This window comes from Danio rerio, chromosome 1 (assembly GCF_049306965.1).
Source record: "Danio rerio strain Tuebingen ecotype United States chromosome 1, GRCz12tu, whole genome shotgun sequence".
NCBI lineage: Eukaryota > Metazoa > Chordata > Actinopteri > Cypriniformes > Danionidae > Danio > Danio rerio.
The window spans coordinates 33,439,004-33,656,685 of NC_133176.1; the positions used below are offsets into that span (position 1 = coordinate 33,439,004).

Sequence of the window (217,682 nt, forward strand, 5' to 3'; positions counted from 1 at the left end):
TTTAGATCTGCAGTACTACACTGAAAGAAAGCTTACTTCCAGCATGCACTATAACATTCATTTGGTGGCAAGTTTTTTTTTTTATTAATTTTAATTTTTAAAATTTTATTAAAGACATGAAGTACAGGTGAATTGGATAGGCTAAATTGGCTAAATTATCTGTAGTGTATGAGTGTGATTGAGTGTGTATGGATGTTTCCCAGAGATGGGTTGCGGCTGGAAGGGCATCTGCTGCGTAAAACATGTGCTGGATAAGTTGGCGGTTCATTCTGCTGTGGCGACCTCTGAATAATAAAGGGACTAAGATGAAAAGTAAATGAATGAATGAAAAAATAATATAATGTAATGTAATGTAATATAATATAATATAATATGATATAATATAATATAATATAATATAATATAATATAATATAATATAATATAATATAATATAATATAATATAATATTATTATATTATATTATATTACATTACATTACATTACATTACATTACATTACATTATATTATATTATATTATATTATATTATATTATATTATATTATATAATATTATATTATATTACATTACATTACATTACATTACATTATATTATATTATATTATATTATATTATATTATATTATATTATATTATATTATATTATATTATATTATATAATATTATATTATATTATATTATATTATATCTGCACTGGTGGGAGGCGTGCGTTGACACGAGGCCTCAGTGCCCCCACCAGTGCCGATATACAGCAATATTGCACTGCTACGAGTGTGATATTGCGTCTATAAAACAGTTTGACGGCATAATTGTGTATATAAAAACAAAATCAAACATGGAGAGTCTCAAAAACCTTTTTGTATGAGTAACTACTTTTTTCCAAATTCAAATCATAAGCTGACAGCTAAACAGTTGATCGTGCATCTTTTAAACTTTAGATATGTAGTGTCTGCTTTTTGCTGGCTGTATGTGGGCAGAGTAATACACAAAGGGTAAAGAGGCTGTAGGAGTTCTGATATTGCAGAATATCGCACGGCTATCAGCCAATCAAATTTAAGAACAAGACAGAACTGTTGTATATAATATAATATAATATAATATAATATAATATAATATAATATAATATAATATAATATAATATAATATAATATGGGGCGAGGCAGTGGCGCAGTAGGTAGTGCTGTCGCCTCACAGCAAGAAGGTCGCTGGGTTGCTGGTTCGAACCTCGGCTCAGTTGGCGTTTCTGTGTGGAGTTTGCATGTTCTCCCTGCCTTCGCGTGGGTTTCCTCCGGGTGCTTCCGTTTCCCCCACAGTCCAAAGACATGCGGTACAGGTGAATTGGGTAGGCTAAATTGTCTGTAGTGTATGAGTGTGTGTGTGTGAATGTGTGTGTGGATGTTTCCCAGAGATGGGTTGCGGCTGGAAGGGCATCCGCTGCATAAAAACTTGCTGGATAACTTGGTGGTTCATTCCACTGTGGCAACCCCGGATTAATAAAGGGACTAGGCTGACAAGAAAATGAATGAATGAATATAATATAATATATTATAATATAATATAATATAATATAATATAATATAATATAATATAATATAATATAATATAATATAATATAATATAATATAATATAATATAGGGAGAAAAACTGTATTGAAAAAAATACAACAAAAATAGCCACATAGTAAGTTAGATCATATAAGGTGTCAAATGGTACCATAGATTTGTATATCAGTTATCAGGGATTGGCGACCTTGAGAGCTGACTAGCTACTACAGAATAAGCTAAGAAACTACGTTAACGACTGAAAAGCAACAAATCTGTATTATCAGATTTTACTTTGATTACATACAAAAGTTATTTCATTATTATCATTTAAAACCAAATGATATTTTGTCATTTACTTATATATTTACTTGTTTTTTGACACTTTATAAATTTTCATGTTAAATTGTTTTGTATATTCAATGTAATTAGTGCTATACCATACATCTGTTTTTTATTATTGTACCAATTTTACTAATATTACAAAAAATTGTTAAAATACATACCGTTTCTTTCAACTTCCTATTTTTCAAAGATTCTTTATGGTTTTCACATTAAACTTCTGAATTAAATAAGTGATAAAATAAGTAAGCAAGCAAATAAATTAATATACAGTTGAAGTCAGAATTATTAGCCCCCCCTGAATTAATACCCCCCCTTTTTCCCCCGCCAATTTTTTTTTTTAACAGAGAGAAAACTTTTCCAACACATTTCTGAATATAATAGTTTTTATAACTATAAAGAATATAGTTATAAACTTTCAGTTTTCTTTTTTTTTTATATTTCCCAAATTATGTTTAACAGAGCGGGGAAATTTTCACAGTATGTCTGATAATATTTTTTTTCTTCAGGAGAAAGTCTCATTTGTTTTATTTCGGCTAGAATAAAAGCAGTTGTTAATTGTTTAAACACCATTTTAAGGTCAAATTTTTTAGCTATAGCCTTTAAGCTATACTTTTTTCGATAGTCTATAACAAACCACTGTTATACAATAACTTGCCTAATTACCCTATCCTGCCTAGTTAACCTAATTTACCTAGTTAAGCATTTAAATGTCACTTTAAGCTATATATGTCTTGAAAAAATATCTAGTCAAATATTAACTACTGTCAACATGGCAAAGATAAAATAAACCAGTTATTAGAAGTGAGTTATTAAACTATGTTTACAAATGTGTTGAAAAAATCTCTCTGTTAAACAGAAATTGGAGAAAAAAAAACATTGGGGCTAATTATTCTGACTTCAACTGTATTAATGCATAATAAATAAAGCTCATTTTAATGCACTTTATTATTATTATACTTTTCATGTGTAGTGTAATTTTTGATTCCATATAAAGCAAATAATAATATAACATAGGTAAGTAAAATATTTTGATGTCAGTTTGCAAACAATTTTAATTTGACAAAACCTAAGAAATCTCAAGGTCATAAAATCATTGTTACAACTATCAAAACTAAGATTAAAAAACAAACATTTTAATTCTACATTTGTTTTATAAATTGAGCAATTCTCGTTTATTTTAAGTAAGAATATGTTGTGATGCTTCCTGTCTAATTGGAAATGCGAAATAATTTATTTGCATTCATTTAGTTGGTTAGGACATTTTAGATAAGTGGGATTATTTTTTTTTGCTCTTCTTTTACTGAGGGGTCAGGAAATACTTATTGAAAAAATGAACCATTTAGGCTTAACCTCTGATAACCTGCAGATGGCATTTTATCACAAGTGTGTAATAAAGATGCGAAAAATGCCGCCGTGCCAGTGTGCTCAGTCCTGAGAAGCGCAGGTGGGATGAGGCACTGGTGCCTGCTGTTACTGCTTTCAATAGGACCAAACACTCTTGCCTGATTCTCCCTGTGGTGGTTCTGTTCTTTCCTGTCTGTCAGTGCAGATATTATGCTAAGCCCTCCAAACTATCTTTTATATATATGGTTGCCATGGCAGCCTTATTCCTGGGGAGCAGCAACTTCAAATGATTGTTGAGGCTTTTGGGGTTTGAACCTCAAAAAATGTGTCTTTGAGGAAAAAAAGAGGGGGGAAAGAGATGAACTGTGATGATAAACTTTTTCATGGTATTTATGCAAATTTGCCAGATGTAAGTGTCAGTTGTTGGAGTCTCGTTTTTTTTTTGTGTGTGTGCATTGTTACCTACATTCATGTCATGATATGTTTCAAGTTTAGTCCGCTGAATTTACATATTTCTGTAGTATCTTACTTGACAAGTCTGTTATCGCTTTTGTTTACTTTTTAAATGTACATTTTTCTGGCAAAGTAGGTGGCGCGATGGTGCAGTGGGTAGCGCTGTCACCTCACAGCAAGAAGGTCGCTGGTTCAAGCCTCGGCTGGGTCAGTAAGCATCTGTGTGTAGTTTGCATGTTCTCCTTGTGTTGGCCGGGTGCTCCGGCTTCCCCCACAGTACGAAGACATGCGCTCTAAATTAAGCTAAATTGTCTGTGTGAATGAGAGTGAATGGGTGTTTCCCAGTGATGGGTAGCAGCTGAAAGGGCATCCACTTCGTAAAACATGCTGAATAAGTTTGCGGTTCATTTCACTGTGGCAAGCCCTGATTAATAAATGGGCAAAGCCGAAAAGAAAATGAACGAATGAATGAATTTTTCTGGCAGTTTTTTTTTATTTTTTTTATCATAAGCATGAATCTGATGCCAGCAGCAAACCAGCTCTAGTGCCCAGACTTCAGTTAATAGGCCTAATGCTGGGTTCCACACAATTCCTTCATATTGTCCCAACACAAATCAGTTAACTAAAAATAATAGTTTTTACAAATGTAGGTGAATTAAACATCAAACTGTTAAGTTGTCCCTAAAAAACTTAAGAATTGTGTTGTTTCAACTCATTTTAGGTAAGTTGTTTGAACAAGCAGCAAAGTCCTGTTTTTGGTGTTTGTGTTGAAGAGAAATCTCTATCTGTGGCTTTAGTGACTGTAGTTGTTTTGTTCTCTGTCATGTCTGAATATATAAGGGGAGGGGAATTATGGGTAGCATCACTGGCCCCTCCATCCTCTCTCTCATTCTCTCTCTTTCTTCATCTTCTGGCGCTCACTTTGAAAGGATATTTCAATCCCAAGGAGTGAGCGGAAAAAGGGGGCTTTTGTGTTTTGAACGGCAGAATTTCAGAACTTGAACCCCTACTGAATTTGCCCCCACACAGTTTTTGAGAGAGAGAGAGAGAGAGAGAGAGAGAGAGAGAGAGAGATCTGGTTGACAGTGCAGAAACATTAAACAGCATATGGGTGATTCAGCTCATTAGTGCATCTGCGTGTTGGACGACCCCTCGATGATGAGCTCATTTGCACGCACACACAAACACACACACATTGTGTTTTGTAATTGTGCACTCAGAGCTTTGAAAATCTGTGTGTGTACATGTTTGTGTGTGTTCACACATTTTACAAATTGCTTAATGGTGCATTTTACACCTCTTATTCAATATCAGGAAGTCGTACACGCACATACAATGTCATTGTCAGAGATACTATTTAACATATCCGGGGATCGTTACCCAAAATAATTTTTACGCATACATTGCTGTGATACGGAAAATAAATTGAGCGAAATTAGGCGAGTTTTTAATTTTTTATATTGTTAATACACATTCAAGGATGGATGCTGAACATCCTTCACAAAAAAATAAACGAAAAACTCACAATTATAAGCTCTTTTAACAAAAAAATATGAAAAACATTATTTCTTTTATTAAGAAAAACTAAATTTTCGACTCTAAATTAACATCTTTGTTGATATAGAAAATTGTTATTTTAGATAATATGCATTTACGCTAAATTAATAGATAAAAACGTTTGACTCATGCACGTCAATAACTTTTTACATTCCAATAACAATGATTTAAAAATATGTAGGCTATATTTGACTAAATATACAAATATGGTACTTTATATATAGGCTAATCCACGTCTCTAAAATATTTTGGTTGCATAAATGAATTAGCATTTCGCTAATGTCTTATATCGTTTGCGTAATCAACAAGTTGCCATTAATAAGATTTAACTCCTTAACTTCTAAATTAGCTTCATTTTAAATATTTTTATTACTCATTTTAAAACAATAAAAATGTTTTAAAATAAAAATTGCAGACCGCAATGTTGCAGACTGTGAAATTGCTTTACCAAGCAATTAAAAGTAAATACAAAACTACCTTTTGAAAGGTTTTATATTTGTTCAGAATGGTTCACAGAGCAAATTGTGATGGCGTGCTCATGTTAATCGATTTAATTGATCTCTTTAGAATTCAACTGCAAGTCAGTTGATACAGGACATTTTTGGCTGATGTGTAAACCATAGCAAAATATAAAAAAAAAACATGAAAGAAAATTTAGTATGTGCTGCATTTGTCTTTATGTAGCCTATGTACAGCTCTATAGCCTAAATTAATCTGAAAGCAAAATTAACAATTTAGTTCGTTTTTTCTTCTTTTTATTTTGTGAGTCTCAGATGTTTCAATTGAGTTTTTCATATTCATGTTATTCAAGTTTTTTTTGCCCTTCATGAAAGGTGAAAAGGGTCAGTTGTTCCATTTTAACCTTTTGACACTGTTGATTTTATACTCATGGCATAGCGGCGTCTCTTCGTCTGTGTATGTCGCCAATTCAAGTGTCGCCACGTAAATATGTGTCTAAAGGTTAGATATCTTCTGAAGAGGAACAACTCATCCACAATGGAGGGACTTCCCATCTCACCGCCGTTGTCAGGACAACTCGAGCGGTATTCGTCCCCATAATAAGTTTCAGTTCAAAGCCGGTGACTTACCTCTTTACAACACTCTCATGTCCTCCCTCTTCCTTGTCTTTGACTGCTCATTCTGAGACTTAAGACTTGAGCCCTTGTCCAAATAAGCTATAGACAAAAGTGTTGGTTTTCGGAGATGCTGAAGAGGAGCAGAGTGTGTTTTCCTATTAACTCTAATCTAGATTCTGAAGGGGTGAAGATACGAATGCAAAGCAGGTCGATAAACTAGAATCAAGCATCATAAATCTCTTTGTGGAACCTGTTATAGCCTAGATAATTAATTTATGTTAGGTTGTTTGTAATTATTCTCAAATGCTTCATATTTACCAGCCAAATTCATACAAGACCCAACTTTACAAACAAGGGTAGGCTGATAAAAAAACTCAGTTCATTCATTCATTCATTCATTCATTCATTCATTCATTCATTCATTCATTCATTCCTTCGTTCGTTCGTTCGTTCGTTCGTTTGTTTAAAACAACAAAAAACAAACAAACAAAAAATAAATAAATAAAAACATGCGTGCACTGTGATTATAATTAAACTGCAAATCTGCCGTGGCTGTGTTTGTAAAATTTTTAAGTTATTAATTTATAACTTATTATTTTAGGCAAATCGTTTGATGTATTTGTGCATTTTGGTGTCTTCCGAATAAAACAAGCTACGCAGAAAATCGAAGCTCAGCCATGGTGCAGGTCTCTCTATCGCAATCGCGCGCCCACCAAAAATCTGCATCATATATATATTAAAACCCACACTCAGTGTTGTGCTGTAAGATAAGATACAAAATAAAAAATAGGTTTAAATACAGTGGCTCAAAAACAACACACGATACTTCACGCAGTTGTGAACGACAATAACATATGTTCAGTAGTCAGTTGATACAGATTTTTGTTAGTATCCTAAATAAGACAGAACTACAATTTTATTTTAGAACTTAGTAAACTCTAAGAACTTAGTTAACGCTGTTACTGAATTCAAGCCTGACCTAAAATTATACTGTGTACATTGTTTTGTATTTCATTGATGTTTCCCCCTCCACATCAAGCACAGATTCTTCTCTCGTAAACGCATAAAACTGGGCGGAGCACCAAGAGCCGTCAGCACTGATTACTCACGGTGAGTAAATGTATGATTGGACGAGTGCACAGGATTTGGGAGGCACGCAGACCAATGAGATTCTTAGATTTGGGAAACGGGGTTACTGTCGTGAGGGGGCGTGGGGTGCCCTGGAGAGACCCCAGAGATAAGCGCAGTCAGGAGCGCAAAAACACTCAGTTGGATACACGACGCACAGAGAACCTGCGCAACCGCTACTAAATCCAATTTGGCTCACCAATCGTACAGATGTACACATTTCGTACGTTTTCAAAGCTTTTCCATCGCATAAAAAGGATTTATTTGATTTGACTCAGTTCATCACGTGGCATGAGTTTTAATTAACCTAATTACGGGCAAGTAACAGCCACTCAGTTGCTCATAGCCATATAGCTACTTTTTTTCTATTTAAACGCGGGTGTAGTGTCTTTACGCATTCTTTGGTCAAAAATCGTGGTGATGTTACTGGACGCCGGCCACCAGATTTCTGGTTTAGGGGTTGGCACGTTCACAAGGCATCACTCGGCTGTGAGCGAGACCCAGGACAGAGATATGAGTTTTATGGAATCGGCGCACATGGGCGCGTTCAAACTGAACCACCCCGATTTGTCCCCAGGCCAGAGCGCAGCTTTTGCGCCACAAGCAAGCAGCTATTCTGCGGCCGCTCTTGGAGCGCATGCGGCGGCGCACGCTGCCTCTTTCGCCAGCTCCACTTTTAACTCCACCAGGGAGTTCCTCTTGCGCAGCCGAGGATTTGGGGATTCGACTCCGGCCAGTGGACAACACCCCATCTTCAGCTCCACATCAGGGTCTCTCCATCACTCTCACCCAGAAGGTCAGGGTCACCTACTTTTCCCCGGAATCCACGAGCAGCACGGGTCCCATCACGGCTCTCCAAACATCCTGAATGGACGCCTTGGATTACCCGGTGAGGTTTTCGGGCGGACGGAGCAGTATCACCAGGTGCCCAATACGCGGGCCGATCCATACAGCCAATATGGCCTAAACATGAGTATGAACATGGCGCACCATCCAGGCGCGTTCTTCCGCTACATGCGACAACAGTGCATCAAACAAGAGCTTATTTGTAAGTGGATCGACCCCGAGCAGCTCGGTGACCCCAAAAAATGCTGCAGCAAAACTTTCAGCACCATGCACGAACTGGTCACGCATGTGTCCACTGAGCACGTTGGCGGGCCAGAACAGTGTAACCACATCTGCTTTTGGGAAGAATGTCCACGGGAGAGCAAACCATTCAAAGCAAAGTACAAATTAGTGAATCATATCCGAGTGCACACGGGAGAGAAACCCTTCGCGTGCCCATTCCCGGGATGTGGCAAGGTGTTCGCGCGTTCGGAGAATTTGAAAATACACAAACGGACACACACTGGTAATTATTTCAATTCGTGTTTACATACTAATTTAGCTGTAGCTATATGAAAAATGTTTACATCTCGTTTTTACATTGCCATTTGAGTTGATTGCCATACTTTGACCTTGCCAAAACAAACACACACACTTTGTTTCTATTTTTTTGCGCACTTGGGTCACAGCATTAGCTAGACAAGTCAGTTTAACATCACACAAATATATATATATATATATATATATATATATATATATATATATATATATATATATATATATATATATATATATATATATTTTTTTTTTTTTTTCATTAAGACTGATGCTTTTGTAAATGTGAATTGTTGTTGTTGGAATGCGTAAATTGGAGGTCTCCCAATTGCGCCATCATTCCTGTTGCAGCCAAACCACTTTTTGAGAAAGTAGTACTAGTAGCAGCCTGTTCATTGATTCAGCCTTCTGTGATTGTAGACAGAGCGGTAAACATATGCTGAATGAAAAATATTCTTATCTTTTAGGAGAAAAACCGTTCCTGTGTGAATTCGAAGGCTGCGACAGACGCTTCGCCAACAGCAGTGACCGGAAGAAGCACATGCACGTTCACACGTCTGACAAGCCATATCTGTGCAAACTCTGCGACAAGTCCTACACACACCCCAGCTCCTTGAGAAAACACATGAAGGTGAGAATTGAATCCAGCAGTCAACTTTTATCCGCTCATTACTGCTGGAACCCATCCCCAAATGTCTGTACGAGTTTAGACATGAACTGTAACTGACGTTTTCTATTACTTGTATATAGGTTCACGAGGATCAGGCTCCAATAGCGGACTCCTCTCCTGCTGGAAGCTCCGGGTACGAGTCCTCCACTCCGTCCAGTCTGATCTCTCCATGCTCGGAGACGCACAGCACCTTGTCGCCTGATTCTGCCGCGCTCAACAGCAGCGGGCACAATAGCTTAACGTCCAATTTTAACGAGTGGTACGTTTAAGGACTCCGCCAAGAACTGCATATCCTAAAATAAAATATTATTTGTAAATAGCAAATGAGGGTTTATGTTCTCAGCATGTCGGTGTTGCACTGTGAATAAAGAAAGCCGAGAATTATTATGTGTCTAAAAATGCAGGCAGTTTTCTTCAATGAACAACATGTCCTTTGGTAGCTAATGCGTTGCCAAAGACAAAGAGTGGATGTATTTTTAATTTTGGTCTGTATTAATTGTTTTACAGTAACGTCGGGTCAAGTTACGATGTTTGAATAGCCTACAATGTATCTGTCATAGATTAAAGCTATTTGACGTTTCATGATTGTCTTACCATGAAAGTATTTTCGGGGATCCTTAAGTGCCCAAGTCAAATGTTGTACAGTGAAAATGGACACAATTTCGTGAATGTATTTTATTGTACGAATAATTATTTGTTACTCATGTAGAAATCATCCACTTCGAGTTAGAGTATTTAGAAATGTCTCGTTTTTAAATTATGGTATAGCTTATACTTGATAAAATACAAAATATTTATGGAAAAACTCGACGAAAATGTGTACAGAATTGTTACATTTAAAGTGTTTGTACATTGTTATTCAGTTTAATGATGTAAATTCTTGTGATAACAAATGCCAAACATTAAAATGAAGGAAAATATTATATAAAGGCAATAAAATGAAACAAATCTAAACGAAAAACTCATTCGTTCATTTACCATTTATGTGATTACCAGGAAACATTTTTTTTATCTGTTTATGTTTTACGAATTTTAGTTGTGCACTAAAATAAAACATTTTTGTTTTATTCCGTAAAACTCTGCCTATGGAATTTCTTCCAAAAAGTTATTTGTTTTATGTATTGGTCACTTTACATAAACTGATCAAATGGTAAGAAGAGATTTTTTAAGACCACACATATTCCGTATTTTAACTCCAGAGACGTAAAGAAAAAATATATGAATGAATAATACTGATAATCCAAAAACGGTTATTTTGTCCAGTTGTCATTTTCTAAAATAAATAAATAAATAATAATAATAAAATAGATGAAACAAATGACAACATTTGTATAAAAAGTTAAAACTCTTAATATATAGTCTGATATACATTTATTTACTGTACAGATTGGAATTTGTTTCGTTAGTGTCAGTTTTGAATGTGTTTCTATTTATAATAATAACTAAAATTCTAATATCACAATGATTAAAATAATATATAAAAAAATAATAATACACATAAATGTGACCTGGGGCAGCTGCATATTTTCAATTAAAATATTAAAAAAACTTTACAGCATTGTGATCCGACACAGATACATTCACGACAATACATGCATTTAGATGCTTTTATCCAAAAAAGAATAACAATTATAATTATAATAAATAATAATGTAGCTCAATTTGAATCAGGTTTTAAGGCGTTTTATTCTCCATCCCTTATTCACTATTGACTATTTCTTTGGATGCTCGTTGAGGTTTATACAAACAGAGAATTAAAGAATCAGTCTAATGGTATCTAATATTGTTTAATATTTTAATAATATATTCAATAATATAGTTTATATTATGTACCCTGTTAGATAATTGTAGCTCTTTGTATAACTCGAAATAACTGTAAAACCGCACAAATTAACCAAGATAAGTCCTTATTTGAATAAAACATTTTTAAAACTATTTAATGAATGGTTTTACTTTTGTGATTCGTGCAGAGAAGTCTTCAAGGTCACGGTTTTCATCAGCAACCTGTCATTCAACTTTCGGTTGTAGTGTCTCCCCCTCTGCGGGACAAATTTCATTCTCTGACATCGCAGCACATTCTGATTGGTCGTGAGAGCAAACACCCCCAAATCGTGTGAGTTACGTCGTCAGTGCGCGCCGCTCTCCTCTCAGCAGCTCTCCGACTATCATGGCGGCTTACAGAAGCGCTGCAGGCTTTCAAAGAGTTTTGCATGATGTTAAGGTGAGCGTTTCATATCGGAAATCGCCTTATAAATGAAAACATCCAATTTAACTAATCTGATGACTTTTCAGAGTTATGTACGAAGCATCGCAGCTCTAGCTTACTCTGCGTTCTGGCTTATCTTAAAAAGACCAACAAGAATGTTCACTTGGTTTGACACTAAACGTTACATGGACAGTTTTGTTGATTGGTAATTGTCAAGTATAAGGATACATAATTTCTCTTTGTACGTATGTGTCTTGTTTTTCATTGTTGCTGTGATTGAAATTAAATATCAATATCACTAATGACTGTGATATTGTGTCAATGTCAAAAGGATTTTAGTTATGGTTTCCCTTGCTGATTGAGTAGTGATGCCAAAAGTATTTGAGATCCGGACATTAAACGGACTTTTGTCTGTTGTTTAGTTATTGTGTAATGATAATGTCTATTGTGAAATCCGACATTTATGTGACCGAAGCTCAGTAATAACTTCGTAGCAGCTTGCCATTTTGAGATTGAAGTAAGGTTGGTTTTATATTCACACATTTGTACAGTGACAACTTGTGACTGGGCATGGGCCAGTATAACCCAAGTTTCTGACGATTTAAAACCTTGGATAAAAATACCACGGCTTCACAGTATTGTGATTACTGCTCTAAAATAAATTTTTACATGTCTGAGTAAAAAGAAACATCTCTATTGAACACTATATATATATATATATATATATATATATATATATATATATATATATATATATATATATATATATATATATATGTATATATATTAGGAAACATTTATAGTTTTTAACATAAACTTAACAGTAAACATGTCAGGCTGAAAAGTTCAAATAAATCCTTGACTTCTGCTCTTTTCCTTAGTTTCAAAAACACAGATTTCTTTTCAACACATAAAAAAAATACATAAAAAAAATCTTTACATATACCTCAGTAACGGTATGACAGAAAAATTTACCTTGACTTTTCCAAACCACGGTAAACCTTGAAACCAGTTATTGTCCCATGCCTACTTTTGACATGGTGCCTATATTGTTTACCACTCTACTTTGAAGCAAATGTGACTTCAAAAGATTATTATCACTATTTAATTGACTGTGAACCATGTTGTGCTTTGATAAACATTGGCTGCTAATATGATTTCCATATTTAGAATCTGAAAATAATGCTTTTGTGACATATTATTAAGGAGAAAGTCTACATGTGCAACATATTAAACCAGCTTTACCTCAGTCTCTTAGTGTGCATCTATCATTAATGATAGTTTCACAGATAGGCATGGGATGATAACCGTTTAAAAGGTACATAACAGTTTGGAAAAGTCAAGGTTTTAAAACCTTCAAAATTTCTGCAATACTGTTCCTAAGGTATTTGTATGGTTTTTATTTACTTTATTTACTTTTTTTTTTTTTTTTACGATAGCAGTATATCCAGCAGAAAAGATGCCGTTTCAAATTGTAAAAAAAAAATCTGCTTTTGAAAACAGCTGAAGTCAATAATTCATTTAGCCTGTTCCAAAATATTATAAATGATTCTCTAAATAAAATATACTGTGTTTAAAAGGGAAAAAGGTTTTGTTTTTTACCCAGACATTTAAATAAAATATATTTTAGAGCAGTAATCACAATACTGCAAAACTGTGAAACCGTGATATTTTTATCCGAGGTTATCATAACGTCAGAATCTTATACAGGCCCATGTCTACTCGCAGAGCTAGTGAGCAGTTTTTATAAGATCAGATTTACAAATAAAGCAACAAATGTGGTTGTTCAGATTAATAATATTAACAAAAAAGTTTACGTTTTATTGTAAAAACAGTTAAGCGGAACTTAAACACTGCATTGTAATTAGTCATTATTTTTAAAAACAATTTTGAAATCAAATTCACATATATCTGCAATTCAGATAAGTAACAACGCAAAATAATTCATTAGAAATTAATAAATGCTTCAGTGGCATGTATTTCTGCTTTTTTTGGCATCACAATGTACAGTAAATAAATGATTAACATCTCTCTGTCTTTCAGCATGTGTGTTTTAAGCAAAGGTGTGGTGTTATAATCTGCCGGTACTCTACTGTGATTGAGCCTAATGACAAGGTAAGTCTGAGAAAAGAAAAGGAATTCTTTGATTTAATGAATTAATACTTTTTTTTAAATTGCATATTTTTCTTACTTAAATCCCTTACACCTTTTTAAAGGTGCTTTTGAGTTGTTGTTTTTTGGATGTATAATATTTTGGCCAGTGAGATCTTGTATTGACTGTGCATCTACATCCTATTTAACACTGCTTCTTGAAATAATAGCTTAAAATCTTTATGCTCGCTAAATCTAATTTTATTTACAGTAAAAACAATTTTATAAATTAAATAATAATGTATTTTTTATTTTTTACATAAAAAAAAACTTCTGTTTTAGCAACTGGCGTTATTTTAGTGTTCAGTGTCACAGACATAATTAGTTGCAATCATGCCCCATTGAAAATATCTAAATTATGAAATTATAAACTAGTAAAACGTGTCCACATGCTAGTAAAATTTATAATTACAACGTTTAAACAATTGTCTAAACTCTGATGTGACTTTTAACGTGTGTCCCCGGCACAACCTGTTGAAATACACTACATCTAAAAAAGTTATAGAAAATACTAAAATTTTGCTCTACTTCATAGACATCTCTGAATTGATGAAGTGTCAGTAGAGCAAATAAATGAGTGGTATAACAAGTTCTTTTTCTTTATAATTATCAATTAATCAGGATAAACATGTTAAGCAGCAAAAATATATTTTATATTAAGGCTGCACTAGGGCTGCACAATATTGGAAAAATTTGACATTGTACTTTTTTTTTCTATGCGATATAAATACAATTTCACCAAATGACTTAAAGAGCTCTGTTTGGAAAGTCATTACTTTAGATTTATTGGGATGATTCTGTAGAGGAGTGAAATATAGATATGTTTTATGTATGTAAGTATATACATATAATAAACAAACTACAGTCTTAAATGAACACAATTAAACAAATATTAAAGTGAAATAAACATTGATTTATGATTTCAGATTTCAGAAAAAAAAATCATTACATAGTCTATATCCTATAAATAATTCAAAAAAATTAATCTTTAATAAATTTCTTTATGCACTATTAAAAGGTTTTAAACTTTCTTAAAATGCTCACAAAGCCACTGGCAGTAAAACACTTTGCAGATGATAAACATTCCTTCTTCCTTCTTCAACAACTTCTATTATGATTCTGCAATAACTCCACAAATCTCATGTGTTTTGACCTGTGCTTTATGGTCAAATATAATCCCTACTCAGCATTGCATATCGAGTGATATGACTATTGCGGATGCACACATTGCGATATCAATGCTCAAACGATATATTGTGCAGCCCTTTTAAGCACCAACAATATTCGAAAAAGATTGAGCACCAAATCACCCTATTAGAATAATTCCTGTTACACTGACATGACAGGAATGAATCGTGTTAAATATATTAAAATATAAACAAGTTGTAATAATATCTCGCAACATTCCTGTTTAATTGTATATTTATAATTCAATAAATGAACTTGTGGTTAGCATAAAAGGCAAAAAATCTTAATCTTAATTTTTATTATATTTAGTTTTTTATTAATGTTAAATGTCTCTGCATTATCTTTGTTAGTTGGTAAACCCTACCAAATATGTGTGTACTGGTCTTGATATCATAGACTCCATAATCATTGATTTTGGTAATGACAGCAACAAGTGGCATATGACAAGTTGAGCTTCGGAGATCTATTTATAAGCACTGGTATATATTGAGTCAGAATTGTCATTTCTTCACCCCCTTCACTCTCAGTCTATAAAGTCAAAATCCTTTCGCATTCATGCAGCTTTGATGTGCCATTCTCTAGCAATCAGCCTTTTGCCTGGAGGGGCTGAATGTATGCGTGTTTGTGTGTTGTGGCATTGGGGGTGTAGCAATAGGAGCAGACCGGGAACTATGCTTTGAGTTTAAGAACGTGTTCTTGGGATACATGTTGCCTTAGGCTCATCTTGACACATGTTTTATGGGCAGACACTTCCTTCAGTTTTTTCCATAAATTGTTTACACATGGCAGACAACATTAGCAAACACTCATGCTTTGATCTTTTAGGGCGCACAAACATCTACTTAACAGTTGGAATCATCTAGAGATCTCCCTCATTAGAACTTGAGAAAGTTCATTGCTCTTCATGGGCAGTGCATTGGCTGTATTTCTACCACTACAACAACCTAGGAACCACACTGTAGCAACAAACCAGAATCCCCCTTGCAGCATAGCAACATCCTAGCAACTATTAACGATAATATAGTAACTCTATAGAAACACCTTAGCAACTCTATCTATTACACTTTTTTTCTGTCTGTCTTCATGTTTTCATTTTGTCTATGTACAGTCGAAGTCAGAATTATTAGCCGCTCATTTATTTTTTCTTTCTCTCTTTTTTTTTATATTTCCCAAATGATGTTTAACAGAGCAAAGAAATTTTCACAATATGTCTGATAATATGTTTTCTTCTGGAGAAAGTCTCATTTGTTTTATTTCGACTAGAATAAAAGCAGTTTTTAATTTTTTAAACACCATTTTAAGGACAAAATTGTTAGTCCTTTTAGGAATTTTTTTTTCGATAGGCTACATCTGCTTTCTACTGTATATCTGTTTCTCTGTCTGCGTGTGTTTGTATATGTATGTCCGATCATCTGTCTTTTTTACTGTTTATCTGCTTGTCTGTCTTTTTTTGTTTGTCTTTCTTTCTCTATCTGTCTGTCTGCTTATCTATGTGTGTCATCTTCATGTCTGTCTGACTGCTAATCCGTCTGTGTTTATCTTCATGTCTGTCTGTCTGTCTGCCTGCTTATCTGTTTTCTACTGTATATCTGTCTGTTTATAAATCTGTATTCCTGTCTTCTCTAACCGTCTTCGTCTCGTCTGTCTGTCTGTGTATCTACCAGTCTTTCTGTCTTTTTTCTGTCTGTCTTTTTCTTTCTTTCTTTCTTTCTTTCTTTCTTTCTTTCTTTCTTTCTTTCTTTCTTTCTTTCTTTCTTTCTTTCTTTCTTTCTTTCTTTCTTTCTTTCTTTCTTTCTTTCTTTCTGTCTGGTTATCTGTGTGTCCATCTTCATGTCTGTCTGTCTGCTTATCTGCTTTCTGCAGTATATGTCTCTCTGTCTACCTATATATCTGTATTCCTGTCTTTGTCTATCTGTATGTTTTTATCTGTCTGTTCATCTGTCTTTTTTCCGGCAGTCTTTCTTTCTATATATCTGTCTGTCTGTCTGTCTGTCTGTCTGTCTGTCTGTCTGTCTACTTATCCATGTGTGTCTGTGTTCATGTCTGTCTTTCTGCTTGCCTGGCTGCCTTTTTGTCTATCTTTCGTATGCCTATATATCTATCTGTGTGTCTTCTACCAGTCTGTCTGACTTTTTCCCGTCTTTCTTTCTTTCTTTCTTTCTTTCTTTCTTTCTTTCTTTCTTTCTTTCTTTCTTTCTTTCTTTCTTTTTTCTTTCTTTCTTTCTTTCTTTCTTTCTTTCTTTCTTTCTTTCTTTTTATCTTTCTTTCTTTCTTTCTTTCTTTCTTTCTTTCTTTCTTTCTTTCTTTCTTTCTTTCTGTTTGGCTGTCTGTCTCTCTGTCTGTCTGCCTGCTTAACTATGTGTGTCTGTTCATGTCTATGTTTTCTTATCTGCTTTCCACTGCATGCCTTTCTGCTTTACTGCCTGTCTTTCTGTCTATCTATCGTCTGTCCATATATCTGTCTGTGTGTCTTTGTCTATCTGTCTGTGTGTCTACTCATCTGTTTGCTCATTTTTTTTCCCTGTCGATCTACTTGCTTGTTTTTTTGTGTGTATCTTTCTATATTTGTCTGTCTGTCTGCTTATCTATGTGTGTGTAAATGTCTACAACCTGTCTGTCTGTCTGTCTGTCTGTCTGTCTGTCTGTTTGTCTACATGTATGTCTGTCTGCTTGTTTTTATAACTATATATCTCCATATGTCCATCTGTCTAGCTTTCTGCCTACCTATCTGTTTCTTTCCATCTGTTTGTTAGTCTGTCTATTCCTTTTTTTGTGTGTCTATCTACTTGCATATCTATCTGTCTAAATTCTGCCTATCTGTGTTTATCTATGTATACTATGAGTTTAGGTATCTCTCTTAATACTTAATGTTTTAAATCTTTTAAATGTCTACTTAGTGTTTTAAATCTATTTTTACAAGTTTAATTGAGTGTTTACAGTTCTGGAGATGGCTTAAGTCAGACTTGGATGTGTTTTTTTTCCATACAGCTTGGCACTTGATTGCTTGATTTTTATCTGTTCACACTCTTATCTTGTTCTCTTCACTTTCTTGTCATCTGGAAGGCAGCGTGTGGTGTGTAGCACAACTTTCCCTTACAGCTAAATGAGTTGGGCTTTAGTCAGCGTTAGAGCACACACACATTGTGGACAAATTAAGTGTTGACAAAACAAATGTCTTAATCGCTCTGTTCCCTTTTCCTTTCCACAGACCTTTGATAAAATCCTCATTGCAAACAGAGGCGAGATCGCCTGCAGGGTAAGTGAGTTTGTTCTTCAGTTTGTTTAAGGCAAAACATTAGATTTGTCTTTAGGCCATTTTTTTTTTTTTTTTTTAAATGGTGAAGTCTTACATCTGTGGCATGAATGTCTTGAGCCTCCAGTGCATTTTTACTGTTCTAAAATGTAAGCATTTATATTAATGTGCTCTAAAAGGTCGTAATTCCTTTTTTATTTATTAACACAGGTGATTAAAACATGTAGGAAGATGGGCATCAAGACGGTTGCAGTTCATAGTGATGTGGACTCCAGTGCGGTGAGAATAACAAATATTTAAATATATCATAAATATAGACAAGTGCAGTAAGACTCAGAAGTCCAAGAACATACATCTGATTTAAAACGGCAAATGACCAATTTGCAAATAAATCATGTAATTTCAAGAGTATTTTATTAAAAGTTGACAAATTGCTGTTAGTTCATTCCTGAGATTCAACTTTTGGTTGATCATATTATATTGAACTTCTTTGTTTTAATATACAGTTGAAGTCAGAATTATTAGCCCCTTTGAATTTGATTTATTTTTTTCAATATTTCTCAAATGATGTTTAACAGAGCAACGAAATTTTCACAGTATGTTTGATGATATTCTTTCTTCAGGAGAAAGTTTTAAGCACCATTTTAAGGTAAAAATTTGTAGCTTATATTTTTAAACTGTATTTTTACTAATCTATATTTTTACAACCCATTGTTATACAATAATTTGCCTAATTACCCTAACCTGCCTAGTTAACCCAATTAACCTAGTTAAGCCTTTAAATGTCACTTTAAGCTAAATACTGGTGTCTTGAAAAGTATCTAGTCAAATATTATTTACTGTCATCATGGCAAAGATTAGATTTCATTAAAAATGATACTAATTCTGACTTCAACTGTAACTTGACAGTTATTTTTCAGAATGTTTTTAAGGGTTTGACTATAAATAGTTTAAGAATTTGGGTCAGACATAAAGTAGTTTTTTTTCTTTTTTCTTATCGTGGTGTATGTATTAGTTTTTTTTCATGTTTTAAACTGTTTAGTTGTTGCCTTGAATTTTTTTAAGATTTTCTAATCAAATAGGTAATAGATGACTTATGTGGCTTTCATGACTCTGGAGTGCTGCTGTTATAAAAGGGAAAAAAAAACGTGGCCATAAATTATTAAATTCATGCTAAAGAGTTAGTATTAAAAAATTAATTAAATACAAAAAATAAAGTGATGGCATCATTTACTTGCTCTCACAAGGTTTTAAACTACACAATTGACTTTTTTTCTGCAGAAGAAAAAGTATTTAAAGAATGTTGGTACCCACAATTTGAACATAACATTGAGACATTTTTTTTAATAATTTTTAAAAAATAAATAAAATTCACAAAAGTCAAGCAGATTTGTATAAGAGTAGGCAAAATAATGGGAAAGTTTTTTAATATTAATTCTTTAAAAAAAGTATGAACATATTTATTTACTTTGAGTTCAATAAATCTGTTATGCTGATGATATCATTGAATTAAAATTCTTACATTAAATTAGAGAAATTTAAACTTCTAGGGCCTATCATAGACTTTATATTGTGGGTGATTATTCATTAAAACGTTCACACGATAATACAATCATAATGCAAATGCATATGTTGTACAGGCATTTAGTGAGGCATTTGAAATGAATAAATAGATTTGCTGAAGCAGGTCGGTCATCTGGAGGCAACTTGGTACTAATATCTAAATTAGACCCTAGTACACTTTTACAAGCATTGCAAGATAAGCACGAAGCTTTTGCTCTTCTCACCTTTATCTTTTCATGGAGTGTAATCCTCTGTTCCCATGATTGATAGCTGTCAGTTTTCTCCCCCTCCTATTCCATATGCATGAGAATTTGATAGAGGCAGTGTTTTAAACTCTGTTCGCCCCCCTGCTGTGTTCTGTGCTGGATTGGGGGAATGAAGAGGGGGGGTAGAGGTGGGGATCTTTTGCATTTGATTTGCAGCCGCCAAAGAGCATCTAAATGAAGATGTTTAAACAGAGCAGTGGGGGATAATCTGGACTCTGTATGGGGGAACAAATTGACATTAGAAGTCCGTATACTGACCCCAGGATTGGTGTTGTCAAATATTTTACTCACAGAATGCTTCTTTTAACCCTCATTGGACTTTTTACACCTTGTAGTGGCATTTCCTTAAACTTGAATTGGAAATGCATTTACTAATTTGGCATTTGTATAAAAGCATTTCTTTAAAAGTAAGCCACAGGCTATGTCTTTGGTTAACTGTGTAGGAAATCAAAGTTTATTATCCTCCCGAAAACAAATGGTGGGAAGCTGTCAAGTTTTGCAGTGCATTAAGCTTCTCAGACAGAAAGCTCGTTAAACACACAGACAATAAAAACACGTCTCTATCCGTCTCTGCGATTCAAAACATTAAAACAAAAATAAACAAGAACTAATTCATGACCAGTTTTCAAATTAGCGGTAAAATAAGGTTAAAGTTTACTGTTAACATGTTTTAATAGTGTATTATGGGCTCGCTTGTTTGTGTTGCAACTGTGCACCATTTTCGCGCAAGCTCCTGTTTACGTCAAGCTCGTTAAAAGTGAGTGAAAACGACTCTGCGTCTCCCTTTTTACACATGTGTGGAAAACATTAGCAGAGAAGCAGCAGTTGGCTAGCGAGTCTTTTCCAAACCTCCCCTGTTGATGCAGTTGTCAATATTAATGCTTCCCCATTGTGAGGTCTGTCACTCCGTCAGCTCACTGTCACAGTTGCTTCACACCGTGTGTGACGACATCTTGGCCACACAGGCAATGGATTTGAGAGGAACTGACTGGTAGCAATAAAAATGAGTGCGTTTCAAATTTCAGAATCTGGGTTACTTCAACAACCAAATCAGAAATAAATAAAAGGTGAAAAACAAACCTTTTGAAATTTGTACTTATTTCACATAAAATAAAATGTGAGTATATAAACTAAGAAAAGCTTATGATAATTAGGTTCTAGTTAACTGAACTACTGTTTTTAGATGTACAGTTAAAGTCAGAATTATTAGCCCCCTTTGAATTTTTTTTTCTTTTTTTAATGTTTCCCTAATGATGTTTAACAGAGCAAAGAAATTTTCACAGTATTTCTGATAATATTTTTTTCTTCTAGAGAAACTCCTGTTTGTTTTATTTCAGCTATAATCAAAGGAGTTTTTTTTTATTTTTTAAACACCATTTTAGGTACAAAATTATTAGCCCCTTTAAGCTATTTTTTCGATAATCTACAGGATAAACCACCATTATACAATAACCTAATTACTGTAACCTGCCTAGTTAACCTAATAAACCTCGTTAAGCCTTTAAATGTCACTTTATGCTGTATAGAAATGTCTTGAAAAATAGCTAGTCAAATATTATTTACTGTCATCATGGCAAAGATAAAACAAACCCATTATTACAAATGACTTATTAAAACTATTATGTTTACAAGTGTGTCGAACAAAATCTTCGGTTCGTTAAACAGATATTGGGGAAAAAATAAACAAGTGGTCTAATAATTCAGGGGGGCTAATAATTCCAATTAATACTCATTATTATAAGATATGTTACCACTATTTAAATATGCATAAAAACAATATTGTAAACCCCTTTACAGCCAGTCAGTATCAAGATCATGAGTTTGGTTTCTAGCAAATTGAGCACACTGGAACTGATAATTGATTTATGATGGTTAAAACATTTCAAAATACATTGCATCGACACTTTGGATGTTCAAAAAATGACAAAGTATGATGTTCAATATAGATTTCATTGTAATATATTTTATGTTTATATTAAAATTTATATGTAATGTATAAATAACAGTTTTATTTCTCTTTTTTTCTGACTTCAATTGTTTTCATGTGTGTTTTTACTCCTTCAGGTTCATGTGAAAATGGCAGATGAGGCTGTGTGTGTTGGTCCTGCTCCTACCAGTAAAAGTTACCTGAACATGGATGCTATCATGAATGCCATCAAGTTGACTGGAGCACAAGCTGTGAGTGTCTCTGCGTTTGTTTGTTTGTTTGTGTGTATGGTCATGGTATTCATTACTTAAGAAGACCACATGTACCCTCAAGTATTGATTTAATTCTTCAATGTGAAGTGCGTTTTTGTGATTATTTTAGAACTTCTGATTCAGTTTCCTATGGGTGATATGACTAGGAATAATAAACGGCAGAAAACGGTCAAACTACTGGCTCTACTAAGTTTTTCCATGATTATAAAAAAAATAGAACAATATATTAAGAAAATGTTTGTTTGCGACATCAAGCAGCATAGCAAGCTGTTTTTAACATTGAAAAGTGAATGGGACTGAAGTCTCAAGCCAAAAAGATTCCAATGGATTCCATGATATTACATGAATGCTTAGATGTTTGTAATACTTTGTAAAAGCATTATTTTTTGTAGGTTCATCCAGGCTATGGATTCCTGTCTGAAAATAAGGAGTTTGCCAAAAGATTGGTAAGTCTTCCGTTCTTCTGAAAGAGTAAGAAATAGGGACAGTAAAAAGGAAAACGAGTTGTTGGATATTTAAATGGCTTTGTGTTAGAGTTGGGGGCAGAGCTGCTCCTTCACTCATTGTTTTGCATCAGCCAATGTCCCTCCCACACGCGCACACACACACACACACACATACAAAGTTTTTGTAATTAACAACTCAGACCCCCCAGTAGTAATTTAATTAAAGGTGTGAGTTCTGAGGTGAGAAGATTATTTGCAACCCAAATAAAGGCAGAAAGGCCAAAAGGGTCATTTGAAATTCCAAATTCAATTTTACTTACAGATTATTATTGTTGAAATTTTTGGCTTTTCATGGATAATGCAGTGCTTATTAGAATGTAGCCAGTGCTCATAATTAGTTTTTTTTCTCCTTAGTTCTGAGTATACTTACATTTCTGTTACAAAGTTAGCAGATAGATAAAAAAAAAAAAAAAATGTAACCAAATATGTTCCTTCAGTTGTATGACAGTATAGTAAAATCTGCACTTTATTAAGTATTATTACAATGTATCTTGTTTTAACCAAAAAACAAAACATAATTAACTTGGCAAAACTGAATGTCCAGCAGTCATTACTCTTCTCTTCAGCGTCAGTATATAAAAAGCAAGCAAACAAACAAAAAAAAAAACACGAAAAAAGTGATTTTTAAATTTACTTTGACTTGCATGTCACTGCAGACAGTACAACAAACATTATTTAATGTGTTCCTCGTGATTTTTGTTAAGTAAACACCTATTCCAATTTTGGTTTTGAAGCACAAAATGCAACAATGAAAAAGCTGTACTTTTGCCCACCTAAGGACTTGTTTGCGGAAGAATAAGGAAGAATAGTGTCTTCAATCCCTAAATATCTTTTAGTGTTGTGAAAAGGAATGGCAACATTACAAATACACCACACATTTTCTATTGGGGACAGGTCGGGACTGCAGCCAGGCCAGTCATGCACCTGTATCCTTTTCCTCCACAGCCAGGACTTTGTAATGTGTGCAGAATGTGGTTTTGCATTGTCTTCTTGAAATATGAATGATTGTCTCTTGAAAAGAAGGCAGCATATTGTGCTCCAAAATCTCCATGTACTTTTTAACATTATTGATGCCATCACAGAAGTGCAAGTTACCTTTGCACACAGTGTTCATTTCTCCCCAAAATACCTGAAGTACTAATTAATCTAACCACAGTAAACATTTCCACTGTGTGATGGTCTATCCAAATTCCTCACAGCCCAGAGAAGTCAACAACACTTCTGGATATTGTTAACATAGGGCTTCCTTTTGGCACAGTACAGTTTTAACTGGCATTTGTGGATGTAACTACGTATTGTGGTACTTAACAAAGGTTTGCCAAAGTAGGTCTCACCATGTGGTGATATTGTATATAGATGAATGATTATTCTTGATGCGGTGCGTCCTGAGGGATCAGAGATCACTGTGGTTCAGCTTAGACTTGCGCCCTTGTTTTTTATGCACTGAAATTCCTCTAGATTCCTTGAATATTTAATTTATCTTATGCACATTTGAAGGTGAAATATTCAAATGTCTCATATCTTGCTTTGAGGAACATTGTTTTTAAACATTACAGTAATTTTCACACTTATTTGTTTTCAAACTGCCAGTCCTCTGCCCATCTGTGCTCCTAAAGGACTAGACCTTTCATGAATGCTGCTTTTGTACCAATCAAAATTCCAATCACCTGTTGATATCACCTGTTTCAAATCACTTCATTATTTAACCAGTTTATTTGATTACTACCCCTAAACGGCCCTTGTCCCAACTTTTTTTTGGAATGTGTTGCAGGTCTGAATGTCAGGAAATTATGTATATTTACAAGTGAAATGAGGTTGACCAGAAAAAAAAGACATATTTTGTGTTCATATTGTCTGCAATGAAATACAAGTCAAAGTAAATTTGGAAATCACTGCTTTCTTTTTTTTATTTGCATTTTCCATACTGTCCCAACTTTTTCACATTTGGGGTTGTAGAAGAAAATATGATATATTCATAAATACCATTGCTAAAAACCCAGTCCTATAATAGCAATGCTAAAATGACAATGGCAATTTTGTAACAACTTCACTGTCAGTTTTAATAAAATAAAAGTAATTATTTTTAGTAATTATTTTAAAATCAACAAAAACGAACTGACCCTAGACTTTTGAATGGTAGTGTAGTTCTGTTGTTCTGAACCTGTGCTGTAGTTGGTTGATTTTCAGTATTTCTGTAAGGAATAGCTCACCCAGAAATGTTCTAATCATTTTTCCATGCAGTATCATCTAATGTAGACTGGAACATTGAAACTTCAAAAAGGGCGCAGAACAAAATTAGAACCATAAAACTGACTTATAAGATGCATATAATAGCATGAAAAAGAACAAGCAGTGTAGTTTTTTAAATTCACTTTTTGTTTCCCACAAGAATGAAGTGCAATTTTGAACAAGGTTGTGATTAGTAAAGACTGAAATATAGAATTTTACCATTTGGATGAACTATCCCTTTAACCCCTGTGCCCCAAAATAATTGAGCCAAGCGCTTTGGTACCGACAAGTGCATGTGCCAACCTCCAACTGTGCCTCAGTGTTGCCATAGCAACTAAACTCAGAAGCTACCATCTTTTTTTAACCCTTCAATCGATTATGACTAAATAAGGACATGCCTCGTGCCATGGCAGGCCTCAAACACACTCAGAGAGTTCACATGGGGCCGTCACTCTTTTTTTTGATCTAGATATTTTTGCTTTTTTTAGGATTCCAGATTTCTTCTGCCAGATTTCTTCTTTTCGTGGAGTTTGCCGCATTGTTAAACAGGAAAAAAAAACAGGCGGAACAGACAGAATTTGAGAATAGAGATGAGGGAAGATAACACGCCTTTCTCTGTCTCTTTTTTTTTTCTTTCTGTTTCTTTTGTCCACACTAGTCAGTCATGGAAATTTCTCGTACAATACACGCATCTTTTGTGTTGCATGTGTTACTCTCGGCAGTGTAGTGTACAACGTGAGACTCTCCTGGCAGAGTTTTCGTTGACGTGCTTGCAAGATCTGCTTTGATATAAATCACATTCAGGCAGGAGGGAAACACACATGGAGCGTCGTCACAGCAACGGCGGACTCACGTTGATAGGTTGCCTAGAAGTAGTCGTAGATAAAATTTTTAGCTAAAAATCTAAAATAAATGAGCTTTTCTGGTGCAGTTTTAAAGGCTTTCGGCAGAACATCATACTGTTAATCAACAGAGCCTGTTAAAAATTCATCAGCGTGTCAAAATAAGTGTTAAATATTAAGCAGTCAGGGACCCAAATCAGCTCGGCTGTACCCAGATTTGTTTCATGTCTCTTCAAGGTTGTCGACTGGATTGGTGTAGAGGACACCTTTCAATTTGGCTGTTATGCTGCAGCGAATGAGTCAGAAACCACTGCTTTTTAAATCGACGGCTTTGAGGAAAATCTGCCTAGCAACTTGGAATGAACAGAGGCTGTTTTCTTTGAGGGATTTACTTTGACTCATTAGAAATACATGAGTAATTCTCTTAATTTGAGTGCATATAATCCACAAACTTCTATCTTTCCAACCCCATAGGAATTAATGTTAATTCAACACTAGATGTAATTACTTGAACTGCGTAATTTCAGCGTCACTAGTAAGACTACTTGCCTACGACCTATATATTCTGGAATGTTTTGGAGGGTGGCAGTTCATTTCATTGCTTGCTTTTCCTTAAAAGAAATTGCTAAATATGCAGATTATATCATTAGGCAAAGAGAAAACAATAAGAGGCAGCACCTGATTAGGCATTTATCCCTGTGATATTGTAAACAAACAAACAAAAAGACAGAAAGTAAGAAGTGTTTGAATGTACACTATTTATGATATGGCATTTCTGTGTAGAGTTTGCATGTTCTCCCCGTGTTCGCATAGGTTTCCTCCGGGTGCTCCGATAAATAAAGTAGTTTGAACAAAAAGCAGAAGTAATTTTTTGAGTGTGGAAGATTTCCAGTTTTTAACAATCACCCGTCTGCCGTGCATGATACAGCTCTGTACCCACTGTAATTCAGCTTTATTCATGTGGCTTAAGGCACAGGGGACACCGAGTATGTATAAGCTTGGGCAAAAGTAATTTACACTATTTGTAATACATAAGAGCAAAATGTTCTTAGATGACCTGGTGATATTTTAAATGTCATCTTATGGACTTTGTAGTATCCCATGAGGCCACATGAGAGCAGATGTGGAGTAAAACAACACACCTGATGATGTACAATAAAAAATAAAATGATTCAAAGATGATTCTTTGGATTTAATAACTTTTTTAAAGTTATGTGGTTGTAAACAATTTACTTGGGTTGAAGTTAAACAAATACATTAAGTTAAACATTACTAAGCTTTATTTGTTTAAATTCTACACATAAATTGTTTGCAACAACTTTGCAATGTTTTTCAGTGTTTTTCAGTGTAAATCACATGAAGACCATGACAAATTTAGTACAGTCAAACACATCATGAAGTGCTCAAATGGAGCAACAACACAGATTTTGAATGCCACCAGTAAGAATTCTTATTTAAAGACTTATAACAGTAATGTAAATTACCTAAATTGTTCATAGTATTTCTGCAACATTGTCTATTGTGTCTTGAATCAGTATGTAAATGCTTAGACATTTGCATTGCATTGACATTATGATTTCTTTTGTATCCTCATGATTGGCCTGCCAGCTAGAACTTAAAATGTTTTAATCAAACACACTAGAATCTATACATCTGTACTTAAAGATGAAGACCCCACTCAGTGTTTGTACTGCACAACTCCCCTTACTGTAAAACACATTTTATTGGATTGTCCTGCTTTTAATGATCCCAGAAGGCTTTTTTTTTTTAATAAAATGAACTCTTTAGTTGTTATTATTTTTTTGTTATTATAAAATGACTTTTTTTTTTTTTTTTTTACAAAGTGACACCAGGAAAACAGTTAATATCTTATTTAATTTAATTGTTTTTAATACTATATTTATTATTTAAATGTTCCTGCCTTGAAAATAGCCTTGGTTGTTTGACATGGCATTAAATAAAAATAAAATGCACAACATACTATGTATTTTACGTCTGTTCATTTAATTGTTAAACAAATTATTTTACCACATACAGAACAGTTGATTTAATGAATTTACGAAAAGTGTATATATAAATAATTTAAAAACATTTTTTTTTGAGCAACATTGTCTTGAGCTAATTTTGTGTTGAAATGGCTTTTTGGCTTGAATAATGGTATTTGTGGGACATGGGAATTAGATTTAAAAAAGTAAAAACGTTTTAAGTAAATTGATGTTTTTGTTTCTCACCACTGTCGCTACTCCATGCTTGCTTTGGGGCTTGTGGAGCTGCACATTGATGAATTTGCTCTTCAGTGTTTGTACTTCTAGCATTGAATTTTAAACCATGCTAAACTGAACTAGGCCTGTCATTATAATCAATATATCGACTTATCGTGCAGTACATGGACATGACTTCAATCATTTTTTGGTGGTGCTTGATTTTGGCACAATTTCCTTGACATATGGGGTCTTGGGGATTTGTAGACGAAAAATGGGCATCATGACACATGATTCAATCATTTCTTGTGGCATAGTTCACGACAAGTAATAGATACCATGCCTGCGACGCTTCACGACACCATCGCAGAAAGTCTAGCATGCTAATTATTTTTTCCTCTTTCTTCACATCGAGTTCCAACACATGGGTGACGCTGTGCAATAGGAGCACAAAATTCCTTGGTTATCTCAGCGGTGTGCTGCCGTTAATGAGCCGGTCAGGTAATCAAAAAATAGGCTGTATGTAAACATGGGTGGCTCACAGGTGGATAAGATCAATCATTTCTAAAATATTAAGGTGTTTTAAGCTATTTTATTTGACAGATTGGCAGAGATATGCAGACATCTATATTCTCACAACCAGTTTCTGAGTTTTCACATCCTTCCAACAGAGTTTGTTTTTCCGAGGGAATCTGGGAACATGTTCAGTGCTGCGAATACATTACAAAAGCATTTCTTGCTTATTCAAATGTGTCATTAACAGTGAAAACAGTTTGATATAGGCATCTCGGAAACTGTGAATATTTAACTTAAATATTATTTAGGCTAGATTATTATTTTAAATAACAAACCAACACAATCTCACAACAATTGTAGTTTTGGCACTAAAGCATATAGCGGGCTGGTTTTGAAGCACTTTACCTCAAAGCTTATTTGTTATTCTTTTTTTATCTAGTTAATTTACCGTTAAAATACATTAGAATTAAGACACAAACTATAGCAAATGAAATTCGTTTTAAAAAGATATCCTCTACTCTGTCCTCTACTCAACTGTGGGGTAATGATTTGTTCCACTCCCTGGAAAATAATGGATTAATTCTGTCCTATTTGCGGCAAGTTCAAAGATTGGATTTCAAAGAAAATATCTTAATATTAAAAAGGAATCATAAGTTTGATCAGCATCAGTGTATACTGAGATTGAAATAAGATTTAAAAAAATGAAATTGAGATAAGAAATATTGTTATAGCAACACTTGTGACTGCTTTGGGAAATAAAGCTCGTCGTAGATGTCACGGGATGACTGATCGTGAAGGAACTTTGAGTCTGGCGCATTTGTTACCCATGACAAGTCAAGATTTTATCAAGACAAATTGCATAATCTGACATAGTGACTTTCATAAGCGACAATTAAAATTGCGTGATCTGACCGGGACTTAAGTAATCATACAGTAAACATCATCTTCTCATCGGTGTCTAAACAGTCTCGGAGTTAGTGCATGTTAAAACATTTTCTTGGACGATTTTTATTGCTTCCAAACACTTTGCTGCATGTAAAAAGTGCCCATGCCTTGAGGTTGTTACTTTCTATGTGTGATTTGATTGGACAGGAATCATGGGACTAATTTCTCCACTTAACCAATCCCTATAGAAAAGAATAAAATAAAGTAGTGACTGCAGGTATAGAAAATAGTGGAGTAAAAGGACAGATACAGCACTAAAATGTACTCAAGGCAAAGTAAAAGTACACATTTTTAAAACTACTTAGTAAATTTCTGAGAAAAACTACTCAATTACAGTAATATGAGTATTTGTTATTAGTTACTTTACACCATTGATAGGAATACACCACCCATGGAAATTGGTAAAAAAAAACAGTGATTCACACGTTTACAGAAAGTGATAAAAGAGTAAGCATTTCATTTAAACCAGGTGTCTGCCTTGTGTTCTTTTTTAAGCTATTCCAAGTTTTAATCATGTTTTCAAGACATTTTTTCACCATGTCTCAAGCACTAAATAATCTATCTACATTTCCATCCCCCAGTCATTCTTTTACATTCCCCTATACTCATGCACGCACACACATAAATGAGTGGGCCATGCGCTGCCTTGTGTGTGTGTGTGTGTGTGTGTGTCTGTGGAAATGAAGATGTCATTACATTAGCAGTTGAATAGCGATACCCCCCACATGAATAAGAGGTGAATGAGCCCCCCATCCTGAATAGCTGCCCCCTCTGCCCGACAGTTAGTACAGTTTTACGCAGCGCAAACGATTGGCCAGAGCCCCTGGGCATGCGCAGGTTCAGCTCTGCTACTGTAGGATTACCTCTCCAGCCTCTTTAGCATGTTAAAAGGGAAGCGCTTTTCAATAGCGGAGAGGAGATTGAGTTTGAGTGGAGTGTGCATGTGTGTGTTTTCGTGCCTTTTCAATCTTTGGATGTTGTCTTGAACAAGATGTTTTCATTATCCGTGTGTTTTTTGCCCACATGCACAGTTGTACACAAGTTGTCGACATTTCCTGAGACACTCTTTTTACTGTTGTTGTAGTTGCTTACTGTTTGTTGTTTAGGCCTTTGAATGTATCACATGCACAAATACACATGAGGGAAGAGTTAAAAAAGTGACAGAAGGAGGAGAGAGATTGAGTGACATCTGAATGGGCACAGCTGTATTATTGGATTTAATTTTCCGGAGTTGGACGGAGACACAGAGAAGAGTTTGAGAGGAAGCTCTGTAGCATGACTGGGGTCACTGTAATTTGACAATGCATAGAATTAGCAATCACATGTTGTCCTATTGAACGACATTCCTTGTCTTGTTTTCAGGAAAACGCTAGGCTTTTTAAAAATTATTTATTTATTTGTTTGTTAATTTGTTTATTTATGTTATTTACATTTTTTGTTTTGTCTTGCATGTTTGTTTTTTTATCAACTTTTTTGTTTTTTTTATTTTGTTTTTGTAATTTGTTTTGTTTTGTGTCATCTATTTTGTTTTGGGTTTTATTTGTCTCGATATCTGATTGCATTACTTGTGTTTGTTTCCTTTGTCATTTTTTATTTAGATTTTTGTTTCGTCACCTGTTGCTGTGATATCAATTTAAAAAGACAGACTTTCACTGCTTGTTCAAACTACTTATTTTAAATTAGTTGAAAAACAAATTTCTTTAGGCTTTTTTGGGGCAACTTATTTTATTTTTCAATTCATCAAAAATGATTAAAGATCACATGAATTTGTCACAATTTTGGCATGATTTCCTTAACATAGGATGTCATGGGGATTCATAAACAACAAATATGTGTCGTGACACAAGATTCAATCGTTTCTTCTCATGTAATGTGGCATAGTTCACTTCACAACAACGATACCATATCTGCGACACCTTACAACACCATCGCAGAAAGTCTAGCATGTTAAAACTTTTTTTCTCGTTCTTCACAACGAGTCCTGTCACATGGGTGACATTGTTATAGGACCACATGATTTCTCTGTAATATCAGTGAGTGCTGCCGTTAATGGCTGCTCAGGTAATCAGAAAATAGGCTGCATATTTACTTATGGGAGGCTCACGGGTGGATTTTGGGTGGATAAGATCAATCATTGGTTATGCAAACTTTAACTACCTTTTCTAAAATATTAAGGTGTTTTAAGCAATTTTATTTGACAGACTGGCACAAATATGCAGATATCTTCATTCTCACAAGTAGTTCTCTCATCCTTCCAACAGAGTTCATTCCTCCGAGGTAATCTGGGAAAATGTTTAGTGCTACGAATACATTGTAAAAGCATTTCCTGCTTATTCAAATTTGTCATTACTATGAAAACTGTTTAATACTGCTTCACCTCAAAGGTTTTTTGTTATTCTTGTTTATAGATAACTGACCAACAAAATATATTTTAAAAATAATAAAAAAAAATTAAGAAAACAATATTAGATTAAAAAGATAATTATTCTGATAATAATATACAAATTATATTTTTGTACCCATCCACTACTCAACTGTGCAGTAATTATTATTATTTTTTTTTCTGTGAAAAATAAGGATTTAATGAATGCTTCACTGTGATTGTTGTATCACAACAGCACAGTTATATATTTACCTGAGTTATATATTTGCTCTATTTTTAAATATGTCATTATTTTAAAGATTTTGGGCCCTATCATACACCCAGCGCAATGTGGCGCAAGGTGCGATGCAATAGTTGTTTGCTAGTTTCAGCTTGGCGCAAGAGTCGTGTTGAGACATTGCACCACGCTGTTTAAATAGCAAATGCATTAGCGCTCATTTGTGCGCCCATAGGCGTTCTGGTCTAAAAAGGAAGGCGTTCTGAGGCGCACTGCTGGTGCGTTGCTATTTTGTATCCTAAACTAAAATAGATTTTTCAATAGACCAAAACAAAGCCGGTTTAAAGTCCAGCGCAGAGTTGCGCCTCGCTTACAAAGTGCTTAATACACACAAGATGTAGAGCAATACGCAAATATTATTACATATGAAAAAAAAATATTAAGGATATATATAGGATATAATAAGAATATATATAGAGGATATAAATATAAATGATTAAAATATTACAAAACATATTATTTTCTTGCCTACATAAATATGAAAAATCACTGCTTTTATTCCTTCTTCATCTCGGGAGGCTTTTTTAGTTTATTCAAAACAATTTGCTTTTGTATAATTTTAGTATTATTAGCAGTATTATTTATTATATCCATATTTATATTTATTTTATTAAAAACAAGCTTAGATCTGCCCACCTGCAGGTTTTAGAACATATGGGGCACAGCTTGTGTTTTAGGATATAACTCAGGTTTTTATACACTTCGTTATTAATGTTCATTTATTTGTTTGCTGGAAATTAGAACTGAATTTAGAAATAGTTTTAAAAAACAAATATTTGCGCTTAACAAAGGAGATTTATTTTTTATAGGCTAATAGATGTCTGTGCGTAAAGGTTTCCCTATCCATGAGAGCGAAAGTGAAAATAGATCATTTATCTCTCATTCTCGCGCGTAGATGCTCTGTTTAACTGTTTTCTTGCTAGTGAAATGCTCAGTTTTTCCACTTACACTTACTTTAAGTCATGTAAATAGCAAATACGCTTATGGCGCAACGCAAGGCTCTTAAAGGGAATCGGAGATGAGACTCTGATTGGTTTATCCTCAGAACACACCTATAACTCATTAAGAAAAAAAACTCAACCGTTTGGTTGAGTAAAAAATGCATTCTGACACGCCCTGAAAGTGTTTGCGCCCTGCGTTTTGCACTTTGCGCATGGACTGTCAAAATAGAGCCCTATGTCTTGAGCATCTAATTTTTCAATGCAGCTGCTTATGTGCTTTCATTTTCTCCGTCTCACTTGCGGCAAGTTTAGGCAAGAGAGTGTTTAATAAGAAACCCTGGCAGGAAAATATACATTTAGATTTTAATATTTAATAGTTGCATTATATACTGCATTTATTAGTTGTCTGCAAGCATCAGTGTTTTTTGAGATTAAAATAAGCAATAAAAAAAAAAAAAACATAATCTGACAAATTTAATTTCATAACTCACAGTAAAAATTGTGTCATCTGACTGGGGCTTAAGTTAACTTAATCTATTTGTGATGTGACAACATAGAGCAATTGTGTGTAACCCAACATTATGGTTCAGTCAATATATCATTTCAACACCAATATTGCAATGTGATAATTCGCAATAATCACATCGCAAGATATATGCAATGTTGAGTTTGTATTATAACTTATCATTTGGATGTGTTTTTGATTGCATAATGATTTTAAAAACATTCAGGCATAAGAAAAATTGTACCACTTGTGACCTTAACTACGATTAATTGTATTGAATTTTTCTATTTTTTTATTATTCAGTTACTGTACGTAATTACTGTTAGACTGAGGACATGATAAAACACTTGTCTTTTAATTGTATCTTTTTCTTGACTATATTTAGAGATTGTTATGCATGAAAATACTCACAACATAAAATACAGAAATGCACTCCAAATAGCACAGAGCACAACGAAAAAGTGTCGTGGAAATTTATAGATTTTTAGAGTTATTATATTTTAAGGAGATTATAAACTGAACATTATAAATTTTTCCAAAAAGAGATATTAAGTCATCTGCTGAAATCGTATTCGTATTAAAATAAGGGATCTTCTGTTAATTACATATCCGTTTTCAAACAAAAAAATTAAAAATAAGAAAACAGCTTTACTTGTTTTTTTATCGATATTTTGGGTTGATTTTCGTTTTTTGGTTTAGGACAGGAAAAGGGATAAACAACTTTAAAATTCATTTTACACATGTAAGTGGTGCTGAAACATCTTTTTTCCTCTGATTGGTCAACCAAATCTCAGAGCTTTTGACACCACCCTTAAAAACAATAGTTCTCTGTGAATCAGCATCCAGCCTTTCAATTATTATTATTTAATGAATATATATATATATATATATATATATATATATATATATATATATATATATATATATATATATATAGATATATATATATATATATATATATATATATAAATATATATTTATTAAATAATAATAATATATATATTAAATAATAATAATATTAATAATATTAATAATAACTTTTGTTTACTTTGTGTATTTTTATTGTTTATTTTTTTTAAATAGTTGTTTACAGAACCAGAATAATAACACAGTGGGACCTGGGGCTATAACAAAGGGTGGGTATCCAAAACATCATTTGGGAAAAAAAAAATTTTTTTTTTTAAATATTTCGCAAATGATGTTTAACAGAGCACGGAAATGTGCACAGTTTGTCTGATGATATTTTTTTTCTTCTAGAGAAAGTCTTATTTGTTTTATTTCGGCTTAAATAAAGCAGTTTTATATATTTTAAAAACCACTTTAGGGACAAAATTATTAGCCCCTTTAAGCTATATTTTTTTCCGGTAGTCTACAGAACAAACCATCGTTATACAATACAATACCCTAACCTGCCTAGTTAACCTTATTAACCTAGTTAAGTCTACATGTGTATAATGAATCTTAAAGTTGTTTATCCATTTTCCTACCCTAAACCAAAAAAAGAAGACAGAGCCAAAATTTCATCATTGAAATAGAGACATTACAAAGGAGTGTTTCAATTCATGCAAAAAAAATAATAAAATTTTTTTATTAGGGCTGGACAATATAGGAAAATCTAAAAAGTGTTATTGATATATATTGCGATATAATCAGGGTATTCTCCGTCAAACAAAAAAATAAAAAACTAACAAAACGGACGTTTTTTTTTTGTCTTTTGCTTGAAAAAAAAAAAAAAAAAAAAAAAACAAGAGCCTATTTCAATCTTTTTTTTTTTTTTTTTTTTTTAAATTTTCAAGCAAAAGAAAAAAACAAAAAAAACGGCCGTTTTGTTAGTTTTTTATTTTTTTGTTTGACGGAAGATACCCTGATTTTATCGCAATATATATCACACACACACTTTTTAGATTTTCCTATATTGTACAGCCCTAATTAAATTTTTAAATTATTTTTTGCATGAATTTAAACACTGCTTTGTAATGTCTCTATTTCAATGATTTAACGATTTGTAATGCGCTATCAATTAATTGATATGAGAAATAAATTGATTATTAGAATTTGTTGACACCTTGATTTGTTTTTTTTCCCAAGCACTTGTCAAGAACTAACAGATCACTTTTTTGAGGCTCATTTAGATTTATCCTTTATCTCATGACTCCATGGGTCCAGTTGGAGCTAAAAGAGTCATGGGGTCAAATCCCTCTTTTAATTACAGAGCTCCATGGGTTCTGCGTGCCTCGGGCATACTATCTGTAGTATATTAGCCAGGAAGCAATAGTCTCCCGATTCTCGAGACTAACAAAGAAAAGGACAGATCTCCTTTTTCCCGTTCTTTTTTTTTTCTCGCTTCGTTATTTACATGTATGTTTCTGCAGGCATTACCTGAAGCAACCTTTCTTTCCTTCACAAAAGTTCACACCCCGGAGTTATTTTGTTTGTGTGAAGGGATTTGGTCATTCTAGCCATAAATTTATGGTAGCTTTACTTCTTTCTAATTATTTGTGATGTTATACATGACCAGTCCTACAAAGCCACAGTTTTTTTTAAATAAAAGTAAATATGGTTCTTTTTGAATATGATGCCACAAGCTTGGAACACCCGTCTTTGTGATTTTTTGCCCATTCCTCTTTGCAGTACCTCTTAAGTTCTATTAGTTTGGATGGGAAGCGACAATGTACAGCCAATTTCAGATCTCTCTAGAGATGTTCAATAGGATTTAGGTCTGGGCTCTGGCTGGGCCATTCAAAGATATTCACAGAGTTTGTTTTGAAGCCACTACATTAATATTTGGACATATGCTAATTTTATTGCACTTATTTAATAATAAATCGTTAAAAATCTTATTTGATATTAGATGTTTTTCAAAATTTCAATCTCATAATACATTCACTATCAAAAGTACAGTCATTTTGTGAAATATAACTCAATTTAATAAATATCATTCTAATTGAATGCAGTATTTTATTTAAAAACTTAAGTTATGATGGAAAGGCTGGATTTTCACAATTCCTTCATAAACTATTTAGAAATTCTGATGAAAGAAATTACAGTTATTATTGTCATTCCCCATGAGTACCAAACTAAAACCCAAAGCAGGTAAGGACTCCCCACTCCAAACAAATGTCAGTAGGAAAGAATAAAGGAGAGCATAAAAATTAAGCCGTCAGAAACTGTGGTGATGTGGAGGAATGAGCGAGAGCGAGAAGTCCGCTTCTGTCCATTTTAAAAGCTTGATGTCACCAAATCAACCAATAGAAAACTGAAAAGGAAAAAAGACAAAAAAAGATCAATTGAAAGTAATAATTACGGCATGAGTGAACGCCACACACACACACACACACACACACACACACACACACACACACACACACACACACACACACACACACACGTAAGAATGTTAAAAATCACTGTTTAATATTTTTATGATTACATTAATCTTTTTTTAGTATTATTTGTTAAAGAAAATTGACAAATGAACAGAATTATTGATGTCTGTCTTTATTTATTTAATAAAACACTTTTGACATTATAAATGTCTTCAGTCAGTTTTGATTCTTATAACGTCCAGTCTAAATAAGTGTCAATTTCTTTTAACACTTAAGCTACAGAGGGAGGGATGCTGACAAATTTAATAATTATGTTAAAATCAAATTCGTACAACTATAGTACCCTGATGTTTCCTAAATGTGTGCATATTTGATTGTAACATTGTTATAAAAACTACACAACACGTGAGTTTTGAGCATTTCTATCTTGAATGACCATAATGGGCTATATGCTCACAGACTTTTAATTTTTAGCCATGCAAGGGTTGCCAGTGAACTGTATTTCCACTACAAAATTGTCTTGTTTAAGATCTGATTTCTTTAAAAATCCGCAATCTTCACTGCATGTTAGATGTACGTTTTGAAGTCTCAGATCGGACAAGATGCACTCCATTAATTTCCTGGGTGTCCGTGGGGTATTTAAAAGTATTAAAAGTTGATAAATCAAGTATGAGAAAATTAAGGCCCGTAAAAAGTATTAAAGTCTTAATCCCGTTTTTACGAGGTCTTAAATTTTGTTCAAGCATTGTCCGAAATGTTTGTCCCAAAAAAAGTATTAATACATTTATCTTTCACGATTGGTTTGGGCCGGTTGCGTTCAGGCAAGCGACTCTGTCCTGGATGTTATGTAATTTGCGACAAACGTGAGAAGGTGATGTGACGTTCTCCACATGTAACAAAACCATAGAGCAAGGCTATTCTATTACTGGCCTGCAAGGCAAATACATCATGAGATGCAATTGAAGGCTGTGCAGAGAGCGAGTCAGTGGTGCGAGAAGCCGAAAACATTTAGAGCCTTCAGCTTAAAGGCTTCTCAACACTGTGTTTCTGTTGCAAAGCATGAAATTGCTACAACTAAACAAAGTTATGCCACCTGTGGGCTAGTTTAAAGTTCCGAGCTAATAGCGACATTAAGGCTTATACGCACGCACACTGGATTAAGCAGCGAGCCGTTCACATATCCCGTTATTTCTGCGTAAAACTTCATTATTCCCAATATTTGAATATATGCCAATATGCGTGCACAAGTGGAGCGATATGCTCGCATCTTTCAGATGCACTGAAAACAAGTACGCTGTCGTGGTGAGAGTTGTGCGTGGCTTTCAGTGCAATGTTAACAAAAGATATGTTAGACGAATTATTACAAATTATTAAAATGGTTATGCATATATGATCGCAGAAAATAACAACAGTTCATTTTTAAAACTTGGCTAATATAAAGCTTAAATTTACATTAGACGTGATAACCATGAAACCATGATCATTCTTCAGATTATAATCGTACAACTAAAATCTATAAATGTTTCATCCCTATTTGTTATGCAGTTCAAAACATCAAATATGAATGTGTCTGAATGTAGAAGCAGCCTACTTAACCAATGCACTGCTTTTGTTGTGCTTTGAAATACAGCATTTCAATATTTTTGTAAAAAAAGCCAAATTGCACAATGCAGTGATGTTATGTAGTTTCAAAATTCAATATATTAACATTTCAATGTAGAAAAATACAACGTGGGTGTCTTAAAGAGCAAAAATACAACATATGGGCTCTTATATGTTCTTGTGTGATCACTCATATTACAAGTCATTTCTCTCCAGCCCCTCATTTAAGATGGTTTTGATGATCTGGCCCCCATGACAAACTAATTGAATAGCTCTGCTATAGAGTAAAACAGACGGCAAAATAGGATAATGTAAGTTTGCGTACTCCTGGTTGGAGAAAGACGAGTTTAAACAGTTGCTAAAGCCTGTCGCTAAAAACAACCGTGTAATTTATTCCTTCAAGGTTTGTTTCTTTCAAGCTTATCTGAGCTCTGTTGCATGGTTGTGCTCCATTCATTTATTTAACTACAAGTGTTTATTAGCAACTGTTTATTAAGTTAAAGGTTTGATACTGATTAGAACTTAAAGTAGCAAAGAGGTCTTAAAATATTATGAGAAGGTCTTTAAAAAGTCTCAAAAAGGTATTGAAATTACCTTTAGGATTCCTGCATCTACCCTGAATTCCTTTTTTCTCCGCCATGTCTTCAAAATATGACAGTATATTTTACTTTAGTGTTTTCAATAGAATTTCTGCGCTACTTCTTACTGATGGTGCTAGTGGTTACAACAGTTTTTCATCACATTTTATGCTTGAACAACTAAATGAATGTTGATGTCTATTTAACTTAATGTATTGTAATTACATTACAACATCAATGCTGTAAAAAACAACCTTGTGTAATTGAAAATAGCCACATTAAGCTTTCTGCGGAAGTTCATTGTTGGCTTTAAAACTCTAACTGTGCATAGATCTCATTGGCAAATTGACCGAATACATTTTAGCATCCACTACTTTATTCTGTGCCTGAATATGTGTCTGTTTTCTAGCAAGTTTATGCTAGCAAACACATGAGTTTCTACTATCAAAGACACAACTTTCTGATAGTGAAAACATAACTTTACTTCACTTGTCCTAACTTTCTGCTAACAAAAATATTCTGCTTAAAAAAACAGAACTTTGTTAGTTTCAATATTTTTTATTAGACATTTTCGCAGATATTGACTTGAAAATACACTTTTTTAAACATAAACATAAAACTTCCATTCTAACAATTAGACATGTGTAAATAAAAAATAAAATAAAATAATAATAAAAACAACAACAACAACAACAGCAATCACAAGTTTGTAAAAAAGAAATAAAAGGGTACCAAACTTTTTCAAATAACAAAACTTTGTCTATTAGGGTATATCTGATTTTTTCCAGATGTAATGTACAGGTTACTCTGTCAGCCATAATTTAAAGAGTTCTTCTTCGTTTTTCTTCCAAAACAAAAGGATGTTTTTTTTAATTGCAGGGATCAACCCGTATGAAACAAACTGTTGTTGTACCCGTGTAAGTCTCAAAAATTCTTCGGAAACTCCAAATATAATTAATAAAGGATCTGGTTCAATCAGAATGTCTGATGGAACTGAAAAAACTTGAAATATTTTGTTCCAGAAACTTTTAATTTGGGACACATAATAACTTAGGAATGAGACGGGTTGGAATCTAAAAACCGACATTTGGCACACACTGGGGACACTTCGGGAAATATTTTATTCAATTTACACTTGAAATAATGAAGCTTATAAAGCACTTTAAACTGAATGAGACAGTGTTTTGCATTAATGTAACATCTGTGAACCTGTTCAAGACTTTGTTCCCAAATTTCACTTGGAATTTCTACTGCAAGTTCTTCCCAAGCAGATTTAATGTTCTCTATAGATGGACTTTTCGCCTGTTCTAAACCTTTGTAAAGCAGGGAAATGGTACTCCCATCTCTTTCACATAACTTTCTTATAACAAAAAAAACTTTACTTGACAGACATCGTTCAAAACATTTTCACTGTGGTGAAAAAACTTTCCTGCTTGCCAGAGAAAATGACATAAGCTCCTTTGCAGGCATTTTAATAACACAATTATAGGCTATATTACAAAATAACAATATATTTCAGGTAATGATTCTGTAAAATATTACAACAGACGTTTATTCATTCAGTTTCTTTTCGGCTTAGTCCCTTTTTAATCTGGGGTAGCTAAAGCGGAATGAACTGCCAACTTTTGCCCTTCCAGCTGCAACCCATCATTGGGAAACACCCACACACTCTCATTCATACTCCTACACTATGGGCAATTTAGCTTACCCAATTCACCTATGGTGCATGTCTTTGGACTGTGGGGGAAACCGGAGCACCCGGAGGAAACCTTACACAGAAATGCCAACTGACCCATCCGGGGCATGAATCAGCGACATTCTTGCTGTGAGGCGATTGTGCGACCCATTATGCCACCGTCATGCCCATCACAACAGACATTCAACCCTTAATTCTAAAATCTTGATATCATCTTTGAATGTAAATACTATTTAAAAATATTAATTTGAAATGGATGGTCAGAATGATCACTATGGCCATTCTAGTAGAATTATAATAGTTCCAACGTTAAAGAAATATTACTGACCGACCACAAACTTCTTCAAAACTTTTGACTTTTACTATGAATCTATTAAATAATATTCAAGCTAGACCAATGTTCAGGTGTAGTAAGGATCTTTACTACAGGGGAAAACAAAATCTGTGTATGTGTGTTATAATGTGCGTTCTGATCAGCTCTGAGTCATGCAGCGTGATGTGACATTTTTTGATGGTTGTTTTAATAGATTTTGTCGTGATCGTAAGTAAGATCTGCTCTGAATAAATAGCATAGATGATACAAAATGTGCTTTATTAAAAATTCTTTCTCTGCAGGCGGCTGAGGGGGTGACCTTCATTGGTCCTGACACTCATGCCATCCAGGCAATGGGGGATAAGATCGAGAGCAAACTCATCGCCAAAGCTGCCAAAGTCAACACCATCCCTGGCTTTGATGGGGTGGTCAAGGTCAGATCAACATTTAGGATGTTTTGCTTATTTGTTTATTTCTTGTTTATGTTTGTCCTCCGTCTTTTCCCAAGAACTTTACACAAGTATCTAAATGTATTTTCACCATTTTAAAAAAAAGTTATTATATACTGTAGATGTGTAAAGATGTTCAGCTCAGTACAGAGACATGGTTAATTGAATTGAAAATTAATATTAGCTGAATACTTTGTAAGTATTTAAGGCAAGTTATTGTATAATGATGGTTTGTTCTGTAGACTATCGAAAAAATATAGCTTAAAGTGGCTACATTTTTTTTATCTTAAAATGAAACTTTTTGCAACTGCTCATTCAACCAAAAAAATAGACAACACATCTGTGTTTCTTTGTTTAAAATGTGCAAATGAGTTTTGGCTTATAGAATGAGCAGGCTTCATGACAGTGGGATGCAGTTGGAGGAGATTTCCTCCTGCTGTCACTGTGTATGGAACGAGCACAACTGCATTCATGTGAGCTGCGATTAGTCAAAACAGACCCAAAGCGTCCACTAGCGGCAGAAATAATCTAGTTAGTGCTGTTTACTCCACTTTTTGTTATCAACTGTGTATTTTGATTATTGTTATGAATCGCACAAGCTGAAACTGTACTCTGGGAAGTGATGATTGTTTTTTGGAAAGTTTAGACTGTGATGTTTATCACATAACAAATGCTTTTCAATCTTTTTGTGGCCTCACAGAGAAAAGCTAATTATTATTTGTAAAACATTTACCTTCTGTTACACATTCAAATAAATGTTGGAATATGAATAAAAATTAAACAAAATGAAATATTTTCGCAAAATAAAACATAATCTGGCTGTAAAAACCTGTAAAACCTGTAAAACAAACCTTAGAAAGAAAGATTAAAGTTTAACTCACTTTCAGTTAGTAGCTCCAAAATATTAAAACAACAGTCTTTAAATTATTTACAATTGAATAAATAAAATACCTGAAAAATTAATATTGTGAACTTTTATGTCAAACCAGCCAACAAAATTTAATTGAAATGTTTTTGGCTGCATATTAGGGGACAGCCCAATTGTTCATTTGAATCAAATTTTGAATGAATTTAGTTTTTGAGCATTTATTTGAATCTGATTGAAATTTTATTAAAATTATAAGATGTTTTTAATCCAGTTTTATTTGATTTTTACTTTATACTAATATGAACAGTTTATTTGATTATTTTATGTCTTCATTTGAATTTGTTTTTACTGTTATTAATAATGAAATAATGTATTAATTATTTTTATTTATTTATTTATTTTTTTTTTATCCTCAAACATTACCCCCGTACCCATAGCACAATCCATTGCCCCTAGGGGTTCCCAGGCCTCAGTTTGAACCCCACCCCCAATTTTTTGTAGCATTTTGTTTCATTCAGCTGTCATATATACACTAACATTTAAATGTTTGATGCTGATTTTAATTAATGATTTTTATGTATTATTAACTTATGTATTTATTAGGAATGCATTAACGTGTTCAAAAGTGATGAGAAAAGAGTGTTGCTACATTTTTTTTCAAATAATAGTGTTATCTTAAACTTGGTTTTAATCAAATAATGCTGAAAACATGCCAAGTGATCTGTATAATCAAATAAATACATTCTTGTTGAAAAATATTCTGGCCATAAACATTTTATTAGAACAAATTATTTTGCCAATAGAATAGCATATAAAACACTTAAAAGCATAGTTCACCCCAAAACTTTTGTGATCATTTACTTATCCTACACTTGTTCCAAACCTGTTTGTGTTGTTTTCTTACGTTAAACACAAAGCAGTCATTGACTTTCATGGTATTTTTTAATACCTGCTATGGATGTCAATGATATCTCCCAACATTTTTCAAAATATCTTGATTTGTGTTCAGCAAAAAAAAGACGTTCGTAAAGGTTTCAAATCACTTGAGTGTGAGTGAACTAACTCTTTACCCTCAACAGAGCTAAATATTATCTATTTAGAACTTTTTTTGCAAGTCCTCCTGCTGTCTGTAATCCTCTGCCCCTCCCCCGTCACCCCTCCTCCTGCATGCTGTTTAAATAGCCTTTAATGGTCGCTGTAGTGGCTGTTTTGACACTTCCTGCGCTGATAGGGCTCTATAAAGCAAAGATGTGCCGCATGACACTCCGATTGTATGGGCATTACCATCTGTGAACACCTCCTCAACGACCCTGATAACATCAGCACAGTGATCACAGTCTGACTCTCACACACACACGCAAAATCTCTCCTTTAGTCCCTTCTGCTGGATTTGTCACCTCGGCTTCACTCCATTTAATGCTAGTGTAGATCTCTGCTGTTAATGTATTTTGACATCTAGTGAGAAAGGACATTTTAGTAGTTGCTTCACTATTTCGGTAATGGTTTGTAAACAGTTATTTTGTCGCTGTTTGAGACCTTCGCAGTTGTGTAATTGCAACAATTGTTTTAAGCAATTAAATATGACCTACTTGTCACTAAATGTGTTGCAGCTACATATAATAACAGCTCACACTCTGAAACCATAACAGCGGCAGTTTTGATAGAGCGATTTGTCCTATAATCAAAATCTCGATTAACTGAACGTTTTAACTCGATTACGATTAATAAACAATTATTTTATTCTTATTTTTTTGCTCTCATAGTTCACTGATAATACAGTAAATATGCTCACATATTACAAATCAGAGATTTTGAATTAAGTTTGCAATCCTTGATTTTCAAATAATTGAAGGAAACACACACTATCTACTATCTATGATTATTTATTAAACATCAACGTTGAACAACTGAATTTAAAACACACGTTGCCTAAAACGAAAATAAACTTGCACTTTTGGTAACAATTTATTGTTTTCAATGTTTTTCTCATTAAAGGTAGAAAATAAGCAGTATCTCTTCTAAATAAAATAACTCTTGTAAATCCTGTAAATAATATTTCAAACAGGATATTTCCTACATCTTCTGTAAACAAACATTTTAATGTAAATAACAATTTTATTGTAATGGAAAATCTGCCATCTCAAGGCATCACTGGCGCAGCTTCCAATCATGGTCAGTCTAGTACAAAGGTGTGATGTGTAATTACATTTTTGAGAGATGCACAGGTGTGTAACCATGAGAAGGCTGCACTGGACCATACACGTGCATTCGACGCAGAAGTATAAGCCTTAACAGAGCCTGGTCACGTGAGTCCACATGCGGTAGGGAAAGTAGTTGTAAAATTTGACTTAAAAAATTAGATCAATTATAGGTTCTGAATGTTACTTTTTGAATAATTGCCCAGCCCTACTGGAAAATATTTACAATTTTATTGTCTCAGCACAGTAATGTCTTTGCCCAATTAGTTGACTCGTTTCACTCAAGTTTAGCACTTTAACTCAAGTATTAACTCAAGTATTTTCAATTTTTACATTTATTTAATAAGCAATTATTTATTATAAGAATAATTGTTGAAAATGTGTGACATTTACAAAGTTAGTCATGAAGCAAGTTTTCAGAATTAATTGATATAATGTAAAGAAGATTGTTTAAGTATTGTAATTGAGTCTATTAGAAGCTGTTTCATTAAATTTAAAGCAGAAGCAGCCGATCTGTGTGTTTCTTAACAGTACTGTTTTGCTACGAGTGATTTAACAGTAGAACATTTGAATTTGTCTTTATTCAGGTCACCTCAGTTACTGATCTATTCTTTTTTTATGTGAATTGGTCTGTTTCTCACTTTCTTTTCTGAATGTTTAAATTGTTACGTCACATGATGTGAATCTCATTTCATACCACTTTAGAATGTTTTTTTTCTTTTCTATTTTAAGTAATGTTAAACCTTTGTAACGGAGGCAGACTGTTAGTCTCGAGTATGAAAGATCATAGAAAGATCAGCAAAAAGCTGCTGTTTTGTTTTGTTTTGTTTGTTTTGTTTTGTTTTTTTTGTTTTGTGTTTAGTTTGGTGTTTTGTGTTTTGTTTTTTGTTTTTTAGTTTAGTTTTATTTTGTTTTGTTTTTTGTTGTGTGTGTTTTTTTGTGTGTTTCTTGTTTTGTTTTGTCATATAAAAAATCCTGTATTTGTTTATGTATGCTGGAAGTATGGGAATAATTCATAATATTTGAAGCATTATGTTTATGTTTTAGAAAAAAATAAATCTTTTTTTTCTTTATAATTCTTTAATTTTATGGCCTTTTCTCTTCATTACTTAAAAAACTCAATCTATTTGTCCACATTATTAGCAAAAAAAAATAATAATAAAAAAATAATAAAGAAATAAATAACTAGAGTTTACACAACTCTAAAACATAAATGTATATTGGCTTTATTAGACAATAAAGTTTTGTTTCACAGTGCCCATAGCCATAGGCTTCACGAGTTAAAGCAGCTAGGTTAATTATCATAAACATGACTTCTTCATCAGACACTTTTGTCAGGTCAAGTCAGATCTTTAACTTTAGACCACACTGTTTAACTAGTAATAACTATCATTCTCTCTTGCTCCCCCTTCTGGACAACCTCAGGAACTGAATTGTCTCACTTGCTGCATGCCACATTTAACATTTCACAGACTGCTATGTGTTTATTAAATAAAGTCATGTTTATTTTTTATTTTTGCAGGATGCAGAAGAGGCTGTGAAAATAGCAGGAGAGATTGGTATGAGACATTGAAATGTTCAATCTTTGTTTGCATGTATTATTAGTAAGATGATTTCGGAAATACGGATAACACAGAGTTTGTGTCCATATAGGTTACCCTGTTATGATCAAAGCATCTGCTGGTGGAGGAGGTAAAGGGATGAGGATTGCATGGAATGATGAGGAAACCAGGTGAGATGTTGGGACAGCAGATTCTTTTAATATTTAAGGGTCAAAAATATCTGATTATTAGACACAGTTTTGGAACGAGAGTTGCCTTGTACACTGCATTAATAAATTGTAATGCGCTTTCGATTTATAGATTTCGTTCAGTATTGTAGGGCAGTGGTTCCCAAAATGGGGGTAGGGACAACGACAGGGTTTTGCTTGATTTCCACAAATCTAATTCCTTTTTTGAAACTATTACAATTACCATATATTATCCATAACCTACAGAAGAAAAAAAAAGTAGGTAATAGATACATTAAAATATTTTTTGCGACCTTTGGGTTGATTTTGTAAGATTAAAGACACAAAACATGATTTTATGGCACCAGGTTAAACTTTCTGACACCTTTACAGCACTCGCATCCATCAAAAATAAATACCATCCTCAACTGAACCTAAAGGATGGTCTCAGAGTGGCGTTTTTTAAATGATGAATAGAATTGGGCATATGTGTGTACCGATGTGTGCAAGGTTTCTATGTTTATAAACACCTTAGAGGATATTGGGGGTCGTGAGTCACAGGCATTTTAATTTTGGGGGTCGCTGGCTGAAAGGTTTGGGAATCCCAGCTTTTGGGAACTAAAAATTAATGACTATTTAGTGTATTAGATATATTATATTATTATATAATATTAGATGTATTAGACAATAATGTACTAATATTTTATCTTTCGGTAAATAAGTTGCACAGAGAGTGAGAAGTTGCACAGAGAGTGAGAAAACAAGTTGACGCGCACTGGTGTAAAAGTCACAATTTATAAAATTCTGACAAATCAAAGTAAATAATACTAAAGGTGTTTGTTACTCTCACTTTGCAGCAATATGTGGAAAAAAGATGTAAAAAAGTACAGAATGAAATAAACTATCATGAATAGTAAAGATAAATCACATCTGAAGTAAAAGTGTTTTGAGATAATACACTGCCTGACAAAAGTCTTGTTGTCTATCCAAGTTTTAGGAACAACAAATAATAACTTGACTTCTAGTTGACCATTTGGAATCGGAAGTGGCTTATGTGAAAAGCAAAGTCATGGTACAGTGGAATAAGAATTAATATTGTGTATGACTCCTATGAGCTTGAAGGACTGCATTCATACATCTCTGCAATGACTCAAATAACATATTAATAAAGTCATCTGGAACGGCAAAGAAAGCATTCTTGCCGGACTCTCAGAGTTCATCAAGATTCTTTGTATTCATCATTAATGCCTCCTCCTTCATCATACCCCAGGCATGCTCAATAATGTTCATGTCTGGTGAATAGGCTGGCCAATCCTGGAGCACCTTGACCTTCTTTGCTTTTAGGAACTGAAGGATGAAGTCTGAAGGATGAGGAGCAGCACTATCCTGCTGAAGAATTTGCCCTCTCCTGTTTTTTGTAATGTAATGGGCAGCACAAATGTCTTAATACCTCAGGCTGTTGATGTCACCATCCACTTTGCAAAACTCTTGCACATCTCTATACTGAATGTAACCCCAAACCATGATTTTTTCTTCACCAAACTTGACTGATTTATGTAAGAATCTTGGGTCCATGTGGGTTCCAATAGGTCTTCTGCAGTATTTGTGATGATTAGGATGCAGTTGAACAGATGATTCATCTGAAAAATCTACCCTCTGTCACTTTTCCAAATGATCAACTAGAAGTCAAGTTATCATTTGTTGCTCATACAACTGGGATTGACTACAAGACTTTTGTCAAATTGTGTATGTTTGTGTCTGCATGCATGCATATATACAAGAATGTTTATTTATATGAAATATGTAAAATATATATACGTATATTATAAAATTACTATATAAATTTTATTTTATTTGTGTATATATGTGTCAAAACAAACTTTGATTTTGGATGCAATTAATCATGATTAATCTTTGCCCAGCAATTATTATAAAATATAAACTATCAATCTAAAGTATATTAAACATGTGACTGCAAACATAACTTTTATTCCTTAAAATATGGTATGTTTGCTTGTATAGCATTAAAAGTCAAGCAGTACATATTACCATTCACAAATCAACCCCTTCTGAAACCCAAATCCCCTCTTTCCCCCTCCCACTCTGCCTTCTCTATATCTTGAGAATATTAATAAAAACTTCAGTGGAACATGTTGCTGTTAATTGTGCCTTTATTGCCGTAGGCTGAAGCTGGGCTTTTGTTTAAGCTTTAATTGGATTTATCTCGAGAAGCAAAAGAGTCATTCAGAGCAATTCATTGGAGACCGAGGACAGAGAGAGAATTTGAGAGAGAGAGAGAGAGAGAGAGAGAGAGAAAAAATCCTCAGGCAGAGAGATGCTTATCTGCTAAGAGGAATCCTTTTGGTACAAATGTCAAGTTTCCTTACAAAAGCCACTAGAAGCGATTCAGGCAGGCAGTTCAGACTTTGCCTAAACTGTTTATAAGAAGATGAATAAAAACACGTTTATTTCTTCCTATGTTATTAGTGATAATAATAATAAAACAATAATAAATAACACAAAAAAGTGAACAATCAAGGAGTTTTTGTGCAATAGTCAAAATGCTTGGAAACACATTTTTTAAATTGTTTTATTTAACATAAAACAATAAAGCAGTCCCACAAAAACTCCAGAATTGTGTTTTACCAGCTCTTTTCAAAAAGTAGTTAAAACAAGCAGCGATGCATATTTTTTGAGAGTATGTATATGTTCTCGAAAAGCTATCTAATGCTAATGAATAATTTGTTTGAGATAATGTTAAGGATTCGAGTCATTTTAAAGTGAAGTTTTGTATGTTTTTCATTTTCTGTTTCAGGGAAGGCTTTCGTTTCTCTTCTCAGGAGGCGGCATCTAGTTTTGGAGATGACCGTTTGCTGATTGAGAAGTTTATAGACAATCCCAGACATATTGAGATTCAGGTATTCACTATATACATTCTACATGACTTGATGAACAATTAGCCAGAAAAAAACGTATCTCCATTATATTTTAGATCCTACAAAAACAGCCTGCTTTTCCATTGATTTTTCTGCAGGATTACACTCTGGGCATTATTTCAGAAATTACTGAATTAAATGTCTACCTTAGATGCAATTTTAGTTGTCAGAAATGAATTTAAATACAGTTAAATTCATAGTTGGTGAGATTTGTTAATTTTTAAATACGTTTTTGAAAAACACTCGCTAAGCCTGCTTTTAAATTGGGCTAAATACAAAGTAAAACAGTAATATTGTAAAATATTGTCATTTTACATAGCTATTATAATATATTATTCTGTTTTAATATATTTTAAAATACAATTTGTTCATGTGATGAACTGATTTGTCATCATATGATTGGGAAATAATTTAATCGGCTAATTTGACACATGTTTCTTTTTTTATGACCAAAGTTCAGAGCAGTTGTGCTGTTTTTTTTTTTTTGGTTTTTATTTAACTGGTTAACTTAAATTTAAGAAGAAATATTATGTTGCATTGATCTTTTGATTGATTTAATGCATCCAAACTGGTTAAAAATAGCACCCCCTTTTGAATATCTTACTGACCCCAAACTCTGAATGCCAGAGTATCTGCTGGACACTTGGGTCATAGATATAAATAGTCTTAACTTGGCTCATGGTTATTAATTAGTTCATCCATCTGGTTGTTACAACTGATTACTGAAAGTGGAAACCAGCTGAGTAAGATACTATTTGCCATTCAGTGCATCCACTATGACAAAAATATATTAATATTATATTCTAAGAAATACTAAACCATACTATAATGTGTCTTTAAACTGAATTCTCTGTCTCTTCTGTGGCCACAGTGCTTTTTGTGCTAATGGCTTCTATTCTGTTGCCTGCAGGTGTTGGCGGACAAACACGGCAATGCTCTGTGGCTGAATGAGAGAGAGTGCTCTATCCAGAGAAGAAACCAGAAAGTGGTAGAGGAGGCACCCAGGTATGTTTCAACACATGCTATTATCTGAAATCAGCCTGAGAGTTCTATGAAATTAATGCAATATATAGCTGTGCATGGACTACCCACTCCACTACTCTTTTTAGCTATCTACATTGTTAAAATGTTTTGCTTGTTTGGCCGTTTAGCACTTTTCTGGACCCAGACACCCGGAGAAAAATGGGCGAGCAGGCTGTGTCTCTGGCAAAAGCAGTGAAATACTCTTCAGCTGGCACTGTGGAGTTTCTTGTTGACTCTAAGAAGAACTTCTACTTCTTGGAGATGAACACACGTTTGCAGGTTTGTAGATTTGAAGCACATGCTTTGTGCAATTTTGAAAAATTGTTACATTCAAGATTACAAATGAATAACCTACCTTTATTCATGACTTCTCTAAATCAGCCGTAGTTGGTCATTTATATCAGCTGATTCATGGCTCCTAAATCATGACCTCCACATGCATGGTTTTCTGTGAATGTAGACTAGGGGTGTTTCTGTAGCTGAATAATGCAATGCAGTACAATACAACACAACAGGGTTTATTTGTGTAGCACAGTCGTCCAAAGGGCTGCACAGAGAATACAAAACAAAGACAAGTCAACAAATTTGTAAACAATAAAAAATAAGAGCAGTAAAACACACACTGCTAATGGAGAAGATACACTAAAGTCCCTGTTTACACTTAATACGTTTTAGTTTTAATACGGCGTTTTAAATCCACGTCCACACTGGCATTTCACCTCGCGTTTCTGAAAAGATCTCTATCGACACTACACCACTGAAAATGCACGTCACATGACTACACATAAACTCTGGGATGCACTGCAGTGTATGCGGAGGTCTGAGCCCCAGCAGACAGCGGGTGCTCTGCGGGCACCTCCCCAGGTTGGACCAGCACACATCGGACAGTTTACCAAGGTTATACCGCTTTATCTATAGTTGTTAAACCTGATATTTAATCAATCTTGTCTATATCTAATGACGTTTTTTTGAATCAATCACTTGTTCTCAGTTAATGTGTTTTGGCTTAGCGCAAAGATAACTTAATATCTGAATTTATGTTACTACATAGACTGATTCTGCATATTTGACTGATTGCTTGCATTTATTTCCTATAATGTATAAACTTAGTGTACGTTATACTTTTAGAATGGCCATTATTGATTAATAAAGCTGATATTCAGCAAAAGAGACAGCGTATGTTTCATATTTTTCAACCTGCTCCTTCATTACTGCTCCCAAGTTGTGAATTAAAATGGTCTAAATTATAATTATTCTCAAAAAAGGGACAGACATAGATGTATATTGAGGTTTAACATAGAGGTGTAAACCTACACTGGTCTCACGGTTCGGTTTGGTTACCATTATCATGCCATCGATTCAGCTCAATTCGATATCTCTGTGCATCACAGTGCATTGACGATGCTTTCCACACACAGTGTTGTATTTTCTTCACAGCAGCAATTTTTGTATTAAAATGTAAAAATATATTTATATTTATATTTATATACTATTTGTAATACAATTTTGTCCTTTAATTCAAACAGTCAGATAAATAAACTGTACCTTTAAACAACACGGGCATTTATAGCAAATAAGCAAATATAAATATCCCGCTCGCTTTCTGAGCCTTGTCTACCAAGTTCTTACATCCCTTTGATTGGTCACGCACTCAACAGAAAGGGCTGCGATTGGCTCTTACATGCTGGCGCTCTTCACAGATGAGCGACGCTGATAAACGGCAGCAGCGATCACAGCTGAATCATGATAGATGCTGTGGAGAAAACTCGCTCTGCAGATACGCACTTGCGTCTGTATCCAGAAGTAGTGCTGTAACAGCCGAGAGGAGATGAAAAGTCATGCCAACAGGTCAAATGGCCCACTGTGAGAAAGAGAGAAATAGAGTTTACTTTCATTCTCTCAATTGCAGTAAAATAGGGGCTTCTGCTGTAAGTGTCTGTCCAAAGACTGTCCAGCAAACACATATGCAGTAAAATTGCGCACAGCTTCTGCGTTTTTTAAGTACTTGGAGCATTGTAAATACTCCCGCTCCCCTCCCTCGCCATAGTAAGCTACTGCGACATAGCGCATAAGAGATAAATGACGTCAGTACATAATAACCGGTTATGATTATTACTGAACCGATACCGAAATGTCTGTATCTGCATCCCGGTGCACCGAAGAAACAATTCATTTTGACACTCATCGTTTAACATATCGTTTAACATCAACTTCTCAAAATTTTAGCCTAGCTTACGATGAAATGGCATATTTGGAATTAACAATAAAATTAAACAACCGTGTCATAAGTTAAGTTTCTAAATATCCGAATCAAACAAAATCAGCGCTGCTCTTCTGAAGTAATTCACAACTTGATCTTGATGGCGAATCAAAAAAATGAAAAATAAAAGTGGCTTTATTTAAAAGTTTGTGGGCGTTTGAGTAGTTGCTGTCATGTGATGTGCGTTTGACAGGACGGACTGTACCTCCATTTCATATAGAAGTTTTATATAGAAACTTTTGTTTTAAAGTGTATATGGTATATTTAAAAGTACTTACTTTTATTCTTTATCTGGATGTATTTCTTGTTTGTGAAGCAAGTATTTGCTGAGATTCCAGTGCATTTGTTGACCACCAAACTGTCATAAAAGCACACGTGTGGTTCGAGTTTCTCCGTCAGTCTATAGTGATTGATGATTGGCTCCTGTAGTAGTAGGCGGGGCTTCAGTTGCCATATTGCCTGTTACACTTTTCGATATTTAAAACTATATTATTGAAAAGTCTTGAGTATTCTATGGTCTTTAATAAACATGAGTTTTCTGTTAATTGCTGTTCATGTCCTGTTGAGTTGAGTGGAACATGAAGATGCATAGACGTGGACTGAACAATTATAGACGGCAGTTTACATCTTTGCTGCCTCATTACAAGCATACATGGCAAATTGCACAATATACATGTTAAACTAACAAAAGATACATTTAAACAGACTTTGTGCATCTTTAGGGTGGTTCTTAACAAATGTTTAATCTGTAAATCCTGCATTTTTGTACTGGAATGCTGTAAACTGATGAGATACATGGGTGCTGTTTTACAGAAAGCTCATATGTCTATAATTTTAAATGTTGTATATTTACAGAATGTATACGCAGGCAAAACCTAATTAGTTTGAAAGAAACTGTCACAATCAGAAGATTTCGTAAGTACTGCATTAAGGACTGTGTCCATTGATTAGAAGGATCTGGGCTTGAACTTATGCCCTTGAATGAGCATCACATATAGCACATCTGAAGTATTAAGTCTACAATGGAACACAGTGTCGATCTTCATCATCATTTTTTTTGCACCTCAATAGAACCCATATCCATAGAGGACATCAAAGTGTCTACAAAGCTTATTAGTGTGGAAACATGCAGAATGGGTCTGGGCGTACTCCTCCGGGCAGGAAAAGGGTTTTAATATTTCCGCTTGGGGTTAATGACTAGTTGTTAGCTGTGCTGTCTGGTTAACGAGACTCTCTTAAAACACCTTTGTTAGCATTTGAGTGTGGTTGGTGGGAGATGCTTTGTAGTATTTTAATTCTGGTGATGAATTCCCATTTTCTTTCAGTAAAATGAGATTAAGGCATCTGTCCACAGCAGTTCTTGTAATGGGTTATTTTAGGATAGAGCTGCATGATATTTTACATAAAAACTGACATTGCAATATTTTGCTTTTCTGTGATATTTATTAGCAGATGACTTGAATATCTCTATTTGAAAACAATTCATTATTTTAGATTTATTCAGATGTTTTTGCATAAAGCATAATACACAACTTTCAAGTGTAAATAAGTAGAATAAAGCAAAAATACAAATAAATTAAATGAGTCTTTTTTGGATTAATGGGGAGAAAATAACAGTAATAACAGTATTTAGGTAGATAAATCAAATAATCAAATACAAAATAACAGTAGATTTTTTTGCAAGTAATTAAATCAAATTAATCTTTGTTAAAGCTACAATTGTTACAATTTATTCTATTTTTAAGTTATTTTAACTCTCTTCCATTGCTTGCAGTCACAGGCCTTAAAAGCACTTGACTCATTCCAGAAGTGTGGGTACGTTTCAAGCATTTTCCACTCTTTTTTTTAAACTGGAATGACATAGAGCAAATGTAAAATTTACAGTAAATCAATATGTTATTAAATTTAAAAGATGAAAAATGCTTAAATCCGGTGAGGAACATTTGATGCTGTTACTAAATGTTGTGTAAGTCAATGTTTTAAATCACTCATAAAGTTGGCTATAATAGAGTTGACATTTTGTTCTTTAGCTCAAGGGTCACACTTTACAATAAGGTTCATTAGTTAATGTTAATTAATGCATTTACTAACATGAACAAACAATGAACAGTACATTTACTACAGTATTTATTCATGTTAATAAACATTAGTTAATGAAAATACAGTTGTTCATTGTTAGTTTGTTAACTCATGGAGCATTAACTAATGTTAACAAGCATGGACTTGGATGTTAATAATGCATTAGTAAATGTTAAATTATGATTAATAAATGCTGTACAAGTGTTGTTCATGATTAATTCATGTTAGTAAATGCATTTACTAAGCAACCTTATTGTAAACTGTTACCAGCTCAAGATACTAATCTCAATTCAGATGTTACATGGTATGTCTAAATTAGAATTTTAAGGATGTTCATTATATATAGTTTTCAAAAAGTGAATGAGAAATGCATTAAAACATCACAATAACAGAGTTGACAAATTTCAAGTTTCCTACCAAACAAAGGGAAATCACTTGGAGGAAGTCAAATGCTATTACCATGAGTGCATTACAGATTGGAATTCCTTTTGATAACTGATGTAACAAAGTTAAGCAAATGTGGGGACAGACATGAAATGTATTTGTATTTTTTAACTAAAATGAAAAATAATACAAAGAATTAAATGTTCAATGCACTCTAACTAATAGAGTAATTCACCAAAAAATAAAAATAAAATTTGACTTTATTATTTCATGATGGAGAAAGCTGAATGTATTATTCAGGAGGTAGAGACAGTCACAAATAAGCAAATCAGTCGGTAAGTCTATTTCGAGTTTTTTAAGTTCATTTTCCAAGACAAAATGTCTTAAATACACATAGGAACATTTTTTTTAGAGAAAAGTCGATGTAATTAGTATTATTAATCAAACCTTTTCATTTGTTTTTGACAAATCATTTGTTTTTGACAAATGATAAAAGGTTTAGATATGAGATGCAAATTGTACCCACAATTCTTGAATCAGCTATTTACAGTGCTCAGCACATACAAGTACACCCCTCACAAAACTGTTTTAAATTTATGTTTTTAATAAGAAGCTATACAATATTATATTTGTGCATATACATTAGATTAGTCAGTACTGAAGCCAAATCTGGAGCTTATCTAGCAAAATAACTTATGATAATGGTCCAAAAAATAGTACAGCCAAATTTTTATGCTAGAGAAAAATATTAAATACAAATTGAAAAAAGAATAAAAATCAATTGAAGCAAAAAAAAAAAAAAAAAATTAAATTTAGTTGAATTTAATTGTATTTCAATTCATAAATATGTTTAGTGACTAAATTATTATTTTAATAAATATATCCGTTTAATAAATCTGTTTTGTTTAAATGCACCAAAATATGTACATTGCCATGCCAAAGCTTACAATGTTTTTATATGTGTTCCTCTCTTTCAGGTGGAACACCCCATCACAGAGTGCATCACAGGGCTGGATCTTGTGGAGCAGATGATCCGCATCGCAAAGGGAAACAAACTTCAACACAAACAGTCTGACATACCCATAAATGGCTGGGCCATCGAGAGCAGAGTCTATGCTGAGGTAAAGTTACAAACAAACAGTATAATGAAAATAGTCATTTATCATGTAGTAAAATATTTGGATATTTCATTTGGTTTTAGTCTCAGAATGACCAAATTTTAACAAATAATGCTCCCTTCATTTCTTTCTAACAAAAAATCTGTTTGTCAGACAAATACAATTAGTCTTGAGTCTTCGAGTTTTCTGTTTAGTGTATTTATTATTATATAAAATAAAATAAAATTAGGACTTCAGTTACTTGCAAAGCAGTAACATTCAATTAATGTTTAATTCATTAAAAAAAGATATTTCTTAGTTTTCTTAGTCGTATATCTGTGAATCTTTGCAACATACCTTAACATTCAAGAGTTTTTGGTCAATAAGATTTTCTTTTCTTTTTCTTTTTATTGCAAAATTTGTATAGGCAGTAAATACGCTTATGTTATGTAATATTTCTATGTGCACCTATTTCAAATTCCTCACAAAATACTTGCGATTGTTTATATTTAGCTGCATAAACAGATAATGATTTCTGAAGGATTCTGTAATACTGAAGAATAAATTAATGCCATCACAAAAATAATTAGTATTAAAAATTTTACAATAGAAAATTGTGACAACATTACAATATATTACCATTTTTTACTTTTATATTTGATCAAATACTGCATGTCTTGGTGAATATGAGGTCTACAGACCTTGTTTTTAGAATGATAATCTGAGTCATTTGTAAAGTCACATTATGTGCCACAAAAAAAGAATTAAAAAAACATGGTCATTTAATTCAAATTTCCAATTAATTTTGGGGTTAAATGTGACTTACTATGCTCATGACTGATTTACCCACCTAAGTTTTGTTTCCTTTCACAAAAAAATTTGAATTGGTCCTGGCCTATTAAAGGATTTGTCTTCATAAGGATGGATTATCCTGTCATATAACATCTTCGTATTTTTTTAATGTTAAGATTTAAGATGATTTTCCTTTACATTTTAGCTTTATAGACAGATTAAGTGGGATGGAGAGCATTTTCACTCCTTTAGCTGAACCGCTTAATCCTAGACTCACCTTAATCCGCGTCAGACAAACTGTCTTTTGTGTGTTTAGGATTATTCTAGTCAGACTTTTGTATAAATCTGAATAACACCTACATAGTTCATATCTGTATCCAATGAATCAGTGTAAGGCTTTTGTGTGTCTTCTTAAATGAGAAGCCTTCATTTGACCCAGTCTGGATGACGTAAGTTTTTTTGCCTGCAGAGTTGAAAGGAACCAGGCAGACCTTGTTAACCAATCTTAACTAAGCTACAGTTTGAACAGAGTTAAGACATGAGCTTTGAGGACAGGCACTTGAACCCTTGTTTCCTTTGTGAGCCACTATTTCATCTATCTGTTTCTTTTTTTTCAGGATCCATACAAATCATTTGGACTCCCCTCCATCGGTCGACTGTCTCAGTACCAGGAGCCACTTGACTTGGATAATGTTAGTAAACTGACCTGTCTAGTCACTTTCGTCTGCTCTATAATGTCTTTTGCTATAGTGTTTACAGTGTTTTGATCGAGCACCTGCCTTTGAGATTCTTAAAGGTGCGCACATTTCTGTTTCTTTTTTTTTTTATTACAAACATACTCTGTTTTAAAAAAGTTTTTAAACATATAAAATTTCTAAAAATCCCAGAGAGTTAAAACTAATATATTAATCCCAGTTTATTTGCAAAAAAATGTTCTGTGGACTTGTGTATACATGTTATTATAGAAACATGACACCTGTCAATCAATTCGCTATGGTGGACCTTTAGATGTGGGTTCTATTTAAACGTCAGGAAAAAAAAAAACTTGTTGGGTTTATATCACTCAAATATGACAGTGGACACACTGTCCATACAGACACTTCTGTCCAAACAGCTTACAAAAGATAATTTTCATCATATGGGCCCTTTAAGGTAGGGGGATATAAAATAAGATTATATTTCATAAAAGCTAATAAACAGTTAATTTTCAGTTAAAGTTATTAGTCGGTAGTAAATGGTGTGAAATGTTAAGTGAAACAAATGTTACCCAAAAAAAGGTCAGAGTTAAAAAAACTTTGTTATAAAATTATAACAATTGTCTTGATAAAATAATTATAGACTTTGGATAAAATTGTGTCATGTTTGTTTATGCATCATATAAATCTGAATTGAACAGTGCCCAACAGTGGAATGAAAGAGTTCTGGTCTTTTGAGTTCAGAGTCAAGCAGACCATTTATTAAGTTTGGTTAAAAGAAAGGGAACGCAGCAAATTTGACTGAACAATTAGTTGAATTATGGAGGTTATGAAGAAATATGGGGAAACTGCAAGTTATCTGCATAACCAATAAAGTGTTCACTTCAATCAAAAGAGGAAGTGCAGATAGTCACATCCTCTTCATCAAAAGATCATTGGTTTCTGCTCAACAGGAAAAGCAAAATGTTTTTATTTTAGAAATCCACACACATAAAGGGATACAGATGAGCTTTAAATGTCTAAAGAAAGCAAACATCACTGAGGAGATTAACAATGGTCTTTTATTTGTAGGTAGGGCCAAAAAAGATAACATTGTGTGATGTTCTTAGTGGTTATTTATAGTTTTGTGTTGTTTTGAAGGGTTAGTTCACACACAAATAAAAAAAAAATTTGCTCACCATTGACCCTTAAGTGGTAATTTTTTGTGTGTTAAATGCTAAAAATTATTGTTTGAAGAATGTTGGAAACTTACAACTATTGGAATCCATAGTATAAAAAAACTACCATACTATTGAAGTATTTATTAGAACTATCCCTAAGGTGAGGGTTAAAGTATGTAAGTAAATACTTCATGTGTAAGTGTTTTAATTCGATTTTTTTTTTTGCTTCTCCTGTAGGTTCGAGTGGACAGCGGAATTCAAGAAGGAAGCGACATCAGTATTTATTATGACCCTATGATTTCTAAGGTAATCAATGACCATCATGAAAGTCTAATTTCAATTAAGATGTCAGTTTGTTTCATTTTATATATTGTTTTATAGCTGGTCACGTATGGCAAAACACGGGAGGAAGCTCTGAAGAAAATGGAAGAAGCACTTGATAATTACGTGGTCAGAGGTAAATGGCCTCCGAAAGAATTATGACAAATGAAGGTGAAAACATTTCAGATCATAGACTGCTTCTCTTGTTGGCACAGGTGTAACACATAACATACCTCTACTGAGAGAGATCATTGTTCATCCTCGGTTTGTGTCTGGTGATATCAGTACTAAGTTTCTCCCGGAGGTGTATCCTGATGGGTTCAAAGGTCACATGTTAACAGCAGGAGAAAGACAGGAGCTGCTTGCTACGGCTGCGGCACTCTATACAGCAGCACAGCTCCGCTCTCAGAGGTTCCTGGGGGATCTCAGGTGAGACAAAGATGGAGCAACTTCCAGCTAGGGATATATTTTACACTCTTTTGTCATTTCGCTAAAGGAATTTGTGCAGCATATTATTACAACTAATGTGACATCGTTGAGAAAACAAAAGTTAAGAAAGCATCTAGCATCAAGTTAATTTACAGACAAAATTATCAACCCTGAAATTTAAATTGTTTTTTTAAAATGTTTTCCAAGTAATGTTTAACTGAACAAGGAATATTTTTCACAGTATTTAGTATTATAATTTTCTTCTAGATATATTCTTATTACTTGTAGTTTGGTTGTAATAAAAAAAAAAAAAACAATATATAATGAACAAGACATTGTCGTCCAATTAATTTAACTTGCCAAGGCAACCTAATTAACGGTAATGTTTAAATTGCCCTTTAAGCTGAATACTAGTGTGTAGCAGTCACTAGTAAATTATTATATACTGTCATCATGACAAAGACTAGTTAGAATTTTAAATATACGTAAAAAATGTGTTCTCTACATTAAACAACACTTGGAAAATATTTAATAATGAATTTAAATTTCACAGGAGGGCTAATCATTTGAAACTTTCTCTAATAATAATAAGCTGTATACTTTATGTGACAGTTTGTTTTACCTTGACTGACTGACTTTTTCTTTTTCTATTTCAAAGCTTTGAGCTAACCTGGTATGGACGCTGATCTGTTGCTCAACCATAGTAGATTTCCAACTGGAGCTAATTTTCCAGTAAAAAGTTCTAAATGAATTCATATAAGATTATTAAGTTTGCACTTTAAATTGCACTTAAATTTCACCTTTATGAGTCCCTTATTTAAGGCTATTAAATGTAAATGACCTCTACCTATTGCTATTGCAACCATATATTTGCTTTTCCTATAGAAATAGAATTATGATTAATAGCACCAACAAAATTACATTTAGGAAAAGAGACAGACGTTATAACTGCAGCGTGCTTATAATAGTGTTATCCACGGCTGTGGATGTTAAAAGGTTTTCAAAGTTATTTTTTTATTGTTTTCTTTTTTTGTGTGGTCCTTAAAAATGACTTTTATCAAGTAGCTTAATAATATATTGCTGTTAATATGTAAACATGAGTGTTCACGGGTTTTAAAAAACTGCTTTTTGCTGCATTTGAATATTTTTTAATTGACCATGTAGTTTTTTGTCATAACCACTGAAGCTATATCTCTTTTCAGTTTTGTCTATACGCTGTGGGCGAAACCGGTTTTTCATTATTATTTTGTTGTATGTTTTTCTATTATTTTTAATAATTAAACCATTTAATGGACATTCTGTAGCAAGTCTTCACAATATAGATTTCAACAATCCTACACTACCTGACAAAAGTCTTGCTGTCGATCCCAGTTGTAAGAGCAACAAATAATAACCTAGCTTCTAGTTGATCATTTGGAAAAGTGGCAGAAGGTAGATTTTTCAGATGAATCATCTGTTCAACTGCATCCCAATCATCACAAATACTGCCGGAGACCTATTGGAACCCACATGGACCCAAGATTCTCACAGTAATCAGTCAAGTTTGGTGAAGGATAAATCATGGTTTGGGCTTACATTCAGTATGGGGGCATGCAAGAGTTATGCAAAGTGGATGGCAACATTAACAGCCTGAAGTATCAAGACATTTGTGCTGCCCATTACATTACAAACCATAGGAGAGGGCAAATTCTTCAGCAGGATAGTGCTCCTACTCGTACTTCAGCCTCCACATCCATGTTCCTGAAAGCAAAGAAGGTCAAGGTGCTCCAGGATGGGCCAGCCCAGTCACCAGACATGAACATTATTGAGCATGTCTGGGGTAAGATGGAGGTGGATTGCATATTGCACATATGCATCATCAAGAGGTCTTTGCCTTTCATATAAGCCACTTCTGATACCAAATGATAAAAGTCAAGCTATTGTATGTTGTTCCTAAAACTTGAAAACTTAAAACTTGAAAAACTTGAATCAGGTAGTGTACATTTACTAATAAATAAAAACTATTTGAGTGATGATTTTAATATTGTTTAAGCTTAGGTTATGTAGCTTCCGTAGCTTTAATACAATATGGTGTTTTGGTAAAATGAAAGGAATGACTAATCCTAGTCTTTTCATCAGTTAGATTAGTTTCTTCATAAAATAGTTTTATTGTTGTGCATCACGTCACATCAAAAATTAGCATTTAATGCTGTAAAACACATTTTATTGTACCGTCCTGCTTTTAATGACAGCAAAATGCTTTTATAATGAAGGATTTCCCACAAGGAGACATTCAGCAAAGTGTCATCAGGAAATATTGAAAAATTTGCATCATAAATTACCTTAAAAATCTTATCTAGGAATTTGTGTTAGTTTTTAGTGGTATATTTATTAATCAAACATGTTTGCCCTTAAAATAGCCATTGTTGCTGACATGGCATTAAATAAAAATCGATGACGATAATGAGCTATTAATGCAAATTAAAAACAAATCTTTTTTTTTTTTTGATTAAGTGTTTTAAAAGAAAAATATATACCCGTTTTAGACTTTTTTTTTTTTTTAAATGATCACCTTTTATTTGGTTGGAGCAATGGTAGAATATATGTTTAGTTGCAGTAAGTGAACAATTATGCAATAGTGTCAGCAGAAGAGTTCCTGATTTTTGGGGTGTAATAAATAATCTAACAGGATCTTCTGTCTGTACAGCTGTTTCAGACAATGTTCCAAACATATGGATCAGTATCCAGTATAAGTCTGTTTATGAAAGAGAGAGAGGGAACTCGAGCCTTCTGCCATACAAATTATATGAACAGTTTTTTCCAAGTAATTCTGTGTAAATCCCTATTCTGTTTTAACATTTAAACCATATTATGGGTTGAACGCATGCATCAGACAATAATGAGAAATGTGCTTAGTAGTAATCTGTTTACAGCTGAAGCCCAGCAGGCAGTGACTCAGCACCGCAAATAAACATTTAGTGTATGGAACTAACACAATGCTTTAAAAATATAACAACGAAACACAAATTGCGTTGCATCTAAAGAAGTGCTTCATTGTGAATTAATTGTTTGTCAATGAACCTCTCTGCCACTGAAACAGTAAGGAATTATTCTTCATCTGGAAAAGAAGAGCAATTTACACTTGAAAAAACATGCAGAGAGACCATCTGTCTAAACATCTCTCCAGTTTCCCCTCCACTGTCTCTTTCTTTTCTCTTTTTTCATGTGTTCCAAAAGTTATTGGTGGGGGGTGGGCTTTCTCTTTGTAGTGAATGCAAGGCCACCTCAGAAGAAAAACACAGCTTTGCTTCTAATACATTTACTTTAGTTCTCCTAGCAAAGGAGCTGTCAGTCAAACAGCCTCTGACCAGGTGGTTTGTGTGTGTGTGTGTTTTAAGTCATCTGCAGATCTGTAACCTAAAAATAATTACACTGAGAGATTTGTAATTGACTAAAGTAGAGAGAGGAGGAGAGAAAGTGTATTCTCTAATCCTACTCTGAAAAACTGATTTTGGCTGGCTGTTCAAACTGCTTATTTAAAATGAGTTTAATCATTTTTTTTGGAGAACTTAAATAGTTTATGCTCAATTTAATTGACTTAATTGATTTGTGTTGGGACAGGGTGAAGGAATTGCGTGGAAACCAGCATCATGTTTTACAGTGTAGAATGAAAGCATTTAGTGTGTTTGTGTGTTTGTTTGTGTTACAGGGTGTCTTGTGTTCCTGCAGAGAGCAGTGATTGGGAGTTGTGTGTAGAACTTGAGAAAAGTGTTCACATGCTGGGCGTGTCTCGGTCTGGAAACAAATATACAGTATGTCAAATTGTTTAAAATTATGATAAATTGTATGATTTCTCAGTTCATGTCTTATTAGATATGGCAGTGGTGTTGCAGTTTCCACATATGCATGACCCATTGAGCTGTGGTGCTTTTGAGTAATACTCATTCAGTTCTGGCAGATCTATTTTATTCTTTTGCTAGCTGTGTCCCAAATGGTGCATTATACACTATGTTCTTATGCACTTTGTACTTATGCATTTACACTCAGTAGCATAGTATATGAATGTACTGTCGTCCCAAATGGAATGCTTCATGTTTTTTTACTAACTGGAAATTCAAACTGTTTCTCAGATGATCGTTGATGGTTGACAAATTAACAAAATGAATGACCAAACTACCAAAAAAATACCTGCCGTGAGTATAACCTCATGGTAAAATCACTCTCATAGGAAAATTTTGCTTTCTCTATCTAAAATAAATCAAGTAATCCAATTTTTCAGTGCCCGAAAACTCCACTCTTTCCGCTACTTTGGCAAAGCAGCGGCTGTTAAATGCGTGAAGTGTCCATCATTGCACACTTCATTTTAATGGTTAAATAAGTGTTGTAAAATGCACTACTTGCACTATTTATTTTACAAAATGGTATAGAATAGTGCATAAATATGCAATTTGGGACGCACCTTCTGTCATTTTCTGGCAGTTCTGTCGAATCCTAAAAAGAATGAGTTTTTCTCATAAGATGGTGATGACGCATTAAATAGTCATTAGATTTCTTAAATCCTGAAATCCAAAGTATTTAATACTTTGTTAAAACATCTATGTGCATTTATAAAGCTATACTTTGTATTATATTATCTTTGCATTAAATTACAAAAAACTAGTTATAGAGGTGTTTCTAATTGAGCATTTATGGACAGGACTGTCAATTTGACATTTTTTGCCGTTATTAGTCTCATGTAGAATCTATAAATATTTAAGATATAGACATGATAACACTATTATGGAGTTCTTTGTTTTTTTGAGCAAAAGTGAAATGCAAAAAATGCATATTTGTGGTACTCTCCCATTTACTTTGCTCTAAGTTTACCCTACTTTGACTACTTTCACTGCTGAGAAACTCAGAAATTTGAAAAGGGTCCATCAAATTTCATGATTTTATATTATCCTAAACTAGGGGTTATGTTTTTTGTATTTAATTTAATTTAATTTAATTTAATTTAATTTAATTTAATTTAATTTAATTTAATTTAATTTAATTTAATTTAATTTAATTTTATTTTATTTTATTTTATTGTGTTTAATTTAATTTTAAATTTAATTTTTTTTTGTTTTTATTTAATTTGTTTTATATTTAATTTAATTTTTTATTTCATATGAATTTTATTTTATTTTGTATTTTCTTCAAATTAATTTAAATGTGAGTTTAGTTTTTTCATATGAATTTTATTTTTCATATAAACGTTGTTTTTTCATATGATTTGGGTTTTAGTTCATTAATTCATTTAGTTTAATTCATTTGAGTTATTATTATTATTATAATTTTTTGTGGGACTCCAGTTTAATGAGTAACATGATCTAGTGGTTAACTTAAACACTTCTGTAGTTCTCAAATGCAGCAGTTTTTACTCGGTTCTGCCCCATTTATGTCTGTGAGAAGGCCTTTTCTACTGCATCTGTTATAGTCCCTCCAGAAAGCTCCCTCGCTAGTGTCCCTGTTCTCTAAGGTGGTATTTGCATTGAAATCAATCCGTCTTTCTCCTGAGTCTAAATCACTTTAGGAGCTATGCGTCTTCCTCTTCTGTTACAGAAAGATCCTCATAGAGCAGCAGCTCTCACACTTTCTCTAAGACGTCACTCACTAACTGTGTGTTTAGACACCTGTGGCCCTTCAGTCAGGGATAAAAGGAGCCTCGGGGGGTTTCAGGGGCCTCACCTGATCTCCGTGGACCCTCTTCTTTCTCTTTCTTACAGCTGAGCTTCGGATGTGTGTTTCTCTCCCAAGACTGCACATCAAACTGGACCCCCTGCTCCAGAAAAAGGCCCTGGAGGTTCCAGTGTCCCAGCATGCTTTGGGAATGTAACCGATTATTCTGAACGGTTGTTTAGACAAGTGTTTGAGGGCTGAGGATAATCAGTTTGACTAGAGACACTGCTTTACAGAAAAGGCTTACATGAAACCCTCCACCTCCCCTAACAGGCATCAGGTGGATTTGGGCGCAGAAACTGCTGACTTGACCTTACATGAGTTCAGAAACTTACATTTGATTTCTTAGTCACGCTGTTTCTTTCAGACGGATCAGTTTAGTCATATTTTCCTCTCTCTTTGATTGATAGTAACTTGATTAGAACATGGTCCATTGCTGTCTATCTAACTCCTACCGTGTGTGTTTTTGTTGGTTTAGGTGGAGATAGATGGAGAAAAGGTTCAAGTGTCTGGAGAATGGAACTTGGCCTCAGCATTGCTGTCCGTCACCATCAACGGCAAACACAGGACTCTTCAGGTACACAAACATACATTTACATAATCACATGTAGAAATTAATTGATTCTTGACCATTATTGAAAAGTTAGAAAGACAAGTAATGCACACTTTAAATTGCAATATTTGTGCTGTAGCTCTAGTAATTGTTAGTTCCATCTGGCCAGAGGGCTTTAGAGGCCACATAAGGGTCATGGAGGTTTTGGCCCACCCAGATTGATCATTGGCCCACCCAATCCATCAAAGCTGCAAGAATATACTAATGGAGTGGAAAGTCACTGCTACAGCTCATCTAAGCAAATATAATGTAATTTTTTGACCTTAATGCAATTTTAAATACAATATCCAGTGGTTATAGTGAATAAAAAAAAATATTATAAACGGGGCTTGATATTAACATTTTTGATCACCAGCCACTGTGGCTAGTAGTTATTCAACAGTTTTGTTGTTGGAAAAATATATTTCTTATGCATAAATATGACTTTGGAATGCCAAAATTGAGATTTTTTTTGTTATTTCTACATGCCTCCTCTGTCATTTAAATTTTAGTATGTTGTGACCTTGCTCAATGAGCATGAGCAAATGGCTTTTGGTTTTATACTGTCGCATTGCAATTAAGTTTGATTTGACATTTTAGGGTTCAACACTTAAGAATTTACCATTTCTTTTCTCAGGCCCCACTAAACTAATTATTTCCTTGCCACAAATTTTAAGTTATGTGTCAAAACAACTGTAATATAACTTTTGGTCACTTTTGTTGGTTTGTTTGTTGAATTTAAGTTACATTGCATCTACATGCCAACTAAATCTCATTAGATTATAAGTAGACTGTTAGGTTGGGGTTGGGGTTGGGGTTAGGGGCTAGGTTAGTGTAGGTTAACATGTACTTGCAAAGTTTCTTATAGCCAGTGTCATAGTCAAATGTCTGATGTCTGTTGAAGTAGCATATCAATATATTTTAAGCAGACAGTCTACTAATAGTCTAATGGACCATCAAAATAAAGTGTCATCTAACTTTTTATTCAACAAAATCATTCTTAAAAAACAATTGACATTTAAAAAAATATTGTCATGGATCTAGAACTATGTCCAGGCTAAACATCCAAGATCACCAGTTAACTATAGCTAAATGGGGAGTTAATCTCCTATTAAAGCAATGTAATTGTAAAGGATTATAATTAAACCACATAAACCGAAATGCATGCATGAGCACCATTTTTTTCCAGTGTATTTCAAAGAGAAACGATTGCGCCAGTTGCGTTTAAAGGCACAGTTGCTTCTTGCAAGGAAATGGGACGTGGGAGTTTTTAAGCAATCGCACACTACTGTCGTTAGTGAGTGAGGATCACCTGTGTCTGACCGTGTGCTTGATCATCCTCTCATTCTGTGTTCACCTGCTTTCTTTTGCTCACATGAACACTTATCAGTCATGCTGTTTCTCGTTTCTAAGATCACATTTGCACTCATATTGACAAACTATAAACTAAATAATAAACAAAAAATTATAAAAAAAACTAAAATTCTAGTCTTTAGTGACAAGCCAGTGCTGGCAATTAAAAAATTATTTTCAAGCAACCAAAGTGGCTAGTGGGGGTGTCTGTCTAAGCTAACACAGGTCAAGTCTACCTGCGTTTGATAAGTTGGCGAGTATTTATGTCAAGCCCTAATTATAAATATCATGCCTAAAGAAATTAATTTAATTTAAAGTCAACTTAAACTAGTGACACAAGGTCTAGTCCAAATATGAGCTCATGTTTGTTATGTAAGCCTGTAATATAAGTAAGGTTATAAACAACACCCGTTACATTCTTACTGATAAAAAATAGTTACTTTTCCTTACACCTATTTTTATGCACATTTTGGATATGCGCATAAAAAACGGTTGATGGAAGCAACAAGATGCGCATAAAAAAACATATGCGCATAACTGAGTAGGATAAACTTTTAATTTAATAAAAAAGATGTGCATAAGCTATGATGGAAACACTTTTACCAAACAAATTTCAGTATGCGCATTAAAAAAGGTCATGTAATTTTGTTAAAAGAGATCATGTGATGATAAAAATGTTTGTGAATGGACAAACCAGCAGGCTGAGCACACTCTAAAAGCATCTGATATGTTGTTTTGGTCATTTTAAAACACCTTAACCATGTTAGTATTAGTGTTATTATATTATTAATGACCTCCAGAATCAAGAGCATCTGTGCTCCGTGTCTCACGCTTTCAAATGCCACCTTCTGAGGCGCAAGTCATTTATTAAATGAAGAAAAGATTCACACAGATTCTCTTATTGCATCAAATTCCGTTTTTGCTGTTGATATTTGGCGCCAGATGATCAGGAAGTGACGATTTTGTTTACTTTGACTCCTTGGATAGAAGCGCTGCTTTATTCGCACATCTTTTATAAGATAATCCAGTTTTGCGCATAAAGTTAACTTGACTCAAGCTACTGAAACTTAAGTTTTGGGAAATATTGTAATAAAGTTGCAGAGAGAAAAAGAGAAAGTTGTTTTTCTTAAAATTCTGTTTACTTGTAGATTTGTGACCTTCCTACTGGTCTGGAATCAATTATTCAACTTTAATTCACCCAAAAATAAAAATTCTGTTAACATTTACTCCTCTTCTACTTGTTCAAAACCTATTTTTGTTTCTTTCAAAGAGAAATATACCTAACAATGATGGAAAAACAGCCATATATATCTTATTGAGATAAACAAAAGATGTGAGCAAATGGTAGTTTATATTTTTTTGGCAAACTATTTAAATAAAATGTGATGGTATTTTTGTTTATTTATCCATTTATTTTGTAAGTAGGCATGTAAATAGTGCGATAATCCACAATCAGTAGTCATTTATTTAATGTTATTACGAAAGCATTTTTAAAAAAAAGGACAGATTTTATAGCACTTTTTTGTTTATAATACTAATTGCACTGCAAAAAATGATTTTCTTACTTAGATTTTTTTTGTCTTATTTCTAGTCCAAATATCTTAAAATTCTTAAATCAAGAAGAATTTTCTAGACAAGCGAAACTTATTGTCTTGTTTTAAGAAATAATATGCCAAATTTACATTTTACATTTACATTTAGTCATTTAGCAGACGCTTTTATCCAAAGCGACTTACAAATGAGGACAAGGAAGCAATTTACACAACTAAGAGCAACAATGAATAAGTACTAAAGGCAAGTTTCAGGTCTGTAAAGTCTAAGAAGGGAAGTGTTAGTAGTTTTTTTTTTTTTTTTTTTTGTACAGTTAGTGTGATATTCAAAGAGGCAATTGCAGATTAGGAAGTGAAGTGGAGACTAAATAGTTGAGTTTTTAGTCGTTTCTTGAAAATAGCGAGTGACTCTGCTGTTCTGATGCAGTTAGGGAGTTCATTCCACCAACTGGGCAGATTGAGCGTGAGCGTTCGCGAAAGTGATTTTTTCCCTCTTTGGGATGGAACCACGAGGCGACGTTCATTCACAGAACGCAAGTTTCTGGAGGGCACATAGATCTGCAGAAGTGAGTGCAGATAAGAAGGTGCTAGGCCAGAAGTCACTTTGTAGGCAAACATCAGAGTTTTGAATTTGATGCGAGCAGCAACTGGCAGCCAGTGCAAACGGACTAGCAGCGGAGTGACATGTGCTCGTTTAGGTTCATTGAAGACAACTCGTGCTGCTGCATTCTGGAGCAGTTGAAGAGGCTTGATAGAGTTAGCTGGAAGCCCAGCTAGTAGAGAGTTGCAGTAATCCAGTTTGGAGAGAACAAGAGCTTGAACAAGGAGTTGAGCTGCATGTTCAGATAAGAAGGGTCGGATCTTTCTGATGTTATAGAGTGCAAATCTGCACGATCGAGCAGTTCTAGAAATGTGGTCAGAGAAGTTTAGTTGGTCATCAATCGTTACTCCAAGGCTTTTCACCATTTTGGATGCAGTAATGGTTGCCCCATCCATCTGGATTGAAAAGTTATGGTGTAGAGTCGGGTTGGCAGAAACTACAAGCATTTCCGTTTTTGCGAGGTTCAGCTGAAGATGATGATCTTTCATCCAGTGTGAAATATCCAACAGGCAGGCTGAGATACGAGCTGGAACCGAGGGATCATCAGGATGAAAAGAGAGGTATAGCTGGGTATCATCAGCATAGCAGTGGTAGGAGAATCCATGTCTCTGGATGACTGGTCCTAGAGATGATGTGTAGATGGAGAAGAGAAGTGGCCCAAGAACAGAGCCTTGAGGTACCCCAGTGTTTAGATGCTGTAGGTTGGACACCTCTCCCCTCCAAGACACCCTGAATGACCTGTCAGAGAGGTAAGATCTGAACCATTGTATAACAGTGCCCGCAACGCCCAGTGACTCAAGCGTAGATAGCAGGATCTGGTGGTTGACAGTGTCAAAAGCAGCTGACAAGTCCAGCAAAATGAGGACTGATGATTTAGAGTCTGCTTTAGCCAGTCTGAGATCCTCCACGACCGAGAGCAGGGCAGTCTCAGTTGAGTGGCCTTTCTTAAAGCCGGATTGCTTGTTGTCCATGAGATTGTTTTGAGTAAGAAAGTCCAGGACTTGATTGAACACTACTTTCTCCAGAATCTTGGCCATGAATGGAAGCAGGGATACTGGTCTGTAGTTTTCAAGTAGCGTATGGTCCAGGTTGGGTTTCTTTAGCAGTGGGGTTACCCTAGCCTGCTTAAATGAAGTGGTGAATAAACCAGAGTCAAGAGATGTGTTAATTATGTGAGTCAGTGTTGGTATGACTGCAGGAGAGATGGCTTGCAAGAGATGAGAGGGAATGGGATCGAGTGGACAGGTGGTTGCATGGCTAGATAGCACAAGTTTGGACACCTCAGACTCAGAGAGCTGAGAAAAAGAGGTGAGTGTGTGTGGTGTTGGTGTTGTATCTTGCGTGTTTGTTGTAGGTGCAGCAAATTGAGCACTGATTTTTGCAGTTTTAGTGCAGAAGAATGTAGCAAAGTCATCAGTAGTAAGTGTGGAGGATGCGGGTGGAGGAGGAGGATAGAGGAGGGAGGAAAATGTTTTAAAAAGTAGGCGAGGATTAGTGGCATTGTTGATTTTCAGACGGTAATACGTCTGCTTTGCAGAAGTAACCTCAGCTGAGAAAGAGGACAGAAGAGTTTGGTATGTTAAGAGATGTGCAGGATTTTTAGTTTTCCGCCAAATTCTCTCCGCAGCCCGAAGTTTTAAGCGATGCTCACGGAGAGCATCCGAGAGCCAGGGTGCAGGAGGACTGGCACGGGCTGGCCTGGATGCAAGAGGACATAATCGGTCTAGACATGATGCTAGTGTGGAGCAGAGTGTATTAGTGGCACTGTTCGAATCAAGTGCAGTGAGTTTGCGAGATGGAGGAAGAGAGTCTGAAACAATGGTGGATAGTCTATTGGGTGAGAGAGATCGTAGGTTTCTGCGAAAGGTAACCAGTGTAGGAGTGTGTGGCGGCTCAGGAGTAATGTGGATGTTGAGAGACAGAAGGAAATGATCAGATATTTGTAGTGGAGTTACTATTGTTTGATCAGTGAAGCAGTGTCGTGTGTAAATAAGGTCTAGCTGATTACCTGATTTGTGGGTAGCAGAAGTAGGTGCTCTTTTTAGGTCAAAAGAGGCAAGCAAAGTCTGAAAGTCTGCAGCTTGCGGTTTGTCAACGTAAATGTTGAAGTCACCTAGCACCAATAAGGGAGTGGCAAAATTAGAAAAAGATGAGAGAAGAACATCCAGTTCATCTAGGAAGTGACCTAATTTACCTGGTGGGCGGTAGATGACAACCACATTTATGTAGAAGGGGTGGATAATGGTGACTGCATGGAATTCAAAGGAGCTGATTGTTGGCAGGGACGGTATCAGAGTAAATTTCCATTCTTTGGAAATTAGTAGTCCAGTCCCACCCCCTCTCCCTGTCTGACGAGGAGTGTGGGAAAAAGAGAAATTAGCAGAAAGAGTAGCATGTGTAGCAGTGTCCTCCGGCCTCAACCAGGTCTCAGTTAGAGCCATGAGATTATAGTCAGAATATGTAGCTATGGAGGTAATAAAATCAGCCTTGTTAACAGCTGATTGACAATTCCAGAGGCCCACGGAGAGAGAGAGTTGTGAAATAGTAGATACATGTATTGAACGAAGGTTGTGAGGATTACGCCTGCAGCGTACCTCCCGTGTTTTGCGAGTGTTAGTAACAACAGGAATTAGACAACACATAATAAAAGTGCACTGACAACAAAAAATAAGTGTAAAGTAAAACAATAAAGTAAAGTACTCAAGTGCTTTGTCGGTGTCTTTGCTCGGTGGAGTCGCGCAGGTAGAGTCGATGGTCTTTACCCTCGTCGGTCTTCACACGAGGCGGTCTTCACACGAGGCTGCCGCGACCGCTGCCGCGGTGAACTAGTTGTTTATATAACCCCAAAGCACTAGCTGATTGAATTCAGCTGGACACGCCTCGAGAGTCAAAACAAGGGCCGAAACTGAGGCGGACGACGCGAAACCGCGTCTGCGTTCGCTACACAAGCTCTTATAGTAACCAAGGAAACAGTGGCTAAACAACTTCTAGTATTATACACAACTGAAAGCAAGTTTTAATGTCCTACAACTTTACACAAACAGCTGGAAACAAGTCCTCAAACCATACACAACAACTGAAACAAATCTTAAATGTACTTACAGGCTGCTGGTCTAGATGCTGCTAAAGTGCTTCTCCTGCCGACTAATGCTAGCGTGCTCACTATATAGTGGTTACCTGGCGTTTGGACACGCCTCCCGAGTCAAAACAAGGGCCGAAACTGAGGCGGACGACGCGAAACCGCGTCTGCGTTCGCTACACAAGCTCTTATAGTAACCAAGTTATTAAATTGAAGTTATTGTTTCCTTAAAACAAGCAAAATTCTCTGCCAATAGGGTAAGTAAAATAATCTTATGTCCAAAGGAAAAACAAGATTACTTTGCTTACCCCGTTGGCAGATTATTTAGCTTGTTTTAAGGGAAAAAAAAAACACACTTAATATTGGAATATTATTTCTGAAAACTAACAATATGTTTTGCTTGCCTAGAAAATGCTTCTTGATATAAGAATTTTTAGATTTTTTCTCTCAACTTTGTTTTTATTGATTTTAATTATAATACAAAACCCAACAAACAGTACAGAATGTTAACTTATGATATTTCAGAGTCTACTTTCCCACCCCAACATTTGTTAAATTAAAATAACATTTAAAATATATTATAACATAGAATAATATACAATACTTTAAAAAATACAAAAATAAATAATTAAAAATAAAATGCAAAAAACATATTTAAAAAATTATGTATATATATATATATATATATATATATATATATATATATATATATATATATATATATATATATATATATATATTTATATATAAATAATAACAAAATAAATAAAATAAAAATAAAAAACTATTACATTGAATTTTAAATTACAGTCATCTTTCCAGAGACATCCTTTTTTTCTATCCATTTATAAAGCAACTGAAAGGGGACCACACTTTTTTAAAAGTCTCTGCTTTACCCCTGATCACGTATGTTAATTTTTCAAGAGCAAGATTATTAGACATTTCCTTTATCCATTGTGCAAGAACAGGTCTTTGGGTGTTTTTCCATACCAAAGCTATAACACGTTTACTTGTATAAAGCTGATATTTAAAAGAAAAGTATTTTTTGCAGTGTGTGATTAAAAAATATTACTATAGAATGCTAATGTGATGACTGTCATTTTTGTTTATGTCTAGTTGACTGTACAAATTTATCTTTTACTTGTAGCATGATTACCCATGTGTTGCTGACTTCCAAAATCATATTTTTTGAAAAACTGCTTTCTTGTGCCACCTATTTGTAACTGTAATGAGGTCGGCAAGCCAGTTCTGTAGACTTACAAAATGAATGGATACACTACATTTTGGGCCAATTAGAATGAAGAATTAACCATTGCTTTGTTACGAACCCACAACATCATATACTCAAAGACACTAATGCACATTATGTCTTTCTGTAAATGCAGTGCCTGTCACGGACAGCGGCTGGAGAAATCATCTTGCAGTATCTGGGCACTTCAGTAAGTCTTTAAACAAGCACCTTATAATGGCATGAGCTTTGTGTTTCCACCTGGTTTTAACATGTGTTTTCAGTGATCCCATCACAAATGCTTAGCTGAGATGTCTTGTGAACACCTTGTGTTGGGATTTGGTTGAGACCCTTCCATCTTATTTTGTCACGCTCCACCGCACATTTGCAGGAGTGTACAGTGCACTGCACAAGTATTATTATGGTTTATGAGCAAGTGACAAAGCAAAGTGAAAAATTATTTTGATCATAATCTGTGTTTGGACACAGTTCAGTAGAATATAAATATCTTATTTTAGTGCGCTTTCTCACAACACTTCCCACAATGATCACATGTTATGTAGAAGGTAGGTGGTCTTTCATGGCTGGTTGAATGGATTGTATGGGCTTTAGTCTCCCTGTTCCTCCTGTTTTCAAATTAAGTCCCACCACTGTAAAACAAAATCTGTCAAATAAAAAAAAAAATGACAGCTGGAATTTAACCATTTAAAATACAGTAGAAACGTAAAGGAAACTTGTCATACAGCGTTTTTAAATACTATCATCTACACAACCTAAGAACCCTTAGCAGGTGTGGGTGAGAAAGTCATATAATGTACCAAAACTCATTACTAACAACTTTTCCCATAAGCAGAGAAGAAGCATACTAATATATAAATGGTTCTCAGTGTCATTTAAATTACAATTAAGCACCATTACCTTAGCACACACAAACAATTAAAGTAAAGCAATAAACTTTATTTATCAACATTAGATATAACATTAAAATCTAATGTGCATAACTCAAAAGAAAAAACGAACAAACTATAAAGAATCATAGGAATTCTGTGATTCATTAGTAATTCATTAGTATTCTGTGAAAGTGAATTCACAGTTTTTCACCATATACATTAAAGGGCACCTATTTCACCCCTTTTACAATATGTAACATGAGCTTTGGTATCTCCAGAATGTATCTGTAAAATTTCAGCCCTAAAACCCATCGGATTATGAATTATATCCTCCAGAATCTGCCTGTTTTGGTGTATACTGTAGCTATTTTTGTAGTCTGTGGCTTTAAATGCAAATGAGCTGCTTCTCCCCACCCACCGTTCCAATGTGTGTCTGCTCATCATGCGTTGCCTCAGATAAACATCAGTCAGTGATAGAGACAGACTCGGATGAAGCTAAAATACAGCTTATTCATCAAAAATACCAAGTAAGTTTATTTGATCTATTTGTGGTGGAATTTGTTCAAGCCTTTCTGTAATGATGAGTTTCACACAAATGTCGTTTGCAGTAAACACACACACATACACACATTAAAGGGCACCTATGTTCACTGGGGTTTGGAACCTATTTTAATGTCAGGAAATTTAGAAAAAGTGACATTGTGTTTATATCACTTCAGTATGACAGTTCTGTCCAAACATCTTCCAAAAGTTGATTTTCATCATATGTGCCCTTTAAGGAACTTTACTGTTAAACAGGTTATAGATTTTTACTGTAGTTTTTTTACTGTTGAAATTACTGACTTTTTTACAATAGCCAAGAAAAACTTAAGAATAAAGGAAAAATAACATTGTAATATCACAAGGAAATGTTGTGGCCACGCAGTCTAGAGTATGCCTAGCAATGATCCCATGTGCAACATAAAAGTTGTTTTGTTTTGAGTGGCCTGTTTTTCAACTGGATTTTACACTCATGCATTTTACATGAAAATGAGGATACAAAGCTTTTTGACGCAAATGGTATGCCATTTTTATGTACTGAATGCCTATTATTCCGCTATGCCTAGGTATATCCAAATATTCATTTTCTAGAATCTAATCTAGTTAATATAATAAACCTACCAATCTAATTCCAATACTGGGAGAATAAGGAAGTCCACAAAACAGCAATAGTGATAACCGGACAGTGAAATTATATAATTAGAATAAAATGTAGCATGATTTTTCCAGCTGTTGATGTTTTCATATACAGTTGAAGTAAGAATTATTAGCCCCCCTTTGAATTTATTTTTTATTTTTTGCATATTTCCCAAATGATGTTTAACGGAGCAAAGAAATTTTTGCAGTACGTCTGATAATATTTTTTTCTTCTAGAGAAAGTCTTATTTGTTTTATTTAGGCTAGAATACATTTTTTATGAACCATTTCAAATTTATTAGCCCCTTTAAGCTAATTTTTTTTTTCTCGATAGTCTACAGAACAAACCATTGTTTAACAATAACTTGCCTAATTACCCTAACCTGCCGAGTTAACCTACTTAACCTAGTTAAGCCTTTAAATGTCACTTTAAGCTTCGTAGAAGTGTCTTGAAAAATATCTAATGAAATATGTGCTCTCATCATGGCAAATATAAAATAAATCAGTTATTAGAAATGAGTTAATAAAACTATTATGTTTTGAAATTTGCTGAAAAAATAATTTTGAGGGGCTAATAATTCTGACTGTATATGTGTGGGCACCAATGTACAGTAGCTATGGTGGTTATATTTGTTTTCGTGAATGTGCCTTAAAATATGTTTGCATGCGTGTTCATGATCATTCTGTGGTGTTTCTTGCTGTACCTCATGCTGAGTGATATATGCTATAGTATGTGACTTGCTGGGCTGCATATCCTGTCTTTACACTCCAGTTGATTTGCCAGACGTTCACACATGCAAGCTCATGGAGACTCTCACACTCCTCAGGTCAGAGAAACGTGCAGGTGTCTAAACCCAACTACAAATCAAACCAAGCCATCCCGTCTTTGTTTACCCAAAGCCACCAAAACAATTAGCATCAACGTTTCGCTAGCTTAAACAAACAAACACGGCTGAAAACACAGTAACTCTGTAAAAGACAAGGAAATGCCGGTTTCCAGACTGCACACGCGTGGGCTTCATGGGGGGTCTCTGCTTCAAAGGTCTTCTGAGGGGGTTTGTTTCAAAGTTTTCCTGGGGTCAAGGCTATTATGGGATACCTTCCGTTCATTTTGTGTTTACAGGTCAGAGGGGCTGTGGTCATCTGTGCCTTTTAGGTCCACCAAAGCAAGGTTTTTTTTAACAGTTTTGGGGGTTTTCTTCTGTCAGAAACATTACTGTTTTTTTACATATTCAGAAATTCTATTAAACTTTCAGTATAGCACCTCAAACTGCATTCGGTAACCTGCTTAAGATGTCTAAAAAAATAATTAGTGAGATATTAAAAGAGAATCTTCTGAACTTAACTGCAGCTCAAATTTGCACATTGTCCATCTTAAAAAGCTTGTCAAACTTGCCAGCCTGATCTCACAAGAGAACTATTTTACGATTTTGTTAGTTTAGTGGCTAATTCATACAAATTCAAGTTAAGTCATTAGGAAATGTCAAATTTTTGTATGAAGTAAATTTATTTGTTGTTTAGTTTTTTCTCTTTTGCAAGACAAGTTACATTTAAATAAAAATAAATTGACATAAATCTAAATTCATTTAAAGTTACCATTGCATTTTAATCCCAATCAAAGCAAATATGCATTTTGCATTAGTAGTAGTTTTTGACTTGAATTATTTAAAGCAAAACTCAAGTGGTTTCAGATTTGTGAAAGTCTGTTCTGCACATTTATTAATTATTTTTTTTATTTTTTTTGCTTTAGTAACATGAACCAGAATGTAGTTTTATTATACAACAAAATCACTTCACATAATTGAGTAAATAAATTATATAAAAATAATAAAAATAGGAGAGGATACATAATTATGAAATTACATACAATTATAATATACATATTTTTTTAATTCTAATTATTAAAAAAAGCTAATAAACACTTTTAGTTCATAAAATGCATGTATACAAATATTTTTATGTAAAAATGTTACAGGAGGATTATATGTTAACTGTTTTAATGCTTTTCTATGTTTAGAAATGACTTTTATACACATTTTAATTTGCAAACTTGGATTTATGTATGGGAAATTTACATGATAATAATAAAACCAGGATCTTTAAAGAGCCACCCTTAACATAATAACCAAAAACCTTGTTTATAAGCTAAGGAAAATGTTTTTAAAATATTATGAGCAGTAAAAGCTACAACATTAATCAAATAAAAAGATCTTGAGTATATTGGCAACACCAAAATAAATGTAAAACAGTTTCTTTAAAGCTTTCACAAAAACAACATTCTACGCCAACATCAATGAAAAATTGTTGTAAAATATTTTTGTTTGGTAAACTAATTAAAAATTTATTTAAATGATATTTCTTTAGCCTTATTTGTAATGAAAAAGTAAGGTAATGACCAAACTTGAGTCCAGTTCACATTAATAAAGGTATTGTTCCAGTAAAAAAAAAACAGCATAAGGTATAGACGTATTGTCTTTTAAGATTAAAGATCTAATTTTGTGATGACTAGGCTTAAATCCAGAGAAACTGATAAAGCTGACTGAGGTCTGTGCAGGTCTAGGAGGACAAGCAGAAAGTGTTGATGTACTGTACAAACACTGCTTTTGTACAGCATATGTATGCCAGCAGGTATTGCCCCCGTTATAATCTTAAATTCCTTTAATGTAATAAGAAATTTGTATCTTGCAATGAATTCTGTAAATGTTAGACCAATTATGAAAGAATAGTGACTTATTTCTATACAAGATATTGCCATTATTTCAAATAAGAAAACTGTGTGGGGGAAGTTGTGTTCATTAATAAGCCTCCATCGCGCATAAGCACTTGTTGGTGAAATTTCGAGATGCGCATAATACCTGTACAAATCTAAAACGTAGCTACGAATGAATAAAAATGCAAATTTAGTCCATGACAGTAGATGGCTCTAAAGGAGTGCCTTTGTTATATTGCATCAGACAATTGAAGGAAACCCAATAGGCATTATATACATTTAGCTCTGTTCACAGGTGTATTTATAGACACCACTAATTGCGTTATTTAGAATTTATGTTATTTATTTAGTCAGTTCACATTGCAAAGCTTAGTGCTCAAATCAATAACAAGTCAAATATGGGCAGTGTTGTGGTTAACACATTACAAGTAAAGCTAGTTACAGAAGGGTGAGGAGGCAGTTATTGCAGAATATCGCACAGCTATCAGCCAATCTAGTACTATCAATACTAGTAGTGTAATAGTAATAATTACTAATGTTTAAGTTACTTTTAAAAATATATAATGCAAGTTACTTTTTATTTGAATTATTAAAATGTGACAGATACACTTACCATTAGAAGCAACGTGACTAGTTACTTTTTCGGGGATTGAATCAATAGTGTAATGCATTACTCTCTAAAGGGACTTTCACCAATGCTGCATATTATAATGATTTGTTCAGCTGTAGTTTAAAATTACACAGAGTTTTTCCTCCTCTCAGGGCTTTATTATACAGTCTCTGTCACCATCCTGTGGTGGAACATCACCTGTCATTGCTCTGCTTAGTATGACAGGCTGATGGATGCAGATATGCTGTGTCTCAAAAATTATAAATGTTTTACAATAGGCATTAGCTAATAAATAAAATGCATAGTTGCAATTTAAACAACTACATTCTCACATAAAAAGCGGCAGATGTGCATAATGTTGTCCAACAGCAGCAGTATTTATCAAACTGTATTGAGTTTATAAATCTACTGTCATTTTGTGGGTGAAGTAATTCAAAAGAGTTAGGACGCTGTAAAAGTGCTGTTATTGCAGAATATTGCACGGCTATCAGCCAATCAGATTCGAGAACCAAATATCAGAACAGAATAATACATACTAATATACGAGTTACTTTTTAAAAAATATAATGCAAGTTTCTTTTTGTTTAAATTCATAAAACGTAACAGATCCCTTACCATGAAAAGTAATTAAGTAACTTTTTTGGGGAGTAACTCATTATTGTAAGGCATTACTCTCTAAAGTAACTTTTATCAACACTGCATATGCCAATAAACCATAATCAGATTATGGCCATATTTGCATGCAGTGTAAATGTAGCCTTCCTGTTTACAGACTTAAGGAATATTTAAACATTGTAAGAATTTTTGTTTCCGTGCAACTGTGGAAAACAGCTTAAAAGTAAGCTAAATCAGATTGACAGCTGGAAGAAAAAATGTATGCTTATTTAAAATAAAGTCAATGGGGCCTGTATGGTGTACAATTTCAAGTAGTTTTTTGATGTGTATATTGGCATACTTTAGAGGCTAAAATCAGCCACAACCCCTAACTTTAGAATCGAGAAAGACAGTTTTCTTTACAGCTCTTCAGTGCGTGTAGAAATGTGCAGCAGTGACAGCAGTGTAGACCTTCTGACAGCTTTAGTCAAATATTCAGCGAAGTTTCATCATGTTTTCCGCAGCATTTCCCGCAGGTATGATTGGCTTGCAGGATGCATCATGAACTTTATACTGTAGATGAACACCTCAAACTGAGATTCACTCATCCTTAATAATCCATCTCCATCAATATTAACTGTCTGTAGCAGATGTGGATTCTGCTTTGAAACTCTGTGTCTTCCTTAACCTCAAAAGAACAGTAGACTGGCTTTCTAAAGAAATGCTTCTGTTTGACTAGTTTTAAGATCCAATATGCAAATCACAAATGTACAGTGACTTGGAGGAAATGCAAGTCCTCCCAGTGGTTTATCTTCTGAATATTAAAACACTGTATTGTGGTCTCCACACTTCATTACACAGCAAACAGTGCTAATTCTAGATGCCTTTTAGATAACAGCTTCTGCTAACTGAACAAGTGTAAAAATAAATGTCCTCACACCATATAAGCGTATAAGCGTATACGCATAACACCATATAAGCGTATTAGATTTAATTCTAAAGTTTACTAAGGTAATGTATAATAATGTGCCTTAATGTCCCACCAGTGATGATATACAGCCATATCACACTGCTACTTGTGTGATATTGCATTTATACAACAGTTCAGCAACATAATCGTTTATACAAAAATAAAAATCAAACACAGAGAATCTAAAAATCCTTTTATATGAGAAACTACTTTCTTTCACCATTCATTCATATCTGCAGCTGATGTCAAAATAGCAGAAAACCGTTGCTAATTCTCTAACGGCCCTTTAGAGCTAGTATTTGAACGATTCTAACGTAACATCTGAAGTGATGACAAAAAAGGTGGTTTTCTCTGTTGCCATTGGGATATCACAGTAATTTACCCCCAAAAAAGCCAAAGCAAAGCAAACACTAACAGATTACTATGGTATAAATACAGCACTACAAATGCAAAAATGATGACTCGCACCAGAAGCGGAAGAAATGTCAAGCGCGAGTGATTTACATGCTAAGTCAATGCAAAGATGCAAAAAGACATCCTGCGGCGTGATACACAGGAATGAGGTGGTGTGAGTTGATTGTTTTGCGCAATTGATGCGCGATTTGTGCGAATTAAAAATATGAACTTCAGCGGATATTTGCGCCGCGTTAACTAATCAGGAGCTTGCTCTTCTAGGGGCGTGATTATGATGCAGCGCCTGTTGTTGGTATCCTGGGGTAAAATCCTCCTGCCGACACCGGTCAACAATTCATCAAAGTGATTCTGGTGGTGTCTGGTGTGAACACAGCATTAAAATGTCATTTACCTCTGTAATAAGGATTTGATCAGCCGTAGTTTTGAATTGATTATTATGAGATTTCTGTTGCCATCTTGTGGTGGAACATCAACGGTCTTTGCTCTGGTCAGTATGACAGGCTGATGGATGCAGACAAGCTGTATCTGTGAAATTATAAATATTTAAAATGGGCACTATGCTTATAATTAAAGTACATAGTTGCTGAACAACTACATTCTCACCTAAAAAAAGCCTCAAAAGTACATTGTTGTCCAACAGCAGCAATGCTTGTCAAACTGTAGTGAGTTTATAGATCTGCTGTCACTCCATGTGGGCGGAGAAATGCACAATGTATAAATGCTGTTATTGCAGAATATCGCACGGCTATCAGCCAATCGGATTCCAGAAATAGACAGAACTGTTGTATGTGTAAAAATATATGTGTGTTGTGTGCGTATATATGCATACATACATACATACATGCATACATGCATACATACATACATACATGCATACATACATATACGCATATAGTTCTGTTGGGTTCTCCAATCTGGTTGACTCTGGCTGGCTGATAGCTGTACAATATTCGGCAATAACAGCACTCATACAACCTCCTCCTTAAAAATAATATATGTTTTTAATATTTCCGTTGTGACTTCACCCAGATTTAGTGAGTTGACCCTGGTCACAGAATCAGCAGCCTTTATTTATGTGTGTGACCCTAGTTTAACAGAATGATGTAAGGCTTCCTTACTTCAATTCCTGGAAAGCAGACATATTGCCTTTAGAAAGCTACTCGGTGATTAATGGGTGAGCAACCTTTTCCTCTATTCCAAATATAGCCCAGAAATGACATCATGGCAACTGTACAGGGGGTCGCCACAAAAACTAGTTGGTCAGGAAGTACTCCTGACGGTGAGAAACTTGTAAAATCTTTGACAGAAAAACGAAAAACAAAAATACTTTTCAAGGACAGTCAAATCGTTAAAAATACCAATGCACCAAAACCAAATAGTTGCTGCAAAACCGAAAGTTTAGGATTCATGCAGAAAACCGATTCTATAAATGGCCTTTTATTCATCTAATTTAAAAAAAAAAATATCTTCTTCCTAACATTTTATAGTTTACATCTATTAATTAAATAAATAGCTCACATAAAAAGGTACATTTGTGGTTGATGTACTCACCTTCAGATGACTTTAAGAAACTTGGTGATGCACTGAGGTCCTGTAAAATATAACAGTCAGTCTGCGCAGTAAAACTTTGTGATCCACGAGTCTTCTAACAAGCAATTATACTTGAAATGAGCCAAAATACCATTATACTTGATCCTATGATTTCAGGTTTTAACAACCTATTCATCGCTCTGGTTATTCTACAGTGACTAATCTGAAGAAACATTTCTGGCCAAACACATTTTGATGATTTCCGATGATTTGTGTAAAAAACTGAGTTGATAAAGACTATTGATTACATAAACAAAGTGGTCAGTCATTTATCTAAACAAGACACAAACTATTAAGAACTCGATTGCAAGTCAATCTGATTTCTTGTTTTTCATCTTTGTAGGTATTTTAGTTAATGACAGCAATTATTTTCAACTTTGGTATGAAATATGAAATTTAATTTAAAAAATAACAATTTTAAAGATACAACATTTGATTTTACAATATTAAAATTGACTAATACGATTAATAAATGCTAAAGAAGTCATTTTTGTTAATGTAATGACCTGATTTTTGTGTTATGTTATACAATTATTTTAAATCGTTTAAATAACAACTTATACAAGCCAGTAAAACAGATGTTCCAAATGTTGTCTAATGCTGTTAATTATAACATTGCAACAAAAATATTGTTACTACTATTAATATCTGCATTCAGACTTTTTGATAATATGCTAATATTAAATATCACTGTTTTGACCAGTGCTTTTGTCCCTCAGATTGTTGAGACATCGGACAAGCCTGCTATTAAGTTTAAAATTGAAAATATATGGTAAATACATGTTAAATACATGTATGTATTAAAATATATGTTAAGTACAATGCATTTAACAATTGCCCCTCTATAATGTTATTCTATCAAATAAATGGCACTTCTAGTCTTCTTATTTCTTGTGTCCACTAGGAGACGTTCTGTTATTAATTTGCAATAAAATGAATAAACATAATGCAGTGGTCCACACAATCGATTTGCATTGGTCCGACATTAAGGAATGAATGTAACTTATTAGTCTTTACAAATTCAAGTGGATTGAACATAAAACAATTGGGTTTTCCCTCTAAAACATTGTTTTAGGTCATTTTAATTAAGTAGTTCGAAAACATTTTTTTGAGTGCATTCATAATGAAAAAGTTTGTTTTATCAAAAACAACCCTTAATGATGTCTCATATCAAAGCAAGATTGTTCTTCAATGACACATGTACATTGAGTTGACATTCTAAATTAGGGGCTCCCAAACCTTTCAGCCTGCGACTCATGACCCATAATATTGTCTATATAAACCTTACACACCACTGCACACTTAGACTCGTGTCTGTTCTAGGTTTAATTTTGAAGAATGCCACTCGGAGACCATCCTCGATGTTCAGTTGTGGCCTGCATTTATTTTTAATGTACGTGAGTGCTGTAAAGGTGTCAAAGTTTAACCTGGTACCATAAAATCAATGTGCAGTGTCTTTAAATTTACATAACAAGAATATGTCTGGTACCATAAAATCAATGTGCAGTGTCTTTATTCTTACATAATAAGAAAATGTCCCCCCATTGTCTTGTGACCCTCCACTTTGGGAACCACTGCTCTAAATGACCTCTTTTTCACACCTCTTCCCACCTCTGCTTAAAGAAGTACTGATGCGGATGATATCCTGTCACAACCTTGATGTCAATGAAGTCTTTCAGTTTTGGAGGAAATTGTTTTTTTTAACAGATTTTTTCCCCTTGATGCAATTTGCATTAGCATCTGGCATCAACGCAAAAACAAAGTGCCTATTACGTAAAATTCATATGTTTTGCAATAAAACATAACCTACATATCAATCTTGAAAAAAGCTTTTCAATCCACAACTTTTTTTTGTCATTAATTTAATACAGTATTGATGGATTCAGTGTATTTGATAGTTAAAATTAATACAAACCCAGGTTTTTTTTTTTTACCAGTCAGATGATGTAAAAAAAATCTCATTGAGAAAAAGTAATGGCAAGATAAGCCTAGTACATCTAATACAAACATGTCATTTAATTTATCTCAGTACAATTTTTTCATGTAATTTCAGATTTATATCATGTTTTGTACCATTTCTTAAGAATCGATGCCTCAAAAGAACTATATAGGGTGAAATCTTGTCTTTGTTTTAGTATGACACTTATAAAACATGATATACAAAAAATTGAAAATGTATATTTACCTTTTTTGTTTGAGTCCTGTAACTAGTGCTCTGAAATTTGCCTTGGAAGTAATATTTTTCAGTATACTCAAATCCCCTTCTCACCTCCTCCATCCTTCAGTGTCATTGGCCTGTTCTTTATGTGACTGTATTAATTAGCTCTTCATTTGCTCTGCAGGCTGTTATGAGCTAATGGCTCTCCATTAGTGTCTACATGGAGAGCAGAGGCCTGATGCTCTTGGCTTACTGCAATTACTCTGTCTATACGTGTGTGTGTGTGTGTGTGTGTGTGTGTGTGTGTGTGTGTTGGTGATCATTAAATTGACAAAACTGCTTTTCATTCATTGAACAGTGCAGAAGGCCAGGCTTCAGTCGTCTGTTAATTGAATTAGACTGGGCACTGACAGCCTTTCATCTGTCTGAGAAACACAGGGAAAAATAAACTGTTTGCTGCCCAGCGTGGGATTGGATAAAGATTTGTGCTGCCATCTAAAGGTGGAAGAAAGAAGCTAAAGAAAATGATCCTGAGAGATAAGCCGAGTCTAACCTAGTTGTTGACTTGACCATATGCTGCCATAAGTAGGTCTGTAATACTCAGAGAAAGCGATCAGTTAGCTCTTCCATTCATCTCATTGGCACTTTTTTCAATAAAGCGTTTGATTGGCTGATGGCACCACACAACATGAATAATTTGCACCATCCCAAGGCATTTATTAGCAACCATCGTGAGCAGTGACTTCAAAACCAAGGGGAAATTTGGTCTATTTTAGAGCCTTCAAAATATAATTAAAACGGAAAAGGGGGAACCATCTGGTTTTTATTGATAGTAAAAAAAATTTTTGTTAAGTAAGGACACATTAAATTGATTTAAAATTACAGTAAAGGATTGTACATTGTTGTATAAAAACAACTGATAAAACATTCGTATGTGTTTAAAGAGCATTCTTCTTAAACAGTATTTGTTAGTTTCCTGAACAAATAAAACTATTATAGTTCTTTATTTTTTGACATTGGTGCTGTGATGATAAAATGACATTAAATCTGCAAATGTGACCCTGGAACACAAAAAGCAGCTTTCAATTTTCATTTGGGGTAGGGAAATTTTCTCGAGGCGGGATTCGAACTCGGATACCCTGACGTGCTACTGCACCATATGTCTGCGTGCTAACCACTAGGCTATTGCACCCACGAAAACGACATTTTTGATTCGTGCTATGTATTGTTGCTATTCCTAAAAAAAACAAAAAACAACTTAGCACATGGTTTGTTGTCTGTAGTCCCTTAATATAATGATTTTAAAGACTTCAGCAATACCTCCTTTGCTATCAAATTAATAATCATAATTTTAGAATACTATTATTACAAAATCTATATAAATCTACTATAACATTGTCATCTAATAAATCAATAAAACATTTGCAGCATATTTTGCACAAAATAAAAAATCTAAATAATTCACCAACCCTGAATTTTTAAGCAATAGTGCATTTTCCTTTCAAAACTACTTCTAAAATAAGTCATTTCGATTGGTCTGTGGAAATTTACAGGTCTGACATCTAGCAGCAAAATCAAATAATAGTTTCAGCCTATATGCGAAATGTAAAACACATTGCTTCGGCCACGTTTTATTGCTCATTTCAGATGAATAATTCACTAGAGGGCGGTGTCTACATTTTTGCAAATTTGAAATGGGTTACCTAGGGCAGTGGTTCTCAACCACAGGTTAATTGGTACCAGGCCGCACAAAAAATCATTAATTATTTTCTGTTTTATTTATTATCTGAGTCTGAATGATCTTTTATTTAAAAAAAAACTTTTATTTTGAAAAATTACTGTATTCTCTCGCTTACGTCTCGGTCACATGAGTGCCTAAATTTAACCCACAAGCAGCAAAATGAGTAAAGCCTGATTTATACTTCTGCGTCAAGTGACCGGCGTAACCCACGGCGCATGCAACGCGCGTGGCTGTGCATTTAGACCGTACTCACACTAGGTACAGTTGCCTCGAACCGGGCCAAAGCACGCTTGTCCCCCCTCCCATCTCCCCCGACGGCCCGCGCTTACACCATATCGGGCCTCGGCACGCTTACGTCATCGCTGCTGCTCTGTTTAGTAAGAAGCGCTCTCTATGGCAAGCCTTTTTAGCATTTAAATCTTTGTTCTGACTCCATAAATATATTTCGAGATATCTCTAATTATATTTTGACTAGTCATAATTATAATTCGACTAGTCAGAATAACAATTAGAGATATCTGCAATTACAATTGTACTAGTACGTAATCAGATTGGAGATATCTGCAAATATATTATGACTGACTAGTCATATTCCTACATTGACTTCCATTGAAAAATATTTGCAATTATCTGTAAATGAGTTTTGATTAGTAACAATTGTAATTAGAGATATCTCTAACTGAGTTTTTACTAGTCATAATACATTTGGAGATATCTTTAATTCATCATATTTAGAGATATTTACAAATATATTTGAAGATATCTCTAATTAATTTACTAATAGTCGAATTACAGTTGTAGATATCTTGAATTGAATTTTTGACGAGTCAAAACTCATTTAGAGATATCTGCAAATATTTTTCAATGGAAGTCAATGGAGGAATATGACTAGTCATAATATATTTGCAGATATCTCCAGATTTCTGATTTCGTACTAGTGCAATTGTAATTGCAGATATCTCTAATTGTCATTCTGACTAGTCGAATTATAATTATGACTAGTCAAAATATAATTAGAGATATCTCTAAATATATTTATGGATAGTCAGAACAAGGTTTAAATGCTAAAACGGCTTGCCATACGCTCTTACTCAGCAGCACAGTGGAGATTTCTCTAGTTATATCGTTTCAGTCGTTTGATATGCCGTCAAATATTTCGCCAAACAGTCCTTAGGGATGCGGTGACACGCAGTCAGATATTTCGCCGAACAGATCCGCCACTTTTGGCACTCATAAACAATCATCAAGCTCTCGTGCTGCAGGAATGAGGAGGTCTGCTGAAGGCGCGCAGCTAACGTGCTGTGAGGAGTTTGCGTCTTTAATAAACTACGGCAGTTTGCGTTCACTGAACAGTAAGAATGATTAATAAATCCATATCAAACAGTCCTTTAAAAGTCACGTCTTGCTTTTAGTTTCGGGCTTTGGCGCGTTTTGTACTCACACACAAGCGTACCGCGCCAAAGCCCAAGTGTACCGCGCTCAGGCACACCTCTTCCAACCGGGCCAGGGCCGGCCAAGTGAACCGTGCTTGAGCGCGATTCAGCGCACTCACACTTCTCAAACGATCCGGGAAACGGGACTGGGCACGGTACGGATGGCATAGTGTGAGTAGGCCCTTATACTTCTGCGGGCTGTCTCTGTTGGTCTGCATTAACACTTCCAAAACGCTAGTTGGCAGTAAGGTGTAAATGTTCCTCTGTGTCGAGTTTCTACGCTGCTTTTTTGCTTTTCCTGAACATTTCCGGGATGTACAAGTGGCTCAAACTCGCTCATTTTGAGGCAGCAACCGGCGGACGTGCAGCAACTTTAACTATGAGGTAAACACAAAACAAAACTTTCCATCCAGAGCTCCTTCACGGGACTCCACACTTGTAAACAGTCGCTACATTGGGTTCGCGCCATTCGCGCGGCTCTCGGTCCCGCCCGGACTCGTCAGCACTACCAAGCCGACCAATCACAGAGCTTGCGCTACGCGTTGTTGCGACGTGTAGTTACATTTTTTGAGAGGTGCACGTCAGTGACAGCGACGGCCACGGCGAAGGGCTATGCGTCAGCGCCATAGCATACGCCGGTGTTTGACGCAGAAGTATAAATCAGCCTTAAGAAACAGATGGAAAGTTTATTTACTAAGGGGAAAAGCTCAGTGAAGGACCCACAAACTGCCAAGAAATAGATCCATAACCCATTTGTCAACAAATCAGGTGAATCCAGCATGTCTGTGCAAGAAGATCAACTGCTGGAGATCGCAAATGACAGCTTTTTAGTTTGCACAAGTTTTTTATTTCCAATGGAGGTGCGCACCACTAATCTAAACCCAACCAATATTAGCTATTAGTCAATATTAGTACACAAATAATTCATCATATGTTGATATGTCCCTGTGAATTTTATTAGTGTGAAAATTTCAAAGTTGTTGCGTTGTAATGCCTTGAGTCGTAATGTACTTTTGACTTCTGACTACTTCAGTCAAACATATTTAAGGGTAATTTTGCGGTTTCACAAAAACAAAATGTAGACTGAATCATGTATTTCCAAAGTCTATGTTGACAAAGGTAATGGGATTTAAAAGTGTGTTTGAGGCAGTTAAATAAACGTGCATCTACTGAAAAGTCTACAAATCTTTCAAAAGTATTGCAACATCATTATTTACATGAGCTCTGGGCTATTGTTGAATTATAATTGATCTTTGTCAGAATAAACACAAGTGTGCAATAGACATTACACTGCTGAAATGTGGGTTGAAATGTGCGGGAGTTTGATGTTATGCTGATGATACATGGGGCAACCTTTTGAGCGATGTTGCTTGGCTCTTTTCCTAGTAAAATGGGCAACAAAATTGTATCTGGACTGGTTGCCTTAATTAGTTGCCCTGTGTCTCACTTGGTTGCCTGTTGATGGCATCATTTCCCAAAATTGCCATTTAATATTGCTTCAAAAGTTGCCTCGTTTATCATCAGTGTTACTCTTTTGAGCGGCCGTCTTTTTTATTTGGCAATTTTCTTGATGCTTTTCTGTATTTCATCATATTGAGATGCCTGTGTATATTTTTCTGTTTCCTTTGTTCAGTTTAAGTTGCGTGTGCTGAGTAAACTGGCAGCGTCTCTCAGTAAACACATGCCGGAGAAGGTTCCAGAAGACACCAGCAGCATCCTCCGCTCTCCAATGCCAGGATCTGTGGTGGCGGTATCCGTTAAACCAGGGGATACGGTAAGTGGCTTATTGTACACAGTCCAGATACAAGATATTTATCTTAAGATAAACATTTAATCTAGATTGTCTAAAGTTCTCTAGATTAAATCTTAAATATAATTTAAACCAAAAAAGGTGACCCCAGAATATTATATACAATACATCTACACTCATGGCCACTTCATTAGGTACACCTGGCCAACTGCTCATTAAAGGAATTCTCTAATCAGCCAATCACATGGCAGCATTTAAGCATGTAGACATGGTCAAGACGATCTGCTGCAGTTTAAATGGAGCATCAGAATGGGGAAGAAAGGTGATTTAAATGACTTTGAACATGGCATGGTTGTTTGTGCCAGACCGGCTGGTCTAAATATTTCAGAAACAGCTGATCTACTGGAATTTTCACACACAACTATATCTAGGTTTTACAGAGAATGGTCTGAAAAAGAAAAAATATTAGGTGAGTGGCAGTTCTGTGGGCGCAAATGCCTTGTTGATGTCAGAGGAGAATGGCCAGACTGGTTCTAGCTGACAAAAAGGCAACAGTAACTCAAACAACCACTCGTTACAACTAGGTATGCAGAAGAGCATCTCTGAATGCCATGTCCAACCTTGAGGCGGATGAACTACAGCAGCAGAAGACCACACCGGGTGCCACTCCTGTCAGCTAATAACAGGAAATTGAGGCTACAATTTGCACAGGTTCCCCAAAATTGGACAATAGAATTTTGGAAAAACGTAGCCTGGTCTTATGACTCTCAATATCTGCTGCGACATTCGGATGGAGGGTCAGAATTTGGCGTCAATAACATGAAAGCATGGATCCATCCTGCCTTGTATCAATGGTTCAGGCTGGCGGTGATGGTGTAATGGTGTGAGGGATATTTTCTGGGTACGCTCTCGGCTCATTAGTACCAATTGAGCATCGTGTCAACGCCAGAGCCTACCCGAGTATTGTTGCTGACCATATCCATCTCTTTATGACCACAATGTCCCCATCTTCTGATGGCGCGGTATACTGCTAGAAGTAGCCATGACATAAAGCGCAAATCATCTCAGACTGGTTTCTTGAACATCACAATGAGTTTACTGTACTTTAATGGCCTCCACAGTCACCAGAGCTCAATCTAATAGAGCACCTTTGGGATGTGGTGGAACGGGAGATTCGCATCATGGATGTGCAGCCGACAAACTGTGATGCTATCATATCAATATGGACCAAAATCTCTAAGGAATATTTCCAGTACCTTGTTGAATCTATGCCATGAAGGATTAAGGCAGTTCTAAAGACAAAAGGCAGTTCAACCCGGTACTAGTAAGGTGTACCTAATAAAGTTACCGGTGAGTGTATGTCAAACAGTAGTTAAATGTTATATTTACCATTAAGGATTGATGTATTTCATCAGTTTGTAGTATTAAAGTATGCTTTACCTTTAAAAAGGAAAAAAAATGGAAGCCAAGAAATTAAAATGTATCCTCATCCTCTCAAAAGTACATGTGTCTCACTTATCATCCTAGGTCTCTGATCAGTTTTTAGTTAAAACAATTACATACATCATTTACATTGGTTTGAAAAAGAAATGATATCATACGTTTGTTTTATAAATGTGATCTGCAGTTAATCACAAGTAGGTTGTCCATGTATTTTTTCTCTTCTTGTATAAGTGCTAAGCATTAAAATATATATACACACAGTTTTTCACCTCCCATTATGCAGAAAAGTATGTGATTTTTGCAGCCATTATTTTGTGAACTTAGTCAATCCAGTGCAAATATGGTTATATGCAAGCTGAATATATTTCTGAAATTAAAAGCCAGCTCTGTTTGTTTCTCTTTTGCTTGCAAACGCTGAGGTTGAGCTTTGAGGTTCATTAGTTGTGGAACATGTGGCTTTAATGCATAATGTATTGGCGAGTAAATCAGCAATTGCCTTAATATCTAAGAATACTGTATTGTTTAGCCCAATTAACTAATAGCAATAACTGCTCTAAAATGATTTCAGTATGTTATCTTATGCACAGAACTTTGATCTTTATATATTAGTAGCTCATGATTTATGATTTTCTTTTTTCTTTTTTATTGTTTACTGATTTTTCAAGGAGTTTTTAGTGTTTTAGGGCCTGAACATTAAAACTTTTGGAAAACAGCCATCATAGTAGATAAAAAAAAATACTGCTGTCATTTCTATGAACTAAATAGAAAAATATGATTGTGTAAAAGTGTAATGTTATGCACATGTGAAATACGTGTTCAGTCCAGGGGTGAACAATATATCATTTGAGCATCAATATTGCAATGTGTGTATTTACAATAGTCACATTGCAGGATTAGATTATTTATTGAAGATTTAATGATTATATTTTATATATATATATATATATATATATATATATATATATTTTTTTTTTAATTTAGACGATGACCGTAATTTTACATTTGATTATTAATTTTTTGTACTTAAATCCTGTTAGACTCCCCAGAAAACCATAAAGCACTTTTTATTTATTTATTTTTGCTTTTAATTTATGCAGATGCACTGCATAGAAAAAGTCTTGATCATCCTAGTCAATTTAAATTAATGAAATCTTTCCAAATAGAGCTTTTCAAATCAACTGGTGAAATTATATTCTTATCTCAATATATATCGCAGCAAAAGAAAATATATTGCAATGGCAGATTTTTCCAATACCATGCAGTCGTAGGTTTAGAACATGAGCGAGTATTTCACTTAAACAACAGCTTCAGATTTCAACACCATGTTTGTGCTATCAAGAATATACAGAGTGTTCTGGGCTTCCATTTTTAATTTGTGGATTCAAGTAAAGTGTCTTATACTGATGATGCACAAGTCAACTTTTTGAGCAATGTAGTCGGGCAATATTGCAGAGTGATGTTGCTCAGCTGCCTTACTATTGAGAATGGGCAACAATATTGTATCAGGTGCCCTATATCTCACCCAGCTGCTCATTGACTACATCATTTTCCAAAGTTGCCTGGCAAAAATATTACCCCGTGTATCACCAGTAATATTAGTCAATGTGCTGTGTTGGATAAGTTACTTTAAAAAGTAATAGATTACATAATACTGACTACTACTGGAAAATTGTAATCTGATTACATTACTAATTACTTGGAAGTTACTTTTAAAACACATAAAATATACCTAAAAAAGTACAGAATAAACTGCAGCTCTTTCAGTAATTTTAATATTCACTGTAAAACAATACAATGGGTTGATTACAGCAGCTTGACGTATTAAAAATATGTAAAAGTTCACTCAAAACTTAAAATTCTCTCATCATTCACTTGTTCCAAACCTGGTTGGCTTTTTTCCCCTTTTTTTTAACACAAAAAGAATACATGAAGAAAACAGGGTACCTGTAACCATTGACATCCATAGGATGCAAAAGCACTGGGTGTTTGGGTGTTCTTTGTTTGTTTGAAGTAATTAGTCTACAGAAATGTGTATATTCTATACAAAGTATGTCAGTCGGTCAGTTCTTGTGGCATGAATTACGGTTTTCAACAGGTGTACCTAGAAAATGTGAGCACACGCGATATGTGCTCCGACTATGTGTGCGCAAGCTGCGCGCCTTCATTGGAAATGACAAACCTGCACACACAAAAGACACAATATGTGAGTGGCCCCATGAGCAGCTGCGCTTCTCTTCACATTCAGAAGATACCTTCACTCTCGATCCTGCACAAAAATCTAATTTAGCCTGTTTAGGCTGAGTTGGACTGCTGGGTTTTTGGGTGCCGGTGTCCTCCTTGATAACGAGTGTTGACATAGAATGCTTTCTGTTCAAGTTAAAAGCAGTCGAAAGTTTTTTAGAGACTGGATATAGACAGAATTTCAGAGCAATATTTTTGTTTTCCTCTCAATGAAATCAAAGTAATGTCTGTATTTTCACCTGAAGAAGCCGCCACTTTCGTCAGCAGCTATTTCAGCTCATGTTCTCTATTATTTATTAACTGCCATTGCAGCAGAAAACGTGATTTAAAGAAGCATTTTTTTCCTTCAAAAACTATATTTGAAACATAAGTAGAGCAAAGTAAACTGACTTTCGTAATTCGTAATTCGTTACATTACTGTGTTTCCCAGAAATGGAATTAGAATACAGTAAAGCGTTACTGTGGAACGTGTTACACCCAACTCTTAGTAAGTTTGAATTCGGATTATGTGGTCTTTAAATTTTCATAGATTTTGTAATTGTTAAAATCAGTTGCGAAGTGTATAGCTTTAATTAAAGTCCCTTTAAGGCAAGTCATTTCACTCTGCGGCCATCTTTAAAAAACCTCTCGGGCAGTATACTCGGGCATTCTGTCTGAAAGGGGAAATCAAATTCTCCAAAACTGTTTGCCAAGCTTACAAATACATTTCATATTATGAATAAACAATAAAATGATACAACGACTGACTATTTAGTTTTATTTCTAAATGTTCGTATCACACAAAATCTGCGGAAACTCACATCTGGTCCAAGCCCCTTTTCTGGAAAATTTTCATCCTATGGCGATTGCTGATTGGCTCCTGTACTAGATGGCAGGGCTTCATTCACCATATTGACAGTTATACTTTTCCCTATTCAAAAGTATACGAGTGACACGTCTTGTGTATTCTGTAGTTTTTGCTTTTAATACTCGTTTGTTTTTGAACCAAAACGATTGGAGCAGTTGTTTAAACAAATGAGCCGTTTGTGCTTAGTTGCTGACACTCCTGCTTTATTAAGCATTAAAGTCCTGCTGTATTTGTATTAAAGTCCCCCAAGCAGGTGCTCATTAAATGATCTCCTTTTCCATTCCCCAGAACAATGAAAGCGATTCAAGGTTAAAAACATGAACAAATAAGACCAGAGTTTTCCATAGTGCGTCAACTATTCCTTCAAATGACCTGATTTGCATTTGTTAAAGCTGACAGTGCACTTCAGTGTCACAAAATGTGTGCATGAGTGTACGTGTCGGGTTGTGTGCTCGTGTAAGTCAAGTTGAATGGAATTTGTCCTGAGTCAGTTTGTTAATGACTTATATATGATGCACAGACCAACTGGCTCCAACTAATACATCTGAGCCCTTCCAGTAAAACATCTCATTCGCTCACTCAGCCACGTCATACACACAAGAGCACTGCAATGAAGAGCTCTCACACTGATTAGTCACCGCACACACACACACTCACACAGCAGTGACGTCACACCTGATTTCAGCACTTCTGCATAGATAAGACAGAAATTAGTTCTTGTGGATGGAAGGAAACGGCAATTCCTCAGTGCTCACTTATTTCCATAATCCATTTCCCTAATGGAGAGTTTGATGGATATAAACAGAGATTTCTTTTATTGATTCTTTTACCCCTCCACCGCCCACCCCCTCCCCTCTCGCGTTACGGCCAGCTTTGTGCATTTGTTAAGTGTTATCACTTTTCTAATGCACGCGAAATGATATTACAATATTCCCCAGCTCTTTGTGCTGGGGTCGATTAATGTACTAGACCTGCCCAATCTGTGAAGTTAATAAATATGCAAAGGTAAGATATTTTGTGAGTCGTATGCTTTTTTTTTTTTGTTCATGGTGTTATTAGAAAGTAGTCATTGTGGAATACCTGATGGGTTTTTTGTTTGTTGTGAAGGTTGCAGAGGGACAGGAGATCTGTGTGATTGAAGCTATGAAGATGCAGAACAGCATGACCGCAGCCAAGACGGCCAAGGTGAGCTCTATCAAACACACACTTACTGATACATAATCTTCTTCACCGCTCTGTGCATCAGAAATCGATATGACATAAAGAACATGCACTTCCACATACCTCAGCTGCATTATAATAGCCAACAACACCATGAGAGAGAGAGAGAGAGAGAGAGAGAGAGAGAGACAGTGAGGGGCCACAGTCCATTATCCACACTTGTACTCTGAGCAGACCACTCAGCTACTGTGAAAAGTCTCTCCCTTCTTGTCAGAGGTCTGAAACCAGATTGTGGTTATGCCGTTTATGGCTCATTGATGGACGGTGGGAAATTTTATTCTATGTCATGCTAGGGTTTAGTTAAGTAGTCGATAAGAAGAACACTATAAAGACTTATTTTTGTTATTTTCAATCAACTAAATATTAATTAAAACTTTTGTTTCAGCTAGTTACTAAGCCAACTCCTCATTTAAATAACTAATATATACAAACAAAATGACTGCTTTAACTTTTTGAAATAAAAGTTAATTCAAAATTATAGTGAAAGCTTTAATTTTATTGTATGTGATACTAAAATAATGTTGTTTTATGCAAATTTAAGGCCTTTAACGAGTGTAGTGCAGTGCAGCATTTGTTCTACAATTAGCATCAAGCTAGAAGCTACACATCAGTTTACTGTGTATGAAATTGCATACTTCTTTTACTATATATACATGCTATATAGTACGTTAAAAACATTAGAATATACAAATTAATATTTATTCGATAAACAGTATGCAATGACCTACTACTTCTGACAAGATTTAGAAGGGCGCATCCGATGGACGAGATGCTATCCCGTGAGGTCACGTGAGAGAATTCGTGAATGGTAATAAAACGAAAACTAAAAAGATAAATATTTTCTAATGAATCAATTTGTTTTACTTGCAAAAATGTTGTATACGTAAATGCAAATTTTTGTCTATAAAGCCTGTTTCTTATTTTTTGTAAAGATTTGAAATATTTTTTGGATACAATCTCTACCTTCAGCAATGTTAAAGCTTTAATATCAATAACACTGTGTGAATCTTACAGTATTGTCTCTTTTCGATGATACCCAGCTGACTATTCTATGTGACCTTTTATACATCACTGTAACCTTGCTTAAGGTCAGATTTAAAGTGTTTCATTGTAATTTATATTACCCCTGGCATCATTTTTTGTTTCTGTTTTTGTTTTCTTTGTTCTGTTGTCTGTTTAGTTGTTATAGGATTTATACCTTTTCTGTTTATTTGTGTAGTCTTGTTGAACGATACAATAAAAAGAAGTAAAGCGACAACTAACGCAGGTAGGTCATGTGATAATGACAGTTGGCGGATGAAGTATGTTCAAATTTCTTTCATACTTGCATTTATACTATATAAAACATACTTTTCTGATGGTCGTGTAGTAAATTCAAATTCAGATGTAGTATCTACTCGAGACACAGCTTAGATCAGGGATGGGCAAACTTGATCCTCGAGGGCCGGTGTCCCTGCAGAGTTTTGTTCCAACACTAGTCAAACACACCTGAACAAACTAATCAGTGTCTTCAAGATCACTAGAAATCTATAAGCAGGTGTGTTTGATTAGAGTTAGAGCTAAACTGTGCAGGACACCGGCCTTCCAGGACCGAGTTTGCCCACCCCTAGCTTATATTGTAGTTTTTGTTTAAAACCAATTATAACACAATAATCAAGTGCGACAATTGCAAATTAAAGTGCCTTTGATTATATGATAGCTAGAGATGACCGCTACCTGCTTACAGGTAAAAAAAAAAATTACAATTCTGTCATCATTTACTTTTCGCTTGTTTAAAACCAATTTGAGTTTCTTTTTTTCTTTTTTCGATAAGAAAATCATTTGAAATATGTTGGTTGCTGGAACCCATTGACTTCCAAATGTATTTTTCTACTATGGACTAGGCATGGGCCAGTATATGATTTTGGCTTATGATGACCTTGTATCAAGGTTTGACGGTATTGTGGTTACAGCTCTAAACTATATTCTTTGTAAATGTCTTGATAAAAACTACAAGTTTTTTCCTTTTTGAACACAATATATTTTATTTTGAGAGACATTTATAATATTTTGTAACAATAAACATGTCAGGCTAAGTAATTCTAATAGATCATGAACTTCTGCCCTCTTTATTAGTTTCAAAAACACTAATTTATTTGCAATTTAAAAAGGCAAAAGATACTATTGTCTTAAAAAACTAACAAATAACGTAAAAATAAAATCCTACATTTAGCGTTGGAATGGTATGATAGAAAATGTTGGCGGTTTTAAAAGCTTGACTTATCCAAACCACTGTTTACCTTGAAAACCGCTATCGCCCCATGCCTACTATAGACTTCGATGCATGGGTCCCAGCAGCAAGCATTATTCAAAATATCTTCTTTGGTTCAGTGTAAGATAGAAACACAAAAACAATTTCAACCACATGAGGGAGAGTAAATGTAATTTTCATTTTTGGGTGAACTACCCCTTTACATATCATATATATATATATCATCATAGTAATATATGTCTAATTTAGCTCTGTGTCATCACTAGAAATGCTTCTCTGTTGCTCATGTAGAACTCAAAATAAGGGAACAAGATGCTATTTTCCAGAAGGGCAGGCGTTATGATCACGTAATTGATCACGATTACAAATTAGCGTTCTCTGACTCATACCACTCGTAAATGAAAGAAAAAGACACACAGAGCTCTGTATGCTTTTCCAAGTGTTCATATCGCACATTTCAATGGACAATTAACAGAAATATTAATATTCAGTTAACTGAAATATGTAATAAAATTGACACTAAATCTTTTTTCAGTGATACAATAATGAAAACAAGAACATTCATTGTATTTTATTTTCTGGAGTGTTTTTTTGTTGTTTTTACACTGGTTTTTAAAGCAGCACCAGTAATCTTGCTCTCTTGAATAGCTCCAGTGGGAGCTATTGTTTTGATTTAAGACTATCATTGCAGTGTACATTCGCACCACTTATTTATACTCAGTGTGAAAGACTCTTTACTATGTATTTTCCTATAACACTTAACAGTTAAAGTAAAATTTAGAACATTTACAAAGGGTAAAATAAAAATTTATCTTTATTTTTTTCAGAAAATATATTTATTTCGATTCTATTCACTTAAATTTTTCACTGGATGTCAGTAACAACAAAAGCAACCCATGCAATGAAAAAAAAACACTAAAGTAATTATTTTAGAAATTAAGCTATCAGTAATAAAATGAAATGACATATGGAAAATGTATTGAACACACGTAGAAAGGAGTGTGAAAAGGCATGGAAAGCCCAGAAAGCAGCTGGAATCTCCCTATAGTTAGAATGCAGACTCACCCCTCATCTGTGTAAATTAATATTAGCTGCTTTAGTCCAACTTCTACTTTGCCAGAAGGATGAAGATGAAACCAGGGTGGACATTTCAGCAAGACATGATCATATACACAGGCAAGAAACTCTCGGTTGGTTTCAGAAAGGAATAAAGCTGCTAATGGCTCAGCCAGTTACATGACTTGAGTCTAAAAGAAAATAAGAACTAAAGGGCAGAGTTTAAGAGGCGTCTTGAAGCTGTCATTTCTGAAACACAAAGCATTAAGTACATTTAAGTAATTGAGTGCCATTAGTGCCATTGCATTGTTACACAACTAGTTTTTTCTGGATTTGTTTTTTGTTTTGTTTTGTTTTATTTGAATGTTTGGACTGTTTTTTTTTTTTGTTGCAAAAATCTGGTACAATTTCATGCTAGCAGCTTCTTTAGAAATATATTTACATGGAAAAGTTATGATGTGTATATAGGCTGTATCTGAAATCACCATTAATGCTGGTGGCTCTTAACCAAAGGGCAAAAAAAAAAAGAAGAAGAAAAAAAATATGTGCATTAAGTAAATTAAAATGCTACAAAAAAGTGACATGTTTTAAATTACATATCAGCTTGAAAGCACTTGAAGATGAATATTAGAAATACTAAAGTATATTAATCCATGTTAAAACTATATAGATTGTGCATTTCTGCAGTTCCACTGTAAAAACAAAATAAAAACAAAATACCCCTACTTGAGATCCTTGTTTTGTGATGCTGTACCAAGTCAATGCACATCTTGGTTTCTTACTGTAGTTAAAAAAAGTTTTTAATGGAGGCTAATATTAGACTACAAATATTGGGAAAAGTATGGTTCGTATCACTCAGCCATACCCAAAAATAGGGGGTGCCCTTATACTGTATGTCCACCAATGGAAACTTGATGTCATCTTGTGGTGAAAATGACCTGTGATTTTACTACAAATAAAACTAAAAAGACTAGTTATTGTGAAACTATGATGACCACCATTGAACCATTTTTAAACACCCAGTTAGGTGGCATGGTAAACCCGTTGGTACACACTTTACTTGAAGGGGTGCTCGTCATGAATTGTTATATAATCTTGACATGACAATTGATACATTTTATTTTTATGCATTTCCAGATTTTATGTATGCTTATGATGACTGTCGTTACATTAATTTGCTCAGTTGTCATTTTTAACAACTATCTGTCATAAACATGACTTTCATGAAACCATTCTAACTGTCAAGAATTTTATAACAGCGTCATTAATATTTTTTCTTGACCTCAAATGCAGTGGTATAGATTGAATTTGTCATTCAAATGTCATTAATACTAATAATGCTGTTTTAAGATTATTTAACACAGCGGCAAATTCAATTTGTTCCACTGAAAAAACGTGATCCAAAAATATTCATGATGATATTATAATGACCTCATGGCAGTCTTGTTTATGACAGATTAATGGCAAGTTATGTTGTCTTAGTAATTCCATGTTGTTGTGACAAAAAACAATGACGAATTATAGGATGTATTTATGTCATAACTAAGACATGAATGAATGAAAGTAGTGACAGTTGAAATAAGCATGCATAAAATTAAGCCCTTCTTATTCATGATGTCATATCATGATTTGATTATTTAGTGACTATCCTGTAGTGACAATATATACAATGCATCTGGAAAGTATTCATAGCGCTTCACTTTTTCCACATTTGTTTATGTTATAGCCTTTTTTCAAAATGGATTAAATTAATTTATTTCCTCAAAATTCTACACACAATACCAATGTGAGAAAAGATTTTTTGAAATTGTTGGTTATTCATTAGAATAAAAAATCTGAAAAATCACATGTACATAAGTATTCACAGCCTTCGCTCAATACTTTGCCAATAATTACAGCCTCAAGTCTTTTTGAATATGATGCCACAAACTTGGCACACCTATCTTTGGGAATTTTTGCCCATTCCTCTTTGCAGTATCTCTCAAGCTCTATCAGGTTAGATGGGAAGCGATGGCATACAGCCATTTTCAGATCTCTCCAGAGATGTTCAATAGGATTTAGGTCTGGGCTCTGGCTCGGCCACTCTGCAGCAGTCTGAGGTCAAGAGCACTCTGCAGGTTTTCATTCAGAATGTCTCTGTACATTGCAGCTTTCATCTTTCCCTCTATCCTGACTAGTCTTCTTGTTCCTGCTGCTGAAAAACATCCCCACAGTATGATGCTGCCTCCACCATGCTTCACTGTAGGGATGGTAATACCCTGGTGATGAGCTGTGCCTGGTTTTCTCCAAACGTGATTCCTGGCATTCACTCCAAAGAGTTCAATTTTAGTCTCATCAGACCAGAGAATTTTGTTTCTTATGGTCTGAGAGTCCTTCAGATGCCTTTTGGCAAATTCCAGGCGGGCTGCTTCCATCTGGCCACTCTACCATACAGGCCTGATTGGTGAATTGCTGCACAGGTGGTTGTCCTTCTGTAAAGTTCTCCTCTCTCCACAGAAGAACACTGGAGCTCAGACAGAGTGACCATTGGGTTATTTATCACCTTTCTGACTAAAGCCCTTCTCCCCCGATCACTCAGCTCAGATGGCCGGCCATCTCTAGGAAGAGTCTTGGTTGTTCCAAACATCTTTCACCTACGGATGATGGAGGCCACTGTGCTCATTGGAACTTTCAGAGCAGCAGAAATCTTGTCTCGGAGGTCTACAGACAATTCCTATGTGTTCATGCTTGGTTTGTGCTTTGACATGCACTGTCAAACCGTGGAACTTATATAGACAGGTGTATGCCTTCTCAAATCATGTTTAATCAACTAAATTTACCACAGGTGAACTCCAATTGAGCTGCTGAAACATTTTAAGAATGATCAGAGGAAACACAATGTACCTGAGCTCAATTTAGAGCTTTACGGCAAAGGCTTTGAATGCTTATGTACATGTGATTTTTCAGGTTTTTTATTTTTAATAAATTTCCAACAATTTCAAAAATTATTTTTTCACATTGTTATTATAGGGTATTGTGTGTAAAAGTTTGAGGAAATCAATTAATTTAATCCATTTTGGAATAAGGCTGTAACATAAACAAATGTGGAAAAAGCGAAGGGCTATGAATACTTTCCGGATGCATTGTATGTGTGTAAGATAACAGTTTTTTTTGACTGACACATTGATATTTATGTAAAAAATGTCTCTTTCTGCAATTTTTAAAGGAAAGTAACGTGTAGGTTCTATGGCTGCAATTTAGTTCCAACCCTAATTAAACACACCTGATCAAACTAATTGAATCCTTTGGGCTTCTTTGGTGCCTACAGATTGGCGTGTTGAAGCAGGGCTGGAACTACACTCTGCAGGACATATGCAAGCCTTTTTCATAGAAAGGATAAGACACTGGCGGGACCATGTGCAAAATATTATATTGATTTTCTTATCAAAAACGTCTCATCTCATAAAAATCTGTCTACATGCTTACGTTTTTTTTTGTTTGTTTGTTTTCACTGTAAATTATTGAAAAATTGACTCCAAATTGGTGAAAATTTTTAGAAACATCCCTTTTCAAATGTGGAACAGTTAGTTATTTTTTTTTACTATGATTTTTCTCTGCAAAACGATGTGTGTTTAACTGACTGAATGAACACCAATAGCTTTTTGTGATGCAGAATGGTTGGACATTTCTCAAATAATGTGTGTTTTTGTTCAGGTGAAGAGCGTGCATTGTAAAGCTGGAGATACAGTTGGAGAAGGAGATTTACTGGTGGAACTGGAGTAACATCTCATCTGCAGGCATTAAAAAGGCCATCAGTTGCTGTGGATGAGGAAACAAAGACACTAATAGAGTAGATGGAACATTCCTCCACATGTCCTTTGTTCCCCTGTGGTCTCTTTTTTACATTATGACTGTAATACATCCATCTCACTGGAACTGCTTTATTCCAGGGAAAGAAATGTCAAAGCGATAACATTCTCTTGTGCCTTGGCCTTCCATTGGAGGTTTTCTTGTTTCACATGGAATCAACCACAGTTTGACATCATCATTTGTGATTGTTTTAACGTATCTTTAAATACAGTCAACGAAAACTGTTGACACACTCCTTCCCCCTCACCTCGGTGCACATTTAGCATTGTTCAGAGGAAGTGCTGTGAATGTTTGCCATTGCTCCAACTCAGTTATTTTAATTATTAGGTTGTTGTATGCAATGAATTTTTCTGTTACATGATTATGCAAACACAAGTGTTAATATATATCTTTCACCTACCAATCACCATCAATCCCACACTCGTGTATATTTATACCACACATATTTCTGTCATCAAATGCATTAAATTGGTCAAGAGAATAATATGCCTACATGCATTTGTGGTTTGTTTCTGCACAAGTTGGGTTTAAGTCTGTAGGTGTGCTATAGAGACAGTTTATTTGTTTCCACAATTCAAATAGAGAAACCCAGAGGAGTGGACCATTAAAAGATGGGAAAGGAAGATAATATTATGAAAACTAACAGCCAGCTGTGATCAGGCTTGGATATTGTTGCTGGTTCCTGTTTATGTAGCACAAAGCCACTTACTGTCTGTATTTGTATTGAGAAAATGGAATAAAATGGGATTAATGTAAACATTCCAAGTGCTGATGATTGCTTGAAACCTTCAGGCCTGGAAAGGGAATCAATTGGAAAGCATGAAATGCATTACTGAAATTAATGATTTGATTGAATATTCTGCTTGGCAGAAGGAAATGATGCCGTCAACACATTTCTCTCTTTCCAGAAGACAAACAGACTTCATAAAACCGGTTTGATTTGTCTTTTTTTTAATGTAGCAACCTTGTTTTCTCTCGCATATTTAACAAATGTAAACAAAATAAGTCAGTTGATCAAGATTTGCCTCAAATTGGGCAGCTTTTTTGTAGTAGTAGTGGTAGTTTTGATGTACAAGACTGTCAAAGTCAGAGATGATTGATTTCCCTTAAAAACAATTGTGATTGTAAACAGAATAGTTTGATCCTTCAATATCTCTTTCGGTTTTAAAAGCATTTGGACTTGCGTTTTATTGCAAGCGTCAGGCTTAAATGATAAACAGATTTTAATCTGAAAATACGACCTGTAGTAATCTGAAAATCAGTTAGTACCTCCGGCTCTAAGCTGTTTTAGTTCAGAAGAGCGTCTGTCGGTGTAGAAACGGGATTGCATTGTTGAATTTGTGCTTCAGAATGAACAGCTCTGACTGTGGCCTTGAGCTGACAATAAACACACACTCACTCACTCACTCACTCACTCACTCACTCACTCACTCACTCACTCACTCACTCACACACTCACTCACACACACACACACACACACACACACACACACACACACACACACACACACACACACACACACACACACACACACACACACACTCACACACTCACTCTCCACTGACCCCTGACCTTTCTGAGTGGCTCACATACTTTACAGTATGCAGCTATATGGCCATAATCGTTCTTGCAGCCACTGCGAGAGAAAAAGTAGTTTGGTTTTCTTCAATACTGTAAAAATTAGAAAAGACAAACGGCTTGAACCCAGACAGCAGTGCACCGGGTCAGCGAGTAACACTGTTTAATTCTGCTCCATCGATCCTTAAAATAAGTCGCATGCAGGGATTGAAGTGTAAACGAAGCATCAGACTGTAGTGACTCTCATGACCAGTTCTCGGTTGCTGTTGCTGGTTTGTCCGCGCGGCTCCTGTTGCCTGAGGTGGCTGAGGAGATGAAGGATGTTGTAAGCACAGTGGTGGTCTGGCAGAGAGGGCTGCCCGTTGCTGGGCTCAGATGAGTCCTGCGGCTCTGTCGTAGCACCTGCTGCCGGTGGGATGGAGTTTGTGGTAGGGGTGACTGTGCCCGCCGCGGCTGCTGCAGCTGCAGCCATGAGGGAGGATGTGGAGGTGGAGGGTTCGCCTTCAGGGCCGCTTTGCCCCATGCGGTGCGTCAGCGGCAGAGAGAGGGTCCGGAATGTGGCACCAGTCTTCTGGTGGTCCTCATTGTCTTTGACCTTGTCGTAGTTTAAGACTTTCCACTGCTGATTGACAGCCTGCCAGCGGTTAAAGATGCGAAACACAGACGGTCCTTCGTGGACAATCAGGGCTAAAAGAGAAAAAGATGAACTTGTTAATTTACAAAATAAAAGCTTGTATGCACATAATATACACAGAAATGGAAAGTTATTAGCCATCCTGTGAAAATGTTATTGTTTTTCAAACATTTCACAAGGACTTTTACACAGTATTTCACTTTTTCTGTTAGTTTGGTTGCAATATTTTTTACGTTCAAAATGATTAGCCCCTTAATGCCTCATTTACACTAGGGTCACTTGGGTTATCTGCTGCAAACACAGGGGTGTTTTTTTACAGCACGGATGATACAACCAGCCTCTGAGAAAGCCGAGAGAAGATAACGTGAGCTCTACTGGTGTCCTACTGGCTGTCATTTAAAAAAAGTCTCTCTTCATTTGCATAGTTGAAGGATTCTTAACTTTGTCACATTGATGGAGACTGCTGGTCGCCAACAGTTGCTGTTGCTTGCATAGACGGACAGTGTTGGGGCAAGTTACTTTTGAAAGTAGTGCATTAGAATATTGAGTTACTCTCCCAAGAAAGTAACTAAGTGCGATATCTGCGTTATATTACTTTTGAGTTACTTTTGTGTTACTTTTATTTACCTGGCTGAGGTTTAATCTCTTTTAGAACTTGCAGGTGGGTTTTTTTCACTTTTTTTATTGAGAAGCTCTGCATTTAACAACCACCCATAGAACCTACACGTTACTTTCCTTTAAAAAATGTAGAATAAAATTATATTTTGAGAACTTTTTGAACCCAGAGCTCTACATGTTGTATGTACAGATTAATGAAAGCATGTAAAGTAATGTGTTTGCTGCTTTTAAATGTTTTGTGTTATTAGTTAAGTGAATTCACTGTCCATTAAGAGTACCTGCAAGAAATAATTTAAGGAAAAAATGATTTTAAACCTTTAAAATTTTTTATAAAAATAAAAATAATAATTGAATACATTTCTTAATGTGGCCTTAACAAATGTGTAAATAGTTTCCCAAAAGATTTTTTGTATTTACTATATTACAAAACGTAGTTGCTTCTACAGTAACGTTAGACAGTGGCTGCATCTCCTCAACAATAAAAGCAATAAGCATTTTTATTTTAGTCGAATTTATTGTTTGACCTGGAGAATGTGAACTGATGTCAATCATTTGTTGTTTAGCTAAAGGTGAGGTGTGGGTGTAGTGCTTCGAGAAAAAAAAACAAAAAAAAAACTGGATGCAATGTTGTGTTTCTTGGAGTTGTTTTATTTGCACATAATCTACACAACAACAATCACTTTCTTTCCTTCGATGAGTTCAAAATAACAAGAATCCATTACAAAAATGTAAGTCTCTGGCCTGCTATTCTGACTGTCTGTAGTGATGACGGGTGATTTGCGAATTAATCTGTTTTTTTGGATTTTCTAAGTGAAATGGTCGAACCAGTTCATTGAATTGAACGGAGCTGTCATAAAAAGTTTTGCGTCTTCAGTAAGTAATAGCATAAAACCCCCTCTGACTCGAAATCAGGCCATATCTTTAGATATTGAATCAGTAGAACAGTACACACTCATCTACTGTAAAAAAGGAGACCTGATGATGATGATGAGAGTGAGTCGACAGTCTTTCCTCACAGTAAACTCTCTCATTAATTGTGTAATTCAACCTGACTAGAGTTATTTTTTATTTCACTATATGTTTTTTGAAGCCAATTAAGCAAGGTAAAAACTAACTTACATTTTTTTTTAAGTAACTCAAATAATATGACTTATTTTTAAAAGTAATGTAATCGTTACTTTGGAAAAGTATTGTTACATAACGCACGTTACTTATAACGCATTATCCCTAACACGGTAGACAGAGGTCATGGGAAGTCGGTCACTCTTTGTTGAAATAAATGGTCGCTTGACGCTTTGCAGCTGTGTGTCAATCGTAGTGTAAATGAGGCTTAAGAATGTTTTTTTTGTTTGTTTGTTTTTTGACTTGACTGACTACAGAGCAAACGACTATTGCCCAATAACTTGCTTATTAACCTGATTTGCCAGGTTAACAAAATTAACCAAGTTAAGACTATAATTGCACTGTATTCTGAATCCTAGTATCTTATGTACTGTTATCATAGTAAATGACATCAGTTTTTAGACAAAATTTATTAGTAAATTTAGATTGATTATTGAAACTATAGTTTAGAAATATTCTCTCCCTTAAACATCACTCGAGAAAAAAAAAAAATAATAAAATTTACAAATCGGCTTAAGGATCGCTTTGTGCATGTGTACTTGTATATTTATATAAAAATACACACATGCATCTATAGTCAACATTTGAAGTCACTTGTATATAATTCCAAATATGTTAAAAACAATTGTATATTTTTGCTTATGTATTTTTGTGTATTTAAACTGTATATGCATAATCAGTTTACACAGCACACACATTGATAACATTTATTTATTTTTTTTATCATTTGACAACGCTTTATATTAGTATCAGTTTTCAAATGGTGTCTTAATAGATGTATAGCTGCATATGTTTCTCTGGATTCACAGTTTCTAGTTTTGCCTAAGCAAAACATAATTTATGCTTTGCTCTGTAAAATACAGATGACATTTTTTAATAAATTCTAAAAATAAAAAAAACATTGTCATTTAGATCATAAAATGACAATAGTTAAAATGATCTTACAAAAAAATAGCTTTTATATTACATACAATATTACATAATTACACAAATATATATAAGGTAATCTGAAGTCATTTAACTCAGGGGTTCCCAAACTTTTCTGCCTGCGATCCCTAAAATAACAACCCCAGTGACTTGCAAATCCCCAAATTCCTCTGAGGTGATTATAAATATACAAATGTTGCTAATACAAACAATAGACCTATATAAACAAAAGCATACTGACAACCCAAAAAGTGCAACAAATTTATTTTTAATGTAGTTGATTGCCATAAAGCTGTCAGAAAGTTTAACCTGTTGCTATAAAATCAATCTGGTGCAGCTGACGCTATTGCTATGTTATTAATCTAACGTAAAACACAACGATCATAAGAAAAAAAAAATTAAAGGCTAATGGCTTTTCATTTGCATTTAGTTGTTTTTTTTACAATTAAAAACTACTATTATTATCTTCTGTGGGTTATGGTTAAAATATTGTAATAGTTTTATTCTAATAAATTACATTTTATTAAACAACTTTTTTTTTTTAAATCACCTACGACTTCCCAGTTGGTCCCGACCCCCACTTTGGGAATCACTGATTTAACTAATTTCACTATAGTATTGTAGAAGTTATAATAAAAAATGAATAAATAGAAGTGTGAGTTCATACTGTGATGCAAGAACATGACAGTAATGCTGCCCTCAGTTGACAGAATGCGTGATCTGTAACATAAAGCACTGCCATGGTCACCAGTGAATACTAGGAAATATCACACTGTAGCATTGAGTGGAACAATATTGGACAAAGTATTCCAAACTAGCGTGTACTAATTCATAGCTCCAGTTATCAATCATACTTATGAGTCTCGCAGATAAACCTCTGCAGCATTTGAAGGTTTTTTATTCTCTTGCTGAATACTTGTACATTTAAAGACTTCTATTTTCCAGGGTTAAAAAAATCCTTTTTTTTTTTTTTTTTTTTTTACATCTTACAATCTAGTTAAACATCCAAATGCCATTTTCCAAAAGGCCATTATGACAATTTACATGAACGACAGGCTAACTGAATTAACATTCCTGTAACGTTTGGGTACTTGTTTATTTAAAACAAGTTCAGTTCAAATGGTGCACCAGTTTTCAGTATTTAATCAGTTTTGACATTTCACAACCTCTTAAATCCTGCATAATTCTGTTATTAGAAAGCAGTGGGTACCTTGAGGCTACAAGGTTAATGCTAACATTTTATTCTACAGACGGAAAACAGTTTACTTCAGCGTTTTAATTGCAAAATTTAAAGTCTTAATTGCTTCATAGTTAATTATAGGCTCAGTTTGATTTGTTTCTTTTTACATCTCGGTTGAACACATTATATTGGTTTCTTCAGGAGCACACTATAGAAAGGCAGCGATGATCTGCATTCATTTTTTTATTTGACAGCAGGTTCCCCTCTGAAGTCTGTCAAGATTTCTACATTTACACACACAAACTACTACACTACTATCGTTTCACTCTCTGAGCTCTGATGACAGTGAGGCTCAAATATTTTTTTAGGGACTTTGATTGCGAAGGTTTTTTTTTTTTTTTTGTGAAGTTGAAACAGATCTGAGAAGGCTGTGAAAGTCTAGTGTTCTCCCTCGAGCCCTGAGGTTCTCCACTCACAATCAATGAGACAGACCACTAACAGACGTTCTCACTGTACTCTGCAGACCACTAAAACAAGCAAGAGTGTGAAAGGGTAATAATAGCCCACAGTTTTCAATTGACTTCTTTTACAACCACCTAAATCAAAGCTCTACCCTTACAGAAAACGCACATAGAAGAAAAAACCCACCAGCTTCACATGTGTATTTATATTAAAGGGATAGTTCACCCAAAAGATAAAATATTCGTCATCATAAACTCACCCTTCGCTTCTCACAAACATGTTTGGTTTTAATATGTTATTAATGTTCCAAGTGTGCACATTTAATAAACCCACAATCCTTATCATTAATAAAACATAGGACAGCGTTCACTTAGGGCTGGGCGATATTGCAAAAAAACAATTATCACAATATCATGGTTCATATCAGTCGATATCATTAATTATTGAATATTTTTTAACAATACATTTAGGTACATTAGGTTTGTTTTTATTTAACCAATTTATTTTTATTTACCAACATCACTAAGGCAAATAGTTTTAATAATAGTCAAAAACTAAAATATTTAAACAAAATATATCATCTCGTTATAATAAAACTGTTGGTATTTAACTAATGGTAAGCGTAAATACTGAACAATCAAAGCAAACAATCAAAGCAAAAAAAAAAAAAGATGTGAATAATAATACAGTAAACCAGAAAACGATGATAATCAAATCTGAGCTTTCAAGTAAAAGCACTAACCATCATTATTCAAATACACACTGCAACATTACAGATTGTGAAGTTGAATGACTATATTACCCCCTATGAATCTTTCAGTTGGGTGCAAGTGCACAAGAAAAGAAACCAAAAAGCACATCCTTATATCTTTTTTTATTTACAATCTCCACACTGTTGCTATACGGCACACATTTTTGTGTGTTGTTATTCTGAACTGAAGTGACAAGCGGGAGAGCATGGTTTCCTTCACCATTTTCAATGTGCTTTGCACTCGCATTCCCCTGGCGTCTCTTGTAACTAGGGGACCATCAAGTGTTTTCTCAGAGGATGACAAACAGACAAACCATTGCTGCAGCTTTGATGCAAGTTTACGGAAAAGGGTAAAAAGTGCTGCAGTGTTTGAGTGCACTGTGTTAGTCTGAGGTAATTAGTCTGCCGTTATTACTGAAATGTGTATATTTCATACAAAGTGTGAAGCAGATTGGTTGGTTCTACTTGCATGAATCGTGGTGCACACGCAACATTTGGAAAAGTTGAGATGTTTTCAACTAGGTGTGGCTGGAAAATGCAAGTGTGTCACGTGTGCGCTGCTTGCACATGTGCACGTCCCTCCCATATGCACGTTGTGCAAGTCAGACACCTCCATTGAAAAAGACAAACCTACACCTGCTTATAACTGCTCAGCAGCCACATCTTAATGAAAACTATAGCCTTCATACCGAAACTTCATACTGTACTTTGACAATATTGACAGTGGTGTTCGGTCAATAAATACTGATACCAATTGTATCGCCCAGCTCTAGATTCTCTCTCCATTAATGGAAGCTAAAATTACAGGTGTTTGAATAAAACAATAAAAAGATTTTTAAAAAAATGTTAGTGCTGGACAAAAATGAATCACGATTTATCACATCCAAAATAAAAGTTTGTTTTGACACAATAAATGTGTGTGTATTGTGTATATTTATGATGCATATATAAATACACACATGCAAGCATATATTTGAGAAAATGTTTATTTATATTCAGATACAAAATATACACGCATTTGATGCAAGTTATATATAAATGTAGATATCTGTTACAACTATTTGTAAAGTTTTGTTTCTATGTATGTGCGTGTATAACATACAGTTTGTACATCATAAATACTTATAATAAACATTGACAAAACAAACTTTTTGTTGAATGTGATTAATTGTGATTTATCTTCGTCCAGCATTAATAAAATACTTAATTTATATGTACATATATGTATTGAAAGAAATTGAGCTCCAATAAGTAATTAAATACACTAATAGGGTATTATTTAATATGCTCAAAGCATACAATGCCATGTATCTTTTAGTGTTGTTTTCCTGATCTTAAAGAGTACCAAATCTTTTCGAGGTAGAGACAAGACAACATCTGATTACATGACTTAATAAAGGTGGGTGGGAGGGGATCTAACTCTGAATAAAAATATCCTATGTGCTAATAAAAGGAAGGCAAGCATTTTACACTTTGATGCAGATAACCGTAACTGTTTTAGAGTGACTTTAGGCTCTAATCGATTAGCCAAAGAAAGAGTGCTAAATATTGATCGCCTGTAATGCTCTAATTTAGAACAGGCTCAAAATATGTGCATTAATATAACCTTAGCATTACAAACCAGTTTAAGCGTTTCCTTCTGTCAAGCACAAAAGAAGATGTTTAGAAAAATGTTGGAATCTGTGAACCAATGACTTCCATCGTGTTTGTTTTCCCTACTGAGTAGCCATTCACATATTGCATCTAAAACCATGTGAAAAACATGTGGTGCATTGCTTGCTCCATCAATTTCAATGCGCTTTCTGAGGAACCACCATGAACAAACCCTTGCTGCAGGTCTGATCCGAGCATTATTTATGAAGAAAAATAAAAGTGCTGTATGCAAGTTTTTAACTCTTCAAAAGCATAAAAATGTAAAAATATGCTTGCAGATATTTAAGAAACATGCCAAGTGAACATTCTTGTTTATTTAAAAAACAATGCTGAAGTCTATATTCTGCTTTGAAAATGTATGTTACTGTTGTCTTGGTGGAAAACTGTCTATTTCATTTATTCAGTCAGGAAAGCTCTTAAAGTGTACATCCGTGACCAAAATGACCAAAGGCTACAGTAGCAGCCTTCGAAATGTGACGCAGATTCAGAGTTCCACATGAGGTTATTAATTAGTGAATAAAATAAATATTATGAACATAAACATTAGGTGAAATGTTACATTGTAACCCTGTGTCCGAACAACACGCTATTTGGCTGTTTGCAACAGACCAAACGTGACAGAAATTTAAATACAGCCATTCAGAAGCACAGAATATGCACTCACTCACAAATGGTAAGATTTTATAAAAAAATTGATACACATTAAGCCTCTTTAACATTATTAAATGTACATGCGAAATCACTGATATGTGTTGGTTTGCATTATTTCAGTTTTAAAGTTCAATTTCAAATGGTTTATTTTATTTTCTGCTTTATTTTCTTTTCTTTATATACTGCTTTCAGTAGTATGGCAATAAATGTCATGTAAAATGGTATTCAAACTCAGATTGTTAGCATTTAACACTGAATAAAACACATGGGGTGTACCTGAGGTGATCATTCTCAGTTTTCTGTTGTTCAGCTGCAAGAGAAGGTGTTTCTAATATAACAATTCAAGGATTTGGTTACAACAAAAACTCCTTTTAATATAAAAATGTTCCTTTTATCGGGTGCCGTTGCTTTTATATTGATCAGGGCCTTAAATCAGCCTTTAGGCTTGATAGTCAGCCTCGCTCTTGTTGGTCCTTGATCTGGCAACCTGCGCTTGGATGTTTTGATCCTGGAATGCAATACCTAATTCAACCACTGGGTATCAAACTTACATAATGCATATTTAAAACACACCATGGTGTTTGAGTGATCTGCGTTTGTCTAAGGTTTTTGTCACATGAAAAAATTTAGATGTTCTTACTCTGCAACTCTATTTGCACATACATGGTTTGTCTCCATTTAAAAGTTACAAACTTAAGTGTGCAAAAGATGCAATATGTGAACGGTCCCTAAAGATGTCAGAGGTTACTGGTTTCCAACATTTTTCACAATTTTTTCTTTTGTGTTCACCAGAAAGAAAAGACTGCTCGAGAGTGAGTAAATACTCAGTAAATGTTTATTTTTTGGGTGGACTATTCATTTAAAATCACATAAGAAATGTGGAACAATAAGATTACTTTTTTTACATGAAAATGTTCAACATATGAAAAGTGGAACAATAAGACACACATTATACATGCTTCTGAAAAATGTGATGTAAAAAAAAAAATGATGTGATGTCTTTTTTGGATGAAAATGTTCCAAAATCATGTTTCATGTGTGTTTCACGTGTGATTTTAACATCACTGCACATGTGAAGCCTGAGAAGATGGGCAGCACTGCGAACAAGATAAATTCAGTAAATAAAACAAAGCCTGTGCCAAATTTGATTCACCTTTCTTGTCACATTTGTTGAGTTAAAAGGGGTGGAAGTGCTAATCTTGGCACTGATGCTGTAGAGGTTTCTGTTATTAGCTTTACCAGAACAGACTTTCAGCAGACAGAGCAGAATTAATGTGTCCACAGTGGCATTTATATGCAGCAAATGTGTACCAGTTGAAATTAGGTTGTGGAGGAGTTTATTAGTGTTCCAGCATCATGAAGATGCCTATTGCGTCTGCAACCTGATTTTCCAGACTCTCTCCTTTATTATTCTCTCTCTCTTTCTCTCTTTCACTCTTTCCCAGGACTGCACATCCTTTCATTACAAGGAGAGAATGTGAGACGTGTATTGATTTAACACACACACATACACACACACTGACAAACGCACACGTTTTCCTTGAGCCAAGAGGATAGCTGAAGGAAATTCTCAGGGCAAAGCTTGAATTTTTATCAGCAACTTTATTCTGCTGTAGTGTGGGATTTTTTGGCTTCCGACCAGTCCCACAGTAGATGGGAGCAGCGCTCGGCTGTGAAAAGCCACTTTGCCACCTGTCTCATCTCTTAGCTTTGCTTTCAATCCTTCTCTCATTCTCCTGTTTTTTAGTCCCCACAGGGCTTTTCCTTTCGGATGAATTTACATTATGGCAGATAATATTAAATGAATGACTATAAAAAGGCTCAAAATGATGTCATGTTCCAATATTAAACTGAAAGCTGAGCAAGCGGGATCTCATCCCACATGAGCAATCTTGAAAATGAACTATGATATTTCTTGGGTAGTAGAGGTAAATAATAATTTACTCTAAAATATTAATGACACTTCTTTTGAAAATATTTATGTCAAAGGAAGAACAAAAAACAAACAACAATTCAATATCTTGATCGTGGCCTGTGGCTAAAACAGTATACAGCTAGTGTTAGAAACACAAAAGTCAATCCCAGGGAAAGCAAGAACTGATGAAATGTGTAGCTGAATGCAATGGAAATGACTTATTATTGCAACTATAAAAAGACATTTAATAATTTTATTAATTGAAATAGTTTTATTTAATTTTATTTAATTTTATATTTGAAATGCTTAAAAATATTTTCAGCACACTTTGAAGCAAAATAAAATTAATCACTTGTATGAAGTAAAATTTAATGAAAATGAACTACATATAATATAATGTTTAATTTATTAAATAGTAATTTTGGTCACACTTTATTTTGATGATCCGTGTGTTGAATTTAAGTTACATTGCCTCTACATGCCAACTAATTCTCATTAGATTATAAGTAGACTGTTAGGTTGGGGTTAGGATTAGGGTTAGTGTAAGTTGACATGTCATTGAAAGTTTTCTTATAGTCAGTTAATTATCTGTTAAATGAGCAATATCATCAGATATTAAGCAGACAGTCTTCTAATACTCAAATGGACCATCAAAATAAAGTGTTACATGAAATTTTTAATCCAATCTATGTAGTTAAAATAGACATCTGTGAACAAATCCTCATTAATAAATAACAGTATTTATCACTAAACCATTAAAATTAAAAAGTATCCACTTGTTAAGCGGTGACGTATGGAGTACTGTTTCTGGGTCCGAACTGTTATTAATTTGAATTGAGAAAACATTCGTTTAAGACCAATTTTAGTCATATCACACTTTCAAGTGAATTTTATAAGAAATCATGCTGTGCCTGTATGTTAACAATATGTTAACAATTACAGTTATTTACTTTCTGGCCATTGGTTATTAGGCATGGATATATACAGTATATATATTAGGAATGCTCATTTCGGTTAATTTTGCTAACCGACAACCGCTGCTCATTAATCGGTTATTAACGGTTAACTGGTCAGATTACTATTAATTTTATATTAAACAAATTGACGTGACTATTTTGTGTCCGACAAATTAAATATTGCATTTTAAAATACTGATTTATTTTTATATGCTAGCATATTAATAATAGAACAATATAACAGAGCATTTTCACACACCTGCAGTGTTTAGCACAGAAGAACAGAATAAACTAAATAAAATGAATAAAATAAAAAGGAATGCCCTAAATTATTTTCCACTTAAATAATTAATTTAAATTACAAATCTAAAACACTGACTGATTATTTTTAATAACCGGCATAGGCTGCTTTTTTCCAATCATATTTTTGTCTTCCGTCAAATAAAATAGCTGACTTCCTCAAATCGCCCGCTCCACGGAAAATATGCATTTATTTAATGCCCCGCTTGTATTATTATAATCACAAAACCTTTTTACATTTTTAATTGAAATCATTATTTTAAAGAATATGTCCTGATATGGTTTCCTCTCTCTCCCTCGCGGTTCAAGTGCGCGCGCTGCGTGATGAAAAGACAACAACAACGTGCAAATATGTTGAATTTTTGTAAACAGTTATGTTGTTTAAATATGACATTAATGTGCATACATGCTTTATAAGCTGTAAAATAAAAGGTAAAGCCTATTTGTTGCGTTTAGGACGCAGATCCAGGTCAACATCAACGCTTTTTTTGGTACCAAGACGTTTCAAACAGCAATATTCTTCTTCCATTTTGCTTCTTTGGCAAATGTGTCTGTAGGCACGGGTTATACGTTATCGTCCCGCAAAGTTAAGTATGTCTTGCAGTAAAACAAGTGGCCGACCACAGCTAATGTGCTTTTATTCATTCCAAAAACGCGAGGCACACCTCACTGCCTTTGTTGACAAGGAAAAAAGAAGAGAAGCGCGGTCCTCTTATGAAACGACTGAATCAGCTGGGTATCGATTGTGCAAAAGTGTTGCTGTCTGTGTTGTTACAATTGTAATATTTAATAATATTGTGATATTCAAAATTTGTACATTCATACAGCTCTGGATAACTTAAAACAGCGATTAGACCTTCAGAGCGGCATTAATGCGTCCTGAAGTAAAGCGAAACGGCTATAAACTCCAGCAAGATAGAGTCATTATATAAAGAGTCATACTTTATCTATAAATAAAGTAACTATAGAAACTGTGTTCATCTTAACTGAAAGCTTCTGCGTGTTTGCTGGCCTCACGCATCGCGCACCTGTCAGTCAGTCAGTCAATCACCGCGTAACGCCAAAGGATTAAACAGACAGCGTACAGCACTATACGGTTACAGAAAAGTTTGCGCTGTTATAATCCACTTACCTTTTAATACGTTTTGATGCGTTTATAATCCGCTATTAAAAACAACAACAACAATAACTGAATGTTTTGAATGGGTATGTACCCGTGGCGGGATGCATTTTGGTCCCCGCCATGGAAGAATGAATGTAGCGGAAACCTTGCTCTTTAAAAGTTCTCTCTAGTTGTCTTGACAACACAAACTGCTGCTCTGGTATGAGCCGCGTGCAAAAGATGCCCCTCTTAACGCAAAGGCGCATTCAATCTGCCCCTTATGCTGTCAAACAAAAAATATATAAAATAATAATTTTAATTGTTTGACTGATAGCATTAATCGGTCACAAACGCACCCTTTCGGTTAACGGTTAATCGATTATTTTGAGCATCCCTAATATATATATATATATATATATATATATATATATATATATATATATATATATATATATATACTATAAGTTTAGTCCCTTTATATTTATATTGATATATATAAATATAAAGGAGTATATATATAGGAGTTTATATACAAAAACCTTTAAATGCCATCTGAAATTTTCCTCTAAAATGAGCATTTTTATCAGCCTCCTGTGTGTAAGTTCAGTAATATCACTTTTATGGCAAAGAATAAATTTTTTCTTGATCCTTAAAGTGAAATATCTCAACGGAAACAATGGAGGCTGAGAAAAATATTCATTTTTGATAGAAATTTTAGAAGCCAGGTTTTTGCCTCTGAACTCTTCAAATAATAGATTCATGAGACCAAACAGTGCCCTTTATACAGCACATAACTAACAGCATTTTATATCTAATGCTTAACCACTACAGTTCATTACCACCAAAGCCATGGCAAATCATAAAGAACACTCTTTCAGAAGTTTGAACAGGTACATTCCTATCTGAAAAACCTTCAATACTACATTAAAACTACATTTTTCGACACTACAGTAGTTTTTTTATGAAAAATTACAGTGAGCATTCTCCTCTGTTATTGCTGCTTGCTGAGAGAAATGTCTAAGAACGAGCAGATCAAAGCAGAGTGATACATATGGTGAACAGTCCCAGTGCTGATAGAGCTGATACTGGTAAAATATCAACGCTTTTGGAACACATCTCAGCCTGTCAGATTCAAAGAACAGAATAAACTCTTGTATAGAAATATAAATTTCTGCAGTTTACCATGTATTTTGATGGTTTTATGACATGACCTAGGAATGAAACACTAATATCTTTGTGAAGGAGCACAGTCTGCTTTTTTTAGTTGTAGCAAACATTTTAGGATTAGTAATGGAGGCTTAGGTGCATCTGTTTAACTATCTACAGCAGATTTGAGTTTGTAGAATTCTAAAACTGATGAAATTTGTTCCACAGATCAAAGAGCCTTTTAGGACTCTACTTTCATCCTTGGTTAAATAGACAGTTGCATGGCCACTTTATATATATATATATATATATATATATATATATATATATATATATATATATATATATATATATATATATATATATATATATATATATATATATATATATATATATATATATATATTGTTTTATCTAACATTTTTATTAGATAATTAGCAAAAACAGTACAATACTAATAAAAAGAAGAAAAAAATAATACAAAATAATTGACATTATAGCCCATATGACAACATGTAGCATAAACATATTTTAAAAAAAGGATGACAGTATTCACGTTTTTACAAAGTCAGTGTCATAAATATATGGTTTAGAGATGAAAACTTACAAAGGTAAAATGCTAGATTTTCAAAAGTCTTAAAATAGGTCCCTATGTGGTTTCAGCTTTTTTCTGTGAAGTTTCAAGACATAGTTGTTCCATTTGAATGACAAGCAGCACATTCAACCATATTATAAAACATGAAGTCTTTGGAGATTTCCAATTTAGCATGGACACTTTTTAAAGTAAAAAAATTTAACTTTATTAAAAGAACGCTAAATAAAGTTATTGTGTTAATGTGTGGATTTATGCTACAAGCTTCAATTAAAATAAATGTAGAGTTTCACCTTTTTGTAAGTTATTTATAAGATGTGTAGCTAGTCATCTTGCTTCTTCTTAAAAAAGGTTACAAAAATCCATGTAAAGCTTTGTGCCATCTGGGGCACATTTATCTAGCAGTATGTGAAAATTTACTTATGTTTTGAAATGGCATTCTTTCCCATGATATGAGGTGGATGGCATGACTTTTCAATATTTCTAATTGAAATGGATTTTTGAATAGAAGACAGCACTAAACCTTGGCATCTCTCACTGGCCTCCACCTTCAAGTTTGAGTTACGAGTGAGAAATTAGGTTTAGGGCTGTCTTCTATTCAGTCTTTCAATTTGAATTATGTGACATGACTAAAGTAAAATCGGCAGGAACTTATTTTTCACATGGACGTTAAACAGACTATTATAAAGTTTTACTGGTACAGTAGCTGAACTTGTCAGTCCAACACAATCTCACGGCAATTCGTAACTTTTTGATTTAGTGGCTAATTCGTATGAATTCGCACGATGTAATTTGTACAATTTAGTATGATTTGCTTATCCCCCAATGACGGTTGGGTTTGGAGGTGGGGTTAGGTGCCACACCTCCTTTTTAAAATCATACAATTTCATACGACTGAACTGAGATTAGCCACAAAACTGGCAAAACGTAAAATACTTACGTTTTCTCGTGAGATCAGGCTGGTCAGTCACATTAAAAATATTGTGTAAAAACAGACAACACATTTTTAAACCTTATAGTTTTAATGACTTTTGTTTTTGACGTGATTATATGAGTATATAATATTTTACTACTTGTTTTGTACTAGTTAATACTAGTATTCAGCTTAAAATGCAATTTAAAGGCTTGATTAGGTAAAAAAAACTTAAAGAACGAAAACAATATAAGCCAGATTCAAAACATATTCTTAACTGGGTTCCCAGAGGTAATTGAATTTCTGGAATTTCATTTTTGTTTGTTGCTTTTGATTTTAGTTTTCATTTATCAAAATTTAATTTTTCTATACCTTTTCTTTTCTTGTTTGTTGTTATAATGAGTTTATTTTCAGCTACATTATATTCTTTTCTCACTCAGCAACTGGCAATCGCAGTCACCGACTAGACTATACCCATTTAAAAAACCTCACTAGCCAGAATAATATACATTTGAAGAGCTTTGTTTTCAGAATGACTGCTTCAGTGACTGCTATTCTTTTGTTAAGAAGTAGATGGCAAAAAAACTAAATGTAGAGTCTGTAAAACTATTGAGCTTTCAAATATGGGAGAGGGAAAACTTTACAGCCACACAAACAGAAAGTACCTCTGAGGTAGATTATACATTATACATGTATACATTGTTATTCTCATAGTGGCTAGTGAAGATATGCAAAATTATATTAAAGCTAAAACCATTTTAATCTTGTATTACTATTTTAATAGTATGTTAATAGATATTTTAGAAATTTTAGATATTTTAATGTTATGTTACGAATTATCATCACTCAAATATGCTTATTGTCATGATGAGAAGTGATTTAGCTGTTGCAGATTGATGTAGTCTTACACATCTGCCATCAAGTGCACTACAACTACCATGATGCTGAGCTCCAATCAACACCCACTACAGCTGACGATAATCCAGACAATCTCTCTGGCTGCATCCCAATTTGCATTCTTATACTACGGCCTAAAAGTATGTACTTTTTTGTGATGGTAAAATATATACTTTTGAGTGTTTAACAGAAGAGTATGCAAGTTTTGGGACATACTAATACCTTGCTAACAGATTGTTTTGTTGCTTATTTTTGAGCCCTGTCAATCATCCACACATCATCCACCTTTCTTTCATATTTAATTTCTAACCTTATTGGAGAAGCAGCAGCAAGTTAATCTTTTATTCACTAGTCTTTCATGCAGAGAAATCTCCTCAGGTGTTCGGATAATTTTGCATTCAGACGTTAATGTCCAAACACGTCTTTTTATAAGTTCAGTATTGTTGTTGCAGATGAAATATAACACAGAAAATATGATTTAACGTGGTGATTTAATGTGGTTTTCCAGTTGGCTAGATATTAATTAACAGTTATACAAACATCTTCACTAAAGCCTCTCTAATTGACGGTTGGTCTCAAGCTTACATCATGCTTGAGGTTTATTTACACTTTTCATCTGCGTTTGTAGTTCTAATCGAACTCACGTCCAACGCATAATGTACTGTGGGGAATATCAGCGGTTAGAGTATGGATGCTTCTACACTTGAAATTTTTACCGGAAATAGTAAACCATCTGGGAACCTTTGGCATGCTCTTTTCAACATACTACAATTTGGGACTAACTAATTCTATTTTCAAATACTATTTAAGACGGATATTTTGCGAATTGGGATACAGCGTCTCTCTCTCTTTCTCTCTCTCTCCCTCTCTCTCTCTCTCTCACACACACACACACACACACACACACACACACACACACACACACACACACACACACACACACACACACACACACACACACACACACACACACACACACACACACACTTAAACTCATAATCAGTGATTTCCTGGACTTAAAAATTCTATAAAGACATCTCTCATTTTCTCAGAGTCTAACTGTAACATTACAAAGTGTACCCTAGTCTAGCCTTGCTGTCTTTCCTGACCCTTGTTTAGTCCTTTGTTGAAATATAGTCCTTTGTGTGTGTGTGTCTGTATATATATTTAATATCAAATACTTGGTCTGTAAAATATCACTTTTTCAAAAAATTGAAATGAATTACATTTTCTACTCATTTTTGAGTTGTATATTGAAGACTGTTTTTGATACACAGTGACTCTCTCAGGGCACCCGATGGCCTCTTCCTGTGGCAAGGGGATTATTAAAATGAATACTTTTTTTGGCTGTAGTGTTTTCATTGAAACGGTTACCTTTGGGCATTATCTCTATTCTCTCCACCTACAGTAATCAGATAGAATGGACTCTTGTTCTGTCTCCCTCTCAGTCTGCCTGCTTTCAAAGACAGAGCGAAATTTCACAGAGAGAATCTGTTGAGGAGCTCTGCCATTGATCTACAGCTCGCACACGCACAAACTGATGAGCCACTAAAACAATCCCGACATCGCTATTGTTCAGCTTCATACCATCCAGCCTCTTACTTTTTTCTTTGTGGTAGTGATTACCCAAGATAGCGCTGCTCTGAGAGAACCTCATTATTCCCTCTGAGCCACTGGAGAGGTGAAACAGCCATTCCACTTCAGCTTCTACAGCTTTGTGATGCCCATTTATACTGCAAGCACAAGGTGGCAGATATTTTACATCACAGCTGTCATTTGTGGATTTTAAAGAGTGGGCTGCAGTTGTTGACACTGTTGCTGTAATTCCCATATGGTTTTATGTCCGATCTGCAATATATCAGCACGGAGAGCTGTCTAAACCTCATCCGTCAAACTGGGGCAGTAGCGCCGAAGCTCTCTCCAATATTTGTGCATGTATTCACACAGAGGAAAGAATAGAGTTCCCAGTGTTTAGAGGGGTTCTTTATGGTTTTATTTTTTTTATTTGTGTGATAAAACTGATTTAAGACACCGTCACATACTGCTGCAAAATTTGTGTGGAAATTCCTTTCTCTAACATCTTGTAACAATGGATGAATCAGACACAGCTCACACGGAAATCACTTTCAAACCAAGCAGCTGTTTGACTAAACTGAATTTTAAAACTGGATAGTAAAATGGTAAAAATGTGGTTACTGCCCTGGGCTTGTATATTCATGCTTACTATACTGTTTTCAAATGCTTACAATGCAGTCACATTAACTGTTGGTCTGCTACTTCTTAGGTGAATTCCAGTTATTCCTATTGACCTTATTCTTCATGTACGAGCAAGCGCAACCTTTGGAATATTTTTGGCTTGATACAGTACTTCCGGTTTCATTTACATATATTGATTTTTAGATGCCAAAAACAGCTCTTTATGCTACTTGATGTTGCAAACTGTAATTTTCTTGTTACATTATTCTACTTTTTATGTATAATTATGAACACACTTTTTTGTAGAGCAAATAGACTAATTTCTGCAGTTTATTCCTGTCATTTCTCCCATAGGCAGCTGAATCTAAAGTTCTAAAACAATCACAAAAATGAGCAAATTCCTCATTACAGAATAAGGTCAATAGAAATGTGTGCAAACTGGAGTTTTGCATGAGGGCAAGGAAGTTCCCATGGTGCCCAGTTACAGTTAGCTACATATATTGGCTGTGCTTACAAACAGAAAGCTGCCTGTTTTTTCTCTGACTTCAAACATCACAAAATTATTGATAACAGACCTTTTTGGCAACAACATTTCACCAAAATTTTGTGAATGCATGAATAAATTCCTTAAAAATGCCAGAGACAGGGTTGTATAAAGGGAATAGATAGGAAAGCTTTTTTATATATTATATTTTTAGACCACTGTGTCATGATGCTAAAAAAAACTACAACATGTTACCCAAGTGTAATGGTCATATTGTTTGTTTTGTGTATTTGATCACAACCAGCTTGTTATAAAAACCAGCCTAATCAGCAATAAATGCATCAGTGTTTTTTGGAAAATATGTCGTTCATTCTCTCAGATGTGAAGTATTTTTAATACACTACTGTATAATCATTCTTAAAATTCTTAATCTGTAATTCATGAATACTTTTATTATGGGAAACTTTTTAGTTTCAGAATAGTATACTTTTTACTTTTATTTTTTACTCCATGTCACAAATGTAGCGGAGTAAAAGGTAACACTTTACAATACATTTCTATAAGTTAATAATTCTTTATGTATTTACTAAAATGAATAAACAAAGAGGCAGCACGGTGGCTCAGTGGTTAGCACTGTCGCTTCACAGCAAGGTCACTGATTTGGGTCCCGGCTTGGCCAGTTGGCATTTCTGTGTAGTTTGCATGTTCTCCCTGTGTTAGCATGGGTTTTCTCCTGGTGCTCCGGTTTCCTCAACAGTCCAAGGACACGTGCTATAGGTGAATTGAATAAACAATGAAAGTGTGTGTGTGTGTGTGTGTGTGTGTGTGTGTGTGTGTGTGTGTGTGTGTGTGTGTGCGTGCGTGCGTGTGTGTGTGCGTGCGCGCGTGCGTGCGTGCGTGCGTGCGTGCGTGCGTGCGTGCGTGTGTGTGTGTGTGTGTAAGTATGTGTGAGAGTATGTGTGTGTGTGTGTGTGAGAGTGTGAGAGTGTGTGTGAGAGTGTGTGTGTGTGTGTTTCCCAATAATGGGTTGTGACTGGATGGGCATACGCTGTGTAAACATATGCCAAAATAGTTTATGATTTGTTACGCTGTGGCAACTTCTGAAATAGAGGCTAAGCTAGGAGTGATAGAATTAAAGACAGAAGTGTTTGATCAAGGTTGTAGCTGAAGGTAGATCTCCAGGAACAGGGTTGAGCAACCCTGTTATACACTCTCAGAAATAAAGGTACGCGAGCTGTCACTGGGGCGGTACCTTTTCAAAACACTGACACTGTTTCAGTTTACTATAATATTCTATGTGAAGCTGCTTTGACACAATCAACATTGTAAAAGCACTATAGAAATAAAGGTGAAATGAATTGAATTGTACCTAAAAGGTCCATATTAACACCTCAAGGGTACATATTAGTAAAAAAAAGTACAAGTGTACCTCTTAAAATTTTTAGTTACTAATAAATACTTTTGAGGTACCGATATGTACCACCCCAGTGACAGCTCGCGTACCTTTATTTTTTAAAGTGAGCAGAATTTATTCATCTTTGTAAAACATGAGTTAATGAAAATACAGTTGCATATTGTTAGTTCATATTAACCCACAGTGAATTAACTAATGTAAACAAGCATAAAAACAAATAAAGCATTATTAATACTGTACTGTTGTTAGTAAATACTGTAAGCATTGTTCATTATTAGTTTGTGTTAGTAAATTCATAAAATAAAACTAACTACTAACTACAGTGTGACAAGGTAAAAATAAATTTAAACTGGTGAAAACGAGCTGAATCTTACAAGTTAACTTGTTAAACTGCTTCAAAATCTTTTTTCATTTGACAACTGGAAATAATTCAAATGATCCATTCAGAGTGGATCTACATAATAATTTAATGATTTAAAATAATATTTTCTGCAGTACTGTACTGTAAGAAACTCATTTACTCCCCATTCATGGCAGATAACCATAATTGCAAGAGTACACAGGATTAATTATTTGTCACTTTGTTGAAATAAACATGCTGCAGTTTTGACCCAAAAAATACAATGTGAGCAGAATCCGTTGAGGCCAGGGAGAGGATGAAGCAATCGTACATGAAAGCAAATGTGTTTTCAACTATTTTTTTCAGCCGTGTGACATTATTCCTCACAGTCTGTATAAGCAGTTTGAATGTCTGTATCAATGAAGTCTCTTTTCTGTTCTGATAATAGCTGTAAATAATGTCCGCAACAGTGCCGAAAATAATTATAAAAAATGGGGACTTCCATAATGCTGGAAAGTCTCATTATGGTTAACATGGCGTTGTTTGATGAATGAACCCAATAGAGGAACATATATCATCCATTATCTGGCAGTGGCTTCCAATTCTTGAGTATAGAGCGAAGCATTCGGAAGGAACCCAGACCACAAAACTGATAAAGGCACTGATGGAAGACAGAGATTGGAATGGCTCATAGCTCCACAACTACCAAACCCCACAAGAGTACACAAAACACACACGTCAAGTCTGAGTGCAGTGGAGACTGGCTGTTTAGTAACATTGACAACTAGTTTTCCGCTTGTAATTATATATATATATATATATATATATATATATATATATATATATATATATATATATATATATATATATATATATAAATAATTATACCCATTATACTATTTTAAGAAAGACATTTATTTAGAAATAAATTAAGTGGGTCCTGAAAATGTGAAGAATTTAGTTTGCTTATAAGCCACTATTGTTCTATAACTGTGGCTATGTAAAAAAAAAAAAAGAAAAAAAAAGGCAACACTTTATTTTGATGGTCCATTTGAGAATTAGTAGACTGTCTATACCGTGAATACCGTTGCTTAACAGACATTTAACTGACTATAAGAAACTTTGCAAGTACATGTCAACTTACACTAACCCTAACCCGAATTATAATTCTAACCCCAACCCCAACAGTCTACTTATAATCTAATGAGAAGTAGTTGGCATGTAGATTAAACTAACGGACTATCAAAATAAAGCGTGACCAAAAAAACTCTAGGGCTGGGCAAGTTAATAGGTTATCATTACGTTAACAGTTTTTGTTATTATTTTTTATTATGTTAAAATTTTGTTTTGCTCTAAATATATCAACCCAGACTCATTCTGAAAATGTATTTCTATATACATTTCTAGATACCACAAAATACATTACAGGAGCTACGTTTTTTTTTTTTTTTTTTGCTGTTTTTGTGTTCATGAATCCACCAGGGGGCACTGTGTATGCTTTTTTGACACCTCAAATTTCTCTTGCGAGTGCCATTCAAGCCAGCAGTTCTCATGTAAATCCACCAGAGGCCGCTGTCAACTGACAGTTTGAATGACTGACTGACTGACCAATCAACTGACCCACCCTCCCTCTTCCCTAAACCCAACCAATAGTATTCTCAAAAGCACAGATTGACCTGCCCACCCACTTTCCTAAACCCAACTGACAATTTTAAAAAGCAATCCAGTAAAAGAAAAGCACTAGCCTGATTTTTACCAGGTTTTCAGATTTTTATCACATCTCACCCTGTTATTCACTTGTTTATTTTATTTTTTGGATTCTGTTTTTGTCTTACCAACTTTTTTAACTGTTCCTCACCAGACTCAAACCCTGTAGTTGTTGGCAACTCCTGTCTGTGCCTCAAGTTCATCGACATACATGGCGAGCTAACTGGACAAATTGGTAACAGCGCGAAAGCCATCCATACAGATGTAAGCAGTCAGCTGCTAAGTGCAAAAAGGAATGCCATAATACCACCCTGTAGCGTTCGTTTTATAAATGAAATGCAGCCATACATCTGGCAACATAATTCGCAATCTCCAGAAATTTAGGGCTACGTTTTCAAAATGAGCCTGCATGCAACTGAATACACGCAAACATACAATGGGTCACGGAGGGTGGGAAGGTTGGGTGTTAAACAGCACTGAGGATGGACATTATTCCTATTGCTGGGTTCACACCAAACCCAGAGCACCATCTCACTTGGTCTAGCTTCTTCGGAGGATGTTTTATTTTACTTCAAGCTAATTTGCAGCTTGAGGTAAATGACTAAAACTTGTGTAGAAGACATTTTTGTGGCAGATGCATGATGCGTGATTCACACCATTCGTGCTGCTTGGTGGATGTTTACCTGTACTCACATGAGTAAATTTTTTAGTAGTTCAATTCAGTTCGATTCAAGTTAATTTGTATAGTGACTTTCAGAATAAGTATTGTTTCAAAGCTGTAAATATCAAGAACATGTTTTTTTCAAAGTGTATATTTGTGTTTATAAATTGTTATAAATTCATATTAATTTGAGTTAATTTATTGTTTTAAAATACTTGCTAGAATGTATGAATATGACATTTAATTTTAAAGCAGAGAATGTGCACCCTTGAAATGTTTGGAAGTTATGGGTTTTAAATAAAAGAGTTGCTTTTGGAGCATAACATCACATGTTTGAGTTTGGTGAGACAAGGGACCATTGCATTATGGGTCAAACTGACATTGTGGCAGAAAGAAGCTAACGATAGAGAGCCAGAGAAAATTCATTAATCTGTTTGGTCTTAGAGGGCGCACACAGTAACTCATACTTAATTCTGTTACATTTTGTGTAAAGTATTGTTTTATGTTAGTTTACTTGAATGATGTTGTGTGTGAGGACTGATGTTACTGGATTCAGAGTTGTCGTACATGTTCATACGCATACCAGCCAACATTTAAATCAGAGACTGAAAATAACTCTAAGAAATGCATATTTGGAATGTTATATACTTTATTTCTTGTACTTTTCAAGACACCGTGTCAAGAGAGAGAGAGAGAGTAACAAATAAACAGCAAAGACATCAGTTTGAAGCGTGGCTATCATTTTATTTAGACCAGTGCAGCTACAAAAGGTGCACATTATTGCATTACAATCAAATTAGGAAAAGATAAGGTTATTAGTTACCATAACTTTTATTAGTAACAAATAACTTTAACTAATTAACTAGTAACTAAAATCTTTTAGTAGTGTATTGTGCACTTATATTTGAAAAGCTCTGGCCACTGAAATGCCACTGTTTGCATCATATGCATTATAAAGTGCTGGGTTCACACCAAGAGCAAAATTAGGCATTTGCTTAAATAGATTACAAAAAAAAGTCAATGGTGCAAATGATGTAGTATGTGTAACCTATAAAATTAGCCTCAAAGCATCATCTGTGCAATTCCAAGTAATTCAGTTAAATTAATTAATGTAAAGGTAACATTTGTTCCCCATACAGACTATGCAAAGGCTAAATTAAATTGGGTTACCATTAAGTGAATATGTCTCTTCAGAAAAAATCAAATAGCTTGGTTCATTGAGACCACTCTAACAATATATGTTACATTTGGACCCCTTTAACAATGTTTACACACTACTGGAAGCTTAAAAAGATTGATTGCATGGATATGCAATGTTTGGGCAAAAATAAATTTCTCCTTAATCTCCTAAAACTCCCCTTAATCTCACATTCTTACATATTAATCTTTTCTGTTCTCAAGCACTTTTAAAAAAGCATTAGTGAACTGTTTTTTTTTTTTTTTCTAAGCGATGCTCTAGTTTTTAGCTCCAACACTCAAAACCCCTGCCATCCTGCCTAAGATAAGTTTTTTTTTTTTACAGCAATGCAAAGCTAAGCTGTTCAGCTGATATTTAATTGAAACACAATTTTATCATTAAATTAGGAGCACATTTCCTCTGAGAGACAAAAGACCGATACAATGTGTGTGCGCGTTTGTTATTTACTGCCTCAATTGTATCCGGATGGTGAGAGAGTAGCGTGTGTTTTCTCTCATGGCAATGCATTAGAGGGATCACTTTTTAAGCTGGCCTGATTAGACTCCCTTATTGTCTTGCCTTTCCTCTTGAGATCAAACTCAGCATATCCTAGCCTATAATACTCTGGAATAGCGTGACAACATATTACACAGCACAAGTCTTAAATATTAGGTCTATTCACTCACCACTACATATCTCAAAAGTATCAGCAAATAGGCTGCCATTATCATAAAAGCATTTCTGTGAGCTCTTTACTCTGAAAAGTAAAAATCTTAAAGAGAAATGGCATTTCTGTCCCAAGTGCATATTTGGAACACTCTAAACAAATCTATAAAGCTCTAGAAAAATGTGGAGACCCCTTCAAAGTTATCATCAGTTCCTTGGTTTTGTCATTAGTAGGTTGTTTTTATTAAAAAAAATAATTTCTGTTTTCATAAACTACTGAACATACAAAAAAAAAAAAAAATCCATTTCAAACTTTATACTTTAGTGCAGGGATCAGCAAAGGGCCAGTGTACTGCAAAGTTTAGCTCCAACCCTAATCAAACACACCCAAACAAGCTAATCAATGGCCTGCTACTTTAGAGCATTTATTTGAAGAAAATGGCAACGTGCCTTAAATACAGGACAAAATATGTATGTCAAATATGTAAAAATGTATGAGGTCTATAGTACCGGATCATTTAAATATATTCTATAAATGTGTCTCTTTGTGTATGTCCAGTTCAAGAAATCAAAGAATGAGAGAGTTTTGACTGAGTGATAAAACCGACAACCGCCCCCTTTCCCTCGTGAAGCTAATACGGAGGTAACTGAAACTGCAATTCATCAAAATTTCGCTAGTCCTGGCTCTGTAATAGAGAACATTTTTTTGAGCCAATGTTAAAATGGCCAACTTTACAGCAGAAAAATAAATAATTACAGCCTGGTACAAAAAACAATTTTGGTGTATATGGCTAATATTACCCTTCATGACAACAGTGAGGGGGGTGATTTTCTTAAAAACGTATCCGTTTTGTTTTTATTAAGTTATATTAAGTCTGCATAATTAAGGGCATGGCAACTTGGTCTCGCTGGTTGCCATCACATTACCTCAGCTGAGTCCAGCTGATTAGCCGGCATAGATATTATATTTTTGTTTTGTTTTATGCAGCTTTACACAGTCAACTGCATTTTGAAATTATTTCCTACAATTCATCACCTTAGATTTATATGGTTCTATCTGACATTTTTGTCAAAATTGAGGAATTCACATATTTTTATTATTATTGACTTATTTACATTGTGTGATGTTTTTTATAAGTTGTTTACATTTTAAGACTTTAAAAAACAAAAGTTTTTATCAAAGTCAAACTCAAGCTTGGCTCTAAAAGGTTATTTCTGTGAGCCAATCAGCATTTTGAATGCATGCATGAAGACCAATCAGAATCGGCTTTCTTTGTAATTCCACCGGACTGCTCCATTGACAGTGGAAAAGACCAAAAAGAAACCAAAAACCAGAGTCGACTAAATAATGTCGCACCACATGCGCCCCAAAAAAAAAATTTTTTTTTTTTTGCTTGTTCAACATACTTGTTTAAAAAAGCTTAAACAACACAATTCTTGAAACACAATTTCATTGGAACAACTTAATTCGTTTATGTTCGATACACATAAATTTGTTAAAAGTGTTAAGTTAACTTAATCGATTTGTGCTGGGACAACATGAATGAATTTTGTGGAACCCTGCATTTTTTACAGTGTAAAACTGAGAAGAAACAGTTTAAAAATAATTTAGTATATTAAATGTGATTTTTTTTGTGTCTAAATTAAGTCAGTTAAACTTTTATCAGTGTTGATTAAACTTCACTCAAAAAAATTATATATATATATATATATATATATATATATATATATATATATTTATTTATTTATTTATTTTATTGTTTTGCTTGTTTAAAGTAAATGAGCTAAAACAACATAATTCTTGAGATTTCATTGGGACAACTTAATTTTTTATGTTCAATCCACATAAAATTGTCAAAAGTGTTAAGTTAACTTAATCAATTTGTGTTGGGACAACATAAAGGAATTGTGTGGAACCCTGGAACCTTTTTAACAGTGTTTGTTATACAACTCATTTGCTCATTGTCTGTTTTTTATTTTATTTTTTTTTTTTAAGTTTTTAAATTTGATAAGCCTTGAAGGGCAAAAGCTTTTGTTTAATTCATGAAGCATATAATTCAATAAATATACATCAATAGTTTATATAAAGGATATAATTCAATAATTATTGGCATACTAATTACATAAAATTATCATCTCCACAGGACAAAATATTTAGCACAGCATTGTACAGGTATGCTTAATTTGAACAAGAAAAAATATTCATCCTAAAACAATAAACAAATTATATAGAAAACAAAAATGTAACTTTCTCTAGCAATAACATCTTGTTACAAAACCAATTTTTATTTATTTATTTTTATTAAATATAAAAAGCAGACTATCTGCCAGATAGAACGTTATAATTACAAGGCGACGAATGATCAGGTAATATGGCATGCTGTGTGTACCTAATTGTGTACACAAATCATTTAAGTGGCCTCCATTTCCCAGGTGAGTAAACTGATATACTTATATACCATATCTAAAAATGTATCTGTTTTATTTAAGATAATTTATTATTTAGAATGTTCTTTTGAACTTGAATGCACTCCAGAATCTTGACTAGCTGTAGTCTATAAAACAGTAATCTGAAACATTGTCACGAGTGTTATGCCTGGATTTCATAAATAGAAATGCATTTACTAACAAAGACCGTATTTGAAGTATTTGGAAATAATTTGCGATTTCCTCTTGTAGAAAAACAATGCTTAGTGGCTCAATGTATTACAACAGTGTTTTTAAAAGACCAAACACTTTATTGATATCGCACACAATCAAGCTCATTTGGTCAGAACACAAACGAGTCGCTGATAATTAAGTACTAAGCGTTTCGCTCAAATAAAAGCCAGTCTAAGCAAAATGCTAGCAGGCATCTGTAGCTCTGTTCATTTGCGCTCTTCAGAAACCTTAGGGTGACGTCATAGATCCGGACTACGGACTATGTCTATAGATACTTCTGTATCTTTTACAATTTATGGATAAAACATAAACATGTAAAGGACCTAACTTTTTCCAAACCTACTAATGACTGTTAACCGATGACTTTCATTTTAGACAAAACAGTGTTTAGGAGAAATACTACCTTAGAAAGGTAGTAGTTGGATTTAGTTATTGAATAGGATTAGGGTTAATTAGTTACAGTAAATTAATAATAGGCATGTAATGAGCCAATAGTAAACGGTGTGCAATGTTACTTAAACTAAAATGTTACCCAAGGATTTTATGCATTGCAAAAGCTGAAGGTTGAAGCAAGTTACTTCAAAAGTTTGTTTGTGAGTTACAATGTAGCTGCTGCTAAAGGACTGTAAAAAAATAATTGCCCTTATTTCTTAATATAGAGTGCAACTGATTAGGGCAGTTGGTTTAGTCCAAAAATATGAAGTATTTTTTGCAGCTGGATCTGTTCTCACTATAAACAAAGAGCTCCAAAGTTTGTTTGAAAACATACCCAAACCACCTCTTCAATCAGGTTTAGCTCCAGTATGTTTGTTTGTTTGACTCAAATGTGACTGCAACATTAACACCAGCCCAAATGAGCCACAACAACAGGAAAGCTAACTCTATTGCAATTCAACCCAAACTATACAGAGCAGGTGTGAAAGCTTACTAAACATTATGCTTTTGGAAACAAATGGAAATAAATGTTGCAGCAAAACAAATAATTTCACATGTAAATATTTTTGTAAAAAATACACACTAAAGCAACACTATGCACTATTCTCTTGGGGCTCCACCTTTGTTGTTGATAAGCACAATTGCCTTTTAAAAGTGTCATAAAACTGTTGTTGCATTTGCATTTGTTGACTGAAAGAGTCAACTTAAAGTGAAACCATATTCACTAAAGCAGTCTGTTACACTGTCCCACAAATATCAGCACATTACTTATTTCTAGTGTCTTTCTTCTTTATTGTTTCTCCAAAATATGACAAAATTACAAAAGTATCTGGATGCAAGCATATGATGCAAGCTGAGACTGCATCTCACAGGGAAGCAATGTCAGACACAATATAACATCACTGTGAGGCATAGGGTTAGGGGTGGGGTTAGGTGAGCTTATTAAAAATGACTGGATGCAGCTCAGATTGCACTGCACCAGGTCTGCATCCAGGCTCCTCTCCAGAATTATGGCAGTATGTTAGTCTAGTTTTCTGTCACTCATAATTGTACAGAGCATTGTTTACAAATATAATTTTTTTTTTAAATGTCAGCATGTCATGTAGCCATAATGTCCATAATTATTATACTTTGGACATTATTGTACAATTACTAGGCTTTGAAGTAACAGGACTCTTTAGATCAGATGTGAAGTAGACTGAATAATTCATTTTTGAGTCTTGTTTGTTGAAACAGATACACGGTACACTGCAAAAAAAGCATTTTCTAGACAATAAAAAAAAAACTCCTTTTACTAAATAATATGCTAAAATTAAGTTAAGTTTTCCTTTAAAGGGCACCTATGGTGAAAATCTACTTTTCAAGCTGTTTGGACAGAAATATGTGTAGGTATTGTGTATAGGCGGTCATATTGGGGTGATATAAACATATCTTAACATATTTTGTACATTAACGTTTGAGGTTACAGAAGTAACTCTTCGTTCCCCGAGGAGGGGAACGGAAGTGCTATACAGTGGATTTGATCTTGGAAAATCCACATATGGGAGGATTCGGTTCAGAAGCTGCTTGTCTGAAAGAGTATTGAACGGGCCAATGAAGCAATGAATTGGCAGCGTAAGCTTGCGCAGGTGTGCCTCATTACCAATTATCCCAGCATATAAGCACACCTGGAGCGAGCAAACGCCATCCTTTTAAGCTGAAGAGACTTTCAAACAGCTAAGGGACAGTTATTATGGCGATGGAGTATAGCACTTCCGTTGCCCTCCTCAGGGAACGAAGGGTTACTTCTGTAACCTCAAACATTCCCCTTCGGTTGGGGAACTTCAGTGCTATAAAGTGGATTTGATCTTGGAAAATCCACATATGGGAGAACTATGGAAAACGCCATAATGACTGCACCTTACCAACGCCCCCGATGAGGGGATACTCAAGCAAGCGTGACTCACCCACATCATGGGAGGTGCGGTCCTCCAACGTGTCCCTGGCCCTAATTTATCCCACTTCAACAGAAGTTTACGGATTTAGATATATTTTTGGGAAGTCGTGAGCGTCTAGATAATTATAGGAATACAACAGTACGTTGGGAAGCGTGCAATCCCGATAGGGAGGACGCTGCAGAGGCCATCCGCTACCCAAGGGGGGAATAGATGGCAGAATTTACATATGGACTAGCCCTAAGAAGGGAGAGTGCGCATAGAAAAAAGTGGTTAGCGGAAAGGGAAGACACGGGTCCATCCGGGGGGGGGGGGACTTCACCGTGGCGGAATAAGCATATGGGATCGCCTAGTGGGGATCACGCATAGCAGGCACCTATACCCAAGACGCGGGCAGACCAACAACGTAGTGGGCCAGCAAGTGACTCCTCCGCTGAGTCAGTGCTGGGGGCCACGGAGGAATCTGCAGGGCTCACCTGATGGAGAACTTTACTGTCAAATAAAAAGGCGCACGTTTCTCTGTGTTAAGGAGAATGGCGCAGCAAGCGTGTTTCAACACCCTACCAAATTGTTTCCTCAATCACCAAAGGGTTACCTAATACCCTTGAGAAAACTGGCTCCACTCGCAGATAGTAAAACCTTGCAAATGTGTTGGGTGTCGCCCAGCCCGCAGCTCTACAGATGTCTGTTAGAGAGGCACCGTGCGCGCACGCCCAAGAAGATGCGAAGCTCCGAGTGGAGTGCACATGCACTCTCGGGGGATGCGGCTCACCTCGGCTTTGATAAGCGAGAGAATGGCATCCACAATTCAGTGGGAAAACTTAATTTCGATACGGCACTTCCCTGCTGCTGACCGTCATAACAGACGAAGAGCTGCTAAACTCTGAGTACGGTCCGGATAAGGCGTGAACTGGACAATAAAGAAAGGGCTGGGTCTGCCTCCTCCGGGGGAGCGCTTGCAGACTTACTACCTGGTATTAAAACGGAGTGGTAGGAACCTTGGGCACATATCGCAGGCGGGGTCTCAGGACGTGAGAGAAAGCCAGCCCAATTACAGGCACGAATCACTGACCGAAAAATGCCTCTGGGTCCCCGACCCTCTAATCGATATCAAAGCAACCAGCAGAGCTGTCTTCAGGGACAGAAAGATACTGAGTCGAGAATCGAAGGGATCTAACGCGGCTCGTGTAACGAGGGCGAGATCCTAAGAGGGCATGAGAGGGGGCGGGGTGGATTAATTCACCTAGCGCCCCTGAGGAACCGGATGATGAGGTTATGCGTTCCCACGGTGCTGCCAGCCACCGCCTCATGAGAGTGGAGATGGCAGCCACGTAACCTTGAGTGTGGAGGGCGACAGCCTGCTCTCCAGCTTCTCTCGGCGTAAAGAAAGCACAACGCTGATCTGGCAAATTACGGGGGTCTTCTCTGCGAGAGACGCACCGTTCAGTGAATAGACTCCACTTCAGGGAATAGGCGCGCTCGGGGAGGGGGCTCTAGCCCGAGTTATGGTATTAGCCACCGCAATCTGAGGTTACCTAAGTCTTCCTCGCGTCTAAGGACCTCCAAAGATCGGTGAGGGTGCCAGATGGTGCCCTGTCCCTTAGAGAGTAGGTGCTCTCTCGAAGGGAACTGCCAGGGGAGGGCCATCGCGAGGAGGGAGAGCTCTGACCTCCAGGTCCAGTTGAGCCAGAGGGGCGCAACAAGCAACCTGTTCCTCGTCCTCCCTGACCTTGCAAAGTAACTGCGCGAGCAGGCTCACTGGGGGAAACGCGTATTTGCGCATGCCCCGAGGCCAGCTGTAAGCCAGTGCATATCGCGCCCATATCAGCTGAACAGACTCCGGGTGGAGTCTCCATTCTCCAGGACGTAAGGCTGCCGTGAGAGCGTATCGGCTGCACGGTTGAGCTTACCTGAATATGAATGGCGTGCAGCGATTTCAGCCGTGGATGACTCCAGATGAGCAGACGGCGGGCGAGCTGAGACATGCGGCGAGAGCGCACACCCCCCATACGGTTGATATACGCCGCCGCCGTACTGTCCGGCCTGACCAGCACGTGTTGCCGCTCCAGCACCGGAAAAAAACGGTGGAGAACGAGGAACACTGTCAACAGCTCTGGGTACCTTTCTACAGGTCCGCAGCCGCATGCCCGCAACGCACAGCCCCCCAGCCCGTGTTGGAAGTGTCTGTTGAAACGACAACAAGACTGGACACCTGTCCTAGAGGCACTCAGGCCTGTAGGAACGAGGGGTCGCTCCAAGGGCTGAGGACGCTGAGACACAGAGCAGTAACAGAGACTCGGTGTGCGCGCGCGTGCCATGCGCGTCTGGGGACTCGATTGTGAAGCCAGTGCTGAAGTGGTCTCATATAGAGTAATCCGAGTGGCGTGAAGCGGCTGCGGATGCCATATGCCCCAGGAGCCTCTGAAATAGTTTCAGTGGGACCACTATTTTACTGTCAAGCTCTCTCAGACTGTACAGCATCAGCTGAGCGCGCTCTCCGGAGAGGCGCGCTGCCATGGTGACCGAGTCCAGCTCCAGCCCGAGAGAAGAGATCCTCTGCATGGGGGCGAGTTTGCTCTTTTCTCGGTTGACCTGAAACCCCAACAGGTGGAAGTGCCGGAGCACTTTGTCTCTGTGCATAATCAATTGCTCCGAGAGTGGGCAAAAATCAGCCAGTCGTCGAGATAATTGAGTATGCGGATGCCCACGAGCCGAAGGGGCGCTAATGCACCCTTCGCGGGCTTGGTGAGGACCGGCAGAGACAGAGAGAGCCCGAAGGGGAGGACTTTGTATTGCCAAGCTCGACCTTCAAACGCAAACCGCAGGAACTGACGGTGGCGAGGAAGATTGAAGACATGGAAATACGCGTCCATCAGGTCTAATGCTGCAGAACGGCAGCTTGTGCAGACAGCGGTTCAAAACGCGCAGATCTAGGATTGGCCGTGACCCACCGCTCTTTTTAGGCACGATGAAGTGTGGGCTGTAAAACCCGCTCTCCATCTCGGCTGGAGGGAGCGGCTCGATTGCATCCTCCGCCAGGAGGACAGCAATCTCCTCTCGCAAGACAGCGGCAGAAAGGGAGCTGACCCTGGTGAATACACACCTGTGACTTGGGGGGCCGTTTCGCAAACTGAATTGCATAGCCAAGTCTGATTCTGCGTATGAGCCACCGCGAAGAGCTGGCCCGCGCTAACCAGGCAGGCAGAGCTCTCGCTAATGGACTCATCACTACAATCGCTGACGTACCAGCAGTGGGGCAGCGCGGAGTGGGTGTGCTGATCTGGGAAGCGCGCGGGTCCCACGGAAGAGCTGTAGGTGAGAGAAGGGCTGCCTGCTTCCGAGGTTCTCGATGCGCTCCCTTCGCCAGAGGCATGTGCGGGGGCGGTGCAGCTCTCGTGGGCGGGAGCCTTTGGCGAGGAGCAGGTATGGATGGCACGGCGGGCGGAGCGGGCTTACAGACCCGCCGATAAGACATCACCCATCAGACTGCTCTCTCACCACCTCAAATTCCTGGTTGAATACACAGACGGTGTCACTGAACATGCCAGCTTGGGATATGGGGAAGTCAAGAAAGCGGACTTTGTTGACTTTGCACATATCAGCCAGGAGTGGCGCTCCTGAATCACTAATGTGGACATCGTCCTCTCCAACGCACACGCAGCGGACTTAGTAGTCCCAAGAGCTTAGTCGGCTGCGGTGCGAAGCTCATACGCCTGGGTAGGACCCATCCTCATGCAGCTCAGCCAGCGCCTGCGCTTGGTAGCACTGATATGTGGCTATCGCATGCAAGGCGGAAGCAGCCTGGCCCGCAGCCTTGTAAGCTCTAGCTCCAAGGTAGGCAGATAACTTACAGGATTTGGATGGGAGACGAGGCAGACCCCGCCATTTAGAGGTGCCGCGCAGATTGACCGCCATCGCGCACTCAACTTGAGGAATCGCCACATACCCCCTGGCCGTTCCACCGTCAAGAGTGGTGAGGGTGGAGGGACACTTCAAGAACGCGTGAGCTGTGCACCTCCGGGAAGAAGGGGACGCCCCTCTAGTCAGTCCGGCCGCGGAGCTGGGGGATAAACCATCTCCAACTCACGGCCTGGATCATCATCGGACAATGAAAGCCCACCCTCCTATGCCACAGTGGACATCTGGTCTCCGGTGTCATCGAGCGTAAGGGCTACCATCTGTAAGACGGATCGCTTACCCCGCCCGAAGCTTGGATGGAGCGCTTGGAGGAGCGGGAGGTCCGCGGGCGACGGATTATCTCTCGCTGAAACCCTCAGATCTGCCCGAGTGCCCGTTGCAGAGCAGGGGACAACTGGGGTGGTTCGCCCTTTTGCAAAGGCTAGCCGCGATCTTTACAGCGCAACAGTCATGGCATCGCAATGACGACATGAACTGCCCGCAAGCAGCGCATTAACATGCTGGACCCCCCAGGCATGCAACGATGTGCCCGTGCCCATCATCCGAGGACAGGAGACCACCACATCCAGAAACGCACAGTCAAAGCGCCGTCCTGAAAAGGACGTGCTGCACGACTGTGTTGCTCTCTTTGTGAAGTTGCAACTTTATGCGCACCGCTCTGGAGGACCGGACCCAAAGAACACCAGGCAAGGGAGAAATCCAGCTCGACCGTCTGCCGCTGCGTGTACACACTCTGGACCAGGAGAATGCTCTCGTTCGCTCGGAATTGCTGGATCACAGCAGGAGGAACCCTCATCAATGAAGCACACCTGTGCAAGCTTATGCTGCCAATTCATTGCTTCATTGGCCCGTTCAATACTCTTCCAGACAAGCGGCTTCTGAACCGAATCCTCCCATATGTGGATTTTCCAAGATCAAATCCACTGTATAGCACTGAAGTTCCCCAACCGAAGGGGAACATAACAGATATCCATACAGCAGTGGAGATTAACCTGTATCCGGTCACATTTGCGTGCAAAAAGAGTAGAAAAAGCTAAATGAGCGCAGTCTGTAAATGTGCGTATCGTGTTCATGCTGGGTATCTGTGTGTTTGTCTGTGTGTGTGTGCGCGTGAACTTTGTAACGACATTGTGTGCGACTCGTTGTAACTTAACACAGCAATTGCATCAAATACTCATTGTTAATGTTCTTACTGTAATATTTCTCACAAACTCTACGTGACATCTGCTTCCTTTATGTCTGTTTGTTGTCTGATGCAGCCGAGGGAGGAGAATAAGGCACGCAGAAAGCCATGTAGAAACGGTGGACTAGTCTTAAAGGCGCTGTACAGCAAAACCGCCACCCAGTGCAAAAATGTATAAAGTAGAATCTAAAGGTACAATAAAAAACAAATCTGATGGGTGTTTTAAGCTGAAAGTTCACAGACACATTCTGGAGACACAAAAGACTCATATTAAATCTGAAAAAAAGCTTACCTAGGTGCCCTTTAAAACAAGCTAAATAATCTGCCAATGGTGTAATATAATCTTATGTCAAAATGAAAAACAAGATTATTTTGCTCCCTTGCTTCCTAGGATGCTCCATGAGAACAATTCAAATCCACTAACAGAAAAACTAACAGAAGAACAATCTCATGTATGTGAATTAGGCAGAAAGTTTTCATGAGAAGATCAAAGTTTCAAGGTTAATTTTTTTTTATATAGTACTGCTTTAATTTTCTTTCTCTCCAACAGTCCTTAGGCACATGAGAACAACTGAGCATTTTAAAATCCAAAATCATATAAATGACAAACAAAACTGCACAATTACTTCATTGAAGTGCTGATTGACTGTACACTTTAATAGCCTTGAAAAAGTGCCCTTTGTAAAATAGTTCAGTTGAAAGGTTCTTCCAAATGAGATTGAGCAAGTATTGAAAGTACCATTTGGAACAGAAAGCAACAGTGGGCACTTAAAATGGTCTGCAAGTCAAAAGTCCATTAATTTTCTCAATTGAGAAATAGATTTTTTTAACGATTCCGCATAAACCTTTCAAGACAGGCTGTACAGTATGGGCTTCTATTAAAGCCCTAACTCGTAATGTTTAAAATTTCATTGGAATGTTTTTAGGTTTACCAATTAGAAAATCTTAACAAACAACAAAAGGAGCTCAGCTGTAAGTGGCAACCACCCACTCACATTAATCACTTTTGATATATTTCTGGGACATTTGTCTGTATAAAAAGTGTGACTTCAATAGTTTTCATTTCATAATGTGTTCCATTTCACATGCAATTAAAAAAAAAAAAAGTTGTGGTGTTCTGTAAGCTAGATTTCATTCTTAATATAACCCAAGTTTAGGTTAGCTAGTTTAATTTCAAATTTTTTAATATTCTGATATTTTATATCGGATGTTTTTAAAACAGCTCATGGTTTAAGGATTAGTAAAAATTTTAGGTTTGACAGCCAGTCAACTGTGGCCAATTTGAATTTGAATCGCATCTAGGCAGGAATCAATTTCCAGTTCTCAATCCTTCAGCCTTTCCTTTTCTATTGCAAAGTGTTTTATTCAGTAGATACATTAAAATGCTTGATATTAAGTGAAATGCAGCAATTACTCTGACTCCCTGTGGCTTGGCTGAAAAACACAATCTTCTGCTCAGATCTGCTACAGTAGCTCATTTAGTTGCTCGCTTTACTGTGTTTTAAGGTGAAAGTGGGCTTGTAATTCAATGGTATATATGTCATACATTCAGCTGGTTTAGTCACAATGTATTTTTTTTCTGTCTGACACTCAAATAGGTAAAGAATCAAACATGTAAAAAGTAAACTGCAGTATTTACTGAATATCCAAGGACCTACCGATGCACACCAGGTCCATGAAGCCGTACATGGCGTAACAGATCTGAAAGAGCAGGTCCTGCCGTTGCCACTTGGCCGATGGGCTGAGGGATGACCACACCAGCCAGGAGATACTGGCTATCAGGAACAGGGAACCCAGAACGGCTGCAGCTATCTGTACTTTCTCTATCACTGTCAAAGAGATGGCCTGCCACTGGAGGAGGAAAAAACAAAACAAAAAGATAAACTTGCTGAAGTACCAGTCCCACATTTGACATATTGCCAAACCTGATGCATTTATTCAGCAAGATGGTATTATTATTTTATATATAAACATATAAAAAAATTGTTTGATAGTGGAGACCTTGTATTTATTGAAGATATGTTCACAAAGAAAAAACACAAGGTTAACTGTTTTTTTTTTTAAATTCATAACTATTTTTGTTGAAAAATTGTTTGTTGAGTACTAAGGCATCATATTAGAATAAATGCAGCCTCAGTGAGCACAAGATATTCTTAAAAATAATAATAATAATTCTTACTGACCCTAAAATTTGAATGGCAGATATTTTATGGTATTAATTTAAAGATGCACCAAGACAGGAATGCCCAAACTTCAAATGTAATCACTTGATTGAATGGGCATTATCAGTGGTTATTAGCTAATAGATATAGGCCAGTAGGGGTTTTCTGTACCTACTAGGAGGTTCAGACGGCTGTTATCATCCATCCACATGGTTAATTAACTATACTAATAGAAAAGATCTCAGTATTTAGTGCACTAGCTCTTGCTTCGTTGTCATTGAAAATCTGACCCCTGTTGGTTAACAGACTACTTTGATGTTTTGCCCTTTTTTGATTTGTTCACTGAATTAAAATATTTGGACATAGTAAGTAGGGAGCTTGGCACCATTTTCTTTTGTACCCTCTTTTATTGATTGCTTTTGTGGACAAGGGAGTTAGGTAATAAAGTTTTTTCCTTTCTTTTCATTTGCTGGAAATAGGGAAGTTAGAGGGAATTTAAATTTAGATGGTTTTGTTTTTTATTTTGGCCTGGTCAGCTCCTGAAAGCTGGTCAGAAGTTGAAAAAGACAAATTTTGTTTGAGAAAATCATTCTGTAAATAAAATTTCTATACATTTACTTAAGCATCATTATGTGTGCAGTCTTCCCTTTTATGTTGCATCCTTACCCCTAGATGGGGTTTAACAACATAAACATTTATCGTAGTTAATCAGCTATACTAATAAAGAAGACTCCAGATCCAGGTCTGTTTTTACAATTCTAGAGTTGGGGTAGGGGTAGACGTTAATAAAATACTATCAATGGGAAATTTAATAAATGATATAAATAATTATTGTGGTTAATCAGCTATACTAATAGAGAAGACCGCATATCCAGATCTGTTTTTACATTACTATGACTTTTAGGTTTAGGGTTGGGGTAGTGACATTAATAAAATACAATGAATGAGAAATTTAGCAAAATAAATAGTTCTTGTGAACTTCTGGCCACAGCCATATGTGATCTAAAGCTGATTAACCATGTGGATGGATGATAAGAGCCTTCTGAGCCTACCAGTAGGAACAGAAGGCTCTACTGGTCCATATCTATCAGCTGATAACCACTGATAATGCCCATTAAATCAAGAGATAGCATGCAAATTGGATGTGCAGGGCTGGGATTCTGCATAGTTTAGCTCAAACATCCTTCAAGACACCTTACTGGAGGTTTCTAGTATACTTTGAAAAAGCTTAATTAGCTGGTTCAGGTGTGCCTGATTTCAGGTGTGCCTGTTATTTGGGTTGGAAGAAAAGTCTGCATGACACCAGCCCTCAAGGATAAAGGTTGGATACCCCTGGACTAGAATCTTTTGGGTAGAAATAAATGATATTTTTGAGTGACATAAAAAGAATTCTGTTGTTACCATTAAAGTAACATCATTAATATATTTTGAGAAGCCAAAGCAATGGAAATTTCAAGAAATTCCAGGTTTACTGCATGTTTAAAAGGCCAATCCAGCGAATATGGTTTGAAAAACAGTCTAGTGTCTATAGTTTCAAATACGCTTGCTCCTCTTTTTTTCTTTCCTTTTTTTCACTATACTATAAATGTTCATCTAGTGGATTTTGATGTAGAATGACAGCTCTAACAATAAGTAAATCAACCACAGAAAGCACAACTGAGTAGAACAACAACTTTAATTGCATGCATCGACTACACAAGGCCATAGAGAGACCTATTGTGCATTTTAAAACAACTAAAACAAACAAAAACATAGCTTCATTTGAAGATCAGATCAAAAGAAAATCAAAAAGGCTAAAAATAAAATTGGGGAAAGCAGAAGTTTTGAACCCAGAAAAGCACTTGAGGTAACTCAATATAAAAGAAAAAAATACTGCTTTTAGTATTATGGTGGTACAATGGAACAGTTACGGTATTGTACAACTGCATGTACACAGTGCACAGTACTCCAGTTTGCACATTCGGCTAATGCATGTTTTTGTAAAGTCTCATATACAGTCATGTCTAAAAATGTAGTGTACATTTTTCTTTTGCAACAAAATATTACTCTGCACAAAGTGGGATCTATAAAGAAATGATTTACTAACTCAGTTGTGGAGGAACTTGGCTAGACTTCATAAAAAGCCAACCTATAACTCACTGAACACCTTTGGGATGATGCTGAGCCAGACCCCATCGTATAAAAACAGTGTCTGACCTCACTGATGCTCTGATGTCTGAATGAGAGCAATGTTCCCTGCAGCCATGTTCCCACAGCTAGTGGAAGGGAGGACTGATGCCTTATTAATGCCCATGGTTTTGAGCCTTCCTGTTGCTCAAACAGTAAAGGACAGCGGTAGCAATGCCAAGGACATGGGTTTGAGTCCCAGAGAAATCAAGAACTGATGAAACTCATGTAATGCCATCTTGGATAAAAGTGTCTAATTTCAATTAGCCAGTCTGGCCATTTTTATGTATTTATATGTAAACATTTATTTGAATAAAGTATGTACACAACAGGACTTAGTGCTCAACTGTTGTGCCCTTACAGTGCTTAAATTTAAATACCTTTTTATCTATTTGACTGTCTTCTGTATATTCTGATTATGGTCCCACTTTATATTAAGTGGCCTTAACTAATATGTACTTACACAGGAACTAATAGTTTGTTACAATGTACTTATTACATGTACTAATACATGTATTTACTGTGTACTTATGCTTGATTAAATACATGTATGTATATACATCTGTAATTAACTTTTGTAATTACATTTGTAAATACACTGTTGACCATCCCTTACACCTTAACCCACCCTTAAACCTACCCATATCACCAAACCTGTCCATAACCCAACCTCTATCCCAACTCAAATGCACCATAAGTGTTCTCAAATACATTATAAACACAGTAAGTATATTGCATTTAATTTTTGATGTAAGTACATAGTAGTTAAGGACAAAAGGCCTCAGTATGCTTCAAATAAAATTCTCTTTTGTTCTTCATTTGAGGCCAAAAAAAAAAGTTCTCAGCCAGGAATAAGGCTGAGTGATGATGTACTGTTTTCAAACCTTCCGTCACCCCCGTGGTGCAGTCTGCGGGGTTGTAAATATGTCACACTGTTTTAATGGAATCCTAAACACAACAACAAAGATGGCTGGTGCAAATAGCAAAATTAAAAATTGGCAAAATTTGATATTTTAGCAAGCCTTTAAAATGGGTCAGCTAAGATTTCACTTAAGTGTACTCGAGCTGAATTCCTGGACCATTTTTAAATATATTATAAGTATTGAAATATTTGATGTGACTACTCATAGTTTTATAAAAAAAAAAAAAAACTGTGAATCACAGAGAAAGAGAAATTTCCCTATGAATGAGTAGTGCCATCAATTTTTACATGAGATTTTTTTTTTTATTTAATCAGAATTATTTTTTACACTAAACACTGAACTTATAATCCATTCATTTTCTTTTAAGCTTGGTCTCTATTAATCAGGGGTCACCACAGCGGAATGAACTGCGAACTTACTGTATCCAGCATAGGTTTTTTTTGCAGTGGATGCCCTTCCAGCACCAACCCATCACTGGGAAACTTACACACACACACACACACACACACACACACACACACACACACACACACACACACACACACACACAGTCAATTTTAGCTTGCCCAATTCACCTGTACCACATGTCTTTGGACACATGTCTTTGTGGGAAACCGGAGCACCCGGAAGAAACCCACGCGAACACAGGAAGAACAAGCAAACTCCACACAGAAATGCTAACTGACCCAGCCGAGTTTCAAACCAGCGACTTTTTTGCTGTGAGGCGAACATGTTACCCACTGCGCAACCCACTGCGCCAAATCCTGTATACAGTATTTCAACCGGCCAGAGAACTTGCTTGCTGTGACATCTGAGGCTGAGAGTGTAGGTTACAGTTAATATGTTGATTGTACTTCCAAACTTACTTAAAATCATCATACAGTTTTCTCAATTGCTTTGGCACATTTTTTAAAACAGACTTAACATTTTCTAAACTGTGAGTCCAAATTACAAAACTGTTTGCTGGAATTTCAGAACTTTATTGCATGTCTACAAAATGTAGTTATTCCCCCAAAACACTTCATTCATGCTTCAAAACCTAGTTATCATGTCAGTTATGTAGCCAAGGCCACCAAAACAAAGTGTATTTGTCATTGTGTGAGCCACACTGCTTAGAATGATTAGCTGTTTTTTCACCATATTGGAATTAGAATGTGTTTATTTTCCCTAAAGGGCAATTAGGTTCACAGCAACAGCCGAAAGTTAACAGCAACAGGTTACACTCAAACAACATAGAAGTAGCAATAAACAATAAAATTAAACATAATTAAAAAAAAAAATAGAAACAAATATACAACTTAAAGCTTGTTACATTTTTTCTCTGGTCTTGTTGTCAATACAATAGTGTACTCTGAAGGGATGTTCTGATGTAAACATAGAACATAGAATAATCTCCTTTGAGATGCACATTCATTATAAAAAAAATCAAGATTGACCTGGGAGAAATTGGCAAATTGTAGACAGGTTCAGAAAAAAAAATGGAAATGTTTAGAAAAAATGCATTATGACAAAATATTATAACAACTTGTTCAGCCATTTTTCATGTAAAGACTTTTTCATGAACAAATGATTAAATGTTGTAGGGGTGAGACTATTTAACAGAGGCCAAAATAATACATTTTGATCAGCATGACATAAGCAGTTGATGATGTAGGAAACATTAGAGAATTGCACATAATCATTTGCATGGATGTACTTGTTCAAAACTTGTTGTTTTTTTATGTGCACAAGTGACACAATGATGTGAAGATTGAACAGGTAGTTTTGAGAACTGCAAGTAACCCAACTGCAGTTGGAACAAAATAATGCAAATATCTCTTGGACCTTGCCCATCTAGAATAAGTGTACCTTCTGCCTGATGGCAGGAAGCAAAACTTTGAATAAAGTGGATGGTTCTCATCTGCTAAAATGGACATAGCCCTTCTTTAAAACTCTCACCTCATACACATGACCAATACTGCCCAATTTGTTTTTATACAGTATATTTTATGTGAACAAATGTATTGCATGCAAAGTGAAATCCTAATAATCTTAATCACCGTATTGTATATTTCATATTTCTTATGGTACCCCAAACACACACAATAAACATCAAACATCAATCATACATAAAAAAAATACTCTTAATGGACATCAAATATCGCAGAGATTACATTTCTTCCAGTTGCTCTTCTACAAGCATGTTACTGTAGTTCAAGATAGTGAATGTAGTGATTGTGCTTTGGGCAATAGCTTATATGTTTAGTATAGTACCATGGATAATACAGTAAATAGATAACGCACTATGTATTGCAACTAGAGGTCATTTACCAGTTTAGCAGAAATTACAAACAATATCAGTATCAGATATTTCTGCTGTAAACATGTGTGTATACAAATGTTTAAAAATTAAATAAACAGTTTTGAGTGTGATGGCTTACACCAGGAGTCACCAACCCTGTTCCTGGAGAGCTACCTTCTAGCACAATTCAGATCCAACAAAACTGAATCAATTAATTAGGACCTGAAGCATTTATTAATTTTCTTTTCGGCTTAGTCCCTTTATTAATCTGGGGGAGCACCCGAAGGAAACCCATGCAAATGCAGGGAGAACATGTAAACTCTACACAGAAATGCCAACTGACCCAGCCAAGGCTTGAACTAGCGACCTTCTTGCTGTGAGGCGACAGCACTACCTACTGCGCCACTGCGTTGCCGGACCTGAAGCAGCACTTGATAATTACAGACAGATTTGTTTGGTCAGGGTTGCAACTGAAATCTGCAGAACGGTTGCTCTCCAGGAACAGGGTAAGTGACCCTTGGCTTAAACGATGAAAAATGATTGAGAAGCTGTGAAGAGTTTGACAGTTTAAATGAGAATCAACACATCAATTTTGTCAACAAGTCATATGCAATAAGTTTTTGTCCAAAGTACAGAAAATTGTACGTACTGTTTGCACACATGCACCAAAGCATTTGCAATTTGCTTAAATCATGAGAAATGTCACTAAAAAGTGAACAATAAGCTAATTGTTCAGAAATCTAAACTTGTTTAAAAAAAAAAAAAAAAAAAAAAAAAAAAATATATATATATATATATATATATATATATATATATATGGAGAATTGAGCCAAAGCAATTGAGAAAAACTGTATCATATAGTGTCATGTTTAAGTACTAAAACCTGTAATGCATTTAAAGTCCAGTTAATGGTGGTTTACCTGTAGTGGGTTCTTGGTGCTAATGGCGATGACCTGGTATTTGTAGTAGCAGAGTTCACAGCTCCAGGATCCTCTCTCACTAATCCATTTAATAAGACAGGGCTCATGAGTGCAGCGCACAGAACCACTACAGCGACATGGGCTCAGCAGCTCCCCCTGCAGGACACAACAGAGGTAGTTAAGTAAGAAATAAACAATTTCGATCTAAATGACCTTATTCAAAATGACAATTCATTCATCCAATGAAAACTATTTGTTTTTTTTTTTCTGGTGATTTGCTTATGCCGGGCAATTCCAATTCTGTTATTTTGGAATCGACTCCTGAAAGTTCACCTTTATTTATTTCAGTGTAACATTCTCAAAATCTAAAATGGCTCAAAAATTTAAATCAACAAACAATACATAAAGTAAGGTGCTTGTCTAACTCTTATTCTTTTCCAATAATCGTTTACACTCTAAAATATTGACTTTGATTTTATTAGGACTTTTTTGGTCAAATTTCATCAGTGAAATCTAGTCGTTTTCTTACAAATAACTGGAAGTTTGTTTAAAAGAGGTTTTGTCCTTATGTACACTATTAATCTTTATCAATCTGATCACTAATTCATTTGGAAGACATATCCCTGATTATAGCTGGTGTTTTAATGCTTTGTTTTTTGTCCACTGCATTTTTATGAGCGAAGGGAAGGTGTATATATGGGCTTTGCCTCATATTCTAGTCTAATGTAGCTAAATATACTTTTACATATGCAATTACAACACAATTTACATATGAACACCAAAAAAGTCAATGAATGTTGTTAGAGAGAGGTTTTATTTCTGCTCTGCGAACTGAAAAACTACAGTAATCAAAATCAGTGGTAAAATCATGTGCTGTCAGAAATTACCAGCAAAATTTGTAATAAAAATGTACCTTGATTAACAAAGTCCTGATTACCACATGACATTTATTGTTTGCTTGCTTGACTGATTGATCGACTGACAGTATTTTAAATGAAAACTATAAATCTGTGTGTTTTTATGTATATATGCTAAAATATTGACCATTTTAATATAATAATTTTTTATAACAAATTGGGTTGTTTAAAATCAGTTGTGAAATGCTGTTGTGTTTAAATTAGAACTGGTATGTATTAATCAAAGAAAAGCAAATAATACATTTATTTATATTAGGGCTGCACAATATATAGTTTGAGCATCGATATTGCAATGTGTGAATCAACAATAGTCACATGACAAGATATGCAATGTTGAGTTGGGATTAGTTTAACCAGAATCCACTGGTCAAAACACATGATATGTGTGGAGGCACTGCATAATCTAACAATTATAGAGTGAAAGTTTAACATTTTATGTGTTTTTAAGGCCAATGTGAGCATTTTAAAGGTTTAAAGCATTTTAAAAGAACATAGTTTAATGAAGATACATCTTATTGAATTATTTATACAATTCAGACTTATTAAATTAAAATTATTATTCAAATACTGTACCCTATACTCTTAGACTCTCCAGAAAAACCCATGAAGCACAGTTTATTTCACTTTAATATTTGTGGTTTTTATTGTGTGCTTTTTATGACTGTAGTTTATATATTACATGTAAATAATTAATGACATGAAATATATTTATATTTCACTCCCATACAAAATCATCCCAATCAATTTAAAGCCTTTGCAAATAGAGCTATTTAAGTCATCTGGTGAAAATGAATTTATATCGCAATATATATTGCAGGGTAAAAAAATATTGCACTACCAAATTTTCCCAATATTGCGCAGCCCTAATATATTATCTTTTTATTATTATATATTAAATATTATGTTTTTGGATAGTAAAACCACATCACATTTTACAATCATAACTAAACAAGTCTTTTCTTAAAACTATATTTTCCAGACTACTGGCCAAAGGTTTTTCTAATTCTTCCAAGCAGTGAAATAGTTATGATATTTGTTGTTCTAATCATTTTAATTGAAACTTTAAAACATGCTTATCATAAAAGTGCTATATTCAAGCCATTGTATGACCTGCATTTTTAATATATTTTAACAAATGAATAGATCCAGACTAAAACATGAGTGTCACTGACCCATCTATTAGTTGTGCAAATTATTAATGGGATCCACTGAAGGGTTCATAAATACTAGAAACATGACCTATGTGACCTCCATTAAATCCAAACCCATGAGACATTCATTTAGAAAATATGGGTTAACGGCATTGCTTGCCATGTTAAAAAACAAGTAGCAAGTAAGTAAGTAAGTAAAAATGTTGAAAAACAAAGCAGTTTGACTTAATAATAAAAATAAAATCTTTTTCAGCAGCCAAAAGAACATAATTTAAATAAGTGCAGCTTTACATCCCATGTGAATTATGTATAAACTGAGACAACATACCTGCAGCTTTAAAATCACATGTTACACTCCAGGCTCAAACATTTCAAGTGCTGCATGTCAAAATATATTCACAAAAGCCTCGCAGCAGTATTTACAATATTTCAAAACACTGCACGTCTCAAATGTGCCTCTGAGGTTTGTGTGGGTGACAACTAGTTGCCTATAATCCAATGTGTTTATTCTGAGCTCAATTAACCAGAGCAAAGTATGGTACATCTGAAAGTACCCCATTCTGATGCTGTCAAAATTACAGAATTAATTACACATGTGCAAACATTTGCCACAGCAAGTTCCTTTAATTAACACCATTACTTTGTGTATGGAACCAGACACAATGCCGACATCTATCAGTTTGCCTCACAAGCACACATACACATACATATATTCACACATCACACACCATAATGAGGGATGATCAGATAAAAGCATCTGTTGGGTCCCTGGCAACAGTGTGCTGGGACTTGCTCACTGATTGGAGCAGAGTCAAACCAATCCCTATGGCACTGATAGAAATTACCTTCCTGTGCTGATCAGATTTGTTTTTTTTTTATATTGCTTTAATATAAGCATCTAGAAAAAGGGACTCAATTTCCATCAGCATAAAGTATTAATTAACTACCCGGAGTGGTCTCAGAGCATATTTAGCGGGATATCAGAATGGCAGCTCAACTTTCCTTTGAATTTTGCAGGTTAAGAAAACCCAGATCCCTTTGCTAAAGCTCTGAGAAGCCTCAACGAGTGTTGTTTTTTTCAGCAAACAACTTCCTTCACAGAACTGTCATATTCATATATATTCATATTCATTCACTCATTTTCTTTTCGGCTTATTCCTTTTTTTAATCAGTGGTTGCCACAGTGGAATGAACCCCCAAACTTATCCAGCACGTTTTTTATGCAGCGGATGCCCTTCCAGCTGCAACCCATCTCTGGAAAACATCCACACACACTTATTTACACACACACACACACACACACACACACACACACACACACAACGGACAATTTAGCCTACCCAATTCACCTGTACCGCATGTCTTTGGACTGTGGGGGAAACCGGAGCACCCGGCGAAAGGAGGGAGAACATGCAAACTCCACAAAGAAACGCAGAGGCTTGAACCAGCAAAAAAAAAATTTTGAAGGCATTTAGAGGTTTTTGCATCTGAACTCTCATATACTGTACACATATTCTGAAGTACTATTATTATTAGATTATTTATTTATTCATTCATTCTTTTTTTTCCCGGCTTAGTCCCTTTATTAATCTGGGGCTGCCACAGTGGAATGAACCACCAACTTATCCAGCATATGTTTTACGCAGTGGATGCCCTTCCAGCTGCCAATTATTAAATTATATTATTATATATTATTAAATAATGTTTAGACATTTGATTTGATTGTCAGAAAACAAAACAGAGATATAATATTCAACATGTTCATGCATGTATTTCTATTTGTATGATAAAAGATGAGGTGAGGTAAATATTGTTTTAGAAAATACTAGTAAATCTATGATTTATTAGGACTTTTTATCAAGCTATAATGATTATATTTTCAGTCTACTGGTCACAACTGAAAGCTGAGCTCAGAAATAAGAAAATGGAATAAGTAAATAAATGAATATGAAAGTAATGGAGTGATGCCTGGCCAAATCAGTCAGCAGAATGCAAGGGTTTTCCCCTACTGTGCACATCAGTGCTATTTATGTTCAGGTTCAACTGGGTTAGAAAATAAATGCGGTGGAGTCAGGTATGAATCAGGTCTAATATTATCAGGTCTGTCCATTCTATTTGAACAGCAGAGAGGTTTAGGTGCAAGCAATATTTCTCTGAAATCTACCATCAATGTGCTGTCATCAGGACAAACAAAATGTAGATGCAAATTAGAGATTCACATCAGTGTAGTCAGCTTCTTTGATTGTACAGAATTTTCATAATAACACATTATGCTGAAATTATCAACAGCTTTAGTCATTATACAGGGAACACTTTAATCACTCTTTGATTTTTTATTAAAAATATTTTTCAACTTGCATAAAAAAATGATGTACACAATGTAGTTTCATTGGAGCGCCGGTGTTTTGCAGATTTTAGCTCCAACTTGCCTCAACACATGTGCATGGATGTTTCTAAAAAGGCTAGTAAGAGCCTGATTAGCTAGCCCAGGTGCATCTGATTGGGGTTGGATTGAAACTTTACATAATACCCATCAGGACTGAGTTTTGGAACCCCTACCTAAAGCTGTGGTCACACTAGGGCTGTTTCTCAATTCCAAGAATGCAGAGAACAGACTTGTGTTCTTGTGGAGAGCGGTCTTGCCAGGTGTCCTCAGAAGAACGAACTCAGGAGACTGCGAGGGCAGAGAACGAGTCCTTTGAGAATTGAGATGCTGCATTCTTCCTGATGGTCACGTGACCTTCACATGTTTTAAATAGTAAATTATTTAAACATTACAGCATTTACACATTGATTTATTGTTTTTCCCCTTTTCAAAATATATACAATGCATAAAAACATTATAAATATACTCTGCACAATATAAATAAAACTGATTTTAATACGAATTTCGGCAAACAGACACCTTTAATGTGTTTATTCCTCTATTAAGAAGTTTATAGAAATGTTTACTTTCACCGTTTCATTTAGGGAAACTTCTGAGGTAAATAAGTGATATGTCTGAACTTTAATAATAAATCTAAATAAAATGCTGCACTTCCCACCTCCAGTCGCAATGACTTCTGGGACTTCCAGAGCGAGTTCGGTGCTCAAGTCTGCATCGGTGCGTCCTCGATATCAAGATCACATCCGGGACGTTTCACTCGTCCGCCGTACTTGCGGTCTTGAGTATTGGAACTGAACTTTGGCAGCTAAGGATGACGTTGCACGAGAACACGAGGACGCAAGACCGCTGAAGAACGCATATTGAGAAACAGCCTAGGATTTGAGCTTGCAAAAGTCTGGCGCTGCGAAAAGGGGGCGTGATTAAACACAATGATTAGACATTAAAAAAGCAAGCGATTGGTCCATATTTTAAATTTCTGTCAAGAGAGGTTATGTTTTAATCCTTGATTGGTCTCATGCAGTCAAGTGATGTGATTTTGCAGGTCAGGGTTAACCAAGCTTGAAACTTGTCGCACAAGCTTGTGTTTCCTGTCTGACGCATTCGCATGAATATGAATGGAAGTCTATAGAGAGAAAAGTCAAGTGTGACCGCAGCTTTACACAGAGCAACACATTGCCTTCGCAAATAGTTGATTAGGTTGTTGATTGTGGCCTGTGGAATGTTGGTTCACTCCTCTTCAATGTCTGTGTGAAGTTGTTGGATATTGGCAGAAATAGAAGCCTTGGTATAAAAATCGCTGGTCAAAAATATCCCAAACATTATCAACAGGTGACATGTCTGGTGTGTGTGTTGGCTATGTAAGGAATTGTGTACAGACACCACAATCAGTCCATCCATCCATCCATCCATCCATCCATCCATCCATCCATCCATGTTCAAAAAATTTAAAAACTTTATTTTATTTATTTATTATTTTTTCTTTTTTTCTTTTTAAGTTATGCTACATTTTTATCTCCACAGTGGATATTTAACTGAACAGGGCAGGATTACAGTCACACTTATGACAGAAATGCAGAGCTACAGTTATTTTCATGTTTGTAACAAATAAACATGTAGAGCATGCAGTGCTAACCTTGGATTGGGTTTCCCTTCTTTTACTTGTATTGCATGGCTTTTTCACTGGAATATAACCTCTGTTTCCTTAAATAATAAACACTTTCTTATTAAGACAATGCCTGAAATGTTGGTACCAGAGGTTAAATGCAGCCTGTCATTTATCTTTTATAGCCCTCCAACTGATTTCAATGAAATTGCAACGCTGTTCGATACAACAGTGCATCAAGGTCATCAATTAGTGGTCTGTTGTCCATATCTAAACCAGTGTGTTCATGTTTAATACTTTTTTTCTGGCCATAGTTCAGATATACTATTTTCCTCAAATAAGTTTAGACCAGCATATTTGATCACATCTTTATCTAATCAAATTTATGCAAGTTATTCAGATATGGACAATAATAAATCCATGAAGATGACCAAACCTTCAAACAACAGTAAACAGAAGAGTTTGCATTTATTCGGATTGCATCAGGTAAAAAAAACAGTTGCCTTATCTGTTCGGATAATTTTAAAGTTGTTTTTGTCTAACATAGTGAATCTCTTACGTTTAATATAAAGGTCAATTTGAAATCAAAATTTACAATGTTTATTTTGCCAGCACACATTGCTATTTAGGTGAACAATTAATCCATGCAAGTTAATTCACTGAAAAAAATAATAATTAGGATACAATAAAGTCAGTAATAAACTTATTCACACAAAATGTAAAATCACAAACTTAACCCTCTTTTTAGTAGCATTCTTCTGGCTTTTCTTTCAGCAAAATCTTTCAGTGTACCTGGTGTAATTTATGGCTTTGCGCATTCTCAATTAGTCCCAGCCCAAGTTCAAGCCAGTAATTTTTCTGTGGCACCTAACTTTCTATCCTCTCTCCTTTGTCAGTTGTTTAATTCTGTTAGCTAGTCAATAATCCATCACCACACAAAGTTCTATGGCAGCCACAGGGTGCAAAAAATCCAAAAATCCAAAACAAAAAGTATGCCAGTAACAACAATACTGCTGACATACAAAAGTAAAAAATATATTTATTGTGGCCACAAATTAAGTAATTATGTCACCATTTTGGTGGGTTGCTCATTTCTGAGTCAACATGGAAAGACAAAAGCCTTAACTTTTTTCTGAAATTCACATGCTAATTCACTTTAATAGAACCAAAGCTAAATGTAATTTATTCAATATTTTTCCTGCCCATTACTGTGAAATCTTTTTGATTCAAACAGTGTTGTAAAAAGCACAGTACAAATAGGCTTGCCCTCAGAATAAAGGTGAGGGTCTTAAAGTCATGTTTATGTCTTGTGGTGTTTGTTTTTGTTTTTCATTGTCATGTTTGTTTTAATACAAAATACAAATGAAAAACTAACCATATGATTTTGTTAGCTCACATTGCCAGTTTTGTGGTAACAATTCATCTGTGCATGTCATTAAAAAAAAAAAAAACTGTTTGCCCTTGTCAGATTTGACAACAAACATAAATGATGATGAGGCATCTGTTAGATTGTAATAACTCTTCTTAAACTTATTTCCCAATCTTTCTGAATGACATGACAACTTTACTACATCAATTCAGCTCGCACAAAAAAAAAGTTATCAAAAAAAAAAAAAAAAAACAGTCACAACTTTTGGTTTATGTGTTTAAGTGTTAAAATTAAATAATTCCTCTGCAAAATGTTTGTTGCTTTGCAGGTTTTCTAGTGGAATGTCAAAGAAAGCGTTCTTGCAGGACTCCCAGAGTTCATCAAAAGTCTTTGGATTCATCTTCAGTGCCTCCTCCTTTATCTTACCCCAGACATGCTCAATAATGTTTATATCTGGTGACTGGGCTGGCAAATCCCTGAGCACCTTTTAGGAACTTTGATGTGGAGCCTGAAGTATGAGAAGAATTACTTTCCTGCTGAAGAATTTGCCCTCTCCTTTTTTGTAATGTAACGGGCAGATCAAATGTCTAATACCTCAGGATGTTGACAATGCCATCCACTCTGCAGAACTCTCGCATGCCCCATACTGAAATGTAACCCCAGACCATGATTTTTCCTTCAGCAAACTTGATTTCTGTGAGAATCTTGAGTCCATGCAGGTTCATTCGTCATTCATTTTTTGCCACTTTTCTGGGGCAGGGTCGCAGGGGCAGCAGTCTTAGGAAAAAAACCCAGATTTCCCTCTCCCCAGTCACTTCCTCCAGCTCCTCCGGGGGGATCCCGAGGTGTTCCCAGGCCAGCCGGGAGACATAGTCCCTCCAGCATGTCCCCGAGGCCTCCTCCTGGTGTGACATGCCTGGAAAACCTCCCTATAGGTAGATGTCCAGGAGGCATCCAAAACAGATGCCCGAGCCACCTCAGCCGGCTTTTCTCGATGAGGAGAAGCAGCGGCTCTACTCCGAGCTTCTCCCGAGTATTAGAGCTTCTCACCCTATCCATAAGAGTGCGCCTATCCATAAGAGTGCACCCTTCGAAGGAAACTCATTCCGGCCACTTGTATCTGAGATCTTGTCCTTTCGGTCATCACCCAAAGCTCATGACCATAGGTGAGGGTAGGCACGAAGATTGACTGGTAAATCAAAAGCTTTGCCTTTTGGCTCAGCTTCTTCTTTACCACAACGGTTTTCTGGCCCCAACAAAAAAGAGCCAAGATATAAGGTCATATCAGCATGTCTGCAGACCCTTTTATAAAAACTAGACTGTTTTCCATTGTGGACTTGGGCCAGACTATCCAAGGTGTATTTGTTAAGAAAACATAATTAAAACATTTGTTTCTTTGAATTCTCCCATTTGGAGTTGACCTTTACTATGCGTTAGTAAAAGTGCATTTAAAATTCTAAATTAGATTACACAATATTGTCCATTTAATCAAAGAAATGTTAAAGCAGCACATTTCATTTCATTTCCTTTTAGAGCAAAGTTCAGCGCAAATAGTGCAATGTGTCAATAAATATATAAAAGAAATGTAACAATTTGCATTAATTTAGCAATAACCAATAGTTATTCCATTTTACAAATATGTCTGGGAATGCCAGCTTACCCCATATACTATAATATTTGATTTGCATTCACTTTCAAAAAACTGTACATTCAAAGGTCTCATGAAATTCAAATAAAGATTTTTAGATGTTAGCATTAGTATTGTTAGTTTTTAAGATATCTATAAGCTAGAGTGCTCCAGAATTTGCATTTAGAAGATATAAAACAAACATAAACATGTAAAGTTAGAATTAGTATGCTCTTTAGTATCTGACATGCCCTGCCCCTTTCAAGATGCTTCACATTTGCTTTTCATTTGATGGGCTTGCACTTACCTACTCTCACTGGCGAAGCTGAGATAAAAATAAAATGATATTGGCTGTTTATTATTAGAGTTGCTACACTATGCACACTAATTTTACTATACAATTACTTCTGATGTCCCAAAGATCTGACAGTTTTTTACTCTACAATGAAAATTGACTGGCTCTTTTTTTTTTTTTTTTTTCAAAAAGAGCCCCCCCCCCCCTTTTTTTTTTAAAAAGAGCCCCCCCCACCTCCCCCTTTTTAGCAGACTATTTAGTATTTAGTCATTCATTATCCTGTATTGTTATTGTCTGTATGTATTGTTCTATCCCAACTGTCTGTATCATAACATAATTTTATACACCAGTCTAGATCCTCAAATTAAGGGTTGACATTTATCTTTTTTCTTTGTGATCTACTTGATTTATTTACATCCTCTCGCACAAGTGACAGAAACACAAATTGTTCAAGTATGTCGACTCCTGTACAGGCGCATAATGGCTCATAACACACACATGCATGGCCACACATCTCAGATTCACTCACACATCACTTTCCTGTTCATAACACCTACTGCAATTCAGTGGGGCAAATGATCCAGATGTAATTTGACAAGAAAAAAATTCTCTCCAAACCACCTCTAACTCATGCACCATTTTTTTTTGATTAATAGCAATCCAGTTTTATCATTTAAAAAAGAATGTATGGATTTCTCTTCAAGGTCAATGCAGTTAAGTAGTGTATTTTGAGCATGAGCTTCAAGATTTTTCACATACATCATAAAAATGTCTTTAAAAAAAAGAGTTTGTGTCTGTGTGTGTGTGTGTGTGGGGGGGGGGGGGGGGGGTCTGCTATATATAAAATGCTATACAAATAGATTTGAAGTATTAATAATTAAGCTGCATTATTTTTTTCAAATGACACACATAGGTGGGATTTTGTCAATGATTTTTATGAAAAATGTTGGTTAAAGGAAAAATTAATAATATTAATTTAATTTAATTTATCTATTATTATATGAAACTATTTTATTGTGAATGGTTTTGTATCGTTTACAATAGTAAAAAAATAAGGAATTTTCTCAATAATATTGGTAAAAAAAAAGTCTTATTTCAATCCAATGCAAGCAAACACCCATATAGGTTTGAGATTAACGGCGAAAACATTTAGACTGCATGAAAAGAAGTAGAGTGTTTCCAGATCTTCTTTTTGTCAAGGTTCCACCTCTCGCCTCCTCTCTGTCAGCCTTCGCTATCTCTGACACATTGGCAATGTGTGAACATTTAAACCCCAACTTTTGTAATGTGTTTCTATCTGTGCTGACAGCCTTGGCACTCTGCTATTGGTGTGGCTGTCATTCATATCCTTATGTGTTTTGAAGAAGTTTTTTCTTAAATTAAATTAATGATACAGGCCTGAAATGATTCCAGGGTGATATCCGAGAGTAGGTGTCAACTTTCACTTAATGGAGTTGAGTTTCTCCCTGTACTGAAGCACACAGGCACACATATGTCTGAATGCAAGGGTTCAGATATCTGTCAGACATATATCTATTAGATTATATCTAATATCATTTTTATAAAGAGCATTTTGGTTGCTACTGATCCTGCCGCTGTACTAATATGTGTCGGTGTATGTTGTATCATTACATGAAAGGATTTACACTAGTAGCTATAACCATCTGATGAAAAGTACAAAATACAAAATGTTCTGTTAATTTGTTAATCCTAATAAGGGCCCACTCACACTATTCTATCAACACTATTCTATCCCGGATTATTTGAGAATTGTGAGTGCTCTGAATCTGGCTCAGGCACGGTTCATTTGGCAGGCCCAGGCCAGGTTGGAAGAGGTGTGCCAGAGTGCGGTTCACTTGGGTTTTGGGGCAGTGTGCTTGTAGTGTGAGTGCAAAGCGTGCCAGAGCCCGAAACTAAGGCGAGATGTGACTTTTACGGGAATGTTTTATATGGATCTATTAATCATTCTTACTGTTCAATGAATGCAAACTGTCATAGATTATTAAAGATGCAAACCCCTCGCTGCACGACAGCAGCACTTTCTGCAAACCTCCTGCACAAGGAATTTATGATTGTTTATGAGCCTCAAAAGTGGCTGATCTGTTCTGACTTGAAATTGCAAATGTGAGTACAGAATTACTCTGTGTACAATATCCCTCAGCAGTGTTGTTAAAAGCTACTTCGGAAAGTAATGCATTACTATATTAAGTTACTCCCCAGAAAAAAAACTAGTTGCATTTCTTAATTTCCCCTTTGGATGGGGAACTTCAATGCTATAGATGGATTTAATCCACGTATGGGGATGTCGTTCAGAAAGCCAATCGTCTGAAAGAGTATGTAAATGGGCCAATGAAATGCCAAATTATTTAGCAGCTTCTGCTTGCACACCTGATGCTTGTTGCAATCAATTTAGCATAACAACACAGCGAAAGCAAGATGAGGCAACCTTTTTCGCTTCAGAGGCCGGACCGACAAGATGGGTGCTACGTAGAGGACAAGGGGGCCAAGCCCTCGAAGCCTCTCCTCCCCTTCTTCTCAGAGGTGCATAGTAAGCTCACGCAGTCCTAGAGGGCACCTTTTTCTGCCTGTGCTTCATGTCCCTCCGCTCTGGCCACCTACCAGCGCTACCAAGTGCTAGCGCTGGCCCAGCTGCACGAGGGTGGGTCCGACCCAAGCTTGCTTCACGAGCTCCGCACCGCAACCGAATATGCTTTTCGGACCACTAAGTCCGCTGCATGTGCGTTGGGGAGGATGATGTCCACATTGATGGTCCAGGAGCGCCACCTCTGGCTAAACCTGGCTGATATTAGTGAAGTCGACAAAGTCTGCTTTCTTGACTCCCCCATATCTTAGGCTGGCCTGTTCGGCGACAGCGTCGATGAATTCACCCAGGAATTTAAGGTGGTGAGAGAGCAGTCTGGCAGGGCACCGTTAAGTCCGGTAAAAGGACCGTGAAGCATCCCTGAGACAGGTCACCTGGAGGAATTTGCTCTTTCCCCAAAAGAGGGACCAGGCCCCATTTCCAATGGCACTTTTCACTGCCATGCAAACATCAATCAAAGAGCACTTTTCCCCCTGCCGTTTAGAATACTCACACAGAAGCGCATCCTTTGGTGCGTTCGTCCTCAGGATTGGTTTGCAGTGATAAACCTGAAGGACGCATACTTCCATTTCTCCTTTCCTCCACACCACTGTCAGTTTCTGCGGTTTGTGTTCGAAAGTCAAGCTTGGCAATAAAAAGTCCTCCCCTTTCAGGCTCTATTTGTTTCCGTGGGTTTTCACCGAGCTTGCGGAGGGTGCCTTATCACCCCTTTGGCTCGCAGGCATCCGCATACTCAATTACCTCGATGACTGGCTGATTTTAGCCCACTCTCGGGAGCAATTGATTATGCACAGAGACAAGGTGCTCCGGCTTCAGGTCAACCGAGAAAAGAGCAAACCCCCCGCCCTCGGGCTGGAGCTGGACTCGGTCACCATGACAGCACGCCTCTCCGGAGAGCGTGCTCAGCTAATGCTGAACTGTCTGAGAGAGTTCGACAGCAAAATAGTGGTCACACTGAAATTTTTTCAGAGACTCCTGGGGCATATGGCATCCGCAGACACTGTCATGCAGCTCTGATTACTCCATATGAGACTACTTCAGCACTGGCTTCACGATCGAGTCCCCAGACACGCATGGCACGTGGACACACACCGAGTCACTGTTACTGCGCTTTGTTGCCACGCCCTCTAGGACAGGCGTCCACTCATGTTGTTTCAACAGATGCTTCCAGCACGGCCTGGGGGGCTGTGTGTTGTGGGCATGCATCTGCGGGCCTGTGGAAAGGAACCTAGTTGCATTGGCATACCAATCGCCTAGAGCTGTTAGCACGTGCTGGTCAGGATGGACAGCACGGCGGCGGTGGCATACATCAACCGCATAGGGGGTATTCGCTCTCGCCCCATGTCTTAGCTCACCCGCCGTCTGCTCCTCTGTAGTCATACGTGGCTGAAAACGCTGCGCGCCATTCACATTCCAAGCGAGCTCAACCGTGCAGCCGACCCAGTCTCATGGCAGCCTTCACGTCCCGGAGAAAGGAGACTCCTCATAGAGTCTGTTCAGTTGATATATGCTCGATTCAGGGAACCCCCGAACGATCTGTTTTCCTTGACCGAGGGCTCTCTCTGCATGGATGCACTGACCAACAGCTGGCCTCGGGACATGCACAAATATGTTTTCCCTAGTGAGCCTGCTCACGCAGTTACTGTGCAAGGTCAGGGAGGGCGAGGAGCAGGTCTTGCTAGTTGGCCCCTCTGGCCCAACCGGACCAGGATGTCAGAGCTCTCCCTCCCCGCGACGGCTCTCCCCTGGCAGATCCCTTTGAGAGAGGACCTGCTGGCACCTTCGCCCAAATCCTTGGAACCTCCACGTGTGGTCCTTAGATGCGAGGTAGACTTAGGTAACCAACCAACTGTGGTGTTAATAAGTCTATTCACTCAATGGTGCATCTCTCGCAGAGAAGACCCCCGAAATTGCCAGATCAGCGTTGTGCTTTCTTTTCTCCAAGAGAAGCTGGAGAGCAGGCTGTCGCCCTCCACACTCAAGGTTTACATGGCTGCCATATCTGCTAATCATGAAGCGTGGCTGGCAGCACTGTGAGAAGGCATAACCTCATCATCCGGTTCCTCAGAGGCACTAAGCCAGGGGTCGGCAACCCGCGGCTCTAGAGCCGCATGCGGCTCTTTAGCGCTGCCCTAGTGGCTCCCTGGAACTTTTTCAAAAAATGTTTGAAAATGGAAAACGATGAGGGAGGTAAATATATTTTTTGTTTTAATATGGTTTCTATAGGAGGACAAACAATCTTAACGTTTTCCAATGCTGTAAAAGTGTGTAGAATATTTAATTTCAACATTTCTGTCAACGAAGATTTGCGTCATAGCCTGCGACACACGTTTCTATCAGCAGGGCGGGATGCCAGGCAGGTAGCTGTTGTAAACAAACCGGCGGCTGTGTGATGCGCCATGGAGAGCAAGCTGTCTTTGCCAAAGATGTACAGCGGGGCACGCTTTCTCATTTTCCCTCCCTAAGAGAATTCAAAGAAGCCCATCCCGATCACTCACTCAACGGTGATTATTTACAAGGTGCGATCGTTGATATGCAAACTGCATTTAGGAGCAGATTTTGTGAGTTGCGAAAGTAAAAAACGAGACTGTCTTTCCTTGACACACACCCCTGGAGATTGACCCTTCCTTGTTGAACACATTCCCAGGAATGACTCGAGCTGATCTTGAAATGGAAATGGCAGGCTGCGTTTTATTGCACTGTTTGTTGCTCAGATAAGGGGCACGTTGTGCACGTTCATTTTGATGTTGTTTTTTTGAATCCTCAAAATAAAAAAACATTAAAAAATCTGATTTCTTTATTGCATTTCTTTAATTTCATCAAAGCAAAACATAATGCAATAATATTGTAATGAAGTTAAACTTGAACATTAAACATAATGCAATAATATTGTAATGAAGTTAAACTTGATCATTAAACATAATTCATTAATATTGTAATGAAGTTAAACTTGATCATTAAACATAATTCATTAATATTGTAATGAAGTTAAACTTGATCATTAAACATAATTCATTAATATTGTAATGAAGTTAAACTTGATCATTAAACAATTCATTAATATTGTAATGAAGTTAAACTTGATAATTAAACATAATGCATTAATATTGTAATGAAGTTAAACTTGATCATTAAACAATTCATTAATATTGTAATGAAGTTAAACTTGAACATTAAACATAATTCATTAATATACTGTAATTAAGTTAAACTTGAGACGGCATCGTACAAAAGAGTAGTCACGTGGCGCGTCATTCTCTACAGGATGCACTACAGGGAAATGAACATTTAACTATGAAGGCTCAGTATGTATTTGTAGCCAACGAAGTCATTTTTATAGTAGGCTAATATAGCTAATATAAATACATACAGCATGTGTTGCCATCATTATAAGGCTTATATAAAGCTTTTAATTTTTTGCGGCTCCAGACATATTTGTTTTTGTTTTTTTTGGTCCAATATGGCTCTTTCAACATTTTGGGTTGCCGACCCCTGCACTAAGCGAAATAATTCACCCCCCTCTCATGCCCTTTTAGGATCTTGCCCTCATTCTCACAAGCCTGCGTTTAGATCCCTTCGAACCACTTGACTCTGTATCTTTAAGATTTCTGTCCCTGAAGACAGGTCTCTAGTCGCGGCATCGATTAAGATGGTCAAGGACCTGGAGGCATTTTCGATCAGTGACTCATGCCTGGAATTCGGGCCGGCTTACTCTCATGTTGTCCTGAGACCCCACCCGGGACATGTGCCCAAGGTTCCCACCACATCGTTTAAAGACTAGGTAGTGAGCCTGCAAGCGCTGCCCCGGAGGAGGTCTAGTTCCCGCTTTGCAAATTTATCTGGACCGCACTCAGAGCTTTAGATCATCTGAGCAGCTGTCATCTACCACCCACCAGGTACATTTGGTAACTTCTTAGATGAACTGGATGTTCTTCTATCATCTTTTTCTAATTATGACACTCCCTTGTTGGTGCTAGGTGACTTCAACATCCACATTGAAAGACCTCAAGCTACTGACTTCCAGACTCTGCTTGCCTCTTTTGACCTCAAAAGAGCACCTACTTCTGTTACTCACAAATCAGGTAATCAGCTGGACCTTATTTATACTCAACATTGCTTCACTGATCAAACACTAGTAACTCCACTACACACATCGGATCATTTCCTTCTGTCTTTCAACATCCACATTTCTCCTGAGCCAGCACACACTCCAACACTAGTTGCTTTCGCAGAAACCTACGCTCTCTCACACCCAATAGACTATCCACCATTGTTTCAGACTCTCTTTCTCCATCTTGCCAACTTTCTGCACTTGATACGAACAGCGCCACTGATACACTCTGCTCCACAATAGCATCATGTCTAAACAGACTATGTCCTCTTACATCCAGGCCAGCCCGTGCCAGTCCTCCTGCACCCTGGCTCTCTGATGTTCTCCGTGAGCATCTCTCAAAACTTTGGGCAGCAGAAAGAATTTGGTGAAAAACTAAAAATCCTGCACAGCTCATAAAATACCAAACTCTTCTGTCCTCTTTCTCGGCTGATGTTACTTCTGCAAAACAGACATACTTCCATCAAAAAATCAACAATGCCACCAATCCTCGCTTACTCTTTAAAACATTTTCCTCCCTCTTCAATCCTCCTTCTCCACCCTCATCCTCCACACTTACTACTGATGACTTTGCAACATTCTTTTGCACCAAAAACTACAAAAATCAGTGCTCAATTTGCTACACTTACAACAAACAGGCAAGATACACCACCAACACCATACACACTCACCTCTTTTTCTCAGCTTTCTGAGGTGAGTCTGAGGTGACCAAACTCGTGCTATCTAGTCATGCAACCACCTGTCCACTTGATCCCATTCCCTCTCATCTCTTGCAAGCCATTTCTCCAGCAGTCATACCAACACTAACTTACATAATTAACACATCTCTTAATTTCTGGTTTATTCCCCACTTCATTTAAGCTGGCTAGGGTAGCCCCACTGCTAAAAAAACCCAACCTGGATCAAACGCTACTTGAAAACTATAGACCAGTATCCCTGCTTCCATTCATGGCCAAGATTCTGGAGAAAGTCGTGTTCAATCAAGTCCTGGAATTTCTTACTCAAAACAACCTCATGGACAACAAGCAATCTGGCTTTATGAAAGGCCACTCAACTGAGACTGCCCTGCTCTCGGTCGTGGATGATCTCAGACTGGCTAAAGCAGACTCTAAATCATCAGTCCTCATCTTGCTGGATTTGTCAGCTGCTTTTGACACTGTAAACCACCAGATCCTGCTATCTATGCTTGAGTCACTGGGCGTTGCAGGCACTGTTATTCAGTGGTTCAGATCTTACCTCTCTGATAGGTCATTCATGGTGTCTTGGAGGGGAGAGGTGTCCAACCTACAGCATCTAAACTTTGGGGTACCACAGGGCTCTGTTCTTGGGCCACTTCTCTTCTCCATCTACACTACATCTTTAGGATCAGTCATCCAGAAACACAGATTTTCCTACCACTGCTATGCTGATGATACCCATCTATACCTCTCTTTTCACCTTGATGATCCCTCTTATCCAGCTCACATCTCAGCCTGCCTGCCAGACATTTCACACTGGATGAAAGATCATCATCTTCAGCTTAACCTCACGAAAACGGAAATTTTTGAAGTTTTGGCCAACCCAACTCTACATCATAACTTTTCAATCAAGATGGATGGGGCAAATATTACTGCATCCAAAATGGTGAAATTGTGAAAAGCCTTGGAGTAACGATTGATGACCAACTAAACTTCTCTGACCACATTTCTAGAACTGCTCGATCTTGCAGATTCGCACTCTATAACATCAGAAAGGTCTGACCCTTCCTATCTGAACATGCAGCTCTCCACTTTCCTACCCAATCTGCAATTGCCTCTCTGGCTCCACCGCTAACTGTACTACAAAAAAAATTACTAATGTTTTGCTTCTTACACTTTACATACCTGAAACTTGCCGACAGCACTTATTCATTGTTGCTCTTATAGTTGTGTAAATTGCTTCCTTGTCCTCATTTGTAAGTCGCTTTGGATAAATGCTTTCTGCTAAATGACTAAACGTAAATGTAAATGTAGGTAACCCTTGGTGATTGAGGAAACAAATAGGTTAAGGTGACGGTCACGGAGATACGTGCGCTAATTCACTCTGTTAGTAAAGTTGACCGGTATTCGTGATCCCCACTAGGCGATCCCATATGCTTATTAAGCCATAGTGCAGTCACCTCTCACAGGCGGACCCGTGTCTTCCCTCTCTGCTAACCATTTTATTATATGCATACTCCTCCTTCTCAGGGCTAGTCCATATGCTCTGTTATCATATATCCCCATTTGGATAGCAGGTGGCCTCCACAGCAACCTCCCCTTCGGGACTGGACGGACTTTCCCGACGTACTGTCGTATTTAAATAGATGCTTGCGGCTCCTGAAAACTATATCTAAATCCATAAATACTCTTTGAGGTGGGATAAGTAAGGGCCAAGGATCACATTGTTAGACCGCGCCTCTCTATGATGCAGGTGCGCTCAAGCTATGCCTGGCTATCCTCTCATCGGAGGCGAAGGTAAGGTGCAGTCATTATGGCGTTTCCAGACATTTCCTCATACGTGGATTAAATCCACTTATAGCATTGAAGTTCCCAATCCGAAGGGAAACGCTCTGGTTACTAAAGTAACCCTCGTTCCCCGAGGAGGGGAACGGAAATGCTATATTGCATTGCCATAATGATTGTAATGATTGAGCTGTAGGTATCAGTCTCTTCAGCTTAAAAAGTTTGCATTGTCTTGCTTTTGCTGTGCTTCTATGCTAAATTGATTGCAACAAGGATCAGGTACACAAGCTGAAGCTGCTTATTCATTTGGCATTTCATTGGCCAGTTTACATACTCTTTCAGACGTTTGGCTTTCAGAACGAAATCCCCCTAGGTGGATTAAATCCACTTATAGCATTTTCGTTCCCCTCCTCGGGTAGCGAGGGTTACTTTAGTAAGCAGATTGTTCCCTTTTTTATGGTACGTAATGCGTTATGTTACTTTTAAGTTGCTTTTGCATACTTTTCTTTACCTTTGCTGAGGCTTTCAGAACTGTCCTTTTTCAAATAAAATTAATTGCTCTGCAATTAACACACATTAAAACAAAATTATTTTGAAAAATGTTATCTTATGAGAACTTTCTGACACCAGAGCTATACATGCCATATACACAAGTTGATAAAAGTTTAAAGCAATGTACGTTTTGTAAATTCAAAACAATCTCATGGCAATTTGTAACTTTTTGCTTTAGCGACTAATTTGTATAAATTCAAATAATTTGTACACTTTAATATGATTTGCTCATCACCCAAAGATGGTTGGGTTTGGGGGTGGGGTTGGGTGACACACCCCCTTTGCAATATCGTACATTTTCGTACGGCTGAACTCATATAAATTAGCCACTAAACTGACAAAATGTAAAATACTTACATTTTCTACTGAGAGATCTTGCTGAAAGATCTTAATCGCCATACAGTAACATGTAAATTTTAGACTACAAAAATAAAAAGATATGACTTATTGACTATAGTGAGATCATTTCATACAGAGGTCATTGTTCTTTACAATGTTGCTCCCAAGCAGCCTCCTACTAGGTCCTAGTGCCTGGTCCATGAAAAAAGCTGCTGTGTTACAATTATTACAATATAGGAATTTTTTTTTTTTTATCTTGGAACAAAGGATCAGTCATGAAATCACAAGTCTGATTGTATTTTGTTGTGGGAAGCATTTACAGGGAACACAATTCACATACCTGACCTAACATAGTAAAATAACACCTCAAAATCCCACAAACAGAAAAGATATTAGCATCAGCGCAGCCAAAAGAGTTTGAAAATATCTGCAAAAATCCAATACTGTGCATCCCTACTATATTTGACAAGGTCTTTTAGCCTATTATTTATTAAACTTTTAAAACTCTTTTTGATAGAACTGTGACTCAAACAAATATGTGAATAAATGAAAAATCCAAACTTTAACTCAAAAGCTTCAAAATAAACTATGAACCAAAAATTCACAACCTGCAAATGATGGTTTATTAAATTCACAAGCTGAATGCTTGAAAATGATTAGAAATGGTGACACAGTGCATTCTATAAATCAACTTAACAAGCAAAACAATTCGTTATGCGTTCTAGTAATGGCAATTTTCTTAAAAACCTTTTGTATTTTATGGTAATTGTTAAAAAAATTTTTTTTTTTCTATTTCATAAAAAGTAGCAGTTGTGGACTAGGCATCCACTCCATAACAACATGAATTTGTAATAAATTGATTACTAATTTATATATAAAAATGTAATTTTCAAAGTGTATTTTTTAGGACTTTTTAGTGGAGTATATGTATATTTAATTACTGGCCTTTTTTGCTTTTGTTATATAGGACAGTGGAGGGTTGAGAGAAAAAAAAGTGGAGAAAGAGAAAGGGGAATGGGTTCGGGATGTGACCCAGATCAGACTGATCCTTGGTCCCCATGAGCACAATGGTTCCTTATATGTCATGTGTGTCCTGCACCACTGTTTTAAATGTATATCTTTACATGTCTAGATTCCTTTTGAATTACCTTTTGGTAGTATTTAAAAATATCTGAACATGAAAGATGTATACATAACTCATACATTCAAAGACTACAATACACAGTCTACACACCGAGACAAGCCTTTGAGTTTTCAGTATATATGTTCATATTCATTCAACACACCAGTGAGGGTTTTACAAAGAAAAACAGCTGGATTAAGCCTTAAGAGACTTAAACTGGCACTTTTCTGGCCCATTTATCTAATGACTACATATTTGTATACTGTGTATTCTGTCACTTCCTCTGTCTTTGAGAGGATTAGATTTCTTTTCTCTGTGTTGACAATTAAATGAATGTGTGTGTGCCATTTCATCTGTCATGAGCAAACTTTAATTAACAAGATTAGCACATTAGGCCGTAATCTCATCACTAGTCTTTGCTCTAAACAGATTATATTAGCTTCAGTAAAATCTGTGTCTTTGATGCTGTTTAGTTTCATAAAACATATTTCAAATCCAGGGGGTCACCGGCCCCTGTTTAAATCAGTTTGGCTCATGTAGTGCCCCTCTCCTCTAAGTGATTTATATCAAAGCTCAGACATAAAGATGCACTTTACATGTAGAACACTGGATGTTACTTGCTACTGCAACAATTGTTACAATGTTGCTTAGCGAGGTTCACTTTCAGACAAATGATTTTTTCAACACAATTCTAAACATAATAGTTATAATAACTCATTCCTAATAACTGATTATTTTATCTTTGCCATGATGACAATATATAATATTTTACTAGATATTTTTTAAGGCACTTCTATACAGCTTAAAGTGACATTCAAAGGCTTAACTAGGTTAATTAGGTTAACTAGGCAGGTTAGAGTAATTAGGCAAGTTATTGTATAACAATGGTTTGTTCTGTAGACTATCAAATAAATATATAGATTGAAGAGGATAATAATATTGACCTTTAAAAATGGATTTTAAAAAATTAAAAACTGCTTTTATTCTAGCTGAAATAAAACAAATAAGACTTTATCCAGAAGAAGAAAATATTATTGTTTGGGAAATATTTAAATAATAATAATAATAATTCAATAGGTGGCTAATAATTCTGACATCAACTGTATGTGTTATATACAATTACCAATTTGAGCCTCTGTTGTCAATGATAAAGATGCACTTCATGGCGAAATCGAGAGTGAAAGCAAAAGATTCAAATGGGTTTTGTGCTGTCATTTACCATGCAACATGGATGCATTCTGTTTAGAATTACTGTGCTTTTTTTTCTGTAAGGTTACAAAACAATTGTGAGGACAAATCTGTCAAAATGATGAACATCATTAACCAAAAATCTTCAATTAACATGACCTGATATCTGATACTCCTATGACACAATCGTCCCGTCTAAAAATTCTGCTTTTTTAAATAGCTGCATCATGCATGCCATTTAAAACAAATGATAGCTGTGCATCAAGTAATGACTTTACACACTTAAACAGCTCTCTGCTATTTGCAGATGTAAAATTAACCCTATTTATGAAACAAAACCCTGGTTTTTGTTATAACCTTATGGATATTCTTACCATATTATTCCAGCTGTAATGCTGTGTCTGATGATGGTTACCCCTGCACTGCTTAACTTTTGTGTTGTCTGTTTACTACTATTAAGCAAACAATATTCTCTGACTTTTTAAGTGTGTCATCACAGAAATCCGCCCAATAATCTGTCAGTGCTTGCACCAATTGAATAACTTGGCCCCTCTCTGTGAACTGTGGCCCCACCTTGGCCCCTGCCTTTACTAATTCCTACATCCGCTACTGCTCTACTGATACATCTATGGTCAAAAATCCATAGCAAAGAACATTTGACACTTAATGTGGAAAAATAGCGATGTAAAGTCCCTCTGATTTCATTTGACACGCATTATTATGAGATTTTGGACGTTCATCCATTTGTCGCGTGAATTCAGATTCACACTGATGATCCTTAATCACTGATGGTTTGGAGTTGTAATGATACGTTGTGCAGCTAATGTGTGATGGAAGATCAGAGAGCGGCTCGTCAGAGTGGAAGAAGAGACCACTTTATCTAATTGTGGTATTAAAGCAGAACTATCAATACAATCTGAATGACTGATCCTTTATACATAACCCCTTACAGCCCTTGGCGGTGAGCGCAGCCTCAATTTATTGCGATGGATGTTAGGTCAGCGTTACATAGCAGTCAATTCATGGGAGCAGAAAGAAGCGACCCTCTGTAAGAATCCAGCATGGTGTTTTATAATGACAGAGAAGCGCTACCTTTTTTTCCAGTTTGAGTTAAAGAGGCACGAAGGGAAAGAAAATAAGGAGAAAAACAGGAAAAGAGACAGCAAGCGTAGGGCAGTGTGAGAAGAAGAAAAATGAAAGAGAGGATTCTTGTAAACAGCCCTGAGCGCCCATAAAATAAATCGTATTTCCTATCATTAGCATACTTGAAGGGTGGTGAGAAACTGTTGGAGACAGACTGTGAGTGAGAGAGAAATGCTGTTTTCTTGCTTTTTCCACTGGCCTGTGTGTAATGTGCTTTCTAAAAGCATATTGCAATGCAAATTTGAAGTGATTCTTTTTAGCCAAGATCATTCTCTATTAAACATACACGCTGGTAAAAGCGGCTGCAGACCTGGATGGACTGAACCTTAAAAATAGTCTGAGGCTATTACAGTTAGCACAAAACTGTTTTAGCCTTTCCTATGGCATTCAGCGCTGTCAGATTTTTAAAACAATCATCATGGGTAAAAGAATCCACAAAACGAGATCCTTTATTTTGCATCAATGGATACAAAATAGACATTTATTCGTAACAGAGAAAACTAAAATGGAAATTCTTTCACAATGCCAAAGTACCACAACTGACAACAACCACAACAACAATCTATTATTTGATGGGTTTCCTTGCAACATTATTTTTCATGCCAGATGTCTTTAAATTACTGATTTTCTGCACAAGAGTGTTGAGAATAAATTAAAAAATATAATGTGCAAAAGTTCCACAGTGACTGGTACTGCACTATTTATTTGTCATATTATTGTAAGCGTACTATTTATTTTTAAAAATCTTGGTTGTCACCAATACTGTGTAGCGAATTATTTAATCAATATTAATAATTAATAATAACAGGTTAATATTTAATTATGAACATTTGGGTTGACTTTATTGTTAATGGAAGTCAAAATAGAGCGTCATAGTGGTGCAGTAGGTAGCACAATTGCCTCACAGCAAGAAGATCGCTGGTTCGAGCCTCGGCAGCCTCAGTTAGCATTTCTGTGTGAAGTTTGCATGTTCACCCTGTGTTCGTGTGGGTTACCTCTCTGTGCTCTGTTTTACCCCAGTCCAAAGACATGAGATATAGGTGAATTGGTAGCTAAATTGATTGTAGTGTATGTGTGTGAATAAGTGTGTATGGATGTTTCCCAGAGAAGGGTTGCGGCTGCGTAAAAAATATGCTAGATAAGTTGGTGGTTTATTTTGCTGTGGTGACCCCCAGAATTAATAAAGGGACTAAGCGGAAATAAAAGAAAATGAAAAAATGAATGAATGATAGCCAAGATAAAATTGTATTATTATTATAATGTATATTAATCTAAAATTGCATTAAATTGAACTGCTCATCTGTTGGAGCATCAGAATTCCAGCGAGGTTATAAGATGAAATTGTCCAAAATAGAGAAATGGCTTGATGCTGAAAGTCTCTAAAGAGTAGAAAGAAGCCTGGCCTCAGCTTGTGTGAGGCCCAAGGCCTGGGTCACATTTTGGTTGGTGACAGACTGAAAAGGTGAAGAAGAATAATGCCAGGTTTATACTTGATTCATCTGCTAGTTCGATTGAGTGCGCGCGTGACATGTGTGCGGCGCATGATTTCGGCTGGCGGAGCGCATGATGTTTTTGGAGACTCGGGTGAATAGTTCGCATGGCGCCACATTTGATTTGAGTCGAATATAAACCACTTTGAAGAGATTGTCTAATTTATGATCTGTGATCATAAATAAAAAATATTTATAAAAAATATAAAAAATACACAAATAAAATATTTTTGTAGAGTAACCCATGTTCTGTTGTCATTAATATTTTAAGAAACTTTAATAGGTAAAATTGTCCGATATATGAACAAAAGCAAGTGATGCATCAAAGTTTGATTTGAAAAAAAACTTGAATGGTTATAAAAATCCTTATAATCATTTAGTAATTAACAAAAATAATAAAAAAACAATTAGTTTAAAAATATTGAGCAATATTAATGATATGACGTAGTTCCGGAAACTGCCTCGTTCCCTGAGGAGGGGAACTTCAGTGCTATAAGTGGATTTGATCCTGGAAAATCCACGTATGGGAGGATTCGTTTCAGAAGCCGCTTGTCTGAAAGAGTATTAAATGGGCCAATGAAGCAATGAATTGGCAGCGTAAGCTTGCGCAGGTGTGCCTCATTGGCAATTACCGCAGCATATAAGCACACCTGGAGCGAGCAAAGGCCATCCTTTTAAGCTGAAGAGACTTTCTAACAGCTAAGGGACAGTCATTATGGCGATGGAGTACAGCACTTCCGTTCCCCTCCTCTGGGAATGAAGGGTTACTTCTGTAACCTCAAACGTTCCCCTTCGGTTGGGGAACTTCAGTGCTATAAGTGGATTTGATCTTGGAAAATCCACATATGGGAGAACTATGGAAAATGCCATAATGACTGCACCTTACCAACGCCCCCGATGAGGGGATAGTCAAGCATGGGAGGCGCGGTCCTCCAACGTGTCCCTGGCCCTAACTTATCCCACTTCAACAGAAGTTTTATGGATTTAGATATATTTTTTGGGAAGTCGTGAGCGTCTAGATAATTCTAGGAAATACGACAGTACGTTGGGAAGCGTGCAATCCCGATAGGGAGGACGCTGCAGAGGCCATCCGCTATCCAAGGGGGGAATAGATGGCAGAATTTAATATGGACTAGCCCTAAGAAGGGGGAGTACGCATAGAAAAAAGTGGTTAGCAGAGAGGGAGTCAGTGCTGGGGGCCACGGAGGAATCTGCAGGGCTCACCTGACGGGGAACTTTACTGACAGATAAAAAGGCGCATGTAGGAACCTTGGGCACATATCGCGGGCGGGGTCTCAGGACGTGAGAGAAAGCCAGCCCAATTACAGGCACAAATTACTGACCGAAAAAATGCCTCCGGGTCCCTGACCCTCTAATCGATATCAACACGACCAGCAGAGCTGTCTTCAGGGACAGAAAGATACTGAGTCGAGGATCGAAGGGATCTGATGCGGCTTGTGTAACGAGGGCGAGATCCTAAGAGGGCATGAGAGGGGGCGGGGTGGATTAATTTGGCTAGCGCCCCTGAGGAACCGGATGATAAGGTTATGCGTTCCCACAGTGCTGCCAGCCACCACGTCATGAGAGCGGAGATGGCAGCCACGTAACCTTGAGTGTGAAGGGCGACAGCCTGCTCTCCAGCTACTCTCAGCGTAATGAAAGCACAACGCTGATCTGGCAAATTACGGGGGTCTTCTCTGCGAGAGACGCACCATTGAGTGAATAGACTCCACTTCAGGGCATAGGCGCGCTCGGGGAGGGGGCTCTAACCCGAGTGATGGTATTAGCCACCGCAATCGGAGGTCACCCAAGTCTTCCTCGCGTCTAAGGACTTCCAAAGTTCGGCGAGGGTGCTAGATGGTGCCCTGTCCCTAAGAGAGTAGGTGCTCTCTCGAAGGGAACTGCCAGGGGAGGGCCATCGCGAGGAGGGAGAGCTCTGACATCCTGGTCCAGTTGAGCCAGAGGGGCGCAACCAGCAACCTGTTCCTCGTCCTCCCTGACCTTGCAAAGTAACTGCACGAGCAGGCTCACTGGGGGAAACGCGTATTTGCGCATGCCCCGAGGCCAGCTGTAAGCCAGTGCATCTGTGCCGAGAGCCATCAGTCAGGGAAAAGAACAACTGGCAATGAGCGATCTCGGGGGAAGCAACAGATTGATCTAGGCTTCCTCGAACACGACATAGTCGTCCGAAGAGTTTAGTCGGCTGCGGCGCGAAGCTCATAAGCCTGGGTTGGACCCACCCGTGTGCAGCTCGGCCAGCGCCTGCGCTTGGTAGCGCAGGTAAGTGGCTATCGCATGCAAGGCGGAAGCAGCCTGGCCCACAGCCTTGTAAGCTCTAGCTCCGAGGGAGGCAGATAACTTACAGGCTTTGGATGCGAGACGAGGCGGACCCCGCCAAGAAGAGGCGCCGCGCGGATTGACCGCCATCGCGCACTCAACCTGAGAAATCGCCACATACCCCCTGGCCGTTTCACCGTCAAGAGTGGTGAGGGTGGAGGGACACGCAGCACGAGCATAAAAAAAAGTGCCCTTCAAGACCGCGTGAGCCTACTGTGCACCTCCGGGAAGAAGGGGACGCCCCTCTAGTCGGTCCGGCCGCGGAGCTGGAGGATAAACCATCTCCAACCCACGGCTGAAGCAGCCCGGGAAAGCACGGCTAACATGTCCGTTTCAGGATCCGTTTTGACAGCGCTCACCTGCCCGGAGGGGGCGAGCGGGTCTGGATCATCATCGGACAATGAAAGCCCACCCTCCGATGCCGCGGTGGACGTCTGGTCTCTGCTGTCATCGAGCGTAAAGGCTACCATCTGTTAGACAGATCGCTTCCCCCGCTCGAAGCTTGGATGGAGCACTTGGAGGAGCGGGAGGTCCGCGGGCCCGTAGGCGACGGATTATCTCTCGCTGAACCCTCAGATCTGCCCGAGTGCCGGCTGCAGAGCAGGGGACAACTGGGGTGGTTTGCCCTTTTGCAAAGGCTAGCCGCGAACTTTACTGCGCAACAGTCATGGCATTGCAATGACGACATGAACTGCCCACAAGCAGCGCATTAACATGCTGGACCCCCCAGGCATGCAACGCAGTGCCCATGCCCATCATCCGAGGACAGGAAACCACAGCATCCAGAAACGCACAGTCAGAGCGCCGTCCTGAAAAGGACGTGCTGCACGACTGTGTTGCTCTCTTTGTGAAGTTGCAACTTTATACGCACCGCTCTGGAGGACCTAACCCAAAGAATGCCAGGAAAGGGAGAAACCCAGCTTGACCATATGCCGCTGCGTGTACACACTCTGGACCGGGAGAATGCTCTCGTTCGCTCGGAATCGCTGGATCACAGCAGGAAGAACCCTCATTGACTCGATCAGAAAGTCTCTAAAGCGAAAATGATGGCGTTTGCTCGCTGCAGGTGTGCTTATATGCTGGGATAATTGCCAATGAGGCACACCTGCGCAAGCTTACGCTGCCAATTCATTGCTTCATTGGCCCGTTCAATACTCTTTCAGACAAGCGGCTTCTGAACCAAATCCTCCCATACGTGGATTTTCCAAGATCAAATCCACTTATAGCACTGAACGTCCAGTTCTTTTCACGTGTAAATGTGTAAGTCTTTGAAGATTGCCCATCAAAATTGTTACCATGGTGATTCGGTGCTTAGGTATGTGACATGTAACCTCATGGTGGGGTGGGTTTCTGGGGGCTGCTTAAAAAGTTTATATAATGAAACATATCTGTTTGATCTTCCATTCGCTACAACTTCTTCCATTCGCTACAACGTTTATTGTCAATACCAGTACCATCATGACATTCCTAGAAACTCACAATTCTGTATTGCAGGCAATATCCCAAGGCAGAGTAGTTTTTAGACAATATTAGAATAAATTCTTATCATTCTGTAATGACACAGCATTGATAAAGACTACAAAATATAATTTATTCAAAACAAAGAAAACAAATGAAACAATAAATTTAGTATACTGTACAGAAAAGCACTAGAGACTACAATCTACAGTTATTTAGTAGCTATTTCCAGTCTTGAAGTTGAATGGATTGAGTAGCATTCCAAGTTTGCTTGGAAACAGTAAAAAAGCACTGAAATCTTTCATGGTATTTCACTTTTTAAAAAATAACATGGCTTGTTTTTGTAAGAATTAGTAGTGAGGATTTTTGAGTCACATTTTTCAGGTTCCATTAATGTCAAAACAGAAAATAAAGACTCAAAAAAGTCTTCAAAAATACTGATTCAGTCGGAAAATGCCTGTTTTGAGTTACTCACACAATCAAGTCATTTAAAATCAAAGTCATTTATGTCATTGAAACACTGATTTATTCAGGAGAAAAGCACCACTACTGAGTGATAATTTGAGCTTTGGAACATAAATACAGAGCTCAGCACATGATGAGGATTTGAATTTGATAAAAACGACTCGTTCATATACTCGTTCATATATATATTTGATATTTAAATAATATCAAAAATCAATTATTATAATATTATTATCATCATTCATTCATTCATTTTTCTTGGCTTATAGTCCAGGCCCGACCCTAACCAATTTGGCCCCTTAGGCAAGATTTCAGGTAGTGCCCCATCGCATCGCAGTAAATTCCACTGCTAGTGTACATACAGTTGAAACCACAAGTTACACTTTATACACTTTATAAAAAGGCACATTACCATTTTAAAAAAGTAAGATGTTAATGTGACTAAACTTTTTTTCGCTTTTGGGTAAGTTCATTCATTCATTTTCTTGTCTGCCTCGTTTAAACTTCTGAGTCAAGTGACCGGCGTAACCAACGGGGCATGCAACACGCGTAGCTGTGCATTTATACTTCTGCGCGCAGTTTCTGTTGGTCTGCATTAACATTTCCAAAACGCTAGTTGGCAGTGAGGTGTTAATGTGTCTCTGTGTCGAGTTTCTTCGCCTGTGTTTGGTTCTTTCTGAATGCTTCCGGGATGTACAAGTGGCTCAAACTCGCTCATTTTGAGGCAAGAACCGGTGGATGTGCAACAACTTTAACTATGAGGTAAACACAAAACAAAACTTTCCATCCAGAGCTCCTTCACCGGACTCGGCCACGGCGTAGGGCTATGCATCGACGCATAGGCTGTGCCGTAGCATATGCTTGCATTTGACGGAGAAGTATAAATCAGCCTTTAGTCCCTTTATTAATCCGGGGTCGCCACAGCGGAATGAACCGCCAACTTATCCAGCAAGTTTTTACGCAGCAGATGCCTTCCAGCCGCAACCCATCTCTAAGAAACATCCACACGCACATTCACACACACACTCATACACTACGGACAATTTAGCATACCCAATTCACCTATATACCACATGTCTTTGGACTGTGGGGGAAACTGGAGCACCCGGAGGAAACCCATGCGAACGCAGGGGAACATGCAAACTCCACACAGAAATGCCAACTGAGCCGAGGCTCGAACCAGCGACCCAGCGACCTTTTTGCTATGAAGCGACAGCACTACCTACTGCACCACTGCTTTACCCTTTTTTGGGTAAGTTACGATGATCAAGTTTGTTTCTGTTATGCTTAATAGAAGAATAATGGGAACTTTAAACAATATTAACTGTAATGCTACAAACAACAGCTAGATTTACAAGTATGGAAAATGAAGAGCATTTAATCGACATTCACTTTTTACAGTAAGATTAAATATACGGGGGTAATATGGGTAAATACTTAAACAGGATGATAACAGGCTAAAACCGGAGGGTAACTCCTCTCCCGTATTTCACAATACTGTTAGAAATTCCCCTTTGAAAACTGTGATGCCTAATAACTTTTTTAGATAAAATCTTCCTGGTAACAGTGTTATTGATTGTGTTCATTACTGTTTCATAAATTTCATGCATCACAACCATACTGGAACAAACGCTCAATAAACAAGTTATTTATTGACTGAGTTTCCATTTACACAGATTATTGAGTTCAACTATGTCTATTTACATATAGACCACAAATCCTTTTATTTTCATTTCTTAATAGACACAGGAAGTAATCAAACTAAACATGTTAGAAATGTTAGCAGCTCACTTTATTTCTTTAATTGTTCATTTTTCTTATAATTCATATTTTTATGAGCGGCACGGTGGCTCAGTGATTAGCACTGTCGCCTCACAGCAAGGAGGCCAGAAGGCATTTCTGTGTGGAGTTTGCATGTTCCCGTGGGTTTCCTCTGACTGCTTCGGTTCCTCCACAATCCAAAGACATGTGGTATAAGTGAATTGAATAAACTAATTGGCTTTAGTGTATAAGTGTGTATGTGAATGGGTGTTTCCCAGTACTGGGTTGCGGCTGGAAGGGCATCCGCTGCATAAAAACATTTGCTGGAATAGTTGGGGGTTTATTCCGCTGTGGCAACCTCTGAAATAGAGATTAAGCCGAATAGGAAATTAATAAATCATATTTTTATCTTATTGATGCTAATAATATTTCCCAATAATGGCTTGAAGCTGGAAGGGCATCCACTGTGTAAAACATATGATGTATAAGTTGGCTGTTGAATAAAGGGACTAAACTAGAGCCGGCCCCTGGCATGGGCAGTAAAGGCAAATGCTAAGAGTGTCCTACATCCATGGGGGTGACAGAAATGAGGGAAGAACAAAGTACAACTTCCACTATTCTTAAAATTAGTTGGCATAATAGCTTTAGAAAGAATAAGCTCACATTAACTTAGCTACATAGTGCAAAGCCTACTAAGTAGTAGTTGTAGTATTAATAATAATTATAATATAGCCTACTCGCCTAAGACACCATCCATGGTATATTCTAATACAGTTTATTAATTCTTTGCATTCGCTAATTAGTATTTTACTGCAATGACAATAAAATACAGTAGGGGCAATTTTGGATACACACAGCATTTCCGGAAATCATATTTTCCACTGATTATTAGAACCTTGCTGTGATTGGATAAGGGAGAGGAGACAGCTTTAAGTAGTTGGTGATGGCTAGATGGTGCAATGACTGAGCTTTTGTCCTCACATCCAGACCTGCTGCTTTTGAAAGCTGAAGTTACGTATATGATTTAGTAAAAAGTGTTCACTTGTGTTGAGGCTTCATAAGAAAAACATCTGCTATTGTTATTCTCTTTAAATTGCTCAATAACATAGCAATATTGGTTCTCTTTATTTTGTTTCTTTTTGGGTTAAGAGAAAGGTGGGTGCCAATTTGTTTTGTATTAGCATTTTATCCTGTTTTTATCAGTAGATGAAGTTACTTTGTTGATTCTATTTTTTTTCTTTTTTAGATTAAAGAGGCTATCTCAAAAAAAGTTAGCTTTTATATTTGTTGTTGGCCTTGCCCCCTTCTGAATCCAATACTCAGTTTTTTATTGGCAATTCTGTTAATACTTATGTAGTTAGTTCTTTGCTGTTATACATTATTCACCACCAACTATTTATTTCTGTTGAAGTCAGTGTTGCTAGATATATCTGACTTTTTCAGCCCAAAAGCTGTTAAAAAACCACCAAAATGCCCAAAAAAACGCCCAAATATATTAAATAAATAACTAATTTTTAAATTAACCTAGTTTAAATTAACCTAATTATTTAACTGTCAGAATATTTAACCACACAGCAACCAACACCAGCAGTCACAGAACCACGACATAACCAGGTTTTATCGAAACATTGCCCCCTTTTACCCATAAACTGCACTTGATGTTAGAGTAGGTTTTACTTTTGAAATGGGGTATAAATTCATCCCATTTGGCATTTTAAATTCTTTTGAACATACAGTAATTAGATACTGGTCATCAATCAGACAACACTTCTATGTTCGGAAAAAAATGATCGATAAAAGTGTCATGATAACTGCAGGTGCTGCTTGAGGCACGTGAATGGGGAGTCAGATTTGTCCAGGGAGTAAGATTTTGATACAACTTTTTCTCTTGTGGATGGGGCCACGCGGTTTGTGCTATGCAATGGTCAATACTGACTGTATCGAGTAGGGGCACACAGTTACGTTTCATAGAATAAATTGAATAGAAAAGTTACATTTCAAAATCTCCCAAATTTTGTCAACTATGCCATTTTTTAATCGCTCAATCTGGCAACACTGGTTGCAGTCTTTACCCAGGGGTGTCAATCTCAATTTCTGCATGTTTGCAGCCCTGCACAGTTTAGCTTTCTTTCACCCTAATTTAACACACCTGATCATTTGAGGCATTCAGATTTATTTGAAACCTGCAGGTAAGTGTGTTAAAGCAGGGTTGGAATTAAACTCTGCAGGGCTGCGGCCCTCCAGGAACTTGTTGACACCCCTAACCTAGACTAACTTAAAGGATCAGACTGACCAACAGGAACACAGAGAGGATTCCTGTTGGGCTGAAAACTGATTTGGTCTGCTGCCAGTCAGATTCATTCATTCATTCATTCATTCATTTATTCACATAGAGCATTATGCTGTATTAAACTGATCATGTCCAAATGCAGCATTCAATTTAAATAAGAATAATTTATTTAAATCTGTTGTTCTAAATTTATAAATATAATGTATGTTTAAAGTTGGTGGTTTTGCCAGTAGAAAACAGTTCTGTTTGAAACAATATTGCATGAAAAATGATGGGGCAATTTTTGCCATTAATATGACTGGTTTCAGTTTCCAGAAAAGGTAAAAGGTAGTTCTCAAACCAGACTTCTTCTGACCCTGGGTCGGGCATACAAATTCTGTCCCTAAAATAATTGACAGAACCAGTGACAAACTGCAGCTAAAGTCCAACATGCACTGGAAACATGTCTGATTTATTGGCGGCAATGCGAACCAAACTCCTGTTCTGTCCATACAGAAACCGGGCAGCCCCTAACAGAGCACCTCTGACCCCATACGCCCTCCCAGAGCAGCCCTAGAGAATGCCATGTGGAACACATTCAAATGTCTTCTCCACTCCAATGTGGACTAGGTGGACATACTCCTATGAAACCTTGAATATAAATATATCAAAAACTGCTACTTGGATTTCCACGCAAAACCATATATTGTAGGGTTAAGAGAATAGTGGGAAAATCGTACAAACGAATGTTCTGAGTAAAATTGCCTTGTTGATGCCAGAGGTGAAGAATGGTCAGACTGGTCTGAGCAGATGAAAGGCAATGGTGTCTCAAATAAAAGTTCACTAAAACCAAGATTTTCAGGAAACTGAGACAATTCACATGAGCTCATCAAAACTTGACAACAGAAGATTGGCAAAGAGAATTCCCGGTAGGATGAGTTTAGAATAAACAACACAAAAGCATCAACCCCTCCTGTCTTGTATCTATGGTGGCTGCTGGGTGTAAATTTAAAGTTTTATGCACATTAAATGGCCTTGAGAAAGTCCCTTCCTTTATTATTACAATGCTTTTGACTGAACCACAAGTTTACTGGCCCATTGAGAAAGGTCCTGTTGTCCCCATATATAACATTATTTACCTTTCTAACACAGTAAATAGCTTAACTGAGTCAGTTCTATGGTAAATTGTTTTACTGTTGCTTGTGCATTCTATTCTTAAAAGGTATTTAATTTATCATGCTTTTTTTCTGACTTTTGCTGTTTCTTTTTTATGAATAACAACATTTTGTATATAACAAAGAACTGCATGTGCATCATGCTCAGAAACTTGCATATAAAGACAGCGACTTAAGATCTCGACTTAAGTTGTCAAATAGTTCCAATTGATGACATGAGTAAGATATCAAGAACCACTTTCAGTCAGTCAGTATGAATATGGTTTCGTTTTCCACTGTGGCAATGATAACAAAGATCTCCAAAATGTAATACAAAGTGTACATGTACAAAAGAGTAATGTAAACACAAGTGTAAATGTACACTCGGAATGTACATGTACACATGGAATGTAATCACAAGAGTACATGTACACAAGAGTAATGTAAACAGCGATATGGAGGAGGATCAGATATTTCTGTTTTGGGGCCTCCTTTTATATAATATTTACTTTGTTCAATAACAAAAAAAAAATAAACAACAGGCTTCCACTAAACCAGCTATAGAGAAACTGACAGCCAGGCAACAGAGTGGTGACGTCACTCACAAATGCGCCATAAGAGTGCAGCATACATTTAAAAGTAAGCATGATCAGGAGCCGCAGCAGAGCACTGAAAATCTATTGGAAATACTCTGGTAAAATAAATGTTTGTATTTTAAAGATATGGCATGTGAAAATGAAATACAATGCCACCTGTATTGTTTGGTGCACTTTGTCAGTGTAGATAATTGAACAAATCAGATCTTAAACACGGTGGGTTAAAAAAATGATATAACAGTTCATTGGAAGCAACAGGCAGGCTTATTCAAAATGAATAGACTCAATGCATAATATTTGTTTGAAAGAAGACAATCATGCTGAGGTGAAATTTAACAGAAACAATGTGCAAAATACTCCACAAACAAGTAAACAAACAAACAAGCAAGCAAGCGAACAAATTAATAAATTGACATAACAAGAAAACCACATTGCTTTTAGTAACTTCACTTTAACAATTATTTCACAATTATTTTTTACTATTTATGGACTGATACTGTGGAATCTTATTGGTCAGAAAAGCCACTTTAACTACATTATAAACATTCTCTTCACTGGTAATACAGTCGTCATATTAAGAAAAGATCATATTTACGAGTACAATTATTGTTAATCACTGTAATGCTTTAAATTAAATTAATGCTTTAAATAAAAAATAATGTTAACATGCTTCATGAGAAAGACATTAATGCAGGTCACACAGGAGTTTTACAATGACAGTATTCTATAGCATCAAATCACAGAATTCTCAATAAATAGTGAGAATAAGATCAAGTGAAAAAGATGGAAATGGAAGCAAAAAAATTGTGTTGTCACTTAACCACCCCCGCAACACTGCTTGCATTATTCCACAAATATTTGTTAGATTTCTTTGATTTAGAAAGCTGCATAATTAATTTTAGTCAGATATGTCATGTGTTAAAGCAAGGCTGGACTGTCACGCATAAGAAAAATATTTTCAAAATTAAATAATTTCAAGAGTGCTTGGTCCAGCCAGTTGTACAGAATATGCACAGCTGCCCACAAAACCAGTCATTCATTCATTCATTCATTCATTCATTCATTCATTCATTTTCTTTTCGGCTTAGTCCCTTTATTAATCTGGGGTCGCCACAGCGGAATGAACCGCCAACTTATCCAGCAAGTTTTTACACAGCGGATGCCCTTCCAGCCGCAACCCATCTCTGGGAAACATCCACACACACATTCACACCAACACTCATACACTATGGACAATTTAGCCTACCCAATTCACCTGTACCGCATGTCTTTGGACTGCGGGGGAAACCGGAGTACCTGGAGGAAACCCACGCGAAGGCAGGGAGAACATGCAAACTCCACACAGAAACGCCAACTGAGCCGAAGTTTGAACCAGCGACCCAGCGACCTTCTTGCTGTGAGGCGACAGCACTACTTACTGCGCCACTGCCTCACCCAACCGCTAATTTATCCAGCATATTTTTTTTATGCAGTGGATGCCCTTCCTGCCACAATCCATCTCTGGGAAACCTAGACACACTCATTCACACTCATACACCATGGACAATTTAGCCTACCCAATTCACCTGTACTGCATGTCTTTGGACTGTGGGGGAAACCGGAGCACCTGGTGAAAACCCACGCGAATGCAGGGAGAACATGCAAACTCCACACAGAAATGCCAAATGACCCAGCCGAGACTCGAATCAGCAGCCTTCTTGCTGTGAGGCGACAGCATTACCTACTGCGCCACTGTGTCACTACAAAACCAGTCATAAGTAACGTTTTTTAAAGATTGAGATTAACAGTACACATCACTGAAAGCTTGATAAATCAGCCTTCCACTGATATATGATTTGTTAAGGTACAATATTTGGCCAAAATACAACTTTTGAATATCTGTCATCTGAGGCTTTAAAAAATCCAAATGATGATAAAATTACCTTGAAAATTGTCCTAATTGAGCTTTAATACAAATTCAAATTATTAATTAAAAATTATTTTGATATAGAAATATACAATATATATTTATGCAATATGATCTTTACATTTTATTTTAATGATTTTGGCTTTTACCCATTTGATACGTTTTGGCTATTGCCAAAAAGCAACATGGTAGCTTAGTGGTTAGCACTGTCACCTCACATCAAGAAGGCTGCTGGTTCGAACCCGACTGGGTCATTTGGCATTTCTGTGTGGAGTCTGTCGCGGTTCTCCCTGTGTTCACATAGGTTTTCCCCAGGTGCTACGGTTTCCCCCACAGTCCAAAGACATGTGGTATAGGTGAATTAACTAAGTAAAATGGCCAAAGTGTATATGCGTGAATTAGAGTGTATGGATGTTTCCCAGTACTGGGTTGCAGCTGGAAGGACATCAACTGTGTAAAGCATATGCTGGATAAGTTGGCGGTTCATTCCGCTGTGGCGACCCCTGATAAATTAAAGGACTATTCCAAAGAAAAATTAATAAATAAATGAATATTGCCAAAAATATACCTCCCTATCTTTTATTGACTTCTATTGAAGGATTGTTCAATGTGAAATCCCATTGGTCAGAAAAGCCACTTTAGCTACATTATGAACATTCTGTTCACTGGTAATACTTGTACAGTCAAGTCATATTGGAAAGATGATATTTACGAGTTGAATAAACATTAATGGCAACACAAAGTATTAAGTGGATCAGCTGATACCTCATTAAACATTTAAACAGTGGCAATTGTGTATAAAAAATTACGTTTCCAAGAGTGGTTTATTCAAACACTGTTTAATAGCTGAAACATTAACTAATAAGTAACATTACAAACAAGTAACATTAAAAGTCTTGTTTGCTTTTGGTAACATCATTAATTACGTTTAAGGAATGATTCAGTGTAGACATGGCAATTTGTTTTGTTTTTTTTGCAATATATATTGCGATATAAATACAATTTAAGCAGATTGTTTCAATAGCTCTATTTGGAATAAATTCATTAATTTAGGTTGATTGAGATTAACCTGAAGGGGATTCAATCATTTGCATTAAAAAAATATTAAAATAGAAATTAAGCATTTTGAGCAAAGATATAAAAAATGAAATAAGCAGTCTTCATAGAATTCAAATATAGAAATCCAATAAGCAAATGCAAAATAGCATTGTAGCCTTCATCATATTAATAATTCTGTAAAACTACCCTTTATTAAAAAGCTACAAATTATACAGTTTCTTGTGCCTTAAAGCTTCAAGCTCTTCTGAAATTCTCACACAGTCACAGTCCTTAAAAACACATGCAAATTATACTTTTTTTTTTCTCTAGTACGGTTACAACTCCTGCTCGACTATGATACCAACTCAACATTGAACGTCCTTCCATGTGATTATAGCGAATGCGCATATTGCGAAATTGATGCTAAAGCGATACATTGTGCAGCCCTAATGGGTTGTATGGTAAATCTCCTGAATAAGAACTAAATTACATTTCTGCTTTAAAAAAAAACTTTTAATTTCACCCTTCTGCCAATATTTATCAATGTTTTATATAAGGAGAATGGCACACGATGCACTTTATAATTGGACAAATGACTTAATGGCATGCCTTCTAAACAAACACAATGTAGGGAACATAAATAACTAGATATTACACCAGTCAACTTTATCAAATGAAATGAATGTAGTTAACTCAAGATTGACTGAAAAGTTAATACTCCTCATTTATAAGAGTTGTCAAAGTTCACAGTACACATATACTGTAAATTTTTTTTTTTTACCCAAATGGTTTGTAGTAATCAGTTTTCTTCAACAGTTTGAGTTACCTTAACTTATTAGGTTTTACAGTACTCAGTTGGTTTGTGTTCCCTTCATTTATTGGATTTTACTGTACTCAGATTGCTTTGTTTACTCAAATGGATTAAGTTCACAGTACTCAATAGGATTAGTTTTTGAACTTAAATGGTTTGAGTTGTCTTAACTTTTTGGGTTTTACAGTGAGAAGAAAGATTAAACTAAGTATACAGCCAACGCATCCAATTCAAACACTTTACTAACGCTACAATAAACTAATGATTTAGTCTGTGTCATGTCCAATAGCGCAGTGGTCCAATTACTCTCTTAGATAAAGGTGAAATGATGTTCACATACGTGGCTCCTCACAACAGGGTGTAAAAAAGACTTATGCCACTCAAAGCACCTCCAGGATCTGTAATGATTCTCGCCTCCTTCATTTCTTGTTTTCACGCTGATTAAAACAAGACCCTAGGAGGTCCAGGGCACTTTTTCCACAGTGGTTTTGAGGACGAGGGTGCGCGTGAGGACAGTGGAGAATGAGAAAACGATTATTTTTGTTCTCAAGCATGTAATTGTTCTTGCGTGTTCAGTGTGCACAAGAGAAGGACCCTCTTACCCTCACTGTTGGGTACAACAGGGGAACTTATCTACTACTTGGGGTTTTGAAAGAGAGTGGGATACATGTAAGGAAAGAAATAGGAAGAAGCAGCTGGAGAAAGTTAAAACAGTGGCGAAGAGAAAGAAAATGAGAAGGAGTGTGTGTCTGGATTGGAGTGGTATACACAGCTCAGTCAGAGCGGAGAGAATCTCCTCAGCCCCATCTGCTCTCGACACAGCTCTCATTACACTCACAGGCCCATCCATCAGCCTGCAGCCACACAACTCTGCCACAGCCCACATTAATGGAAAGAGGAAGGAGAAAGAGACACGGGCAAAGTGAAAAGGAGAGAGACAGGATGCAACCAAGAGAGAATGATAGAATGTGTGGGGTGAGACAGAGAAAATCAAATTATTTCATTTACAAGCTAAATCAGCCTGTGAAGAGGACGATATACTCTCTGATGCTAAATATGCAGAACTATGTCACAACACATAAGCACCCAGACAAAACCCGGGCAAATATCAAACCAGTCAATATATTTGTCCGTATGCCAGTCATGCAATTTTCAGCGTAATGGATGTCAATCTTTGATCAATGTTTTGTGTCCAAACCCTTGACCTTTCCGTCATGTGATCCATTCCATTAGAACAAATCACCTAGCAGTGGATAAATGCCACTGTCATAAAATCACTGAAGCAGAGTAACAGATTTATGGGGACAAATCACTTCAAGAACAACAGCAATGGAAACTTATTTCATTATACACATTTAGATTACAAAATATCAGGTGTAATGAGAAGAAATTCATACTAGACATTTTTTCACAACTACTTTCAATCATCTTAGACATTTGTGAAATTACCTGCTTTTTTTGGCTGATTTTATGTAAAAAAAAATATTTAAAAATATATATATAAAAGTAAAAAAGTAAAAAAAAATATTTTAAATATAAAGGACAGACTTGCCTTTCTTATTTTTTCCCTGGAACACACATACACACACATGCACGCATGCACGCACGAACGCACGCACAAATAGTTTTGGATAATTTAAAATATGTGCAGATGGCTATTATTCTGCTGTGATTTTACTCTCATTCAGAGAAAGTCTGAAAAGCTACTGTGTTGTCTCATACTTCACTGATATTTTCAAAATGTCTTTTATGTTCTGATGAAAAATCGCATCAATTGTGAAAAAAATAAGGACTGAAATTTTACTTTTGGGTGAGCAGTCCATTATCTATGAATACAGGGCCCAAGTAAAGAGTCTACTATAATTTGCTTTCTGTCGGAAGTGGTGTTAGTGAGGCCAGCAGCGCTCTGTGTGGGTCCTAACGCCCCAGTATATATATATGGGGAATCTATACTGCTCAGTCTTTTGCGGTCTTTCGGATGAGACGTTAAAACGAAGTCCTGACTTTCTGTGGTCATTAAAAATCCCAGGATGTCCATCAAAAAAAGAGTAGGGGTTTAACCCCAGCATTCTGGCCAAATTTGCCCACTGGCATCTGTCCATCATGGCCTCCTAACCATCCCCATATCATAACTGGTTTCATTATTCTTGTCTCCTCTTCGCCAATCAGCTGGTGTGTGGTGTGCAATCTGGCACAATATGGCTGCCATCGCGTCATCCAGGTGAATGCTGCACACTGGTGGTGGATGGGGAGATTCTCCCCCAATGTTTTGAGCGAGTGTCTAGAAAAGCGCTATATAAATGAAAGGAATTATTATTATTAATTTTATTGTTACATTTTATTTTGTTGTAAAATATTCTTGTGTTTTTTCTGTCTTCAAAAAATAGTGCTGTCCAATGCAATATCACGTAAACATTTTATTGTTTAAATAATAACCTCATTTATTTATTTATTTTTTTATGATCTGACCTTCATTTGTTTTGCAAAAATGTGCTTATATTTTCTGTCTTTAAAATAACTTTGCATTCTTACTTAAGTAACTTAAGTAAAATTAAGCATGACTTCAGGATTTTTTTAAAAACCATTGTTGTGGAATTTAAAAATGTAGTGCAATCAATGACATTCCTACTTTTTGGCTTAAGCGCTGATAAAAAAAAGAAGAAGAAAAAACACTTATTGAACAAAGGGAAAATATTTATTTATTTCCTATGAAAATATTCCTCGTGTATTATTTTATTGCAGTCAATTCTACTTCAGTGTTCCAACTTATGCTTCTTGAGTATTATATTAAAAAAAGTCTTAAAAGTGCAATGAACTTATCCCAGCTGGTTTTCACTTTGGCAGCACATAGAATTAACGTTAGTGTATATAACAAGCAGCACACTGAGCAATTCTGGACAACAAGCAGACTTAGCAAAGCAATGTGAACTCTGAGTGCTTACCTGCTCTGGGCCCTGAAAACAGATCCGACACAATGGAGTCCTCACTCCACTGTCCGTGCAGCTGTTGAGTGATAACCTTTCATCCAGCTTTTCCTTAGAACAATCCTCAGATGAGCTGCAGCAGTCCAGTGTCCTCGGCGGGTCCACTACGCTATGGGTCCAGTCATCGGGCCCTCGTGTGTCCAAAGCCTCCTCACCTGTTACCGGTTGATAATGTCCGTTGGCTAAAGAGTGGCTCTCTGTGGCGCTGCTCGTCGCATTGCCCTCCGCGTTTAGTTCGTTCATGGGTGTGAAGGCAGGTGGCGATGCCGACGGTGTCGGTGGCCTGAGTAGGAAAACCTTCAGGTCACTGAACAAGACGCAACAGCGGCCTTTCTGCTTGCCCTGGCGGCGCAGCATCGGTCTGCGACTCAACAATCCCCAACACCATACAATGACACCGATAGCCAACAACATGTGCCCGTCTTATGAATAATGAAAAGGCGGTCTATGTTTTTAAACGGCCTCTAATGCTAAGGCTATCTGTTACTGGACTCCAGCAGGTCACATAACACAACTTACGGTTTAGTTTCCAGTGAGGAATAACACTTGTGTCGCTGCTTCAGTCTCCGGAAGAACGCCGCTTTCAACACAGCCTCTCTTTAAGTAGCCGTTTGGACACAGCAAGTTGTTTGTTTTCAAAAGATTCCGAGAGCTACATAAATGAGCGTGTTTCAACTTAGTTGATTGTACGCACGTGTAGACTGTCGACCGCGGTAACGTGCACATGTAACGCTCAAAATCAGTTTATTACCTCCTTTGGTAACCTAATGTTGGTTCAGACATTAAGTAATATTTTTACTTGAATAAAAGCCACGTCGTTTAGATGTTGCCACATTTTAGTTTACTTAAAGAACTGTCACTACTTATGGCGTTTATAAAACTAGGTCAAAAACATCCAAATCGAACATTTTTTACATGAACCAAACAGACAAGTAAATCGACCTGAATAAAAATGTAGGGAATTCCCGCGAACAGCCTCTGACAAAGAGCTTCTACCCTCAGGTACTCTTGCCAGTGGCATCTATTCATCAAAGGAGGAAAACAGAAATGCAAGCTATTCGTCAGTAGGTCCAAACAAACGGTAGCCTTGGCTTGTCTTATTATCAAACAACTAAAGTCTACGATGCACACGCACACATTGTGGACCAGCCATGGAATAGCATTTTCTGTTCTCCAATTTACATTGTCCTCGATCATTAGCCATCTTCCGAAAGCGACGCGAATAGCTGACGTTAATATGAACGCAAAGTGCCTTGCCTGAAACGAAATAAAGCCACAGTCTTGCCAATTAGCCAGCAATTGTCCTTCATCTCATGTTTCGGGTCCGACCGCTTGCAAATGCATCCCTCACAAGTCAGGTGCCAACGTCTTGTTAGTTCAGGCAGTGTTCAGGCAGGCATCTCTTTAAACACCCAGCCCTTGTTGCAGAAATCCCAAGGCAGTTTATATCACTGTCCCGCGTAATGTCAGACATGTCTCTCGAAAATCAGTCCTGAGCTGAAGCAGATTCGCTGTCGACGATGAGGAAATATTTTTTGCCATTCACACAGTCCGTCGTTTTATCACATCTAGCTCCTTTCTTTTGAGTCAAAATGCTGCCGAAATAATAAAGTGGCTCCTGCGTGGTAATCCCAAACCGTTGCGGTTCATGCGGCGATAGGCGTTGTGCAGTTCTAACACGAGTTGTTTATGATAATCATCAGTAAAGCCGGAGGATGCTCGCTCTCGCTGCGGTTTCAGCACCATGTTGGCTGGGACAGCTCCCAGGCGCGGGCCCGTCTCTCTCCCAGAGTGTGATGCAAGCAAAGGGGGCGAGCGCAAGGCAACGAAACGAATTTAATCACGTCCTTACAATTTGTGCTCCTAATAAATAAAGACCTGACTCTTATCCAGCCGGAAAGCCGGTGGGATTTAAAACTAGGTTGCGAATTAAGACATATACACATTTAACTCGAACCTGTGGAGATCATTCGTGTATTCTGCATTCCTCATCCTACGAGCCCCAGACACACGGATTCGGTTTCAGCCCTCAAGTGGGACCTGCTCACTAACACGTGTGTTTCTAGGGCAGTGTTATCAGTGTTTCTCTTGTCGCCCCCTCTGAGATGAACCCGCTGAACTCCAAACAAGATATCAAGTAAACGCTGTGCAGACATTTCCTGAACTTTAAGTCTTACAGCTGCAATTGCAGCATGACATTTTTCAGCATAAATCCTCTGTAGCAGATGACAGGAATCAGTCTCTGGAAAGATTGAGTCTGATTGCAGCTCTGAGTTTGCACTGTAAAATTCATTGTTAAACTTACAGTAAAAAAGGCAGCTGCACTGTGGTATACCGGAGCATAAAATACAGAGTGGATGTTATAAGCAGCATAATGTATCATGATGACTCTATATTTAAAAGTTACAACCTTGTAGAAGTCATTAAAATATGTTATGTTGATAATTTACCAAAATGAGCTATGTGCTAGTCTGTTCAGTTGTGTTGTAAAACACATAAACAATAATGCAGGTGGTGTAACAGATGGCCACATGATGACTTAAAAGTTCATCAAAATTTGTGTTCAGCAAGTGTGGTGATAATTTAAATAGAGGGCACGATGTTGCTCACACACACACGCACGCACACACATGTTTTCTACATTCAGACTAAAAACATGTGTTTATATGAAGTACTAAAACACTATGTATTGACTCAATGTAAAAATTATATTCATATTGCCTTATTAAATATATATTTTCCATATAGTATTAAGTATTTATTATAAAATATAGTTATAATGTAACATTTTATAAACTTTTTGACATAAAAAACGATTCTAGAAAAAAGGATACATTTTGTGTACACTTATATTTATCATATATGCGTCATTTAATGGTAAATAAAGTACAAAGATGCACCATAGATATATACACTATATTGCAAACGGACCCTGAGCATGCATCAGTAGTGCTGCCACATTGGGATAGTGCTTCCAGAACAAAAATTATTCAACTGTACTAGTCAAAACTAATGCCAATGTGAAGATGCTGGACTTTTGCGCTGTGTATAGGTGTAGTAACAAGCAAACAAAGAAAACAAAGCACAAAGGCAGAACATTTCATAGGTAAGATTTTATTTTTTATGTTTTTGTTTGTTACTAACTTTTGTGCTAAACAAGTGTTATTGATGAAAATACAGCCTCTGGATGCACTGACCATAAGAAAAGTAGCACCAACTCGCTCTAAATAATGGCTTATGCTAGTTGGCTTATGCTAGTTTGTTTGAATCAAAACAGCAAACAATGTAAATGAAATATGACAAAAAGATACTTCGGTGCTAGAAACTTGTGTTATTGTTGGCTAAGAGAACTAGTCGTTCATAACGGAGATTCATTTACAAACGATTTACTCTCTCCATTAGAATGAGAAGTGAAAGCAGGAGAGAGGGTGTGTTTTAGGATACGGATTAGATCAAATGTAACAGGAAGGGAGGATAATACATTTCCATGCACACAAACACACACTTTGTTGGCAATGCCCGTGCGGTCACTTATTCATCGATCTAGAAAAGCGATGTAAAATTATAGTTTTCGTAATTAAAAAAAATATTTGCATTCTGATAAACTGGTAAAACTCTCTATCATAGATATATGTATAAATGTGTATATATATCTGGCTCTGTATGGCCAGTCCTCCACTGCACATTCATTTCAAAGCAGTGCTACCCTGTACTAAAATGGCAGCTCTATTGACGCATTCCCCTCAAAAGACACCAATAGCGTAGGTGACATCTAATGTAAATATCTATAAAGATGCACTATTAAAAAATGATATTGTCCCAGCAACAGTTTTTTATACTGTTTGTGTAACCCCTGAAATGTGAAATTAAAGAGTGAAATGAACCCGAAAGCCCTAAAAATGTCAATTTAATACAATTACAATTTTTTTTTACGATTGCTTACACACTAAAATTTTCCCAAAACCTTGAGAGGTATCTGACTGCGAAGCTGCATCCAATGCTTTTTAATTCGCTTACCTAACTCCACCCCTAACCCTACTCGTCACAGTGACGTCACTCACTCCACTGAGTGCATTGTGTCTGACATTGCATCGCTAAGTGATGCAATCTCAGCTTACACCATAACGGCTGCATCCAGATACTATTGAAAACCTTACATTTTAGAAGCAAAACACAAGGGTAGATCTGCACAACTGTAAGCACATAGTCATCACACTTTTTGCAAAACATTACACACAGTGATCTGCAAATCATTAACACACTTATTTGCATTTGACAGCATGATGGAATTTCCTTGCAAATTTAAAGCAAAGGCAACACAAACATGAGCCAATTGGTTAAACACAGCCATCAGGTGTGCACACACTGCTGCAAAACTAAAGACAGACCAATCAGCTTGAACCACAATAAAAAGCAATCGGTATAAACTGTTAATCTCCCATAAATATGTTTGCAGTAGTATAGCTATAAATATTAGTCTTCAATAAAAATAAGGCAATGTCCTGATAAGAGGAAGAGAAAGCACGAAAGGGAGGAAGATTAGTAAACAGGAGGCAGGGGAAGAAGGATAATTTTTTTGTTACTGAAATGTAAAAATCGCTAGAAAGCTGAATAAATAAGCTGTACATTGTTGTATGGTTTGTTATTTAAGATAGGGCAATATTTAGCCTATTACTGTTTTGTGAATACAGTATGATCATGTACAGTACCTTAAAGCAATACCTCTGAAACAAATCAAACTCAGATTATATCAGTATAAGTCAACTAGAAATGATGTGAGTGTTTAAAATTGATTACAGCAGTGTGTAAATAAAGAAAGCTAATTATATTGAATGAAGCATGTGTGTTCCATATGGTTTCAAAATTGGGTTTTGTTATATTGTTGTAAAGTTTTAAATGAAGTGTTTAATTTTTCTAAAGAACTGATGCCAAGGTATCCATAATCCTTGACCAGGCCGTATCCTGAGCTGATGCTGTGGTGGTCTTAGAGGTTTGTAGTACATGCATGAGACTGATTCCTGAATGTCCTCAGTGACCGACGAGTCCCCGCATTGATCTTGTGGGCCTGTCTGATCACCTGCCAGTGATCTACTCACACCTGCAGCTTCTCCACAATGGACGTCCAGCATTCTCTAGCCTTCAGTCTCCATGCCTGCCTGCGCCTATACGGCTCCACACAGGAAGTTTGGCCAGAGGAAAAATGGTTGTGCCCAACAGAACCTGGTTTCTCTCAAGGTTTTTTTTCCTTCATTTCGTGAGTAGGTGAAGTTTTTTTTTCATTAACGACTGACTTGGTTAAATTGGGACTTGTGGTGCTGTGCATCGATGGTTTGTGTTTGTGTAAATTGTTTTTACAAAATGAGCCTTAAATTGTGCTTAAGCAGTCTTAAAAAAAACTGTAATACAAATAACTGCTTATTAGGATTTTTATTTTTATTTTACCTGTATTGAAAAATGCACAGTTTGTGGGAAATAAAAAAACTAAACTAAATGAATTGAGGAAAATACTCGAAATAGAGAGAGACATTTGTCTAGCTGAAACACTAAATGTCCCTGACAGACTGGCCTGTATATTTCACAAGCTGTGAGCCATTTCACTCATGATGAGAAGGAGAATTTCAGTTTCTGCTGAAAGCCAAAATTCAAATTGATATTTAAAGGTTATTTGTGAGAATCATGTGTTGGTTTTTTAATAATTTCATTGGTTAAGAAACGGCACAGGAGCTTAAAAATATATAGAGAGATTCAGTCATGTATTTACTTTATATGATATTTGAATATAAATTGTGCAGATATGTATGCACTGTTGCTTAATGAACTAAATAACTAACTAAATTAATTAAAGAAGCATTGTGGTGAAAATGATCCTAAAATGTATCATTCCCTTGTCTTTTTTCTATGACACATGGCCCAAAGGCTATGTCACAGTCACATGCACATGTATCAACTTCAGCTTTGCAGATTTGACTGGAGTGATGGGTAAAGCTACTGTAAAGCGGTTTCATGGTGGCTCACAGCCTTTCTACATGCCTGTGAAGATAAGCCATTAAGACAGAAGAAGGAAAACTAGGGATAAAGACCAAACCAAGGCTAAAAGGGCCAGTCATGTGTGAACCAATGGCTCTGACTCCCTGTTGTTAGGGTAAAAAAAGACACAATTGACAAATAATAATCATATTTTCCATTATGACTGAATGAAGAAGATTATGATAAATATATATATAGAAAAATATTTGACGGTAAACAGATTATTTTGCCCTTTTAGCCTATACTGTTTGACCAGTGTGGAAGATACAAGATTATTAACAACACTATTTGAATCTTTTCTCTTACAAATTATGTTGAACTTTGTGATAAGATGAAAAGGTGAAAGATGTTTCCATTATAATAATTATTTCTTACATTTATCCACCAGAGGTCGCTGTGTACGCTTTCTGAGATGCTTAATTTCTCTTGTGAGTACCATTTGTGCCTGCTCTTCTCATGTAAATCCACCAGAGGCCGCTGTCGACTGACTGTTTGACTGACTGACTAAATGATCGACTGACCCACCCTCGTCCTTCCCTAAACCCAACCAAAAAGCACAGATTGACCTACACACCCACTTCCCTAAACCCAACCAACAGTTTTAAAAAGCAATCCACAAAAGGTAAGACCCTCGTCTGATTTTTACCACATTTTCAGATTATACCACATTCTCACCTTGTTATTTACTTGTTTATTTTATATATAGTTTTTGTCTTACCCGCTTTCTGCAAATGTTCTTCACCGGACTCGAACCCCATCATTGTGTTCAACTTCCCTCAACTATCAAGTCCACCGGCATACATGGTGAGCAAACTGGACAAGCTGGTAACAGCGAGAAAGCTGTTCATACGGAGGTAAGTGGCAGCTGGTAAGCGCAAAAAAGAAACAACATCATACTGCCCCGCAGTTTTCAATTTAACAGCGAAATGCAGCCATACGTACTTCTGGCTACATAATTTGCAATCTCCAGAAATGTTTATGGGGCTGCGTTTTAGAATGAGCCTATGTTGTTTATAAAGTTTCTGGAAACTCAAAGCGCAGGGCCAGAGGGGAAATTTGGCCACGATGCTGGGGTTAAACCCCTACACTTTTTTGAAGGACATCCTGGGATTTTTAATGACCGCAGGGAGTCAAGACCTCGGTTTAAAGTCTCATCTAAAAGACGACCCTCACTAAGCAGTATAGAGTTCCCATCAATATACTGGGGTGTTAGGACCCACACAGACCACAGGTTGTGCACGCCTTGCTGTTCTCACTAACATCACTTCTTGCAGCAACCTAGCTTTCCCATGTAGTCTTTTTCACACTGCATGACTATCTGGGCTAGCATTTCGTCACTGCTTTGTTTACACTGCAAGATGGATCGGCTGCAGTGTGATGGATGGACCTTGCCAAAACTGCATCTCACAACCAAACACAAGCAAGAATGACATGGAAACAACGCCAGGTCATGTAGTATATCTTTTGTTATTTACTGCATAATGAAAAAGAGGCCTTTAGTGGGGTAGAAAATGTACTTATTGCTCACCTGGGTTCGAAGGGAGTTAGCAATTTCCCTTCCCTTGATATTGCTCAGATGACACGTCAAACAGACACGGGTGCCCCTGGAAATTTTACACTAGTTTTTCCTCCATTTATTGGGTCCAAAAAAACTGAAAATGAGCACTTTTAACTTCACCTTAACCTCCCACTGGCCTGGAGATACCCACACTAGTGGATACTGCTCTCTCATTGACTTTAGGTAAACAGCAATGTTATTTTCGGTCAGAACACATTTCACATGGCATGATTTTGAATCGCAGACAGGTCCAGATATTTAGCATGCCAAATATCTGACGAGTGTCGGTGACTTGTTGGTCTCTCAGATAGCATCTTTGATAGTTCATAGTGTGAACGAGCACTGATTTACCTGTGATTTCAAACATTTGTCGTAGCTGTATCAAAACCTATCAGCTAAAATCGGCAATTTATCGAAATCTGTCAAAATCAGGGCTAAAGTCATGCAGTTTGAACTCAAAATTGGCTTCAGTGGGCGACCATGTGAGAATTGCAGAGTGCTAGCTGCTGGCTCAAAGTCTTAACAGTGAGTATTTACATATTTTCTTTGGTAAAAATTAAATGTTTTATATACAGTATAGTTATTGCATGTAAATAATCATTCATGTAGTGTTATCACACAAAAATGTGCCATGTTGCCCCACGTCTGGAAATAGCTGTTATCTGTTTTTTGCAGATAATAAAAAAAAAAAATCGAAAGCAACAACAATAATAATAAAAGTGAAAATAATAATAATAATAATAATAATAATAATAATAATAATAATAATAATAATAATAATTCTTATTTTAAATCCATCAAAGAAGCATATCTGCCTTCCAACTAGAAAAAAAGGATTTTGAACCTAATACTAATTTTGTGTACACCTCACAATATGCCTTCAGAAAATCAACTTTTCTCCAGAATATCATTATCATTATTACCTGTTATACTCATCTCAACTAAAGTGGTGTGTGCATCCTTGTCGTCTCCATTTCCTTTGACGATCCCCTAGCAAAACAAGATATCCTTCAGGAACATCTCCATTTTCTCATTTATCTGCAATCTTCAATAAATCATGTTTGAACATTGACCTACCTTCTCTTGTGTGCCACATATTCTCACAACTGTTAAATAAGTTTGTTGAGTTGAAATTTTGTGGCATCTATGAACAAGAGAGAAATTAAGGTTGAGGACAATTCTGTACAATATATTCTTTTGAAATTTTTTTTTTTTTTTTTCATTTCGGCTTAGTCCCTTTATTAATCAGGGGTCGCCATTGCAGAATGAAATACCAACTTATCCAGCATTTGTTTTTACGCAGCAGATGCCCTTCCAGCCACAACTTATCACTGGAAAACACACACACATTCATACCCTACGGACAATTTAGCCTATACCCAATTCACCTGTACTCATGTCTTTGGACTGTGGGGGAAACTGGAGCAACCGGAGGAAACTCCACACAGAAACACAAATTGAACCAGCCGAGGCTCGAACCAGAGACCTTCTTGCTGTGAGGTGAACGTGCTACCCACTGCACCACTGCGTTGCCACTAAATAATTTTTTTTGTTTAAATTCAACACATATAAATAGTCTGCTGTGGCGACCCCAGATTAATAAAGGGACTAAGCCGAAAAGAAAGGATGATGATGACTATCCATTTAACTTGTGTTTTTTAAGATATACATATTGGCAAGTACCAATTTAATCTTTACCAATCATTAAAACCTCAATAAACAATAAAGATATATATGGATTTGTCATTGTAGGACTGTAGAGTATCCCAGCTTGTATTCAAAGTGGCACTCAGCTGTGTGCGCTGATGTGCAGATAGGTTTCTTTGACTTGCTGAGCTGTGAAGAAGAGAGATGCATCCAACTGGAAAAGGTATTTTGAAGAAGGATTATCTTAGATCTTACCAAGGGGCTGTATTACACTCACGCTTGTCTACCAAACGCTTGAACACAACCACATGTACCCACAACATCCACATATGTATAAAGTATAAAGGCACTTGAAGGTATCTGAGATATCTGTATGTAATGATCTGTGGCTCTCAGGAAAAGTTGGTTGATTTTGTGTGTGTGTGTGTTTTTTTTTCCATTGCAGTCTTATGGGAAAAGGCTTAAAATCCAGTGCTGTGATTGACAGATCCTTAAAGTTCTGCAAAAGTGCTGTCTCTTTCAGCTTAACAAAACCCACTTCTGTGAAAAGTGAAAAAAAAATACTTCTGGATGTCTTTCCATGCTCTTTTTAGAATAAAAAAACTGAGCTTATATAGACTCAAAATCAAGGTTTGAATTAAAATGTCTGGTTTCATTTTGAGGCTGTTTTGCTCAAATAACAAGAAGCATGATGAAAACAATCAAGTCAACATGCAAATCAGGCAAATTTTGGTTAATCCTTTAGTCCAAACTGTTTACATTCTCTAGAGAAACTGAAATATTTATTCAAGCATATATTTATTCAAGCTTACAAAGGCATGGATTTTTCTTTTGCTGAAGTACTGAAGAGGAATTATTGATAGAATGTAAATATGTATATGTATATATATATATATATATATAAAATATATATATATATATATATATATATATATATATATATATATATATATATATATATATATATATATATATCCAATTTATATTCCCCAATTTCTGTTTATTCAACACGTGTCTAAACATAATAGTTTTAATAACTCATTTCTAATAACTGATTTATTTTGTCTGTCATGATGACAGTAAATAATATTTTACTAGATATTTTTAAGAGACTTCTATAAAGCTTAAAGTGACATTTAAAACTTGACTAGGTTAATTAGGGTAATTAGGCAAGTTATTCTTTAACGATGGTTTTGTCTAGACTATCGAAAAAAATCTATCTATCTATCTATCTAGAGGCTAATAATTTTGTGCTTAAAAAAAAAATAAAAACTGCTTTTATTCTAGTGGAAAAACAAACAAACAAACAAACAAAAAAAAATAAGGCTTTCTCCAGAGGTAAAAATATCATCAGACATACTGTGGAAATTTCCTTGCTCTGTTAAACAAAATAATTGATAATAATTCAAGTGTATAATTACTTCAACTGTGTGTTTGTGTGTGTGTGTGTGTGTGTGTGTGTGTGTGTGTGTGTGTGTGTGTGTGTGTCTGTCTGTCTGTCTGTCTGTCTGTCTTTCTATCTATCTATCTATCTATCTATCTATCTATCTATCTATCTATCTATCTATCTATCTATCTATCTATCTATCTATCTATCTATCTATCTATCTATCTATCTATCTATCTATCTGTCTGTCTGTCTGTCTGTCTGTCTGTCTGTCTGTCTGTCTGTCTGTATGTATGTATATACATATATATATATATATACATATATATATATATATATCCCACTGTAAAAGTTAATATTTTTACCCATTTCTCAGTGAATACAGGTAATATATTTTGGTGCACTTGAACAGAACAGATTTATTAAACAAATATATTTATTAAAATAACATTTTACTAACCGTACATCTTTATAAATAGAACGATAATATATTTAAACCTAACATTGGGCAACTAATATATATTCATTATTTATTATTTTTTTAGATGTATTTTTAAATAATTTCCATTTCTCTGTAGTTCGGACATATGTGAACTTGAAAAGGATGACTGCATTGCTTATTTTCTTTCTTTTTTTTAACAATGCATTATTCTTTTTGTAAAGGGCTTGAGATGCCACTTTTACGGTTCATTATGGTGCATTTACCTCTACACAGTGATTCGATAAACAAATAGGAGTGCAATAAACTGCAAGATATAGGCCATGGTGATTCTTTTCTTTTATTTTTGAATTGCTTTGCATGGTTGTTAATGTAAGAAAAAATACTATTATACAAGTTACACAAATATTCAGCTGCAGAATAGTTATGTTCAGTTACAAATGTCACCAACATTAAAATGTTACATTGCAATATATATACAATACACATACAAATACAATTTTAAAGGGGATTTATAATATATGTACTGAATTTATATCTCATGTTTGAAAAAGTTAAGTTATCTTAACAAATATATATGAGTTCAGCTGACTCTTTTTTTAAAGGATGATAAGGTCAGCCAGCAGTTTATTATGATGTGGCAACATCTGATAAATCAGAGACTAAGCCGAAGGAAAAATAATGAATGAATGAAGTTCAGCAAAATTTTGATATTATTTGCTGCAATCCAGTACTGGAAAACACCCATGTACTCTCACATTCACACACATACACTATGGACAATTTAGCTTATTCAATTCACCTATACTGTATGTTTTTGGTCTGTGGGGAAAACCAGAGCACCGGGTGGAAACCCACGCAAACATGAGGACAACAGGCAAACTCCACACAGAAATGCCAACTGACCAGGCCAAGACTCGAACCAGCTACCTTTTTGCTGTGAGGCAACAGTCCTAACCACTGTGCTGCAACAATCCAGTTAAAACAAAATAGTGTTTTGGAATTAATATTTTATAGGATTCTTGAAAATGGGCTAATATTTTGTATCAAAATACTTTAGTGTCTTGTTCTTTTGTAATTCTTGTACTTTTGTAAATAAAACACAACCTTTGAGTGATGCTTTCTCAGTTAATTGCCTAGGCTTGAGATCAGAACAATTGATTAAGAAAATGTTGAACTATGATAAATAATTGCTAAACTGTTCATTCTTCATGCTGGTAAGTATATAGAACCTTATTGTAAAGTGTGACAAAAAAGACATCTGCAAACATCAATTTCTCATGAACTTGTGTTTGTGTGATATTTGAGCAAGCAAGTCTCCCTTTTGAAGGATCAGTGGGTTTGCCTGCTTCAGCCCTGGGTTGAAATTATAATGCTCTTTCTTTCTGTCTGTCTATCCCTCTGTTGCCTGCTTTCTCTGACTCACACTTACTTATGAACACTTACACACACATGCACACACACACACAAACACACATACACATCTTATTCCCTCTGTTCCTCTAGGGATATTGGAAGGCCAATTAGTGCTGCTAGTATATCTGGTCCTGTTTCAAAAAATATATATATAATAAAAATCGCTCTGCTCAATTAACAGCCTACCAGAGAATTCTCCATGAATTATATAGCTCTCTTGGTTCAGCCAGATGAAATGATATCTGATTCCCTCCGGATTCTACATAACATTTAGTGAGTTATTCTGTGTTGATGAGTTTCGATTGGAAATGTATGTTTCCAGTGCCTCTCCTGTGGCGTTTTGTCTCCCAGTGAATTGAGATAATGATGTTGACATTTGCCATGCCACGAGACATGTTTTGTTGCATGCTCCCCGCTGTAAATCCATATTCTGATCTTTTACACTATACATTATTATCTGAGATGTATCATTATATAAATTTCCATATAACATGCATATATATATATATATATATATATATATATATAGACTCATATTTCATTACAAATCATACTTTGCATGATGTTTTTGTCAAACAACAGTGAATAATGTTCCTCATATGCTTTGGGCAGTTACAGTACTTTGAGGACAAATGTCAAATGTGACAGAAAAGAAGAAATGGCAATGAGAAATGGTGACCATTTCATTTAGGTTTCCGACTACACTGTTAACCCTAATAGGTTGAGACTACATAAATGATTCCCTCAGTTCGTTTGAGTAATGGGAAATTGACAAGTTGACCAAATGTAGTCTCTTTTTTAAAATGAAATAAAATTTTTAATTACAGATAACTTAAATGTTCAAGTACAGATAACCTAAAATGGCTAATAGACTAAACTTCCAATTTTTTCAGCTTTTATATTCTTCATTTACTCCCAGAGCTGTTTATATCAAAGTTGATATTTAGCCGCACAATGTGGGTGTTTCTTAAAGGGTCACGAAACACAAAAACACATTTTTTGAGCAGTTGACAGTCATATATGTGTCCCTCTCTGCTAAAAACACTATGTCTATGAGGACACATTAAGTTCACAAAAAAATGAAAATTGTTTTTTTTTTGCGTTATTTCGAGCAAATCCGTTCTTCCGGTTCCTGCCTGTGCATTGTGATGCCTCTGAGTGTACTTGATTCATACATGAAAAAGTTTTGGTTCAAACCAATCAGCATGCTCTATTGTGTATGCAATGCAACTTCATTAATATGCATGATAGCTTCGAAGACTGTTTGTACCTGTACAGTGTTCAGACGGCAGAGAGACACCACGTTGTGTTGCCAAAACAAGTGGGAGAAGGAGAATTGTTTGGAGATATTTTCAGTGTTGCTTTTAGAATTTGCTGTAAGGAAGGTTTTGTTTACATTTTCCCACTATGAGAGCACAGCTGGACTCACATGTGCATTACAGTGCACGCGATGCTCGACAAAAATACGTATCTAAGGAAAATTTTTTACTTTTCTCATCTGAAAATGTTGAAACCTGGATTTGCTGCTCATTTCCTTTTAAAAAAGACGTGATAGTCCTGTCTCTACAGATTTGTTAAGTATGCGATCAATGTCTTTGTTTGTTTATTCAGAGACAAAGTTAGTTTGTACCGTCAGCAGTACTCTTTCAGTGTTTAAAGACGGACCTTAGTCAAATGATTTCTAATTTACTAAAGTTTACAGTACGTTAATATCACTACAATATTATAGACTGAAAGATCCGCTGTAAGTGCTGCTCTCTGAGTGTAAACATGTAAACACTGCAATCAAATTGTTACAGTCTTGTAGGATTTTCACCACATTTTGTGACAGAAATATAACACACGGCTTTCTGACGCTACCTACTGAGTGCATCTAAGTTACTGAGAAATGCGGAGGGTTTTTTTTTTCTCTCATTCGCTGTGCGGTATCAAACATTGCATTAAAAAAAACACACGCTTACAGCCATTCCTCGAATCAAAAATCTCGTTTGTCACGAGGGGCATGAATGAAATTCCTGAATGAAAGTGACAAACTGCAGTTAAAGTCCACCATTTAACAATTTGTCAAATAATTCGATTTCTAATGTTCATGTAAACACAGTCACTGCCTTTTTTATGCACCTTCCCTCTTTCCCTCCTCCGACACTCTGGGTGATCTGGACACACCCACTTTCCTGACTTTTTCCAAAGTAGAGGTGTGAAAACACCCTGCTCAAACAGGGATGTTTCGTGGCCCTTTCACATCTAGTTTTTATGAGGTGGGTCGTTAGCCCAACCCTCAACCTGAAGGACCAGGTCATACACACATACACTACAGACAATTTAGCTTACCCAATTCACTCACTCAAAAAAAATAATTTTTGCTACTTAATTAAAATGAGCTGAAACAACACAATTCTTGAGATTTCATTGGAACTTATTTTGTTTTATGTTCAATCCACGTAAATTTGTTAAAAGTGTTTAGTTAACTTAATCAATTTGTGTTGGTACAACATTAACAAACTGTGTGGAACCCTGCATTTTTTTACCGTGCACGACTTGTGGGGGAAACCAGAGCACGTGGGAACCCATGAAAACATGGGGAGAACATGCACACTCCACACAGAAATGCCAAATGACCCAGCCGGGACTTGAACCAGTAAACTTCTTGCTGCAAAGTGACAGTCCCATTGCGCCACCATGTCGCCTCTGCATGGCAAGAAAAATGTATATAAGCATTTAATATCTACTTACTAATTGAACTTTTCTCTTTGGTCAGATGGGTTCAGGTAGGCCTCTATCCTCCTGCGCTTCAGCTAAATTCAGCATCACAAGCAAAAGGACCACCTTGTCTCATAAAATATATATAATCCAATCAATGCGGTTGTCAAGGCAGAGTTTCAAGTGCAAACAATTATTTTTAAACAGAGCCCTGGAGAATGGTTTAAAGAAATTAAACTGTTAAGTTCAGAGAGCCTAAAATATTAAGTAAAAGTTTTTTTTTGTTTTTTTTTTGCTGCCTAACGAGTGAGTTAAACACAACTGTTTAAGATTTAATGCCAAAACTTGGTATTTTAAGTGATGTTAAGTTACATTCACTTAATATCTTTAGTAATGACAACAGCAGGGTTTACAGTATAAATTATTCTGTGAATCCAGCTTTAGGTGTTTGTTCATTCATAAGATTTATTTGTTTTTTCAAATTCAAAAATTTATTTTTTAAATGACTTTTAAAATTTTATCAAAGCTTTTCCTTCTGTCTGGCTGTAGTTTTGTGAACGTTATATCTGTTTCACTTATTCAATACTTCAACCCTAGTTTTCTATTTTCATGCAGTTGAAGACAAAAATATACATATTATTTCCCAAAGCAAGGATATTTTTTCAAAGTATTTGCAATTGCATTTTAGTCTGATTTATTTTGTAATAAATAATAAATAAAGAATAATAAATAAATATTTCTAAAATGTATTAGCCTCCTTAACATTTTTTTGCAATTAACTACAAAGCAAACCACTGTTGTTTGTGATTCTTTCTTCTACACAAAAGAAGATATTTTGAAAAATGCTGCTTGATAACATCCATTAACTTTAATAGATAAAACCCTTTAAAATGGCTGCCACAGCATTCTTTAAAACATCTTCTTTTGTGAAGAAAGACACTTAAAAAGGTTTTGAACAAGTGAAGGGTGAGTAAACAATGACTGGCTAAAACTACCACAGTAAAAAACTGTTTAAAATGTGTTGAAAAAAGTATTTAGATTAAACAATAGTTTGTTCGATTATAGCTTTTTGTTATGTTTGTTTGTTTTCCTTTCCTGTCTTCCCTGCTTTTGCTCAGCAGTCTGCTCTATTCTACACGTGAGCCTCAGATCTCTGGCTTCTGTGTGCCCTTGCCTGCATGGTCGCCTGGTCTTTGCTATTATCCTCCACCTGGTGCTTCCTCTGCCTCTCAGAGCTCTGCCCTGCTGCACTCGAGGCAGAGTCCAGCATCCACTAGCCATTTTTCATACCTTGTGTTCTTCCTGTTGTTGTGCTGTTTCACTCCTCACTTGAGTCTTCTCTGATGTTTAATCAAATTGTTCCCTGTTCATTCTACATTTGACCCAACCTGCTGAAAGCCATGGAGAAATCACTGGTAGTACCAAATTACAGTTGTAACAATAGCAGATAATGTGTTTTTTGTCCAGGCAGTGGTACACTGTACGGGCTCTATACACTCACCAGGGGCTTGAGGGTTCTTGGGAGTCCACATATGTTTCGTGGACTTGGAGAGGCAATTGACCCTTCGCTAAGCCATGCCCAACAACAGCTATCCACCAATCGTGGCTTAGCAACTGTAGCTACGCGCAGAGGCTCTGTCAAGCTTTTGAGCGAGTGCATATGGATTGTGCAAATATGATACCCGGTCTCCTTAAAGTTTGGACGGGATGGTGGAATTTTTTCCCTTTTCAAAATCTAAACCTCAAAAGGAAAAATGCCAGCATGGATTAAGCTTTGTGAGGGGCGCTAAAGGAGCACAGTTAAGTTGGTTTTGTTTTGATATTCCTGACACATTCAGTGATAGACATGCGGCAATAACTCACACACCTCTTACCCTAAACAGATCTAAACTGTGTTTCCTACAAAAACACAAAGGTTATGTTTCACAGCTGTCTTATTCCTTTATTTCCGTTTAACTCCGTTTAAGCCTTCGCCATAACGTTAGTAACGTAGTCATACAAATAGCGAATAGGTCATAAAGACATGAGTTACTGATCTGGAAAATATGAATCTGTGAATCTGTTGCTAACTTTACTGAACTTCATATTTCCATCTGTTTCAAGCTACGAATATTTGAAATTACAAGTCAACAGAACAAAACCGAGATGTGATCACAAACTGAGCAGCTGCGATCAATATACTTTACCCCAAGCTGTTTTTCAGTCAGTTATAAAGAGCACACAAACATACTGACAGTAATAGGTAACTTACTGTACATTGTTATGTGTCACTGATGCTAATATTCGACACAAATCCATCAGTTTCCCTTTCTGGCTGTTCTTTCTACGAATGAACTATGTAAAAGCACTGTCATGCATGTTTCCTCGTCGGTTAGTAAGGCTATATTTCATTGCACAATAATTAATCTATCAGGCTTTTTGGCTAAAAATAGAGAAATCACGGTTTCATTTATTATTATTAGATTATTTTTAAATTTCACCTCTCCTGCTGACCATGAGCTAAGCTGTTGAATGGTTAGCGCAGGAGGCGGCTAGGCTAAGATAGCTTCAATTTTGATTGATTTATTCTCTAATCGGTTGCCTATTATGTGGTATACCCCTGTAATGAATACTGCAGTCCTTTTATCTCACCTGTTTGCCTAAAATTACATTATATCCCTGGCAATGTCTGAAACACAAAAGCTTAAAAGCTTGACAGGCGTAGCAACAGTAACTAAAGAGGGCGGGGCTTAGCGAAGGGTCCATTGACCATGTCTCTTGTGGCATTCGGGAGGTGCTCTGGGAGTATGGGGTCAGAGGTGCTCTGTCAAGGGCTGCACTTTGTCAATCATTTTTATGGACAGAATTTGTGCAGCCTTGGGCCGGAGGGGTCCGGTTCAGGGATCTCAGGACTTCATCTCTGTTTTTTGCAGATGATGTTGTTCTGTTGGCTTCATCAGAAAAGGAGTGCATTAGGTATGCATTAGGGCAGTTTGCTGGCGAGTGTGACGTGGCTGAGATGAGAATCAGCACCTCCAAATCCGAGGTCATGGTGCTCCACTGGATTAAGGTAGCTTGCCATCTCCAGGGTGGAGAAAAGTCCACCCGAGCTCCTCCCCCGGTGAGGAGCTCGGAAAATGAGCAGAGGTGACTTGGGCATCTGTTTCTGATGCCTACATGGGGAGGTTTTCCAGGCATGAACCACCATGAGGAGGCCTTGGAGAAGATCCAGAAGTCTCTCGAGGAACTTTCTCGCCTGTCCTGGGAACGCCTTGGCATCCCCCCGGAGGAACTGTAGGGAGTGCCTGAAGATAAGGAAGTCTGGGATTCTCTCCTAAGACTGCTGCCCCCACCACCCAGCCTTGGAAAAGCAAAAGATAATGAATGAATGAATGAATGAATGAATGAATGAATAATGAATGAATGAATGAATGAATGACAATAGCAGAACAATTCGATTCCATTTAGAACTTTGATGCTTTGATTTCAAAGCTTAGATGCTTTGAAAATGAAAGACCTTTATGGTGTTATTACTGTGTAATAGCTAAATAAAAGTTAAAGCAAGTGTTATATCATTAAGATTAGTTTAATAGTTACTTTATTATTTAATTCGAGTAACGAATATATTCATTTTAGTGTCATTTTTATATATTATTTAATAATGTTTAAAATTGTACCACATGTTCTATGGTAATATGCTCATAGATCATATTCCTAATTTTAATTTTTTATTTTCGTGTGTTTTAAATGAGGCAAATCTTAAAAATCATCAATTGTGAAAGCCCCTTTCTTAAACTGAATATGAAAGTACTGTGGCCTTCATTTAAAGTGCCCTTCAAGTTTAATTTTGTTTGCTTTAAAGCAAAAAAAATAAAAATAAAAAAATAAATAAAATAAAAAATAACCCCTAGATAAACTTAGAAGCATTACTCTTTCTTAAAATATTTTTACTTTAAAGCACCAGTTATGTATGTGACCACATGCAAAAAAAACATACTGTTTAAATCCTTTTAAGTTTTTTGTATTTCTAATGTGAGTTTTGTTGTTTTCATTTTGTGTAACATTTATAGCCATACTAAAAGCACCACCTCAAAGTTGAAAAAAAAAAAACTGCAATAACACAGACTATCGTTACATGTGCTTTTTATACCATAGATTAGACCATAGTATAATTCTAAGATGGGTTATATGAGCTTGTATGATGTGACAAAATGTAAAACAAAATGTAAAAAAAGTTTTTCTTCCCTTTATTTACATAATGATTTTTAAGGACAACAGTATATAGACATTTTAAGAACAGAATCATTTAGAATCATTCCTTTTGAGATAATGTCAACAGCCAATGCACTTGACTGGTTAAGCTCCAGAAAACCAGTAATGAGGTGGGTGCAGACACACACACACACACACACACACACACACACACACACACACACACACACACACACACACACACACACACACACACACACACACACACACACACACACACACACACACACACACACATTTCCATATATGTGCAGGTAAGTTACGAGTTTCTTGTCTTCTTCACACTCTCTATGTGTGCACTCAAAAAAATCAACTAGGCATGTATTGGATTTACAAAATAAAAATTTGTCAGATTGAAAAGAACAAATCAAGTTTACGTATGTTAAATGATTAATTCATGTTATTTGAAACTGAATCAAGAAATAATCAAATGAATTTGATCAGAACATGTTGATTCAATGAGACTGAGACACTTCAAATCGACAACTCTCACTCTGGAGAGTCACTTCATACATATCAGTAGGTGGCGGTAGTGCGTTTGGATGTCACCATACGAAAACAACAAGAAGAAGTATCACCGCGTGTTTTTTTTCCCAAGAGCTTGAATGTTATGCATGCTATTTTGTTGGCTAAATGTTTCTTATACATTTTATATTACATATTACAATTTTGGATATTATATAACATTTTGTATCAGAATATTAAAGACTATAATAATAATAATAATAATATATATATATATATATATATATATATATATATATATATATATATATATATATATATATATATATATATATATATATATATATATATGTGTGTGTGTGTTTTCTGTCCTTTTTGTGTTGAATTACTTAATTTTAAATCTTGCTTCATAGTATTGTAATTTAGAAAATGTAATTTAAACAACAGGGCGAGGCAGTGGCGCTGTGGGTAGCACGTTCGCCTCACAACAAGAAGGTTGCTGGGTTGCTGGTTCGAATCTCGGCTCAGTTGGAGTTTCTGTGTGGCGTTTGTATGTTCTCCATGCCTTTGCGTAGGTTTCCTCCGGGTGCTCTGGTTTCCCCCACAGTCCAAAGACATGTGGTACAGGTGAATTGGGTAAGCTAAATTGTCTGTAGTGTGTGTGAATGTTTCCCAGATGGGTTGTGGCTGGAAGGGCATCCACTGCATAAAAAACTTGCTGGATAAGTTGGTGGTTCATTCTACTGTGGCAACCCTGGATTAATAAAGGGACTAAGCTGACAAGAGAATGAATGAATTTAAACAAGAAATTTACTAGCTGATTTAACAAGACATAATTTTGTTAAAGTAAAGCTTTAGTGTTACATTGAGTAAATTAGAATCATTTTAATTAGAATAACACAATACAAACATTTTGAGTCAATTAGTTGCAAAGAAGTTAGACTGACATATTGAAACCATGTTTTATCTACAAATGTGCTTTGTGTTCATACAACATGTTCTAAGCAGTTCAGGTTTACTTGATTGGATTAGATGCATAAAGGGTGCCACGATTAAATCATGTTCATTCAACAATTTTTTTTTTGAGTGTGTGTAACGTGTGCATTTTGACCTGATTTATTAAACGACTGTATTTAAATATTCACTCACCGGTCACTTTATTAGGTACACCTTACTAGCACTGGGTTCACACAGATTTGTCGGCTGCACATTCATGATGCAAATCTCCCATTCTAACACATCCCAAAGGTGCTCTATTGGATTGAGTCTGGTGACTGTGGAGGCCATTGGAGTACAGTAAACTCATTGTCATGTTCGCATAATGATTCCCACTTCACGAAATGGCGCATTATCTTGCTGGATGTAGCCATCAGATGGTACATTGCGGTCATAAAGGGATGAATGGTCAGCAACAATACTCAGGTAGGATGTGGCACTGACACAATGCTCAATTGATTCTAATGGGCCTAAAGTGTGCCGATAAAATATCCCCGACACCATTATACCATTACACCACCACCATCACCAGCCTGAACCCTTGATACAAGGTAGGATGGATCCATGCTTTCATGTTGTTAACACCAAATTCTGACCCTATCATCTGAATGTTCAGAACAATCCATCATTATACAATAACTTGCCTAATTACCCTAACCTGCCTAGTTAACCTAAATAGTCTAGTTTAAATGTCAATTTAAGCTGTATAGAAGTGTCTTAGGAAAAATAAGGAGAAAAATATTATTTACTGTCATCATGGCAAAGATAAAACGTGTGTGTGTGTGTGTACTGTGCATGTGCTGTGGTAGTAATATGTCCTACAGTCATTCACTCTTACTGTAATCGCACATTGTTTCTTTGCTGTAATTGGTGCTGCTTTTGTTGAATAGCCCTTTGACTCTGAGTCAGTCTTTCTCCCACAGTCCCGTCTGCTCGTCTCTATTTTTATCAGTCCATCCTCTGATCAGCGGTTCTGCCTCACTCATCTTTCCACCTTCTTTAATGCTGCTCCCACTTTAACATCTTAGGCTTTTCAGATTACACCTTGCATGGCAAGTCATCTCCTTATTACACAGCAGCTGGGCAAAAGGGCCACTTTCTTACACCGGTATGAACAGAAGAGATGAAGTTCTTGCACGGAGAACCCGTTCTGTCAAATGATCTACAGGTTTGAGGGGAATTCTGTTCAAGACTCTGAACCGAATCATGAATAATAGATTGACTCAGCTGGCTTGATCTAGAGACAGCCAGTGAAAATAACCTTGGATATGAATAGTGAATCATGGCCAGGATCCTTGTGTGTGTCACCATGGAGATATTCCCAATTTCAAGCTCCTCAATTGACATATTCACCTTCCTTTACTCCTGCAGTCTGAAGCGTCTAATGTGGCAAAATCACTCTGGTTTTCTCGAGTGCATTTGCAAAGTAATGAGCAGTGTGAAAATCTGCTTTTTGTCTCTTTTTAATTGTGTGTGGTTTGATTTCCAAAGAGGTTGATGATGTTCTTAATAAACCCTCCCTAACTATAGCCTTTGTAATTATACAATTATGTTCTATTAAGAGCTTTTCAAGTGATGCAATTGCCCTGTGGCTGATGTGGGTGGCTTTAAAGAAAATACCTGCATACATTATCTAGTATTTGAAGATTCATCTAATTTATGCTATATGTAATGAAGGTTTCTAACAGCTTACATACAACATCTTTTCATGTCACACAATTTCTGTAACCTTTCACTCAAAATGCAAACTCCAAATCTTCAAATCCAAAGCTATTTCTCAACCTTGAACCTTACATGAAACACTTTTCTCAAAACACTACACACCATTCCGTACCAAAACACAACAATCTAATTGGAAGCTACTTGCTTTACTTTTTCAAACAAAACCAATGAAAATGCTACACTTATTCACCAGGTCACACAAACATGCTCCTCGAATGTGGAAACACTAATTCACTAACTGATCATTAATCAATCACTGCTTTATAGGCCTATACATTGGTCAAAGGTGATAAGGCACAAGGCTGTTATGGTCCAAAAAAAACAAAACAAAAAAAAAAACATCCACATATATACCTACCGCATATTCACCTTTTCTAAATTCTTAATTCCTCTAGAAAATAATAGAATAATTCTTCTCAGCCTGGCTCTGAAAAAGTGTATGATGGCCAACCCTATAGCATGACACTTCTAAAGGGCAATGGATGCTTTTCCCCCAAGATTCACCACACATAATTGTGTTCTTTACTGTATTTTAAAGAATATATTTTATGTATGTATTTTTTTATTATTATTTTTATTTTAAATTTTACATACAGTAACAGTGTTTTTTTTGTTGTTTTTGTGCGCTATATACACCAATAATGTTTGGCCTAATGAACATTTTCAATTTCATGTCATTGGTGTTTACAGTGTATCTGTTACTCCTCTCAGCAGATTACTGTCAGTGTAAAACAATGTAGAACAAATCAGAAGCAAAGAGCTTTAGATTAAGAACAACAGTGTTGACATGCTATATCCAAAAGTGTTATGTTATGAAAGAAGTGTTTGCCATTGGATGAAAATGCTTCATTCTGACATGTGTTTATGGCATTTTGAATGCAGTTTTACATTTTTAAGGAGATGTGAGACATTTTGCATTTTGTGTGTGCAGTTTTAGGTAGAGTTGTGTGTAGAGTTTTGAAAAAACGGTGATGCTGTTTCGAAAACCATGTGTAAGCAGTTGGAAAAAAAAACTGGAAAAGAAGTGTGTGTGTGTGTGTGTGTGTGTGTGTGTGTGTGTGTGTGTGTGTGTGTGTGTGTGTGTGTGTGTGTGTGTGTGTGTGTGTGTGTGTGTGTGTGTGTGTGTGTGTGTGTGTGTGTGTTTGTGTGTGCGTGTATGCATGCATGTGTGAGTGAGTGAGTGAGTTGGGGTGGTGTGTATGGGGATGTTTCCTGCCTGCCCATTCATTTCCTATGATGGTCACTTTTGATTGGGAACACCACAGGTGTAACAAAGAGGGTTGATTAAAATCCTCAAAATTCATGAAATCCTCATCACTTTTATATGTGCAAGTGCATGTGTGTAGGATATCATAAGTTCTTCAGGCAATCTGATGTAAAACACAATATTTATAAGTGTTTTAAGTTGTTAATGGGTCAGATTTGACGCAAACATGGCAGGAAGGTTAAATGCAAAGTTCATCCAAAAATGACATTTCTGTCAATGTACCCATCCTCCACTTATTTCAAAACTAGAATGAGTTTCTTTCTTTTGTTGAAATCAAAGGTAGATATTCTGAACATGTTGAAAAAGTTTGTGAGATAGATTCTGCCTGACCAGTGGAATCAGCATTGAACTCCACTGTGTTATAAATGTGATTATGTGTTTATTTCAAAAAGTTATTTAAAAAGTACTAAATTAGTTAATATTATTTACAGTACTTTTTTATATTATTAAATAAATTAGGAAATTACCAATGGCATTCATTCATTCATTCATTCATTCATTCATTCATTCATTCATTCATTCATTCATTCATCAACCCCTTGCAAAAATGCTAGCTTCACACAGAAATGACAACTGATACTGCCAGGGCTAAAACTAGCAACCTTCTTGCTTTGATCGATTGTACTACCCACTGCACCATCATGACAACCCTGACCAGTGTCAACTTTAATGTAAAATAGTTTGGTATATGCATGGCTCTCAATGTTTTTTGGCACTTCATACAAAAAAGTCTATACCTTTAAAAGTAGAAGTGTGAAAAAAAAAATAAATAAATCAATAAGTCAGTCAATCGATCAACCAACCAACCACTCACTCGCTCGCTCGCTCGCTCGCTCACACTCACTCACTCACTCACTCACTCACTCACTCACTCACTCACTCACTCACTCACTCACTCACTCACCCACCCAACCAACCAACCAAGCAACCAACCAAGCAACCAACCAACCAACCAACCAACCAATCAATCAATCAATCAATCAATCAATCAATCAATCAATCAATCAATCAATCAATCAATCAATCAATCAATCAATCAATCAATCAATCAATCAATCAATCAATCAATAAAGCAATAAAGCAATCAAGCAACCAAAAATCAATTAATCAATCAATCAATCAATCAATCAACCAATTAACCAACCAACAAACTAAGCAATGAATCAATGAACCAATCAATCAATCAACCAACCAACCAACCAACAAACAAAAAATCAATCAATCAGTCTGTCTGTCTGTCTGTCTGTCTGTCTGTCTGTCTGTCTGTCTGTCTGTCTGTCTGTCTGTCGGTCGGTCGGTCGGTCGGTCGGTCAGTCTGTCTATCTATCAACCAACTAACTAAACAATTAACAAACCAATTAACCAACCAATCAATCAACTGATCAATTACCCAACCAACCAACCAACCAACCAACCTACCAATCAACTGATCAAACAATTAATCAATCAATCAATCAATCAATCAATCAATCAATCAATCAATCAATCAACCAACCAACCAATCAATCGATTAAATTATGCAATAATGTACATATCTTTTTATTAAATTAATTTATAATACAAATTTCACACTATGACCTCTTTTCTCTCTCAGCCTTTTTTTGGTATTTTATTGGTTTCAGGACTGAAATATAATTGTTGTCATTTTGCATCATTGTCTGACTGGGCACAGAAAATAGATATTTTCCTTCCTCTTCATTCAAGCGTGTCTTATTGTAGATCCTCCATAAATCCATCTCATTCAAGCACACAGAGCTTAACAGATGTAGCTCAATGGGGGTAAATTTTTCCTGCATCCATGCACATCCATATTCAACACAAGCTTACGCATCCTGTTTCTCGAGGTTTTGTGAATACCAAAATAACAGCTCACGTTTACTCTTGTTTTGCACAAACACCTGTGGTCTTATGCAGACTTTTAAAAAAAAACTATCATGAGTATCATGATTAAATATGACGAAATAGAGAGATAATCTTAATTTTAAGAAAGCTTTGTGGCGACTGCTGAAAAATCAGGGAATAAGCCGAAGGAAAGTCAGTGAGTAAGTAGACCGGTATTTGTTGTCAAGCCATTTGAGCTGGATTACATGTGTCTGAGATGAGTCTATACACACTTTTGGTATGGAAAGTATTTAAAAATGGCTGTTCTAAATTTATGCAAAAGGGTGACCGTGAACCAGAGCCAGAAACACCACCCTGTCTTTGGATTCCACTCCAGATCGTTTCTCAGCCAAACAGCATCCATCTGTGACTATAGCAGTTGAATACTTTGCCCAGACCTTGAGAGCTAAAAAAAAATCTAAATGAAAAGGCTATCTCCCTAACTATAATATTTGTGGTAGACAACAAATACATTTTTTTCCAAATTAAACACTGCAAGAAGGTCGCTGGTTCGAGTCTCAGCTAGCTCAGTTGGCATTTCTGTGTGGAGTTTGCATGTTGCGCGCCTCACACTTTGAAAACCCCTGACCTATAGTGTGTGTCTTTGGACCGTGGGGCGCAGCACCCGTAGGAACATGAGGAGAACATGCAAGCGGGAAAAATATTATATAATAAAAATATAATTATTAAGTTTAATTATTATATGTATTTTTTATTATTTTTAAACGTTTTAATTAAACAAAGTTAAAAAAAATAATACGTCAAAAATAAGAAAACCTTTTTTACCCAGAAGGCCATAGCTGTGAATTAGCTTCTGTTTGGCAAGCCCACCAATATAGGTATATGCCTGCTAATCATGCTGCTAATACAATGGATCGGTTTCTGAGACCCCCCGATTCAAAGCCTTCAAGTTCAGGGCTTAAACCCAAAAGACGACGATATGATGGTCAGTATTTGAGTTTAGGATTTACGTGGACAGGACCAGCTGATGAACCACGACCTTTATGTGTGGTTTGTCAAGATATTTTGGCTAATGACAGCATGAGACCCGCTAAACTTCGGCGACATCTTGAAACCAAGCATGATGAGGTAGCAGGAAAACCTCCAGAATTTTTGTGTGTTTGGGGTCGCCGCAGTGGAATAAACTGCCTACTAATTCAGCATATGTTTCATGCAGTGGATGCACTTCCAGCTGCAACCCATCACTGGTAAACATCTATACACACTCACCCACACACATACACCACGGTCAATTTTAGCATACCCAATTCACCTATATCACATATCTTTGGACTTGTTAGGGAAACCGTAGCACCCGGAGGAAACACATGTGAACACAGGGAGAACATACAAACTCCACACAGAAATGCCAACTGACCCAGCCGAGTCTCGAACCAGTGACCTTTTTGCTGTAAACCCACTTTTTGCTGTGTACCCACTGCAAAGCCTTTTGAACTTATGGACCACATGCATGGGCGTAAATCTGATTTAACAGTAGGGGGGGACAATAAATATAAAATTTCTTTACAGAATTTTTTTGAAGGGGACACAAATAATACAGCCGAATTGTACTAATAACGATATGTCCCCGCAGTTAAAAATGGTTGCATCATTATTATTATATCATGGAGACTACGTCATTATGATTATTTTAAAAGTTTTTCTCAGTTTCAATGACAGAGCAAATTTTTCTTCAAAACTATTTATTGCATTGTTTGTTGTGTTGTTTACAGTCAACTGACTGGCTCCTAAAGCAGAATAAATGCAGGAAAAGACCTTTTCCATACTCATAATAACTAACTTGTTTACATTACACTTGTTAAAAGGACCGATCATATTGTAAATCAGTGAGCCTGTGAGGTTTATCTGCTAAACAGACACAACTCAGAAAACATAAAAAAAATTGTTCATCCCAAAAGAATTATCATTATCCCTTCAATAAAGCACAACACCCTTACCTGACACTGTACATCTGACTGACCCTGCTCTGCCTGTTTCTCAATCATTTCTTTCTCCTCTGCCCGTGATTAATATTGTGACATTAGTATTTTCATAAGCACTAATTCTTAAAGCCAAATTGCTTAATATGTGAACTTTTTGTACTTGGCGTTTAGCTGCACTGAAAAATGATCTTATGTCCATTTTCTCTGTCATTTTATCCAATGCATGACACTGCAATGCAAGTTTATTTATGCTGTAGCACATTTTAATGGTAATTTAAAGTGCTTTACATAAAGAATGCAAAACTATCATAAAACTAATCACAATAAAAACAAAGAATTAAAAAAGGTTAACATTTTAATTTCAAATTAATTGAGTAGAACAGAATAGAAACTGATTATACAATAATACAATGGAGTTAGTGTGCACAGTGCTCATTTAGCAAACACACAACTAAACAATTTGGTAATTGTGGTCGTTAATGTTAAGTTAACATTATGCCAAGTCGTCACAAATTAATGCATGAGAAATGGCTTTAGCGTTAGCAACAAGCTAACGTTAACTAGATAAGTAATTTCAATTGTTAATACAGCAGATTCATGGAGAATTACATCCTTAATCAGCATTTTTGCCGCAACTAATATATGAACGAGTCTGTATTAACTACACTGAAGAGAATCGCTTTATTTAAGGTGAATAAATTCCCCTACTTACTTACTGAAAGTCTACATTTACTCAGCCGCAGCCGCACACCTGACGTGTGCGTGTGTGTGAGTAGGTGAGATGTGGGAAAAAAAGCACAGTGGACCGAACCACTTTGAGGAAGGGGAGGGGCAACTCAACTGTTTCTAAATGCATTATAAATGATAAATGCGTTTTTCTTTCTACTTCGACAATTATTTTAGGTATATATACATATATTTTTCACAATTCAGAGTTTTTTATGTAATTAATTAATTTTTTTACGGTGGTGGGGAGGGGGGGGGGAGGACAAGCCTCAGATGGGAGGGGACATGTCCCCCCCGTCCCCCCCCGGGATTTACGCCCATGACCACATGCTCACGTTGTTAGGTGACCACAAACCCTGCTTTATATTTAAGGAGTCCAAGTGCCCGTTCACCCGAATGACACAAAAACTGCCATGGTAATCCCGTTTGGGTTATTCGAGTTTTTGCGTATGCCGTTTGGTCTTAAAAATGCAGCTCAAACATTTTAGAGACTTATGGACTCTGTGTTTGCAGCATCTGAATTTCCTTTTCGTCTACTTAGATGACATATTAGTCGCAAGTACATCCAAGGAAGAGAATTTGTTGCATTTACGTTCTCTTTTCGGGCGCCTCAGCAGCCACGGTCTTATAGCTATCCTGCCAACTGTCAATTCTGCCATTCGTCTATTGACTTTCTAGGCCACAGGATTACTAGCGAGGACGTGAGCCCGTTGCCATCAAGGGTGGCTGCGGTTACAAATTTTCCATTGCCGCACACGATTTAAGCTCTCCAGGAATTCTTAGGAATAGTCAATTTCTACCACAGGTTTATTCCTAGGGCAGCTGAGTTAATGGGTCCTCTATTTAGGGCTCTTTAGAGCGGCAT

The 217,682-nt window shown here is 36.2% G+C and overlaps 3 protein-coding genes across 4 annotated transcripts; 2 read left to right on the plus strand and 1 right to left on the minus strand.

Annotated features, from left to right (window-relative positions):
* Positions 1-7,598: 7,598 nt before the first annotated feature.
* Positions 7,599-10,402, plus strand: zic2b (zic family member 2 (odd-paired homolog, Drosophila) b). Its single transcript, NM_001001820.1, is given in 3 exon segments — positions 7,599-8,795; positions 9,292-9,455; positions 9,575-10,402. Coding segments are annotated over 3 exon segments (1,284 nt in total). The 5' UTR covers positions 7,599-7,864; the 3' UTR covers positions 9,764-10,402.
* A 1,235-nt stretch (positions 10,403-11,637) lies between these two features.
* pcca (propionyl-CoA carboxylase subunit alpha) lies at positions 11,638-103,387 on the plus strand. The gene is given in 23 exon segments (NM_001002746.2): positions 11,638-11,715; positions 13,744-13,815; positions 18,248-18,295; positions 18,503-18,571; positions 22,186-22,299; positions 22,713-22,766; positions 41,483-41,614; positions 46,218-46,254; positions 46,349-46,427; positions 49,240-49,342; positions 50,271-50,365; positions 50,512-50,662; positions 56,084-56,227; positions 57,613-57,687; positions 59,088-59,156; positions 59,232-59,307; positions 59,387-59,600; positions 63,289-63,391; positions 65,761-65,859; positions 73,843-73,896; positions 89,605-89,745; positions 95,360-95,437; positions 102,474-103,387. Coding segments are annotated over 23 exon segments (2,130 nt in total). The 5' UTR covers positions 11,638-11,661; the 3' UTR covers positions 102,543-103,387.
* A 941-nt stretch (positions 103,388-104,328) lies between these two features.
* marchf4a (membrane-associated ring finger (C3HC4) 4a) lies at positions 104,329-189,023 on the minus strand. Of its 2 annotated transcripts, XM_068219393.2 has the most exons (5): positions 188,912-189,023; positions 188,351-188,675; positions 147,256-147,411; positions 140,462-140,654; positions 104,329-104,895 (listed from the first exon to the last, which is right to left on the minus strand). In XM_068219393.2, exons 2-5 carry the CDS (start codon positions 188,633-188,635, stop codon positions 104,435-104,437), a joined length of 1,095 nt encoding a protein of 364 aa, XP_068075494.1. In that variant the 5' UTR covers positions 188,636-188,675; positions 188,912-189,023; the 3' UTR covers positions 104,329-104,434.
* Between the last annotated feature and the right edge of the window lie 28,659 nt (positions 189,024-217,682).

What these genes read in the sequence shown, in the direction of transcription:
- marchf4a (XM_068219393.2), bottom strand. Translation starts at nt 188,635, where the DNA reads ATGAACGAACTAAACGCGGAGGGCAATGCGACGAGCAGCGCCACAGAG. An exon ending in GCACCAAGAACCCACTACAG is followed by an intron (nt 140,655 to 147,255) that starts GTAAACCACCAT and finishes TTCCTCCTCCAG; the next exon opens with TGGCAGGCCATCTCTTTGAC. An exon ending in CATGGACCTGGTGTGCATCG is followed by an intron (nt 104,896 to 140,461) that starts GTAGGTCCTTGG and finishes TTTCTCTTTTAG; the next exon opens with CCCTGATTGTCCACGAAGGA.